General features: G+C 41.9%; 18 protein-coding genes, 1 long non-coding RNA gene and 3 other non-coding genes across 39 annotated transcripts; 11 read left to right on the forward strand and 11 right to left on the reverse strand.

Moving 5' to 3' along the window:
* Nucleotides 1–9054: 9054 nt before the first annotated feature.
* On the reverse strand, nt 9055–20747 carry LOC113145533 (protein Wnt-2b-A-like). The gene is made up of 7 exons (XM_026332369.1): nt 20704–20747; nt 17593–17678; nt 16190–16808; nt 13555–13754; nt 11137–11414; nt 10701–10965; nt 9055–9451 (listed from the first exon to the last, which is right to left on the reverse strand). Exons 3-7 carry the CDS (start codon nt 16369–16371, stop codon nt 9228–9230), a joined length of 1149 nt encoding a protein of 382 aa, XP_026188154.1. The 5' UTR covers nt 16372–16808; nt 17593–17678; nt 20704–20747; the 3' UTR covers nt 9055–9227.
* A 17522-nt stretch (nt 20748–38269) lies between these two features.
* Nucleotides 38270–41720, forward strand: fkbpl (FKBP prolyl isomerase like). The gene is made up of 4 exons (XM_026332376.2): nt 38270–38578; nt 39540–39710; nt 39828–40111; nt 40879–41720. The coding sequence occupies exons 2-4, from the start codon at nt 39542–39544 to the stop codon at nt 41548–41550; spliced, it is 1125 nt and encodes a 374-aa protein (XP_026188161.1). The 5' UTR covers nt 38270–38578; nt 39540–39541; the 3' UTR covers nt 41551–41720.
* Nucleotides 41721–42322: 602 nt separating this feature from the next.
* trnaf-gaa (transfer RNA phenylalanine (anticodon GAA)) lies at nt 42323–42395 on the reverse strand. Its single transcript has one exon. It is a non-coding gene; the product is annotated as a tRNA-Phe (tRNA).
* Nucleotides 42396–42950: 555 nt separating this feature from the next.
* On the reverse strand, nt 42951–45084 carry ebp (EBP cholestenol delta-isomerase). 2 transcript variants are annotated; one of them, XM_026332385.2, is made up of 5 exons: nt 44621–45084; nt 44113–44425; nt 43962–43998; nt 43726–43856; nt 42951–43438 (listed from the first exon to the last, which is right to left on the reverse strand). In XM_026332385.2, exons 2-5 carry the CDS (start codon nt 44420–44422, stop codon nt 43218–43220), a joined length of 699 nt encoding a protein of 232 aa, XP_026188170.1. In that variant the 5' UTR covers nt 44423–44425; nt 44621–45084; the 3' UTR covers nt 42951–43217. The 2 variants fall into 2 exon arrangements, with proteins under 2 accessions (XP_026188170.1, XP_026188172.1); XM_026332387.2 differs by having other exon boundaries at nt 44113–45084.
* vma22 (vacuolar ATPase assembly factor VMA22) lies at nt 44307–49114 on the forward strand. 2 transcript variants are annotated; one of them, XM_026332389.2, is made up of 5 exons: nt 44307–44438; nt 47358–47461; nt 47548–47654; nt 47800–47991; nt 48483–49114. In XM_026332389.2, exons 2-5 carry the CDS (start codon nt 47370–47372, stop codon nt 48620–48622), a joined length of 531 nt encoding a protein of 176 aa, XP_026188174.1. In that variant the 5' UTR covers nt 44307–44438; nt 47358–47369; the 3' UTR covers nt 48623–49114. The 2 variants fall into 2 exon arrangements, with proteins under 2 accessions (XP_026188174.1, XP_026188173.1); XM_026332388.2 differs by lacking the exon at nt 44307–44438 and adding an exon at nt 46645–46972.
* trnah-gug (transfer RNA histidin (anticodon GUG)) lies at nt 45392–45463 on the reverse strand. The gene has a single exon. It is a non-coding gene; the product is annotated as a tRNA-His (tRNA).
* Nucleotides 46282–46353, forward strand: trnae-uuc (transfer RNA glutamic acid (anticodon UUC)). The gene has a single exon. It is a non-coding gene; the product is annotated as a tRNA-Glu (tRNA).
* A 912-nt stretch (nt 49115–50026) lies between the features above and the next one.
* On the forward strand, nt 50027–54088 carry LOC113145523 (zinc finger BED domain-containing protein 4). The gene is made up of 5 exons (XM_026332350.1): nt 50027–50711; nt 50992–51243; nt 51376–51635; nt 51724–52324; nt 52589–54088. The coding sequence occupies exons 1-5, from the start codon at nt 50562–50564 to the stop codon at nt 53429–53431; spliced, it is 2106 nt and encodes a 701-aa protein (XP_026188135.1). The 5' UTR covers nt 50027–50561; the 3' UTR covers nt 53432–54088.
* Nucleotides 54089–55493: 1405 nt separating this feature from the next.
* apobec2b (apolipoprotein B mRNA editing enzyme, catalytic polypeptide-like 2b) lies at nt 55494–59755 on the forward strand. Its single transcript, XM_026332379.2, has 4 exons — nt 55494–56326; nt 57165–57345; nt 58241–58592; nt 58680–59755. The coding sequence occupies exons 1-3, from the start codon at nt 55968–55970 to the stop codon at nt 58580–58582; spliced, it is 882 nt and encodes a 293-aa protein (XP_026188164.1). The 5' UTR covers nt 55494–55967; the 3' UTR covers nt 58583–58592; nt 58680–59755.
* Nucleotides 58811–69368, reverse strand: LOC113145516 (immunoglobulin superfamily member 1). Its single transcript, XM_026332342.2, has 19 exons — nt 69228–69368; nt 69085–69120; nt 67929–67976; nt 67083–67367; nt 66709–66981; nt 66303–66590; nt 65884–66147; nt 63424–63714; nt 63015–63287; nt 62600–62869; nt 62184–62480; nt 61241–61513; nt 61038–61152; nt 60797–60954; nt 60603–60704; nt 60155–60223; nt 59885–59950; nt 59499–59564; nt 58811–59397 (listed from the first exon to the last, which is right to left on the reverse strand). Exons 1-19 carry the CDS (start codon nt 69256–69258, stop codon nt 59333–59335), a joined length of 3270 nt encoding a protein of 1089 aa, XP_026188127.1. The 5' UTR covers nt 69259–69368; the 3' UTR covers nt 58811–59332.
* A 2890-nt stretch (nt 69369–72258) lies between these two features.
* Nucleotides 72259–87239, reverse strand: mybpha (myosin binding protein Ha). 2 transcript variants are annotated; one of them, XM_026332355.1, is made up of 14 exons: nt 87014–87239; nt 85023–85076; nt 84627–84692; nt 83332–83466; nt 82776–82943; nt 79351–79439; nt 79056–79251; nt 78562–78701; nt 78109–78268; nt 77529–77665; nt 74096–74282; nt 73728–73790; nt 72561–72605; nt 72259–72457 (listed from the first exon to the last, which is right to left on the reverse strand). In XM_026332355.1, exons 1-12 carry the CDS (start codon nt 87237–87239, stop codon nt 73750–73752), a joined length of 1599 nt encoding a protein of 532 aa, XP_026188140.1. In that variant the 3' UTR covers nt 72259–72457; nt 72561–72605; nt 73728–73749. The 2 variants fall into 2 exon arrangements, with proteins under 2 accessions (XP_026188140.1, XP_026188141.1); XM_026332356.1 differs by lacking the exon at nt 85023–85076.
* Nucleotides 87240–87456: 217 nt separating this feature from the next.
* nav1a (neuron navigator 1a) lies at nt 87457–161036 on the reverse strand. Of its 8 annotated transcripts, none has more exons than XM_026332335.1 (34): nt 160912–161036; nt 158228–158405; nt 154503–155375; nt 153543–153634; nt 144412–145242; nt 143270–143392; nt 134704–134806; nt 132751–133092; nt 107930–108068; nt 105432–105732; nt 101878–102706; nt 101204–101725; nt 100590–100631; nt 99530–99678; nt 99253–99432; nt 99094–99146; nt 98401–98478; nt 96448–96531; nt 95230–95338; nt 95026–95147; nt 94856–94864; nt 93962–94146; nt 93696–93858; nt 93409–93607; nt 93217–93305; nt 93020–93118; nt 92743–92914; nt 92192–92448; nt 91936–92087; nt 91775–91846; nt 91477–91682; nt 91275–91393; nt 90972–91160; nt 87457–90072 (listed from the first exon to the last, which is right to left on the reverse strand). In XM_026332335.1, exons 3-34 carry the CDS (start codon nt 155366–155368, stop codon nt 89977–89979), a joined length of 6972 nt encoding a protein of 2323 aa, XP_026188120.1. In that variant the 5' UTR covers nt 155369–155375; nt 158228–158405; nt 160912–161036; the 3' UTR covers nt 87457–89976. The 8 variants fall into 8 exon arrangements, with proteins under 8 accessions (XP_026188120.1, XP_026188117.1, XP_026188118.1 ...); XM_026332332.1 differs by having other exon boundaries at nt 99067–99146; XM_026332333.1 differs by lacking the exon at nt 160912–161036 and adding an exon at nt 159392–159444 and having other exon boundaries at nt 99067–99146.
* Nucleotides 161037–163217: 2181 nt separating this feature from the next.
* Nucleotides 163218–169956, forward strand: LOC113145549 (cysteine and glycine-rich protein 1-like). The gene is made up of 6 exons (XM_026332396.2): nt 163218–163500; nt 166379–166493; nt 167136–167304; nt 167388–167517; nt 167597–167693; nt 169477–169956. The coding sequence occupies exons 2-6, from the start codon at nt 166385–166387 to the stop codon at nt 169551–169553; spliced, it is 582 nt and encodes a 193-aa protein (XP_026188181.1). The 5' UTR covers nt 163218–163500; nt 166379–166384; the 3' UTR covers nt 169554–169956.
* An 817-nt stretch (nt 169957–170773) lies between these two features.
* On the forward strand, nt 170774–173317 carry phlda3 (pleckstrin homology-like domain, family A, member 3). Its single transcript, XM_026332403.1, has 2 exons — nt 170774–171583; nt 172785–173317. Exon 1 carries the CDS (start codon nt 171144–171146, stop codon nt 171570–171572), a length of 429 nt encoding a protein of 142 aa, XP_026188188.1. The 5' UTR covers nt 170774–171143; the 3' UTR covers nt 171573–171583; nt 172785–173317.
* A 2625-nt stretch (nt 173318–175942) lies between these two features.
* Nucleotides 175943–180585, forward strand: tnni1a (troponin I type 1a (skeletal, slow)). The gene is made up of 8 exons (XM_026332401.2): nt 175943–176053; nt 178036–178067; nt 178201–178207; nt 178321–178362; nt 178581–178712; nt 179071–179160; nt 179328–179504; nt 180145–180585. Exons 2-8 carry the CDS (start codon nt 178054–178056, stop codon nt 180247–180249), a joined length of 567 nt encoding a protein of 188 aa, XP_026188186.1. The 5' UTR covers nt 175943–176053; nt 178036–178053; the 3' UTR covers nt 180250–180585.
* Nucleotides 180586–182968: 2383 nt separating this feature from the next.
* On the forward strand, nt 182969–190781 carry lad1 (ladinin). Of its 3 annotated transcripts, none has more exons than XM_026332360.1 (14): nt 182969–183058; nt 184030–184215; nt 184515–184821; nt 185999–186054; nt 186609–186780; nt 187069–187161; nt 187499–187542; nt 187626–187668; nt 187816–187859; nt 187954–188020; nt 188132–188266; nt 188553–188642; nt 189209–189331; nt 190471–190781. In XM_026332360.1, the coding sequence occupies exons 3-13, from the start codon at nt 184546–184548 to the stop codon at nt 189302–189304; spliced, it is 1116 nt and encodes a 371-aa protein (XP_026188145.1). In that variant the 5' UTR covers nt 182969–183058; nt 184030–184215; nt 184515–184545; the 3' UTR covers nt 189305–189331; nt 190471–190781. The 3 variants fall into 3 exon arrangements, with proteins under 3 accessions (XP_026188145.1, XP_026188146.1, XP_026188143.1); XM_026332361.1 differs by having other exon boundaries at nt 184030–184190; XM_026332358.1 differs by having other exon boundaries at nt 182985–183158.
* A 1673-nt stretch (nt 190782–192454) lies between these two features.
* On the forward strand, nt 192455–199053 carry tnnt2a (troponin T type 2a (cardiac)). Its single transcript, XM_026331505.1, has 12 exons — nt 192455–192542; nt 194276–194332; nt 195158–195187; nt 195368–195395; nt 196575–196638; nt 196844–196960; nt 197044–197121; nt 197216–197326; nt 197421–197530; nt 197683–197773; nt 197865–197905; nt 198834–199053. Exons 1-12 carry the CDS (start codon nt 192455–192457, stop codon nt 198865–198867), a joined length of 849 nt encoding a protein of 282 aa, XP_026187290.1. The 3' UTR covers nt 198868–199053.
* Nucleotides 199054–200598: 1545 nt separating this feature from the next.
* Nucleotides 200599–214585, reverse strand: pkp1a (plakophilin 1a). The gene is made up of 15 exons (XM_026332349.2): nt 214280–214585; nt 212184–212302; nt 208743–208919; nt 208482–208636; nt 208195–208336; nt 207678–207885; nt 207423–207591; nt 206845–206962; nt 205286–205453; nt 205009–205182; nt 204577–204730; nt 204310–204493; nt 203647–203731; nt 202903–203014; nt 200599–202741 (listed from the first exon to the last, which is right to left on the reverse strand). Exons 1-14 carry the CDS (start codon nt 214455–214457, stop codon nt 202940–202942), a joined length of 2106 nt encoding a protein of 701 aa, XP_026188134.1. The 5' UTR covers nt 214458–214585; the 3' UTR covers nt 200599–202741; nt 202903–202939.
* A 4299-nt stretch (nt 214586–218884) lies between these two features.
* On the reverse strand, nt 218885–233712 carry tead3a (TEA domain family member 3 a). Of its 5 annotated transcripts, XM_026332370.2 has the most exons (14): nt 233469–233712; nt 228994–229235; nt 225354–225418; nt 225142–225204; nt 224971–225033; nt 223458–223469; nt 222948–223058; nt 222773–222816; nt 222617–222678; nt 222400–222533; nt 222128–222298; nt 221463–221603; nt 221223–221375; nt 218885–220780 (listed from the first exon to the last, which is right to left on the reverse strand). In XM_026332370.2, exons 2-14 carry the CDS (start codon nt 228998–229000, stop codon nt 220667–220669), a joined length of 1140 nt encoding a protein of 379 aa, XP_026188155.1. In that variant the 5' UTR covers nt 229001–229235; nt 233469–233712; the 3' UTR covers nt 218885–220666. The 5 variants fall into 5 exon arrangements, with proteins under 5 accessions (XP_026188155.1, XP_026188157.1, XP_026188156.1 ...); XM_026332372.2 differs by lacking the exon at nt 225142–225204 and having other exon boundaries at nt 233469–233710; XM_026332371.2 differs by lacking the exon at nt 224971–225033 and having other exon boundaries at nt 233469–233708.
* A 6421-nt stretch (nt 233713–240133) lies between these two features.
* On the forward strand, nt 240134–247654 carry LOC113145557 (uncharacterized). The gene is made up of 2 exons (XR_003297255.1): nt 240134–241298; nt 247048–247654. It is a non-coding gene; the product is annotated as an uncharacterized LOC113145557 (long non-coding RNA).
* On the reverse strand, nt 247512–249446 carry LOC113145536 (adenosine receptor A3). The gene is made up of 3 exons (XM_026332377.1): nt 248979–249446; nt 248404–248867; nt 247512–248271 (listed from the first exon to the last, which is right to left on the reverse strand). Exons 1-3 carry the CDS (start codon nt 249314–249316, stop codon nt 248036–248038), a joined length of 1038 nt encoding a protein of 345 aa, XP_026188162.1. The 5' UTR covers nt 249317–249446; the 3' UTR covers nt 247512–248035.
* Nucleotides 249447–250518: 1072 nt separating this feature from the next.
* LOC113145541 (transcription factor Spi-B) lies at nt 250519–253149 on the reverse strand. Of its 2 annotated transcripts, none has more exons than XM_026332384.1 (6): nt 253039–253149; nt 252830–252864; nt 251835–252042; nt 251637–251752; nt 251314–251467; nt 250519–251140 (listed from the first exon to the last, which is right to left on the reverse strand). In XM_026332384.1, the coding sequence occupies exons 2-6, from the start codon at nt 252836–252838 to the stop codon at nt 250833–250835; spliced, it is 795 nt and encodes a 264-aa protein (XP_026188169.1). In that variant the 5' UTR covers nt 252839–252864; nt 253039–253149; the 3' UTR covers nt 250519–250832. The 2 variants fall into 2 exon arrangements, with proteins under 2 accessions (XP_026188169.1, XP_026188168.1); XM_026332383.1 differs by having other exon boundaries at nt 252830–252902; nt 253039–253132.
* Nucleotides 253150–268031: the final 14882 nt, after the last annotated feature.

The following is a 268031-nucleotide window of genomic DNA, read 5'->3' on the forward strand; positions in this document are numbered from 1 at the left end:
CTGACAAATGGCCTGCGTGGAGCAAGTATATTTATGATGGAAATGTAATCAAAGGGTATTATTTCCAAGAGAGGAGGAAACAAGGGAATGGATGGGGAGAAAGCAGAAGAGAACTAGCGTATCTTGAAAACCTGTTTGTAGAATAATGGCCTGTCACTGTTTTGGCAGCCGCACACACACTCATACTCGTATACACTCCTGAATCTCACACAGCACGGCGGAGTGTTTACATGGGCAAATCCTATAAGTCCATTTGAAAACCACAACAGTCTTCTTCTAATCTGTTTGTTTGAAATTCATGATGAATCTGCAATTTTCAGATGGGCAGGACCCAACGCCGGCCTTATCCATACCTATTTGTCCACGTTAAGGGTTGAGTTATTTCTCTGCACGATTGGTTGGAAACGAGTGTAGGAGTGTGTGTGCATGTGTGTGTCTGTTCCTCTTTATCTGCTCAGTGAGTGAGTGGCGGATGGCTTTAAGGCTATCTGTCCCTCTCAGACACCCCATCTGTCTCTGTCGCTGTATTTGCTGCGTGCACACGCACAGACACATGTACACTGATGAACTGGCCTCCTCAGTGATGTTACCTGTTAATCAAATTAAGATTTTGGATTTAAGCTTCGTTTTAATTCAAATTTTAATTCTCTGTGTCAGGGTTAGAGCTGCACATGTACCCAAGGGTCCCATTGAGTTTGCTGCAAGGGGACTTCTCCTGCCATCCCTGGATCCAGACAGGACTGAATGACACACTCATCCTGCCCTTCTCACACTACAGAGGCCTGTTTCTTCTCAGACCCCCTCAAAGGCACATCAGCCTCACAGATGAGTGTGTGCTGTATGACGCTCAAGGTAACGATCTTGTGTGTGAGGACTAATGATGATGCTCATGTCCACAGTCAGATCCTGTTTCTTTAAATTAGAGAATAAAAAAACAAAACTACAATGAGAGGCATGAATCCTGAGTGTTTGCTGCTGTAGTAACCAATCTTCACTTACGGTACAAATGTATGTTAGACAGCACAGTAGACCATCTGCATTTGTTCTAATGATTCCCAACCAGGGGTACTTGAACCAAAAACAAACAAAAAACAAATACAGTGAAAAGTATGCATTGTGATTTGGTTAAAAAAGAAATCCTAAATATATTTGTGTTTAGGAGGAATATATATGCACAATTAGGAAATTGCCTGCACAGGACATGCCTGCTCCCCACCAACCTCAGTCAGTATCTTGTGCAACACACAGAGAGACTGGTGAATCTGAATTTTCTACCATGTCACAATCAAAAATGTTCCCATTGCTGACAAGAGAAACATACCATCATATCAAACTCATTCTCCTCTGATGGATCAGATTTTCCTGAACTTTGTATCTTGCTCTTTGCCTACTCAGCTCAGATCCAAGAAAAAATGTGAATATCCACAACATCTGTTTTGAATCAGTTATCTGTGAAAGAAGTATGCATCACCTGCCTCTAGACTTGTTTAAATGTCTTATTTTGGACCCTAGTGTTGCTCTGATAATATAAGATATAGATGTTTGTTTGTCAACTTACTGCAGCACCTTTCTCATATTATTGCTTAAAATCGGGTCCAGACCTTCAGTAACTGAATAATTAAAGCCATACTAGCTAATGACTTGATTAACTGTACAAAAGTAAATATATATTTGGTAAATAAAACAAATTTACAAACACTGTAATGTTAAGAATGACTTAAACCAATGGAATATACAAAGAAGAGATCAATTTAAAGGAGTATATACTTACATTTTACATTTGGGGAAAAATAGATGTTTGGCAAATTACAAGTGTTCATTTCCACAGTGCACACATGCACTTGTACCTTGTACTATATACGCACACCAAAACCAGTACATAAGATTAAACAAATGAGATTACATAACTCATGCACATGCTATTTAATCTCTTTTGTTTAATCTGTACAAACAACACATGGGTTGTACTGGGGCCTTGTCAATACTGCGATGCTGCCAGCTGAGACTCCAGGAAGACACTGTGCTCAGCCATGAAAGACTACAACAAGTTAACTTTACATAATTAACATGCTAATTGATGAGCTTAATAATAGTCAATTTGTTACCTTTTCTACAGAGGAAGGCTAGCTGTTTTTAGTAATTAGGCTAACAGGCAGCCGGCAGTAGCTCCATTTTTATCATACGGACATAAATCCTTTCATCTAATTCTTGTCAAGAAAGTAAAGAACCATAACTCCGCAAAAAACTGAACTAGTACTTACTTAAAATATTTTATGTTTTCAGGTTTGGAGCTGGAGATTGAAGGACGGTGGAAACATGGATTCATGAAGTAAGAATTTATTTTCTGTTCTATTCTATTCTATTCTATTCTATTCTATTCATCATGTTTATTGATATGTCTGTCAGAAGAGGTATGCACAGCTTTCTTTCTCCATGTCTCTCTCCATTAGTATTTGTTTCCCCATTTTAAAATATAGGGCTAAAAAATATATTGCAGCAGGATATTTCTGTTATGGTGGCCTTACTGTCAGATCCACACAAATAGTCTCTCAGCACGTTCCTCGTGCTGCTGCTGCTGTTGTTGTTGTTGTATGAGGTCTGGGTCTCGCTTTGATAAACAGCTGTTGGTTTGCACTCTAGTGTCTGATAAACACATTAGACCGTTGTTTACACTCGCCTAAACTGTCCTGGTTCAAACACTTAATAGAGATGGAGCTCCGAGCCAATAATAAAGATTTGAACATCCTCATACTGTGACTAGTGAGAACAAACTCATGCTGCACACCCATACCAGCACACATGTACAAATTTTACAGTAAGCCTTTTACTGTTTTGACATGTATCAGTACTGAGTAGCCATGATGAAAAACATGTTCCAGGTGTCTTATATCATTTCTTCCTTCCCTCCAGTCTTCTTTACCTCTAATAACAAGGCGTCTATCATGAAGAGCCTTTAAATAGCATTTCATGAGCTAGTTTTAGTGTTTGTATATAGTATAAGTGTTTGAATATTAGAGCTGGTCAGTCATTGAGTCCATGCCAACTTTTACCTACGTGTTGTGAGACCACACAGTGATTTATACTTTTACACCATTAATGTGATCATGTGTACATGGCAGATATGGATGTTTGCATGTATATTAGTACGTGTGTGAGTGTCCTTTCATATACAGTATATTCACTTGTTGGTTAGTACAATTTATATTCTACTCGTAGTACAGTGAAGTTGGTGCTGCTGCCCCCCCGGTCTGCACGAGAGAAGCAGTTTTCCGGTCTGAGGAGAATCAAAACACTGTCAGTAGTAGGTTTTAGTTACTGCAGGAGGATGTGGACACAGTTGGGTATTGCCAAAACAAGGTATGGTGTGTCCCATCTTCCTGACTGACAGTATATATGGTTAAAATGCCACAGTTCTTTTACATTTATTATGTTTACATTTTTGCTGAGTGTCTTCTTCTTTTCCTTTCGGCGGCTCCCTTCATGCGTCGCTACAGCGAATCATATTGGAGGATATTTTCACTGTTGTGTCATCTTTTCTGTCTTCTTGGAATATCTTTGTGTGTGAACTGTTGGACTATCGTTGAAAAAGATAAGATGTGATAATAAGATTTCCCAGCAGCAAAGTCTGAATATTAACACTAGCAGTACAGCCTGTTATCTACTGATGTGGAACAGAATAAAAATTCTCAGGCTCCATGTTTCAATCCTGCAGCATTAGTATTAAAGCTGGATAAAGCCTGTGTGAAAGCTCTATTATACTCGATTGAATTATCTCCTTGCACAAAGTGGGAGGCCAAAGCATAAACAAGCCCCTGGAACTGGGAAAAGGGAGAGATGAGTTTCCTTCTGTTGTTTTTCTTACACCAGCACTTTATTGTAAAACTGAAATGATATTGTTCCCGTGGCAGCTCTGTGTAAATGTTTTGTGTGAGCGACTCCTCCATTTCATGCCGAGCGCCTGCTCTGTTTACCACTGTTTACTGAGCGACTGAGGCTACTGTACTGTGTCCTTGCTCTCGATCAGCTGTCTCTGTGTTGGTAGAGGGTGAAGCCCAGTGAGGGGAAGCCTTACTGCTGCGCCCGGTTGCAGACAGCAGCAGACTGATTGTGAAGAAGACACATACTAATTTTCTATAATTCTATTTCTAGGCCAACAAGAAAATAAATTTCAGGAAGATGAGCAGAGAAATCTGCACCTCAAAACATAAACAAAACAGTCTCCAACATTCCACATGCAAAGTGTTTGTTTGTGTGGTTTGGGATTCGTGTGAATCTTTGTGTATCTTCAACTGTTTGTGCGGTGAGGAGTCTAGGAAACTGGGAGTGGGACGTTGGCTCCAGTGATGTGGTAAACACATCTACTCTACTTGAAGCAACAATAAACACATAGTTGTGAACATGTTTGAGTACAGGTAGACACTCCAGCTGACGCCTTCACCCACTTGCTACTCGTAGATTATGGCCTTATGTTACCTTTTGCTCAGTGTTTAGACTGTTCAAAATCACAAAATTACATCACGTATACGTTAATATACATCACGTATATTTGTCCTGGTAGCAGAACTTTAAGGAACAGGAGAATCCATCCCTTTGGCACAAAGGAGCCACAGGGATGAGCTGAGGTTTGCTTTGATTGTGTGTGCTTGCTGGGATGGCCCAGTGTTATCTATCAGTGTCACTCAGGTAGCTATGGTATCGCTGTTCGTGTCAGCATCAGTGCGTGTCAGCTGGTATCACTCACTGGTATCTATGTCTGTGAGGCCTACACAATTTGACCCTGACCCGGTATCTCCCCTGTTTCCCACACCTCATCTTTGTGCGTGTCTGTGTGTATTCTCAGCCCATACCCCCAGATTCCCTGGTATGTTGGAGGAATTTTGACTATTTTTCCAGGTCACCGTTGTTTGTGCCTTGCACGATGTGTCTGTACATTCCCACACAGGGTGGGAGATAAACACACTCACACTGTCACACACATATACAAACCGTGTCGCATTGCAGCCCACAACTTGCAGAGTGGAGAATTCGGCCAATTCTGCATGTCCAACTCAGGTGCAGACCCGACACGCTTTGCCCTTTAACCCTCATGGTAGCCGAACCTGCTAGTGAAGGTTAAGGGACTGGGGGAAATGGTGATGAAGAATAGACATTTTCTTTTGCTGTAGGTTGTAGCAGACAAGTGTCAACCTTTTGTGTAATCTCCCTTTTCCCTCAGTGCAGACAATTCAAGCCAATACTTTCTCTCCCTGTCTGTCTCTACAACCTGACAGGTCATGTAAATATTAGTCTCAGCTCCCTAATAAATCTGTGCCTCCCACCCAAACCTGTTCACAACAAGATTGCACCACCCAATACCTGGGGGCTGACACCCACCCCTTCAGACAGAGAAGACCAAAAAGATGAAAGATGAATGGAAGAGTTGATGCTGTCAGCAGCGTCACCGTGGGTCAGCTTTTAATCTAGCAGAGCTCTTCTGAATAGGTAAGAACCTATTGAGAGGTTTGTCAGCAGAGAGATATAGATGACTGAAGAGTGTAACCACATGAGCCAGCTGTTGATGTTTAGAAGGTGTGAGCAGATCATTTGTGGTCAACCATAGTGCTAAAGGTTCTTTATGACCCTTGACCTTGCCAAACTCCCCTTCCAACCTCCAGGTAAAAATGACCTCGGTCCTCCTGGCCCTGAGGGCTAAACTCATGCCACCACACACATAAGCACACAGACACATGCACTCTCTGGTCACTAACAGTGACTGACAGAGTAGAAAGCCTTGCTAACATACTGAGGGTTTTACCAGACAGGTGATGGGTGAGCTCAGGCAGTACTGAGAGGGTTCTATCCTCGCCTGCAGGTATATACATGTGGATATGTGTGCAAAACAGATCGCATGGCTGACACCTGGACCACCCCAAGGTGAATGGAAACGGAGGAATCATTGGTGGGGCGTCCGGCCTGATTCCCACAGACAGAAGCCTGTGTCAGAGGCAAGGAGTGGGAGAGAGGTGGTCAGGGCACTGTGGCAGGTGGGGCAAGTAATGATGATGAATTGTGGGGAACACGGTTCTTTCTGCTCAGATTAAGATCTGCTGATAAACACGCCCGGCAGGTCTCTAAGTAACCCAATACATTTCTATCTCCCCTTCATCCATCCATTCAACTTGTTGTCTTCTCTGTCAGGCAGTTTTTTTCTCCCAGAAGCTGTATTTTAGATTTAGGTGTTCTTAGGTGGACCACGTCTTCTGTGTCGGCCTCTACATTTGTGTGTGTGTGTGTGTGTGTGTGTGTGTGTGTACTGTAACTGGAGTGAGGTTTATCCTCTATTATCAGGGCTGCTGTCATTTGGAGAGCTCAGACTGACACAGAGTACAACCTGGACATAAGGTTGATAAATCTGCATAACTGTCAATACACAGCACTCACAGGGCGTGAGGTCTAGAGGGAATATAGAGCATGTCTTTAAAAAAAACAGTGACACGGCTGAGAATAACTGTGACGATGTTGAATAGATGATTGAGAACGAGTGCTCCGTCTGTGTGGTCAATAGTCTAAAGATATTAGAGCACTATTTGTGTCAGCGTGTCAGTTTGTATGTTGGACAAAACACAATATTCAGCTGTACTACATTTTGATCTGGACTATGTGTGCCTGTGATTTGGATCTAGTCAGATTACCTGCTGGTCTTGCTGTGGAATTAAATGATATTTCTGGTTTATTACAATGATAACCATTATTTGTAATGATTCTAATAATATTTTACCTTTCAAGGTAATTTCTGAGATCTAAAAACAGGGTATGTTATGAATACAAGCAGTCAAAGGTCATTCATGTGATGGATCTTTATAAAGGTTGGCTGATCATTCTTTGCCCATTCATCTTTGTGGATACAGTTTAGTTTAAACCTCTATACTCATCTGACGATTTGGGTTTTTTGCATTGCCTGACTCCTGTTATCAATGTTACAACATTACTAGATCTTAGCTGCTAATTTGGTGATCAATCAAAACAAACAGAGCTTTTGGCTGAACATGCAAAAATAAAATCCAAGTTGTACAGAAATAACATAATTGTCCTTTAAACCTCTTGTGCTGCTGGCAGTCTTCCTTGGCCCTAGCACTGCCTGCCAGCTGTGAAGACTAATGGTTTGCTTGTGATACCCTGCAACAGGAACCCTCTCTGTCTGGCATTCAGCTCACAGATATACTCCACCACAGGATGTTGGCACTAGAATAGTCTCACTGGCTGGAATGACTTGATAATATTACCATGAGGGACTATAAAGCTTATCTTATCTGACAATATGGCCTCCTGTGGCTATTAAAAGACCACTTATAGGATGTTAAGAGCTCCTTTTGGAGCAGATGATGATGTGGACTCAAAGATGAATCACGAGTGGTCTAATACTGGTTATTTAAAAACGTTGATTATAATGCAGTACCACAAAAATGGGTCTAGTACTGATCGAGGAAACCCACAAGAGCAGTTCTGTACTTTCGCCTCAACTACTGTATCTCAGTTTGTGTCTGGCTCCTGTGTTAAAATATCTGTAAGGGAAATGTGTTGCAGTTCCTATGTCAGCCCGTCCCAAGCCTGAGCAGGGAGAGATCACTAGCAGACGTAGACCAACACAGCACAGATAGCTAGAACCTTACAGGAAACCGATAAAGGCGATGAACTAATGCTGAATAGTTCTGTCTTTGTGCGGTCGTGTTTCCACAGTACGTTTGTTTTGTGCAATGTCATTTTTGATTTCATGTTATCAGAAAGGGCTTTAATGTAACAGAGACTGAAGTCGACTCAAAGTGTAGAGCAGAGGAGGCTGAAGCAGAGAAGATTGCTGGAAAGTATTCCCTTTGATAACCCGGCCAAGAGGCCTTTGATTAACCGTGGTCCCAGCAGGAGCTCACACTGGGTCCTCTGTGGCACGACCACGTCCAATCACCAGCTATCAACAACCCTGGGTAATTACAGTCATCTTGTCATTAGCCCGGGACCCACCTGGAATTCCACATAGCGCAGGGTGGGATGAGGCCAGCAGGGGTTTGGGTTTAGGTTGGGCCTTTAATCAAACACTTCAGCCTTTGTTACTGACATATTACTGCCATCAACCGATGCTGGTGAGGGGCAGTGGGAGGGGAGTATACATGGCAGGTTGTCACACGGTTTAATCCTATCTAGTCTCTTTCTTACCTTCAGCCCCTATATTTGTCTGTCTAAACAAAAAAAAAAAAAGATTCCAGTGTCATTCTAATGCACCATATATTTCATATGAACATCTGTTTAGATAAGGAAATACATAATGTTACAAGCAAAAGCTGGAGAGAAGCGAAATCTGTCCGATGTGACTAAATAACCAGGACAATTGCTTCTTTTTCTTCTTCCCAGTGGCAGGTCTATCATCCCACCAACTGACTCTATCACAATAATGAGGTCTCCTCTCTCTGTCTCCTCTCGTCAGCCGCTGTAGTGCAGTCTCATCCGAAGATGAGAAAAAGAAACAACACTTTACAATTTAAATAAATCACTATTTAACAGTTTTCTTTCTTTTTCGTTTTTCTCTTTTTTTTTTTTCACGTCTGCGTTCAAAGTTCATCCATCCGTTTATTCGTGTATTGTCCATCTCCCTGTCCTCTGGTAGTCCTGTGCCTGGACTTGTGTTTGGCCACACAGCCAAACCTGCTTAGATGTCCACTTCCCAAAGTGCACTTGTCAAGCTACTTCTCAAAGTCCAACCAAGTATTCTTTTTGGTAAAGTGTACCCCCACCCCCCCACCCCCACAAAATAATGAAAAGTATGTGAGTAAATGATGATGTTTTAATAATACTGGATATGTTTGAAGGCTCAGTTAATGTAAGAATGTGCCTTTAAAGCATCATGAAAGCAGCAAACCATTTTAAACCCAGAATCTCTGATAAAAGCCTATTCCAACTGAAGCCTGAAGTGTTCACTGGTTTCACCGTTCATCATCGGGTCCCAGCAGTTCAGACACAGGGCTATTCACAAAACGGGAGATAATGGTTATTAATTCATATTGATGGGTAATTATTTTCTAGTGCTTTCACAGAAACAGGTAGAAAAGCCATGCAATGATGGCCCCCAGATGGGGGCAGGGGAGGGCGGAGACGCAGAGCACTTTCGGACAAACTTTCCCAGAATTCCATGTTCCACAGGATGTCCTGCAAAGGGGAAAGGGGTGGGGGTGCGTTACAGGGGCAGAGGGGGCATGTCCTCAGGTCTGATCCAGCACTTGTTTGGGTGCCTTGCATGTGTGTATATCCACGGCCTCCTCACAGTCCTTACACTCCACAGAACAGCACCATTTGAATTTGCACTCGCACTTGACGATTTGCTTGACTCTCATGGTGTCGTAGCCCCGTCCGCAGCACATGACCTCACAGCCGTCTGTACCTCGTGACGTCTTATTGCAGACCCGTCCAGCAGTACCCAGGGAACCTGTACAGAATACAAAAGAGATAGAGGTAGTGAAGGCTAAGATCTTAGGAAAAAACAGCCTTTCTTTTAAGTAGTTTAATATTTTTTTTTACTTTTATTTTGAACAGACAGAGACAAGAGACATGAGAGAGAGAGAGAGAGAGAGAAGGTTTATATCATCCAAACAGGGTCCCTCAGCCGGGGAGCCCCTTGTGGATGTTGCAGTTATGTAGTTTACACCTTGGTCATTGGAATAATTCATTGTATGATAGTTGTAGAGTGGCAGCGTGTTGAACTTTCTTCCTCCTGATCAACATTATGCTGGTTTGTAAAAGTGACTGTTTAGCGGTGTCGTGTGTAGCATTGTGTTTAGAGGTCTGGGAGTTACCTAATGCCATGTTAGATTGTCTGTCTTATGTGAATGTCATCCCCACAGAGATTAGTGCTGGTGTTTGGTGTGAGAAGATCCCTGTTTGAACTGCTACCTATCACAACAAGCTGCCCATAGAACAACAGACCCACACACACAACTATGCAGTGTTGGTAGAGTGGCCTATAGTTACACTGCCTTTCCCAAGCCACTGCTCCCTTTGAAGCCACTCTATGTGTGTGTGTGTGTGTGTGTGTGTGTGTGTGTGTTAAATGGACAGTGGACCATGACAGACAGGCTCTCACACACTGACGCCCACTCTGCCCTCCAGCTACGCTTAGTTCAGACGGACCGAGAGCGAGAGACTGTGACAGACAGAAGTGATTTTTTTTTTTTTTAAAATTAGCTGCTTGTGTCCTCAGGGTGTGGATTCCAGTGAGGAGGTGAGAAACAGGGGGAGGATGGACGAAGGGACGAAGGACGAGGCAGACAAAGGGCAAGGGGAAAAGCTGGACGGAGCTTCCGAATGACGAAACTCAAATATCCCAAAATCTTTGTGTGACGGTGTGTTTCCATCCGTCAGGCAGGAACAGTCATATCTGATTAGCTGCATGGTGTAAAGGTTGATCAGCACAGTCTCTGACTATATATTGTCTACGCGTTAACTGACATATTGACCATGTCCCCGGGGTACAAGGATATTAGCTTCCACAGACATCACACAAGGGCCCTGCTATGACTGCTGTTACACACACACACACACACAAACAGTAGTCACGCATGAGCGTACACACAACGTACACATAACACATCAGGACAATCCATCAACATGCATGAGAAACTGGCTCCCTTTGTGTCCAGTCTACCTCGTCTCTCTCTCTCTCTCTCTGCTGATCTTACCTGCTGTTTTGTCGTGCAGGCAGTAATCTGGAGAGTTCTCAAAATAGACCAGGTCATTCTTGGTGGCCTTCCTGAAGGCTTTGTTGGCGACAGCGAAGCCTGTCCCATCTTGATTCATTGTCACCTCAATGGCCCCATTGTATTTCCTCCTCAGGTAGTCACCGGTCTTTCTGAAGTCTGACATGGCGTTCCAACATGTCCGCAGAGTGCAAGAACCGCTCACGCCATGGCATTTACACTCCAGCGTCATGAAACGCTTCACTGCCTGAGTAGATAGGTAGAAGTGGGGATCCTGTTTTAGCTGTCATGTAATCAAGTTTTACATGTTTTAAAAATGCAGTTTAAGACAAATACAACATATATTTGCACAGATAGGTTATAAAATAAAATATGTCTGTTCCATGATTTTGGTGACTTGGTGTAATGAAACACTCACTGCTCTGCCACAGCGATTGTTGTGTAGGTTCATGAGTGCCCGTGCATCTCGGACAGACCTCTCTTTGGCATCTATGAAGGCTTTGGCAAACTTTATCCCGTAATTGATATTATCACTGCAGCCGCCCCAATCAAACTCTCCTCTCTCATCGCTTGACCGTCCACGTTTCTGTGGGTTGCAGTTACATGTCTTCAGCTCCCCCAGGCTGCAGGCGTGAGTAAGCGCATACACCACTCCTGCAGAGGAGATAGCATAGACAAATGCCGCTTCACGACTGCCTGAGAAAGGGGTACAGAGAAAACAGAAGAGAAGAAAGAAACAGAGGTTGAACGCAATGCAATAGATTATCCAAGATCTAAAGTCTTGCAGTTCGCACGTTAACATGCTTACACAAATACACATAATGTCATGAGCAGGCCTGGGTGTGAGCCACTGGGATGTGAAGGTGCAGCTGACGGGGGCATATCAGGCATGACGCGGAGTATAGGACAGCTCTGTTTAAATATTATCATGGAAATAATCCAAGCTGCGGGGCTCTCCTCTGCTCACATAAATTGTTTAAATACAGACACAGTGATACCCCATTAATCAGCAGCAGGGTGATGTCATGACAGCATTATCTGCCATTGCTGTGCTCATCTGTTCATTCCTGTTCCTTAGAATATGACTCATCTATCGTGTGGCTAAAGACGCACAGAAAATTCGACATAGTGTTTAGTCACAGTTGCTTTTTGCATTGTCTGTGGGAATAAATGCCCCAGAACCAACATGGCAGGAAGAGCATTAAGAACTTATGCATCTTAGGGTCACATGGTCAAACTGATGATCATGAGTGGTCGACACTGAGGGCCTCTGTAATGAAAGTCAAAAAAGTTCTCAGATCTGATTTAAAATAGAATAGAATGGAGAATGAGAACGTAGTTTCCAGTTTTTAAACTGATATCAAGCACGTAAAGATTTTCATAGGTTCTAATAATTCAGTTTACCCCCTGGCCTCGTGACTGTTCATGTAGATCCAGTGTTTTGATCCATGATATGATGGTTTGAAAACCGTAACGGAAAGTTGCTGTGGAAATTTGTGGTTCCAAGAGGATGAATTTGGAATAAATTATTAATTGCTAAGAAATGTACTATGTACATTCATGATCCCCACATGAACACTCTAACTGACCACATCAACTCTGTTGAATATCTGATTATTTAAAGTGTCTATGCTCTATTTTTAATCATATTTTTACACACATTCAATATATTACAGATTTTGAGGAAGGGGATATTTATATCATAGATTAAGGTTCACACTCACTTTTCAAATCTGTCTAAACCAGTCCACGTCCATCGTGCTTGTTTTGTATTCACTGGAATTTCCCATTTCATCAGAGGGGTGAGGGGAAGGGGGCACTGGGTGCTAAGGGGGTGTGTGTGGGGGAGGATAGATGAGGATATCATTCAAACCTGCGCTGTTTGCCTGACAGTGAGAATATCTCTCTAAATATTTATATCTACATTACTGTTTATTCCCCTATCACACAGCCTGTATCTCCATATCTACTTTTTCCTGTGCATCGCTGGTCCCTGTGTATGCTTAGGATCTTGAGTGGGACAATAACAAGCTCAGGCAAGTGATATCTTACAGTACATTTGTGGAGACAAACCTCTTGTTCTATGCAACATGGGTCCAGATATACTACAGTTAACTGCCGGGAATGAAACCCTGGTCAGTAGAGTCATGCAGAAGTAGGTTGGTGCATTCCTGCATGTATGCTCTGCATTCAAAATACTGCAGTAATGATCTACACTAGTTGCTGCAGATCATTTCAGAATAAATGCATGATGGGTAACTTATCATGTAGTGTTTCATGCAAGACTCCCACGTGGCTTCAAGGCACCAGTGCAACTTGGCTTTCGTGTGTCTGCGCTGAAGATGCTCAGTCCCTGTGTTGTTTAATAAATGTTCATGACTCAGGCGGTCTGCTGTCATAGCACCCTGCAATTGTACATGCAATGGCTGCAAAGACAGGACAGGTACAGTGTGTATGATGCATTTGCACCTGTGTGCATACACTATGTGTATATGCATGATTCTGTTGCAAAGCAGAGAGGTCTGGCAGGAGTGGAGAAACAAAATGATGACAAGCCCACGTCTTGCGCCCCATATGTTTATTGACGAGGCATAAGGTATTACAACAGTCCATTAGTGACTATAAACACGGAGCACCAGCATACGTGAGTATGAGACAGAAAGATGGGAGAAAGAACAGAGCGAGGGAAGAAGGTCAGAGAAGAGAAGGGAGAGATAAGGCAGTGAAAGTGATGGAGGAGGGTGAATATGAGGAGTCAGATTGTAGCAGGTTGGGGGTCAGTATTTAAACTCTTTGGTCAAGACAGACACACATGTGGACACACACTTGGACTTACTCCGTAGCAGGACACGGTCCGGTGTGCTGCAGTTCCAGCGATGGTGTCTGAACTGGTGCTGGCATTCTTTGATCCACTCCTTGGTGCCCTCGCTGATGGCCTGCATGATGTCTGGGTGGCGCTGGCAAAGTTGCCGGTGGTTGTTCACCGAACCTGTGATGGTTTCACAGATCACACGGGCCCCAAGCGCACCAATATACCTGGGGATGCCGAGAACACAAGAAGATTCAAGGCAGTTTAGAACTGAATCAAAAAGAAAATTCTGATTCATAAGCATCATTTTAAAATTGGACCAGAATACAGTTACCCCAGTGATTTCTGGTATATTGCAACTGATGAGCATGCATCTGGGCCTTCTTGTGGTTTAGGTGCATACACATGTGGATACGCACCCAAAGGTGTGGAGTGTCACGAAGGAGGGCTGCAGTAACAACCCTCTGTGAGTCAGAGTTCACTACACTTAACAGTTTAAGGTTTGTGAGTAGGAGGGGAGAGGAAACCATTTACTCCACTCTCCAAATAAATAAGCACTTAACCTCTCCCCACAAGACCTGTGTGTGTATGTGTGTTTAAATGTTTCCCAATGGGATAGTTAAAATCATGTCTTCACAAATCAGAGCAAGAAGTCCGGGGCCTCCAATAACCCTGTCAAACTAAGACCCCATTTACTGACTTTACTCCTCCTTTACTCTTCTGCCTGATCGCTCTCATCTTACTCAAACTTCTTCCAATTTTCCTCCCTGTCCTAATAAAACAGACTTTTATAGTATACTACCAGGACAAATACTGATATTTGGGTTGAGAATACCCCAAACTAAACTCAGTGTTTGTACGCATGAGATCTCTCACAGCTTGGTGGCTGCAGGGCTTTGGCGGGTCAGCGTCGGGAGGTCAGGGGACGGTGTAGCTGTGTGGTTGTGTTTTATGAGACTGGGTGAGAGGATTGAGACTGGCGGCTTTTTATTCCCCAGAGTGGGATTAGAGCGGAGGAGTAAGAAGTGAGTGCTCATCAAAGGAAAGAGCAATTCACACTTAATTTTCTCTCTCGCTCTTTCTCTCTGAAAGTTGGGAGGTTTTGTGGATTTTATAGGATAATAAATCATTATCCACGGGTCTAAAATAACAGGCTGTAAAACCCAAACTGTGGGTCGGAAAATGACAAGATGCAGACAAACATGGTCACCGAGTGCTTTGATTGACTTCTGATGATGTACCCATGACTCCTGCTGCCCTGTCATCTTTTCAAGCCTTAAGACCTAAAAAATGAACAGAATATGATCGTGTTCTCTAAGATTATCACTAAGAAATTGACTCATCATATAGTTTTGAGATGGATGCAGAAATTAAAGGGAATTAATAGTTAAAAAGTCAGGGTTTGCGTCCCTTGGCCAGAACAGACGTCAGCTTTATTACCTTTCAATAACTGGGTGGTCTGTAAAATTTCTGCAATATAAATAAAACATATTTGCATTGAACCATATTTGTCTTTTGCACATTTCTCAGTGGCTGAAACATCACAGTCATGTTTGCCAACACCTGCAGGGTCAAAGCCCCAGCCTGAGTCCATAACATCACCTACTGTATATATGATAAACAGCTAAATGCTCTATCTCCTACACCAAATTCCCCTCAAAGCCAATAACGCTCAGCCAAAGCCTTTACGCACACACTTCCCATAACTGCTGCTAATCTACACAAACTGTAAAGGCATTCCACCACCGCCCACACACACACAGACACTTCTCCTATAAACACACTCATGCACATTTACACGTCTCTTACTGTACAATGAGGTGTTTTTATGCTCTACATGGCTGGTTTGGGTGTGTTTTAGTGAAGTCATTTGTGTGTGTGGTACGTGGTGAATTAATGACTGTTCTGCCTTGTCTAACGTAGGCTCCAGCTGAGCTGAACACGCGCACAGCCAACAGCGCAGGCATAAATTACATTTATCGCTCTATTATTATTGCTCAGTGTGGCAGGCCAACAAACTGACACAAAGAAAATGCATTTTTAGAAGAAAGTCCTAAAAAAGACGCGAATTTAAAAACACATAATTTAGGTTAGACTCACTAGCCGGTTCCTTTTTTTTCCTTCAGGAACAAGTCAGTGAAAAATTAAATTCAAATCTGATAGAAAACACATTTAGAGTTTTTTTCTTTGGAGTCATTACCCCATAAAACTACAAGGAGGTGCACCCACTGGTGACACACCGCGGCCTGTGAAACTCTTTTTAATCACATTCCTGCGTTTAAATTGTTGGCAGCAAACATGAAATGCAGGAATAAATGAAGTTTAACATCATGTCTGATGAGACTGTCGGTTATACAGCAGGTCAGTGTGATCAATTAACTACAAAGCTTCATCTCTGATCATCGCTTGTTCAGATTTGCTGATTTGAAACAACTGGATTAAGTTTTGTTTTTGCTTTGGTAAAAGGATTAATAAACTAATCACCATAAGTTAAATTAGCTCCCAGATCTGTTTCAAAAGTTTAAGATTATTATTATCATTATTATTATTTATTTATTTATGTGTTTGTTTTTTTTTTACTCAATCGTTTGTTGCAAACTCAGCTTCTATAAATCTTGCTGACAGGCAGGTAGGCCTGTAGGTGTGATTGGTGCAGACTCACCACCACGAGTCTACTCGGGGCGTCACCAGCAGCAGCAGCAGCAACAGACACGCACAGTAAATCCTCGAACTGGCACCGGGGTTTTTGCGTAAAGAACATCGGGATGAAAGTGAGACTCCCGGCGAACCACAGCTCCGCATTCGTGCTGCCCGGAGGTTGACAATCCGGTTTAAAGCCAGCATTGCTCTGCCACCAAAAGTTCCCAAGGAAGTTCAGATTCAGATTCAGCTTCAATAGACGCGGGTTGGTGTGAAGACGTGTAGCCCAGGCACTCATTCAGTAGGTGGGTTTCATTATCTGGAGTGTGGCTCCATATTGCGCGGCTCTCAGGACTGCGCCATGTGCGAACCCGACTCTCCACTTAGGACTTCTGGCTGCCGACAGGAAGTTTACCTGTCGAGGAGAGCGACAAGTGTCGGCTGTCTCACCTCTCCTGTCAGGTCCCCAAACACTTATCCTTGGCGTTTTTCTCAGTTCAGGGACAGAAACGATCCAAATGACAGCTGAAGGCTGGAAGATGCGAGACTGGCTGTGGTTCTGTCGGCTGTGTGACTCTGTGCTGGATCGGATGCTCGCACCGGACCTCTCCTTTATCAGCGCGCGGTGGACAGAGTGGGAGCTGAGAGAGAGGGAGAGAGAGAGATTGAGGGAGGGCTCGCTGCCGATAGATCCTCTCGCCCATTGGGCAGATGTAGGGGTTACAGAGTTTGACTAGGAAGGAGAGATTAAAAAGGGATGGATGATGCTTGATAGGGGGTTATGATGCTGCTGAGTTAGGACCGGACTCATGTGAGAGGAGTCCATCTGTAGCCACAGACAGACAGTACTGTCATTAATATGGGCGCCCTTGGTTTGCGGAACACAACCCAGATAATTCAATCACAAGAAAAGTCTGATTTTTGAAGGAAAAATATTTTGCTTCATTATTTAAAAATACTGACATAAAATGAATTGCTACAGAATGCAGTCACTTTATGTGTCGAAAATGAATAATGAAGGATAAACTGCACAAATTAATGAATTAATAAAATTAATCTATAATAGAATAGATATGTTTTATATAGAATCTGCTGTTACATCCGTTATTAACCTCTTGAATTAACAGCAGAATTAAAACATAAATCAAAAGAGATTACATAATCTTAACATGAGCAAAACTGTTATTCATAAGTTACGTTATTTAACTGTTTGTTGTAGAGCATCTGCAGCCGAGCACCGCCTAAATCTTAGCAGTGAAGTGAAAGTCAGAGAAAAAAGCAGGATACTCTATGTGGGACTGGGAGACCGGCACCAAATCATCCAGTGGAACAGCACTGTGGCTTAAATATGATCCACATGTGTAAGAGAGAGAATGCTGAGACAGCACAGGAAAGCAGCACATACACTGTAGTGGCCATCCTTACCTTCTTTCTGTGTGTCTTCATGTCGTCTTCAGGCTCGGCAGTCGTCTGTCATCAAACCTCTGGTGTTTCTCTGTGGTTGATGGCTCCTGACAGATTAAAAGACACTTTTATGTATCCAGAGACCTTCCACAAACTTTAAACCCAACACTCGCTGGCTTGTTTTTTTTTTTTTATCAGTGTGGTCTTGTCCAGGGAGTTTGTGATATTGGATTGAAAGTGCCACAGTTGGTTCAGCTGACCCAGGAATACTGACTAACAAGTAAACAAATCAGGAAAATCCCTGTCGGAATTGAAACTATTAGAATAAGCTATAGCTGCTATTTCATGAAAAGCTGGAGAAAACAATTCGAGTGTTTATGCCAAAGCTGCTGTTAACACTAAGCTCCTTTTAGAGACATTTGTATTTCTGCTTAGGCCTCGGCAGGAAGGCTGCTGGTCGGGGTGAGACACACTTTTCAACGTTTCCAGAGAAAAGCACGAACACACAGAACAGAGTGGATGCAGGTTTGTGCGAGGCCGCGAGGTGAGGCAACTAAACTAAGCTCTGGTGAATATTTGTGCGCCGCTGCTCAGCTCACAATTTTCTGCTAAATCAAAAGGAATTAGGGAAGCACAAACATGGCTGAGTTATGCTCTCTCTCATGGGGCTGGAGCTGGAGCAGACTCTCTCTCTCTCTCTCTCCCAGCCTGTGAACTTGACCCCAGCTTTCTCTTCATAAACAATAACAGAGTCAAGTGCCTGCTTGCTTGTCAGTTGGAGGAAAAGTTTGTCCTGATGTACGGGGTCCAATCTGGCAACCGTCATCTCAGAGGAAAAGTACTGACGGGGGTTGCTATGTTTAAATGCTGCACACGGGGTGAAGGAGGGATAAAGGTGAGATTTACAGAGGCAGCGGTTTTGGACTAATCCAATTGATTTTAGTGCTGATACATTCTAATCACTCAGGATTATTTCTGAAAGGAAAATTGCAGTTAGAAGAATCAAATGTGTTGAATGAACTAAGGGACAAGCCAGAGGCATGTACTCTAGGTGGAAGAGTTGGACTAATGGCCCAGTAATGTATCCTTTGCTGGGATTATGTTGTGGGCTGTCACCAGTCAGGTAGTCCAGGGATGAGCTCAGTGTGTATTCCCATCCCCTGGCAGCGGGGAGCAGGGAGGACAGCCTGTCGTCAGGCCTGGCCAAGTTCCCATACTGATGGGCCACAATGGGACAACTCAACACTGGACAGGTTCATGAAGGAAAAATAATAAGGGACAGCTGGAGGGAGGGACAAAGACAAAAAATTGGTGAACTGGAGCCAATTAGGGAAAGATGTAAAGTGTTACCATATCCACTTCAATTTTTCCAACACTAAATTCAGTCCAAACAAGAAAATAACCCGTTTTCACCAAGTCAAATTCAACAACTAAATAGTTTGCTCTGGAGCAGCATCATTTAATACTTTACCCTCCAGAACTGTTAATAATTAAATCACTTCCATGAAGTTTTGGTTAGGTTTAGGAAACAATATGATTTGGGTTAAAATTATTATCACATGGTTACAGAAGTTGGTTTGGGCCAGTTGTGGAAAAAATGACATTTAACTCTTGGTTGAAATGGGGAACAAATGTTGATCTTCCATGTTTTGTTGACCCACCCATCCACCCTAACCTTCTCTTTACACAGCGTATAATAATGTTTCGCAGCTCCCCTCTTTGTTTCCATCATAATGACTATGGCCGCTGGAGCACTTTGTGATTCAGTTTAAACATATGTTGTTATGGGTCTCCTTGTTTGTTGCTGCCTTCAGTAATGCCCCATATAAGCATGAGTGTCTTCAACATAGTTTTGCAATACCTCCCAATGCATTTAGATATTTACTGGTATTTAGGTTTGGCACCTAAAACGTCTTGATGAAGGTCAGGGAAAGACCATGGTCTTACCCCTGGTGGGAGACACGGTGAGAACAGTGGTCTTGGTTTGCTCAGCCATCCACCCTGTCCTCCTCCCTGCATGTTTCTGCAGCGCTATGCTATTTCCACTGAGCTCGCATGGCCACAAGAGGTTGCATGTGAGGAAAATGTGAACACATCATTTAAGTGAATGCCTGAACAATGCTGTAGTTCTGACAGATACAGTCTGAGTTATATGAATGCTTTCATTTCTGCAGGATCGTTTCTTGAAGATGGATAAAACACTGTCACAGTCTCTGTGTCACGAGGGTTAAAGGACCTGGCCCGAGTGGCTGTTTAGATAATAATCACCTAAAAATCTAGCAGCATTATCCTAAAGCTAATGAAAGGTCAGAATACAACACAAGCTCTAAAAATACAGTGTCCCTGAGGGCCAGACAGCCCCCAGTGTGTGTGTGCAAGCCAGAGAACCAGATCTGTGATAATTTATTGTCTTGTAAATTTAGATCTGCCAACAGCAATGAGCTGCCTTGAACAAACAAAACGGCGCTTGGAACTCCAGAATCTCCTGAACCGCTTGGCTAGCTCTCAGAGAAGGTGTCGGAGTCCGTTGTCAACCACTTCGCCCTGGTGCAAACGGTGGAACAGATGTCGTGTGCATTTAGACAAAGTTTGTGGTTCCACAGTTATACAAAGAAACAAACAAAAAACTGAACACAATATGTACCATTACAGTACATTATGTGTGGCCTTCTTGATCCCTGGGATAGCCTGTCATTAATAGATTTTATAGCTCCTGCGAACACACATACAAGTGTCTTAGATGTTATGGCGATAACTCTATAATAGACTATCTACTAAGTCACAGGAGGATGCTGTCATGCTGGACAAATGCAAAACATGCACACACACACGAGCACGCACAGGCTGTCAGAGACAAACACTCAGACCAGAGCAGGTGATACAGATGACATCAAAGGGATATCCTGAGCAGCATGGCCTCTTTGACGTGTAACATATCTCAGACACGTCTTAGTGGCAGTAGACTGGGACAATGATACACAGACAAACAGTCACACAGACAGAAATACATCATCCGCATTAGATGGGATAGACTGGGATAAACATAAGCCGACTGCTTTCATTCCTATTTCCAATTAAAGCATTTCAATGTTACAGTGAGAATGTTTTAAAATAATCCAAAGTGAAATGTACCTTTATGGATGCTGGTCATTTTTACAGCACACTGTCTCCTTGCTCCCTCTGAGTGGAACTGAGTTTGTGCTGAGTAGTTTCCTGTTTTAGTAGGGAACTGTCTGTGTGACGTACAGTGCAGGTCATGGGTAGCTGGTCACATGGTGGCCAGCTGAGGTAGCATGTTGAACAGTGAAGTGGTGTACTGAACCCTAAACCTGAAGCCAAGACTGAAGCCGTAGTAGTAGAACAGCTACCCGTGTTTTATTGGTGCTGACTTGTGTTTTTCATGTACGTTGTAAAGAGCTGAGGGTATAAAAAGAAAAGTATTATTCTGCCAGGGAATAGTTCTCATATTCTTATGTATTTTCTTAACCGACACCAGAACATGGTCTCAATCCAAAACAACAGTTAATATATTAATGAGCAGACAGATCAAAGCAAATAATAGTCATTTTCTGTCTGAGTAGCTGCTCATAAAACAATACAGTGAAAAGACTGTTATATTCAGCTAGTGGGGCTAAAATAAAAAACGTGACTATTTAAAACCTTCTCTTGCCTTTTCCTAACATCAACTCATCATCACGCCCAGTTTCCCCTGTTCAATGTCGAAAGAGTCTTTTAGCGTATTTTAGCTCATTGTTTTGGTTTCATGCTTAGCAAATTCACTGCTTTGGCTTAGGCCACTAAACACTTGCCCAGCACCAACGATGCCAGTGGCATGTGGTATTTAGCAATCAGGGCGCCAGACATTTCCCTTTGGACTTCAATGAAACCGATGGACACAAACACTGGTCGAGATGAATGCTAATATTGCTCATGTTTGGTGGGTGTGTAAATAAGCAGCTGTTTGTTATAACAACTTCTTAAGCTGATAATGCATCTGTTTTGTGGTTACAGCTGATTGTTCTGCCCTCAGGAGTTTGAAACATTGACTAATTCGGGTTTAACCAAAGTTGAGAATATTATTTGTACAATACATCAGACACATGAGAGAAAATGGGTTGTGTGTGTGTGCAATAGGAAAAAACAAAGAGGTATCTTGTTGAGAGCTTATGGCAAAAAACCCAAATGCTGATATTGTTGGCTGCATGTACATGTTAGTGCTTTACTGTAAATAACACATGCAATTAGCTGTGGTTCAGATATGGTGAGAATCTGATCAGTTACATTAAATTTGTGGCAGTTGTGTGAGTCCTGTGTGACTATTGATGGAGGTGGCATAAGACCTTAGGCTGCAAGAACCCTGCTGTGCATGTTCTGAGTGCTCACTGTGTGAGTGACGTTCAGTTTTGCAGTGAAAGTTGTCTGGTCTATCTGGTGCTTTAGGTTGAATTTTTGAGCGCGGGTCATTGTGGCCCTTTGGCAAAAGGCTGTGTGGTGGAGGCTCTAAGTTGTTGGAGAGGTTCCTCCACGCCCTAAATGATGAGAGCAGGGTTTAACCGGCTGCAGGTGCTCTCGAGACAGGCGGGTAGGGCCTTTGAAGTGGAAGCCAACTGGGACCCCAGCCCATCTCTGACCAGCAGCCAGCACAGACACATTCGCTTTCAGTTAACACTCTCCCCTCTCTCTCGATCGCTGCTCTCTTCTGTTTTGCTTTCTGCTATCATTTTCATTATTCATCTCTGTATTCGCTCAGAAGAGAACCATTCAGCCCGAAAGCTTTGGGCCCGTCATTTCAGCATATTATTTGCCATCGCTATAGAATAACTATCACCACTGTATTGATGAATGCACAGAAAACTTAATGTGGTGAAATCATGTATTTCTTCACTCTCAAGCTCAGTCCTCTTAACAGGACACATCCGGCCTTTGGCGCTGCCCAAGCAGCCAGTCATCAAAAGCTCATAAGCTGTCTTTACTCCAATGAACTTACACTTACAAGAATGTACTGTATGTACGCAGTCATGCACATATCTCATTAAAGAGAGTGAAAAATAAATGGCTGTTTCAATAGTAAGTTCCCTCGAGGCAGCTACATCTGGCTCCTGTTAGCCACAAGCGTATAAAAGTCAAATGCAGTTTAGTCCCAGGCATTCTGTAGTATAAGTACACACACACACACACATACAAACTTTGACATAGGACTGGGAGCACGGTGGTCACCCCCACTAGTACCAGTCTCACCGGTACCAACCCAAGTCAATAATTCTGTGGTAGCACTGTTTTGTCTGTTTAAACAAAATAACCACAAAATTATCATTTTTATTATTATTATTTGCTTTATTTTGTTTTTAATTGTGGCCACTATAGTATGACCCTAGTAGAACTTACATTTTTTAATTCAAATGTGTACAGTAATATAGAATATTTACTTTCATTAGCACGTCCTTAACAGCAGTGCTTGGGATCTGCTGAGCCACAGTGTCTTGGCACCTCATCCAGTGCTTGTTATTGAGCCATGAGTCCGTGACACAAAATGAGATGAAGTGAAAGCATGCTGCTGTTCCACACGAAGATGCTGCGATGAGTTCATCAACAGGATGTAAGACATAGTTTATGCAACATAAACAGACACTCACAGACAAGCAAGTGACCAGACCATCGCTACATCCCAGACATCCAAACAAATCTCAGTGCACTCACATGGCCGTTCAGTGCTTCCCCAAAATCATGACTCATTCATCAAACAGTCGTCGTCATCACTGCTGGTGATAATGAAATCGTTAGCAGACACTTCGACCACGTGCCCTGGTATCTCGGTGTGTAACTAGTGTGTTTTAAGTGCAGCAGCTGACAACAACACTTTTATAAAGCAAGTAACAGGCGAGCAGGCAAAGTACACGATTAAGGCTTTCACATCTTGACCATCTTCTGCAATTTTCTGGTATTTTGGTCATGCCACTGAGGTCATTTTATTTGTACTTCCAAGCCCAGCAGGCAAGACTCTGAAGCCATGTGAGTCTGTGTCTCGCTTTTGACTTTCTGCCACGTTCAATCCTGGACAAAACTGCTATTTTGATTTCAGCTAGGGTGGGATAACTTTCATATTATTGTATTATTGCATGTAATGCAGACCAATATCACCATTTTGGTTTTAAAATTGAAGAAGATGGAGTTTGTAATCACTAAGTGTACGTGTATTTGTACGTGTTACAAGTACGTGTGCATGCTTTTGTCTTAATTACCTGAATACTGGAATTATCCACAGCCTTTGTTGTGCACTCTGTCCAGCAGAGTGACACCAGTAAACCAGCTCCATATATAAGCTACTGTGTCTGCCAGGCTGATGTCAAAAACTGCAAGAGACTGTTGGAATCAGATTGAAAACATTTTCTCGGTGAAGAACATCAGATTTCACGCCATATTTTAACAATAGCTGTGTTGTGGTCAGCTGGAGCGGTCCAGTAAAAGCTGGCATATCTTTGGCAGGTGGCTGGCACTTGTCCTGGCCTGTCAGAATGAAATGTTGCTCTTATGTCAGCTCTGGGTAAACTCTACTATCTGTGACTGTGATGGACGGGCCTTCTCATGGTCTCTTGAGATCTAACACACATAGAAATACACAGAGGCTTAGATCAGCCTCTGGACTGCTTCAAGGGCCTGGATGCATCTCCTGGCTAGTTGCTGCCAGATTTCAGCTGATGGTGAGGATCAGACAGCTTGAGGACCGACTCTTTTGCAGTACAGTACTCCGATTCTGTCCAAAAGAGAAGGTAGCCATATAACAATATAAAAATGCTTTATAACAGGTAAAACTCTTGCATTTAAAGTCCAACTTGAGTAAAAGTATATCACTAAAATCTATTTAAACTATCAAAAGCAAAAGTACAGCAGACAAATGTCACCTTTGACTGATATATTACCCTATTACACGTGACATTATTAGCATTATTAGGATTTTAGTATTGTTGCGTCAAACCTTTAGAACCATTGCACTGCATCGGACCGTAACTACTTTCTACTGGTCAGTTCAGTGGCTCCTGCAAAGGGTCACTGGATAAAATTTATGGGATGTAAAATGATTATTGGGAGAGGAAAGAAGAAAAATCTGCTCTAAACAAATTTATTTTCATCTTTGCTTCTTCTGTGAAATAAATGTTTTGTTTTGTTTGTTGTCTGTTGTTTCGAGTCAAATTTAGAGACGAAGCTCTTTAGTGGAACTACAGAACTCATAGATATGTGAAACATGGATTTTGGGCAGGGGTCGCAAGCCAAAAAGATGCAGGACCACTGGTTTAGTGTGTAACAATGCAGTCTGTTTTATCAACATATATGTTTTTGGCTTGGGGCGGCACAGCAGTGCAGTGGTCACTGTCCTGCCTCACAGCAAGAAGGTAATGGGGACTTTCTGTGTGGAGCCGCATTGTCTTCCTGTGTCTTGGTGGGTTTTTTCCAGGTACTTCATCTTCCTCCCACAGTCCACAGACGTGCAGGTTAGGGTCAGGCTAATGGGTGACCCTAACCTGCACATAGGTGTAAGTGTGAGTGTTTGTCTCTAGGTGTCAGCCCTGTGAAAGACAATTAGTCCAGGGTGTACCCCACCTCTTGCCCAGTGTCAGCTGGAATTGGCTCTGCCCCCCCCCCCCTGTGACCCTGGATGTTTTTATGCCAAATATGAATCTGAACAATATCTAGTGGATATTATACTACACTATATACTACAGTGTCAAAGAAATGTAGTACCATAGAGTAACGATATTATTCAAGTACAAGCAGCTCAAAAACAGAAGACTTGTATAAATGCACGGTCCATGTGTCCAGTGTGACTGTAGGTTCAAGGGGTGTTTCTTTTACACCTGGCTTGCGTAAATCTGAAATTAACCCTTTATGCATAATTACCCATGTTATTTCTGCTGCAGATAGCTAATCCAGCCCTCCCCTTAGAGTCTCTCAATGTCTTTCTGACTGGCCCTACTACTCTGAGCCTTACACGGAAATGTAGCCATGCGTGAATATCTCACCATGTGCTTCTAATCCAACTCCACGAACCTCTTTGGTGGTCTTGTGTCTGACCATTCTCCTACCCTGCCACCTACCCTGCCTCCTGCTAGCCTCCTAACCCCTGCTGTAGACTCAAACCTCACCCGACCAGCCAGCTCTGCCCCAACACTCCTGTTGCACCTGGTACTAATTCATCTCTTTGTCCAACAGACTTCAGTAGCATGCACCACTGCTAATGTACAGTCTTAATGTTTAAAACAAAAAAAGTAGGGATGTCCCGATCAAGGTTTTTCCTCCTGATCCCATTCCAAGTCATTTAATATTGAGTACCTGCTGATAGTTCAATACTTGTATTTCCCTGGATAGTACATTTTCACAGTGCACACTTCAAGTACATAAAATCAATCCACTGCATATGATTTAACATTTAATAGCCCTGCAATACATTAAGAATCCATCTTGAATGTTTTCATTTTCTGCAAAGTAAATAAAGAAACAAAAATATTTTTATGACTCTTGTGACAAATCTACTTAAATAAAATAAAACCAAATAACCACTGAAGCAAACGACAACATATCTTAAATAGCTCATTTTCACTAGGTGCAGTATTGTGATGTTAAACCATAACACTCAATATGAGTAGTGGAATCACAATCCCATTTCAAAATGGTGTAATAACTAACAACAACGTGTAGCAGCTTTCTAATTTATATATCATTTTTAGCCATGTTTTACCTACAAATCATATTCTCCATTTGTGACCCCATGGGGCAGCCGATGTAAAACAAAGGACTGAGTTTAGGTTGTATAAAGGAAAAGGTAAAAAATGCCTTGAGTGGCCGTGATGTGACGTGACAACCTGCTGGATGATCATTTGTTAGTTTATGGTAACTGGCAGCTTAATGTGATGTGACCTTTTCAGTTGGTAAATGAATTATACAAATTATACAAGTTGTTTTGTCAAGCTTTATTATTTAAAAAAATAAACAAAAAATGAATAACTTCAATTAAACGTGTGTGATTACTGACAGTGTTGCAGCAACAGTGACCCCCAGGTGGTTCTGCTATTGGATTATTGGCGGTTCTAGAGTTCATTTCTGATTATTTTTTCTATTAACAGATTATTTTATCAGTACAATCTGTGTAATAAAAGTTTAGCATTTATGTTGAAGAAGTAATTCAAACTTAATCATCTATCAAAACAGTTCAAGATCTTTTTTTATTAATTAGACCTGCTCTGTGCAAAACTTACAGCACTTTTATCTGTCTTCTCACATATTTAGGCCTAATCTGTGCAGCAGACTAGACCAGGAGGGACAGAACCAGTTTTTTTGCTGAGCTGTCTCTCACCTCCAGCTTAATATTAAACTGACAACTTTAAAGACAGTCTGCAACTGAGTTTACATGGCACTGCATGAGTGACAAATTAAAGGTCTTGTAAATCCTGCAGACTGTCTTATCAGCCTGCTCTCTGTGGGATTTGAAACAGACGCTCGCTTCCTCGGTCAGTGTGTGTTTGTGCCCTGTAGCGGGCTGTTAGCAGGGGAAACACATGTCCACATTAAGCAGTTTCACTGATCAAGCTGATATGACTGGAGATGAAAGAGTAGAGCAGGAACTCACCACCCCCTTCTCCCCCCACAAACACACACACAGTACCACTGGTGTGAGCTGTCAGCAGCAATACTCACCGGGTCTGCTTGTGTTTTCATTAAAACTATATGTCGGTTTAGCACCACTGCTTGCAACGTAAAATGAATTAAAATAAGTTGTTGCACAGCAATCCCAGCAAATACACAGAGAGACTGTTAAAGTAGATCTGACTGGTTTGGACCTGGGTGTTTGTGAAGCAAGTGATGTTCATTTCATCGAGTCAGAAGCACAAAGGAACTTCACCAGCTTTTGTAAATGTCTCCAGAATGAGAACACTGAACAGGAAAGAGAGGGAAGGAGGAAAGAAAGGGAGTGACTGATTACAGGGTATCGGATCAAATGGGAACCAGAGGCTGTGAGATGTCAGAACTGCTATAGATTTATACTTTACCTGCTCCCCTGAGATCTGCCACACATACACCATCCCTGAGCAGAACAAAAGAAATGGGAGAGATGTGAAAAAGTATGGGCACCAAGTTTTAGGTCAAACAGTGCAAGACGATTACTAAAAGACGCCCACAGAGACGAGTGAGAGATGGTGAACCAGAAAGTGAGAGGTCTGTGTCTGAGGAGAAAGCAGCAGCATCAGCTGGGTCTTATTTAGAGCAACCTTTTGTACTCTATACGCTTGTACATCTGCCCTCCGCATGTTGGACTGTAATGGGTGGGCTGCCCTTTTCTGCCTTTGCCCTCTCCTCAAATTGGCCTATATCTTTCTCTAGGATGCTGAACTGGCCAGACCAGTCTGTATATACACCCAAACTGAAAGGGTGCTTTGAGGTAAGAATTTCAGATTCAGTATTTAAGAATGATATATTCTAAAATGTTAGAATGAAACAGCAGCATGAGTTGTTTTGCAGCAGAACCACCTGTTTGCCCATTCAGAAGATCTGCTGCATCCTTGATACGTTTTCTTAAGCATCGGCTCCTGGAGCAGGAAGTTCTCCATGCTGGATGGCTTTGACAACACCGGTCCTGAAAACATGGAAACACAGACATCAACAAAGAAATATATTGTCATACCTGTGAAGATTCTCAGTCGGAAAGGTGAAGTTATCTAGAGGTTGAGTCTTGGCACCTGGACTTCTAGTTTATGGGTTGAAACGTTTCACTACTCATCCAAGTAGCTTCATCAGTCTATCGTCATATCAGCTGTGGCAGTAGGGCCTTTGCAAAACTGAAGAAGAGTGTGTTGAGAACAAGGATATACAAGAAGCAGACAGCTGCAGTCGATCTAGACCACCCAGAGTAGACCCATCAGAGCCCTCTATTACCACAGAGATATCCCCACAAGAAAAGAAGCACGTCAGAAGAACTGTCTATGTACAGTCTAAAGAATGAACCGTCCTACAGGAAACAGAACAACATGCAGAGGTTGCACTTTATGAAGAAGCAAAGTACAAGCAGCAATAAAGAAGGAGAAACCCGTCTCCATAATAGCCCATTAACCTCCAGCAACCACCATCACTCTGCAACATGCCCACACTGAAAGACAATTTAAGCTTATCGTATCATCACACACACACACACACACACACACACACACACACACACTCTAGTACCCACTGTGGTGGAGGGAAACTTTAGGATATTTGTATCAGGATTTGCAAAATGAATCAAATGTGCACAAAGCTCACTGCAGTTAATTGTCCAGGCTGTGCTCAATGGCTCCTTCATTAAACTGTGCTGGACAATATTTGTAGCTATAGTCCATTTTATGACAAAGGCCAGTGATGGTATAATATTTGCCTGACTCACTGACCAGTGGGGAACCATCGGGTAGAAGACAGACACTCGTTGGGTAGACTGCATGAAGTGTAACTGACAGACGCACATGACAGGCCATCATACCACAGTCCGCTAACTAACATACTAACATACCACAGAGCTGCTTACTGTTACTTTGACTGGAGGCTGGTCTGAGTTAGAGCCCCTCACCCCCTTTGTGGACCTCAGATCCTGATCTAAACCTAACTCCTGCATAAATCACAGCTAGCCAGGTGATTTCTGATCCTGCAATGTGTTTCTTCCCAATGGCCAACTTAGCTTATGTCTTGCTCTTTCTCACTAGCTCGGCCACTTCTTCTGGCTCTACCCACACAGGGTAAGTCACTTTTTAAGGAGCAGATGCAAGTGGCCGTGCCCCACCTGTGCGGAGTTAGAATAACTCTGAGCAGCTGATACTTTGCTAAGTTAAGTCTCCGGACCTCACAGACAAGGTCTCGTCTAAGCCCGGCTGTAAAATTCTTTATGGGTATGTCTATCACAATTTACATCAGGCCCGCTCGTACTGTACTGTAGGCTGCATCATCAGAGACGCGCTCTGCTTCTGCTGCTCCTGTACATATATCAGGCATGTGAAGATTTTCTTATTATTCTCTGTGAGTCCTTTGCAGAGTCATGACATGAGTGAGCTCATAAATTTATCAGCCACAGTAAATCACGAGCATGATAACATGCACCAGTTGGGACATGAGGAGCAGGCGGCAGGTGTTTGTGTGTGTGGCAGTGGTGTGGTATCAGCCCAAAAGTTTAACTGGCTCTATCTAGATGGTATTAAAAGGTCACATGAACTGTAAGTATGACTGTTTGAGGAGAAGCATATCCAGATGTGTGCTAGTATGCGTGCGTGCGGAGGCCTAATGGCTCTCAGTGACTTTCTGTGATCACACGACACACAGAACACACACACCACAGCAAAACAACACACAAAAGCTGTGTCAAAAGAAACTCCTCAGGCCCCCTCACAGGAAGACTCCATTACAGCGTGTGCTTCGATAAAAACGGTCCCCCCATCTGCCCTATGGCTTCTGATAGCCATCTCCTCCCCTCAGTGGGTTCCTACTCAGGCTGCACAAGTCTGACTGTATAACTCGCCCCCTGAGAAGCAACATAATGGACTTAAGGAGTATGTTTATGCTCCAGATAAAACAAATTTGCCCTTACTGAGTACCAGATTCCCCATATTCCTGGTGGGCACACACAAATTAGCACACTTTTAAATGTGTTGGGTAATCGCTAGAATAGCGGCGCACTCTGTGTGTGCATGTGCTTGTGTGCCTGTGGGAGGGATCAGATTTAATCATTTCCCTTGGTCACACAATAGAACAGCAGGAAAGGGAATCTGTTTTTTATTTTAGCTTTTGCTTGAAAATTAATACGTTGCCCAAATGTTGTAGTCTAATGTTGTAATGCTAATGTTTTTGTCAGTCGACTGAATCAATAGATAGACTAATAGTAACAACTCTTGTTCCTGACCTGGTCCTTCTCAGCATCCAGCAGTTGCACAGGCTGATGGCCACTGGAAGATGTTGTCACCTAAAGTGTTTTTAATGGTCAGATGTTGAAGCTGCGTCTGTCTTCAGCCAGAAAGCTATAAAGTGAGTGATGAGAGAGATATATATCCCTCTCTGTCCCAGAAAAAAGGCATAAATCCTAAGTTTTTAATGGCACTTAACATTTTAAGAAGACTGTGGCTTAAATGTGCAGCCTCTGTGCAGCCTCTCTGCCACATAAGGCTGCAATACTATGATGTCTTGTTACCCTGGGAATTGAACTGGGAGCCTGTTTTTTTCCATGCAGTTGCAGCAATCTCATCATGACATTATAATATAGATGAATGGCCTTGACCTGGCAGATCCTGCTCCCTCACTGCTAATAGAAGAGAAAAGTCATATTTCACTTCTTGTGCAACTTTGCTAGAAATCATTCTGAATTACAAGGCAGTGGTCGGTCTAAGAGTCGGACTCGTAGGCCAGTGAAAGAACCAATATGCCATATACAGTTAGCTCTCACACCTAGAGAGAACTAGTGTAGTCTAATACAACAGGAGATGTGACGACGCTCAGCTCGTGTTGAAACAGTTTTAGAGAGATGCTGATTCAATTCAAAGATCATTTTGAAGGCTGTGGTTTGTGTTGACGTTGAAATGTTGTGTCTTATACTGGCAGATGTTCGTATTATTTATATCCATTTATATCAGCGTGAGCTAGATAACAGAAACACCTCACTGGATAATGCAGCCTCCAAAAGGCCCTAAAGGCTGCATCAACCCCCCTCTAAAAGAATCACCTTTGTGAAGGTAGATTGGATTGCAAGAGTGTTACACTGCATTAGTTTTATTTTTGGTGTACCTATCAAATTTGCAACAGAGTGTCTACTTCTGTCGTGGTAGAGTGATACCTTTCGCCCTTTTTAGATCTGTCTCTATTTACTCTATCATTTCTGTAGCTCTAATCAGTCTCAGGATCAGCCTTGAGCCCCACTTGACCTAGAAACCTCACTAAATCAAATGCCTTGGCCTGGCAACACATTGGCACAGTGTGACATTTGCCCAAAAACCTCACAGTGCAACAGGAAAAGGTAGAGTAGTACAGAAATCTGTGGTTACCAGTTATTGTCAAGACCGTAGTGCTGCCATGGGAGGGTTTACTTTGAGCTTTTACAGCTCAGGTGTGATGATCTAGTTTGTCTTATCTCATGCCGTGAGTGGGAACTACTTACAATAATGCTCCTCCCTATAGACCATCTATCTATCTATCTATCTATCTATCTATCTATCTATCTATGTATCTATCTATGTATCTATGTATCTATCTATCTATCTATCTATCTATCTATCTATCTATCTATCTATCTATCTATCTATCTATCTATCTATCTATCTATCTATCTATCTATCTATCTATCTATCTATCTATCTATCTATCTATATGTCTATTGGATCATTGTCCTCTTGTAAAAGTCAGCAGGTTCTTTTCAGTTTCACTTTCTTGACTTCCTCCATGACATTGCTCTTTTTTAAATGTGTGTCTGCTTCCGGTTGGATTTACTTCTTCACTTCAAAAATCCCCAGATCTGTGAACAACTTTCCCCAGAGGGGCTGAAGCTTTTACACTGAGCTGTGCACAGGACTGGCCAGTTGATATTTGTGTGAGATAAACCAGACGACATGCAGAGTCTATAGCTGTTTTATTTCTGCATGAAAGGTTGACAAGAAAATATATGCTACAGGTGAAAACAACCTCAATGAACTTATTTGCGGTCACACTCCGGTACAGTAGGTGGCGCCAGCCCATACACACAAACGGAAGTACGAGCAGCAGCTGCAGAAAAAGAAGAAGAAGAAGCTGTAAACAAACTGCAGATTGTTTGTTCTCCGATCACTGATTTCTGATCGATCTGACGGCCGATACACAATATCATACTTGGATTTGAGGTGAGAAAATGCTCGCACTTATCTATCTATCTATCTATCTATCTATCTATCCATCCATCCATCCATCCATCATCTATCTATCCATCCATCCATCCATCCATCCATCCATCCATCCATCCATCCATCTATCTATCTATCTATCTATCTATCTATCTATCTATCTATCTATCTATCTATCTATCTATCTATCTATCTATCTATCTATCTATCTATCTATCTATCTATCTATCCATCCATCCATCCATCCATCCATCCATCCATCCATCCATCCATCCATCCATCCATCCATCATCTATCCATCCATCCATCCATCCATCCATCCATCCATCCATCCATCCATCCATCCATCCATCTATCCATCTATCTATCTATCCATCTATCTATCTATCTATCTATCTATCTATCTATCTATCTATCTATCCATCTATCCATCCATCCATCCATCCATCATCTATCTATCCATCCATCCATCCATCCATCCATCCATCCATCTATCTATCTATCTATCTATCTATCTATCTATCTATCTATCTATCTATCTATCTATCTATCTATCTATCTATCTATCTATCTATCTATCTATCTATCTATCTATCTATCTATCTATCCATCTATCCATCCATCCATCCATCCATCATCTATCTATCCATCCATCCATCCATCCATCCATCCATCCATCATCTATCCATCCATCCATCCATCCATCCATCCATCCATCCATCCATCCATCCATCCATCCATCCATCTATCTATCTATCTATCTATCTATCTATCTATCTATCTATCCATCTATCCATCCATCCATCCATCCATCATCTATCTATCCATCCATCCATCCATCCATCATCTATCTATCCATCCATCCATCCATCCATCCATCCATCTATCTATCTATCTATCTATCTATCTATCTATCTATCTATCTATCTATCTATCTATCTATCTATCTATCTATCTATCTATCTATCTATCTATCTATCTATCTATCCATCCATCCATCCATCCATCCATCCATCCATCCATCCATCCATCCATCCATCCATCCATCCTATTTGTCTGTTGATCCAGGACACACAGCTTTCTTTGTTCTGATTTTCCCTTTTATCTCAGCATCTTCTATCTGGCACATTTCTCCTTTTTGTTCACCTGTCATACTCCACCTTTTCCCAGAATGACGCATGTTGGACTCCTCAGAGAGGCTAGCAGAGGTCGTACCATACCAACCCTTCTAGAAGTGCTAAGCCCTGGCTATTGAAGTTGCAGCTGTTCTCTGGACCCAACTACTGGCAGCTTGCAACGCCCTTCTGGCGAACATCGAATGGTCCACGGGCCCTGGGATACATGCCTCTGAACTAACCCACTGGGATGTTTCACAGGAGCCCAGCTGGGAAGACAATGGGAGCCAAGAGGAAGGTGAAGGGGCTGAGGGAGAGCGTAGACAAGAGAAGCAGAAGAGAAAGAGATGATATGGGCAACACATGAAGAACAATTCAAAGTCTGAAGGTTCTGGTATGTGTGTAAAAAATAAAAAGAGATGGTGGGACAGTGTGGGTATATATGAGAGATGGGATGCATACAGGCACACCCTGCTTCCCTTTGTTCTCATACATCTATAATGGCAATCGATCATTTAAATATCATTTGTCTTAATGCACTACAGTTAAAGCATTAATTCCACGCACTGAGCAAATTTAAGAAATATGACTGTATATCTTATTTCATTTGACCAATTAAACCTGTTACCCATTAAGCAATATTACATTTATAGCAATTGTTTCCAGATTGATCATTTTATCCAGGCTACGCAGTATAAACTTAATTATTTTACTTGGAATTAACAAACAATTAGTGAATGAATTAAGAAATAATAAATAACCATTTAGCCATTTAGACATTGGTGTATTTTCCAACCAAGAAAACAAACTAAAGAAAATCAGCTGTATTAAAAAAAAACGACACACAGCAATAAAATGAACTATTTTAGTCAAATAGACGCCAAACTCATTTTAATGTTGAATTGCATTACACTGATGTGTCCGATTAATATTTTGACATCTCTTCTTCAGGTAATATTAACGAAGACTTAAACATCAGTTTAAACAAAAGTTACATTTCTCTGTGAATGGGTTTGCATTATTAGTGACCATGATTACAGTCATATTTATTGTAAGTCTGCCCCTATGATGTATCTCCAAGTTTTGAAATATGCATGAACAATCGTTAAAATGTTAAAATATCCAGTGCTCAAACATATTTGATCATCTGTGTTACCTTTACAAGTTGTGTTCCAGTGCAGCAAAGCACAGTTAAAGATCTTAATTATTCTCTCCAGATAAAACATATTTTTATTTGCTTTTTGGCCACAGTTGGGCTCTGGAGTGCATGTGCACACAGTTTCATGCAAGTATAATGTGGCGACCCCTGAAGGGAGCAGCCGAAAGGAAAAGAAGAAGAAGAAGATAATGATGTACATTCTGCAAAGTGTATGCTCATTGCCAAAATCTCATATTGCAAAATGCAAAATGAGATTGCACACTGCGCGAGCCATATGTAGTGAGGTCTGTACTGTACATGTCCCGGTCACTGCATGTCAGATTAATAGAACGACTAAATTCTCACTCATCTATGAGAGAAATTTAATAGGCTAATGTTTAAATTATGCAATTTCCCTATTGTTTCTTCAACCTATGACTTTCGTCTTCTGGAGTCAGGTTGGATTAGGTTAAAGACTCCTGCTGGCTTTCCCATGCGTGTTTGTTTTGTGAGTCCTGTTTATTTATGGAGAGCAGATCTGTGATGTTCCTATAATCTGCTTTTTCTTATTTTATCATTGTAACAGTCTCAGCCTCAATCTGTGTTTTATATTGCAAAGCAACTATAAACCCAGTGTGTTTCTTTAAGTCAAGAGCTGCTCAACATGTTCACAGACGTGGTCGAAATCCTCTGTGAGCTGAGGTGGTTTCATCCTGTGGAAAATCCTCGTCCCGCACAGCAATTTGTCTTTCTAGACGCCTCTGAAGGATGTGACATCTGAACCAAAGTCCATTTATAAACTACTTTCTTAACTTCACAAGCTGCAGACCTGATGCCTTGTAGAACCCATGATTTATTTTATTAACTGAATAATGTTTGCTAATGGAAATTAGAAAACCAACGGCTTTTTATTAATGACACGTCATTGGTTTAGGGTGAGGAGGATACAGAGGACTGGGGTGAATGGAGGCAGATGATTCGCTGTGGCGACCCCTGAAGGGAGCAGCCCAAAGGAAAAGAAGAAGAAGATTGGTTTACAACATTAATTATGTAAAAACACACAGTAATGTTACCACAATATTTAATTTCTTTATGTTTTATTAATTGTTGTAGTAATCTTAGTAATGGTTTTAAAATGATGATATGTCTTAGTAAATGCTTTAATAAGCATTAAAGGCAACAGAACGTGGGACCAAAGTTATGATTTAGTTCAAAGGTCTTGACAGTGAGTTGAGAAGGTATAATATCAGTAATTAGCTCACTGTTGAATTCTCTCTGGATTGAAACAAAAGCAAATTTACAGAATTTAGATGTAGATCAATGGACATTTAGATCTAAATCAATAAAGAAACAATAGAATTACAATAAAGCCTTGATTGTACACAAAGCTAAATAGACTGTAGTAGGAAAAAACTTAAAGAATATTAAATGAATAAAATCACAGAATAAAATAAAAATAGGAAAAGTCTAAATATATTTATAATAACAAGTAATATTGTTATACATTAGTGCATTCTATATAATATGGATAATCTAAGGAACATCCATGGTTCGGTTAGAGAAGATCTCTCTCCTCACACAGGAGAAAATCATCGTACAGGATTTCACCACAGCATACCTAAATCTAAAACATGCATGACTCTGCTTATCCAGTAGAGCAATCTCAGTAGTGTAGCAAGTTTATTACCTCGTCTCATGCTCATCAAGGGTCAAACAGGCCCCATATAAGCAGATAGATTGCATCCAAGATGACCTTCTTCCTTTCACACACACACACACACACACACACACACACACACATGTCGGATGGCCAGTGTGGTATTCCTCCGTTAGACCTAATGGCTTCTAGTGTTCAAAAGACAGAGCCCTAACTCATACTGACAGGACAGATTAACACACGGGACTTAAACGTGAGTGGTACAAGTCAAAGGTCAATACACAGATGGAGATGTAAACTGCTTGTCGGTGTGGGTGTCTATGTCTGAGAGGAGGAGCCCTGCCATGTTTTGTAAATCCTGTACTGTAACTTAACCAAATACAAACTGTAGAAATTGTATTAAACTTTACTTGATGAGGCCAAAAAAAAAAAAAAAAAGCTCAAACACCAATTAAACAATTTAAAAATATTTATTATGTTTAATTCTGTTGAGGATACAATAGCTATGTGTGAATTTGCTCAAAGAGCATTTCCATATCAGAGCAGTGACACCCAAACACACACAAAACACCTCGAATCCATACAGGATATAAAAACGACCCTTTATTGTTGTTGTTTTCTGAAGAGGAGTGCAGTTTAGACAGAATCCGTCTGTTGCACAAATCGCCTGAAAAAATAAGTGTGTGCCAAAACGACCTCACGGACAAAGGTTAAGACCAGTAACACAAGGCTGTGTCCATTTCCCTGAAGACACTTTGCCTTTGGGATGTTTTACACCACGTACTTTAGCCAATACGCTGCTTTTTCCTCTTATGCTCCTCATTTCACACTCACCTTTGTCTTTTGTCTCCACCTGCTGGATGAAGAACAAACTAAAGCTTTTTGAATTGAATTGAATTGAACTGAAGGTTATTGTCATAAGGTCATGTGTTTGGGCAACCGACTATCTATCTGTCCGTCCGTCCGTCCATCTATCTATCTATCTATCTATCTATCTATCTATCTATCTATCTATCTATCTATCTATCTATCTATCTATCTATCTATCTATCTATCTGTCTGTCTGTCTGTCTGTCTGTCTGTCTGTCTGTCTGTCTGTCTGTCTGTCTGTCTGTCTGTCTATCTGTCTGTCTATCTGTCTATCTGTCTATCTATCTATCTATCTATCTGTCTATCTATCTATCTATCTATCTATCTATCTATCTGTCTGTCTGTCTGTCTGTCTGTCTGTCTGTCTGTCTGTCTATCTGTCTGTCTGTCTATCTATCTATCTATCTATCTATCTATCTGTCTATCTGTCTATCTGTCTATCTATCTATCTATCTATCTGTCTATCTATCTGTCTGTCTGTCTGTCTGTCTGTCTGTCTGTCTGTCTGTCTGTCTATCTGTCTGTCTATCTGTCTATCTGTCTATCTATCTATCTGTCTATCTATCTATCTATCTATCTATCTATCTATCTATCTATCTATCTGTCTGTCTGTCTGTCTGTCTGTCTGTCTGTCTGTCTGTCTATCTGTCTGTCTGTCTATCTATCTATCTATCTATCTGTCTATCTGTCTATCTGTCTATCTATCTATCTATCTATCTGTCTATCTATCTGTCTGTCTGTCTGTCTGTCTGTCTGTCTGTCTGTCTGTCTGTCTGTCTGTCTATCTGTCTGTCTATCTGTCTATCTGTCTATCTGTCTATCTATCTATCTGTCTATCTATCTATCTATCTATATGTCTATTGGATCATTGTCCTCTTGTAAAAGTCAGCAGGTTCTTTTCAGTTTCACTTTCTTGACTTCCTCCATGACATTGCTCTTTTTTAAATGTGTGTCTGCTTCCGGTTGGATGTACTTCTTCACTTCAAAAATCCCCCAGATCTGTGAACAACTTTCCCCAGAGGGGCTGAAGCTTTTACACTGAGCTGTGCACAGGACTGGCCAGTTGATATTTGTGTGAGATAAACCAGACGACATGCAGAGTCTATAGCTGTTTTATTTCTGCATGAAAGGTTGACAAGAAAATATATGCTACAGGTGAAAACAACCTCAATGAACTTATTTGCGGTCACACTCCGGTACAGTAGGTGGCGCCAGCCCATACACACAAACGGAAGTACGAGCAGCAGCTGCAGAAAAAGAAGAAGAAGAAGCTGTAAACAAACTGCAGATTGTTTGTTCTCCGATCACTGATTTCTGATCGATCTGACGGCCGATACACAATATCATACTTGGATTTGAGGTGAGAAAATGCTCGCACTTAGCTCAGGTTCACATTATGTCCAGTAGTGAAATGTATTTGCTTTGGTTTGGCCCCGTATAGCGATGTTTTCTGTTTAGTCCATTCAGGTTAATAATAGTTAAATATCTATACAGTGACTTCAGAAAGAACCTTTCGCTTTGGGGTCTTTTATTTTATTTTCTAGTCATTTGTAATTGGAAATGTAAAAGTGGCATTTTCGCCCATCACGCCACACTGATGTTAAACGAAACAGGCTAGTAAAAGAAAAACTAATGCTAGTTTTAATAATAATTTATTGTTCTCTTTGGAATTTAAGAAGGTTCTATTAAAAATAACCTTTCTAAACCTATTGTTTTGTTATTGGTTGTTTATTTTACAAACAGGCGTCGAAATGTTCATTTTTAAAAAGCTGGAACCAACAATATGTATTTTTGCTTTAAAAATGATTCAAGCTTTTGGTCAGTTTTTTAAATAGTTGGGGATTTTTTTTTTTATTCAATCAACTCCTCAATTAAGTGATAACAGACTTGATAAGTTAGTATTTCTTGTGAATTTATCAATATGCTCTTACGTTTTTATAACTTTATAACTATCCACCTTTGTTTTTAGAAGTTTTAGTATTGTTGTGAAGCAGGCTTTTATTTTGTAGGCTGGATAGCTTCATGTGTGTGAGCATAGATGTTACGACAGCGCTCTATTATTAGGTACACTGAGTTAAAACTAATGCAGTCTAATCCAACAGTCCTGCAATAAATCTTCTCTTCATGAAGGTTCAGTTTTTGTTGTTTGTTGTTTTTGCTACTGTTGAACTTCACTTCTGTTATTTAACTTATCTCCACTGAAATAAATGGGGTGGACAATAAGAAAAACAAACTTCAGTATAATGCAGTTCAATTCATTCATTTTCGTTTGACTTCACAAACTCCTGACCTTTGTCTTTTTTGTTTTTTTGCATACCCAGGGATGGATCCGGGTCGACCTCTAGAAGTGCTGCATGATAGTCATGGTTGTCATGATGGTGTTGATGTCACATCCTGGGTGTCAGTGTGTCCCAGAGGTCTTTGGAAAGTCCAGCTAAAGCAAATCCACAAGGAGAGCCAACACACTGTTTATAATTCTGGAGATGTTGCATGTATGGCGCTCTTTAACATTGCTAATATAAATCCATTATCTATTTTCAGTACACATTTTTAGGACAAAAATTCTTCAGGTTTCTCCTCATCTATTTCATATAATGTCTCTGTTCTAGCACGTCCGTCTGGCTGCTGTCCAAGGATGGGTTCGCTGTGTCGAGTCCGCGTGCAGCTCAAAGCTAACACACATGAAATGGAGAATTCAGTATCTGACAAAGCAAACGAGGAGCTGTCAGTTCAGCCGGGCCAGTCAGAAGCAGTAGACACAGCCTTCCAAAGACGCCAGGACTCTGTGCTGCAGGTCCCTCTGGGTCACTGGACCACACTGAGGCTCGGGGAGGGTCAGTGTGATGTCACAGAAGCATGTTTGGAGAGTATGAGAGCCAGAGAGAAATGTGAGGTAAAAGTGACATACTGCATTATGTTTTTACAGAACTCTATCCTTTCATCATCTATATTGCTTATCCTGAATATCTTTGGACTGTGGGGAAGCAGGAGGACTTGGAGAAAACACACACAGACATAGGAAGAACATGCAAACTCCACACAGACAAAACTATTTTCTTTATTTAAAACCTCATTCGTCTTCTGATACTTTGATATTTTAGTCTTGTAGCACAGTCATAATTCATTTAGAAAATACATGCCATAACAAGATTTCTGCCTGCATGTATTTAATTTATTTCTCATATGTTTCCCTCTATGATAATCAGCCTGTGGTAATAGCAGAGTTATGTGGATGACATTGTTGGAGCACTGGTACATTAAGCTGGCGGGCTTAAAGTAGACTTTGTTATGACATGGTCCTGCCAAGTTATGCTATTATGTTCATAGCATAAACAATTGTTATTGTTTCCTGCTTTCATACACTATACACTATAAAAGCTATTTGGTCAATAAGCTATTAGGCTGTTGAACAGAAGCCTTTAGTTAGGAGAGCACTGAAATGAGCTTTGACCCTACTATTAAAAATAAGTATTTTCCAAGTCCCAGTGACAGTTTCTCTGTGCTCCCCTACAGAATGTTCAGTGGGCAAAAACAATGTCTCTTGCACACTGTACAGATAATTGAATATTTTATCATTCCTCTTGTTTTTAATGTGCAGTTGATAAAAAGATTTTTGAAAAATGTACAGAACAAGTCTAATTATTCTGTTTTGCCACTCAGATCCTGATTTCTCCATTGGATGATGGGCCAGCTGTCTGTGTTCGTAGACCTGCAGAGGAAAATCTGCCTCTATGTGCCACAGTCGAACTCCAAGCTTTTACATCAGGCAAGGAATCATGGGAGATGTCGCCTGGTGAAAAATGGGAGTGGGTGAAGTCACACAAGGAGAGAGGTGGTGTTAGATTTAGGGGTGGAGATCTGTGGGGAGCTGCAGACAGCTACAGCCGGGCCCTCAAACTCCTCATCACTCTCTATGGGCATGTTAGAGAGGTTGAGGAAAAAGGACAAGAGCAAGAAGCGAGCGAGCAGAGAGACACAAACACTGGTGATAAGACACAGCATCTTTTTTCAGCTCGTGAATTCAGAACCATCAAAGCAGAGCTCCACTCAAACCTATCCTTGTGCCAGCTCAAGCTGAATCAACCAGAGCGAGCTAAGGCCGGTGCAGCTAAAGCTACTCAGCTAGAACCTGGTGGGGCTAAAGCCTGGTACCGGCTGGGCCAGGCCTGCCAGATGGTGAATGAGCTGGAGGAGGCCAAACAGGCGTTTAGTAAACTTCTGGAACTACAGCCAGAATCACCTGCTGCTTTAAGGGCACTTAAAGACATTGCATGTAGAGAGAAGGAGTCAGATGTGCAATTGGGACTGAGGCTCAGTAAAATGTTCAGCTGAAGATTTAATATTATCAATTCTAATTAGAAAGGTATAGTTTTTAGGATTGATTGTTAACTGGAAGTGCATCTACAGCCACTGTCTCAACTCACAAGCAGATGAGTGTCTCTTCACTGCCTAATCCGTGAGTGGCCTGAATGTAACTTTAAAATAAAAACATTTCAAGACTTCCTTTGGAGTCATTCGTGTTCAGTCATGGTGAAATTCAGTGGAGAAATAAAACATTGCTTATTCTTGTACTGAAGTACGAGTTATAGGTATTAGAGTATAATCTTTTCAGGCCGTTTTAAGCTTTCACTGGACTTCTATATTGTATTTTTAAATCCACCATTTATACTAATTATTTGTTCATTCTTTTACAGATTTGTATTTTTATACAAAACCTTAGATAATGTCATTAATCAAATAATATGTATTTAGTAGTTAATATTAAACATATCTCATGCAAAGAGAAGTTAATATAATTATTTTTAATGTATAGATATATAAAAATACATACATTCTTATTTTAAACATTTTATTTAAACATGTAGTATGAAGGTGTCACTGGTTAAAAAATTTAAAAAATTGAATATTATAATACATTATGGTGTAACAGTCACAGGGGCCGTTTTTCTGCAAGACTTAAGGCACATTTTTAATATTTTAGGTGCATGTTTTTTGGCATAGTTTTGCTTGTAGTTCTTTCTGTCGACCACAAGGTGTCAGTCTGTATAAGACTTTGAATAAAGCTGGTGGTCTACCTACACGGGCACGTTACAATGAGTCAAAATGCCGAAACCCGGGATCGAACCAGGGACCTTTAGATCTTCAGTCTAACGCTCTCCCAACTGAGCTATTTCGGCGCCGTAGAAGTGTATTACGTAGATTTTTTAAAAATGTCGTCTAGGTACGTATTTGTTTTCTGTTGTGTTAATTCTATCACTTTCATTGCTACTTCTTAACAGCGTTTAAAAGGATCACATGTGCCATTGAAGTTACACTGTTCAAAGCTGATTTGAAAAGCCTGCATTGCACTCAAAGCTTAGTTTTTATGTTTACTGTGGTTGTGGTTTCTGCTCTACCATAAGAAAAACGAAAGCTAAATACATTTGAAAATGTAAAGTATTGTCATGCAGTAGTCCTTATAGTAGAGGATGGCCAGCAATAATATGAAGCACACTTTGAGGCAAATGGTGTAAAAGCACATTAACCTTTGGCCATGATTCTTTAATGCCTGATATAAATTAAAACACCCAGCTGTCTGGATTTCATGAAATCAGCTACACACTACAATTAATACTGATAGTCCATTAGTTTTTGTCATGTTCAGCCATATAATTCAATGTGGGTTTTTTTGTAAAGCCATACTAAGTACTACCTTAGGCCATTTTCAGTTTAAATAAAACAAAATCAATATGTTCCAGAGAAAACAGAATATTTGTTATGTTTTATTTTCTCCCTGAGGGTCCACCAAGCCTGAAATGAATTCAAGGAACAAGCTGCACTTTCAAATGAAATATTTAGTGCTGATAATTACTCAGATTCCAATTTCAAAGGCACAGTTTACAACAGACACAACGTGATAGATGAGACATGCACTCCAGACAATTTAAACATTTCTCTTGCCACATCTTGTTTTTCCTCAATGCAGAGGATCTTTTCTATGTCCTGTAGTCACAGTCTCCTCATTTCCTCTTGGACTTATGTGACTTTGTGTTGTCTGTGTGCGCCTGGGCGTCTGACAGCTGTCTCCATGCATCCAGGATCAGCAACAGGGGTATGACAATCCACAGCACGTTCATGAACACAAAGTAGAACCAGAAGTAGACTGGATGTCCCAACTCACTATGAGCGTAACCATCTCTGTGCTCAGTGAAAAAGTAAAGCACCGCTCCATACAGCTGACCTGAAATCAGATTATATTAAGAAATTCATTGAATTCAACAAACTTGGATGAGACAGGTCCAATTTCCCCCAAATGACTGTAGGTCTATTAAAGGTCCTATACACATTACAGGTATGCTAATGCAATACAATCACAGTTTTCCTCTAAAGTCAAGAGGTGCTAGTGAAACTGGGGCAGCTTGGACGTCAATATTCAGTGTATCTGTTAATCTAAAGATGGCCTGTAACTGTTCGTTACAGATTCAGCATCATGAAGTGACTGATTTTGTCTTGACTGCACCTTCTTACCTAATGAAATGATGAGTTGCAGAACAAATCTGTAGGGCTTGTTAGTTAAAAAAGCAAACACAGCCCAAAAGCTGAATGGCCCCCATAACCAAGCAGTCACAGTTTCCATGCAAACAGTGAAGTTATCTGCTCTACAAAAAAGAAAGAAAGAAAAAATAAAACAAATATGTGTTTTTACAGTATTGCTCCTTTTTTACTCTGAAGTTCAACATAATTCTGTGCAAATGTGAACTTACATTACATATCGACTGTCTCCTTTGGAGTATTCTTTCCCTGGTGAAGAAAAACAGAAAACATACTGTTTAGACTGAAAGCACGTGTTTAATATGCAGCAAGTTGTATGACGGTTGTGCACTTTTCTAAAACATATCTTTTCTTTCTACTTACACAGCTGTGACAGGAAGCTCTGGTCTCCTGGAATAATATCATAATACAGTGAGAACCAGCCCTCAATGACGCCATGGATGAAACCACAAACAGCAAACCAGCACACAGCCAGACGCCTCCATGTCCCCAGTCTGCCGGTGGCCCCTGTCCGGCCGGTGAGCACCCATGTCAAAAGCAGAAACACCCCAGACACAGAAAACAGAAACAGCAGGATCTCGGACATAGCTCGGTCATTGGCAATATAGTTGGGAATCAAAAGGTCCCGTGGCCAGTAGGGATGAAGAACTGCAGTTGCTGAAGGGGCCTCCATCCTCTGTTTAAAGACGGTATGGTCACAGACTGCAACAGGCTTAAACTGACTAGGTCCAACAGTGTGATATTAAATCATCTTACATGGTGATAAATATCATTTATTACAAATGTTCAGGTTAAGCAATAAAGGTTAAGAATTTATTCAGGGAGGTCAATAGTAGACCAAAGCAAAAACCCATGCTGAGTCTGTCCTTACCAGTGAAGTTACCAGAACTGTGCGTCCTCTTGCAGACTTTAACCTCTGTATTAAATAAAGAGCTCAGATTCAGGTATTATTAACAAGCTGAGAGATCGAAGATGCCACAGTTGCACATATCAGTGCACATCAGGTCAAACGCGGAACTCCTTAGAGTAGGGGGCGGTTACCTGTGATTACAAAGACCAATCAGAAGAGAGCTACCGGCGATCTGCTGGTTCGCCCATTGGCTCTTCAGCTCGGAACATCGACGTCATCCTCTATAACCACCAATGAAAATGTTTATTTATCTTTTTTAAAAACCGCCCCCGTCATGGACAAAGTCAACATTTTTATTGTGGAGGGCGAACTGTGATTGCATTTAAATATTATTCATTTATTTTAATGGATACTTTGCAGATTGTGATTATGAATGCAAAATATCCTGATGTAAGTTAGTAATTAAGGCTAAAAAAAAGAGCCCCACTTTTTCCAGCATCACCACATTAATTCATCAATAATTATGATCCGATAATATATATTACTCTATGATTGGTCATTCTGTATGAGCGCTTTGCTTTTCCTACTTTGATGGTGATTGTACTTTTAACTCCTGGGAAATCAGCTATTGCCAATATGTGGGTGTTACACGGATGAAACGTTATATATGTTTCCTTTAGCATTTCATGTTTTATACAGTCTTCACGTAAAATGTTTTGTAAAAAGAAAAATTCGCCTGCTTTTGTAAGAATAAAAAAAGAATCCCCCCATGCCGTGTCAGGGACTTATCCCTGCCGTGACCCGGATTCGAACCGGGGTTGCTGCGGCCACAACGCAGAGTACTAACCACTATACGATCACGGCGAGCTACTGGGAGTCATACCGTGAGGTAGTTCGGGATACTTTATGAAATAATCCACAGCTGAGCTGGTTCTAACATGGTTCAGTGAGCGGTAGCTACTCTACCTTCACTAATTCCCCCACAGCGACAATGGACATTTTCAACAGCAAATAGGTGAAGCATGTTCGTTACAAGCTAACATATCTGTTTTGTTGATGATTCACGACTGTTTTTAATGTGGAGAGAAACTGAGCTAAGCTAGCCTAACTGTGGTTCTCAAAACTTTAACGGTATAAAGTTAGCTAGCTTTAAACGCTAATTGTAAGTAACGTTACGTGTGCTTGTAAGCTTAAATCTTAAAATAACTTTACTTTAAATTAACCGAGCTAACGTTAACATCAAGTAGTACGGAAAGTCTGATGGACGTTAACTAACATTAGTTAATTATCCAAAGTTGCAGCTCTGTTAGTTACTCCACCGGTTAGCAGCGTAAATGGAGTTAAACTAAGCTGCACAACGTTACCTTTTACTGCCCTGAAGCCATACACGGTATATATAACGTTAAAGATGATATAAACAACTTAAATAAATGTATTTTTTAGGTTTAGTCTATGGTTAGAACAAATTCATTGTCGTTTCACCAGTTGTACGTTTATCTTTGTAATTCATTGTAATCATCTAGCTTTAAAACTCTCTTTTTTGTTGTTGTATCTAATATAAAGTTTTAAGATAAGAAAAAGAAAGAAAGGTAATTCGGGAGCTGAATCCAAACCTGAGTTTACATGAACATATGAGACCTGTGTACCCTATAAAAATACAACATTTTAAGCTTGTGTATTAGTCCCATATGGTCTAGCGGTTAGGATTCCTGGTTTTCACCCAGGCGGCCCGGGTTCGACTCCCGGTATGGGAACTAGCTTTTTCTTTCTCCCGTGATCTATTTTGATAATTTTACTGTATGGTTTTATAGCAAACATTTTATGAGCACTTTTTTATGAGCATCGTTACAAGACATCGCTCCAACAAATTACTTACAAAAATAAGCATGCACGATGAACTAAATGTTTACCACTGAGGTTATTTACTGATATTTAAGGTGGCTACTTTTATACCGGTTGCAATGACAATGATTATCTTTATTAAGTTAATTACTTTTAAAGATCTAACATCGCAGCTTCAATGTTGTATTGTTTAACCACCATTATCAACGATGTTCGTGTTTCTCTGGTCATGTGATGTAAATCATGTGACGAAATGCGTCACATGGTGTTACACGGAAGTAACAACGGTCTTGTGAGCGTTTTAATGGCTGTCTCTGGAGTTTATTCTAGCATTGAACGGTAGATTAATAGCAGAAAATACTGCAGTAAACATCATATGAGAGGATATTAAAGCTAGTACAAAGCGTCGAGATGGGTGTGTCCGAATTGGAAGAATCTTCTCTTCTATTTGATGAGAAGTTGCTCCGGTTCATGGACCAACTGGAGTTGCTGGAGGAGAAACGAGCCACTCTCAACTCTCTCATTGAGCAGGTAGCAAGGAAAAACAAGACGTTTGCTGTTTAAGATGTTTTTCTCTGTTTGTGCTATTGTGAACTTGAAATTTTTCAGCAAAACCTTTTGTCTGGCTGTATGAAAAAGTGCTGTCGGTGGTAACTGCACAAGGTTTGACCTGTCTGACAGAGAGTCCAAGTGTTTAAGCTTACTATACTTAAAAGCAAGCTTGTAAGTGTAGTAATGTTGGAATTGAGCTTAAAGTGTTAAACTCAATGTGTCTGCTCCTTCAAAAGAATAGTTCTTATGCGGCATTAAAGCAGAGTTGTTCTAATTCTGGTTTATTTTAAGTTGAAAAGCATGTATCTCTAACCTTAGCACCTTTACCTTACTAATGTAAGTTAATAGTTTATGTTCTCCACAGGGATGGTTTTCCATGTCCAAGGCACGATATTCCATGGGAAACAAACAAGTCTCTGCGCTTCAGTATGCGAGTGAGATTGAACCGATGGTATTTGTTCATGCTAGGTGAGGAATTACACGTGTTTCAGCACGGTGTGCACTGCCACTCAGTTTTGGAAAGCTTTTAAATCACTTAGAGTTGTGTGTTACAGAACACTGGACAGTGGAGAAGTGGACTTCTGCACAGAAAGAGTTCCTCCAAATAGGGAATCTGGAAAAGATGTGAGGTCCATAGAGAATATTGGACCTCAAGACGAAGGTGAGTCTACTGTGGTCCATGTGATATTAAAATGTATGCTGCTTGCATTCACGATATACACATATATATATATATATATATATATATATATATATATATATATATATATATATATATATATATATTACATTATTTGATTTCACAGGTGTAAGGAGAAGAAACAAGCCAAAAAACAATACCACAGAAAAAGAGGCTAATGTTCAAACAGGTGATGATAAAGCTCCTGAAGTATCTTCAGTAAAAAAGAGTGACACAAATTCTCAGCAAGATCCTCTGAAATGGTTTGGGATTCTGGTGCCACAATCTCTTAAACAAGCACAGTCATCATTCAAACAAGGTATGATGCTGCATTTAATATGCGTTCACTAGAAACGTCTAAGAATAGTTTTCTTTTGCAACAGTTGTGGACATTACATTGCATGTTACCTACGGCTGCAAAGAAAAAAAGTAATGGCGCAATTTTCAGTTTTCTGGTTTTCTTCATAAATTGTAGAAGAAATGTGATCTGATCTTCACCAAAGTCAGAATTATCAACAAACACAATATTTCTGAGCTGTTGAAACACACAGCCATCTGTTATTTATTCAACACGCCTCTTAAAAAGATAATGGCAATACTTGGCTTCTGTTGTTACTGTGTTTTTTCCGCTTAGAAATATTGTGTTTGATGATATTTGTGACTTTAGTGAAGATGACCAATTTCTGCACAAAAACAGGGAATTGAAACCAGTGACATTACTATAGCTTGCTGTAAAGGTATTTTTGAGACCCTGAGGACTCAGCACACTGTAAATACACAGTTCTTCTTTTCTTTGTCCTCGTTTTACAGTGATAGACCTGTCTGCTGAGATTGCAACCCTTCAGACTTCAGTTTTGAACATCAGACAGGAGCTGAAGAACAGCATGAAAGACAAACTCACTCTCCAGGAGAAAGCCTCAGGAGCAAAGCTGGACAAGGCGGCAGACTAAAATACACACAGCTGAGAACTGAATAAAGCCTATGGCCACAGTGAGTGACAGAGTCAGTAGATTACACTTCAGGGCTGAGTGAACTTAACAGTGAAGAGTGAACTCAGTGCTGCCTGAAGATTTCTCAGGGTCAGTTAAATGTGTGATATAGATTCATTCATAAACAAAACCTTTCTGAACGGCCATAGTATGAAAGTTTTCCACATAACTAGTCCCAAATGCTTTGTTTGGTACTCAGTGCATTTTCTTCAGGAAATACACAGTCTAGAAAATTTAAATAATTTTTACTTTCTTTGAATGTTATCTCCTTATGATGGTATAACTCTGGTACTAGAGAGCTACTGCACGGCCTGCTGCTGATTACCTGGCTCAGGTGTGTTCAACCAATCAGAAGCTGAAAGTTCAGGGATAGTTGGAAAACAACCCATCTGTAGAGCAGATAACTAGCCCAGGGTTGGCTGCCCCAACTATTCTTATTTTTCTTTTTTTTTTTAAATACAATCTTAAAGTGACCCAATGTGTAATTGTGGAATACTGTATATACTCATCCTTAACTATTTAAAACCCCCAACTTCCCAAGAAACAAGCTTGTGGAACCTTAGTGTTCTTAATTTTAGCAATAGTACTAATAGTGACTTAATGTATGTTCTTGGCTTGTGTTAATCAGCCAGCATAGAAATTCATCTTTGGATTAGTTAGGGTAGATGTTTGCATGAATCCAGCCAACAGCAAAAGGCTGCAGGAGAGTTTCACCACCGTGGACAGAAAAGATCTGTTCTATCATGTGTCATGAGTATCATATCGTTGATATTCTTTCTGTAAGGCCGTATGTGATTCTTTGAATTTGTGCAATAAACCCTGTGTTCTAAATCGTTCTCTCTAGGGGCTGTTTATGTTGTTTTGAGCCAGGTGTCTGCCACAACCCATAAAGTCTTAAAATCCAATCTGATACAGGCTACACTCACCTAACATACAGAACTGCTCCAACTTTGAGGTAATTCCGTTTAGGTCTGATTGGCCAACATTTCTGATTATTATATGGTCCAATCTTTAAGGCTAATCTTTAAGAACATCTCTGCAAGACATCTTTTCATCATCTCAGGAATATAGCGAGACTCCGTCTTATTTTCATTGACTTGGCAATCTAACTATTCTTATTAATGGTTTCTAACTGTTTGCAAAGCATTGAAAATGATTTATTCTTGATTTATGTTTATAAAAGAATTAATTAGAATTTTTAAACTCTTTATAAATGATTTCTTTTTCGGGAGTGGTACCTAATTGTTTTTTGTTCAGTTTTTTTTTTTAAGAAAAGGAATAATGTAATTTTGAGAACAACTATTTCGACATAATTATAATTTATTCTATTCCCAATAGCTAAATCCCCGTCTGAATCCGTCGGATCCTATTGGAAAACCACCGGGAAAGCGAATTGCGCATAATTACAAAAATTTGAAGGAGCGTCGCCACCCTCGGATCCAAGCAGCCGAACATTACCGAGAACTGTCGAAATGGGGAACGAAACTCCCGTTTATTGTGTGTACTTCCTGGTCCAATTATAATACTGTCTGCACAGCTCCATGAAACACGCTGCTGTGACTCCCCTTCACTTGGCGTCCGATCGACAGACGAGAGCGCAGAAACAACGGATGTTATATTATTGATGTTTCCAGACACCCGCAGCAGCAGCAGCAGCCTCCGTAGCCCGATTGTAGCCGGTTTCGGACGTGCGAGCGACGCAACACTGTTGCCTCAAATTGAATTTTCTTTTGTCTGCGCAGCCGAAAGCAACATTTGTTGAGGTGCGATCAGGGCTCGGGAAGTAAACACGCTGGCCTGCGCTCATGATTAGAGGCGAGCTGAGATTGATACCTCAGACTCACGTTGCCCTTGGTCGCAAGTTGATTTTATCTCCGGAGCACAGGAGCTGTTGGCTCTAATGGCGTCAGTTTCGAAGGTGTCTATTCTGGATTACTTTAACATTGTCTTTGAAGGGGAAAATGGCAAAATCGAGTCAAACTGCAAGGCTTGTGGTACCCGAATACAGGCGAAGCGGAGTGTCACGTCTAACTTCGTAACGCATCTCAAGGTAAAGAAATGTTTTGTGTCTGCTTGTTAACAGAAAGGGCGACTCGTCTGCACCTCTGTTTGATTCCAGCAGCATCACTGGACACAGGTTACTTCACTGGATGTCTTTATGTCGCCTGTGTTACTCTGTGGCAGCTCTATGAACCCAACTGGACAGGCAGTCTGTTGCTTCTCTGAGGGGGGTGGTGGGGTATTTACTTATAGCATATTATATCTGCCCCCACACACTGGAACCTTGCACCTGTCAGTCATTGCTGTGCTTTTCTGTCTCTCCCATTCAGCGGAAGCACCAGGCTATGTATGATGACTTTGTGAAAAGGAAGGATATGAAGAGAGAGGGTTACTCCTCTGGTTCCCTGCACACTTTCAATGCCAATGGAGGAAACAGTCGCTACACTCTTCCCATCAGTGCTGGAGTGGGAGGAGGAGGAGGAGGAGGAGGAGGAGTTGGAGGAATGGGAACTCTAGAAGGAAGTACGGGAGGAGGCTCCGGAGGAGGGGTGACCAAGTTTGACAGACATGATCCACGTCAGGTGTGCGGTACAGTCCATCACCCCCTGAGATGCGAATATCTGGCGTACTATTTCTAAAATTGACATTGTTTATTGAGGCAGTGCAACGGATTCATCTGCTTTCATGAGTGTCATTCTTTTTTGTCACCACAGGTTTTGATCTCTGAGGCCATAGCTAAGATGATTGTGCGTGATCTGCAGCCAGTATCCATAGTGGAAAATCAGGGCTTCAGAGAGCTGCTCCAGCTCCTGGAGCCACGTTACACTCCAGAGCCCCAGCATTACATCCAGACCCAGCTTCTCCCAGCTTATGCCTACCAGGCCCAGCTGGCTACCCGACAGGCCCTGGCCTCGGCGCACACTCTCAGTCTCAGCCTGGATCTATGGAGGGGTGTGTCTGGAACCACATCAGGGTAAGGAGATAAAATAAACCAGGCACAGCACGATTCCCACTTGGTTTGATTCCCTCTCCGATGAGCCCCCTTCTCTCTTTCTCCGCAGGTACCTCGGTGTCACCTGCCATTTTCTTACATCTGACTGGCAGATGCGCTCGGCTCTCCTGGCGTGCCTTCCCCTGACTGGTGGCAGCTCTGGGAATCGTGTGCTGTCAGATTTTGATGAAGTATGTCACTCTCACGGCGTGTCAGGGAGAGCATTTCGAGTTGTTGCGGATCCTTTCCTGGCAACAGCAGCCGGAAAGCCATGTTGTCTTCCTGGTTTCCTGGTGTCATTTCCTCTAAGCAGCATGCAAGAGGATGATGATGAAGATGAAGCGGACAATGGTAATGATGTGGACGAAGGGATCAGGAATGGCCATGGAGATGAGGGCGATGAAGGAGAATGGGAGGACTCGTGGGAACAGGGTCTGGGTGTGTGCCGGGTAGACTGTTTCTCTCGGTCGCTTGAACAGTGCGTGAGAGAGGGGTTACGCTCCTGTCCACAGCTCTCCTCCACACTGGCCAAGGCTGCCTGTTTTTACAACTATATTACCTCTGCTGTCCCACCTGAAAAGCTCAACCAGGTCTTTGATGGTCCTGCGTTAATGATGGGAGGACCAGGAAATACCCCTTTTGCAGTAAGAGACTGGGCTGCTCAGCTTAAGGTAAGTAATGTTCAAATATTTGTCTGTAAATACACTAATTAGTGTCGTGAAGTTTTAGGAGAATAGTTATGTATAACAGCAATTTCAAAACATATCACATCAGTTATATTTTTTGTTTTATTGTAGTGTCAGTCACAATTTGTAGCTGTTAAGCATGTGGAGTATAATAATTTAGTAGTTGTTATTATAATGTATGGGAGAGAGGAAAAAAATCTTCGCGGGAGTTTAAAAAAGGTTCATTGTCTTGTTTGGTTTTTAACGCAGGTGCTTCGGCGGCTGCTGGACTCAGTGGAGTTCCTGGAGGAGATGAGTGGTCCAGGGGAGCTGGCTCTGGATGGGTCAGAGAGAGCCCTGCTGAGGGAGCTCACTGACACATTAGAGCCCTTTACCGAGGCCTGGGACATGGTGAATGGGGATAGACAGAGCGACATACAGACAGACAGACATGTGTCCATCAGCTTGGCTCTGCCGTGTGTTCTGGGCATTCGTAAGCATCTCTCTGAGACATCAACCCCTCGCTGCCCCTCTCTCCAAGTGGGCCTTAACCAGGCTGTAGAGCGTCGGCTGGCCCCTATCCTGGAAGACCCCCTCTACATCACTGCCACAACCCTGGACCCTCAGTTCAAGCTCACTTGGAGCAGCAACCCTGACTGGCACAGACAAGTTCTCCTAGAGGAGTTATCCAAACATTCCACAACCTCTAACCCCTTAGACCCCAACACAGACCTGCACCCTCAATCCCAGACTCCTCCTGCTCCAGCTCCGTCACCAGTCTCCTCACTTTCTCGGCCTTGCAAGCTGTTCTCTTTCATTAAGCAGAGACCCACCACGCAGGCCAAAAGTCTAGAGCAGGAATTGGCCGTCTACTTACGAGAGGAACCCACAGATGAGGAGGCTTTGCATTACTGGCAACGTAAAGCAATTGACTTTCCTCTGCTTGCCCAAGTGGCCAAGAAGGCGTTCACCATACCTGCTTGTGGCACTGTTGTGGAAAGTATTTTCACTACTGCCAGGCGCTGCTTGCGGCCAGAGAGAAGCCGCATTTTACCAAAGAACCTGGAGACGCTCATCTACCTCAAAGCCAACTATACATTATTATGGACTTAGAGCTATGAGTCAGACATTTCTTTTAACTAAATAGCTGATGTAGGTTTTATACCTGCAGTAATCTTACTTCTTGGATACTCCCTTCTGTTCTTTTTAAGGAAAATGAGCTAGAAACTTCACACTGCACATCATTTAATACGAGTTAGATCAAATTGCCCAGAAATCCAGAGCTGAGGCTCAGTTTCCAGTCAGAAGGGTTTTTCTGACCACAGTAGGTGTGTGTTTCTGTTTGTTTACCACGTAGCCTGCAGCATCTAGAGGCTATGACACCACATGCTGTGGATCGAGGGACTAAAAGCAAGTCGATACTAAAGCGTTTACCTTGACATTATTTTTGTCTGATCAGGGTCTGCCGACAGCCACAGGACCATAAAACTCTCCCTTCTCTTCTATCTTCCAACAGTGTTGTATCACTGACTGAGCAGTGAAGTATTGCATAGTGTAGCATATGACTTATTTTCCCCGACATACCGTAGCCCCAGAGGTTCTAACTAATTCATTTAATGTTGTTTTTGAAGGAAGACATCAGCTGCTAAACAATATTTCACACACATATTCTTTTTTTTTTTCTTCTCTATATGTATTCCTCATTACTGGGACATCATAATAAATGAGCTTTGTTTCCTAACACACAGGTGTGTGCACTCATGCATGTGTACACACCATTTTTGCCAGTGTAGAATTTAGATATGCTTTTTTTTTTTTTTTTTTTTTTTTTTTTTAACCTTTAATTCATTTAAATTTCCTTCTGTCAGTCCTTTATAGCTCCCTGTGTGCTCCTGCAGAATGGAGGTCAATTCCATTTCATTTTCATTATCAGCACTTTATTTTTTTTTTTTTTCAATTTCATGTCTTCTTGAATTCCACTTCTGAATTTTGAGGAATCGAAATGGGTTTGACCCTGCCTCTGCCCCACAAGACGAGCAGAACATGAGAGCATGTGGCATAAAAAAGCCTTTTGCTTTGTCTGACCGTGTGGAAGTATTTTAAAACCACTTTGTAGGGCATCGCTTTGGAGGAGAAACTGAATGCTGCGGTGTTTTTGCTCGGTTCATCTGGGCTGCGCCGTGGGGATGCAGAGTAATTGCATGTAATTCCATTACAGTTAAATTTGAGTCAGCAGGTACGCAGCAGTCACATCCCCACAACCAACACTAAATTATGTGGCAGGTATATGTAGCTACTGGACTCTTGTTCTCTTAACGCTACTTTTGAAGGCACAAACTGTGTAAGTGCATTTAGTTTGAAGATGAGTGGCTGTAAAGGAATAGCAGAACATCTGATTGTAAGGACTGTCACCGGAAATACAACTCTCTTCCACCAACTGCATCGTAGCTCTGCTGTTTTTGTTGTTGCTGAGAACCAATTGAGAGAAGTATATTAATCTGTGTGAAATACAGTGAGATGTCCCTCATAGATCATAATTATCAGAGTGCTGTGATCTTCATGATCATCACCTCAGGATGTCTTTGTGGATTTAGATGTGTTGCTTGATATCTGTGTGGGTGTGTCAATGTGTTTATCTTTGAAAAGTGTGTTTTTGCTCATCACCATGAGTGTGTTGTTTGTGAGTTTTTGTGTAGCAGCTTAACACGTCTCCCCCATCCCCCCCTTGACTGTGACAGCTCATCCATTTGAGTTAGACAAGCAGGCTGGGCTGCAGCCCTGTTGGTAATTGCTTCTGAAATGAATTACTTGGCATAGAGTGAGACCGAGGGAGAGGAGGAAATTGTAATTGAACTGCCTCCTCCCTCCCGCCCTCTCCCTTATGCCTCAAGTTATTACATCTGCAGTGCAGAAAGCCATTTTCCATCCACACATAGACACTTATGCACACAAAAATACACACATGCTTACAAAACCAATTTTCCCCTCCCCCATGCAGTGGCCTCAGCAGAGGGCCATATTGATGCAGGATGATTTCATAGATTGATTGTTCACGGGCACATGCACGCTGGACCGCACTGCACTCCTGCACCCTTATTCATAGCACACAGGCAAATAGTGCGCTTACATATTGTGTTTGTATTTGTTTGTACTGCCTAGCTCCCAGGCTTCGCCTATTTAGGGTGCCCTTTAGCTGGCCTTGCTGTTTTGCTAAGTCCTGATGGGCTGCAGGACATTAGAGTTGGCACAAACAAAAGTGGTATTCAGTATCAGGAGAGCGTTGGTTACCCCATACACACAGGCAACACATCCAAGCATCGTTATTAATATCCTGCCTGTTGCTGGCCCGTTGACAGTTAGAGCCTCCTGGCTTAAAGAGCCACCACTCGGTGTGTTTGAAGTCGTACTTTTATACACAGAATGTGGTATTTTCCTTTCTTGACTTAGCATAAACTGTAATTGGAAGAAATGTAAGTTCATTCTTGACCCACTCTATGCAACTCACTGACACTCAGACTTGTGTTGTCCTGTGACCTTTTAATAGCGGGGCATGGAAAGCGAGTTGACTGAGTCACCAACCCCCTGCCCCAGCCACACATGCACATGTTGTGACTCCAACCGGGGCACACAATAGGATCTATTTCTGTAAATGCACTGGGGTTATCAGTCCACTTACACTAACTCTCTCTTGCTCAGCCACTTGCACAAAATCATGGCGGACAGAAACAGCCGGGTCAGTGTTAAGAGGAAAGAGAAGAAGGTGGAAAACAAAACAAATGACGAGAAGGACAAAGAAAAGGAGAAAGGGAAAGAGAAAACTGTGAAGAAGCCGGAGAAAGTTGTGAAGACCCCAGAGAAGACCCCAGAGAAGACCCCCGAGCAGCCCAAGGCGAATGAAGAGAAGAGGAATGGGGAGAGCGAAGGGGCCACAGCAGCAGAGGCAGCGAACAGTGAAGAAAATGGAGAGTTTCAGCCTATAGAGTTACCACCTTTTGAGATCGTCACAGGGTGAGTCACATTTAATACACACGCCACTAGGATTAGGGTCAGTCCTACTTAAACACCTGTTTAGCTTTTTAACACATCAGCCTCTTGGTTATTTAGGAGTTTTGCTCTGTATTCGAAGTGCATGTTTGTTTCTTTCTGTAAGCCGTATTGTTCCTAATGCATATTCTATGCTTGATTTCTGTGAGGAAGGATAATAATGACTTGCACCTGGCATCCTAGCTAACCCGGCAGTAAGAATAGGGATGAGTCACTAAGCCCACACAGATGCTGGGCCCTGCTCTATCACTCTGTCCAGCATCTGTTCCCCAGTTTCTGTCTTTTGGGTATTAGCTGTTTGATATTAAAGCTATAAGAGATCGATGTAATCTATTTGAATATTTATGTACAGTATAACAAGAGATTAAGTAAAAACGCAGGAGCAGCATGTGTTTTGCACAGTGGCTGAGTCATGAAGGGCCTGTACCAGATCTAGGGATTATAGGATGATTTGAAAGCTAAGAATATTTATAGAAACATCAGTTTACTCAGTGGTAGCCTCATTAATATTGTATTTATTGTGCTGTGAGTAGTCTATATCTGGGGCTTGCTATCATCTCCTGGAAAGGTATTTCTCATTACAGTTATAATGAAAATGGACAGATTTCTTTGGAAGCATGAATGACAGGTACATTCTGATTTTCTCACTTGTGCTAATCTAATTGTGCTAACCTTCATGCCCTCAAAAACCCAAATAATGTCAAACCAGTGTTTTGTGAAATGCTCGCTGTCACATTCAGTGAGCAGAAAACAGTCCACTTGACATTGGATTTATAGAAAGTGTCACTTCCACTCTCACCAGGGAACAGATGAGCCCGTTCTACTTCAAGTTTCAGTTCAGGAACGTGGAGTACTCGTCAGGGAGGAACAAAACCCTGCTGTGCTTCAGAGTGGATGCAGCAGGAGGCAGCACAGAGCCAATGAGAGGTTACATGGAGGATGAACATGCCACAGCTCATGCTGAAGAGGCCTTCTTTCAACAGGTAACTCTCACTGTAGTATCGCGGTACACATGTCAGCCCTATGGGAAGTCTGCTTTCTAGTTTGCAGTCTGCTCAATACCTTCATCAGGTAAGAAATCTTCAGTCTGAGATGGGAGGGAGGTAAAAATATTTATGACACATAAGTTCTGTTATTTGGATCAAGTAACTTCTGAAAAATATGTGTTAGATTATGTGAGAGCGCTTCTAGCTGTTGTATTTTTGAGAGAGAAAACTACTGAATTGGATTTGATATTCACAGATATCTAAAATCCTTGCACTTGGATTACAGACCATACCGAGGCTACTGTACATCGATATAAACTGTATTTATATTGTATAGGCTTGGACCTATAATACTTTGATTTTAAAGAAATAATCAACTCGATCTGCAGTAGCCTCTCCAGTCTGAATCCAAATGCTCACACAACACTTGCACAGTTAACACATAGAGACAGACAGACACTCTAGTTCACAACTATGGACAATGGTGACCAATGAACCTAATGACAAAGCCACAGTCCACAGAGCAAACCTACACAGCCTCTTGAGTGAGGCGACATTGCTGAACCACCGCGCTGCCATGCAATTAATATTGCAATGGGTCTGTTCAGTAGGTCACGCATTTAGAAAATGCATTTTGCAACTGAGAATTTAATGCTCAGTATAGGATATGGAAACATGGATTAACTTTCATTTAAATCTGTAATTAAAGTACCGGTAATTCAAACTAAATTGCCATTTTTGCATATTGAGTTGTTAATTAATTTTAAAATTTCATTTTACAACAAAGTAAAGAGCACAAATTTACATTTTTCATATTTCGGGTGGAACATGTTCCCCTGCTCCACCTTAGGAATTACATGTTTGACCTCCATGGATCCTCTTTCCTGTCCAGGTGCTCCCTAACCCTGCCCAGGGGTATGATGTCACATGGTATGTGTCATCCAGTCCCTGTGCAGCATGTGCAGCCAAACTGGCCAGCATCCTCCAGCAGCACAAAAAGCTTCATCTCTGTATGTTCTGCTCCCGTCTCTTTGAGTGGGAGCAGCCGGAGATAGTAGAAGGGCTGCGGGCTCTGGCGAGTGCCGGCTGCAAACTGAGAATGATGAAACCATCTGACTTCCTGCACGTCTGGGAGACGTATGTGGAGAAGGAGGACCAGACCTTTGAACCCTGGGAGGATTGTCAAGAGAACTATGACTACTATGTGGAGAAGCTGGCTGAGATCCTCAAGTAGATATGAATCAGTAAGTGTTGTGTCTGCATGTTTTTCTGTCAGTAACTTGATTTTAAAGCTTGTCTGAATGATTGTTTTCCTTCTGTTACTGTCACAGGTGCACAACATCTTCCCACGACTGATTCCATCTGCCTGAACGAGTTTCCTGCTGTCACAGCTGATGGTGCATTTCAGTATTACTTTGAATGAACACTCACTCTAACATTTTGTATTTTTATTTTGATAATGTCATAGTGATACAAAAAGATTCTTTAAATTTTACATAAATATATCATACAGTATCCAACCAGTCACTTTAGAAGAACAAACATCATTTGGTGAAATATTTACAACAGTAAACTTAAAAAACTAAGAGAACTGAAGTGCTATGTTCAGTGCGGTTGAAAGCTAACGTGTATTATTGATGCTTTTTGTTTGAAAGTATAAGTTTATCACTTCCTCTAACGTTCATTTCATTAGTACAATAATGATTAAAAAAAAAAAGACAAACAACACCAGTATGGTGCCAGTTATTCTGTGAAGAACTCCCCTGACAAGCTGCGTCTCTGATGGTCACTGTACAGAGCTTGGCCTTCCCTCTCATGCCAAACCTTTATTTATTTAGTTATTTATTTAGCCTCACTGGTGGTAAAATAATCCCACCGTGTTTCATATCTCATCATAACGACCACTAAGGACTGTTGCTATGTATGGCCATGCCTTCAGTTAATGATGATTATGTTACAGTAACATGAATACATCTTCAGTGCTTTATTGTTTGAAGGAAACCAGCCCAGCGTTGTTGGCTTCTGTTTCATCACTTGCAGTCTTCACAGCTAGAATGATAAAAGGTGCGACATGTAGAAAGATGGATCAGTTATGTCTAAATGGGAAAATGTTTCACTACAAAAATACATTCGTAACATCATTTTGTTACCTTCTTCCTCCTGCACGGTTATGGGTAGTGGTGTTGTTTCACTGCAAATTGTGCCATTCTCTTCTTCTGCAGAGAGCGTGTTGTTAAAAAAAGCAATCGGTGAATGATACACACAGAAACCTTTACGAAGCTTACACAGAGGAGAAACAAGTAAATTTATCATTTAGTTCATCAATTGAAAAATGATCTGCATCTATTATGATAATCACATACTCAATAATTTTATGTGATAATGAAATAAATAATTTTGAAAAAAATGCTCTGTTTAGTTGTTTGTCAAACAGGCTGGACTTTATAATACTTTATTTTATCAACTAAACAAATAATTGAGAAAATCAGATTTATCCTAAAGATAAGTGCTAATTGCAGCCCTAGAAGTTCTTTACCTTTAGCTTTAGGTGATGCATTTATTTCTGCATCGGTGATGTACTCAACCAGTGGGCAGGGCGCATCTGCACGGAGGAGGAAGGAAGTTTAGCACAGGAGCACCAGCAGCTAGGTCAACTAAGACCACGAATGAAACCTGATACTTTCATGGTTTAGTTTCACATACAATATGTGCAATATCTAAAAAAAAAAAAAAAAACAGCTAATAGCATGCTGTAAGAAAAAATGGTATAGAAAACCACATGCGAAGAGAAGAGGTGTCAACATACCAGAACAATTCTTTAGCTGAGCCATGGACAGAAACAGGTTGGCCTCTTCCGTCTTGTCATCATCATCAACTGTGTGATTAAAAAAAAGATAACAGGTGACCTCATTGTGGCTTTTGTTTCAAGTTGAGGTGGCGACATGTCATGAAGCGATTATTCATATAGACCCTCAGCAGCCATCAGTAACACTGACATATCATCAACATTATTCATTTGGAGCTGTTTCTGTTACCAATTCCAATATTCAGCCTCTTTTTGGTTTTGCTCTCCATCTCCTCCTGAGGACAACGTCCACAACGGTCTGGTGTTTCTTTGTTTAGCTTGTTTTTTTTAACCGACTGTGTGCTGTGGCCAAATATGGCAACTAAGAGTAGTGAGTAGTTCTCTATAGATTCATCACTTCATTGTTTTTTTCACATAATCAAATGGTTAAAAAAAAAAAAAGTGACACCTGGTTTGCGGATGAGTCTGAGGACAATGCACCCGATGAACACAGCGATAATGCCAAAGAAGATACAGCCAGAGATGGAAAGAAGCACCCTCCTCTTCAAAACTACAGATGAAAAATCAAAAAAGAATCAGCAGGAGTGAAGATATTTGAAGAACAGAACAAACACATGACTTCCATTATTCACTTATACTCACGAAGATTCTTCGTCGTCAAAGAATCACTGCTTCTTGAATAAAACGGTCTTTCATTGCGAATACCCTGGCAGGAGTACTGGCTCTGCTCTGGGTCATTCTTGGGCGTGACCACATATTTCTCAGAAGATGGAGAGTTGATACCTTGTCTCTCTTTGAACCTGAATGTTTGAATATTCACAAAGGTAAGAATCCACAGGACAGTAAAAACATCTGGAAAGCTTTTGCTGCAGTTGTGTATTACCAAGTGTAGTTCCACGTGTCCTTGTATTCCTCCACCTCACATTTGAGCACCAAGCTGTCGGTGGAGAAAACCTCCGACCAACCAGTTAACAGGACTATTTTGGCCTGTGGGCGCTCTGTGGCAAACACAGTCCAAACTGTCATGGAAATATTCAATATGTTTACAAAAAGTAAAGTGTAAAGAGGGAGTCAACTAAAACTTACCTTCAATTTGGATTTTTACAGGTTGACTCTTGCTTGATTTGAAAACTGTATTTTTTCCTCTTTTAACTGCACATGTATAGGAGCCAGTGTCTGCTGTCACAGCAGAGCTGATGATGTAATTGTTTCCTGACACGGTGAGTGGATGGTCACCTTTGTACCACAGGTATTCCCATCCAGAAGAAATATTAACGTGACAGCTGAAGGAGACTAGATCTCCAGTGTGCATCAGTTCATCCGCAGGTGTCCGCATCAGTGTGACTTTGGGTTTTGCGTCTGGGGAGAAATAAAAATGAAATGTATTTGAATGTATCACAATAAACAGTAAAGTGTGAGAAGCTCATAATGAACTAGATGCTTTACGTTGCTGTTTTGATATGAAAAAAGGGAGTGTTTCTCCCATCCATCATCTGGACCCCTGGACAGGTCCCCAGTCCATCACAGGGCCACATAGAGACCAACAACCTCACACACTCACTCCTATGGGCAATTTAGAGTCACCAATCAACCTGACATACATGTTTTTGGACTGTGGGAGGAAACCAGAGTACCTGGAGAAAACCCACACAAGCACAGGGAGAACATGCAGACTCCACACAGAAAGGCCCCTGATGGGTTTCAGACCAGGAACCTTCTTGATGTGAGGCAACAGAGCTAACCACTAACCCACCGTGGACATGCAATAAGTCACAGCCAGTTAACTTAGCATACAGACTGGAGGGAGAGGGAAACTATAGATGCACCATTAAGACTCCATATTTAACATGTTCCCCCTGCACTAAAACATTAAAACAACAATTTGTGATTTAGCTGTTTGCCACTTCCTCCAGTCTTCAGTTTTTGCTCATTATAGCTCCCACCTACGACCTCTCCCAGGGGTACAAGCAAACAGGTGATTTTTAAATAGAATCTAAAGAATTTAGTCAAATAAGAAGGTAAATCTCACCGTAAACATGGAGTTTCAGTCCAGAGCTGAAGCCACTCTTGACAGATCTGCCCTTGAATTTGAGTTTTCCTGTGCAGGTGTATTGTCCATGATGTAAAGCTGAAGCAGAACTGATGGAAAGAGTAGTATGATCTGGGTCAAAAGACACAGCAGCACCAGCCTGGATCTCCTGTCCATCTTTGTACCATGTGTACGTCCAGTCAGAACTGCCCTGCATCCCACAGTTCAGCTTCACAGCCTCAGTGGGGAACACATCCAACCACTTGGTGCTTTGCTTCAGAGATGGAAAAGGGATTTCTAAAAACAACCAAAACAGACACCTTAGCAACTTCAGGATTTCCTAGGTAATATCTTGAGATATGGTTTGACTGCAGCTGAAACAGGATTATTGCTCTAACAATGTCTCTTTGACTCACCGACTATGTTCAAGACCCGACTATCGCTGTGTGTTGTATTGTATTTGGTTTTGTCTCTTGTGGCCATGCACTTGTAGCTCCCACTTTTCATCAAATCGGCATCTTGGAGGTCTAGACGCCCGCTGTGGTGAGCCAGTGATTTTTCATCTTTGAACCAGTGATACGTCCAGCCAGATGAGATTTCAACTTTGCAATCGAAGGACACCAACTCTCCAACGTACACCGTCTTAGCGTCAGGCTGCTGAGTTATGGAGGGCTTAGGTGTCGTCTCTACACACACAAAGCAAAAGAAATGTTATCTGTGTGTATTATGGCATAGGATCTGTCCAACAACTGAGAAAACATCTGAGCCGATGTGCTGCAGAAACAGAAAATGCCATAAATAAATATTTAGAGGAAGTCAAAAGGGACTCACTTTGAACTTGAAGGTCCATAGTCCTACTAGAATCAGTCTGGAAGGCTTGACGGCTGCCTCTTTTTGCTTGGCATCTATATGTTCCACTGTGTTTTAGTTCAACGGAGCTGATTTGATAAATGTTGTCAGGTAGGTTAAGTTGATTGTTATCTTTGTACCACAGGTACTCCCATCCAGAGGAGACGTTAACGTGACATCTAAAGGTGACTGGTTCCCCCAGGAACATCATGGTGTAGTCTGGGTCTCTTGTCAGGCTGGCAGTGGGTTTCACACCTATAAGGGAAGGTAAATATGCCGTTGCCAAATGTGCTATGAAGAGAACGCCCAACCCCCCAGCTGAAAAAAAACATCCTCTGTCCCAGATTCTCTAATGTTTGTTTTGATGTAGGTATAAGAAAAGAAAACTCACCATACACTGTGAGTTTGAGTCCAGAGCTGAAGCTGCTGACGACAGACCTGTCCTGGAGGTGTCCCTTACACTTATACTGTCCTGCACGTTCAGCTGAAGCAGAGCCGATGGAAAGTGTAGCTCCATTCGAGTCAAAAGACACAGTCTCACCACTGGCGACCTTCTTGTCGTCTCTGTACCACGTATACGTCCAGCCAGAACCGCTATTCATCCCGCAGCTGAGCTTTACTCCCTCAGTTGGAAACACATCCAACCACAGGGTGATCTGCTTCAGAGATGGAACAGGGATTTCTAAAGAGACGGAGAAACACACATTAGTGACTTTACTATCACCTGTTTCTGATTAATCAGTTAAATGTTATCGTTCAGGGATCAGGTCTCTGAGGCCCCCCGCCTTCGACCACAATGCACCGGCCCCTTATGGATCCTCCTGCGGGTGGTGGGCCCACAGAAGGACAGCCCCACATCGCCGTTTCGGGCTTTGCTCAGCTGGGCCACATGGGGGGAGACCAAGCCCCCAAGCGCTCGCCTTCGACCCCCAGGCCTGGCTCCAGGGTGGGGCCCCGGCTTCGCTGTAGCGGGCGACGTTACGGTCCATGTTTTCCTCTTCTTCATAAGGAACCACTGAACCGTTCCTGGTCTGTCAAAGAGGTCTTCAACTCATACTTCCGAGAGAGCTTCAACCAGATCCCGAGGGAGGTTGGGGACATGGAGTCCGAATGGACCATGTCCTCCACCTCTGTTGTCGACTCAGCAGCTCGGAGCTGAGGTCCTAAGGTCTCTCGTGCATGTCGTTGCGGCAATCCCCGAACCCGGTGATGGACACCGGAGGTAAGGGATGCTACGGTGGCCGACAAGGGCAAAGGCGCCGCAGCGGCCAAAACACCTGCAAAAGAGAAACGCTGCCCCGAACTGAGGGATGCTATGAACAAAGTTTGGCTACGTTTTACAGAGGCGACATAGAAAAGGTAGGATTTCCATTTAAACACTTGGCCGTCATGTTTTACAGTATTATAAAATACAGTATTGTAAAAGATGATGACCAAAAAAGAAATTAATGGAAAACGGACCTTCAGATCTCCCCCTTTGCTAAGGACTATCCGGTCTCTGTGCAGCTGGAGCAGGAGTTTGGTTCGTGTTGTTGGCAGTAAGGCAGACCTGTTCCCAGTGCATGTTGGACTTTGGCAGGTCTGCCCTTTGTCACCGGTTCTCTTCACAAGTTTTATGGACAGAATTTCTAGGCACGGTCAGGGACTGGAGGGAGTCCAGTTCGGGGACTACAGGATTTCATCTCTGCTTTTTGCAGATAATGTCAGCCTGTTTGCTCCATCGAGCCAGGACCTTCAGTCTGCACTGGGGTGGTTTGCAAATGAATGTGAAGCAGCTGGGATGAGAATCAGCACCTTCAAGTCCAAGGCCATGGTGGCTTGCCATCTTCAGATCAGGGGAGAGATTCTGTCTCTGGTGGAGTATCTTGGGATCTTGTTCATGAGTGAGGGAAAAACAGATCCGAAGATTGGGTCTGGGTCATGACCGAAAGGACAAGATCTTGGATACAAGGGGCTGAAATGAATTTACTCCGCAGGGTGGCCGGGTGCTCCCTTAGAGATAGGGTGAGGAACTCGGTCACCCAGACCTCCCTGGGGAGGTGTTCTGGGCCTCTTCCAACTGGGAAGAGGCCCCGGGGAAGACCCAGGACACTCTGGAGAGTCTATGTCTCTCAGTGTCCCCCAGAAGAGCTGCAGGAAGTGTCCAGGGAAAAGAAAGTCTGGGCATCCCTGCTAGCCTACTGCCCCCACGACCCGGGCCCAGATAAGTGGAAGAAAATGAATCATCTTTAATCTTTTTGTTTCGCAGAGAAAAAGACAAACAATTAATAAATTGTTAAAAACAGATGGAGATTCAGTTTCACTCCACTAATCGATTGGTTGTTTGGTTTTTCGTCTTTCGTCATCGTGTTTACCAGACAGTGGATCCACTATGCATCAACACCAAAGCTGCAACATTCACAACAACTAAACACCATCAAGATAAAATTAGACCCAGTCAAACTTTTAAGGCTTAAAACAAACATGAAATCAGTGTCATGTGTAAACTCTTACACTGAGTGATTCTGAGCTTTTCCAAGTCTGCAGACTTTACCAGCACTTCTACCCTTCCAAAACCAAAAACACCTTGTCCTTAACCGACTTCCCGGAGCTACACACGTGTGCTGCTCAGTTGTTAGTTGCTGTATCCCTCTGTGCATTATGCCACACCACAACATCCTGTTTCAACAGAAGCAACGGAAGCAAGATGCTCTTAAAATATTATTTCACTGAACTCAAATAAACTTCGAGGGTTTTAACATGTTCATGGCAACACATTTATATAAAACAAATTCACACCTTTACAGCTGTACATTAATTTAGGTCTAATGTTTTGAATTATATATATATATATATATATATTTTTACCTACCATGAACCTCGAGTGGTATTTCCTCACTGGAGCCTGTTAAGGTTGTTGCACCTCTGGCGGCCTTGCACGAATATTTCCCTCCGTCAGACAGGCCCAGAGGAATGGTGATGTTTTTGGTTGTGTAAGAAAGCTCCTTTCCATCTTTGTACCACTGATAGGTCCAGCCCGAGGCCACGTCAACGGTACAAGTGAACCGTACCCTCTCTCCAACATACATCACGTTATAGCCATAATCCTTCTTCAGTGTCGGTTTGGGTGTGTTTCCTAAAACACAAAGGCAGTTGCCACATTATTACAGCCACAATCTGCACCAGTGCAAATGGTCATTCAGTGGGCACTTTATGTAAATCTATACTTGTGCAGCTTAATGCACAGTCATTTTTAATAAAGTTGATCTTTACAGAGGCAGAGCAGCTCACCATAAACTGAGACACTAAGTGTGTTGCTAAATTCAGAGCTGACTTTTCTGGATTTGTGGCGAGCTTTGCAAGCATAGACTCCTTGATGGCGCTGAGGGATGGCAGTGATGTTGAGAAATGATCCGTCTACATCCAGGCTCAGGTCTGGATTCTCCTGGAGTTTTGTTTGATTTTGGTACCACTCGAACATCCAGTCCTCGCTGTCAGCTTTGCAGCTAAATTGTACTGTCTCATCTTCGAACACGTCAAGCCAGGAAGAGAGCAGCTTCAGGGATGGTGTCGGTGGATCTGAGAACATGAATGATAAAAAATGACTTGCAGCAGAGAAGTCACAGGTGAGAGTATCCAAAATGCTCACAGGTTCACGTATATGAACATGAATGGTCATAATTGGTACAGTGCTCACCGGTGATCTGCAGAGATATCTTTTCACTCTCCTGTGTGGAGAATGGGACGTCACCTCTTTTGGCTTTGCAGTGGTATTGTCCACTGCTAGAATGAGATAAGGAATCTATGGTGTAAGTATTTTTAGCTGATTGTGGAATTTCCTTTCCATTGTGATACCACAGATATTCTGCTCCAGGGAAATCACTGACTGCACACGTGAAGGTGAGAGATTCTCCGGGAAACATCAAGGCAAACTTTGAATCTTTGGTCAAAGTGGGCTTGGGCGTATCTCCTAATCGGAAAGAAGAAAGAAAGTGACAGAATTTACATTATTCCCTATTATGGTTTGTCTAAATATGCTGCAAAAACATGGGCAAACACAGTGGAACTTACCATGAACTTTGAGTAGAAGTGAGTTACTAAGAGTCTTAGTGAGCTTTGTTTTGTGTTGAACTTCACAGCCATAGTTTCCAGAATCCGTTTGTGTCGCTGCAGTGATTGTGAGCACTGATTTTTCAGCAGACAAAGATAAATTCGGCTCTTTTATTGGTTGTCCATCTTTGATCCAGTTGATGTTCCAGTCAGAGCTGCGACTGACATTACAAATGAATTTCACTTTCTCAGAGGGGAACACCTCCAACCACTTTGACTGTAGCTGCAGTGATGGTACAGGAAGCGCTGGAAGATTATTTGATATATTATTGATTGCAGTCATATAATAAAAAATACAGTCTGAAACAGCTGTTCAGTATATAGAGTTAAAACAAACACAACTGATCTTTTAAAAACGAGTCATTTACTTAAAAATGCATCATATTGATAAATAAAATGAATATATAGTTAACACTCTATATTATATCAAGCTCTGGTCCGTTTTATTTTGCCCATTTTAACTAGAGTATTCTAAAAGGTAAGCTGCAGTAATCATGCTATCTAAATATAAGCCTGCACAGACCGTTAAAACTGTTTTGGCAACGCCCATGTTGATTTGATCTCTTGCATTCAACAGAGACATTATTTGCTTGTAATTACACATAGTCAAATTTTTCAGGTCTCACCCTAGTTTGAGATTTTACCATCCAAAACTGGTGCAATGCCTCGATGTACAAATGGACTTTTAGTACATTTTCTTAGGATTGGTTTAAAACATGCAGCAGCATATTTAAAGTCAATCTCTTGCATGATCATTCTTGTTTTAGATTTCTATTTATAGCACAATATCTGAGGTGGAAATCTCACCTGGCATGGGGGTGGATGTAAAAATATCATTGTACACAGCAGTAAATTCTGGAGGAGAGAAGAAGTATGGACTTTAGATCAGAAAACACATCATAGGCTTAAAAATAATCTTGTAACTATACAATTTAATCAATTATTCAATGAACAGAAGCACTATTTTGATTATCAATTGATCATTTTAGTCACTTCTCAGGCAAAAATATGTCAAATATTCAGGAGTTCCTGCTTCTTGAGTGAAAAAATGTATTTCTGGTGTTTGTTATGTGTGAGAGCAAACTGAGCTGGATGTTGGGCTGCCTGTCCAATTTTTAAAAAAGCTATTTAAATAAGTTGTCACTTTTTTTTTTACATTTCATAGGAAAACAATCAATTAAGTAAAATAAATAAATAAATAAATAACCAAACAGAATAAAAATCCTAGTTAATCAGAATCCTAAATGAACTGATGCTTCATGTATGAAACCACCTTACAGGTGGACGTTCTGTTGAATTCACACCTAATTAATGCAGCATCAAATCATTTTGACAGAGCTGAGACATGCAGGGATCAAAATGTCAACGTTAGAGGGACACGAGAGAAAACCAACAAAACTCAGCGCCGACCTGCACGACGCAATAATGAACTACTGTCTCATACACTTCCTAAAAAATGAACATTATTTAAAGGTACCACACACTGCAGGGCTATTACTTGTATTACAGTAATGTAACCAGGTGTGATATCACACACACTACACATTGATCCAGGTGCTAAAACAAGACCATAACCATGTAAAAACACCAGAGTTCTCATTACAGAATAACCAAATATGATTATTCATTAGTAGACATCAAAATGTAGGAACTTCCACATTCATGACAACAAAGTACTTCATGTTCCTCATATTAGCTTCACCCAGGTCCTACTTTCTAAACCTTTGTCCTGTCCGACACACACGGCTGCATTTAAACTATTTAAAGTTAAATGTAAAAACTAATATTTAAATATTTGATATTTGCCCTGTGTTTTGGGTTACGACAAAAATGTAACTGATGTTTTTTCATCCAGCTGCTTGTTCCTAATAATTAAAATTAAAACTACATTTAATTTCAAATCAGTGCGTTTGACAGAAAATACTTTCTTATGGCGTGTCGGTGTGTCGAGCATGTGTCTTACCGTCAGGATCCTCAGCTGCACAGACAGCAGTGAAACCTGTAACATCAAATAACGACGAATGCTCAGTGAGAATCATAATTAAAACATGAAAATATTCTTTAATGCGTAACAAAAAATAATAACATGACCGACTACAAACTTACATATAAGGCCGAAGACCTTAATCAGCCACATTTTCCGTTGAGCTGCACAAAGAGGCCGTGCTGCTGAGTTGAGTCATATATGTGCTTTGTAGTGAAGTTCAGCTGAGGAAATAAAAGGCAGACTAGATGGGCGTATATGACAAACTTACCTCAGGACTGCAGCTTTCCTGTCTGACTGACATCTTTTTTTTTTTAAACAGGAAATGTGTTGGCCAACCACACTCAGATGTTTGTGTTCGCTAAATGAATTTGAGTTGCCGATTTCTGCTGAAAAGTGAAAAGTATTTTAGGAATTGAAACAACTTGCAACAAATGTGAATATGCTGAGAAGAACTGCTACTGTTTGTTATAGCAAACAATGTTTTATTGCTTAGTGTATGAAATACATTGTATGTATGAAACAGGAGTTGGGCATTTGAAAGAGTCACTGTATAATAAACATGTCTAAAATACCTATTGTACCGTTTGGTTAAGTTTTAAGCAGATATTAATCTTTATTTGAGATTCGAGTTGACACTGATATTTCAGCAATAACAGAATTTAAAAGCAGAACTAAAATTCAGCTGTTTCTGAAAACTTTCATTTTAGACATTTTTTAAACATGAGCTACAGGTTTTTAACACCTAAACCTCAACCGTCATGACGTCCTTTTAGGCTTCAGCTGAAAACCACAACTCAGATATGCAAATGAAAGAAATTTATTCACAAGAAATGTATCCCTGAAACTCAGACACACACACATTTCAAGATTATGTAAAAAATAATGTTACACACTGTCAGAATAGTCAGTTCAGGAGTCATTAGGCTCTGATTGATCATACCTATGAGTTCTGTTTGTGAAGATTCCTGTTAATCAGCCTGTGGCTTTGTCTCGTCATGCTCTCCATGAGGTGTCAGTATTACACCGCCTCTCTGACAAAGTGCAACTGTTGGTACTGATGTTTTTGCAGATGTGACAGTCAACAAAAAGGTGACAACATTTTTCTTGCCTGAAAATGAAACAAATAATACCTGCCTACTTAGAAATACAGAAAGACGCCAGTATAATAAAACAAGTTATTATAGAGCTGCACAGAAACAAATCAGCCAAATGTCATGAAGGCTCTATTCTATTTTTTTTAACTTCAGAGAGAAATACTTTCCACAGGAGTCAAAGAGAAAACAAATCAATTGCAATTAAAACCACAATTATGGCCACTGTTTCATAATTCAGGAATTTGATTGATGACAGAGTTCCTGGTTGTGTTTCCTCACATAGTCTTCTTCAGTTTCTCAAGCACATTTACACATTTGTCTTATCCATTTAAAAACGGCAAGAGGAAATATTGTCTCACTCATTTAGACAGCGCCCCCTGCAGTCCGCTCACATTTACAAAGCACTTGGTAAAAGTAACTTACTGGTCTCTGTCAGATCGATGGCCCAACTGGGAGAAAAGTAAAAGCTGCTATTACTGGCAAAGGTGATAATTTTGCATATGTTGACATATTATTTCTTACTGTTATCTTTTGTAAAAAGAGCTGATTTTATACCTGCAGCAATCAAAGAAACGAAGTCGCTCTACGAACGCAAACAGCTGTGTTACGCCCGGCCTAGGGGATACCGGGGCATAACACGATGTGGGTTTTTCTCCAAAACTCTCCCACTCTCAAATAAATCCAGCAGCCCACTAAATGCAATCAAAGGAAACCATTTATTTTCCAAATGAAGTCAAATAGTTCTCTGTCAAACACTCCAATGCCCAAAAATAACAAACAAAAACGCTAAAGTAGCCCTACTATTTCCTAACCAAACAAAACCAACAAAAAGGTCTCCTAACATAAGCAGGAGAAAACGAAAGAAAAGTAACTGGGAAGAGTATTTAGTGCTCAATATTTACAGTGCAATTAAAGTCAAAGTTCTTTCTTACTGACAGTTTGTTCCACACAATGTTAGGCTTTTCACAAATACAGAGTTCCACAAAGACTGCTGGTTTGAGAGTGGCAGAGATGGAGAAGAGCTTCCTGGCTGCAGTCAGTGGAAGCTTCTTATAGTCTTCCCGGAAGGGCTGGACCAATCCAGGAACATCAATCCAGTTTGAATGGACCAATCTCATGGATCTACCTAGACTCCACTCCCACTCCTTCCTCTCTCTCACATACACACACACACACACACACACCAAGAACTGGGGAGGAGAGAGCTAACAACACACAAATCACAACAAAACCTCACACATAATGACCCAGGGTCATAACACCCCCCCCCCCCCCTAAAAATAAAAAGTCAAACATTTTCCCCCTAAGAAAATGTTTGATCTTTTCTTAACCTCTCGACAGAGCATCTGCCATAATGTTGTCTAAACCCTTTTTGTAACAAATTTCAATATTGTAGTCTTGAAGTAATAATGACCAGCGCATGAGACGATTGTTGCTGTTTTGCATCCGAGTCAAGAACACGAGAGGGTTGTGGTCAGAGCAAATGACTGTCGGCACAGGACTGGACCCAGTATTTACCTCAGAGTGTTGTAAGGCTAATAACAAGGCTAAGGCCTCTTTTTCAGTGGTGCTGTAATGTAGCTGGTGTTTCTTGAACTTTTTTGAGAAATAACAGATTATTGGATGGTCTATGCCAGCATCACCCTCTTGTAGGAGTACTGCACCTGCTCCGAGAGCACCAGCGTCCACCTCTAACTTAAATGGACGAGTGAAGTTTGGGGCAGCAAGTACAGGAGCACTGCAGAGAAGAGCTTTTGGTTGAGAAGTTTACTTCATTTTTTATTACACATGCAATAAATACACTTTTGCATGTGCTGTTTTTTTTTTTTTATCTGTCCTATACACCTTAAAGTTTTATCTAGCCCAACACCATGCATAGCAATTTACTGCAAGCATCACAAAGTATCATTAATTTCTTATATCATATAATAATTTATTAAACATTCACGCTGTCATTAAAATAACATGTCTACTGATTTACCTTTTTATGGCGTAGTACATATAGACTGTATAATGTAACAAACATCAGATGGACAGGCAGTAAAACATGGTAAATATAGCTGACACACATGTCACTAACTAAAATAACATACATTTGACAAAATGGGATGGGCAGGGTGGCGTGAGTGTTCCCTGCATACTGGACATACTGGAGGAAGTCAGGGGTGGGGTGGACATAGATATGAAGCTGTTGTATGTTGTTCTGTCTGTTTCTTCATGTGCACACTGATGTTCAGCTGACCTCCTCAAACACTCTGGACAAGATAAGAGTTGTATAGATAACGGAGGGTTAGCGGGATTTATTATACATGGCGCACACGCACACACACAGATACGCACACACACATACAAGCTCACCTTAAAGCTCATAAGACCTGGACTTCTGCTGGACCTGTAAAGGCACTGGTGGGAAGACAATAAAGAACAGGGTAAAATGGGGTCATGATGTGTGAATAATCACTTTGGCCAGGAATGTTGTGGTAGATATTGCGTGACTGTGTGCGTTTATGTGCACCAGGCTTTACATTGGGTTGAGGTTTTGCATGTGTGTGTGTGTAAATTTTCTAGCTCGGATTATCTGGCCTGCTTTCTGCTCTCCTAGTCCATTCTCACTTCTTTTCACAGCACTTCACTTGGCCTGTTGACTCATGGTAATGGGAAGAGTTCGGCTGTGTGTCAGATCATCTGGAGCGATTTTAGAAGCTGCTGCACTGATGTCACCCATACCCTCCCACCCAAAGGTGCTCCCTGTGCACTCCCTCAGTTTCCCCTTGAGGCGCCCACCCATGTAAGGCTGTGCATTCCCACCACTGTGTACAGACTCAAGTACGATCACATCATCTATAGGGTCCAGTTTACACTTGGCATGAAAATGCTCATGTGGTAATACGATCAGGAACGGACAGCTGAAAATACAGGTGTGAATGCATCAAGGATACATCAAGACCTGATCGCTCCAGCAAAAGTGGGTGTGGGTGGTCGGGGAGGCATGCGACTCCATTTACAGTACAGTGTAAACATACATGTCCTTGTCTGTGCTGAAGGTCAGTGTTGTAGTGTGCATGCACTGCATCCAGTTTAATGTCAAACAGCTACGCTAAGGAACAGAAGCTCTATGCTCAAGGTGAAGTACCAAAACGATGATTATGGCGGCTAATGAGTTTCTTTTTTTGACTAGTCTTTTTTTTTTTTTTACGTGACGAAATCAAATGTGAGCTGATCAGAATCAGAATTAGTCTCTCTGAGATGTGAACTATGTGTCATGATGTCCATGAGATACAGTTCACAGCAGACAGAATCTCAGTGAGCTGTGTTTACATTGAAAACTTAGTGAATCCTAATTTATGCCCAGCGAGAGGAGAGGAAAAAAGAGCATCTATGAGGAGCCTGTCATCTAAAATATATTTAGTGTGAAGGCCCTGGACTCCTCATGGAAAGTGATATAGAGGTACACTGCTTACAATCAGATAAAACCGTTATCCTACAATAGTGAATATTTCCATTTACACATTGTTTGTGCCTTACCTGTGCACGTTTACAGGTTGGTTTATTTGCCCTTAACCTTGTCAGCTTCTGCAAGAATAACCTCTGTTAGGAAAGAAGGAAATAAAATTCCATTAAAATGTATAAAATTAAAGTGATACTCTAACTCGTATATATATTCTTACAATTAAATAGAGGGTGTAGTGATGTTACTCATGTGTTTTTCTTATCGTGAGTAAATCCCATGATAATCTGTGTGTTTTTAATGCTTCAGTAAGTAAGACTAGGCAGAGGAAAGCAAAGAAACACATTTTTGGTTTTATTCTGTTCATGGGACTTGACATGACAATAATAATGAGCCTTGGTTATTAAACAGTAACTGTGTCCTTTTGTTATCTGGACATACATACGTTTGACCTCTAGCTTGCAGGAGACAGTGGCCTCCCCCTGGGTGTTCTTGGCTCTGCAGGTGTAAACGCCACCATCGAAGCTGCAGGGCTTACGGATCTCGAGGGAGCAAATTCCCTGGTTGGAGATCTGACAAAATTTGGGGTCATCACCAATGACCATCTTATTTTTCAGCCACTCGATCTTTGGCTAAGAGAAGGAATGAGACACACTTATTATACACTTTTTTATTATACACTTATCTACACCTCATTTCCACATCAGACCAAAGTTTTCATTTACCCAGTGATTATATGCTCCAGACCATAAGCGTGTGGGCAATTACATATATTTTGTTCTCCAGGCTTAAATTTAAATTAAATAATGGATACATCAAGTGCCAAGCTGCAGCTTTAATTTCAGTAGGTTTGAAACTGATATAAAACAGAAGCTAACTGTATATAGCCCTAAGAAAAGTAGAAAAGTTTAGAGGTACAAAACTAATTAGACAGATGGAATTTGTGCACTATAACTGAAACGGACTAGAGTATCTCCCACATATTGCATATTGCTTTGGATATTGATCTAAACCTCAAATTAAAGCTGAGACCTGGGAGTATCAAGTACTATCTGTATAACATCAAATGTACTGAAGTACACAGCCTGAGGTCAATAAATATGTACATAACATTTACAGTCTGGACTCATCATTTATCAGGCAGACTGCCATTACATCTAAAAGATCCTGAGTATTTCATTTAAGTACAAAGTTTTTGAATGTACACACAATGTACAGAAATGTTCACTTCTTTACCTTGTAGCTTCAGCTGTTACATTAATATTTACTATTCCTGCTGTGACTTGCAGTCTTTCCTGTATTTGCATGAGGCTTCCAAATTAGTCAGTACTTCCTGTCCAGTAAAATAGAAAATATATTTCTATTTCAGCAAACCTTCTGATCAGATCTGTTTCTTTTTTGGTCATCAGTTTCAAAACGTAGTAAACATTTAGTTTGTTGTCACTTGGGCAGTCTGCACTAAGAGTGACAGCTGGATGGAAAGGAGTAACATAATCCCTCTCGGTGACACCTTCCCTGCATGGATTTCTTCATCGTCCCACTTCAACCAAGGTGACTGTGGTTACTGAATTACACCTCAGCTGATGCAGCTCAGAAAAGTGGTTTTTAACCCGTTCTTTTGCAGTAGCAGCAGGATTTCACATCCAGGAGGACTTTACCTTAAAGTTAAACTAAAGGAAGCTCTTTTCATGCATTGAGTCCTCTCCATCTCTATCTCCATTATTCTCCCTGATGGACGATACAGACGAAGCACTGTATCAGTGGAGGAGATGCTAATGTTGCTGCTGATGATGATGCTGTTGGAAATGAAACCCTCCAACACATGATAATGTTTTGTGGTTATCTCAGCAGCCCTGCAAGTTTTAGATCAAATACATTTACATTTTATGTCAAATGATCTCACACAGTGATTGAATCAGGTTGCAAATGTATGAATATTCTAGTCAGGAAGGGGGAAATAGTTTTGTGACACTGCATGCTAGTATGTGGCTCTTTGTAGTTTTTAGTACAATGTCTATTTGGCTCAGATATTCTGGTTTTCCAAGATGACCTTTAGGGATCAATTAAGTTCTACTCCAGCACCATCAGGTCATTTTGTATTCCTTGTAACTTTAGTTTAACTGGTACAAGTTACAAGAGTTGTTTATTTGACACAGGTAACAAGCAAAGATGACAGAGAATGTAAGTCCATCCATCTCTGTCTATGTCTCCTTTATTTTATCTCCCTCTGTCTCTTTCCTGTCCCATTGTGTTTCTATGTTTGGGCATCCATGTGTATGGACGTTGCAGGGCTAGCGGGGCACATTGATAACAGACAGGTGTCAAAAACAGAACCTTCTTTGATAGTGCAACATCTCGCTTATCTAACCCTCTCTGCTTCTCTACGTGACAGCTCTTTATCAGAGACAGCCAGACAAGTTATCACACCACATGTCGTTCTGGTGGACCTCCTCAGCAGTTAATGGGCTCTTGACTCTGAGCCAGAGAAGAGAAAGCAGCTCAATAAACATGTGCTAAAGCACACTTGTAGCCCGAAGGTGTGAAATTAATTTACAGTAGTTATAATATACTATATAAAGAGGGAGAGATAAAGTTTCATTAGACTGGGGTCAAGCATGGGTTAGGGACACACTCAGGGTCTGTAGCTCTGTAGTCTGAAAAGGGTATTACAGGCCACTTTTCATGGGCTCTTGCAGATAAATAGTGGATATGTTTTCACACATCTGTTACTGCTCAGTTCCTCTGATTGTAGTACTCCACCATGAGAGGCACAACAAGATTTATTCAGACATGGTGGGTTTAGGTTCATAGAATCTAATTTCAGGCACAGGACACAAATCAGCAACTGGGTGCTCATCCTCAAAAAAAAAAAAAAAAAAAGAAAACAGCATCTACTGGTATGTCTGTGATGATCCAGGACAATAAGCCATAAATATGCTGTGTTCATAGGTGTACAGAAAAATGCTGCATTAAGGATTCACAACATAACTTCTGGACTTGCTCAGCTGTCTCTGGAAAATCTACCTGCAAGCTCATCCCAATCCATTAGCCATCATTTCCTCTTCCTCGAGCTTAAGGACACTCATGCATGGTGAATACAGTCCGAGGCTGCATAAGTTTGTTTTGACTCAGCTACTTCGGTCTGTGTAGACTGGCCAATCACTGCCGTCCTTGGAGAAAATCCAAGGACAGCTAGGACGCATAATCAACTGCACTTCCACCATGGCCTGCACCTAAGCCATCTGCGTCAGCCAGACGACTGACAAGATATGTTTAACCAGAGCGATGGCTGCCAAGAACCGTGAGAGACATAATTAAAGTTCACATAGACATACCAGTGCAAGCCCTGCCCTGGTTCTACACAGGATCTTTATAGCTTTGACATTAATACCTCATTTGAAGCAGTATGCCACACACTCAAATGATTTACGAAGGCACTCAAGGGTCTAATCAGGAAGACTGGATTTGTCTTTGTATAACATGAGAACTATCCAAAATAAAAGGACACCAGCTTCATTTTTACATGTAATCAACAGATGTTCCACTAGTCCCCCTCGCTTTAAGTTACTCCAAACAAGTGATCACAGATTAAAGTACTATCCAGTCACCAGCTGCTATTAGCTATGAGTATAGCATAACAGGAACACTACAGTAATCCTGGACAAGATACAATTATAAGACCAAGTACTGATGGGGGAAACGAGAATGGGGCTGCAGCCATTGTTGAGAAATCTCCAGATTATTTTCTTGATTGTTTGTTTGCTTTTTAAAATGTTGTGAGGACTTTTTTTGAAGAACTAATTTAATGCTTTGGAAGACTGTTTATATGTAAGCTATGCCAACATATAAAATAGGAGTATGAGTGCTGCATGTCTGACCTTGGGAGACCCACGAACAGAACACAGCAGTTTGGTCGTGTATCCAACAGTGGCGGCGCGGTCGTTCAGGGGTGTGGTGAACCTTGGTGCCTCGCTGAAATCGCGTTCCGGGTACTCGGGAGGCTTGTAGACAATACCTGTGGACACATGAAGCAAGGTAACCCCCCCTCACTGCTGACTGGATCTGAGTGCTACTGACTCAACACCTCTGAAATGCAACATAAGCACAGAGGTTTAGCCTACTGACCTATCACTGAATCGTAAGCGTCTCTATCTGAGGGAGGCAGGTTCGGTGAAATATAAATAAACAGCATTGTCTGTGCTGCCAGCTCTCTTAATGTAATGTTGTTGGAGCCTCTTACATTTTATTACAGTAATAGTTGAGCGCTGGCCAAGAGAGCTACTCTGTTGTGATTAACGTAACGTCAAGGCCATTTCCACTCCTCTAATCTTTACTTTACACACACACTCAAGACTCTTACAGACTTACTGCAGTGTATTAATATACAAGTACTCATTTGTGCTGCACCAGAAGAAGACCCCAGAGGAGTTAAAATACTATGAATATTAAGAAGGGTACCTGTCTTCTGGATCGTAGCCACCTCCTTGGTAACAGCACCTGTCTTACTGACGCCCACCTGGTTCTCTGCAAAGACCCGGAAGGAGTACGAGTTTCCCATGATGAGGTCTGAGATGGTGGCAGTTAGCCTGTGGTAGTGCTCAAACACTGTGAACCATTCCTACAGGTGGAGACACAACAGATGAGATAACCAGTGTGCCTGTGTATAAGATACTTATGTCATCTCATCCTCTGACAGGTAGAGACAACAGGAAAAGCCCCCGACTCCATCTCTTCTCACCATCCTCAACATCCCTGTGTCTACTGTGAAGACCTTCAGGGATCTGTGTGAGTAGGATGCATTTAATACAAGATCTGGCAAGGTCATTTATAAGTTTATGTAACTTCACACAGTCTGACAACCTGTTGGTTTGGTTTAATACTGTGCGTTTGTATGTGACATATTTGCCGTACTTCAGTCTTCCTGTCGGCCTTCTGGACAGTGTATCCAGTGATTTCTGTGTTGCCGTTATCCTTTGGAGGGGTCCATTCCAGAGCAGCATTGAATCCCCAGGTGTCCACCAGCTTCACACTGGCCGGAGGTCCAGGTAGCTCTGAGGGGACACACCAACATGCTGATCGAACCGTGAAAGTGTCTCCTCCCAACCACATCAAAGTGACTCGTGCATTTGTATGGGAATGCCTCTAACGTTTAACCGCACGTGTAACAGCAACAGCTGGCGGCAGGTTCAAACACTCTGAGCCATCATTGTGAAATGTGTGATGTATGGTAGCTAATATTTTGAATTTCTAATGCAGCAGGGCCCAAGACCTGACGCCTAAATGTCAACGAGTCGGCTAAACAACCGGCTCAGCAGATTCATCAGGGAGGTCTAACATAAATCAAGATTTAAACATGTCACATGTGTTGTGTCAGACTTATAGTGTGCTCGCCACTTGCTACTCACCCACAACCCGAAGGGTGAGAGTGGCTTTGTCTTCAAAGCTGTCCACTTTAACAGTTATTTCATAAACACCAGAGTCCTCAGTCTGAGCAGCGCGGATGAAAATTATGCTGTCCTTGCCACTGTTCCTGATGTTGACTCTCTTTGTGTCCAAAGGCTGACCGTCCTTAAGCCAGGACACAGCAGGTTTGGGCTTTCCCTGAGGAGAAAGGCAAGAAACAAGACACTAAATTGCAATGATTGTAAACTTTTAATGTTTTTCATTAGCTCTTGACCAGGTGTATGTGTGCTAACTTACAATAAAGGGTATCACCAGATTGATCTGCTCTCCAACCCGCTTGGTGTACTGGGATCTGAGAACGCGGGGCATGCGGATCTTAGGCCGGTCTAAAAGATTAAAAACACAGGTCAAGAATGATCATCTTCTGATTTAGCCAAAATCTGTTTTACTGTTTAATGAACTGGTCTGTTGCAGCCGATGGTAAATTCAGAATAGATGAGATCACCTGGACAACAAAATAAATCATCTTTTCGACAGCGCTGGATAGATTTACAAGCTAACAGTGTCAAACTGTATGATGTGCACTTCCCATTTGTGGCTTCAAAGTCGGGTCTAAACGACAGGTCAACAAGACCTAAATAGACCAGCCTTCTAGGCAAGGCTTCATGACGGACGGAGCTAAAATTAATCCAGCGGTTAGCTCATACAGTAAACTGCCAGAAATAGTAGATCAATCAATTTAAAATCAATTTGCTACTTTTAAAATGTGATGATTTGCTGCTTTTATATGCTTTCAATTTAGTAACTTGAATATCTTTAGGTTTTTGATCTGTGGGTTAAGTGATCATTAGTTGTAACCTTAATATGATCATACACTGACAATTTTGTTTTATTTGTCATGCTTAGACACAGAAATAAACAAAACATTATAACAGATACTTAAGCAAGAAACAAAACAAGCAATACATTTTTTCATGTGCTTAGACTATTTGCCCTTTCTGAGATAAACTGAGATGAATAAATTCATGCCAGTGTTTCCAAATATAATTCTAGGAAATAGCATTTGAAGTTCAGTCAGACAAAATGTGTGGTTGTTAAAGCCAAAATAAGTGTATGTTCCAATCTTATTGATGGTTACAATCAGTCATAAATAAAAAAAGACATAAGTGGAGAAAAGTGGAGAAACTTTCTGGGCCCATTTAATGTAAATTACAGTATCTGGGCAGAGAGAGGGGCAGGAGAGGAAAACTCAGCAGCTCCCAAAATAGCTTTTGGTGACTAGAAAGTCCTGGTTGAACTCCAACACGCGTTTCCTCACGAAGAGGCTGCAGAAACGTCATCACTTTCAGCTGATCCAACATCACATCTAGATACACTGAAGTACAATAGTCTGGAGACTGTGGCCATACAAATAAATTGTGACAAATGTTGGTGTGCTTTAGCTGTGAATAAAATCATATGCATTGCGGTTGAGGACAACATGTACTGTGCTAGTTGGTGCCGTTCAGGCGGGGCGATAAGTATCAGGAACAGCATCCCTTGCATGTTTCTGCATAACAGCAAATGTCTGAAAGGATCTCTGGGCTTACAGGATACATAAAACCAGCAAGCTGCTACCCCTCCACCGCCTCTCTCACCCTGCTGCTGCCTCTGTTTCTCCTCTTTCACTTAAAATGCCTTCTTATCTTACTGTCCATCAACCTCCTGATCATTATCTTCTCCCTAACACATCTTATTCTGTGATTCTCCATCTCACTTGGTCTCTTGCCCAGAGTGTCTCATCATCCTCATCCTATCATTTCCCACCATAACACCACTACACAGGTTGGAGCTATCACCATGAGCTCTGCCTCTAGATTTGGCTCAAACACTAATCCCTGCTAATCAGCACACTTCCCAGCAATGCCAGAAGTGCAGCTGGCCTTACAGCAGCCAGCTACTTCTCCCAGAACAATCTATAATCTGTCTTTCTTTGTGGATAAAGTGTCTTCATGGGGCTTTTCAGAATATGCAGGACAGTGTGTCTTTACTGGAAGACCCCCCCCCCCCCCCCCCCCCCCCCCCCCCCCCAGAATCCATCAATTAGGCTCATCTTTCGTTCCCCTCAGTTGACCAGCAGCTCTGGTTGCATGGCTGCCTTTCTCCACTAAAGTTCCTGTTTGTTCACCCCGGTTTGAGCCCCAACCAGGAAATACCTCAGAGACAGTAAGCTGTCCATCCAAAAGTAGATAACTGGAGCATTTACGCTCAGGTCTACACTACGTCGACTGATCACTGCGGTGGGGAAGCCAGCTTTGTTCTAGAGAAACAAAGGTGAAGTTGACAGCGCAGCGTCAGTAAATTGTCTATGTGTATTTATAAGCAAAGAAAACGAGCCAATATTTATAATCAAAATGACATTTAAATTATGGAATTTTAAAAGGTCAACGTGAACATCAGCCAATGCAAAAAAGCCCAGTTCAGAGATATTTCATCCAAACATTTCGAGGCATTAAAATGTTTAAAGGACAAAAACACTACAGCCATGCTAGCAGCACTTTGAGGCTATACTTAGCTGTGGTTTAGGTTAAATGGCAACATCAGCAGACTCACAAGAAAAGTGCTAATATCATTGTGGTATCATGCCGACATTTGCTAATAAGCACTGAGCAAATGCAAAAAAAAAATGTTATGAGCTAAAATTTAAAAGGGTCAAAGTGTAATATTTAGAGTGATCTATTAGCAGATGTGGAATATAATATTCATAAATATGTTGTCATTAGTGTGTAATCACTGGAAAAGATCATCATTGCATATACTTAGAATGGACTTTTAAATCTATATGGCAGCGGGTCTCCTTTCTCGGAGGCAGCCATATTGCACCACCATGTTTCTACAGTAAAACCAAACAAAACAAACCAAACACTGGCTCTAGAATTGAGTTTTGTTCTAAAGGTGAGAGCCACTGTACCCTCTCTCACACCTGGAAGTGTGGGTGTGGGGTATGAAGGGTGTTCAGAATTCACACCACTAAATGCAACTAGATCTCTCAGATTTGACACACTTCACCTTCAACTGCACTGCTTGATATTTATCTATTATTCATATTAGCTTTACATCTTTTATTGGAGATTAAAGCCATCTAGTAACAAAAAAAAAAAAACTCAAGTAGAAAATGTGTGTGTTTGACCTTATTTATCAGACCTGTAAGCCTACTGAAGATGTGTGTACAAGTCAAAAGCATGATTTACTGCTAATGAGAGCACTTGTCAGCAACTGAGAGATTTATGTGCATACATCTGTGCAGTCCATCTGCCCCACCTCTGCCTCAATCCTTGCAACCTGAGTATTTTAAGGATAGGTCATAAGTTACAGCTATCCCTGAGCTCCCAATGAAAAGGCTGGCAACAGACACTTGAAATGGTGTCTTTACACCAGTAAAAACCTCAAATAACTAACTATACTTTGAAGGGGGGTTTGTTTTTCACTCTAGGGAGTTCAGTAGAGGAGTCTAGATCCATTTTTGTACAGGGACACGCTCATGTACAGCTCCAAAGATCAACACCTAATCAACACTTAGCTGTATCTCCTTTGGTTGTTACTGCCATGAGAATAACAGCACAGCCACATCATAGAAGAACATGACAGATATTTATTAGCAGGTCTAGAAGTTTCTTTTAAGCTACAGTTGTGGGAAAGTGGTCCGCTGCACAGTTTGAGAAATGGGACTGGTCATTACTTACCAACAATTTCACGGATCGGCACAGGCGCAGCAAGTAAACCAGGCTCACTGCGGCCACCGGGGTTTACTGCCACCACACGCACATGTATTAGTTCACCAGCAGTCAGATCCTTGATGCAGAAGCGGTTAGATGGGGTCAGCTCCTTGTTAGCTACAACCCAGTCTGATGCTGCAGGAAAAGCAGGTTTGTGTTAGTATCTGACTTTATGTGCAATTTTCATGTCAGCTTATTCGTCATATTCTTTTCTATATATTCCTTTTTTTCCCATTTGTCAAATTGTAAAATATCACTTAATGGGACACGTTAAACGGTTTATCACCTGTCGACACAAGTTTACAAACAACCTGCCTATAAGAAGTACACTTTGGCCACCGTGGTGAAATCTCAGAAGGCATGCTGTCATCTGAGCAGACGAGCACTTCTAAAAGTGGTGTGATGAGATACAGTGACAGCCCGTTAAATGCTCTCTGCCGTATACGGACTGGACCCAGCTATGAGTCTATCTGCCCTCTACCACTGGGGACAGGTGCAGACTCACATACACACACAGACGTACTTCCATCTTTGCAGTACTCGATGGTGTATCCGTCCAGGCCGGAGTCCCCAATAGACTCTGGCGTCTGCCATTTAATGGTTAGACTGGAGTCATTCACATCATCTACAGATACATCCAGAGGAGCACTGGTGGGGACTGAATGAGGTTCAAACAGAGCAAATTAAGGAATGGTCAAAGTGGACAACAGAACGACGAACTGAAATGGCACTGAAAATACACACAGAATTGCATAATTACATACTTTTAGGTAAATTCTTTAATAGGCTCAGAGGACGACCTTCAGTTGAATATATAAGAGTTTTACTTGCAAAGGGGTAGCGGTTAGACAGCACCTTGGTAAAGCATGAAAGTCACTGGCTGGTAACAGCCAAGCACATCTTCTTAATGGTTTGATACAGAATGAGGTCATGAAACAATAAACAAGAGACACTCCCAGCTGAAAAATATTTAGACTCTAATACCATAAGGTCGTGAGAACAGAAAGAGGAGGCATTCTCCAACAGAAAAGATATATAGGGTATGACAACAAGAGTCTTTATCAGTAAGTCAAGATCAGAACAAGCTGCTTTCCATAGAAGAAAAGTTCTGTTTGGCTCTATTCAGCAGTGTTTCAACTATTAGAGTGAAGATTAAATTACTCAGATTACTTGAAAATAAAACATTTTATCTATCTACATACATCATGGCTATATGCTGGGCTGTAACAATGATCTATCCATTATTCTCTTGATTACTTAATTAATCCATTAGAAAATAATGAAAAATATGTATCACAATACCCTAACACCCAAGCTGATGGTAGCACATCTTGTTTTGGCAAAAAGCCAAGGTCCAAAACCTGTTATGGTTCAGTTCAGCATTACATGGAAAGAACTCTTGGTGGGTGGGCGCAAAATAATTAGGCATTATCCAATTATAAAATAATCTTACAGTTTAATACTCTCTTGATTGAAGTATTTCAGCTCCAATCACTTCAGCTATTTACTGCACATACATATCCATAATGATTCAGCACATCAAGCTGTGCTCAACTATACCTGAACCAAACCTTCAGTCATTTTTAAAGTAAAATGTCAAATATTTGCAACTTAGTTTTTTTAACCTGATATTTTATGTGTTAGACAAAACAAGATGTGTGACCACAGGATTTTTGACATTTTACAGACTATTAACTGAGAAAATGAACAGCTGAGTAACAAATAAAGGAAAACTATTCATAGAAAGTCCCATTATCATGTAGGAGTAGTGGTCAAAGCAGGACCGAGCTAAGAACACAGCACAAATGTTGGTGTTACCTGCAGGAGGTGGAGGTGTGGGGGCTTTTGGTGGCTCCTCAACTGTGGCAGCTTCTGCTGGAGCAGCTAACAATTAAACAACCACAAAGTTAAAGTAGCTTTGGAAACACCAGCAATGAGGACCTGACAAATAAACAAACCATCCTCTCCATATAGTGACACTTAAGCCTGTAGATTTGCAGAACCTTCCCAATTAGATTTTAAAATTGGAAATGCTACTGCACTGACAAAAACACGATGTACTTCAAGGTTTTATTTAGAATCCAATTTTCCTCACAGCTGGAGAAAGGCGTGATGGACAGCACCTGATGGATGGCATTTTAAATAAGGCAGCCATCACTGTTTGCGGCATAAAGTGAATTTTAGAGATGTAATTTTGCCTGGGTAGTGCTTTACTGTCTGCAGGAGCATCTGCAGTAGGGGCCCCGTCTTCAGCAGCAGGAGCAGCAACTAGCATTAAAATCCCTTTAGGAAAGCCAATTAGTGACTTGCATTATAACATTATTCATGCAGGGAATCAATCAGTCTCAAGCTAATTTGATCAAGATGTTCGCCACTGAAGCAGCCAGCGGGACTGAGCAGTGATTTTCAGCAACGTAGCATCTGAAGACCACACATTAAACACACACCGTCTCATTCCCACACGTTAATTATACCTTTCCATGTATCAGTATCAGGTGGCCGTGCATTAACCATCTTAGAAGAAAATCAGCTGGGTAGGGAGTGGGATGCCCTCCACTGTGTTGGCACACGGCATAAAGTAAATAAAGATGGAATCATTTCTTTAAATTTATTAACAGTGTTGTCAGATAAACATCTGACTGGTCTGTGTATCTGTTCAGTAAGAGGAGCAGGATTCATTTTTATTAGGTTTTTATGAATACCTCCTCCTGTGTTAACTTTTCATTTATATGCTTTAGCTGTTCGAGGAGCAGACACAGTCTCTATGGGGTTTTGGGGGTGAAGGCTCTAAGGAAACTGCAGAGAGGCGTCTGCGTCCTGGTCCCCACTCTGGATTGTCAGACTTTAGGTTGGATAATAAACTCGCTACCAGACCAGGTTTTCCCTAGAAAGTGGTCTATGAAGCCCACAACGTTTGCTGGACACCACCTAGACAGCCAAGCTGGTCAGACTGGGGAGGGAGGGGTCCAGAGAAAACTACAGTCCGACATTGTTTTAGCAAAGTTACACACCGACATTAATTTTATTGACCTCTTATTGATTGGTAATTTTATTGATTGGTAATCGGCGTCATTGCTGCCGACGGGAATAACAATTTTGCCATATTTATGATTAGCCTGATTAGCCAGCAGCTTCAGGTCTCTCGATGTGGCTCTGGCCTCGGGACACACTGGACTCCGGTGGCTGGAGTCTCCAGCTCTGACTATGGAGATCCCAATTACCAGAGTCCGTTTCTGAAACTCAGTCAGAAACGTGAACAGGCCGGCGATGAGCCGTGGGTTTCTGCTTAGCAGGATGTTTCCGTCGGACCGTCACGCAGGCTAGCACCTAAGCGCTAACGTGGCTAGGCTAGCTGGCTTTGAGTCGAAGGTGTGGAGCTTCCGTGTCCAGTGTTCGTGGCCTCCAAAGCTGCCAGAAGCTTCCGCTTACTGTGACTAAAGGAGGCAGAGGAAAAACTAAACATGTGGGAACGGCCATGCTAGCAGCTAGCTGAGCTAACTGGGAGACTAACGAGCCGGAAGTAACAAGTTAAGTCTGGAAATAGCAAGAAATGCTGGACAAAACACGGCACTTGACTAGTACAGGAATGTGTAACGGTTTATGAGTTGTTTTACACGGAATCTAGTTAGTTTTTAATCTAGTTAGTTAGACTGGAGCTAATCTGTGAACAACCTGTACAGAAACGCACAACACCAGAGGAAATGAGTTCGCCTACCCACCAACAAAATAAAAGCTGGGCGGTAATGTCCCTGGACGACGTTTGGCTTTGGTACTTTTCATTTATGATGCTGCAGAGTCTCCGTGATCACTGAATCTGTGACAGCTTGGACCAGTTATACTAAATTAGCTAAAAACGCACACAAATGAAAAGTCACTAATAACAGACTGGTTCTTTCTTATCCAAATAAATGGACTGACATTCATTCCAGTTTAGCGTTAGGCTTTTATGTTAAAACGTTTCCAATTCATATTCTGTCATATAGAAAAGACTAGTTATTTTTTACCTTTTGATGTTTTTGTTGAGTTTTTACAGTGGTCAGCAGCACTCCCCTAATTTCCCAGCTGCCAGAGACCAGTAAACACTGGGACTGTGAGCCTGTGGTACTTCCAACCTGCGAGGCAGCCTAATTCAGCTATGATGCATAAAACCAGCTTCGACTCCATGCTCTTTCTGAGGGGTTTTGCAGTTATTATCTCCGAGGTACCTGCAGCGCTTCCTTCAGCAGCGGGGGTGTCCTCAGCTGCGGCCGCGGGGGCTGCTTCTCCCTCGGCAGGTGGAGAAGCTTCGGTGGGGGCAGTTTCCGCAGGTGGAGCTTCCGCAGGTGTTTCGGCAGGTGGAGACTCTGTCGGAGCGGGTTCCGGCTTCGGGGCGGGCTCAGGTGCAGCCTTCTTGGCTGGAGACCTCTTGATGGGAGCAGGTTTGCCTGGCATGGCGCTTACAGACAGCTGGTCCTCTAGATGGAGGAGCCCACAGTGGCTGGGGTAATATATAGCATGAGGGTTGGTGGGCTTGTACTTCACCCAGTCCCTGATAGATGTCCCCTCCCAACAAGTCACATCCTCATCTCTGTAAGGACATATAGAGTTAGGAACCCAACCCCACCCACACTGGATAAGGTCATGAAAGCAAAATAACATAAACAGGTAGTGATGCAAAGAATGGCATGACTTTATTGTGTCAATGTTAGACAAATGTGATTTGATGTGGTTACAGAGACATGCCAGACAACCATCCTGATCCAGCCAAGTGCTCCATCCTGCTGGAAGCTATCGAATAGAGGGCCCTGCCACCTCTTAGATCTCTACACATTTTAGTGATTGTTGTCGCAGATGCACTGAATATTTACATTGTTTACAATAGTGATGTCATGTACAAAAAGGAAGGAAAACTATACAAATATTTGCATAAGAAAAAAGAAAGGTTTGCTCTTAAAAACAATGCGAAAAGGAAGATATCCAGTTATTAAAAACCCTCCTGTGATAAGGTTTAAGTGTGGTAGGTCCAGTAAAACTAAACTTTGGGAACACACCAGGGATCAACATTACATCTCCAGGCTTATATCTGATCTTCCACCTCTTAGACGTCTCAGGTAACTCCTCAAGATGTCCAGTCTTTCACATTTAAGTTTAAGATGGTGTCAAATAACACACAAGCAGCCGAGTCATTGATACACATTCTTAACTACTGCAGAGTTAACCGACACACACATCATCTTAAATATCAGCCAGAGGCCCTAACTGATAACCCACTCTCCACCCAAATCTGGGCATGGAGGTGACGTGAGGCGAGAGGAAATGATGATGTTTCCTCTAAATGGAGGCCTCCGTGTGGTAGATTCAAGCAGCTCAAAAGCAACTTTAGGCCAAACTGTGTTTCAGGCACAGATAGACGTAGGCATCATGGCTCTACTCTCCCCCAGTACCCTGTTTGGAAAGTAGAGTAACATCTGAACAGAATATGGCAGTCTGAGGTACTTCAGGGTCGAGTGGGAACAGAGCTGAGAGGTTTAAGAATATTTCTGCTATCTACTGTTTCCCCCACTTACACATCTTTTGTGTAATGTTTTGTTCCTTCGTCAAAAGAACAGTCAAGATGCGAGCAATAAATACTCTGTAATCTGGTACTCTAATATATTATGTGCAGTGATGGAAAGAAATGGGTGGGAGCCACTTTAAAAAAAGACTCAACTATTCTTACACCCAGCCCTTACATTTACTGTAAACCTTAAAACAACCTGTGAAAAGGAAACTCGTTTATAGCTTGAAAAACATTATCAAATATATGAATAGCCTATGCAAGGAGGAAGTAAAGGTTTCTTGTTATATTTTATGACAGGTTCTTTGATGGTATTCTTCACTTCCCCTTGTACGATGATAAATGATAAATTACTGAAGAAGTAATGATGGAAGTACACGCCTATGCTACCAGCTGCTATCAATAATGACGTGTGTGGTATACTTAGTACGTGACAGTTACTGCATATAGAAGATCTTTGAAGATGACTCAGTATAAAATCCTACAAAATCAAGATTTCCAAAGCTGTATCGTCTTCTATCACAAGAGAAGTTTTTAAGTTTGTGAAAACCAATATCTAAATACAGATTATATGCAAGCATAGTTAGAGACAGTTGGTTGTTTTGACAGACTAGATAAACAAGCAGTTTGTGTTTTTTGTTCCTCTCTCTGTTTACAATACAGTATGTTGAGTATACAGTCTATGTCCATTAATCAGTTATTACTGGAGTCCACTGACGACGACGTGTTCTGTACAGACCGACCCTAAAGCCAATTCATTATTCAATTCACTTTTCATCCATGCATGTTACTTGAACAGTTATGGCGTTTGATCCACATTGAATGTATCTAAATGACTCAATGACCGAACTGAAAAGAAAACGAGAACAAGGACATTTTCATAGTTGTGTTGCTGAGTGGGTGTTATTGTTCTACTGAGCACCTTTGGTAAGTCAGAAAGCTCACCACTGAGTCTGGACTCAGCAGATGCTGCCATCTAGAGGAAATACAGATGGACTGCAGGATGTGACCAAGCTGATAGTCCCCTGTTTCATACACAGTCACTAACACAGCCTCCTTAAATCCAATTGCCACAAGTAGAAAATAAAGTGCATTGTTGGCTGTTGTTGAGTGATGGTCCTACATCAGGGGAAATCAGACTCTTTTACTTCTGAGGTGAATTTCTTTTTCTCAAATGAATTATGTGCCATCCATGAAATCCACTAAGCACCAGTTATAGTAGTTGTAATGAAAGTTGAGGCTATCACACAAAAACAAAAGAAAGGGAACAACTGGGTCTTGATCAATAGGATTATAGGTAGTATTTTGCATCATTATTTTCTGGTTACCATGCACTTGCAAATTCAACAACAACTCATTGGACAAACTGAGAGCAGAGAAGAGACAAATCAATCTCTTTCCCTGAAATCAGTTTAATTGTTTTTCCAATGTTCTGATACCAGGACAGAGCAAACCCTTTGTCCATAATCACTGTCTCTGTAGATCCATTACATGTAGCTTTGTAACTGCTCACTGAGCACACAGTAAAGTATATTACCGAGTCTTTAAAGTCTCACTGGGACTGCGCGTGCTGTGTCAGCCATTTTAAATAGTCCAAAGTTTCATAGCTTGACTGAGAGTCACGTGTTATTCTCAGAGTGTAGTCTGTAAAGTGGCATCCAGGCTTCCTTCCCGCTCTGGAGACTCTATGTAGTTGGCAGACTCCTGCAGCTTCAGCAGCATGGCCATCTGGAGGAGACAGACAAGTCAAACTGCAGATTAATGGACTTGTTTTGTTTTCCAGAATTAGATTTGGCACAGTGTAGAAGAAATATTTCTTCAAATGTGTTCGCAAGGGTGCACATAAGCTTTATAGAAATTACTTGTCTTATCTGTTATCCATGTTTTTTCATTTATGAGATAACTGTTTGGTAGGCCTATTTTAAAAATGCCTATCATTGCTTTCCAAAGCCCAGTGGGATATTGTCACAGTAGTGGTGTCCCAAACAAAACAAATATAAATTTAAAAGGTTCAGTGTCTAATATTTAAAGCAATCTGGAATATAGTATTCAAAAATTTGTTGTCACTCTTGAATTTTATTAACCTTAGAATGAGCCTTTTAGATCTACATAGGGTCCAGGTCTCTTTACATGGAGGGAGTCATGTTCCACCTTCATGTTTCTACAGTTTCTACAGGGAATCATGTTTATGTTTTAAAGGTGATGGCCTGGAAACCTGGGGGTGGGGTGTAAGGGCGTTCTCAGAAGGTTGCATTCTATAATCTGACCACTAGATGCTGCTAATTCTTTATCATTTTACATATTGTACCTTTACACTGAATATAAAACAAACACAAGTCTCATGTTTGATAAACTTTTTGTCATTTTCACTTGATTAATATACTTAAATGAATCCTAATTGAATATTTACTCAGCCTGCTGCAAATTACTGTTAGCAATGCAAAAAGATTCATGGTTTTTTTTTTAGTTTGGCAGCATGTTAAGACTGCAGGTGTACAATAAATGAACCATGACTCCATGACTGAATGAGTCACACTTCATTTGGTTTGGATGAAGTACTGCTAAATACAATCGGCCACATTAATGTTTTAACATGTGTTGGGTATGTCTCTAAAGCGTTCACTCACCAGTGGGTCTGCATCCAGTGTGCTGGGTGGAGGTGTATCTTTGGGGGGCTTCTTCTCCTCACTGGGTGGACCTATACTGGGGGGAGGTAGGTGAAAAAGCTTGGACTGGTCTTGCTGTGCATTGGGCCAAGGGAGGGTGCCTCTCACCCACTCCACTGGATCTTCCCATACTGCCTTCTGCCAGTGGATCTGAGGGAACAGAGAGGAATGTATGTAAAACAACATGTGGGGAGGTAAAGCAACTGACTTCTTGTTTTTATCACTGATGTTACACCTTGAAAGGATGTCTATGTGTGTGTTTACCTTGATGCCATCTTTGGCTCCCTCCTGCAGATACGGTATGATGGAGTGGTTCCACAGGTCAATAAACCACTGCCTGAACTCTGCCACGGATACTGGGCAGGACAGGAAGAAGCAGGGACCTTGAGGAGGCAAAAAGGTGTTACTACCTGTTACAGATCCAACTATCCAGATGTTCTTGTCTTCGACTTGAGATGTGTCTCACCTATGAGGAAGTCTGAAGTGCTGTGTTTCTCCAGGAAAGTGTGGAGGTGGTACCAGAGCTGAGGAACCCAGTCGAGGACGTGAAGGAGAGCTTGGTGCTGTGTTGAATCCTGCCCCTTCTCCTGGTAGGCCTCCACAGCTTTACGGTGCAGATACCTCAGCAGGAAACCATTAGCCGGTTCCACATTGTTGGAGAACATCACCATCCTGTGACCATATGCGAGAAATGTAAAGTTTACTCTACTTGAAAGCTTCACACAAGAGGAGGCGTTGTAATCGTTTTCTGGCCTTAAGCTTACCTGAAGCTGAGGTGCAGCCCATGGTTAGATGACATCTTCACTGGCTGATTGCTTGTTCCGAGGATATAAGGACTAAAACACCACAGAGGAAACTATTGTTTAATTTTCAGGAAACAAATTATTTTAACTCTGGCTAAAATAATCTGTTTTTACTGACTCACCATTTGTGGTGCTTGCAGGTGAGTGCTCCATTAACAAGCTCAGTGACAGCTGCTGAATCACTAATGTCATCTATGATAACAACCAGTGGCACCTCTCCTCCACTCTCTCTGTCAATCTGATTTGCTAGATTGGACAGATACAACTGCAACTCCTGTCAAAGCCAAGAAAGATGAATATAAAGGTTTTTGTGTATATACAGTAAATACATAACCGTCAGAATAACCTGTGGGCCAAAAATCCCGAGTTATGTTTTACCTTCTGGGACTGACGGTGCATATTGAAGGTGACAGTAGTGCTGCGACCCAGGAGACAGGGCTCATCAGAGGAGTCCGTCCGGCTACGATGCAGCAGGTAGCGGGCCAGACGCTGAGCTAGGTAGGTCTTTCCTGTCCCACTGGGCCCAGACAGAACCAGACGTCTGTGCTTCAGCAGCAGGCTGATGTAATGCAGCATCATGGGCTTAGGAATCAGAGTCTCAAACACCAGTGAGTCAACACATTTTTCTCTAAGACCTGGAGAGAAGCAGACACGTGAGAGAAACCAGCAATGGATTTATATTGCATTTAATATAGAATATTTGTATTTACTGTACAGTCTGTGAAAAACAAGGAAATGCTGGTGTTTTTCATGTTGTAGCTCATTATTTACTCATCACATATACTTCAAATCAAAAGCATAAGAAAAAAGTTGAGTTTCACAGTGCAGGAGATTTAACTGAGATCAGATTGATCCACATGGAAATGGTTGTGAATAATACACAGTTTTAGGCAAAACTACCTGCCTGGTTTCTGAAGACACTCACTAACCTTTCAAGGTGACAGATACTTGAGCTGAACCACTGCTGAGACAACGATAAGGTGAGCCCTGAGGTTTGTCCCCTCCTAGCACCCTCTGTCCTCCCTGGCTCAGCTGGTACATGTGCAGTGAGTCACAGGACAGACCCAGGCTAGATGTTGGGTCCACTTGAGTCAAATAGTCCTGGTGAAAAAAGAAAAATTAAATCTGTAAGGACTGATCCATTAATAGTGATACAGTTGGTAAGAAGCACCACCTTACACACAGAGAGGACAAGTGTTGACTCACTTTGAAGGTTTTGGCTATAAGAGAGTCGAGACAGGCCCAGTCAGTTGTTGCGCTGACCAGAACTGAGCCCAGGTAATAGTCCTGCTGCTGTTTACTGTCCTACAGAGTCACACAAAGGGAAAAGGTTTTCAGGTTGTTCCACTTCAAGCTGTTGCCGTTATTGGATATTGTAGCTATTACAGGTGTGCTGTGTTTACCTCTGCTTGATCTCCTACGCGGACCAGTACCTGTGCACACAACTCGTCCTGCCGAGAAGACGCACTCTGCATGTTGAGTGGGGCCACGTCTGAAAGAGAAGAGCAAACCAGGCATGTAGGAAATATAGAAATCTAGATTTTTTAATTTATCTTTGGCGTACAGTGAATTGAATATTGCTGTTTGATTCTGACCTGGATCTTTACAGTCGTTTAGACTGAGACTGAAGGACTTGGTGAGGGACATGCTCATCGGCTGTCTCAGTGACGGGCCGAGGAGGGAGGCCAGGCCTGAAGGCTGGGAAGTGGAACAAGTGGGACCAAAGCCTGGGGGCTGGGGCTGACTGCCTGTTTTCAAATGGTCGTTCTCCACCTTCAGGTTCTCCACTGTTGACTAGTGCACAGGCAGGTAGCAACTTTCAGCTCAATAAGCACACAAATGCAATATCACTTATACATATGTGATTTTATTTTTTAACAACCTGCATATTGTTCATGGCTTCTCTCAGTTGTTCCAGCTGATGAGCAGAGTTTAAGGCCTCCAGTCGGATGTCTGTCAGCTCCCGCTCTTTCTCCCACAGTTCCAAACGTAGCTCTGATACTCCTGTTTCCTCACTGTCCCCCTCTTCTGCAGTCTCCATGATCCTAAAGGGGGCAGGATCCAGTCATCAGAGTATCTGCCCACTATGGCTAAACTGGTTTAGTCACCACTGAGCTAAGAGATGGAGGAACACGTTTGGCTACTTACACAGAGGACGTGGCCGACACTGAAGTTTTGAGGGATGAAGCCTGATTCTCTCCTCCTTCTCCACTCTCATGAGGCATCTTTGGGGAGTTGGGAGCTGAAGAGTCGGGGGTGGCAATTTCCTCAATGTCTGAGTAGGTTTTGGATCCTTTCTTAATGCTGAATGCCTTGTTGAAGGAGCTCCTCAGCTACATAGAAGCAGGGAGGAGCAGGGACAAGGAGAGACAGACATACTATTGAACACAATATTCAGTGGTCGATTGTGTTTAGTACTCCAAAGGTAAAAAAGAAAAGGGCATTAGGATTGTTAGTTTGACACATGCTAAACATCACAGGAACAGTTTGTCATGTTGGCAAAACGGTGACAAGCTTGTTTTACATTTTGGATTTTTGTCTGAGGTATAACATGTTTAATTAGTGAGCTTCACCTTCGGACAGAACCAGACTGACTGTGTTATCCAGGTTTCAGTCTTTACGTTAAGCTAAACTGACAAACTATTCCCTTAAACAGGTCAAAGTTTCAGTCCGTGTGTGTTTTTGCAGATTTAGTACCCAGCTGCTGGGTGAGTGAGGGTTATGCAGTAAAGCTGGACACATATTTTTACTAAAAGATAAAATCCACAGTAAAACGTGGGGTAGAGGAGAGGAAACATAACTGAAGAGAGCAGTAAATAAACCGATGATTAAGCTGAGAAAGCTTATCATGTCTGCTGATTGCCACTCTGAATTTCAGCCATCTAGTCATCACTCAAAGAACAGGCAGCCAATCAGGACTCCAGGAGGTGAATCAGCAGAGATGGGGAGACCTTGAGGATTCTGTTACAGTTTTTGATGGTCCATCATGCTGTTTGACAGAAACTTATAAAGGCTTTGTAAGGACACAACGACAGCACTCACCTCAAAGACCTAAAACAGCAAAATAACACAACAGAGGGGGGAGAGACTGGTCATACTTCATTATCCAGGCTGCTTTGTTATTATCATTAAGGAGGACAGACTGGAAATAGACAATCACTAGGCTGCGAGAGTAAAACACTGACTGACAAGCAGAGTGCATCCATTCTTACCCAGCTTTTCTTCTTCTTCTTCTTGGCGTCTTGATCCTTCAAGCTGCCAACGCTCGACATACTGGTCAGACTGTTAAGACTTGATATGCTCTCACACGAGTTCTGACGCCGAATCCGCAGGTCTGGAAAACGAGAAAACTCTACATCAAAACACAGGCAGATGCGTAGAGACGGAAGAAAACAGAAGCTGGTCAAAGTCCGAACCTTTCATGTTATCTGGATTGTTTAAGGCTCCTTGTATGACAGCCTGGGCTTCTTCGTTTCTGGTTTTTAGAGCCTCGATGGTCTCCCGTAGCTCCATCAGCTCTGAATCCTGCACAAACATTTAATTAATAAGCGTCAGATATCTCAGGGTGTGTTTCAGTGGCAGATTTTACAGTTTTTAGAGCAGATTGATTTAAAGGTTTCCTCATTAAAAAGTACTTTCCTCTGTTCAGGGCAATTTATCATTATGATGCTTTTGCAACCAAAAAATGGAGAGAAAACTTAACTCGTGTTCAAATTCAAACTTGTTTACATATATTTCTGTTTAATATTGCCAATATTTCTGCACATTTCTATTGAACGATCTCAGCCTGTAGCAGTGCAGCATTTTACTAAGCATTGTACTTATATAATGATACATGCGACATAAATAGTTTGACATCTGTCAAATTTTGGTTTCCAAACTTGCCTGTTTTTTAATATTTAAAATGAAAAACTGATAAATTCCTATACTTTTTAGAGAAGAGCAGTATTATCGAATGTTTTGGTCGAGAGCTCATACACCTGGAGGACTTGATCCCCCTGTGTTAAAGGTTCAAAAGGACAAGGAGTCCAGAACAAGAGAGCCTTTCTGTGCCGCTTATTGTTTGCTAAAATCAATCCCACTCCACTCTAAATGGAGACACCCTTCCCATCTCCTCAAGGTTAAAGAGGCTGTGCTCCAGGCTGAGCCGCACAGGTCAGTGCACTGGCACAAACAACAAAGACTTCTTCTGGAGTGGTCTAGACAGGGCTTTCAGGGAGAGCAGCAAAGCATGAAGCACTGAGAGAGACTCTACACTTTCGTACACAAACACACTCAACGCTGCCTCGGGCGCTGATCAGTTTACTCGCATCAAAACAGACAAAAAGGCCGAAGAATGCAGGAATGTGACGTTTGCTGGGAGTGCATGTGCAAGCTGGTTGCACTTTGTGTTTCTCGTTCAGTCTAAACTCAGTGTTTTATTCATTGATTATCTTTTACGGTGCAACTGCAGCCCGGGGCTCTAACCTCCATTCAGCTCATTACCGCAGGCTGCGATCAAAGTCACCTCACCCCATGTTGGCACAAACTCTGCATGCTCTGAGCTCAGTTTGTAAGGCCTGCACAATGGTGGAATGCAGATGGAATTCAGGTTTGTGTGTGTTTGAACGTGTTTATGCGATGGGTGCCGTTACCTTCTGCTCATGGCTGAATGACAGACTCTGAAGCCGAGATGTCATCAACGCCAAGCTTTGCTCGAAGGCTGCCACCAGATTTGCCTGTAAACGAAAGAAGAAAAATAACTTGAAGAGCAAAAACACAAGAAGAAATTCCATAAGATCTATCAGCTATGTAACTGTCTGGACCAAGAAACTAACAGGATCTACATTTACTGATAGTTTTCAGATTACTGATCTTAGAGAGTAACAGGAGACTAACCAGAAATTGACAACTACTCAGAAACAGGTTTTAGTTTCTTTGCCTTGTAGGCCTGAAGTGTTAAAAACTGAGTGTCACACAAAGAATGAACAGCATGTCTCCTGTGGGAAATTCACCTCCTCCCTAACATCTCACACACACACACACACACACACACACACACACTTTAACTCAGAGGCAGAAGGGGACATTTCTTTCTCCTTCAGACAACCCATTCATACAGTTTAATAACGTATAAAACCCAGTCACTGATCCAGCAAATAATATTGCTATCATCAATGTTTGGCTGGTTACTGCCCTCACATGACAAGATCAAACAGTAAAGGAACAGGAAGAAGTCCACAGACACACTGAAAGACTTGATTGATGTGTGCTGCATGAACTTATGCATCGACCTCTGCTGAATTGATGCACTTGGGCCAATGAAAACACTGACAGGGGTAATAAAAAAACAGCCTTGTAGAGTGAAGAGAAAGGGTGAGGCACCTTTGTTTGTGTTCAGGACAAAATGAGCACTATTCAGGCTGAGCACGGATAGAGAAAATGTGCTGAGACTGATACAGAAATGATCTATGACTGACATGAGGTTGTGAAGTAGGAAAAGCAAGAGGACCGGATGAATTAAACAATGAGAAGTGTGAAGGGTTAAGTTGTGACTTGCACAAAGACATGAGCATAATCACAGCAGCAGCACTAATACACTAATGTGAAAGGGGCTTAATGTGCAGGTACTAAGCAAGTCTTGTTTGTTTTTACATTAAACTGTCAGTGTGAAAAATTGCGTAAAATGACAGTAAACAGTGTTTGAGAACAGCAGCAGTAAGAAACAAAACAAGGCTACAGGGCTCAGACGCTGCTGTCAGTTGTTCCAGCCCTCTGTGTCTTTATGAGTATCAGTTACCTCGGCCTTAGGGTAGATGTCACTGAGGTGGACTGTTCATCAAGATGAGCGACAAGCAATGGGCTGTAAAATTATAGGGAGGGGCTACTACTAATTCTTCAGTTGCCCGGAGGTACAAGGTTGCTTATTGGAGTTTTATTTGATGACCAGAAAATGTCACAGATCAGTGTGTGGCTGCACAGAGCAGTGATTTTCTCATTATGATTCTTTTTTTTCTCATCTAGGCATAGATTGATTTAATTAATTGATTTTTTTAATTAAAAAAAAAAACCACAAAGCAGATATGTGTCGCAAGTGATGGCAAGTTAGGTATTTTACCTTTTTTATTGCTTTAGACATTTGGACAATAGAAAACTGACTTCAGGAATCTCTTTGAACTTTGCATTTCACTTGTGGATAATATTATATTTATTTCCAAATGTTTTATAAAGACATTTAAATGTTGTCTTTCCTGAGGAAATCCTGAGAAAAAGGAGTTTTGATGAAACGTTTTGTGAGGATGCACTTGCTTCCGTGGCTTGAATCCAGATTGAGATGGTTTGGACATGTTCAGAGGAGGGACAGTGAATACATTGGTAAAAGGATGCTGAGGTTAGAGCTGCCAGGAAGGAGGCCTAGAGGAAGACCAAAGAGGAGGTTCTTGGATGTAGTGAAGGAGGACATGAGGATAGTTGGTGTGGGTGAGGAGGATACAGAGGATAGGGTTAAATGGAGGCAGATGATTGGCTGTGGCGACCCCTGAAGGGAGCAGCCCAAAGGAGAAGAAGAAGAAGACTGTCATGTTGGTCAACAGACAAACTGCACATACATTTGCTGTTAGCTGTGTGGTCAAGTTAGACACTTTCTCCTGGGAAGATTCCAGCTCTCTCCTCAACTTGCGGATTTGCTGTGAGGAGAAAAGGAAAAGCTGCATTAGAAAATAGCCAAGGTTACTAAACTACACAAATGACTAGAATAGATGGTGCTCATGAAATCAATGACAAATTTGTTCTCACATAGACAGCAGGGATGTGAATGATGGATGAGAGGAAAGAAAATAATGGGACAGAGAAGAAGAAGAAAGACCAGGAAGGAAGACACTTACCTCTCCCTGAATCCTTTCCTCAGCCTTTGGATGCAATGGGAATAAAAGTCAAGATGTTAGATAAGGCCCAGAGAGGAGAGGAGGAGAGGAGGAGAGGAGAGGGGAGAGGGGAGGAGAGGAGGAGAGGAGAGGAGAGGAGAGGAGAGGAGAGGAGAGGAGAGGAGAGGAGAGGAGAGGAGAGGAGAGGAGAGGAGAGGAGAGGAGAGGAGAAGAGAGGAGAGGAGAGGGGAGGAGGCTAATATGGTACAGGACATACCAAGACATCAATTCTTGTCTCTAGTTTGTACTGCTCGAAGCGTGAAACGAGAGGAAACCATCACTGTACACACAGACACTCATAACACAGACGCACATAAACACACGTCACACCACGTAGTGAACTGTAGCTACCTGAGTCTGCATGCCGCCCAAACTCACCGAGGAGTAACTGGACGAGGCATTGGAAGCCAGGGACAGTACAGAACCATGAACTGAAAAAATAAACAAAACAAACCAGTAAGAAACTGATTTAAAAACAAAGATGGTATAAAATCTATAAAATATGAATAAAATATCAAAATAATTCAGTGGATTCACCTTCGTCCGGCTCCTTGTCCTTGAAGGATCCAGAGCGAACCATCCCCATGCTGCGAGGGCGTTCGGCCAGCGACAATGTGCTGCCCAGCGGAGACGCCCCGTACATGTCCATAGAGGCGTCATGTGTCGGGATGCTGTTGGATCGAGTCATCCTTGGAGGTCCGCTGACAGGACTGGGTACTAGTAAATAAAAAAAAAAGGAAAGAGTGTAGAGTTGAACAAATGTACAATGTAAAGCTCTAGTCTATTGTTTTGAGCACAAAGAGCATATACTCACCCATAGTGGGTTTCGAGGTGCGGGGCAGGGAGGTGGGTGAGGACAGTAGTGGAAGAGTGAGAGAGTCGGTCATACTGAGAAGAGAATGAGAGTGTCTCCTCTCGCCTTTCTCCTTCCCTTCATCTTCAATCTGGGAGGCACTGCTGAAACTACACAGACAGAGGACGGGCTCAGTGAGGTCAAAGGTCAAAGGTTTGTGTAGTAATGGTAAAGAACCTCAACTGAATCCAACTGAATCGAACCGTGTACATGATATTATGCATTTACAGTCACCTTCAATGTCTGTGGGCATTTGGGAATATAATGATTAAAGTTATTAGCAAGACAACAGAAAAAAAGCTAAAAGTTAAAAAAGGAAAACTTAAGTTAATTTAGAAATGGAACTATTAGTTTATTGATTGGTTATTCAATCAACAGAAAATGATCCATCCATTATCTATTGTTTATTCCTGCAATCCAGGTGTCGGAACTGATAACAGCAAAATGAATCTCTCTTGATTCAGTTCATCTGTTTTGGTTACGGGGGTCCAGCATCGCAAGTGTGAGGCTTTACTACTTTTACTAGTATTATGTCACAGTAAACTGAGTAGTTAGATATCTAAAGATGTCACCTTATACGTTTGGACATAATTTCTATTAAGTAAATAAATAAATAATTAAGAAAATACTGGCAGACTGACTGGAGTTAAACAATAATGATTTATTTATGTGTACTGCACTATGCTGTGATGTATCCTGTGATGTTTTGCATTAAGAGACACATAGCCTGGACATTTCAGTGAGTGGAAAGACACACACACACACACACACACACACAATATTTCCGTTTGGACACAGTGAGATACAGTTTTGCAGGGATTAACGCAGGGTTTTTGGAATACGAGTGACAGCAATTACGTCAATTGGCCCCGTAGGATTAACAGCATTTGTCATTCAAAGCGGATCTTAACAATAGGATCTCTGTAAGTGTGCAATTAAAGGACTATGCCGAAATTGTGCAAAGCCATTGTCGCTTATTAGTGTTTGGTAAGTGCGTAGCTGTATGTCCATGTCCACTCACCTTAAACCTTTCTTTGGCAGCGTGTTTCTGTCTCTCTGAGAACTGTGGAGATTAAACAGTGTCATTATTTAACCACTTTTGCAAGGAGTTATTAAACTCTCAAGAACACGCTGCAGGCACAAAGAACCCCAGTAGGATTTTCAGACATCTGGTGTCAGCCAGTAATTATGACTTCAGTCAGCTGGGCCAGTAAAACACTGATAATAGGCCTGTAGTAATAACAGTCTAGCAACCCCTCAGTATACGTGTCTTTCTATGGTTGTGTGAAGACGCTTTGTGCTACAGTTGTGAGGACATTTTAGCCTATAGAATTGCCTTTATTTCATAATTTCAATATGATTATGAAGAGAAAAAAGAGGAAACTGTGTGACTGCATAGAACAAAGTGAATAAGATATGAAAAGCTTCACCCTGAACATTCCTGGCTTCCACGAATGATAAATCATGATGGTGTTGTTCCTCAAATAACCAGCAGGTGGAGCTACATGATGGCAGTAATAAAACATAGAGGACTACACTATACCTCTACCTTGCATGTAGACCAGTGTGATGTGACTGGGTTTAAGTTATATATGTACACAATCGCACTTAATCGTACAGCTGAATTGAACTCACCTGTCTGTGAGCGTTAGGGAGACTTTACTTCCAGAGCTCCAGCTGCTTGGGGACCCTCTGTTTTCCTGTCGCTCTTTGTCTCGGGACTCTGTGGTGGCGTAGCCTCTCACCAAATTCTCCTTCTCCCTATGGTTTTCTTGCTTCTGGGGCTCTGGGGCCAGACTCATCTGGAGCGGCAGGGACTCCATGCTACGATGCAGCCCTGACAGACGAGGGTAGAGCAGTGGGGATGTGCTCCCACTGCGGCCTTCAACCCCAAGAGAAGAGACCTGCCTTGGCCCCAAACCTATCCCAGACATTGAGAAGCAGGCTGAAGAGTTCACATTAAGCAGAGGGGCAGGACTAGGGGTCAGGCAGGGGTTAGTGGAGCTGCCTGCTGAGCTAGCCAGATCCTGGAGCTTAGAGTAGGGAGGAATCTTTGGAGGCAGAGAGTCCTGTACCCCCACCTCCAGGCTATTGGAGTTCAGCTTGTCAAGCTGGGCCATGGATGGAGGCTTTGCCAGGCTGCGCACCCCAGATAATCTAAAGACAAAGTAAGACAATGGTAAAGCCAATGCATATTTATACTTTGTTTTATATTTGGAAATGTGCATGTGTGTGTGTGTTGGTTAAGGAATTACTGCGTTGTATTAATACATGTATGTTTTTTACATGTAGTGAATAAACCTTGGTACCTGTGTGTGTTGGGTGGGGGCAGATCCATGCCCTTGCCACTGCTGGGAGGTCTAAGCCCCTGTAGCTTCCCTCCGTTCTCAGCGGGGGTTTGAGCATGGTGGCCCTTAAAAGACCCACTGCCACACTCAGAGTCAGACACTACAGCTTTAGCTTTGGCTCTCTCTTTCTCTTTCTCTCTGTCTGTTTGATTGACAGGACTGGGACTCGGGATTCCACGACCCCCTGCCTTGGTCATCCCTGTTCCAGACCCGAGCCCTGAGGAGGGCTCTTTGAGCCTCAAGCCCTGGAGCACCGTGGCAGAGGGTTTCATCAGTCCTGAGCCTGTGTCCATGGTTGTGCTTACTGGGCGAGCTGAGCTCGGCCTCGTTAGAGTCAGGGTGCTTGTCTTAGCAGGACGAGGCAGAGAGCGGTACTGGAGAGACGTCCTGGCATTGGGAGACAGAAAACCATTCTGGTCGCTGTTCGAAACATCCAGACTCGTCTTACGTCCTCCACCACTACCAGTTCCTGGTTTGACAGGAATGCCGGATGTTTTGGGAACCTTCCCCACAGTTGCAGAGCCGCTGGGTATGGCGCTGCCACCTGTACTCATCACAGCAGTTGTACTGACGTTGTTTGTCCCATTACTAGAAGCTGTGGGGGGCTTCTTGAAGCCAAAGCTTCCACCAGTTGAGGGTCTGACCAGGCCAGACGGAGGTTTACGTTGGTCACCGCCGCTGGTTCCATTCCGATGGTCTTTACCAGCATCAGAAGAAGAGCGCTGAAGACCTGTAGTCTTCACTGCTAACCGAGATTTATCCATGGGCTTCCCATCGGACTTCACTGTACCTAGACAGCCAGAGGAGGAGGGAAGAAAAAAATCACTGAGTAGCTTGAACAGTCTCTTGTGGTGAGTGAGATTAACCACAACCTATTAGGACATGGTATCTTATCTGAACACGTACAAGGTTTGACTGCCTGTTGATAAAAACAAGTCCGCCGAGCAGACAGACAGTGAATAGTCACAGCCAGCTTCACCCTCTCACACACTGTTATCAGGCAGTTACTCCTGTTTTCCATCCTGATGAACTAAAATAGTTTTCTCTGGCTTTCCAGTAAGTCTGTGTGTCACAGCTGTGGAGTGCTGAGACTAACATGTGCAGCATGACTGTGGAAAACTGGTGTTCACGTTCATGAAGCATGTCTGTGGGCACAAAACTGCATGAAACACCCGGTGCAACTGAATTTTACCACTATTGAAGAGTTTGGGGGGAAAAGTACTGATGGTTAAGGTTCATTTCACCATTAGAAATGTAATGGGATTTGTTTGGACATTATCTTGAGAAAATCAGTCCCAAAAAAAAGAAAGTTAGATGTGACTATTAGAGAGTTTCCACACCGTCCACTCCTAATCTGTGTCTAATGGGAGTTGTTATGGGAGGTTTATATACAGGGCATTAACAGAGTCAGAGAAGTGCTGTTGAATTAGACCTACCGGTGTGCTGCCTGGGGACATCTGGAGTTACTTAAGGGTATTTTTAAACCCACAAAAGACACATACACACACATAGCGGCAGACATATACTGTATACCACACACACACTCATGGTTCGTAGTGATCAGATCTTATAGGAATGTGACACATCACACTTAAAATTTATTTTATTAATTTGAAAATTTGGTTTACGTGTCAAGTCATAAACTGTGATTGTAGTAACCTCATTGCTGTACAGTCCAAGAACATCAGGCTGCAGAAATGCAGGCTGTGCACAGTGACACACGCTGACAGAACTAAGGCATACATATTATTTTTGACATGAATTAAGTCTGATTTACTGACGCTGCCTGTGGAGACAGCGGTGCATGTGGAAAAGATCATGAATCACTACATGTCTCAGCACACGAAGCCTGAACGTCTGAGGAGATGAAGATCAACCATCAGACCATCAACATGTGTTTGTGATACAGTACCAGTGTTTGCTTGTGTGGACGCAGCTCTTACAGAAAGACAAAAACCTGCACTGCACAACTACCAAACTACATGCTAATTCTGATTGGTACAACTCCAAACTACATGCTAATTCTGATTGGTATACAGTTTGCTCATATTATACAGTACTTAATGGATACTATGGCCACATAATGAAATGTAGAAGTGAAATACGGGCAATGCTCACAGCCGAAAAAACTAACAAATACTAGTCAGTGTTTTGAAAGCTCCAACATTCACAAAAATAAAGAATCATCTGGAAAAACATCCAAATTTTCCTTTTCCTCTCCTTTACAATTTTATGACTAAAATGTGTCAAGTCATCTATCAGTGAAAAAATACCAAATATTTGTTGGTTCCTGCTTTATAACTGGAGGAGTTTCTGGTCTTTTATTATTATAAACTGGAAATGCTGCTTCTTTGAATACGTCACACTCACTATGTCTTCTACAGTCTGACATACAACACACACACACACACACACACACAAAAAACACCCTTTTCAACCTGCTGTCACTCGACTTCATCCTCTGATCAGAATCTCAGACTCTGTGGCAGATTCCTATTGTTGACATCTATAAAAATAACAGCCTGGCACACAGATCACAGGCTGATTCAACAGTTGTTTGGCATATCTGTAATTTTAACAGCTGGCAATGCAAACACGGGACGGTCCCGACAAAAAGACGACTGTTTACACAGATACGGTCTATGTAGACCGGCACACAACAGCACAACCAATATCCTGTTGTTTTGGTGGTTCTTTATGTGTGTCTGTCTGTGTGTGTGTGTGTGTCTGTGTGTGTGTCTGTGTGTGCATGCTTACGTAAACGGCACACAGATGGTGAGCTTTAAAGGCAGCTGTACAATCCCCACAATTGTGCTCCTTGTGTGTGAGTGAGTGTGAGTGAGCATGTTAAGTGTAATGGATGACACTTTTTAAGGCTGGCACAATGTCAGACACACACACACACACACACACACACACACATATACACACGTGTACACACACACACACTGCATCTGGTCCAGTTGTTTTGGGTACAAGGCTTTTATTTTAGTGCTATAAATTCTCTCTGTCCAGCACAAAAATAAAGCTTAGATAGGAAAGACTGGCCCAGTAGGAGGAAAAAGACACTGCTGGTCAGTGTGTGTGTGTGTGTGTGTGTTTGTATGTGTAAGTGGTTGGCTGGCAGGAAGGGAGTGGGCGGTGATGGGTGTTTGATACATGGCACTACTTTCCAAAGGCCCGGAGGGTGGGCTGCAGCTGTGGATTAATGTGTGGGACAAAGACAGAGTGTGTGTCCGTGGCTGTGAGTTGATGTGAGTCTGCCAAAAAGAAGGGAATTTTAAAAAGGCAAACAGAGTAATGTGTCAGTCTACTCTGGCTATGAAAACATTTCACCTGTAGCTATATATATACATACATATTTCATGTGTGCCTGTCTTTCTATGGTTGTGTGGGTAAATTTAAGTTTGAAGGCAGTGGATATTTTGGCATTATGAGGATATCTCCAAATGAACTGGAAATGAATGTCATCAAAAGACAGCTATACAAATGTGTGTGTGTGTTTCTCCACTCACCTGCCACTTTCAACCCACTCTGAGAGGTGTGTGTGATTGGAGATGTGACTCCCACAGGTGGGTTTCTTCCTTTCTTCAATGCATTTCCATGACCCAGGGTCTGAGGCTTCTTCAGTTCGCCCTTTCCTCCTTCCAGTCCATTCCCGTGTGGCCGTGCCTTTTTCCACTTATTTCCCGATTCAGACTTGAGGCTTCCTGTATCGTAGACACTGCTGCCCTGGCTCTTGAGGGTGGGTTTGGTGTCCTCATCCCAGGACAGGCCGCTCTCCACCAGAGATCTCTTCTCTGCATCTGTACGCATCTAGAGAGAGAGAGAGAGAGAGAGAGAGAGAGAGAGAGAGAGAGAGAGAGAGAGAGAGAGAGAGAGAGAGAGAGAGAGAGAGAGATCAAGTGTCAAGAAAATATGGCAACATGGCAGTGAGACAAATGAGATAGTGGAACAACTCATTGCATAATTTATGCAACAACATGGTGTATCATGGAGGACTCGGACACAACCACAACCTCGGCCTCTGCTTCATCTTGGTGCTTTCTGAGCAGAAAAAACATGCCTGACCTTGTCAAAGTAAGAAACTCACTCCCTAATCTAAATCCTAACGTGTGGTCAGATTGACCACTTCAAAAGAGAACAGGACTGACACAGCAGAAAAACAAAAATGTCCAACAAATGCACATATATGTATTTTAAACACCCCACATAAATATTAGGTCAGATGCAGTAACTCATACTGCACAGGCAAAATAGACAACACAGCCTAAACACAAATACATTAGGAAGGTGTTATATTCTAAAGTAGGAGAAATGTGAAAACTAGGTCACTATTGAGTCAAGGTCTGTGCGTCTGTGGGATGAATACAACAACGTGCAATGCCTGTGTCACGGTGTGTGAGTGTTTATAGGCGATAACAGGAGGATGGATATCACGGGCTTTCAGAGGCAGATTATTTTGCCCATTAGTGAGGACTGACAGTTACACAATGTTCAGGAGCTGCATGAATCCAGAGGATATTTCACCTAGTGGTTCTCATAAAGACTCATATGTTGAATTCCTTTTTATATTAAAATCAATACACCCCATGGGCAGGTCCACATCACATGAGGAGGAAGAATGTGAGTGTGTGTCTGTGTGTGTGTGTGGCCTGCCCTGATGGGAAAAAACAAGGTAATTTCCTCACAAACCTTCCCTTATTACTGAAACAGAGAGACGGGGAGACACCAGGACAAACATACACAAAGGTACTGGTAAAACACGGTGCAGTGACTTGGATACTTGGTCTACCTCCATGTGGAAATGAGGAAATCCACGTTTTCGTAGCGCCTACACCTCATACACCACTTTTTGGCTTTCATTCTCTCTTTCTCTCCCTTACCTTTATCACACTTTTCTCCTCCTCCCTCATATCCTTAGTGAGTATATTATACAGTATATGGGAAAGATAAGAAATAGATGTTGCCTTTAAGGAAATTAAAATCAACATGAGCAAAATTGGAAACAAGAGAGGAGGAGAAATCTCAAACAAAGAAATGACTTGAGGACACAAAGACAAAGAGAAACCGATAAAGAAAAATATCAGCTGGAAAAAGCTGGAGAGAACAGGGAGCCATGTGTAGACAATGTGGGGTGCATGATGATGTGATGGTTGGTTGCCATGGTATTGATGCCATGGGGGGGGGGGTAATGGTTGCTATGACTCCCGCAGCTAGGCGTGGAGGGAGGCGCCCCGGTTCTTCCGGCTCACTTGCCTGGATGCGGAGTGCAGATGGTCCTGTATGTGTGTGTAGATGGCCATGTTACAGACCTGTACTTCAGTATATCTGAGATGGGAGAAGACAAAGACCTGCACTCTCAGCATCCCTCCACTTCCGTTGCTATAGTTACAGAGATTTCTCCTCTCTCTCTAACATCCTTTCGGTCTCTCTCTCCCTCTAAAATCCCACCACATCAATCACATAATACACATTGAGGAGGTGTGACCTAAATCAGAAGATACACAAATACAGCTACAGGCAGAACCTCAAGCTGAGGAGTAGACCTGATTTTAGAGACACTGGCTTCATTTTCAGATTTTTCTCTCTGAAACACTGAAAATCCACAGTACAATTAAAAATTAAACTCTCACTGTAACATGGCTTTAAAACTTCCACAGAGAAAACAAATGGAGCCTTTTGGAACAATGCAGTGGTCCAGCATTACGTGTGCGGTATTGATCACTGCAGAAGTGATAAATATTTTGTGTGTCTGCGTAGAATACTTAATCAGGTCCTGATGGTCCATGGCTATATGTATGTATGTGTGTGTTTGTGTGCATGTTTCCTTGGTACAGTGACAGTGAGACAGTGTATGACACATCTTTCATCACCTCATCAATACCTCACTGGACTAAAAGCTTCCATCTGCATCAGATAGCTGTGTGTGTGTGTGTGTGTGTGTGTGTGTGTGTGTGTGTGTGTGTGTGTGTGTGTGTGTTGTGTAAAAACCTGTGTGCGCCTTACTTACCACTACGGCTGAGTTTCTGCGTGAGCCGATGGGAGTCGTTGGAAGAGAGTTGAGAGTGGGACTTGTGTTGAACTCTTCAGAGCTCATGTTGTCCGAGCCGTCACTCAGACCACTGCTGATGGAGCTGCTCTCATCCCAACTAAAAGAATAAAAAAAAAGAAGAAGCTGTGTCAGATAACATCCATCCATTCATCCAACCTTCATCTGGCACTTATTCCTGCTATCCAGAACAGGATACTGGATGGGTACACCCTGGACAGGTCACCAGTCTATCACTGGCTGACACACAGAGACAAACACATTGACAATAACAGTTTCAAACCAATTCAAATGAAACATGAAACGTAACTTCCAAGAAAAAGAAGCAAAAATATTGGCATCTGTGATAAACAGTTTAATTTTATCAGCCTATAGACAAATTATTGGTGTATTTGAGTAAGAATGAGATCAAACCAAGAAAGATAGAGGGTGTTTTAGTTCACAAATTTAGCCAGAGGCTGAGAATCTCAACCTTGATCAAGATATCAAACTGCTTCAGACAAATTCTATTGATTTGAAAGATATACAGCAACATCAGTTATCCCCTCACATCTAACAATATCTGAATAACAAAGCAATCTGTCTTCCAGTCTGTCTTTTGATTAAATATTTATAGACAGAGGCCTCAGTTTGAATGCAGCCTGCTCTATATCCTGTACCTACATTTCACTCTACAGCCACTTGGCAAACTGAGAATTGGAGCGCTCTTGACGTCATATCAAGCCCCTACACAAAAATAGCACTGATGCATGTGCCCACGAGTGAATGTGGGAAGGGACTATAAAGTGCAAAGAATATAGTCCAGTTAGCACACACGCGCGCGCACACGCGCGCACACACACACACACACACACACACACACACACACACACACACACACACACACACACACTGCTTAGCTGTTTGTGTTATCCAAACAAACAATTGTCCAGATATGTCCAGGGTCTGGCTGCTTCTACACTGACTCCCTGTGTCATCTCTATCTAATTAGACATCATACTCAAAGCAAAAATACACTCTTGGATAAGAGTCTTCAGCCACCCCAACATCTACTGTGACATCATAGACCTTTAATCTCAAGCTTGCTGATACATTTATATAAAGAGGTACATTTGTTTGCGTATAATAAATAGGTCAGTTCAGGAAATTAGAGAGTTGACTCTTGCTCTTATTAGGGTGAACGGGTTAACCTGATATCACATTATATTGTGAAGCACTTTAAGAGGTTTCCCTAATGAGGTCATGGATATTATGGTACGTGGAGGATGGAGGCTGATAAGCCGTGTGGGCTTTCCGGTTGGGTGCCTGTATGGGTCACCCTATACCCCGGGGGACATAGTGGCGGGGATCGAGGAATAGGGGCGAAGGGAAAGCCCACCCCGTCTAGCCTGTGGAGATCCTAGATACAAAAAGAGCAGACGAGATTTTACGTCTGAGTTGTCATGCTGCCTTGTCTTGTCTATGTATGAGTAAGATTATGGGTAAATGAACGATTTGGCTACACACACCCAGACACACAACCTGGACTTTACGTCTCAATGAGAAACGCTAAAATATTTCCACTTCTTGAAACAAACTTTTATTTTATACAAGATCTCTATTTACCCTCTAGTGCAAAAAATGCACAAGACTTAATAAACTTTGAACTCACATAGAGAGACATTTGTGCGCATGTGTCATTTGTTTATCATATATCTTTGCTGGGAGATAAACCTCCTCTAGGAAGACACAGCTGTGGTTCACCGTCAGCACATCTCCTCCAAAAAAAATACCTGTCTCTTCATATCCTGTCATTCAGAGCACTGGGGCTGTAGTGAATGATAATGCTCTCGCTGATGAATAATTCAAATGAGACAGGAAACAGTACATACGCAGTTTGGGTTTGGCTGTCAGGATGCGGAAATAAGAACTCACATAAAAGAGATTAAGTCAAACATCAGCCAAAATGTTAATGAAATATAAACATGTATCTGATATGGGAATATGCTGTGGTGGATATGAATCACCATTAAGAAATGTTGTTTTTGTGCTTGTAGTTGTTTCTTCCAAATGAGCTTCTTGCCAAAAAAACAAAACAAAACCCAAATCTCTCAGGCCAAGGAGAAACGTTTCATTAAACGTTGCTTGCATGAGACCAAAAGATGCGTCAGAGATTCAAAAAGTAACGTACGGAGCCAAGAGGAACATAAGGCAAGAGTCAGTGTTTCAGTTTGTCTGTGTGAAAGTGTGTGACTTTTATTCTGGGCAGTAAGTTAAACTGCCTTCAGCTTTGATCCGCTGAAATTATCTCCAGTCTGACTTTAATGATCCATGTTTCTCAGCTCTGAGTAGGAAATCTTTTCCCAAGATCCAGCAGGCCTTCGGAGATATCTGCTGAAGGTTTTAAGCTTCGTGTAAGTGAGTTTTTAATGAAGCACTGTCTCTTCAAGGCAGGCAGAAGGTATTTGGCTGAAAAAGAAATGTTCTGAGTTCCCCGCCAAAACCCGATATCCTCAATCAATGTGGGCCAGTATGCGGCTGCACTGTCATCCAGCTCTGGTTTGCTGTCTGTAGTCCTCCATCAGTTCAACCGGGTGAAATAAAGGGACGTCTGAGCTTGAAAAGGAGGCTGTGAAACATGAAGACACTCAAGAGAAGAGGGTGAAGTAGCGTGTGAGGAGAATAGAACGAACTAGCATGTGAAAGAGAGAGCTATAGTAGAAGTGCTGTTGATGACACGTGGAGCACGTCCTCAACTTCTCAGGCCATGATCCGCTCTCTCTGCAGGACTGTTTCTCCTGTCACCTTTTCCAACGGCGTGTCTCCTTTCTTTCAGTCTGCTCCTCTCTACTTCCTCCAACAGCAGCTGCTGGAATCTCCTATTTTAATCTCTCCTCACTCCACCTCATCTTCTTCATTCTTTAGCAGCAGCTGCAAAGACTGAGGGATAATATTAGAACCTAATTCATCTACATCATCCCTTTCACAAATTAGCTAGAGCGTCTCAGCAAGCATCGTTTTAGTAAAGCCACTTTCCTCTGACGTTTATATTCCTTTAGCCCGATGAACGGTATGTCTTCCCCTCAGAGGCAGTCAGGCTGAAAAACCTGAATCTCTTTCCAACAACGCACAAAAAAATAAAGTGTGAAATGAAGTGTGAACATGAACTACATCTGCTTATGTATGTTACATTTCATTGTCCTGCTGTGACTTCAGAGCTGATCTCAAGCTAACGAACACAGCTGGAGGGAAAAGATCAAGACACTGAAAAATCTGACCCCATGACTGTAATTTCATGAGCAAAATGAATATCAATGGTGATTGAATTTAGGCTGCAATAAATGTCAATTAAGCTGAGATGAGCTTGATTAAACTCATTCTTCATCTCCACCTCACAGCTTTTTTTTTTTTTAATCACACCATGTGTAAAATGCAGCATCCAGCTAAGCAGAGACTAAACCACAGCGTATATTCTGTCATCCTGAGCCAAGTGGTTTCCTGCTCTGTCTTCACCCATGAAAATATAACTGCACCTCAGGAAGAAAAGCCACAGCTGAGGCACTCCACTAGATTTCACCATGTCTCAGAAAGTAAGAATTCAAATGGTTGAAACATTCCTCTTTCATTTACCAGTTTAATAAAGGTCATGCTGGTCAGTATTAACAACATCCTCATTTAACATGAGACATGATTTCTTTGTTCCTCATTGTGCGCACACAGAACCAACACACCCGCACAAACACTGAGTCTCACAAATTATCAAAAGAATAGCTGAATAGCTGCTACTGAGCTAAATAGGCAGCTTTTATTAACAGGCTTGTGTTCCTGCACTGTTCAGACTATGGAGCTAATTGCTCTGGTGTAAATGTGAATGGGCTTTTTTTTGCGGCTCATTGTAAGAGCTCTGTCCTCCCCTCTCCTTGTTCTGACCTCTCTGGGGATGAGGGATGGGAGGAAAAAAGTGAGAGAAGTGCAATAGATCCACAAAGAGACAAAACAGCTTTGCATGAGGTCTGTGTGATCCCTGGGTGTTGGACTCCTGACAGTCGGTATTGGTTGATAAACTGTTCCATCTAAAACAAACAGGTATTAAAATGGTGTTTCTGAGGAATCTGACACTGAAGCTGAAGGAGAATCTAATCCAACAATATTCCACTGAACCATTAAGATTAAATTATTATTATTAATATTATTATTAAGGTGTAATAATGTCTCCTTAAGGTATCAATGGTGCTACAATAATCTGACAGGAGCTGATAGAAAATTACTGTTAAACCTGCTGGACCATGTTGGGGCAGATAAGATGAGAGAAAATAGAGGACAGCGTCAGGAAGGGGATGAAACAAACTGTTTTAAAAAGTAAACATTAGTCAAGTTTTTAATGCTGTAATCCAAATGACAAGCCTCAAACAAAATGATGTGAAAAACAAGATTAGAATAAGGCATTTATGTTATGTCTGTATTATATGTATTAATATAATATTACTTAAGGGGGCTAGTAATGCTCCTAGGTGTTGGGAATGATATAAATGTCTCTTGTTGCTGTTTTTTTCTCTCTGCTCTGTCCACTCACACCAACCGGTCGAGGCAGGTGGCCGCCCAAACTGAGCCTGGTTCTGTTGGAGGTTGTTTCTTCCATTAAAGGGAGTTTTTCCTCTCCACTGTCACCAGGTGCTGGTCATAAGGGATTTGTTGGGTTTTTAGTTTTAGTTTTTGTAAAGTGCCTTGAGACGATTTGTGTTGTGATTTGGCGCTATACAAATAAACTGAATTGAATTGAATAAATACAGTACAATGTGATATGAATCAAAGAGTTGATCTCTTTGTTCCCTCATGGGGTTAAACATGTTCTACCCAGTGTGACATTTGGACATTGTCTCTCTTAATTGTGTAAATGCATGGAAAGTGTTTTTGCAGTCCTACAGTGGTCAGGAACTTTCCATTCCTATTAAAATCCACAGCGTCACACAGCAGAGCCTAAAATGTCTAAATCAGATGGGCTCCTGGTTGTAGTGATGCCTTTTCAGGCAAATGGAAAGTAGGGCACTGCCAGACTGGCACTGGACAGTCGGCTCAGGAACCGGAGGGGGCACGCATGAAAGGACTGCTAAAGTCATTAGAGTCTCCAAAGACCAAATATTTGAGGCTGGTCAGCATGATGACAACTGGGAGAGATGAGTTTGTGCTTGTCTGTCTGTCTTTCTGTCTGTAGTGCATTTGTACACAGATCTCAGCTTCCTTGAAGAGCAACTAAACAGCAGGAGACTCAACCTCATTAAGCATTATGTCACCAAAATCCTGGATTCTGTCTTACAGCAGGTGTAAGGATGGTTAAATGATAATATCTGTTATGTTCATCGAGCTTGACAGACAAAAGAAATAAACTAAGAGGTGGAAGCTTAAAAGGAAAATAAGCTCTCAAGTTCAACAGCAACGTTATGACTCTCTTCAATATCCTCTACAGGTCCGGACACATAAAATAGGATGTAAACTAAACAGGGACGACTGTTTTCTCATATATAATCGACAGTGATACTGGTGTAAACACACGTCCACACACACTCACAAAGCAAAATGACTCATTTGCCGAGGAGAGCAGCATAGCCACACCCATCAGCGTCTCTTCTCTCTATGATGGCGACACTGACCATCTGGAAAATGGAGTCTATAAAATGCTGTATAATATAAAATAAAAATCCTAACTACATGTATGACCTCCTCGCGCCCCTCCCTCAGTTATATGTGGCTGGTTGTTTGCCTGATAATATCGAAAGAGAGGGTTGCACAGATGGCTAACACGACGGGTGTCTGGACCACTTCAGCGGCTTATCACCAGGAAACAATTACACATTCATACACAGATCAGTGAATTACCTCGGTGCCTTATAACCACAGCAGACCGTCCCAAAATAATCATTTTCCAATCAAATGAGAGTGGAAATCAGAAAGGATAAGATTTTATTACAATGGTATTCCTGGCTGAAGGGATATTTAAAACATACTGCAGGTAACACTGATGCAAAGAACCATATAGGGTTATATAGGATTCTCCTTTCTAGGCCAAGAACGTATTACACCTTGAAAACCTCAAACTCTGACAGATAAGGCCTGTAGACTTAACATAGAGTTAATACTGAGCCACTGCAGACTCTAGCTGTCTTGGTATCCATTACCTTTCTGCTACTGCACTTAAGATGAGGACACATTACATATAAATTTCATTCTGGCTGCCTGTTTCATAAAGTATCAACCATTTGTGCCTCCATGACATGTTTGCATCAAATGTCCTGACCTTTAGTCCCACTGATAAATTAAAGTCTGCTTTATTGTCAATTCGAGCACAAATTTCGTTACTCTCAGACCCTCGGTGCATACAGATAGACTCTAAACCTAAATAGTGCAATGTAAAAATTACAAATAAGGGCACGCAAGATAAGATTACTACCACTTTTTAATGATGGCATGGTGTTGTCTGAACGCGTGGGACACTACTTGCAAATTTGTCCTTATAAAAAGCTTTTAATTAGCTCCCACAAATACAGATTCTCTGCTGAGCTGTATTGTTAAGCACTTACAGTAAATCATTGACAAGACCCAATTAAAAACCTGATTGCACAGGCAGCCTGCCTTTTGGGTACACACTTAACAGAAAAATTAATTTCCTCTTCTGTGTTGTTTATTATTTCCTCTCCGTGCTGTTTCCAGGATGTGGAACGGAACAATGTGTGATGGCTGCTTGGACAGTCTATTGTGCACACACACACACACACGCACACACGCGCGCACACACACACACACACACACACACACACACACACACACACACACACACACACACACACACACACACACACACACACACAGCAGCAGCAGTAGTATTAGGAGATTACAGATTACAGAACAGGCTGGAGTTAATGAGCTAGTAATTTATGCTAATTCCATCTGCCACCAGATCAGAACAGGCCAGGTGCCTTAGCTGGAGATGCTATAAGTGTGAGTGCATGGAGAGAAATATAAGGTCATATCCCTGAAGGACAATTACAGAGGAGAGAAACCCTTTTGTGCCTTTGACAGTCACAACCCTGACAGCAGTGGCCTCGGGGTTTAGGGCACAAACTCACACACACACAAACATCAGACGCACTAAACTGCCCCCTCGAGCAAGACTTGAATTAGCTGTCAACAGTGTGTGATGTTAGAAGCTGGTGGAAACGATGGCTTCACTGAAGTCAGGGTTACACGAAGCCAGGCGGGCTGTGTAGTACTGGCCACAGAGTGTGCGGCTCTGTGGAGTAATACCGACGTACATCATTCTTCCTACACCAGGATGAGGATCAGGAATCCTGGTCAGCACAATGTAGAATTTAACTTTTATCTGCATGTGGTGGACAGACTGTACCGAGGAGAAAGTGTTTCAGTGAGACTCTCCTCAGACAGAACATGTATCTCTGAATCTCCTCTCTACTCCTGACCTCCCCCAAGTGCACAGATGAGGAGTTTAACGCAACGAGGTTAGATTTGGCTCTGATCTACTTCAGCCCCGTGAAAAGAAAAAAAGACAGTCGATATGGTGAACAGCTCCACACTTCATATAAGGAAATTTGAGTGGTGAAACACTTTTGGAAGCAAAAACTGTGTGACAGTTGATGAAGCTTACGCCCACTGGGTCGTCTTGATCTTCTCATACTGTAAGCCCCAAAAAGGAAAACACCAGGAGCTGGGAGACGTGTCCAGAGGGACCCTTGAGATGAACCAGACACATATTCTTCTTCTTTGTCTTCCCATTCAGGTTTAAAGGTTACTGGTCTCCAGCCTACACAAATCCTCTAGTGGTCTTTGAATGCAGTCACAATATAAACAATACCGTCTGAATCTTAAAACAAAACAAACCATTGATTGCTGAATAAATGTGATAAAACTGTTTGAGAGAGTGTTATATTCCACAGAGGTGTGTGTTAGGTGGTGGCCAGCAGAGCTCTACCAAGATCCAGTAACCTTTGACCTCTAAAGTCCCTGTTTTCTCTATGAGAGAGCAGGAAGCCGAAGAGGGACAGCACTCATGGGAGAATGTGGAATGGCCTTTAAACGATCATCATAAGTAGTTCAGTCTGGGGTGCAGTGAAGGAAGCGCTCCAACTCAGCGGCTAAGAACCGGGGAGGAGCTCACAAGGGGAACCCCGGCATGCAGAGGCCCAAGACAGGGGTTGGAACCTGGGGTAGAATTACCTCTGGCCTCCCTCCAAACGTGTCAGCTGACCTAACGGCTGTGCGGATTAACAGGATGCAGGGGATGTTTTGGTTTAAAAAAGGGGTACCAGCAAAACTAAGAAAGGAAAGGAAAAGAAGGAAGAGAAAAAGGGAGGTACCACTTTTGAATGAAGCACGCTACCTCCAGGTTGCTGTTAACATGAAACAGCTGTGCGAAGGACGGTACCACAGACACGCAGAAGAACAGACCTATACACAAACATGTCGACTGACAGCTGCCTTTTGATCAACAGAAGATCATACAGTTGAGCCTGGAGCAACACAAACCAACCAACAGACAGTTGTCTATGAGCTGGAAACAGTAATGTCCTGCTAGAGTGCACAATCACTCACACACATTAAAAAAAACGCAAAGGTGACAACAAAAGTGGTTTTGGGAAGTGAAATCACGGCTCAGACCCAGACTATTGTTAACTAAGAACCCAGCAATAATAGTTTGGTTTTAATTCACAGTACTGACACTACTGACAGTGTTTACAGGACTAACAGATGCACCAAAGAACGAATCTAACACCATCGTACACACACATCACGCACATACAGCAGTTTGTGAGCGGTAGTTCATGGGAAAAGTACTGTCAAAACACCCAGAGGACATTCTCTACACAAGCACATCACCTGTAACTTAGTAAGGGGAGACTGTTTCCACTGGTGTGTCTTCAAGTCTACAGTCACGTCTGCGTTTTCTGATGACGACAGCAAATCAACTAACTCCACCACTTGGTTATGTGCTAATCTCAGAGATTAGCACAGACAACGGCAGTCGGTTTCCATATTGGTGTGAGATGTGAAATGTGCTGACCATAGCTGATCAGTGGACCGTGGGCTGGTGGGACTTAGAAGGCGAAGCTCTGTCCCCTAAGTCGGCTTTGGGGTAAAGAAAAGAGTCGATAGGTTTAGACAGAAAGAGAAGAGAAGAGAAGAGAGACAAATATAATGAAAGCAGAAAGTGAGAATATGAATCAAATGTGATTGTGTAGCTGCTGTTTAAACCAAATGAAGCTTCACAAAGAGACTACAGACGTGAGTGGAACACGACGGAGTACCTGCTGTCCAAACACACCTGAACAGGAAGCAGTGACAGGCCCATTGACTAAAGCAGACACTCTTTCACTTCTTTGGGACTGACACAAAGCAGAACACATGCATTACTCCCATGCTGAGCAGGGTACCGTGCTTTGTGTATGCATACGTGAACATGTGGCACTGGGACTCACAGGACTTGAGACGCACCCTGCCGGAGCACGCACCCATCGGCTTATATCCCTCATAACCCGCTCACGCTGGTCGTGCCACTCACAGTCGTTACAGCGGGTTTGGGAGACACTACTCGCCCTCGGGGCTGCTCAAAACACACACTTCACATTCCAGCGAGTGTATTCTGGGGTCCCACTCCCTAATCCTCCAACATATGCAGACACCCATATGCATACCAATGTACAAGTGTACATACACAAGCTGAAATTAAATGACAGATCCAGAGTTTCCATTATTAAAACCATAATCCGCCGCCTCATGGTGACCTCTCCAACACAAACTGGAGAAATCATCTCATTTTCCATCTAATTTAGAGACAGCTCTGAAGGTTTTGGTGCAAGATAACATCTGAGCTTCACATTTATTCTATTTCCAAGCAGACTATTCCACTAACAGGTGCAAAACACATCCAGTGGTTATTATTCTCCCTGGCCCTTGAGGTTCAGATTATGGCTTTCTCTCATCCACGGCAGGCCTGTTAAGGTGCAGTGTTGTCTGGCTGTAGGTTCCTCTTTGGCTTTGATGTAACAGAGAAACTCACTAAACCACAGGAGGCACCACCTCGTGAAAATATGAGCTGTGTTTCTGAGCACAAGCTCCTGTGCGTGCAATAAAAGGGTGCATGTGTGTTACTAACACGGATTACAAGCATCTGCTATTTTACTCTCAGGTCACATAAAAGGTTGGCACACAAGGTCACTGTCACCTTTTATGCTGGTGCGAGTAAAGTGGTTCACTTAATTACAAAATATCAAGAGTCAGTGATCGCGTGAATTTATTTCAACCGTGTGTTTTTCTACATTTTTGCCTCTTATGCACACTGACCCGAGGTTTTGCCACAGAAAATAAAGCCATTTGTGAATAAATCTCAAAAACAGCATTGTCGACAGTGAAAATAAAGTTTTTTCCTGGAAATCTTAGACATATTATTTGTCATAGGGTGTGGCTGCTCAGATGCCGGACGAGGCAACGTGCACATGCTCAGCAGCAGAGATTTAGATGGTTGTCATTACTCATTTCTATACAAACAGGAATCTTTTACCAACCCAAAAAGGCGACTATGTGGAGAGGAGATCTCACTAACCAATTTGTGTTTTCAAATTTATCTGCACTTGTGTGAACATGTTAATGTGCTGAAGAGAAATAAATCTTGTTCATGCATCATGATTCATATGGGTGTGATAATATTTTCAAACAAGCCGTTGACCCTAAATTATCCAGTCAGCATACATGCCTTTCCAAAACAACTTAATCCATCTCTGAAGCCTTAACGTTCTCACAGCGTGTTCGTATGAAGAGAGAGAGAGAGCTGTTTGTAAGCAGAAATACACAATTTGTCCATCTACCAACTCACACAAAGATGACACAGCATGTCTGGAGTCTCTTTATACCTATACACTGCTCTTGGTGTGCAGTGAAAAAGTCCTTTCTTAATAGTGTCACTGCATTATATTATAGATTATATACATTATATTATAGACGACATAGAACATTACAGTGTGAAGTGTCTCTAATGAAGCACCTGTTGGAAGGGAAGTGTCAGCCACTCTGTGCTGCTGCTACACCAGTGCCCAACATTTCTCATGCACAGCTGCATGACATCAGCCTGGTAAGCATCACATGGACTGATTCTCCATTTTTATTCGATTAAAAGTAGCTTGGGATTTGAGTGTGACACACACATTAATGGGGGGGGGGGGGGGGGATCCAGATACGGGTCGGTCATGCTGAGAAGGCTATTTGTGTAGTGTTCAAATGACACACACATACACACATACACAGACACAAACAGAGATTAGGTTGATGTTGGACTGTTTTCAATATGACTAATAGAGTTGATCAAATCTTTGTGTTGGCTGGAGCAGCTTAGCTAAAGTTGCATGTTTTATGTTTGATTAAACACACAAATGCTGACACCCACACACACACTGGCCTACATGTGCAAAGACTCACCTCTGGCTTCAGTCATATAGTTTGGTGTTGCCTTAACAGTATGTGTGTGTGTGTGTGTGTGTGTGTGTGTGTGTGTGCATTTGTCAGATTCTATGTTTTGGGTCATTTATCAGTCTTTTGACAGCCATTCTGTTTAAGGACACTGGTCCAACACAAACACACAGACAAAAACACCCTAGTTGGTCCTGTGGGACATTAAACTGACAGTGGGAGTGGTACAACAAAAGTGTGTGTGGGTTGTGTGTGTGTGTGTGTGCCCTGTTATTAGGGCACTCTGCACTAATGGGTTTAGATAAAGAGTCAATAGATGCTACAGGGGTCACTAGACCAAAAAGAGCAAAACTGACCCTTTACCCCCTGGTCTCCAAATACCCAAACACACACACACACACTGAATCAATACCTGAAGATCATCTCTGTGTCTTTCCATGTTGCATGTTGGTTTGTAGAACAAACTAACTCCAGGATTATTCCAACAATGAATTCTCAACATTTGACTTGTTACTGGTGCAAGTACATATTATTTAATGCTGCTGCATTGACTCAGCCTACTCATATCAACTGACCTACATTAGCCCACACATCAAGACATACAATTAGATAATTCTCACATGGCGTGGGCATGAAGAAGATCTGGGGGAGGTTTGCTGCTTCTCACCCGGTTACACCGGCAGAAGGCATCGTTCAGGAATGTAGGTCAGCCGTTCGGGAGAATGCGGTCCGGTCCCGCAGCGGATCAATGCGAACACACCCACCCACATGCATACCTGCCTCAAACACCAGCAAACAGTTGTCATCGCGTTCAGCCTAAACAATGGACGTGGCAGCAGACTGAAACACACCATGCGCTTTAAAACATTCATTCTGCATTAACACCCACTGGGACTATTCTCATGAGATGGTTTGCAGCAATGCAGCCTCTCTCCTGTCATTTAGATTCATTTCAGGGCAGGAAAACCAACCTGCCTCCCCAGTTGCTGTCTCTAATGCGTTACATTAAGAGGCAATAAAAGACGCTGCTGATTCAACATTTGGCTTTGCGCATTGAGGTCTGTGCCTCTGTTGTAGACCGGACCACAGATGCATCTACAGGCTCACAAAAAGCCGATTCTTCACTCGGGGTCTGGTCTGAAGTATTACATCGCTATATGAGCACAGGCCAGTTGCAATAATGAAACATGTCTCCATGCAGCTGTTGGAGTTTTATCAATGAGGCATGCTGATGCTGCTTTTTACGCACTGGCTCCGCTGCGGCTTCTACAGCCCAGCTGACCACAGCCAGACACCTCCAGCCTCTATCGCTTTTACACAGTCAAAATTAACGCCAGCAGTGTTTTCAATGGGCGTCTGGCTCCAACACACGCAGGGTCTGGTCTCATCCTTTACCTTGACAGAAAGTGCATTGTCCTCCCCGCGCGCTGCGGTGCCGGGAGCTGCAGCATTTTGCCGTTCAGCACGCGCCCGCTCATTCTGAACCGACCAGCTTTCACGCCGCTTTGTTCCCGTTTCGCATATCCCGCTGCCTCGGCTCTGAAGCGAGAGAGAGAGGGAGATAATCCACGCCGGTGCCTTCCGTCGCTGATAACCGGGGAACCGCCTGTAAGAGTCAGCAGCGCAAACTGACTGACCCACTCCCGCAGTGCCTCCACTTTGACACACACACACACAGTCTCTCTCTCTCTCTCTCTCTCTCTCTCTCTCTCACACACACACACACACACACACACACACACACAGCTCGTGGCGGGAGGGAGGGATACAAAGGCAACACCCCAAATTCCTCCTCCTCCTCCGGCCCCTGTTTCGCTGATCGCGACCAGCTGTGCCTTTTCCAAAAAGCGCATCGAGGCTTTATCGCGCATTCAGCCGCAGGATAATCGCCCAGTCATCACGTTCATATCAAAGACGTTTTCACACTTTTAAATCTCTCATCAACACACAGGACACACTCCACAGACTCAACACACGTGTTACCAAGTCAGTGCTTGTGAACACTAGTAGTCATTTTAATTTTCCTCACGATATGACAGTGGTGGAAGAAGTAAACTGATCCGCTATTACAGAAATGTCCCTGTAAGCTGCTGTAAGAATCTAAATTACGTAGCATTTACTGAATTTTCCAATTTTACTGTATTTATTTCAAAATAAAAGTCTTATCATGCCTTGCACAACAGGGTTTTCCTCTTGGCACCACTTTAGTTTATAAAATGACCCTGCTTAAGGTTAATTAATCTCATCATTTAATGTTTTATAGATCAGCAAGAACAGCGTCTGGGTTGCCAGGTTGTAAAAACTTCCTTTGGTCCTTTGGCCAGGTTGTACCCTTCTTCAGCAAAACTCTGGCTTTTCTGCTCTTGAATTAATGAGAAGTCAAGTAGAATTTGCAGGTCCACAAGTTCTGGGAAAGAGCAGCAGTGTTTCTACACCAAAATCCATTCATTATAATTGCGGATATAGTGGCTTATTGTGAAATGACTGAATCTTAATAATGGGTATTCATTTCAAAAAGCTATAACCAGTGGAGGTGGATCTAATTTTAACAACTGGGTGGTTTAATCTATAACGGTGCATCATACTTTACAACCAGGTCGTAAGTTTTATATGTAAAATCTTCTACTGCAATTTAACTGATGGCGTTAGATGTAAAATAAAAGAAATGGATTAAAAAGCACAAGTGGTCCCCATGAAATGTAGACGAGACCGTGTATAAAGTGTAGTTTAATCAAGACAACTGAGTAAAATATATGGGCTTTATTATGGAGACACCACAACAACATGTCACCTGAGCCTCTAAATCTCAGGAGAAGTTCTTACACTTCCTACAGTGCGAACAAGAACTGTTGGCTGACAGTCAGACCGTCACGGGACTGATGAACCTCAGTCAGGATATAAACGAAGCAGGGAGGGTAAATGACTCTAGTGTTTCTATTGTGGCTGCATGTGTATTGGCTATTGGACACTTGCAGAGAAACAGAGTGGGTATCATGTATCTCTGCCCCCTCACAACATCCAGTGGTGTTTAAAGACTTTAAGCACTGAGTGGACCTCAGTGAATAGATCTGCCTGTCTGCTGGGGGCAATAAATGATGGGTGAGAGAGAAAGGGGGGCAGGCAGTCAGGGGAGGAGGGGGTGGAGATGATTAACACTGTCTTTTCAGCAAAGACAGGAGAAAGAAAATGGTGTAAGTGGTGGAGGAAGAACAACAAGTGATAGAAACATAAGCCACAAAGACAGAAAGGGGAGATCATTAACGCGTAGTTTTAAATGCAGAGGGAACAGAGAAAGGATTCTTCATGCTTCTGCTCACTCATACCATGAAGGGCCAGGTGGGTAGACAGTGTGTGTGTGGGTAGGGGTCTGATTTGCACACTGGCATGCTGAACTGCAGGTGTGTGGAGCTGCTGCCATCGCTGTTGCCCGGTGTTACTAATAAAGAGAAGGAAAAGCAGTTTCTATGTGCTGCACATACACACCAAGTCTCCCACACACATACTTGGAATCCTCCTTAAGTCAGTGTGAGCTTTTGCTTTTATTTATGTCAACGCTCATCCGAGTTTCTGGAAAGGGTAGCTTGGAGAGAGCTCTGGGTCTCCCTGGCCAACTTTTTACTTTGACCACTGACTCATGTCCAGACATGCCCTGTGCCTCCTGCTCCTTTTATGTGCTCCACCTCATCAAAGAGTGGCTCATTTCTCACGGCCACCCTCCACTACACCGAGTTCCTAAGGCCATAGTGCTCGATTTCAACATCCACATGTACATGTGTGAGTTGCTCCGATAGGCCCGGTATTATTGGGTGGTGATGTAATTGTTTAATGACAGTATACAGACAGGGGTCATCCACGTGACCCTGGGAACCTGTCACCCCTCCCCTGATGAAAGGGACACAAGACCTGGGAAAGCTCATCCCCCTTATCAGGCCAAGAACACACACAAAGACACACAGATGCACACACTAAACTGTACAAACAAACATAAAACACCCCCAACGTGTAGACATTTAACAGCCTGCAATACTCTTCTTCATTATCACATAAACATTTTTTTCTTTCTTCTATTTAAGCATCAGCCTGATGATCTTTTCTTCTGTCCTTTCACTCGTAAACCGACACTACACTTGCTTTTCTCACCTTCCTCTTGTCCACCAAAGCCCACACGCACACGCTGCCATTTAAAGAAGGTCTGTCAACACAGCGTGTATTTTCTCAAAGTTCACATTCAACCTTGGATCACACTACAAGATCCACAAGTCGTCCCGGAGCTTCTGATCAAATCACATAATCTTCCTTTGCAATAAAGGCACTGGATTTTAAATAAAACCTGGATTACGCAATTACAGGGTTGTTTACTTACAATAACTTACTTTATTAATTTAATTAAATCTGATCAGACCACATCAGTCTGAAGGGGCAGGTCTTAGGATAAGGTACGGCCTTTTTTTCATAGCTTTAACTATGATTACTGCACATTTAGTACTGAATGTGTCATATTATAAAGAAAACGATTTGAAACCTGCTACAAACCAGATATAGTATGTGCATATGTAAAACGAATCTGCCACTCAACACACAAACACTCACACGTACTCGCATTCTTTTGCCTGATTCCCTGCCAGACAGCTTCCTCCCATGGAGGGAGAGTCAAACCAGAGTTTGTATACCAGCCTGCATGCTCAGGCTAGTAGCTCACTGACAGCACAGCGAGGTCTAACAAACCCAAATGCCTAAAACATAACCTAACAATAACACACTTGGGTTTGAACATCAAAGTGCATGTCCCAGTGTGTAAAGGTGCTCTTGTGGTTCATTAGGGGACCCTCCAAGTCTGGACCACCAAAAACATCTAATTAGGCTCTTGCTTGGAGAGGGCGCTATTCTGGAGGTCTAGTGTGCTCAGGTGGAACTGCTTAAAAAAACCTGACCTCAAAAGATGCTTCCATCAAAGAAACAGAGGAAACAACGACAAAAAACACACCGGAGAGTGGAGTTCTACAGTAGCTCAACAGGTTTCTACAGCCAGTGTCTCCTGGGAAAATCATGATGTTATGTTCACAGTTGGGAGTATTGGTGTAGGGGGCAAAGGATGAGATTAAGAGATGGTGTAATGAGCAGAACAGGAAAGGGGGGATGATGGGCAGAGAGAAAAGTGTGTGACTAATGTCGAAACAACTCCGGAGAATAACACGGTGGGAGTCACTGAGAGGGAAGCAAGGTTTATTCTTATGCGCATAACAAACCCCCGTCACACCCCACTGTTAAAACTTCCAAGGCTCAGCTCTAGCATGCTTATTGTATGTGTGTGTGTGTGTGTGTGTGTGTGTGTGTGTGTGTGTGCTGATTGGAGGTGGCTTCCATCCAAAGCTCCTAAAAAGCTTGTCTTTAACCATGCAGTTTCATTAACCCCCTATAGAGGAACTAAGCATGTACTTTAAGGGCTGCACAGACGAAGAGGGAAGGTTTGAATGAGTGAGAGCAAGGTTAATGTGTGTGTGTGTGTGTGTGTGTGTGTGTGTTCATGGTTGATAGGCTTTTCTTTCTGTTGGAATCAACTTGATAATTTCCTCAAACTTCCATCCTAAACAGATTAAATCTGTTCATTTAACATGGTAAACAGAGAAATAAAGTGGTTCTGTGAGGTTCTACAACTTTCTAATATGCTCAGAGTGACCAGACTTAAATGTTACTAGATGTTTATCAGGTATAATGTTTAGCATGTTCTATGCTTAACACTTGCTAATTAGCACTAATCCCAAGTAAAGCTGATGCTGAGAGAAATTAGATTATCATGTACTTTGTTATAAATCAAAGTTCTGGACAAATTAAAAATATGATGGTGGCCCAAGATGAGAAAGTGCATCAACAAAGTTATTACACTTCAGAAGCGTTAATGTCTACAGTTCGATAAACGTTACAATGACATTTCACGGTTGTTAAGACATGTTACTCATTTTAAAGGAAAGGTCAAATGATCGTCAAGATCAGCAGGAACAAAAGCCTGTGAGACATTTCACCTGAATATATCTGATAATTGTGGAGGTATTTAAATACCGAATAGGTGTAGCAGTTGGCACTGCCGTCCCTGTGGCCGCATGTCTAAACATGAACTCACTTACAATAGCTCGATTATTCATGTTCTACTACGGCGTCTTTCTACTAAGATTTAAGATGGCAAAGATAAGTTACAACCAGTTTTCATTTGGGCTTTTAGAAAATAGTTCCCATGACGTTTTCTAACAGTGACAGTCAGAGAGATCGTCCCGCTGCAACAAAATTCACTTCTATCATACTGAAATCTGGACAAAAAAACATTAACTAGCTGCATGTTCTTCACACAATGAGATTTTTTTACATTTTGTGTAATATGAGGAATTTCTTCTATGTTTATCTCTGTGCTTGTTAGTTTAGCATCATGTAAACCGTCAGTTTTTGTTTTGAGGTCATTTCTGCCTTTTCATCTCTTCTGCAGGTCGATTGTGAATATGAGAAAAGAAAATAACCAGTTTAAAATATCTCCAGGAAGAGGCCTCTGTCTCTTTCCTTAAAGGAAATGGGTTAAAATTGGTCACTGGGCCTAAGTCATGACATTTTGACCTCTGTAAATTAAGCTGCACTCACAAACACACACACTCCATTTATTTCCATTGCATGCTCAAATTGTTGACATAGTAACTCATGCCTCTGAACAACGTGGGGGTCCTACACCCACACAATGGTCATTATACCTCCCTCTCCTCGCTCCCTTGTCCTTGCAGACTTCTGTCCAAAACCCTGGGTTTTTTTATTCTTTTCCAACCCTGCCATAAGAGGAACCCAGGGATTAGCAAGGATTAAACCGTAGCGTCCCATCGTGATTAACCAGGCCTCAGTATGGGGGGGGGGGGCAGCTGTAGCTCTGACAGCGATTTGGGCGTTTGGTTAGTTGTTGGGTGGGAGGAAAGTTTAATGTCACGGCCTTCAAGCAAAACAAAATATCGTCATATTGGGGGCAAGAGTCGGGTGGTGTAACAGTCCACACTAGAGACAGCACAGACACAGAGGAAAGGTTATCCTTCTTGACTTTCCCAAACTTTTCTTTCCTTCCAACTCAGAATGTGGGAAATTTTGTCAGAGGGATGTTAGCGTCGTTCCCAAGCTCTGATCCAGAACATGTGTTTGTTGCTTAACTTCAGTATGTTTCCCAATAATGAAATGGCCCGTGGTCAAACTAAACATATCCAACAGGAGCAGAAGTGAAGCGTTCCAGCAACGGTTGAGGGCAGTGGACTTGGACAGTAACACCAGCGTGTGTGTGTGTGTGTGTGTGTGTGTGTGTGTGTGTGTGTGTGATTCCACATGTATGGGTGTGAGGACAGAGAGACAGAGAAGGAAAGTGGTGAACAGTAAAGAAGACAAGCAAATATTTTCTTTAGCAACAGTGAAAGTCACCGCGGGTGAACTGCCATCTTCAAGTAAACTACACGGGTTAAAGTAGCGGATTAAGAAGGTGTAGAATTAAACCATGTGGCTCAAACAGCCTCAGAGTATAAAAAACCAAACATTATGACATTGTTCTCACTGAAACAGGAGGTGTCTGGGGCCTTCTAGGACTGCAAATCCCTCTGCAGCCCCATATGTTACTTTGCTAAATCTTTTAATGTCTTTGTGTATTTGTGTGTATGCCTCTTTATGCATATGTGTGTGTGTGTTTGTCCCACTTTAGCAGACAGATTAATGTCATTATTGTTTGTCAGCAGCATCCTGCTGTTACAGCTGGAGCTTGTTACATCATCCTAGAGAAAAATAGCCAGGCAGATAAACAATATACTTAAATACGAATTCAGCTTCTTTCTATGTGATTTAAATGTAATTATCCTATTGTGGATGTGAGTCTGTGCAGAGCACAGTACAAAATGACAGTATGACTGTACTGATATATATTCTCATGTGATCTTGGCAAATGGCTCCTATTAATTAAGAAGTGCTGAGTGTGTGTGTGTGTGTGTGTGTGTGTGTGTGTGTGTGTGTTCTACATGGGTGTTCTCTCTAGTGTTTGGCCCACAAGTGCTGGTATAAAGAAAGAGCGCACTCCTCCACTCAGTCAGGTTCTCTCCGTCGTGACAGGAAAAGTAATTGATTACACGCCGCACTGAGCAGACAGAGCCAGAGGAGCACCACACACACCAGAAAGGCCCAGAGAAGAGCAGGTAGTGGATGACATGAACAACACATGGCCCATCACCCCCATGAAGAAGCCACCTCAGTCCACCGCTCATCAAGTTTTCATGTGACTCGCACTGTCTCTGATACACAGTGTTATTCCGACAAAAGAAAGGCACGATGATTTTGGGAGAGGACTCGATGCAATTTAAATATTTGTTAAATGTACAAAATAAAAGCATTATTTTACTGAAGTTGTATAAATGTATATGTTTATTTTTCAGTCATTTGTTTCTATTCATTTCTGTATGATAAAAAAACCTGAGATGCTGCTTGAAACTTGCTCGAGTTGGGTAATGCACTAAACGAAACATCAAGTCTGCGTCACTATTGTTTTCTGAACTCGTTTATTGTTACACGTTAATGCAGTTTAAGTCCAGATTAATTCGAAAAGTCTGTTACCTCCCCACAGTTACACAACTTTGTCACAAACGAATGCAGACTTAACCTTCGCTGTGATCCAGTTACACAACTTTCAAGTATATACTAGTTTATTTTTATATGTTAAACTAGTCAGCAGGAAATGGACTAAACGTACACACAGCTTTTAATGTAATAATCCATATATTTACACAAGGGAGGAAAAGGTTTAGGAATAAATTATGGAGAATGGACTATGCAGTGTTTATTTATCAACTATGTCAGAAACTGTCCTGTTCTGAGCTGCAGAGGGACAAGGATTCATCTACAGTTTCTCAAACTGTCTATATGGTTTGGACGGAACGCAGCAAACTTACAAATGCACAGAAAACCATGTCTCTACTTTTCACCATATTTGAAAATGACTAATTTTGAGCTCAGCCCAAGTGTGTCTAGGTAATGGGCCGGAGCTGTGCTATTTCTTTGGGAGGGGGTCTGTAACTGGACCACAGTGTGAGTCATATGCTGTAAAGGTCTGGCTCTTAGAAAGAGGGAAGCCCTGGGTGTGTCCACTGAGGATCACATCAGCAGGAGGTGTGTGTGTGTGTGTGTGTGTGTGTGTGTGTGTGTGTTAGACAGAGTGAAAAGGAGAGTGAGTTAGTGAGTGTGCGGGTCCATCAACTGTAACGTAAATCAAATAATCAGATCCAGATGTGGTAAAAGGAATTCATTAATCAGATGTGTCATGCTACATTAGTTCTTTGTGTGTGTGTGTGTGTGTGTGTGTGTGTGTGTGGTTCTAGGTTTTGGCCAGTAGATGGGAGTATAGCATGAGTGAGCTTGACCTGGAGAAAAACAAACAGACCAACACATAAAAGGAGTGTGTTTATCAGTGACTCCTCTCTGAAGCCCTGTTACATGGAGATAAGGTTAATGTCAATGACAAGGTCTATTGAGTTGCACCTCATTAGAAGTGGAAACCATCAATATGGTCAGATAGGCATCAGATAAGGGCCAGATAACAACCCCCAGTGTTTGCCAACAACAATTTGACTCCTGATGAAATCAAAACTTATTCCAGACATTTTTGCTGAAAACATATTACTTCTCTATTGAAACATCCTCTTTCAGTTTCCCTGTATTGTGGTGGGTTGACACAAAGAGCACACAGCTCACTTCTGCTTTTCTAGAAAGCAGACAGCATTTCATAAAAACACTTAAACCAGCCTGAGGGAGCTTAGCGTCTGCGTGTGTTTGCCCTTTCTGCAAACGAATGTTTTCATATTTCAGGCGTTTAGTGCAGCGAACCAGCTTGTCTCACAGCGTAACCATGGAGACTGTGCATTTAGTAATGGGAGGTCACAGAGGATGAGAGCTCTCCCATCCAGAAACAAAAGCGTCTGAGCCCAGCCGGGCAGAAAACAAGCCACACGCTCACCCAATCAACAACACGTGTCTATGTGCATGTTGAGCCCATTATCACTAGTCGAACAACAACAAAAGGTAATCAATACCCACATGGGGCTCGGACTCCGGCAGTATATAGACTTTATTGTCCAGTATATATATGTCTTCCCATAAGCATTTCAAGATCCTCCCAGTTCCATAAATGTTTCTCAACTGAATAATGACGAAGCAAATGCTCTTGTGTAGTTTCAGATCTTCTTTAGACAGTGGACTGATCGCTTGTGTCTGTTAAGGAACTGTGAAATTGTTTGTGGTCATCAGACGAGCAGGACAATCACAAGAGGGACGTCTTTTCCCATGTGCTGCTAGGAGACCTTCTGTGGCAACCTCATGCTCAATAATAATAATAATAATAATGATGATGCACAAATATTGTTTATTTATGGCTTTACAAATGTAGCAGACACAAAACTACTTTATCATCTAACCCAAGTCCAATGTCTGACCCAGTATGTGAGTTTGGTCTCTAAAGAAAAACATCTGCCTATTCACTCATTACAATCAATAAAATGTAAAAAAAAAAAAAAAAAAAAAAAAAACAGTTTCTAAGGTATAAATCCATAACTGCTCTTTTCATTCACACACACTCGTCTCATGGACCCCCTTCCTGTGGTTTCGCGATGGGAATGACGTGTGTGAGTGAGACCGTGGGGGGAGTACTGGGAGGACTCTGGTTCCAGATGTAAGTGGATCTCTTTAGACAAGCAAAGACCTGGGCTCAAAGGCACAGGAAACACATATCTGACATCAGACATGTGTGTGTGTGTGTGTGTGTGTGTGCGTGTGTGTGAGTATAGGGTCTGTATGTCAGGCAGGTCCCAGTACAGTCACAGGAAACTGACCTTTGTATGTGGAAGTGATTCAGACCTACATGCAACACAATATAACTCCAGTGTGTCACAGTGGGACCCATAATGAGCGAACACTTACTCATCAATACATGTGAATGACTAAGTTTGTATTTGATTGTGTTCTGTCAGAACAGAGTAAAGAACTGAAGGTCAACCCAAACACAGAACATGTGTGTGTTTGTGACTCATAATGTATGTGGATTATACCTGTATTACATTACATATGCTGAGACGCCGTGTGGTAGTGTAGTGTGGCCTCTGTGTGGCACGGGAAGTGTCTGTATGTATAATAGATAAGGATGTCTAAAAAAAAAAAAAAAAGAAATAAAAGAGAATGATGCATCATGGGACTTTTTGAAGTTGATAGGATGGAGAGAGCAGTACGAAGATGGGAACAGCAGCAACAGTCTGCCCTCTAGTGGTAAAAGGCATAAACGTTTGAAGCTGCACAAGGCAAATTTACACTGGTGGCCTCTAGTCAAACAACAATGAAGGAAATATTAGAGACAAGTTTTACCATAATAGAATCCAGTGCCACAACCTACAGAGTCAAATGGTGATAAGTTGATTGATCAGTCGACAGAAAATAATCAAGAATAATCAATCAATAAAAATTAAAAAGCCAAATATTTGATGTTCCCAGCTTCTCAAATGTGAGCATGTGCTGCTTTTTTCTGCTTCACTGGAAACAGGTAATGTTTCAGTTCCGAGGTGCCACTTGAATAAAACCGACAAAATGTCACTTTAGTTTCTGGTTTCTGTTGTTTCTAGTTTTTCCACAGTGACAAACTTATTTTTCAAATGGAAAAAGTCCTGTCCAGTAACTTTCTTCATGGTAGTAATTAAGAAAAAAAACCTAATTTAAAACAACCTTATTAAAAACGTTTATTTCTGTAATTGGTAGCGTAAACAATATTGATATCTGCCAACATATCATTATTAGATCAATAGCTGTGCTCCTGAAGATTAGACTGCACACAATATTCCTTTCCTGCGGCTTTGAGAAGAACAAAAGTCGTGACTTTTAATAAAAACAGAAACATTTTATGTTTGTCTTTGTCTGCAACCTCGTTATTTTAAATATATGTTTTCCTGCGAGCTAATATCTCTTTTTCAATATTTTTGCTTAAGCCCACCAATAAATACTTCTTCTAGTCTTCTGCTTTGCCTCCTCACACAAAGCACAATATAAACCTGTACAACCCCTGATTTGAGGCCATGACCAGAAACACAGAACAGAAACTGTGTTGCAATTGATGTCCTGGTGACAGGGGGTGCATTTTTGTAGTTACCATGGAGCTGTCAAGCAAGAATCACAGCTTACAATGAGATAATGTGTTTTCTTTGCTGTGCTACGAGTTGATGCTGCGTGTGAACTGAGTTAAGATTGCCGTCATACCACCTTCACTGGGACAAGAGCTGCAAGTTTACCAGAACTAACCAAGAATATCCAAGAGACACAACTTAGATCGTTCTTCAATAGCTGGTTGCCATGTCTTCTATTTGCTTACTGCTGTGAAACATGGAATTTCTCTTGAGTCACAAGGAACAGCAGGAAGAGCTACCTGCATCACCTCTCTTATGGCCTGTCCCTCTCGTTTGGTTGTCAAAGACAAATATCATTATTGCCAACAACAACTCAGACACATTCCCAGTCCTGTGGTCTGGATTCTTCAACCAAAGTCCGTTCTGCATCACAAAACAAATCATGTTATCATGTATGAGCTGAACAGAAAGCGTGATTTGAGAAGATGGAAATACACACCACTGGGGTAAGAATCACTTTGCAGCAACACAGCAAACATGCTGATGAGATCAGCATCTCTGAAGCTGAAAAAACTCTGGTTTTGTTTTGTGATGTGATCTCAACATGGAGTCTTTTGATCCAGGAAGTCCATGGCTGCTTTGAAAACAGAGCTCGTTCTGACCCTGACAGCTCTGACTGATCTTACTAGGCAGAATAAGTTACCAGATTTCCAAAGACATCTGCATGCTAGCTCTGCCAGGAGGCTCTGGTGAGCCAACGCTGCAAGGGGTCCTCCACATGGAAGCACGCTGGCAAAGCTGGTGACTTTGCAGCTGAATGTGTTGGGAGGATCTCTGTGAGGGAGCTTGATGAGGGTGACATCATTGCTGGACTCTGCTAGAAGGCCGTTTTCTGACTATGGTTGAGCCAGCTACATCGGGGGGGGGTCTACAGCTGCCAGTGTCAAAGCAGATGCTATGAGGGAGACTTGTGATACATTACAGAGGGGCTGAGCAGAGCTTTGTTTTGCTGCTAGATCACTAACTGCAGGCCCGTTAAACACTGGCAGGTGGCAGATTTCACCTCACAAACAAGGTCAGTCGCTAAGACACAAGTGTCCTGATTGCTGCTGACCACAGGTCACAGACGTGCTACATGCTGCTTGGGTAAAACAGCATTTTTAAATAAAAGAAAACACCACTTACCCATTCCCCAGATCATCGATATCATCATCATCATCATCTTCTTCTTCTTCTTCATCCTCATTTGGGCTCTTCCCACCAAGGTCACTGTCGCTGAGATAATCTCCCTTAAGGAGGGACGGATCCGAGTCGTCCAAGGATTCGATGAGGTGGATGCGAGAGGTGTGGCCGATCCGGAGGGGAATGTCAGACTGGGTGCTACCTGTGGATGGAGCATCACCCGCCTGCAAACGAGGACTGGCTTGACCCTGGCGCCATGACAGTGGAGAGGAGCGATTTGACAGACTAGAAATGGAGAAAGCAGCAGCTTCGTCGCTGTCGTAGCACATGGTCCCCTCCACGCAGCTAAAAAATGAAAAATGGGACATGTTTTAGAGTTCTTAGGTGGTGAAAATAAAAAGAAATATTCACCGTGGCAATTTCTTCTAAAAAGTCAAGATGATTGGGTACAACACTAACAGACACAAAGTCAATGTCTGTCTTTAATTTCCTCTCAGCTTAGGATCTGCTTCCTTCAGCGAATCTTCTTTCTTCCTCCTGCATCCTCTTCTCTCATATGGGCCTCAATGTAAAAAAGCCTCATGCTGATTTTAAGGCTCAGGGATTAGTTGCTTTCCACGCAGAAGAGTGTCTTTGTGTATCTGCACACACTCATAGAAAATATCTGTACATGTGCGTGTGTTTTCCCTGTCGGAAGTCATTCCTTTATGCTGCTCTGTGTCAAGTGTGAAACTGCATAGCACTGTCACTTAATGCCAGTGCACATTACTGTGAACCTACAAACACCAGCATCACTAACACCACAGCCACATGCAGTCCCTCTACTAAAGCAGCACAGCACATCATTGTTTAGTGCCTGGGGTATGAATGATGAGAATAAGCATATTAAAAGTTGCTGGCTCTCAGACTGTGTGACAGTTTGCGCATTCGCCTTCTGTGTTAACATTAATCTTGTCTTCAGGATACAGAATCATGTTCCCAAAAACTGGGAAGAGAAAGAAATTAAATGCGTAACCACTTACATTAAACAGGCAGGAAGGAACTGGTGTGAGGATAAGAGAGATGATGCTACCTGTCTTGTTGGAATGGATTTTTACAGGCTTTCTGCTTGTTATCCATTAAAGTATATTAGGGAAAATATGTGTAAACAAAACAATTTGTTTGCTTGCCAGTCCATTTGTTTAATTCATGCAGATCTCCCCCTTCTGAACACTCATTTCTCACTGGAAATACGACATGTTGTTTGCACAGGAAACCTCTGCAGACAGGCTGCAGGCCCCAGAGCAGAATATGTCTTCAGGGACAGTGCAGAGTGATTCAAGGTTGTTACAGTACGACAAAAGTATGAATGGCAAAGGAAATGTATTCCAGCAGGGAACCATCTGCTAATTTGCTTGTCATGTAGGGAAGCTCCCACTGAGGGACACAGAGAGGATACATGGCAGGAGACCCATGGACAAGCAGACGGAGGGGAAGCTGTCAAGGACAAAACCTAAAGATGTGCTTAACACAACCAAAATCAGTCAATGAAAGACAGGAAGCAGAGGATGGGAGGGGACACACACACACACACACGCACACAAACAAATACAATCAATCAGAGCTTTATTGCATGTCGTGTTGTGTGCACGAATGTCAGTGGGAGTGTGCACTGGCAGGTTTGGCTTTGAAGTCAGCTTTTAGCTAATCCTGCTTCAGTTCGGATTCAACCAATGCAGAGGGAGAGCTACTGGTTTATCAGGAATACAGATATTGATCAGAGAGCGCACTGGCAGTTAACCACCGCACCCAAACATACTGTTAGCAATGTCAATAATAATCGGCCCTTCTCAACCACAAGTCTTTGTTATAATAACTATTCCTGGCTGTTTCTGTTTGCACTCTGTTTTCTTCACGTTTCTGTTGATGCAGTCCTACTTGGACATGTGCACGTGTGTTTGTGCACGTGTGGCTGACCTGTGGCTGAGCTGCACCCCTCTCAGGCTGGTCATGGTTTCCTCCAGGTTCTGTCGAAGATCCAGAACATTTTGCACAGTTCTCTTTCTTTGGGACTCCGGGTCTGCAGAGGTGCACACAAACAAAACAGCATATTTCAGGATAATGTTCAGTCACATGGGACAGCAAACACTGACTACCTGTTCAAATGTATATGAAGATTGAGTTCAAAACAAAATATGAGAAAATATAAATTAAATATAAATAAATAAATGGCGATCAGTGATGCTATTATGTTGTTATGCTCAAAGTCTTCGTGCAGACTAATAACGCAGTGATCTGGCCTTCTGGCCAAAAACTGAAATTAACAGGGAAACAAAATGATTAAACCTTGAGAAACGCATCAGTAGCAAAGGTGGTCGTGTATCCACAGCTGAGTTTTCCAGGTGACAGTGATGCAAAATAAACTAAATCTGATGGCAAAGACCTTTTCACCTCAGTGAAACCACGATGACCGCTGATTGCACTGTGCCCCTTCGCCCCTCTGCTGCTCCACTGCAGAATGAACCCAAAGCCTTTGTCACTTAGACCCACCAGGGGACACATTGGCATTTGTCTCACCCCTTTCTAATATGCTGTAATCTGCTCAGATTGGGCTACACAGACTCATGCTGGGCCATCCAGTCAAACTGCTGTTTCAAATGTGTGTGTGTGTGTGTGTGTGTGTGTCTGCGTTGCTCCCTCAGGGCTTTGGAAGATTGGATGCAATCAAAGACAATAAGATTTTCTAAATTGTCTCGAAACACTCTGCAACACCAAAATGGCTGAACCACTTACTGACACAGACAACCTCAGTATTCCAGCTCAATCATGTCGTAATATTAAACTGGGTTTCAATTTGCAGTTTCATTTTGAAAATATACTGCTTCCCATTTTGTTGGTACGATGACTGAATTCTCTAGGCTGTCGATTCATAACCGGTCAGCAGTTATGACTTTGAGAAGCCAGAAAAATCTACACACACACACGAGTAAACTATTACAATAAAACAGTAACAGCTAATCAGGACACTTTAGCTGAATTACACAACCTTGACCCAGGCTCTCTGTCCCACATGTCTTTTTGTCTGTATTTATTTGTGAGGGGGGGAACGGTGATAAAAGAGTTATGGTAACAGTCTGTTCACCCCTGAGGTTCAGTTCAATGGACAATTAGAACTGACCAGCTGACTCCCACATGAGCACAGCGAGGGATTTGCTTTGACTCGGGGAGGAGTTAAGATGAAAACAGGATATTTTGCATACTTTAAAGGAACGGACTCATTTTAACATTTGGTCTAGACTTTCAGGCTGACCTCAGGGTGACATGTAATCGTATTGTAATGCAGTAACTTTTGCTTTTCTGCTATCATCAAAGCTGCCGCTGTGGTTTACGACTAAATACCTAAAAACAAATATAACCAGTCAGTGTTATTGTGAGCACATTGGCATGCTGGCATTGTGCAAATGGAACAACTAGCATGGCTGTAAACTCTTTGAGAGTCCTCTGAAAACCTAAATACAGAAACATACTGAGCCTTCAGAACAATGGCTTATATAAACTACAACCACCTTTGTCCCTGAAAACACACCCCACGTCCCCCAACATCTCACTGACAACCACCCCTCCCATGAATCAGTCCAGCTGGCCAGTGAGGAGACGAAGGGGGAGAGGCCAATTTAATGAGGGAAGAGTCGCCATGAGCCGCCAGAGGTGTCAATCGTAACAACAGCTGCGGACTAAGCACTACTTTTACAAACACAGATATAATGCATATGTATGGTAGGTCTACTCACATTAACACACACACACACACACACACAGATTGATTTCTCCTGAAGAGAATGACAATATAGGCAATTGATCAGGAAGCTCTGAGGAGAAATGATGAAGTCATTGTGATTCAACCTTCTGTCACTTAAATTCACATCCATAGACACATTCAGACATTGCTAATGTCTCATAACAAAAACAAATATACCCACACACACACACACAAATAAAACTTCCATTCTCCGTTGGAAGTGCAGCTCTGCGATGTGGAAATTCAAACTGTAAAGAGATGCTGTCAGCTTTAAAATGTGAAATGTTGTGTTTTCATACAAAGGAAAGAGGAACAGGAGAAGGAACAAAGAACCCCAAACACATGCAAATAGTCTGACACACACTCAGGTGCACGCACACACATGCAGCCTTTAATTGAGCGTTTTTAATTACCCTAAACGGGAACTTTGTTTAACATTGGCGTCAAATTGATTAGATACGGTCTGCATGATTGTGCATGTGTCTGTGTGTATATGTGCATGTGTGTGTGAGTGTGAGTGCATGTCTCTAAAAGACTTCCTGTCCCCCCTCTGCTCTAGCCCCGGTGGTCCCAGCTGGCACAGGGGAGGGGGTGTTGTGGCGGCGGTGGTGAGGGAATTAGTGATGCAAATATCCCTGTCATCTCCTCCCCAGGGGTGCAGATGAATTACACTGCTGGCTTGGTGTGCGCGTGTGTGTATGTGTATGTGTGCACGTGTGTAGAAGTGCTTGTGTGCGTGCACGTACTTAGTCAGAAGCTCCACCTGCCTCTTTTTGATACACTCTTGAAGACACACTCCAGCTTTGGAGAGGCTGTGGCTGCTGCTGAGGAACCTTTCATAATGGCCCACTCAGGCTCTTGAAATGAGAGTCAGCAAGTCAGAGTCGGGGTGTTATTGTAAATGCATGAATGTGGTGCATGTGCAGGACAACCTCTGCATTTTGATGCCAGTCTGCTCCCAGACAAAACAGTAAAAACAAACTGTCCGATTTCAAAGAGGCCAAAGAAATGGAAATTTGGTGTAAAGGAGGAAAGTACGAGGACATTTAATTTTGCCATATTCTGCCAACCACACCACAAGATTACAGATGGCAAGACAACATAAAAGGGTGAGCTCTGTCTTTTTCTGTCTTGTGTGTGTGTGCCATTAAACAGAAATACTGGCCTTTGATTTAGCAGCAGAGACTAGGCAGATGTTCGAACAGTCGGGTAAATCCAGGACACATGTAAATCTAGTAAAGCTAATAATCAGAATTGTCTCGTGAAAATTATGGCAATTTCAAAGGGTAAGTCAACTACCTAACACTGCAGGCAGAAGTAAATCGGTTCATCTGGGACTATTTTCAGAAGCAGTTTAAAACGAATCTGTGTGCAACAGTCAGTGTGAGGTTTTTTTTTTGGTTTGTAATCAATTTAAGCAGAATGGGTTATATATCATTGCATGGTCTTTTATTAACCAAAATATATTGCCATCCTTATCCCTAAATGAAGATGAAGCAATAGCAGACAGAGTGAGCAAAAAAGTCATGATAGAGAGAAAGTGCTGTCCACTCGTTTTCCTCTCCTTGGGCACTTGACGCTCATTTCTAATAAAAAAAAAAACAGGTTCTCCAGAGATACACTAATGGCTGTGTCCTGCTCTTGTGTGTGGGGATAACATCCTTCTTTGACAGCAGCGTAGTCATTGTAAATGTGCCTTTACCAGCAAAGCTTCTTTTTTGCAGAATATGAATGAAGGTTTGAGTAATGACCTGATCTGATCTGACCTTACTTCCCTCTGGAGTTCATCTGTCCCTGTCCAGTGCACGTGCGCGCCCATTTGTTAGTGTCACTGTAACCCTCTTCCGACTACAGCACCCTGATCGCATGATAAATGGGTGTGGGTGAGCATCGCTGCTACTGCACTGTAAAACGTCTGTGCCTCCAGCAACGTGTTAAAGGTTTTTAAAAATAGTCTCATGCTTTCTGCTGCAAATAAAATCATCTCATCAGTAATCACACAAGAATCACACAGGAGGCTGGTAAAACCTTTGAGTTTTTCCATCATCCTCTCTGAGAATATTTCTGCAGCACATGGTGACAAAACAAAGGTGAGACAAAGGTAGAGCATGTGATACACACCGGTCACAATGTGTGACAGTTATGTTACCTATATTTCTTATGTGGTTTAACATGACTCTCATTTCTTGTCTTGTCTCTTTTGATTTTTGTGCACTCTATCCCCACACGGCATTACAGCCCTCTGCTGACCTCAGACAGTTTGCAAAACAGGAAGCATTACAACATACAGCCATTCCTGCACATCTGGACAGAGCGGACAAACACACGCTAATGCACCCAAATGTGCATCCACACACAAACACAGATGCACTAAAGCTCATTCATTTCACCGGGATGTTGCAACAGGATATTAGAGTCCTTGAAGATCCTCTGACATTTGACATGAACGGCCAATGAGCATGTCAGAGCAAAATGCTGCATCTGTATACACCAACTACAAAAAGCTATTGGTTGAAATCCCTCAAATGATGCAGCACGTTTCCCATGACAGACGTACTGAGAGATAGTCAGTGGTGGCTTTGGAGCAACTGGATGTTTTAAAAACCTTTAGTGCATAAGACTAGATTCCATAGCAGAGAGAAACACACATACTGACTCAGAAACACAGCTGCAGATATGTGAAATATTAAAAATAGACCCAGGATTGTCTGAACAGAGTTAAAACCTTCAAACTTCACTCTATTATCCTCTCAACATGGATCTACTTCCCTCCCAAAAAACTACTTTCTGAACATTGGTCCACACACAAAGATACACACAAAAACACACTCACCATATCTCCTTAACCACAATCCTATCTGCTTAGAAGTCTAAATGCTATCCTCTTAAAGGGGAAGACGAGGAAGCTTTAAGTGACTTGAGAGAAGTTTACTTTCCCAGAAAAAATGCCGAGAAGTATAGCATGTCTTTCTGTGTAGCATCACAAAGTGTCAGATATTTCAGCTGTAGCTCTTCCTGTGTACACATGAAACCACAGCTCGAATCTAAATCAGAACTAATGCGAGCACACAGCCAAACACTTGCACACATACTAAATAAACCCAGTAATGAGTCAGGGCAGACCATAATGTGTGGCAATGTTTGGGTGTATTTTTTGTTCAGGAGAGCTGCTTCCTGTGGAACCGTATTTTACGACGTGCTTAAACCCAGCTGCAGCTCCGCTCTCACATGTCAGACAGACAGCATGCCCTCTGCGTGTAGCGCCTGCACTGTTAATAGGGTGACGTGAGAGACGCTAGAACATGACAGTCAATTTGTGGGTAAGAATCTTCACTGAAGTTTTACTAAATGCAGCACAGTGAAACACGTGGACAGAATTGCATAGTTGGATTGGGCTGGAAGAGAAGATTTTTGGCTCTGACTGTAAAAGCACTTTATATAGGAGGCACAAAGAAGGTGCACTAACAATTATTGTTATTATAAAAAAAACAATTGTCAGAAAATTGCTCCTATTACAGAATCCTAAAGCCCAAGGTAACAATAAAGTACACTAGCATATTTTTTAATGATGAGCAGCATGTATGCATGTGTGTGTGTGTGTGTGTGTGTGTGTGTGTGTGTGTGTGTGTGTGTGTGTGTGTGTGTGTGTGTGTGTGTGTGTGTGTGTGTGTGTGTGTGTGTGTGTGTGAGTGTGTGTGTGTGCTGTGTAAGAGCTGATGAGACAAAAACACACAGAGTACTAATATGATTTGGGAGCAGGATGGCAGGAAGCAGACTGCACTAATGCAATGGCTCCTGCATTAAGTCCTCAGAGACTAACCACAAAGCACCGTGAAGTCACTTCACATAACAATGGAGAAAAATGCATAATCACATATGCACCCATATGTACAAACACTTCTCCTATCTGTGCATGCTCCTGGTGACAAAATCCCTGCCACACTAAAAACATGTCCTCTGTCCTACTGCTGAAACACTTGTACCAGAAATATCCTCTCCGCTGTCTGACTGGTGACAGAACACTGCTACCCGTCAACTCACATCAGAGTTGAAAGAGAGAGGAGAGATAAAGAGGACTGGAGAGATGCTTTATTCCTCGCTTTCCCTGGGCGTTTGTGTTTATTTGGCTTGTCACCACCTCCTCCACGGGAGGACGACTGCCCCGAATCCTTCAGTCAGCAAAGCCCGGGATAGGACCGGCCGCACTGCCTGTACCCGCATCACAGCAGAGACTCAGCACTGCGATCACAATGGAGGGATGAAATTTGAAAATTACCCTGTCACGGCCCAAAGGAGGAATACTAGACAGGAGAGGATATCAGTGACAGAACGTGGCACAAACTGAATGTGTGTGTGTGTGTGTGTGTGTGTGTTGTTATTTCCTGCAGTGCTGTTAAGTTCTCCTGAACAAGCTCGTGTGTGCCTCTGTGTTTGTATCTTCTTTTTTAGCCTTTTGTCAATTCCTCTGCACGGTTTATTGTTCCACAGACAGCTGACGAGGATGTAAGAGCAACCATCAACCACACAAACATCCCCGCACACACAATAGAACGTCCCAGTAAAATAACAAACACGCTGACAGTCAAGGCTGCCTTTTTATGAGCATTCATGTGTCACTGAGCTGCATTTGGTTCTCTTCATCATCACTGTCCAAGTGACACAGTCCCCCAGTTTCTACGATCCGCTCACCCAGCACCAAAACGTACGTGATCCCCAACCTTCTAATTCTGTACTTTCCATCTGATCCTCTGTGAAGTAAAATAAAATAAAATCCCCCAAATACTGAAATCTCTATCCAAACAGATGTCCTTGCGGCTTTAATCTCTAATTCACTTTAGTCTTGATGGCTGCCTTTTCCAGGGTGATAGATCTGTGATTAGTGGAATGAAGGCTGAATCTTCTCATTATCTTTATGCAAGACCTAATCTGGATGCTTGTTGGTGTGTTTAGACTGGATCCTCTCTAAACCTGGCCTGCCCCATGCTGGGGAAAGGCCACTGCTTTAGGGAGCTTACCCTCTAACCACACACCTCATTAGGGCTGCTGGACGGGGCCGGGAGGTGTTATTAGTCACAGACATCTGAGGGTCAGTGATTTAGATTACTCTGGCAGCTATTCAGTATGTACTGCACAAAGTACCACTCAGGTCGACTGATCTTTTACGAAGACAGTTTGTCATTCTCTCCTTCTAGGGTACTGATACTGTCAACAAGATATTTTTAATACATGTTGCATTTAGGGGAACACAGCAGTCAAGTAATTCTCTAAATCCAGTGAATAAAGAGCTTTTCATCAGCGGTTAAACATGTATGTCCGATTATCACACAAAAGGTCAAACATACAGGCCTTAACCTGAAAATATCCTGGATCGTTTTTTATCTTTTTCTTTTCATGTGTGTGTGTGTGGGAGGGGCGGTGATCCCTTTTAAGTGCATATCTGATGCCCTTGGGTTATACAGTACATCCTGGTTAGACCCTCTTAGCATTGTCAGTTATCTGCTGCTACTGCAGGCTGATCTCCAGAGGACAATGCCACAGTGCCTGCTGCTAGCTGTCATGCAATATAACATGTCCAAGACACAGGCACAGAGCTAATCTAACATGTAGCTGGTTCAGGTTTGGTTCCTCATGGCAGTGTGTGTAAGAATTAGACGAGGACAAGGTGGAACCATGTCGGGAGTGGATCACTGGGAATGATCTATTGAATCCATGATCTGACTTCCTATGACAGAACACACAAGCAGAAACCAATTAACTGTGTGTCGGAAATGGAGACGCAGATATGATAAAAAATGAGCCCACAGCTGCAGGCTACAGGGCAAGTTACAATTAACCTCTCCGTAACACACACACACTCACTCACATGAGCGTACTCCCACAGCTCTCCTACATACCTGCTGTGGTTTCTGTGTAAAAACCTCTGGCAGTTTGTGGTAGACTGCAATCACCCAAAGTACATTTGGTCACTAGAGACGCCATGGAAATGTAGGTCATTGGCTATTGCTGCTCCTTTACTGTGCTTGTCTTTCTCTTTGTCTGTCTCTTTAATCTCCCTGTGTAAAAGTTCTCAGTTTTTTAAATCTGTTTCTTTGTCTATGTTCCTTCTGTTTATTTTCCCATCTACCTACCTGGATACCCGATGTTGGTGTGACTGGCAACGGCAACAAGGACCGGAACAAGGTCATACAAAGAAACACACACACACACACTGTGTACAGTAGATACACACACACACGGCTGCAGGGTCAAGGTCTCCCAAGCTGTGATGCAGGAGAAAAAGCTGGTGAGAAGAGAAAAGAGGAAATGAGGAGAGGGGACGAAGACAAAGTGAGGGCTAATGTTGAACAGAAAAAATGATTTCCTCATATTAAGCCCAATTTAATGACCTGCTACATTACTCTCTCCCCATATCCCTTATTCTCTGATGCTATCTGTTTTTGCCGAGAGGGAGGAATACAAAGAGAACGAGCAATAGATAAATAGAAGAACACAGAAGCACAGAGAACGTGTGAGTGAGTGTATGAATGAATAATGGATGATAGATGCAGATTCAGACCCTGGTTTGACCTGTTAGTCACAAACTCACAATACACCCCCAGTTGCTAAAATGTTGTGTGTATGGTGTGTCCTGGTGCATTCGTCCTCCATGTGTGGAGGCAAGTGTGTGTGTGCGTGTGTGTGTGTGTGTGTGTGTGTGTGTGTGTGTGTGTGTGTATGATACGTGTATTAGGGTGCGCTAACTACCTGCCCATGCCACCACCCCCTTTAGATTCCCCTCTCTCCTCCCACACGTTGCCCCCGGTAACAGGGGGAGGGTGTGGGGGGTAGGACAGTGACCATCTGTCAGTGGCCCGGAGATCAATGAAGCTAAAGGAGAGGAGGGATAGAAGGGGTGAGGAGGGTGAGGGAGTGTTGTGAGGCTAAATATGTAGCACACTGTGACCGAAGCTTGGCTCAATATGCAGCCGTTTTATTTACCGAATGAAAACACACACACACACACGCGCGCACACACACACCCCACCAGTCCCACTCACATGACCTTTATTAACAAATGGCTGATTTTGGTATGAGCCAGGAGATGCTGAGACTGCGGTATTGATGTGAGATATGCAGTTCAGACTCTTAGCTACTGCACTCATTGATGCATGCATGTGTGCACTGCTTTTAATTATAAAATACGCTCTCATGCAAAACATAATTGTTGAGCTAGAGACAGACAAACAAAGATATAATGCGAGAGGAAAGAGAGGTGGAGGGAGGCTTTCCATAGCTTAATATAGATCTAGCTCACTGTGGCACTGGGTCAGATGAGACTAGGACAACACTCCTGTTCAAGCTAATGAATCAACTCCAAAACAATGTCAGCCCTCAGGAAGTGCTTATTTCAGCTGCTTGATGGAAGTGCACGCACGCACGCGCGCGCACGCACGTGCACGCACGCACGCACGCACACACACACACACACACACACACACACACACACACACACACACACACACACACACCAATAAGCCAATATATATATTATACATAATAATTAAACACATTTGCCTGCTACATTGATGTAAGCTGGAGGGCTCTCACTAGAGTATAGTGAAAAACACTGTTTAAAACCACAGATATGATGCTGGTCTGCAATATAGACTGAACTCATCTAAAATTCACTGTTGATGATGGAGCTAGGGCCAGAGCTGGAGGGAATGTTCTGGGTGTGGAGAGGCAAGGACAGCAGAAGAATGAATAGAAGAGGAGAGGGGAGGATGTTTATGCTATTCAATGTCCACTGAACCAGTAAGTAAGCAAACTTGGCAACATAACTGCAGTGTTGTGTGAATGAAGCTGTATTTCTTCATGCAAAATGGAGATAGAAATAACAGACTTACCAAGCATTTGACTGAAGAGCAACTGCTCCAGGTCTCCTAGAACCGTCACCACTAACTCTGGGTCCACCTTGAGAAAGCCCTTATCATCGTCTCCCTCTGTGCCCTTCCTCTCTTTCTTCTCCTCTGTTGACACACTAGCAGATCTCCCCCTCTCTGATGGTTTCTTCCCATTAGTCCCAATATTCCCAGCTCCACTGGAATTAGTTTTAGTTGGGTTGTCAGCAGTGTCAGTGTCTGCACTCTGCCGTGCCTCAGAGCCCTTGCTGATAGGCTTGACCTCAGCATAAGGTCCCCGTGGTTTACCAGGGGCAGGGATTCGACTAGGCTTGGCCACATTAGAAGTCACAGCCGTGGAGCTGAGAGGTTTGGGCTTCCCCTGAAACAGAGACTGTTCTGACTTTGAAAGCGTCCGGGAGAGCGGCGTTCTGCCACCACCACCCTGACCTGTCTTGGTCTGGCCTGCTTTGCCTGTGCCAGTGCCAGTGCCAGGCCGACTTGTGTCATCATTCCACCGGGGAGACTGGTACAGGTGCAGCTTCTTCTCAGCATCAGTCAGCACAGACAAGTTGCTAAGTGACTGCTGCTTGCGGAGCCTGGATGGATTGGGGATTGGGATGGGGATAGATCCAGCGGTGGGCCGGTAGACTTTGAGCTCTGACCCGGAGGAACGCGAAGGTCCCTGGGGTAGAGCAGAGGACTTGGCCGGGGACTTCCTAGTGGCCATGGCCTGAGCTGAAGTATCCTGGCAGGAGACAGCAGCAGACCTGACGTCCAGCTCTTTGGGCTTAGCCGTCATGCTAATGTTAGCCACATTAGCCTCCAGCATCCTTTCTGCAGACAGCCAAGCAACAGCATCCGTGACACACACTGAAATACACACAAGCAGACTGCATAAAAATGAAGGGGCATAAAGAGACAGGTATAAAAACACCTAGAGTGTTTGATTTGCTCTCCCTCTTCGTCTCTGTGTCCTTACTGGGAGCGGATCGAGACAGACTCCCCACAGTGTGAGACTGTGGGTTCACCCCTCTGGAGAAAATGACTGGGTTAGTAGTGTGGCAGCACCAGTTACCTTTACTCAATATTGGTAATCCTTAGATCTGCAGATCTGTGTCCAGTGCCTAAATCCATTCCCTTACAGTGTGTCTGCAGCTGCATGTGCCACACAGATGACAATAGCGCTGCTAGAAAAAATACAGCACTGACCAGCCTCTTCCTCTGTCTCCCCCTCTGCTTCGTTCTTGCTCTGTATTCCCTCCTGCTTACAAGGCGAGCAGCAGCCGACTGACAGGAGAAACAGTCACAGCAGCAGCAGCAGCAGCAGCAGCAGCAGCAGCAACATCTCCCCCACCTCCTCTCTCTCTCCTCCCTCTACCTCTCGCTCACTTGCTGGTTTGCTCACTCTACCCCCGCTGCTGCCTCATTCACCCTCCCTCTCCTTTTTCCTTCCCTCCTTCTTTCCTGTTGTCTCCCTCTCTCTCTCTCCTCCCACTGGCTGATTCACCCGCCGTTTCGCTCTCTCACCAGTGGGTGCAAACATAAGGGCTTGGCGATAAATTATCGGCGTCTTGTATAAACTAAGCTCTCCCCTGTTGCTGTGTTGCAGCAGCAGATCTCTTCCATTTTACTCTCCCCTTTGTTCTTATTTATTTTCTTACTACTTGAAATGAAAGAACGAGCAAAAGACGAGAAAGAAAAAAAAAAAATATATACGATATTTATGTTGAGCTCAGCTGCGTGTAAATCTAATTATTTTGAATGTGGCCAGGATAAAGACCCCCTGCACACACACACACACGAACATCCAATCTTTCATAATCACATTAGCTGCTCTATTCATCCATTCACATTCAGATTTTCTTAATGTGTCCTCATTACTAGAGGCCCACCCATGATTAAGCTGATTCTGAAAAACAGCCATGACTGCAGCATCAGCTTAGGAGAGGAGACCAGGATACACATTTACCACTCGCTAATATACAACATGATGGGTCAGTTACTAATTATATGTCAATTAGTAGCCAACAGACCTCAAATGACCATCACATTACCCTAATCTGCCTCACATCTCTATTGCTCTTTTCTCATTTCCTCTCTTCCTTCCCTTCCTACCTACAGACCCACATTATTATCATTACCACAGACCCCCCCCCCTCCAGTTGATATAGATGCACAGGCCATTAAATTTGCAGTGTATAGATTCATCACAATCTTGTCCCTTCATCTCATCTCATCCATCCCTCAGCACAGCCATTACGATACTTTAGTGGTTTAAAACAATCGCACATGTGCATGTGTGTGTGAATGAGTATTGGTGTCTGTATTTTTGGCTGTCCCCTCGTGTGTGTATGAGCGTGTGTGTCTGTGTGTCTCCACGAGCGTGTCACATCGATGAGACAAGCCCAGAGAAGCCAAAGCTCCCATCCAGCAGCCGAAGTTGTTCAGCCACATCTCTTCATTGCCCTGGACGTCCCATCTCAATCAACACAGGTCACAGGAGCAGCTCAGAGTCCTGTCCATCCTCTTCACCCTCATCCACTTTATTATTTCCTTGCTCCACTTTCTTCACCATCCCTGACTGACCCAGCTTCAAGTACTTACAAAATCTTATTCCTATAATCCCCCCAAACACACAGGGCTAGGTGGAGATCCAGTAAGAGAGAGACATAAACAACAGCGTGATATCATCATTTCTTATCTCTCTTCATTTTCCATTAGTGATAATCATGACAGAGCATAAAACGAACTTCAGGTACACCATTAACAATCAATAAAACTGTTTTTGGAGTGCAACTTGTTTTTGTATCTTAATGCATCCTGTCTGCATAAAGGTCTTGTCACTTAACTGGTGTAGTGTTTATGCTCTGGGTGCATTACAAGTAGTGCCCTTCATTTTCTCTTGTATGCAAGCAGCAATGCCCGCAGCTATGATGTTATCAGGTCTCAAACTGTTAGGAACAGTACACAAAGAAGCAGGCTGTTTGGCTTTACTCCCGTTTTCTGTTACATTTGCATAAATCGGTTGAAACTAAACCAGTGTGAAAACACACAGGGTCCTGTTTGCTCACACTGGGCTATGTATTACAGGGGTGCTTTAAAAAATGGCTCATTTGTCAATAGTAACCAGGCTGATGGCATTGGAAATAAAAAATGACAACACATATCAGGGTAAGCACAACATGCTTTCCCCCAACCTAACATTCACGTAGCTTGAAATGAGCGAGTGTAATACGGGAGCTGTGTCGCAGGCAAAAGCACAGACATTCATTGGCTGTTTTATTGTGTAAAGGTCAAAACCATTAATTAGAAGCAGCAGCTAGTTCTAATAAAGGGCCAATGTTGAGGCGGTTCTGCCACTCCGAGGCCAGGGCTGTGTGATGACAGTTATGGGGGATTTGGGGGCTGGGTGCAGGCCAGTTTGAGAGTAAGGGATGTAATTCAAGGCTAATAGGTGCTGTACGTCAGCTCTTATACCTCCCTGATGAGGAATTAAGGTTAGTCAAACAGGAGAGACCATGGACAAGGCAAGTCTGTATGGTGCACAAATGCATGAGGGGCATAGACACGCGTCAGTGCTCTTGAAAGCAGGTATACACACAGGTAAAATGTGTGTTGGCAACACACAGTTACTTGTTTGTTCCAGTATTGGTCTCTCTGGCTCCACAGTCTAATCATTTTAATATATGGCTGATGTAAACATATATTCTCTTACTCTCCTTCTCCCTGGGCTTTCTCTCTCTCTCTCGCTCTCTAAACTTATGCGTACAGCATGGTGTCTGTGCTGGGTGTCTGCCTGACCTGAGCAATCTGGCCTCACATTAGAGAAGCTGGTGTAATGAGCGGCTGTGCTCGGTATTAACTTACACATTCAGCACAAAGCACCTTCAGCTCGGTAAGTTTCAGGAGTGTGTCTGTGTATGGGTGTGTGTATGTGTGTGTGTGTGTGTGTGTGTGTGTGTGTGTGTGTGTGTGTGTGTGTGTGTGTGTGTGCAAACACGTAGGAAATACTGATATGATGATGCATGAAGACAGTTTTAAGCAAAACGAAGTCAAAGTCAGAGACAGCTAGACAGAGATACAGTGATGAATGGTCAGATTGAAAACAGAATTGGAGCATGAGACAGACAGAAAGGGGCAGAGTGTCTTGCTACTTTGCATGAGTATATTTGCCTTCGCGTCTGTAAACAGCTTGAAACAGCTTCTCCACTATGCTTCCACAGATCAGTCCTGTGAAGTAGCCAGTGGGACACAGATGCAGACATAGTTTGCGGCACATTATATGCAGGTTCACAGGGTTATGCAAGGTCTCCAGCTTTGAAAGGAAAAGTACTGCAACCAATTGCATCAGCATCTTAAACTTTAAGAGGAGCAGCTCCCATTCGACTGAGCAGATGGCAGGCGTTCTCACTGTCACCCACTCCCTGTTGTCACTCATTCCCTCTTTGCTTCCTCTTGTTTTGTCTTTTTGTGTGGAAGTAAAACAAAAAAGCTGCTCTAAAGATGAGACAAGCGTGAAAGGGGTGAGAAGTGATGAAGAAAATGATGAGAGTTGGTGTGACTGATGAAGACAAAGAGGGCGAGTCAGAGCTGGATAGAGAAGACAGCATGAAAGAAACCGATTAGATGCCACTGGCAAAAAAATAAATCTAAAAATGTGAAATTAATAAAAGAAAAGCAGGACTATGAAGGAACGAGGAGGAGGAGGAAGAAGAGGAGAGCATGAGGAAGGATCTCTGTATGTGTGCCAGAGCAGCAGAGGAAGCTTGTAAGACAGAGAGGGGATATCCTGCCTGACCGCCTCACCATTTCTGCTATGCCTGCTTACGTCCGCCAAGGCGCTAATGCGTGGGGTCCACAGGACACAGGGAAGAATAACAGACCATGACACACACTCACACAAGGGAACGCTCACAATCACACAATGACAAGGCTATTACTGTCCTGTTTACACACAAAATACTGAGATAGGGCAACCTGATACATTGAGTAGTGTGAGTCAAAAATGTATGCATGAATGAGAGAGGGAGTTCTTCCACAGTGACACCTCTTTAGGTGGCCTCACTCAGTGCTGATGATGCACAGCATGAGTCACCAGCTTAAGCATTGGGGCGATTTAGCCACTTAAATGCTATCCATGACAACACAGTGAGTGTATCAGTAATTCTAACTGCTGATTCCAGACGCACAAATGTTAATCCAACAGCAGCACCATTGTCTGCTCTAGGGCAAATGTCACACACTCATCATGAATCACACAGATCTAAGAGCTAAAACACCAAAACTTCCATCTAGAATTTCCCAATATGCAAAAAAAAACAAAAAACCAAACAAACAATTTTTATTTGTGTGTTTTAAAAGGCACTGCTCTTTACAGATGCTCCCTCACAGATTCCTGTGTTGACATTCTCAACACATTTCCCAGGGGTATCCCATAATGCCGTGCTGCAGAGGCTGGTTGCCTGGTTACAGCGTGGCGCTCATACAGCAGCGATGAATATCATCAGCGTGCGAGTGTGTTCCCTTGTGTAATTGTGCATCTACTGCTAGAAAAAGATGTCTGCTTGCTAAAGTTATATAAACAACGGCATGTGAATAAAAACTCAAATAATGAAAATATAATAATGAAAATGAATAATGAAAATTTTAAACACACACACACACATGCATATATATTATAATTTATATAAAATAATTTTCCTATAATTTCCTGTAATTTTCCTATACATACTATATATATATATATATATTTATACACATACTGTATATATGTATAGGAAAATTGCACTATACTGCATGTGCTCGTGTTCTGGCATGTGAATCTGTGCTTGATTTTCCATGGGTTATTAAATTGACAGATAGATGTCTCTGTGTGTTGTGTAGGTGTGTGTGGTCCCACAGAGACACAGAGAGGTTATCCACATGACTGACTCCATAACTTGACTCCCTAGATTGGGAGTCACCACAGAGGTCAGAAAGGATCCTGAGTGTGCACTCATTCACCCATTCCTCAGTGCACACTTTTCCCTCTTTTCCCTCCTTCTTCATCTCCTCATTCTGTCTTTGCCAGCCAGGTGGAAACTCTGGTTTAGGGTGTGAGATGAAAAAATAATAAATACATAAAATAAGGGGCTTCTGGGTTATGTGCATTCATATGTACATATAACACAACCACTTTCTAAGACTCACGCGATGTCGTCCCTAACTCATCTCTTGACTAAGTAAAGACATGACATTAAACCCTAAATAATGATTCCTGCCTCACTCTTGGTGGTGAGTGAGGACATAATCTAGTCATCTGTTCATCTTCCTAATGCTACCAAAACCATTCATCACTGTCCAACGCCAAATCGGCATAAGTCTCTGATTAGATTGGCCAAAGAGGATTATACAGTCTAAGAGTAGAGGCAGCATTGGATTAACAAAATGCTATTCACTACACTGTGAAAGAGCATTAAAAGGATGACAGATTTATAAACTTCAAGCTAATTATCAAGAATCTACTAGTGTAAAAGCATTATCAATTAGCAATTTCCTCTCTTTAATTCTGCAAAACGAGAAGAATGCGATGTCTTAAAAAAATCAAATAATAAATTCATATTATACAATTTAGTGTAATGGTGCAAGATTCAACTGGCCTTGGGGAAATATCACGAAATCTCTGCTCCAGATTGTGTTACCAAGTCAAAAAAAAACATACGTCAATTTATTTCAAAATAAAGTGAAAACTCACACCTGGAAACTTTTCTATCTGTAAATTTCTAATGATGTCACTGAATTTCTGAGGGTGTGTGCAGTTCTCAGACCAGATGTACATACAGACATTTGTAGGTGTCCGTACAGTGTGTGTGTACAGTGTGTGTGTGTGTGTGTGTGTGTGCGTGTGTGAGAGAGAGAGAGAGAGAGAGAGAGCGAGAGAGAGAGAGAGAGCGAGAGAGACAGCGTCCATAGGGAATATCAGGCAATACCCTCGCTGGGAGATGAAAAATGATACACAGACCACATCACATTTATCTTTTAAATGCCATCTGTGTACTGCCACACATGGATACATTAACGCACATACACACTCGAATACATTTCTCCAGAGAGCGACAAGGTCAGGAGGTCTGAGGTCTAATTGAAAGACCACATGGTTCTGCAGTTACTTTAAATGTTCAGGTCTTCACTGGGGTCTTGGATAGAGTATGTAAGAGCTGATTATGTTACCTCTGATTCAATTTCTGTGAATGTAAGCATTTGGAAAACATTCAATTTGAGGAAAACTACTCTTTTACCATGGTCACTAAGCACAACCGTAATCAAATCCCTTCACTTGGCCTTCAAAACATTTGACCAGCATTTAATCTGGTCGCACACATTTGCCATTTGCTCACATTTGCTTTTTCCTCCTTACACAAAACAAAAGTCAATCAACCTGCTGACCTCACGTTGCCTCCTCGTCACCTCTCACCCCTCTCACTCTTTCTCTCCTTCTCCCAAACCTTGCCTTCCTTCCTGTTTCCATTTCTTCCTCCCCTCCCTGAATTACAGTTATTACAGTGTCAACCCACCCTCCAAGTAAATGCAGCTTTAGAGGAGTCTAAGATATTTCAGTTCTGTTTTAATGCCTCCTAAGGACCAATTACAAGGTCGCAGTCAGAGTCCTTAGATAGCCAGAGCCTTTATAGAACAGGGCTGGTCCAGTTCCCATCCTAAGGCAAAGTTTCTTATATGATATTCAAAAAACAGCAACTTTATTATAAACATATAGAAACATTATGAACACTAATGGAGTTATATTTGCTTGTTAATGTTTTGATCCTATCTGCATTTTGTTCTTGTCCTGTTGAATTGTCCTTAAAATTAGGGACCGTGTGTTCAGTCTATATGGATGGGAACATGTTGTCAGTTTCATTGCAGAGCCAATGTACATAATTACACTGAGAAACTGTCCCAGTATTTTGTAAGTGCACCATATATTCTGTCCCATGTATGCAGTATTACAGGTTCATATATGTTCAGTATTAAAGCTTCATATATAGTAACTCTGGCCCTGTGATGGACTGGGGACCTGTCCAGGGTGGACCCCTGCATTTCACCCAAAGAGAGCTGGGATAGGCTCCAGCAGATCCCTGGGACCCTTAGTCCTAACCAGGGTCCCAGGGGGCTAAGGGGGTACAGATGATGGCTGGATGGATGGATGGATGGATGGATGGATGGATGGATGGATGGATGGATGGATGGATGGATGGATGGATGGATGGATGGATAGATATTGTGACTCTGGTCAGCACATTTCAAAGTAGGGAGGTGATCCACTCCTATCCCACTGACACTCCATCAAAAAGAATGATTCACTAAGCCACTGTTAAAGTCATATCTCTGAAAGCGTGTCCACATCTCTAGACCCAGACTGACCACAGAGATACATGACCATGGGGACTGAGCAAGCCATTACTCAAAAAGGAGAGAGTCACGTTGGGACTGTGGCTTTTTAGGTCAATAAAGCTGGAGAGGAAGAACTACAAGGGATAGTGAAGGCAGTAAAGCGTGAGGGGAGGATAGTTGTAAACTCCTCGGATGAAGCTAAGATCTATGTGCGAATGATATTTCCTGGCACAGTGTTGAGAAGAGCCCCATCTCATCCCATTACTGACCCACACTACCTGTCACCTTCCTTCATCTTAACACCCTGGGCCCATCCATCTTTTCCATCTGTTCACTGAGCCCCAGGCAGCTGCACAGACACACACACACTTTACACACACACACACAAACACAACTAAGCAACCTGACCTCAGACTTGGCTGCTGAGCCCTGATAAGTAGCCATGTGACAGACATAATGTTTGGATGCAGAATGGCTGGTTGTCCCTGAAACTTCACTGAGTCTATTCAGGTTCCACAATGAGACCCAAAGGGCGGCTGCTGGACTGACCTGTCTGACGCCATTTCTGACTGTGGCACAGGAAAATGCATCTGGTGGACAAAAAGCAGGCATCCATACCTGCCAAGGGGGCTCTTGGTTTCTTAGCACCCTGATGCAGGGCAGACAGAACCAGACTACAAGATGTGTTCACCAAAGGAGACAGAGAGAAAAGAAAAGGGATTTGTGTAACTCTGTGGCACCGTGATGGTGTGGGTTCATCTAACCTGGAGTTAGGTCATCGCAGCAGACTTCTATGGATCCTGAGGAGCAGTCGCTCAGTTCGTCCACTGAAAAATCCCCCTCCTGCACCTGCAGCCTGTCAACGCATCATGAAAAGGGGCATCGCACAATTATTACTGTACGTGCAACTCACTTCAGTAGCACTGATTACAACACAGTCATATTTATTTTCTTGAAAGAAAACCATACAAATAAAATTAATCACTGATGCACAAATAAGCACAATAATAATCATTATGGCAGAAATACAGGCTTATGACAAAATGTAAGTTTTTGTCTGGGTTTTTTCTCATTCTTTATCTTTAAAGGATAGATCTCCATGCACTCATTCAAAATAACTTTCCGTTTTGACTCAATATTCGTGGATTGATTCATTTTTAGTAAAACCCACACACCACTCAACAGCATCAATATCAGACATAGTAGCACTGCAAATTTTTACTCTCAAATTTAGATTCTGTCTTTTCTTGTTTCTATCCCACACCGTGAGAGGAGATATGTGTGTGTGTGTGAGAGAGAACAACAGTCTACTGAGTCAGCCCAGAGGCTGTTTGAGAGGACACGTAAACAATCAGCTCTGCTCCAGAAAATACCAAGGGTGTGCACGCATGCACACAAATGTATTACTCGAAGAGATATGAAGGAACGAGACTGTAATGGTTCAACAGGCCTCTGGGGCTGGTCTTAAATAGGAGTCAAAAGTGTGTGTGTGTGTGTGTGTGTGTGTGTGTGTGTGTGTGTGCGTGTGCGTGTGTGTGTATGTGTGTGTGTATGTGTGTGTGTGTGAGAGAGAGAGAGTAGTCATATGATAATGACAGGAAACTGAATCAAGCCTCCAGATGGGAAGTGTGGTTGTGTGTGTGTGTGTGTGTGTGTGTGTGTGTGTGTGTGTACTTGCATGGCTATGCATTGTGAAAACAAAGACAGGGGAGCAGGCCACTCACCTGTAACTGAAGGGAGCCACAGTAGCCATGTTGGCTCTGGGCGTGTGTGTCTCTGCGGATGGAGCCTCCTTGTCTAGGCCTCGATCCTGGATCTTGGATGTATCTGGCAAGGTAAATGAAATGGGCGGCATGGGCAGCGGACCCGGTGTGGAAGCTGGGCTGCTGTCCTCAGGAGTATCCATCTCCTCATCTGACTGGCTGGTGGAGTCACTGTGACCTCTGATGATGTCTTTGCAGCTCGTTTGAGCAAGAGAGGAACTGAGGTTACTATTGATCAACATGGTACACCGGGCTGGGTGGTTTTCTGGAGGTTCTTCTTCTCTTCCTGGTGTGGGTGCATTTGCGGCCGGGGATAAAGTATTGGAATTGTTGCCTGTCCTGAACTGAAGTGTTGGGCGTAGGTTGCTGGCTCCCCATGTTTGGTTATTATTAGCGAAGGCATTTCTGTTGCGATTGCCATCATGTGGAAATTGTGTTGGGGTGTGAGCCAGGGCAGGTTTTATCAGCTCCATTGTGTCTTTGGAGTGTGGTGGTGGTGGTACCCGGCGCTGGGTCAGCGGACTGTTGCAGGCAGAGCGAGACACCTGGGGGGCAGGCAGGGCTCCTATCCTCTGGAAGAACTGAGTTTTCAGACAAGCATCTCTCAGTAGGTCCTTGGAGGAAAGCCCCGGGATGCTGGAGCTCCGTGGGCAGAGGGAAGGAGAGTGTGTGGGGGTGTGTTTAGGAGGAGTTGAGACCCTGGGCAGGTCGCTAGCTCGACAGCGAGGATCTGCTTTGGGGGAGGAGGGCAGGAGGCTACGTGGAAGGGGGATACCTGATGAAGGAGGCCCCCGAGGGGCTGACTTCACATTGACTCCTCCGCTCATAACTGACCTAAATGGAGAAATGGAGGAAGAGAGCCATGAATAATGAGTCAAAGAGGTGGGTAACCCACTTTCAAGGCAAATCCACTGCAAAAATATGAACCTATAAAAGTTTGGTTATCCATTTAGAGGTTATTCTCACTGAATTAAAGTTCCATCAGACACCAATTCAATCAGGTAAAGTAGAATTTGTTGTTCTTAACACAGAAGTAAACATCGATGGTATCTGAACATCTGAATCAAGCACATATGACAAACTGAGTCATGGTAAACCACGAGTTGAGTTTATTTTCTGCGAGGCCTGGAGCGTCTCAATCAAATTTGCCAGCTGGGAGTACAAAACACAAAAACAACTTTTCACAAACATCTACAGCACACACTGGCCTTACACCGTTATATTTTCAAATAACGATATTCTGCATCTAATAAATCCAAGCACACTACCACGGACACACACACACACACACACACACACACACACTACTATACTACTACTATGATTATTATTTATCCTTAACTAAATCTCCTGTGCAGTTTTTATTAATCTAATTTATTCATCTGAAAATACAAACTCCATCTACACACAGGTTTACAATTATGCTGAACAATATTGTGGATGTTAAATTAATGATACTATCCAGCCTGAGAAAATGAATCTCATCATCTTGTGAAGAATTTAATTGAAGATTTTAATCACTGTGTCCTTTAACACATTGAACAAATGCAGCAGCAGCAGCAGCTCTGCTCTCACTTTAAACTCTCAGATAAACATGTATGTCCAGTATATACACATGTAAATGAGGTGATTTTGTTGTTCTTTCCTAGTTTCTTTACAGGACCTTGGCTTTGGATCAGCGCCATACAAATAGCTCCTATTATTATAATTATATGCACAGACTTAATGCCTAATCCCACTTGCCCTTTCTTAAGCAGCAGAGCATTTGCTGCCAGAACTCTTCTTGGGAAGCTGTCTTTACTAAAGCACAGCTATATCAAATTAAGCCTTCAAAATCACAAGGATAAAATCTCAGATTACTTGACAGTGCATCTAATGACAGGATTGTACACAGTGTAATGCAGTCCGCACGTTTATATAAATACACACACACACACACACGTACACATAATCATGTTTTTCAGAGTCACTGCAGTAAAAACAGCTCGACAGCTTAAATTTCAAAACATTTTCAAACATAACCTTTTTATTTTCTTATAAAGAAAAAGACAGAGTGTTGTGACATTTTCCCTTCACGTCCTTATAGTCGCATATTGAAAACGAAAAAATTGAGATTTTGGTATTTTTCCAAACACAGGTGCTCTCTCACAGTTTCCTGATGAAGACCTGAGCAGCGGCATATAGCAGCTGTGATGCAGAGGAAAGTAAACAGAGACAGACGTGATCATCCATCTTCCTTCACCCTCATTTCTCTCCCTAAATTCCTCCTCCTCAGTCCCATTACCCCATTTTCTGTTTCTCACTTTTTCTGTCACGCTTTCCCTCGGCAGGCCGAGTCACTAATGACCATTAGAATTTCTGTCTGTCTGATAAAATCCCTGCTTGGATTTTCAAGAGCACAGGCATTGTGTCTATCTGTGAGGATACTGGCTATTCTCTGGGGACATACAGGGGTCATACCAGAACCACTGCACCCCCCCATAAAGACATGCAGAGGCTCAGCTGCTGGTGGGGATGTCTATGTGTTTGTATTTGCAGAGAAAGAAATAAGAGCAAAAGAAGAAACACAGACATATTTCTAATGGCTAAAACCTGAAACTGTAACTGGATTAAAAATGGTCAAATCAGGTACATCTGATTCCCCCACAAATCAGAGATTTTTTTTTATAGCACAAGCTTGTTACATGTAAGGACATTTTATTTGGGTCATTCATGCAGGTTTTAAAAAAAATTATAATTCTGTATCTGTAAGTGTTTTGACATTAGACCAATGTGTTTTGGACACATTCACTGTGATATTTGTTGAATATATACAGAGTGTAGTCATTGATTTTATTACCTGATTAATCAGATGTTTGTAAAATATCATAAAATAGTGAAAAAGCCATTTGCCTTTAACTGCTATTTCTTTACACGACTGGTTTACAGATTTAAAACCACATATTTCCAATTCAGTGATAATACACTGAATAAAATGAACAATAACAGACAATTCATTTATAATTCATAACGTTACTCATGAAGTACTTGTGTTTTTATCATAAATGAATGAAACTACTGCTTAGGGAAATATGTGAGCACATGATAATATAGTGTCCAGTCCTTGTGTAATTCTGCAAGGCTGGTACTGGCCTCTGCTGGACACTGTGTGCAACTACACATGTAAGGACCTGGAGTCCCTTCATTCTGTTAATTATCTCTCCATATAACCAGAAGCAGCACTGCATGGACTGATTAAAACACCTTTAACCTCAGTCATCAAGGAGTATTAGGTGTATACTTTTTGGAAAAAGAGAAAAAGAAGGATAGCATGAGAGCTGGCAGCAGCTTTTATCTTCAGAAACATTTACACAATTTTAGCTGTTCTGTCCCATGACCCACTAAGACTGAACTGAGTTTCATTTTATTAAAAAAAACAAACAAACAAAAACACCACACACACCCTCACCCTTGTGATGAACACCATCTGACTCATCACAAAATCAGTAAAAGAGGTTCTAACACAGGCCTCTCTGTTTGTGAACTGAAGGACATTTAGTAGGAGCCTGTGCAAAAGGGCTGTCACACAAGGGTAGTGCAAAAATACTAAAATGTGCCATTAGATTTCTTTTTTTTTTTTTTTAGGTGAAAGTCACAGCAGAATAAAAAATAACCTCTGAAGCTGAGATCCCATATGAGTATCTTACCTTCCTCTACGCCTCCTTCAGTGTGCTGTTAGAACGATCAGGCAGAGCCGGCAGGAGGGAGGTCACACTTCTCCAACGTCTCAGGAACAATGGGCTGTTTTTTCCTGGATCACTGTTGCATCCACATTGCTAGCTTGCCATTGGTTCGCACCGCCTCACCATTCACCAAGACAGGAAGCTGGGACAAGCAAGAATGAAATTTTCAGCCAATCAGGGGGCCCCGTCCTGAGGTGACTCATTTTCAAAGTCACTTTCTTTGCTGAAATCAGACTTGTCATGTTTTGTCATTTCTCAAACACACACGTACGGATCCTGTTTCAACAATGACCTGAAGACTGTCTATGTTATCATGAGTCAGTAACACAGATGGAAACTTACTTGGAATACAGTGACCCACAATGACACACGTTCTGTCATCCTGACAAATGCCACAATCATAGAAAACCCCCACACCATATACTAACACATCACTGTGTTTTCCATGTGATGCGTCTCATTAACGGTTTCATTAACTGAGGACATCCACAGACAAAAGAAGACAAAAAACTAAGTGTTGGCATGAAGGTGTCAGGACTCTCAAGATTTCTAAAGAGGCAGTGTGAATCACTCACAAACTAGGAAAAACACACACACACATCCACTCCAGATATTCTCAGAGCAGATGCTAGTACAATAGTACAAACACAAGTATCCACACAACCTGAACAGGACAGAGTATACTCAGACTACCAACAGGATAAATATCACTTTGTGTGCAGAATTACGTTCTGTTCTGGTTCAACCTACGGGTCCTCACCACATTCTCATATATTCACACATTACAGTGTGTATACTATATGCATGCTGCACTGAGTCATAGAGCCCCTCTAATGCTGACTCAGGCCGATCACATCATTTCACCCCTGATCATAGGATACCTCACCTCTCCAATTCCCTCGTTCCCTATTGTCATCACACTTAGGCTCCAGCTTTCTTTCTGTTTGTGATATCAGGGCGAACATGCTCAGATCAAATTGGGAGCTATTTTATCTGTTCACAGAATCAGGAAGGAACATCAGGCTATTGTTGTTGGATTTGGACAAACAGCAAAACAAACAAGAAGCTACACATCAATAAACAGATGAAAGACTAACTGATGTGCAATAAATACAAGGACACACTCACCCTCTGCAAGCATCAGGATACAAAGCTTCAAGTGAGTTGGTCTCCAATCTGTATTCTGCTGACTGTGTCCCTGCCTTGGCTTCTGTCTACTTTTGCCAAGCAAGCCTCTGAGCTCTGAGCAATGTGTGTTTGTGTGTGTGTGTGTGTATGTCTTTCTGCCTGTCATACCATTTCTCTATCACGTCATGCCGCTCGGCTGCTGCCGCAGTACGCCTGCAGCCTGTCCCCGCCTCCCATGCCCCCCATATCTCCCTCTCTCTCCCTCTCTCTCCCTCTCTGTCTCTCTCACACACACAATAATGGACCTGTTGGCTGGGCTCCCTCCCTCTCCGAGGTGAAATACAAGCCCAGCTGAGGCAGAGACAGCCTGGTCCATTAACTGGATGAGTGTGTGTGTGTGTGTGTGTGTGTGTGTGTGTGTGTGTGTGTGTGTGTACTTGCACAAGGCTGCCTGTAGCCTATAGTGTGAGTAACACATGATAATTAAGCAGATGTATCCACAAATGTGAAAAGCCCAAACCCATCATCCAGCTTTCAAGATCTAATTGGTGGTCAGGAAAAGGAGGATGAAAAAAGACACACACTATGTTAATGATAGAGCTTCTGACGACAAATGAAAATGTGCATAAACACACACAATTACACCCAGGCATCTAATGTCTGTATCTCAGAGCACACGCCTGCAGGAACACTACACCCATCACTCGTCTAATTTATCTCACCCCTCTAAGAGAAAAAGATGAGAATAAGCCAGAAAGAAAAATAAGGGAAATACAAACGTGGAGAGAGGCTGGAGCATGTGCAGAATAAACCCCTCTACTGACAGTTTATTCAGAGATTAGTAATATACAGCCCACTGAACTCAACTTCCCCAGACTTCCCCATTAGCCCATCTCTATAAATGAAAGAATCTGGTCATTTTCTATATTGTGTTAGGGATTTATTCACAGGTTGTTGGCTGACAAAGAATATAGCAGAAAGAAACCTGGTTACTCTGTGATTTTGTGCCTCTCATCTCATATTTCTGCTGTGCTGGCTTACAGTTTGACACACAGACATAAGGGACAGCGGTGAATATTTAATGACGAATCACGAGGAATAAGATCAGACCCATAAAACATGCCCTCTAAGTGTACGTTCAGCAGCTTCAGGTTATTTTTCAGATGATTTCTACTGTGTGAATTCAATTAATCAATAGACTTAACTCTCTGTAAGTATCTCCACAGTCCTGAGCTTGCAGTAAAGTATAAAGCGCTCTCTGCATGATCACATATTGATCAGGTATTGACTGGCCATGCTAACACTTGACATTGTCTGCAGGTCTCAGCTGAGCAGATACATAAATAATAAAGCTGTGCCCAGTTGAACTGCAGCTGAACCGACCATGAAGAACTGATAACTGCGATTAGACCACATACATGTTCTTCCTCTTTTCTTATACTGTACACATGAACATGCAGTAACTAAGTATTTCATGCTGCAAATCACAATGACTTAACATTTCACCTCCGATTACTCACATTAATTCCAAGGCCTCTATTCTGTGTGTCCTGATCCCAGGAGTCAGTTGAAACATGTGAAACTCTGCACAGCAAACTCTCCAAAGCTCAACATTCACTCACATGATCTGCTGCTTTGTGTCAGTGGCTCATGAAATGGGAAGTAACTACTAACAAGGGATTATGGGTAGGACTGTGCAGTGTGTGTGTGTGTGTGTGTTTGAAGGGGTGGGGTGAGGGGGGCTAATGTCATAGATAATCTTCTGATGTCCCCCAAGGCATGTCCTGGCAGACGCTGTTGTGACAATAGGACACTTGTGTCGCTGCCACCCCAAGCGGCATCTGGACGGATCAGGGGGGTGGGGAGGTTAGGGTGCTGATATGTTGACTAGAACATGGGGCCTCAGATGAGTAGCTTCACTGAGATGAATAAAAAAAATACACTGATTGAGAACAACCATTAAAACACAGCAGGTTAATTCAGCTTAAAGGAGGTCACAACCACCACAGTGACGTGTTTAGTTAACAGTGTCTCTCTCTACAGGACGTTATACCCCATCATACACAAGGTACCAGTTTGGGATCCTACTCCCTAATGTCTACGGTCTACTAACAATATATCCTATCCAAATTAAATCCCAAAACTCTGGGGTCTGACATGAAAATGATTTATTGGTACAAGCACACTGAGAGTCACTGTACCTGAGTCAAATTCATATTTAGCAATAAATCTGATTCTGACTCTGATTCTTTATTATTTCTAATATTTATCTTCTGAGCTCCCAGTAAACTGCAGATGGTTCTGTAATGAAAGCAATCGTTATTTCCAGACTGTAATAAAATGTTTGGAATTCTTAATGCAGGTATAGTACAGAAAAGAGCCACTACTTAAAAATACAGTAGGATTCTTGTACTTGTGTTCAGTATCCACAGTGACCACACGATGGTAGCAGAGGTCAATCACTGTCCAATCTGCTTTCTTAGTCTCTATTATCAAGCCGCTCCACAGTCCATTTATATGAATGCCTTCTCATTCATAAAGCACATGTGAGTGACCTTTAACGGCTAATCCCTAAAGGTCATTTAAGGTTGTGGCAATAAAGTACAAGGCTGGAATTAGCATGAGATTCTTACCCACTGAACGTGCAAGAAGGAATGCATCTGATTTACCACTTGACTCTAAAATTGATTACCTGTTAAAGGTTAACATCGAGACAAAGGAAGAGTTAAAAATTGACTTGCTCATAATGCAGACTAGATCTGAACACATTAAAAATTAGAAAATAATTTGGATGCATTTAAATGTAATAATAATCATAATATGTGCTCTCATAATGGTAATAATGGAAGAAAATCAATGTCAAAAATCAATAATTCTAATGTCAGATTTGGATAAAACAGAGTGCAGGTCTGTTCATCTGCGTCAGGCAGGCAAAGTAACGAGGCTGCTCAATAAAGGGCTGGGGGCTTGAATTAAAAATAGGAAATTGCTTCCACAATGTGGAGTTTACCAAGTTAAGCAGGGCTGACTGCTTGTTGATTGGCCCGTAAACATCCGTTAAATGTCTCTTGCAGACTGAAGGTCAGGCTTCATGCATCGTTTCATGTGAAGTGCAGCCTGCAACCAAAGAGGGTTCCAACATAAGGCAGAGAAAATCTATAAAACACCAAACTTATTCCTACAGTACCATCCATCCATCATCCAGACCCCCTTAGTCCTAACCAGGGTCCCGGGGACCGGCTGGAGCCTATCCCAGCTCTATTTGGGTGAAAGGCAGGGGTCCACCCTGGACAGGTCCCCAGTCCATCACAGGGCCACACAGAGACAAACAACCTCACACACTCACACTCACTCCTATGGGCAATTTAGAGTCACCAATCAACCTGACATACATGTTTTTGGACTGTGGGAGGAAACCAGAGTACCTGGAGAAAACCCACACAAGCACAGGGAGAACATGCAGACTCCACACAGAAAGGCCCCTGATGGGTTTCAAACCAGGAACCTTCTTGCTGTGAGGCAACAGGGCTAACCACTAAAACACCGTGCCACCCCCCTACAGTACCATTTAATACAAAAGTTGGCACTAAGGTCTGAAACAAGAAGGAAGGGGAAGAAAAAAAACTCATGACACTACTTTTATTTTTGCTTTTCTGTGCTCATGAACTGGTTTGTCCTTGTTTTCAGTGTTTCCAGCCCTTATTTATCAGAGATATAACACAGCTTTGTGACCTAAGTTCCTCCTTCCTGATAACTAACCCCCCATTCTCTCTCTCTCTCTCTCTCTCTCTCTCTCTCTCTTTCTCTCTCTCTCAACCAGTCAGTCAGAAACTCCCCAGTTCCTCAACACAATAAGTTTGCAGGAGCAGCAACAACAGAAGCTCCTCCCTTTCATTACATCTGGAACAGCAGAACAGCTCGACACGTTCTAGCAGTTTATCAGACACTTTTTGCACCACTGGACTAACAGGATAAACCCATACCGTTGTGTTGGTGAAAGAAAGCACAACTCTTTCACCTAACTTTGCTCTGCTGTTTTCCTGAACACACCCCTGCTGCATTAACACTACTCCGATCTCCAGACTGCCCATCAGCACAACCAACTGCAGGTAAGTCCTGTTCATATATGACAGGCTGCTTAAGCTTCCAGTGTGCTGTTTGCATGACTTCCTACTCTTTCTGCCCATGTATGATGGAAATTTACCTTTGTTTAAGCTATGAAGCAGGTCAGGCCAGAGGAGGCGTGTTTTTGAACAGCTATCATGCACTAGGTGTCACATGCTAGTTTGAAGTGAGCAGTTAAACAATACAGCAACCTGCAAAACACCTTCCTGCTCTCTGCTTTAGAGAAGAAAGCGTAGAAATTGAAATAAATGAATCTTTGCCTAAATCACACAGATATCACACGTATTTCACGAATGGACTTCCTGATTAGAGCTAAGTTCACACTCCTCAGACTTCGTTTAAGGATTCCTGTACAGCTGTGTGTGTCCCCACATGTCTAAACCTGCAGAGCCACCATTAGCAGCATGTACCAGAGTTCATCTTCAAAATGGTGAAAATAATTGAACATATGTTCATATTATTCCTAGAGTGATAAAAGTTAAGTTGCTGGTCAGAGAAACACATGGATGTTTAACTGTAACACTGAGAGAGGACGTATTTAAAGACAAGTGAGTATAAACCTTGTTTTTGTCTCACTTCTCACAGCATTTCCCTCTGTGGTCAGACTGACACCTCTCAGTCCTGAACATCGTGTCCTAATGATCAGAACTAATCGGAGCAGCACATTTAAATACCCAACCTGCCTCCTCTCTTTGCTCAGACAAAATGTTTCATCATATTATTTCATCATATGATCTGCCTGATAGACGGCTCATGTTCAGGCTTTTACTTCTGCTCTTCATTGATTGTCTGCCATCCAAATCTGCCATACTCTGACATGAGCCCTGTGACTTAACACTTCATATTTTCATAGCAGGGCTGCACAAAATGATATTTTTCCATCCGATACAAAAACATTCTGGACATTTCTGCTTTTACTGGCACTCAGTCTTGTTTCCAGGACTATACAAGACACAGACTGCGAGACTGTTCAGTGGTGCCTGTGGGGCTGATTACTTGATATCCTAGCTACTTGCTTCATTGCTGTTTCCCCAAACTTGACTCAATTCTGTGGCTACGCTAATTGCTGGTTGATGAGGTGTGTCGTTTTGCTAAATGTCAGTAGAAACAACAAAGACAGACAGTGAGTGATTAAGTAAATACAACAAACTAAAGTTGCCTCTGCAGCAGAGCCTTTGTAGGGCATATGGGACTAACAATATTAAAAAATATACACAGACTGCACAATGCACCAATACTGGTTTCAGTGCGAGTCTGATATCTTCCCCTGGTGCTGTATATCCAATAGAGTGCACCAATTCAACTTAATGGTAACGTTATATTAACCACATGCTGGATGAGCAGGTGGTTAGTAAGAGGAGACATTAGTTTGGAGCTATTTTAAGATGAGTGACACAAACAGAAATAAATAAGAGATATTGGTATTTTTGTCCAGACAACAATGCTCAAAACATGCAAGAAAATCTACCAGTCAAGAGTTTAAGAGCAATTCATCAAGCACCTGTTGAACAAGCAGAACACAAACCTAAAGAAATGCTACGTCGTCTGCAGCCAACTCACCTGGTCCCCTGTTCAGTCATTACGGTAACAGTAGAAAACTGTTCTGAGCATAGAGAAAACAAACTTTAATTTTATGTAGGTAGTTGATGTCTGAATATGAATAAAATGAGCTAAATTCTTGTGGACTTGGAGACTGAGCAGCTCCTCAGCAGCAGCATCTGTGCAGCAGAGCAGAGAATGATGCTACAGAGTTTAACATTATGCACTCCTACATTTATCAGAATTCAGTTTTTGTTTATTTTGGAAATGAGCAACAATATCCTCTCAATTCATCACAGTACCAGTATTTGACGACAGAAAGGCACAGCACCCTACAGGAGCAGCCGGACACAGACCGCTCCACCCATTTTATTCAGTCTGACTCATGATTTAATGTCCCACAATGAGCTCATATTCATATTAGTACTATTCTGCTGTCAGTAGTAGAGAAGCTGTGTTTAATTTTGGGGTGTTGCATTTGTGGTAAAGAAAGAGGGGAATATAAAACCACACCTCATATACTATAATCTATATTCTGACTTTCCATATAAAGCAGGAAGTGTGTCCGGGGTAATAAGTTGTGGTCTAAGGTCCAGACTCCGACCACAAGAAAAAAGGAGCTAGGTAGAGTTGCAGCTTCCTCCTAAGTATATTTCTTTCCGTTTAAAATAAAGATAAAAGTCAAATCAAGAGTTCTGCAGAACTGAAGCAGAATGAGACAGACAGGGTGGTGTGAGTCTGGGGCAGAGAGGTGGGAGGGTTTACACAATCAGGAATGTGGGTGTGGATACATGAGAATGGACTGGGAGGGTCGTGCTGGGAAACACATTGGATAGAAACAGGAAAAATGCCAGAGTCTCTACGTCAAGCCAACTTTAAAACTCCCAGAAAGGATCCAGTTTTCAGCAGAGAGCAACTTTAATCTCCTGCTCTTTCACCAAGAAAAGAAATTCTTCAAGTTTTTTCCAATTTCTGACTTGCTGGTCTTATACTGAAACCACAGAGAACTGGCAGGAGTGAAATTACAGGATCTGAGCCTGGCTTTACGAAACCAAAATTACAAACAACCGAATATCAGGCCCTAAATGGGTCAGTTACCACACAGACTCTTGCTGATGTGTCATGGTCATGGAAAGGCTTAATTAATCATTTAATTAACTGCATGCCCTGGACAGGATATATATATATATATATATATATATATATATATGAAACATAATTCTCCATTAATGTTCTTATCATTATAGACAATGTCTAGAAAGAACAGAAAGTTGAAAAGCCATACATGTCAGGCTAATAACAGCATGTTTTCTTCTACATTAGCGAAGGATGCCACTTGGTGGAGGAAACAAATGTGGCCGCTGTCAGAAGACAGTTTACTTTGCAGAGGAGGTGCTATGTGATGGGCGGAGCTTCCACAAGTCCTGCTTCCTGTGCAGTGAGTAAAGTCTCTGATACTTCCTGCGATTGTCGGCGGTGCGGAAACTGTTGAATTTGTTGCCGGTCATTACAGCCGCAGATAATATTTATCCTAACAGACTTTTTAAATAAAACTTTATAGGTATAGATGGCAGGAGCAACAGCACAACAAGAGATAATATTAGGTGGAACCGTGCATGGCGGCTCTCATGATGATGCTTTTGCAATTCATGTGTTTTAATTTTGTTGTATTTCTACTCAAAATTTAAATATTCTCCTGGAGTCAATCTAAAATACTGATACATACCCCACAAAAACATCAGAGCCACTATAGTTAAACTGTTATTCAAACAAGAAAACTCCTAAGTAACCACATAAACAGAGGGAATTAGGGCAATTTTAAAACGAGACAGAAACTAATTTTGCCCTTATGAAGTAGGTTCATTGAGTTTTGAGTTATTTGTGTTCCTGTGTTGTAACTGAACATTCCTCTGATGGAATTTGGATGAAGACATGCAACTTCACTGAACAGATCCATAAAAGGAAACCATTAGAAGCTTATCTAACCATGCAACAGTGAGTGCTCAAAATCATGCGCAAAACAAACATATATGTGTGTGTCTCTGTGTGTGTGTGCATGTGAATGTGTCTGTTTGTGCAGTGGTTTGTGGTAAGAACTTGGACAGCACAACTGTTGCTGCTCATATGGATGAAATCTACTGCAAGGCATGCTATGGCAAGAAGTACGGGCCCAAAGGCTATGGTTATGGCCAAGGAGCAGGGACCCTCAGCATGGACAAGGGAGAGGCCCTGGGCATTACACATGAAGAGTGAGTAACACACCGAGACACACGCCTGCTTATATCCTTCTTTATCCCTTTATCCATGTTTTCGCTCTCTCTCTGTCCATCAGACCTGCTCCTCATCGTCCTACCAACAACCCAAACGCATCCAAGCTGGCTCAGAGGTTTGGAGGGTCAGACAAGTGCCCTCGCTGTGGCAAGGCAGTCTACGCTGCCGAGAAAGTGATTGGAGCTGGGAGTGTAAGGAAAAACACACACATGCACACTTGCATGCAAAAACAGACCCTTATTTTGAAATGGACTTCCTATCTATATACAGGCTTGGCATAAGATTGGATGTTTCACCTGTGCCACATGTGGGAAGAGCCTCGAGTCAACCACACTAGCTGACAAGGATGGAGAAATCTACTGCAAAGGTAAAACTGTTTCCACTCTCCCAAACAAGAACGAGTACATTCAACACAGATTTGACCTGTTCCTGTCACATACACTAGACCTGCTATAAAATAACAAATTGTTGGCTTTCAGCTAAACGGTTGTGCAAGTTAGGATTTATTTTCTAAATATGGTCTTGTACATTTATATAATTAGTGATGTATCATGAAATGACATAACATCCCAGTGTGACCTGCACATCCTAAACTGGGAAATGTTGGATGTAAAACAAATTTAAAGCCTTAAGCAGAATTAATTTTGTTAATAAAAACTTTGAGTATTTGTTGTTAAAACACCTGTAACCATGGAGACTAGACACAACAAATATGACAACAGACCTCAAAAGTCTTATTATAATAAAAATGTATAAAAACAGACTAAATTGAAATTTCAGCTAAAATATCTTTAAATAAATTAGTCTAAAACTAATAAAAATGAGCTTTGATTTATAATTTTTATTAAAATACTAAAATTTAAATGAAAGCAGGGGCCAAAATCAAGACCATCCATCCATCATCTATACCCACTTATTCCTAAATAGGGTCCCGGGGATCTGCCGGAGACCATCCCAGCTCTCTTTGGGTTAAAGGCCAAACTTCAGACCATGGCAAGAAAATGAAGTTTGTTTTGTTTGTGGTCTGTGAGTTGTAATAAACAAGATGCAGCAGAGGGCCCACTAACAGAAAAATACCAAGTACACAACAATAAAAGAGTCAGGAAATAAAAAATATGGATCTCAGAGACAACACAGATTAGTCACAGCAGGAAAGGTGGAGTTAATAATATAAAAGATGAATAAATTACATTTAGAAGACTATGGTTGCTCTGATATTATGACATAAATTAGATTAATGGTGAAATTATTTACATTTGGCTCTCCAGCTTTAACTAAATGTTGTATCACCTTGTCCAGGTCACTGAGGCTCTTACCCTCATTCTGACTGTGACCACACACCTGGGCAACAAAACAAAATATCACCTTTTTCACCCGTTGTGGTGACTTTCTTCAAATGTCTTCATGTTCCCACATACATGCTACTGTGACAAGCTCTCTCTCAAACGCAAACCCACCTTTAAATCCAGTATTTCCGCAGGCTGCTCCTCTGGTGGACAGTCTAAGCATCTTCACAAAAGCGACTCTGCGCTGCACATTAACGGTGTTAGGACCATGAACCATATGTGCTTTGTAAAAACAACCAGTTTGTCTTCATTGTTTAACACTTTTATGTTGTAAAGCCGAAAAGTTTCGTTTGAAAACCCTTAAGAGAAACTAGACCTTTGGCTTTCCTGTGGGACTTGCGGGGCTCCGGCCACAGGGGGCACTGGTGAGCCGAGTAGGGTGCGTGGTGGACTAGGTCTACATGAGGCGAGGAAAACCCACCTGGACAAAGTTCGGTTTTCTGCTTCGGTTTTTGCAAGAGGACACATTTTGACGCTAGTGTCGCAGATTAACTGATGAAGGTTTTGCAAACGCAGCACATGTCACCATGAAGCGCAACCGCTTCACGGCGCTTTCCCACCGGCCATTGCGGTACTCTTTTATAAACACGCCCTCAACAGAAATCAGTAGGTGATTGGCCGCTTCAGATGACGTAGCAGGTGACATATAAATGACGTAGTGAAGGTAAAACGAGAGAAATGTGGATGTGACTAAGGTGTTGGAGATGTAGGTAATCACTGTAATGAATGATATTGTGAGGGCCCATCTGAGATGATGATGATGATGATATTTATTTATTACAATGCTTTTCTTTTTTCCTCCAGCGTGTTATGGCAAAAACTTTGGTCCCAAGGGATTTGGGTACGGCCTGGGCGCTGGGGCGCTGGCGCACACCCAGTAGAGCCAACTGGGATTTTCCGTTTCCAGAATACTGCACTACTGCCTTCCTCCTGCAGAGGGCAGACTGCTGCCAGTAAACATGCATCTGACCGTCGCTTGCTTGACAAACAGCTGCAATAGAAACCACAGAGTTAAAAAATAAGGATAAAAGCACTTTGGTCTGGTCTAGGCCAGTGGTGTTTACCCCACACTTACCTAATGTCAAACTGCATTTGTGACTTGCACTAGACCCATATCTGCTCTAACAGTTTATTTCAAGTCATTGTCTTAGTGTAAGGCTGTTTTTCTGTCCGCAAGTGAAATCTCAGTATCAGAAAACACCAGTCCATGTAACATGGTAAATGATGCCTGTTTGTATGTTATGCTTTCCAAACAGCACGATAATAAACACGTTGGAAACATGACGACGGCCAGTTGTTTCCTAATTGGTGCAAAAAGGAACATGAGCTGGGCGTAAATGGTGTTTATCCTCCTCTGTCTGTCCCTGTGTCTGTCTGTCTGTCTTGAGGGAAGTTAAATATGTTCTGTGTTTCAAGAAATGACACATGCTCATTTCATCCATTCCTCTCATAGCACTGCAGTGACACATCACACTACTGGAACTACATTAGGTAAGACCAGTGTAAAAAATAGGGGAATTGCAGCTGCACTCCACCCACAACGTTCATGTGTCACATAGAAACCAAGTGTTATCATCAAAGATGAAGAATGACAAATAAAACTGAAAGTATAACAGGAATCAGAAGGGCTTCATTTTCCTTCAGTCATAACATCCAGCTGCTTCTCAGTAGAAGAAGAGATGTTCCCACCAGTTTGAGGATGTGTAAATGGTGTTTATATGTAATATATACAAAACATGAGATAACTTTCATTCACATCCTGGCAAATACACTAAACTAAAACTAAGTGGTGTTTCTTCTCAACAAAAACATTCCTCCTTAATCGCTGTTTCTCTCTCTGACACTCACACGTTTAAATATTTGACTTCTTTATCCACACATAGCCTCCCACTCACTTTCCAGCTCTCAGACCAGCTAAAGCAGCTCGTCAGAAACACTAGATGTGGTTTCGCTCACTTCACTATGAGTCAGATACACACCTGACACACCTGCTGTGATACAGTCTATAAGTAAGAGGAAGGTTGGTGGCTAAACCCACCTACCTGCACACAAACACAAACACCACGCATGCTGTAGTGCTGTAAAATCCAACACACACGCTCACACACACACACACACACGCACACGCACACGCACACCCAGGATCTCTTGCGGGCGTCACCGGGAGGAGGCGGGGTGCTGCTGAGCGGGGAGAAGGTCCACAGAGCCGGGCATGTTCCAACATATCCAGGCAGACCAGCCTACCAACATCCACGGCGCGCTGTCATTACGGATGACTTGGACTTACTCACAGGCTGTGTGAGAGTTTTGGGTTGTTGTTCCTAATGTCACAGCTCAAATCGACATGTTTACCTGAGAGAGTCTGAGCGCGCTGGTCATACATGATACGTTTATTTATTAATGGGTTCATCTTGAGACGCACCCCAGCGCAAGACTTTCTAAGTTCTGGCTCTGTCTGAAGACTTTTGGCCATGTCTCTCCCGGCCAAAGTGATGAGAGACGGGTTGTTGGAGAAGCGCAGCAGCGGGCTCCTCCAGCTGTGGAAGAAGAAGCGCTGCCTGCTCACCGAGGACGGGCTGCGCCTGCACAACTGCAAAGGCGGCGGCGGCGGTGGGGATGCTCCGGGCTCCGCGTGGAGCTCCAAAGCCAAGGAGCTGCGCTTTGAGCGCATGGCCACCGTGGACTGTGTGGAGTACAAGCGAGGGCTGGTGTACTTCACCGTGGTCATGGCCACGGGGAAGGAAATTGACTTTCGGTGTCCGCAGGAAGGGACGGCGTGGAACGCGGAGATTGCTCTGGCACTGGTGCGCTACAAAAACCTGCAGGCCGTTCAGACCGGGAGGAACCGACACCTCCCCTCGGCACACCTGGGTAGCACCGGGGAGGATGAGGAGCTCTGACTCGAAGGAAGGTGAAACTTATCGTTCAGTCAAAGCTTTTTGTAAAGCACCTTTATGCGATAAAGTAAGACAGAGAAAAAAGAGATGCAAGATTAACAACAGTACAATTTAAATATAAGCCAAGATAATATTAAAGATAATAAAGGTTAAGGAGGTGAGACAATTAATAGTTAAATATAAATATACTAAGACAAATGAATAAAATAATGACAGTGAAATACTTGAATCCAAAGCCAGAGAAATGGGGCTGTCATCAAAATGTAGAAAGAGACGAGTCCTATATTTAAAATGACATTAATTTTAGCTTATTCTTATTATTTTGGCATATAATGTGGCATCACGTCCTTAAAGCTGGTTTATCTTGGAGTTTCTTCCACTGACACTGACAAACCCAAGACTGAACCCCAAGACAACACATCAGCTCAAACCTTCACGGTGTAAATCTCATAAATTCACTATTTACCGTCAGCGACACAAAGGTCTCTTGCTTCAATGCTGTGATTAGCTGAAACAAGCTGGTGCAGCGACTTGTGATGCAGTGGACATTCAGTCTATTAGCGACGAGGTGCCACATGGCTGAAAGGCCTCACGGGAAGTTCATGCAGAGGTTATTTACAAGCACCACTTCAGTGTTTAGGTGTTCCAGTGTGGACTCAAGAGCCGGGTCAGTGTTTTCTGCCTCTACTGCACCACAGTCCTCTTAGGACACAAACCCACTCTCACTTGAGGACATAATTATGTTGCAATGTGAGCCTCCAAAATAACATCTGCCTGCCTCTCCCTCACTGGGCAGCCGAGTATTTTTAAACACACACACACTAACACACACATACAAACAGCTTTCTCTTGCTGTGTGTATTTAACAAAGTGAAGACAACTGAATATTAGGGGTAATTGAAGTGTCCCACGTGTCCGTCCAGCTTTTTAAGACTTAGGACACTATTAATGCCGTCATATGGCAGCAGTTCTGTTTCCTGAATCTGATCACTGAAATCTGAAATGTTCATGAACTGAGTCTGTGAGTCTGAACTATGAGCTCACAGTTCAGGAATCCACAGTGATGCTTCCTTAAGGGAGCTGCAGGAGCTAAGTGCCCAAATTAACTTAGTATCTGTGGTAACAGAGTAACATAATTCACACCGTTATCTGCGTCAGCATCCAGTCCATCGAGGAACAAATCAATACTAAAAATTCTGCCTTTCTTTCCTCCAGCCTTGAGCGAACAAATCAAGAGTGGAGCTGGGGAGACGACGCCAAATCCATCGGCTTGAATCTGTGGTGCAAAGCATGATGGGATGTACACAACAGCCATCACTGAATCTGGACTCGAGGACTGAAAACAAGTATTTCAGACACTCCTCTTGTCTTCCTGTATATGAGCTTATCCAAGCACGTGGATCTGATATACTGTAAAGCTGGATTATATATGTTTTCTTTTCTTTTTGAGAAGATCTCGTTGCATGAGGTCGATGTGCAAATGGCCACATAAGGAAAATATGGCATTATCTGGACAGAAACTACAGAGCTGGCACGCTGTTAACCCGCTGTGCCTTGATGTTTCGAAAATGTCTCCTATTTACTGATGACCTCTGCTTGTTGTTTCCAAAACTGAACATGAAGAATAATTTGCTCCTATTCGTTGCACATTGTACACGACATATATTCTATATTTGCTGAAGCTTTGTACAGTATTACACTCTTAAATAGATAAAATACATTTTTACAATAAACTTTAAATGCTGGCATATGTCACTTGAGTTTCTGTTTTTAAACAATGCCTCACTTTTCCACACTGGAACACGTAACGTCTCTCAGAGCTAAACAGTCAGCTACAATTCATTTTAGGTTGAGAACATTAATTGCTAAGCTCATCTGTTTTTGTTTGCGGTGTAACCTTGCTGTTATACCCTCTGGAAAATAAGAGTCTGGTTTGCTCATGTGTGTTTGCGTGTGTTCAGAAGTCAGGACACCTTTTGTTCTGAGCGGTGCCGTGGACTAATGAGAAACAGAGTGAGCCTGAGGCATGTGCACACAAACATCCACCCACACATGCTCACGTACAGGAGCTTGCATGTACGCCCAGCAGAAAATTCAGCAAGGTCTCAGCATCAGCAGACTTTTATTAGCGAGGCCTACCATGTATTGTTCATTCAAGCCTGTGCTGTGTTGTGCTGTTTGTTTGGAGAATATAGCAGCCTGTGTGTGTGTGTGTGTGGGGAGCTCAGTGCAGGTCATGGATAAAGAGTTGATTGTCTAGTGACTTCTCTCCTTACTGTGGAAAACCCCAAAGCTAGCCACACCGCATGAGTCAGCAGGGACACAGTGGCAAAACAAAGAGTGGAGACACCTAGTGATGGATTTTTGTACTAAACAGAACACTACATGTGGAGGAGATCCAGCAGTGGTTATGTGCCATACATCCTTAAAATCCAGTCCCTCAGAGTGTCTGTGCTGACACTGGACTGTGGAATGCCTTGTCTAAACATCATAACCTCTGTCCAGGAATCTGTCAATAGTTCACCTGCAATTTTATAAAACAAATCTCGGAACATGGGTCAAAATGGTTTTATTTGGCTTTAATGTTATAGCAGTGTTTGCCAGTGTTAATAGAAAGAGAAAGCACGTGGGTGCATATATACTTTGTGCTCTCTCCCTCCCTCTCTCTCTCTCTCTCTCTGTACCTTCTGCAGGTGTCCCTGGTCCTGGAGCTGTATATCGCTGATGTGCAGTTACTGGTCCCACCAACCTGCAGTGTCTATTTGTTGTTTATTGTTGCTGTTCTTTTCTCTCTGCTCTATCCACTCACCCCAACCGGTCGAGGCAGATGGCCGCCCAGACTGAGCCCGGTTCTGCTGGAGGTTGTTTCTTCCATTAAAGGGAGTTTTTCCTCTCCACTGTCGCCAAGTGCTGCTCATAAGGGAATTGTTGGGTTTTTAGTTTTTGTAAAGTGCCTTGAGATGACTGAGTTGTGATTTGGCGCTATACAAATAAAACTGAAATGAAGTGAATGGAATTAAATATATGTTTGACCAGGTATCAATATTCCCCTTCAGAAAGTTTTACAAGTGACATTTTTCTTCTCAGGCTTCAGCAAATAGAGTCGCTGCCTGCAGTGTGAGTGTTCACCACTAGAGGTCTGTCTCACTCCTCATAAGGGGAGAGAACTTCTTTGTACACTTGATTTTGTTGCTGATCATGAAAACATAAAACTGGACGTGAAGCAGAATAAAACAAAATATTCCCTTAGTGAAAATCATGACTGTAAACGACTGCAAACCCATAGTTAAAGGTGTAATCATAACATAAAGTGCTTGTATCCAGCGTCTCAGTATTATGGTCCAGTACAATTTAGGTCACTTAAGCCTTCCAGGTAGAAACTCTCCCAGGGTACAAAGAGCCCCCACAGGCTTCATCACTACAGCTTTATTTATTGGCAGATGTTAGTCAAAGCTGCTTTTATTTTACAGGTTAATTCAAATCTTTGCTTCTCAAATTAGTTTTTTTGTTTGTTAAACATGAGAATTTGGTATGTTTCTCAAATCATTACAGTTTTATAGGTGTTTTCTGTCTATCAGAAAACACTTTACACACACACTATAAGAAAGCATTAATAACCTTAATGTAGTATTTCTTATCTGTCAGTCAATGTGGGAGTAAAAGTAGGTGTCAGTCCTGTGTTTTGCATGTTGATGTTTGGACCATCTGTTTTCTTTCATTTGGGTTAAGTCCTGAGTTTTCATGTTTTTTGTCAAGAGGGTTTATCTGATACTATAAGGGGAAAAGTCCCAAGGGAGGCCCCTGCAGGTCTGTGCAGCAGCCTGATCTGCCCTTTGGGGTCTGGGTGTGGTAAACAACAATCAGAGTCTATAGAAATTTAAGCAGCCCTATGAGGCTGCACTTAGGCACAGCAATGCTTTGAAATAAATGCTAATGTGAGAATGCTAACATGCTCATAAGATAACCCACACATACAGGTTTATTATGTTAACCGTTTAACATGTTAGCATGCTAATATTTGCAAATTAGCAGTTAGCACAAAGCATGGGAACATCATTAATTTACAGATATCTGATTATGAAGACACTTTCCCCCCAGCACTTCTAACTTTAACATTCTTCTCTCATTTTAATTTAGTTTCCTTCACTCACCGGCTTCTGAGCACCATACGTAAAAACACCTGCCTGTAATTCATCATCTGAGTTTCCTTCATCCTCCTGTGTCATGCAAGGCCAAAACTCCAGACTCTAACTGCAGAACTCTGATTTATATTGATTCTGCAAGAGACAGATGGACAGGGCAAGATTAGGCCGTAAGAGAGAAGGGGAAGACTAATAATAGCCTCCACTAACGAATCAGAAAGAGAGAGTGAGACAATGGGGGGTGCAGTTAAATAGAGGGATACCAAATCACTGGCCTCATCTTGGATTTGGTCATTCAGCCTCTGCTCTTGTGGATTTTTCTCTCTCCTGCTTCTGACACTGGTAAGGTCCCATCAAAAAATGGTGTGATGTTCTTGATTCTGTGGGTTCACACTTACACAAAATCCATGGCTAACAAGTTGAACATATAAATGAAATATGTTCAACTTTTGATTTATTGTAAATTTGTAATTGTAGACTTAAAGGAAGTTTTTAAGCTATTCTGGATGTAAGGGTCAACATGGATAAACAGATAATGCATTAGTGCTGATTCTAAGTCTTTGAGGTAGATCAGGGTTTATTATATAATGTCAATGCAGTAAACAGGGACATTAATAGAGAGGTAACGAGTCTATAAAGTGTTTTCATGTATTTTGTTAGTAGCCTGGTTTCATCCTTGTGCCTGTATCTTCATCTAAATGATTTAACTGCTTTATCCTGAACACTCTGCAGGATGATCAACTCTAGTAACACAGTCAGCTGAAATTTGTAGCCAAAGCAGCTCTCAAATGGCTGACGTAAACTTTCCAAAGCACAGTGGGCTGATTTCTGCATTGCCAAGTTGGCTGCACCACAGAGGCGCATAAGCATCCATGAGCTGCTGGCGGTAAATCCCTGATCCAGGCTGGGCACCCCAGTCCACAAACCCCCTCCACAGTTGTCTCTGGTCTATTTGGGGAGACAGACCACTCTGAATTCCTTTCCCTGAGATAATCCTGAGTAGAAAGATGAGGATGAGAGACTGGAGAGATGGATGAGGGATGGCTATCAGTCAGGAATTTTCCTAATCCGCTGGAGCAGCTTGTAACACTGACACGATGTGTCATTCTCAACTCAAACCAACTAGTAAAAAGGGCGAGCAGGGTTGAGATAAGGTGAGACAGAGAAGGAATGAGGGCTGTAAATCACTTGCTTATTTAAGGGCAGAAGGGCCTGAGACTGGGGGGGCAAGATAAGGTGAACACAAAGTGTAAACAAAGCTGCAGGGAAGAGATGCCAAGAGAATGACTGTCATCTCATTACACGTTTCATGATATTCTGTAGAACTTTACCAAACTAAGTGATGTCTGAGGATCGCTTTGAAAAACAGGCACATAGATTTCTAAAAAGACATGCTGCTGTTTTTCTAAAGTCAAATTTGGATTCATTGAGACTGCGTTCCCTGTTATGGATACAAGCTGCAGAATTTTCAAAACCTCAATAATCTTAATGCCAAACACAAAGATTGATTTAAGGTTTGCACATCCCTGGAAGATGAACTCTGGTACCGGTTCATAATTATATTTAGTTCAACCATTTACCATTACTTTAGATGTTACCTAGGTTGAGTATTTCAGCCACTAATTTAATTGCAGGAATCCAATTCAACCATTTGTCCTTTGCATTTTATTCCAATAGGTTATTCATTGCTTTTAGCTACTTGGGCCTGTTGTAGCCATTGATCCTGTTTAGTTAACAACTTAACTAAATTATTTGAGGGGTTTGTTTCTTTCTTTTTTTTAAAACAAGAAATATTTCTGTTTTAAATGTTTAAACTGTGTATCCATAGTTTGAGTTAACTGGTCCAGATTTTCTGTGGTTTTACACACTTGCCAGTGCAGAAATGGGTATTGAGGTTTTGCAGATGACTCAGTATGTGGAAACATTTATTTTAATTAAATTCAAATAGCTATTTTTCCTACATGCTTATAGATGAAACATGCTTGTAAACCAGTCTCCAAGGATGGTTTCTGGAAAATCCTGCACTGATAATGCAAAAAAGATTTGTTTCAGAAAGTAGGACACAGACTTCTAAACTACAACAAACAAATGTCAGGACTTTCCTCCAGCAGGAGGGTAAAGGTCAGTGTGTAGAGATTTGTATGATAGGCCTGCGAACATCTTACATACATTCAAATGGACTCCACATTCTGGAGAAGCGTGGAAAGATGATCTGCCCCACCAAAAGCTGAGGAGCAAACCTTGACAACTGTTCAGTGTGTGTGTGTGTGTGTGTGTGTGTGTGTGTGTGTATTTGCTTCTAATCTCTTCTGTCTCTCCTCCAGTGAAATCTCATCAGCAGGATGCCTGAGCATGGGTGAGTGATTAGGTCTTGTATTCTTAATATAGACTATTTACTCATTCACACACAGACACACAAACACAAAAACAAATATTTCTGAGCTTTGTGGACACTTCTTCTCAAAGTCCTATCCATCTTTCTTTCACAGGCAAGAGGTAAGACCAGCTGACCATGTTTGTTATCAAAAATATTACACAGAAAAGTTTCAGATGATATTTTTTCAGATGGAATAATTTTGGTGATTGCCTGATTTATGTTCTCCATCTAGAGAAAACCAAAGATCTCAGCTTCAAGGAAGCTGATGCTCAAGGTAAAAGAGATTAGCAGCCTAATGATTCTGCCAAACGTGTAATGTAATGCATGTAGTTAACCAAAAGAGAGCAGTAGACAAATAACAACCAATTAAGGTCCAACATCTGTGCTGCAGTAATGTTTAACTTTGCATATAAAAACTGTAAACCTTATGTGCGTTGCTAAGAACATCCTGTACTACAGGATCAAATGATATGTCACTTCATATTTGTGCAGAGTCTGATGGTGGCAAAAGCCAAGGAGGAACTGGACCAGGAGGTTCTGGTTAAAGAGAAGGAGAAACAGAAATATCTGGCAGAGAAAGCTCCTGCTCTAAACATCAGCGGCCTGAGCCTCGCACAGTTAAAGGTAACTCAAATTTCCCATGTTCTTCACTGCACTCCCCAGAAAACTGTTAAAGAAGTTTCATTTAGCATACACTGTCTATAGGTCAACCCTGGTCCTCAAAAGCTGGTGGTTGGCTGAAGCAGCTAACCAGCAGTGGGTAGGACAGGAGGGTATATGATATAATGGGATATGAAACCACAGTTTTTTTTCATTAAAAACCCAATAAACCTTTATCATAGCTCATTCGTAGAAAAAGCTTCTAAGGATGATGTTCTACAGACAGAAACTTAAAGTTACTCTAGAAAACTGCTAACTCTGTGCTTCCAAAATCCTAATCTACATGCAGTATGTTCAAATTAGCATGTTTGTTTATGTTCAGGACCTCTGCACGGAGCTCCATGCCAAGATAGATGTGGCTGATGAAGAGCGCTATGACATTGAAGCCAAAGTCATGCTCAGCACACGTGAGGTATGTATAGTGAGTAAGGAGCCCACTGCCCTGTGCTCCTGTGCTGCAGACAGATCTGATAACGTGAATTAAAGCGACACCATCTAAGTCTTACTTTTAGGGCGTAGCAGAAATGTTACCTTGAGAAAATCCTGCAGCACCTTCAGTAAATGTCTCTTACGGCTCAGATTCAAGACCTGAACATTAAGGTGTTGGACCTCAGGGGGAAATTCAAGAGGCCTAATCTACGACGTGTCCGTGTGTCTGCTGACGCCATCCTCCGCTCGCTGCTGGGCTCCAAGCACAAAGTCTCCATGGACCTTCGAGCAAACCTCAAGTCTGTCAAGAAAGAGGACACTGAGAAGGTCTGTGCCGTAGGAGCAAAGCACACAGAGCAAACACACACATGCAACACATGTGCATATAGCACACAATCAACACAGGCGCCTTCCTCAGGCCAAGTGTGCACAGTAGGTTCTGTGAGGTTTCAGGTAAAGGCATGACATCAACGCTTAACGTGCAATGGAACACCTGAAGAGTGTGTTTATGTGTGTGGGAAAGGTTTGTTGGAGACACTGAGCAATAGGTCAATGCAGGGTGGCGACCATGGGTGTGTGGGAGGAGGCACAGTACACGAGACAATGATACCATTGTACACAGAAGAGTAGCTTTTGTGACTGGTTCCGCTCGCTGGTCAGTGTGTGTGTGTGTGTGTGTGTGTGTGTGTGTGTGTGTGTGTGTGTGCGTGTACACATTAGCTGGCCTTGGTGTGTCTGAGTGCATTACATGCTGTAAACCAGTTATACTAGTATGATTATGCAGTATTGTTGGAGGGGATTCCCGGGTGACGACGTTGGTCTCAAAGGCTTAGACACAACAGTAACGATAATAAGAACTTCCGAACCTGCTTTATTTTAAAGTCTCCTTAAAAAGATTTGTCAAAGTGTTACGTATAGTCTTTTAAACCATCTTTTTCTTCTCTCTGTCCATTTACTGTATCTGCAGAAGAGACCAGCAGAAGACAGTGACTGGAGGAAGAACGTGGAGGCCATGTCAGGGATGGAGGGAAGGAAGAAGATGTTCGATGCCGCCAAGGGCCCTGCCCAGTGAACACAGCTGGGGGGCCCCAGTGTCACGGGAGTTTTGTTTTGTAACTTCTCTATTTCCGTGTCACGCTGGCATCCTTGGGTATGCTCCTGTCATGGAGGTGAGAAGATGTCCAAAGACTCGTGAAAGGCTTTTCTCTTTTTTGCTTATCATTGATAAGGTGTTAACACAGTGACTATATTTATGCAGTGATTTCTGTATTTCTATTATAACTGATATTGCAGCTAAACCCCAGAAAAAGCTTATATTTGTACAGAGATGTCAAGAGCACAGCTTGTATCAGTGTGCCTAAGGATATTATTGTAACATGATGTGTGCCAAAATAAACTGAATCTTTGAGATTCTTAGTTGGGGTAAACTATAAACGTGGCCTGATTGTGAACGTAATAAAATTATATAAACTTCTGGATCACAGTCCTTTGTAATCCTGGTTATTTTTAAAGATCTTTCCATGTTTGTAAGGTATAAAAATAATTTACTAAAATTAATATACAACTATTCCCATCAGCCACAGATGTTCTTTTTTAGTGATAATCAGTAAATATTAGTATGTTAAGTTGCTAAATTAAGATGAACACATTTAACTTGTAATCTGATCTTTATCTCAGTAACGAGTATTGACAAAAGCAGTGGACTTAAACTACTAACAGATACTATTCTAATGTTTTGTGTCTTCATTTAACACACCCATTAAACAGCCATAGTCCTGGTGGAAACATTAAGTCAACCCTCAGATTTAAAAACTGGTCGGACGTCCTTTGGCAGCATAACCTCAGACAAGCACTTCTAGTTGCTGTGGATAAGATACTGAGGAGGATTTTTGGCCCAGTCTGCTTCAGAACTGCTTCAGCTCAGCCATATTTTTAGGATGTCTGTTATAAACAGCTCTCTTGAGGTCACTGCACAGCATCTCAATGAGCTTACAGCCTGGGTTCTGCCTGGCCCACTCCAGAAGCTGGATTTTCTTTGTAGGAAATTCTGCAGTAGATTTTCTTCTACGTTTTGCGTCATCGTCTTGCTGCCACTGCTTCTAAAAGCCACGCAGACATTTTCCTGTAGGAAACTGTGATAAACTCAGTTCATTTTCCTATCAGTGATGGCAAACTGTCCATGCAGCAAAGCAGCTCAGATTATGATCCTTCCACCATCAAACTTCAGTGTTAGGGTGGTGTTCTCACGTTGGGATGCAGTGCTATTTTTACACCAACATATTACTCTGCATGTTCTTCCCATACAATTCAACCATAGATCCATCAGTCCACAAAATATTTTCCCTGAAGTGTGACATGTTCAGCATTTGACACGGTGCCTTTGGAGTCATCTTGTTTCAATTACAGGACTCCATGTTTGACCCCAACTGCCTTTTGTTTATATTAGTCCAGGGGTTCACATACTTTTTCCCAACTACACTCTGAATATTCGGATGATGAATTTAATCTGGTAAAAAAAAAACAACAACAATAAAACCACAATGATGTGTGTTATTATTTAAAATGACACACGAGCAGATGATGCCAAAGAGATCACTCTCATTATATTACCACTGTACCTCTGCCAGCTGTTTAGCCACTGTCTGTTTTGCATGCTCATAAAGCACAGCCTTAAAAGTGCTTCCATAATAGCACTTGAATCCTTATCACCTTATCCAGGTGGATGCAAAGAGCCTGAACAGCCATTTTACCTCTCGGGCAGTGGGAATGTCTTTCACTTCCATTTACATGGTCAAGGCTTCTCTGAAATGCGAGGCTAATTTTAGGTTTTTGGCACAGTGATACATTTAACAAGGGTGCACACTCACATAAACACACACACACACACACACAAAGCTCAGTTTTCAGTGCTTCTAAAGAAACTGCACTGATGCATGCACTGCTTCCTTGGCCAGGGAGTGATGTGCAAACTTGCTCAGTGAGATAGCATCTTAATGGCTCATGCTATAAGTTCAGCTTGTCCACATATAAGTGAAGCAGGCTCATGTCTGTACATGGACTCACACAAAAGAAGGACGAATTTGAAAAGATTCAATTAGCAGCCTTTCATGATAGTGGCTCACACTGTGTATTGCGACCTCATGATCTGCACGGAATAGAAAAGGTACAGGTGCGGTATAAAGCCAGGTATGGTGGAGGGTGTGTGTGTGTATGTGTGTGTGTGTGTGTGCTGGACTGAGCCTGAGTCTGGGTCAGAGTCCAACACACTCTGCTCCAGGGAAAAGGTGTAGTCTCACCCACAAAGCAAACAGTCACTTGGAAAAAGACTCTGAATGCAGCAAACCATAGAAATTCAGATGGACATGCATAAAAACTTTCAGACATATTTTCCACTTCATATGCATCAATGTACAATTATTCTTGTACCTGTCACCATCTTAGCTGTTTGATATTTCGTGACCATTTACAGTAATAAAACTTTAGTTAGTATTAATAATTAATTTTTCTGTACTCTCTGAGCAACTGCTGAATATTTGTATAATATTCTAAGATAATTTCATACTGTAGCGGTTTGCTTTGTTTGTATTTATCATTATTAATAACTACAATAATAATGATGATACTACTAATAATAAAAACGGTAATAATAATAATGTATATTGTGCTAAGTTTTAAAACGATTAGATTAATCGTTACATTTCCATCCATACAAGGAGAAAAGCTCTCTCTCCCTCCCTCTCTCTCAGGTGGGCAGCCTACCTTTGCGGTCACGTGACGCCTCTGTGAACAGCATCGGGGTAAAGGTGGACTGCTTAGTGCCGCACTAACTCTAATTTGACTGCCGCCCTCATCGTGCCAGTCACTCGACTTTTTTCTTACCAGTAAGCGAAGTGCACCTGGAAACTTATTATTATTATTGTTATTGGTATTTCTTGCGTTCAATATGTCCATCAGTCGAAAAAACTGGTCTGCTCTGTCCAGGTAAGACAATTAAGGCATTTAGCTTTCGACAGAGATATGTGGTTCAGAGCACCACCTGCAGCTTCTGCTTTTTCACACTGGCTGTTATTTAGTTTAACTTTATTTAGGCGACTAGAGAAAAAAATACTAATACGAATACTAATCCCTATACTGTACTTAATATTTACTTAGTACTTAGCCCAGTGAGCCTACAATAACCCTTTGAAATAGAAATGAAATGAAATAGAGTGCTATTTTCTGTCTCCTTTGGTATTATTATTTTTAATATGATTATTATTATTATGGTGTTATGTTTGTTATTATTATGGTGCTATGTTTGTTATTATTATGGTGCTATGTTTGTTATTATTATGGTGCTATGTTTGTTATTATTATGGTGCTATGTTTGTTATTATTATGGTGTTATATTTACTTGTTCTGCTTCTTTTTGGGTAAAAGTTCAGAGCTGGATTCTCTTTAGCCCTGATTAAAAAGGTTTTTCCAAGGGGAACATCAGTCCTTTAATTGTCTGCACCAGCAGACTAAGATGTAACATTAAGCTGTGTTTTCCACATAATTTGACTACATAGGACTAAACCGAACGACTGATTTAAAGTAGCTGAGACAAGGAACCAACTGACTTCACTCAACAGCTGATGAACAAGTAAAGCAGGTTTTGTAACGGTTATTAAAACCATAAGCTCCAGCAATCAAAACAAGCAGTTCATTGGATTTGGATTTGTAGTTTCATAAAAGAACATTTCTTGGTTAGACACAGTGTTTTATATAAATTCTCCATCGGCCTCATGTCATTTGTTATTTCAGATCTCGTCTCTGCCTTCGTTTCATTTTCTGTTTTACGCTGATTGGCATGTGTCGCCTCTCCCCTCAGCCTGGCGCGTCAGTGGACGAGGGAGGACGAGGAGGAGGTTGAGCGGGAGAAGAGGAGGAAGGTGAAGAGCTCAGGCAGCGTCACTGACCCCGACGATGACTTCAGCCCGTCACCCAGAAACACGCCCACCAGCGGCAGCACCTTTGGGCCCGACGCCACAAGTGAGACGTCCCAGGGTCTCAGCAGGTTATTCTCACAATTAAGTAAAACAGAATTTATTGATTTGCACTTGCCAGAGCTTGACATGACTGTGTGGGAGTGTGTCGCCTGCATAGTCAACTTTCATACCCTGCATGGGAAATATGAAAAGGCGTGAAAAACGCCACCGGCTGAGTTCCTGGAGCAGAAGCAGCCCTTAAAGGGGAGAGGAACTGTAGAGCCTTTCATTAACGAAACCTGATCAGACACAGGATTTTCAGGTTATTTCATGTCTCTGTAGAGTCTGTACGTATATATCGGTCATTCATATGTGTATTTATTTGCAGTGTGGAGCAGATTCAGTTCGACTTTGTGGAGATGCTACGTGTCCGTGATGAAAAGCGGAGGATGAGGCACGTGGAGACCCTGAGGCGACAGAAGGAGGAAGAGGAGAATGAAGAGGAAGATAGCAAAAAAGGAGGAGGAAGAACCAGAGTGGAGCTTCTGGGGGACATGGATGAGGAGCAAGGCAGCATGTCACCCTCTATGAAAGCCACATCCGAACCACAACCGCCTGTAAAAATTGCCTCGTACAGTCACAGCAGCAGCAGCAGCAGCAGCAGTAATACCAGCACAAACAATACAGTCAGAGAGGTAAGGCTAGAGTCATTTGTTATGTTTTAGCTAAGGGAAAGGAATACTGCAAGAAGCTTGTATTCCTATAAAACACCTGCAACATCAGCGGAGCATTGAACACAATGAGATAGAGTATAGCACAATGTATAATGAAAGTGGATATTGCACCTAATATTTGACATGAATTTAATACGTAATAATAAGCTGTAATTTCTAAGTTCACAACCTTCCTCTGGAGAGTTTTATTCATTAGACATTATTGGAAACCACTTTCTGTGGATGCTGCTTGTTGGTGAAGTTGAGGGACATGAACTCAGTCTGAGTTTCCCAGTCCAAGTGCCAAATCTGAGGGTTGTTCTATGATGTTTTCAAGGAGAAGGTTAAAAATATCCAACCGCTGATGTGCATTGACTGCAGCATATGGCAAAGGCTGCGTTGAATTAACGAGGAATATAACTGGTTTCAAACGGCTGAGAACCATGAATGTCAGCACCAATTTTTTTTTGCCAATCTATGTAACGGATGTTGAGACAATTCATGGAAACATTTGAGGTTCACAATGATTCATCCTCTGGGCACCATGAATATCAGCATCCATCAGACTGACGTTACCGTCTGTACAGCCACGAAGGCATAGCTGAAACAGCCAAAGCACAAACTCATATCTAAGCCATTAATACTTCACCGAGTTATGACACAGCGGTACCTATATTGCCACCCTGCAGTGTGGTTAATCACAGTTAACTGTTACCCCACGCAGAGGCAGAGTCGTGTTAATCATTTTCTATATTCTACAACAACAACTCACAGCAACTGTTTCCCATCAGGGACAGATGATGTGTTAGATTTTTTTACCCACAAACAACATCTATGCAAAAACTACTTTGGTACAAAATACAACCATTAGAATGCATGTATGTAAAAAACTGTTTGTATATTTATCTCATTTCTTTTATGACTGCACCTGCATTTTTCCAGTGAACCATCTAACCATTCAAATCATCTATAAAACTTAGATAAGGTTTGCTTGAGGCCATAATTTGAACTGTGTCTTTTATTACACTCATGAGTAGCTCTAATTCAGCGCATCTGCAAATAGGTACAGTGTTATGTAATGTGAGGTGTGTCTCTGTACAAAACTTTTATGCTTTGTGCTTATGGTGATTGTCTCTACTGTTTGTTTCTTTGTTAACAGGAAAACAGAGACCCTGATCCCAGGCCACTGTCCAACCCGGCTCGCAAGTTTGTCAGGTTATCAAGCACAATGTTTGTCTGTTGTTCTTTTTGTAAGTTAGTCACTGGGCAGGATCAAATACAGTTCAAATATTTTAAGATAAAGGTTATTGATTCCACAGCAGGAAATTAAAGTGCAGCAGCAGCAAAGTGCAGAGTCATAGGAAACAAAGGCAACATATTTTATTATCTAAAATATATGTAACTTATTATACTGCACTGCTTTATCCTTTAAATAAATGAGCACATGAAGACAATCAAATATGCTTATAAGCCAGGCTTCAAGAGGCACATAGAGGAAAATAGGGCATTTTGAACCTGAACATATGTCTGAATATTTACGCAGTGTAGTGCAGGCTCACACAGGACAACCTCAGTCTAAGATAATTCAGCTAGTAAGATGGGAAAAGCTAGTTTAAAACACTTTCAGTCTAATCTTTGGAGGGGTATATAGGGGTGAATAGGGTGCAGTAAAGACTTTAATACTCTGCAGCTTTACTGAGAGCTGGTCCTGGATCTCTGGTTGCCGTCTCATGCACATCTACAACTGACCTTTCAATTTACTGTTGCAGTTCTGTCTCCATCTCACTGGACAAGAGTCCCTCTGTCAGCGGGCACACAACTCCCATGAGCCCTTGCTCTCCAACAACCCCCATGTCACCTCGAGAACACTGGCCCTCACCCTGCCAAAGTCCCTCACCTAGGGGAGCTCAGAGCCCCGTTCAGAACGGACACGCACAGAGGGTATGTTAACACACACACAGTTTACAACTTAACTGTCTCTGCTTCATGTTTTGCTTGTCAAATGGCTGCAAAGTGCTGATGCCACTGCTCAGTAACTTCATAAAGCAACAGCATCATCTAGTGTTGTAAGAGTGAAAGTCACATTCTTCATGCAAACACATGATGTAGGCCTCGACTCCATGACTGTACCTGCTGCTGGCACAAACAGACTCAAAAGGATTTATGAGGTGATGACTGGAGTTCCTCTTCACATGACTAGAAACTCTAAGTTATTTTTCTTTGCCTCAGACCAGTGACAAAGGCTCGTTCTCCAATGGGAACTTTGAACAGACGACCAAACCCGCCTTTGTTAGACAGAGCTCCAGGACTGTATCTTTCAGGGTAAACACCAACTCAACCCACACACACACACACAGACACACACACACAGACATGCATGCACATGCCCTCTCAAACAAATGCCAAAGTTAATCTTTGCTTATCTGACTGTTAAAACATAATTTAATCTTGCACCACCTGTCCAGGATAATTTGCGTGCGCCATTGAAGCTTTGGGACTATGCTAATATGGGAGGAAATATGTACCAGCTTTGACAGCTGAGTGGCTGCTTTGTTAACACCCTAACACATTATATGAGCATGTTTGTCCTGCCGCTGACATTTGGACGACTGTCAGGTCTACTGACACACACACTTGTCTGGCTATTTGCCTTACACAGATGATGAGGAAGAAAGAAGAGGAGAATATGCCGCTGCAGAGGAGGTAAGGAAATATGAATGGTTTTATTTTGAATTGCTTTGTGTCTGTAGCTTAATGTAAATACAAACAGTTTCATTCTGTTTTAGTGCAAGTGTGAGAATGACCACCAAGAAGTTTGAATGCAACAAAGTAAGAGAACAATTTATTTATTATTTAAATAAAGATTATTTAAATCTTCTTTCTGTATCGGCTGAGTAGACGTATCACAGATGCTAACTCAGATTGTGGATCCTCATCAAAGTGTTCTTGAAACTAAAATGCAAGTTGTTTCACCAGGACCAAAATGAAGACGAAGACAATATATCTTCTTTCCTGAGAAAGTGAGTTGATGTCTTTTATCGCTTCTGAATGTTTCGATTATTGTAATTTAAGTCAAATGAAGTAAATACAGCAAGTGCATTCTGTTTGGTCCAGCTCTAAAATGAGGATTTCATCCAAGTCCATCCAAGAGAAGATGGAGAGACTGGCTCAGGCTGCACAGGTCAGACCTTCAGCCCACAAAACATAACTCAGCCATAAAGACTAACGCAGCAAAAACAAGAATCATATTCTTACCCAGTATTACTGATGCTCTTCTTCTGTATGTGCGCAGAAGTCGGAAATAACTCGATCTCCAGATGTTACCCAAAGGACCCTGTTCCTTATGGATGAGGTGTCCAGGAAGCGAGGCCTCTTTGAGAAGGAGCAGCAGGAAGCAACCCCCACCAGCCCTGGAGTTTCCAGACAGGTAAACTCATCACTCACTCTCCACTTTTTGTTCTGTATTAGATGCACGTGTGTAATCTGTGGATGCAGAAATAAAAATAATGTATATTACACAAATAATAAAATATGATAATAAAAGCGGATTCTCAGGAATTAAAGAAGACTACTGATGAAAGTCTCTACACAGCTGGTGTAGACGCTTAAAGAAATACAGACCAGCTTAAGATTTACCTACAACAATGTGTAATATTACAGCTACGTATTTATATCATTGTGTTGTAATTATATCACATCTCTGGTGCTATCAGGAATTTCGGAGCTTCACATCTGGAATGTCGGACCGGATCAACCGCTGGCTCAACAAGACAAACCAAACTGGTTCTTGTCAGAGTCCTACTGTAAGGGCATTCACTAATCAGACTATTTGCAATGTTACATGTCTGGTAAAACTGGCACATGTTAAGAAAATTAAGCCTCTAACAGCTAGAGGGCAATAGTACTCTTTCACTGTATTTATCCCCGTGTCCTAAGCAGAATGTACATGTTTGTTCCTGCTGCTTGTTGAACTGTGCATATGGTGCATGATGGAACATTATTATTTGTGTTCTCACAGTAACTTTTTGTTTATTCTGTTCTGTAATGGTGGGGTTTGATGTTCGACCTGTGGGGGCAGAGGTTTAATCAGAGTTTAACTGGATATCTGGTTGAATTAACTTCAGAGGTTTAGTTCTAACATTAATTCATATGTTCCTTAAAGTTTGTGTAACATAAGCAGGTTACCGTTAGTTTATCAGCAGCTACAGTCACACAGTCAATAGAATTGTTTTGTTATTTGGTCTTATAAATAGATTTCACAGAGAACTGAATGTGATAAACATCAGACCATATGTTTTCTCTTTGTTCTGCTTTCCTGCTGTGGTGAGAGGTAAATAAGTGTGATCAGCTTTCTATTTCCTGTTTACAGGACCTCAGACATGTGCACATCACCAGTAAAAAAAGCCTGTTTGAGAAGAGAGGGGAGGACGACGAATCAAAAGCGAATCCTGGAAAAGTAAAGTAAAGGATGCACATATCTGACGTCGAGCAGGTTAGATCACTGCGCATTAGGTCTGCGGCTTGTTGCCTGCTATGGACAGTCAATTTGACGAGCAAATAGCGTAGCAGCAATATAAGCTGACAGACCTCTGAGAATATTAGTATCAAGTGCGACTTCAGTCTCGCTGTAGTGCCAGAAAAGACCCCGTTGGGTCTGTCTTTGAGACACAGAGCAACCACAGGGCAAGGCAGACGTCCACCTGCTTCTCGCTCTGAATACGTCAACAGGTGTTCTGTCGATTTGTGCTACCTGTCGAGATCTGCTGCTCAAAAGTTCTGCACATGACCAGACCCACAAGTTTGGGCTGTTTCCACTGCCATAAATCTGTGCAATCTTTCTGTGGAGCAGTGTGAGTTTTGCACTCACGGTTTCAATAAGTCTTTATTTTAATATCCCATTAAAATCAATATGCTCTGGTGCTGTTGGTTATCAGTTATCTGCACGTGGAGTGAACCCCTGTTTGTAATGAAAGAAGAACTGCTCCTTTATGGGAAATCCACAGCTGAAAAGAGTAATCCCTAAGGCAGCACAAATCCACAGACCAGATCAGAAACCGTCAAATACACTGAAACACAACATACCCAGCATGGCTAGCTAAATGGATAATAACAGTGTGAAACGATAGCCGGCAGGCTACAAGGTTTGCAAAGCACAGTTTATGACTATGTGGAGGAATTATATCATAGCCATGACACTAAGGGAAAGTTATATTTCAACTAGTATAAAAGAGTAAACCTGGACTATGGACTTGTCAGCACTGGGTTATGTCACAGCCTATGTGGGAAGTGGACACAGTGTATATAAACTGAAAACCTAGTATTTAAATGGAATCCTTAATGGTCAGTGCCAAATGCTTTTCTAACCTAAATAACTTTCCTCCACAGATGAACATCGTGGCCAAATCTACAACTAGTCTGTCATATCAGCAAACAGCCTTAACCTACAGTGTTCACAGAGTGGGGTTAGATTAGGGTCAAATTCCCAGCTTCAGTAATTGTTTCAGTCTGCTCCTGGTCATTATTGTGGAAACAGACAAGAGCTTTGACAAACCCTTATCTGTAAATATGAAGTAAAGCTGCATTGCTTCAGTAGTAATTTCCTGCTTTTCTGTGCCTTTTTTTTTTTTGTAGGATTAAGAAGACAGCAATAATACATGAAGAGAACTGGAAGATTAATGGAGCTGACTGATTGTTTCTTTAAGCTTTTTATGTTTTTTTTTCTTCAATGCCAAAACACACACGAGGAAAAGGTGGGAGAAACCGAGAAAAAAAGCAAGTTGAGCTGTAGCTTTAGACGACTGAAAATGAGGATTATGCTTTTAAAGTAAGGAGACTTCTATCAAACACTTTGCTTTTCCAAGTACTGAATATTTTTTAAATATTACAATGTGAGAGGAAGATGTTTCTATGCTGAGTGAGGAAAAGCGTTAAAAGCAATGAAAGTTATGCAAAGCGATGCTATATTTGTCTGTTTCAGCTGTTTGACTTAACTCTGTAATTTTTCAAGCACTTTAAACAGGTGATGGTCTTAAGCCTAATGACATGTCTGATGAATTACAGTACTGGGAATTCTGGAGTTGTAATTGTATATTTTGTCTTATCTACCAGAAACAATGTTTATTCTGTGAGTCTTTGTGGGCAAGATGCTGCCTGCCTGAGCAATAAAATGTTTTCCTACATATGTCAGTCATAAATCTATTGTCCCTGCTCACCCACATAACACGGAAACAGCGTCTAGTCTTAAATGCTAACATACAGCACTTATTTCAAAGGAGGGAGAGTGGAGATAAGAGTTGAACAGTATGTCTGTGTTTCGTCAGTGGCAGGATGCCATACAAGGGTGAGGGAATGTGTGTGTGTGTGTGCGTGTGCGTGTGTGTGTGTGTGTGTGTGAGTCATCTTCTGTGAGCAACTGTGGCTTTATCTGGATCTTTGCAACCTGCAGTCATGCACACAGTGGCCTTTTTTGGGAATGGTGATAATGGAGAGTACATGCTATCTGAAAAGTTATTAATAACACAACAAGTGGGTCCTAAAGCCTCTTCCCCGCTATGCAGTCCATCCCTTTGCCCTCTGAGACTCACCTCACGTTCCTGAAACTGAGCACCTCTATGCAGCACATTTAGACTCTTCAGTCTCTCCTTCACTCCAACGGATCCTTGGGTAAGTCTCACTAATCATGTGTCCAGGAATCTAGAATTAGAGCAGATTATGTCAAATTTACATTATTATTATTATTATTATTATTATTATTAATAATAATGTGAAAACGTTTAATGTTCAGATTCCCTTCTCTACACCTGAACGCTCACTGCCATGTCGGACATCGAGGAAGTGGTGGAGGAGTATGAGGAGTAGGTTCAAGCTAGTTTTCATTTTCATGTATCATAGAAAAGGTTCTGATGTTTTTTTTGCTTAAAAGGATATTGATCTGAGCACGAGCCCTGTGTACATGTAAAAATACAGCCTGGTGTATAACACACACCGTTTCTTTACACTTACTGTCATGTGATGACGGATTGTTGGGTTTTGGATGAAAATGATAATCTATGTGTGTTTGAATTTCACAGGGAGGTGGAAGGTAAGAACTGTCATCATGACTCACACTAAGCAGCACAATTACAGCACTGACAGTCATGACCTGCTGCTAAAACTAAGGTCATGTTGGTAAGAGATATGTGTTCTCGAAGTTTCTAGAGATCTTAATGAGGTAATATAATTATACAGTATGTACAGTGTTAACTGGCTTTATGATTATGGTTTGTTAGCTGTGTTTGCTGGTTTTACAGCAGATGTGTGTGTAAAACATGCTGCACTGCAGATTTCATCTTACGTAATTTAATGTATTTGTAATTTCCTTCTCTGTGCGTTTTTCCTGGTGATTCTGAAGAGGAGGCTGCTGAAGGTATGAGACTTGTGAAATTACACTGTTCCAGGCATTTACTAATGAAACCGTGTGTCATCAGCGAATGTCTCTTTGTTCATGGTTCAGCCACATTTACCACAGCAACAGGTGGAGCGAGGGTGTTGGTGGTTAAAATAAGATAACTGTGACTGACATCAGTGAGTTATTATTTGAATTAGTCATGGCTGATCTCACCAGGGTTTGAAAGAAATGTTTTTATTTTCACTGACCAGCTCTGTGCTTTGGTCATTAGGGGAGCAGGAGGTAGAGGAGGAGGAGGAGGAGGAGGCAGAGGAAGGTACATACACACACACACACACACACACACACACACACACATACATATATATGTATGTATTAAATAAAACATTCTAGCAGACTATGCAGATTATAATATTTCACTATTTTTGAATATTAATGACAAAAAATACTTGATAATAATTAAAATTGTCACAGCAGTATATGTATGGGTGAGGAAAAACAGACTTACTGACCAATGAAATAGAAATAAATAAGAATATAAATACACATCGAAATACTTACATGTAACTAAATAATGAATTAATAAATACAGAGGTGATATCTATGACTATTTTTGTATTTATGAATTCATAGTTCTCTTAGTGTGTTTTTGCCTTCGTCAGGTTTTTTTTATTCATCAATGTATTTCTCTGTCTGATGAGATAGGTGGCACAAACTACTCACTCTAACGCGGGATTAGTGATCTGGGCAAAGCAGGCTGAATTATCTGTGACTAATTCTGCTTTAGAGCGAGGTTAGTAAGTGATTAACTGACTAACACACTGCACAGACTGAACTACAGCCTTAAAAAATAAACACGTAGAATAAGAGATGACAGAAAGTTTTAGCTGCCACATTTCTATAATTTCATTCAAACATTTTCTGGGTCAGTATGTTGAAAACACGCTCATCTTGTGTGTTGGTTATTGTTCGGCACTATACAAAAGAACAGATGATCAAAGCTATGAATGGAGCATAGTTCGTCTAAAGCAGATACATCCTGTGCAGCAAATCTCCACATCGATCACATCAACAGCTGCTGTAACTGAACTCTGGGCTGCACAAGGGGAACGTAAGATACAAAGGAGAAGAATGGCACTTATCCTAAATCCCAACAGCTCTAAAGTTACTGCAATTACATTTAAACTTAACCTCTTCACTTTAGTTTTGCACATTCGTACGAAACAGCAACAAACATCTACTTTTTCTTCAGATGTTCTATCCATATTAGTAGATTATCATATTACATTAGCATGTCATCTTCTTTTTTTGTATTTCAGTATTTATTTGCGTATTCATTCTTTTTTTTCATTCACCGCACATTAGTGTATTCATTTCAGCATTTATACTTTTGTTTGTCCGGGACTTGACCATCCCTGATCTGAGTTTCCTGGATTAGTATTGTAACCTCTCAAATATCCCTCCAGTTGTTGTCAGTAATGATGATACTTCAGGAAGTATCAGCTGATGAAATTATATCCTTAGGACTTAGCTCTCTCTCTCTCAGTTACTCTAATATTGCTCAATAGTGTTGATGAATTTGGGCTGAAAAAGTTTAGTGTCATCACATCTATCTGATCCCAACACTAATGCAAAACCACTTGACCAGCTCTTGAGTGCCGTCTGCTTGAAATACCAGAGGTGGGTAGCTCATTCTGAACTGATCGCTCACTATCTCTGTCCAAGGCTTTCCCTGGTGTTTGAACAAACGCTTATCTACCCTCCTCTGGAGCGCGGAGTCCATTTGTTAATCCAGCTAACATACTGAGGGTACAGATTCAAAAACAACAAGCTTATGCTGTCACACTAATGAAGAGGAAAAAGAGGGACGGGGGCATTTAATTATGTTCAGCAGCTGTTGTTGCATCTCATTACTTTTACCATGAACTTACGATAAATGGCAAGTCAGTGACAAGGGAGAGTGATCGTTCTGTAAAGTAATGAATCACTTTCACACCCTGCATGACTCTCACTGATATGTCATTGTTCTCTCACTTCTTCCTCTGCCAGAGCCTGAGCGGAAAGTGGACAAACCTGCTACGGAGGAGGAGGCCAGTGGAGAACAAGGTCAAGGGGGTTAACATGTAAATCAGTGTTTGGGTCTTGTGAGTGCAGACATGCAGAGTTATTATCCAATCAGTGCTCGGTAAGACATCATTCAAGTGTAGAGATGACAACAAACTGATGCAATGATTATTATGATTATCCACAGTCTCAGTCACACTACGTGACAGGCAGCAGTTACCTGCAAAGTTCAAGCGTTTTCTTCACCTCTCGGATTTTCTCATAGTCACACAAGACACAACAGCTTAGTCAGAGTTATCCTCCCTGGCTCCCAGTCTCGCAGCCGTAGGGCTGGGAGGCCTCCTGCTCATTAGGCAGAATTTGGTAATTCCTGTTGTTTTCTCTCTTGCTGCTAATCATATGAAACTGGAGGATTGTTAGAGTCAGTGTGGTTCATGCATATAAATCAGCAAACTCCCTCTGAGGCTCGTATGTGCGACACATAATGGGCAGGAAAAGGTGACTCTGATTTGCTAAAATGTCTCATGCCAGTTTACCATCAGAGTGGGTTTAAACTAGCATATCTTTAAGGACTGCAACCTTTTTCTGTTGGTCGGTCAACCGGTTTGTCCACCACCAATGGGTGAAAACAAGCTGTACATCTTTTCCCACCTCACCAAAGTGCTATTTTGAAAAATGACTTCTGCAAAACTTCACGTTTAATACGCCCAGCAGAGACAAGGAAACAACACTAGATTTGCTGGGTGCTCAGGCTTTATGTACTTGATTATCTGATCTGAACACAACAATTTACTGTCCCATTATGCACATAATGCACATCTGACTCTCACAAACACACATTAAGCTCTCATTTTGTTTTAATTTTAGATGGAGAAGAGGATGAAGAAGAGGGAGAAGGTAACGCTGTTGTTCTAAATTGCCTGAGAATAACCCTCAATTAAGCGCCGATGAACGTTTTACTAAATTACACTAAAGGCATTGTCAAAACCTGCCAAAGATCATTGTGGAATGGTTTCGGTGTGTATGTGTGTGGTCTGGACTAGTTTATCTCTGTCTACTCTTTCATATCTTTCTCAGGAGAAGAGGAAGCCAAACCCAAATTCAAGTGAGTAACACACTGATGTGGATGCAACATGTTTATTCTTCTACAGTATTCTTTTTGTGGAAACTAAAAATTTGTAGTAAAGCAAATTCTATCTCATGTATGTAACTCTCTGAAATTAACAAGTTCATGGTTTTAGGGAACCTTTATTCCAGAGAAGTAAGTGCTAAGATGAATATCTTTCCTAGGACTGTAAAGCAGCTGCTTGGCTTATCACAAAGACTACAAAGCTCACCGCCCAGTCATAAATTAGTCTGGCACATAACATATTTACACTAACTTTTATGACAGTGGATATGTTAATCAGCGAATAAAAAAACACAAGATACAATAACATGTAACTGCTCTAAAACTGGGATGTTAGTTGCAGTTTGGCTTGAGGCAGTGGCTGTGACACACAGCTCATTAAGGCTAATAAGTTATTAGAGCCATAATGTGCTGTCATACCCATTTTAAGACATAACTCCACCAATACTAAGCTCAGAAACATCGTACACAGAGAATTTTAGTTTTAGTGTGACTTACTCTTCCTGAGGGCTCCAATGTGTCCGGAATAATGTCCATGATACTCCTTATAGCTCCAGATCACTCCTGACAAGTATCACTCAGTATTAAAGTACTTCAATCACTTTGTTCTACCTGTACCTGTACAGTGCAATGAGGAACTACGAAGAGCTAAGTCAGTTTACGTTTAAAGGCACCAGTTTGGCAAATATTAAACAATTAGTGCCTAGAACTACTAGGCCCAAGCTGTAGCCTACAGCATAACACACTGCAAACACCTGCAAATCAAAGCAACAACATACACTTCCTTTTTACATCCCTCAAAGCATTATGGGAGCTGTAGTTGTAAAACCTACAGCAGATGCGGTAATGAACAGGTAATGTCACCCATGTGCTAAATCCTTATTGCTAAATCCTAAATCCATATAATTATAGTTTTAAACTCAACCAAACAAAATAAACTGTACTGCAGATCCTTCTGAGAATTCACAACATGCACAGGCAAACACATCTAATGAAGGGACATTGGATTATTTGTGGATTATTTTATGTATTCTCATTTGACATCCACAGTGACAGCAACCAGTGATTTGTTTCCCCAAATTATTACTCTCTGACTTTATCCTCTGTTATTCACTCGCCGCCCAGGTTGTCTTACTTTCTTGTTTTAATCTCTAGGCCGTTCCTCATGCCAAACCTCATCCCTCCTAAAATCCCAGATGGAGAGAAGGTGGATTTTGATGTGAGTGACAGACTGAGAATCAGAACAGAGAGCAGCTGTTTACCTACAGTAACATACTGTGCATGTCATTTATACCCTAAACAAATGTAGGTTTGGCTTACATGTCAGTGTTAATGTTAGACTTGTCCTGGACCTGTCCAGTTTAACATAAAAACCTGAAATATGTGTTCAGTAAAAACATAGACCTAAATCCCTGTTTCTGAAGGATATCCATAGAAAAAGGATGGAGAAGGACCTAATGGAGCTTCAGACTTTGATTGAGGTTCACTTTGAGAGCAGAAAGAAGGAAGAAGAGGAGCTCATTCAGCTCATGGACAGGATTGTGAGTGCAATATTATGTAAACCTGTTCTCAAGGTCATAGCTCCTTGTCAAGATCTGTTAAGGTGCAATGAACTGTGGTGCAGGAGAAACGCCGTTCTGAGAGAGCGGAGCAGCACAGGATCCGCAGCGAGCGAGAGAAAGAGCGACAAAAACGACTTGAGGTACAGTCACCTCTTCAGCCGCTGTAATGTAATCTGTACAGCTGCCGAGATCTCACCCCTGCTCTCCTTCCTGTCTGGATACATGGTCCTCTAGGAGGAGAGAGCGCGTAAAGAGGAGGAGGAGGCCAAGAAAAGAGCAGAAGATGACGCCAAGAAGAAGAAAACCCTCACCAGCCTGCATTTTGGAGGCTACATGCAGAAGCTGGTGAGGAGGTGGAAGGTTTATCTTGGGGGTTTTCAAAGAGTTAAAGTGGTAAAATACGAAGGACGTACATTGGAGCTATGAATTTTTTCCACAGACGGAGAAACGCAGTGGTAAGAGGCAGACTGAGAGAGAGAAGAAAAAGAAGATCCTGAGCGAAAGACGCAAATCTCTGGATATTGACAACTTAAGTCAGGAAAAGCTCAAGTAGGTGAAGAAATGTGTGACTGTGCTACACCAAAGATTAAATATTGTTGTTGGGAACATTCTTTGTCATACACATGAGGTAATTAAAATAATCCCTCTGCATAACAAACATGACAGCAGCAATTATACAGTAATTTTTCTTTATGTCCCAGGGAGAAAGCTAAAGAGCTGTGGGAGTGGATCTATGAGCTGGAGGCAGAGAAGTTTGACCTGCAGTATCAGTTCACCAGACAAAAATATGAGGTGTGTGTGCTGTGGTAGCCAACACACATCGTTAAAGAGAGTAGCACAGGGGATAACAAACCTCACCCGGGGATGTTTTTCTTTGTTCCAGATCAATGTGCTGAGGAACCGTGTCAGCGACCATCAGAAAACGTGAGAATCTCATTTTTTCTTTCTGATGCCACATATTTCTTTTCACACAGGTGGACCACCCTCCTGAACACCTGCTCACAGAATAAGCACCAAGTCTAACAAAGTGGCTGAATTATATACTCAAGTAGCAGCACAGTGTGCAATATCGTGCCCCTTTAAGATTCGGCTGCAGACACAAACTTGGTTAACGCTTTGTGGAGTTTGTTCTTTGACCCCAGCTGAGGCTGCCAGAATTTCGCACAAATGCCTCTCACTGTATTCATCAACAGGCCTGTTATTCAGAGAACTTGCATACTGAGAAACTGTGTCCTGCAGTTCAGGTTGCAACAATACAGATAGAACGACTGATGTTCTGTTGCCGTATGAAAGTAAAACACTGTAAATACTAGAGACATAAACAGTTACAGAGATGAACGAGCATCACAGTCGTGACTTGTCCAAACCTAAGCTCTAACTGGACCCACTGATTACAACATGCAACACTGTGCATCCATCTTCATATAAATATTAGTGTTAAGAGAATCTTGTTGTCATAGTGGGCATGTGGTGGCCCTCATGTCCTCGTCACTCTTCAGACCAGAAAAGCACCGCACCCACTTCTAGTCCCTGCCACAATCCAATTCTCTCTTTGCTCGATTTCACAAGCTCACAAGTCCCCTGAGGCTCAAGACTCACTCTTAGGTGAGTATGCTGGCTGAGCGTCTGGGTGGGGCAGGCAGGTCACCTATCACACCCGTCACAGACATGCTGACAGTGAAAGTTTGAATGTGTGTCACACCATGTGCCTTACCCTTTTGCTTTTCAAACGAACAGAAGAGGACTTCAAAACCTCAAAGTGTCAGCTAAATGTGGATTTTTATGTTTGTTGTAGACGAACAAGTTGTGCCAGAGTCTTTGGTTTCATGTGACACTTGCTTGTTTTCAACAGATCCAAGAGGACCAAGAGAGGCCTGAGAAAATAGGCACATCAGTGCTGAGTCCTGTCAAATCCCTGCCACACCTTAGTCCTAACTGTTTCCCCTAATTCCACTACCTACAGAACCAATTATCACCAGTTTCATCTCACTTTATTGTTTCCCTCTTATTCCCATGGTTTGAATTAGATGTTCTGTGTTTAAGGGTGTAAATAAAACCATCTCTGTTCAGTTCCTGGCTTCTTGATCTTTGAGACTGGGTACATGTGTTTGTTCACTGGCACTCAAAGCTCCACACACAGGAAAATCCCTCTGCAGTGAATACAAGACATGAATGCAGAAAGCTAAGACAGGAAGATAGTTCCCTCTCAGAGACAGGCTCAGACACGACCGATGATGCTTCTCAGGCTGACACCCAGACCTCCACCCATTACACACACACACACACAGACACACACACACACAATCACAGTCACATGGAACTCGAAGAGAATGAATCATTTACATTCTTATATATATGAATATAAATGTGGGAGAATCATTTTTATGAAAAAAGACGTTTCTCTTCCAAATTCCAATAAGTACGTTACCAAAAAGTTTATCAAAAGCTCCTCTCGAAGTGAATTTACCTGACAACATTGTTGGTTGTGATCAGACATGTAGATGCAAAATTAAATACCAGTTTAGTCTCCGGTGTTGATCCGATGTGGCACCAAATGTCCTGGAAAGTTTACAACTTGTAACTGAAGAAGCGTTCATGGTAAGATTTTTTCAGTTGTGGGCAGATTTCACTAAATATATCTCGATTAATTAAAAGCACATACACAAAAAGGCGCCTGGTGTGGAAGAGCTGTGTCTGTATGAAGGAGTTTTGTTGCCAAGTCCTTTGTTGGGTATTTATGTAAAGTGCCTGGAGATGATTTTATTAATATTAAGAATATTTTGTGCCTGTAGAGGTTTTGTGTCCGTGTCGTTTGGTGTCTCCGTGATCAATTTACATCTTCGTAATCATCCTTTTCATCAGTTTGTGTGTCTCAGTGTCGACCTGCAGTTACTTCGTACAGAGATCCAGGGGCCCCATGACCTCTTGGGTTCTTGGGCTTGTGCCCAACAGGTCATCTGTTCATGTTCACCACTCAGGCAGATAACAAAAAAATGACTCTATTAGATCCTAAAATAATCTAAATTCAAGGCACTTGTGCAGTTTATAATTCCACAGACCAAGGAGATGTTTTTCCTTTTACTCATCATCTGTCAACACAGCTCTAGTTGACACGGATTTGTAGGAGTTGTGTTAAAGGTCAGCAGACAGGAAAGACAGAAAGATAAGACTGTCAAGAGTTTTTCATCTGACTCATGAAGAAAGAAGGAAAAATGTGAACTATTCTGTCAGTGAAGAACAACTCTAAAGGTAAACGGGTGCAGGGAAAAGCACATGCAAATCACAGAAACATTAAAATCCTTTTCAGGACATAGGGAAATGAATCAATGTGCAAAAACATTAACAATCTGCTTCAGTCACACCCTCCCCCGATTTGGAAAACGGAGCTGAAAAGATCCTGATTTTGTTTTCATAACAGTTCTCTTAGTCAGAGAATGGCATGCACACACAAATACCACAAAAACCCTTCTGGAGTAAAACTCTGAGTTTAATTAGTTCAAGATGCCTACAGTAAATGGTGAATCCAGGATCTTCTATTATGGCACATAATACAGACTTTTGTTAGCACAGTGACTTGTTTTCAAGCTGGGTGATGAAGAAAAGACCACCAGTTGTAGTGTTGTCTGCAAGTGTCTTATTTATTCTATGAACTGTGGAGGCTGAATGAGCACACACTCCTAATTACATGTCGCACACACATTTGTCCAAAAATACATTCCAGGCAATACTGACATCAATCTTCCCTGAGGCAAATGAACCTCAGCACGACTACATGTCTCCAGCATAAAAGGTCTGGTCCTCACTGCTCGGTGAGACCATGGGACGTCCCCACAGCCGCCTGCCATCCGATTGAAATATTTTTAATGGTGTTAAAATCTAAAATCTATGTTCAGTGATTTAAATAAGTCACCTTTTAAACATTAAAATATAGATTTCTATGTATGAGGAGGTGCACACAGTTTATTATAATGTTCAAAGACACAGCCCCTTTAACACATGCTCGGTGTCGTGTTAGATAACACTCAGCAGCCAACACTGTAATATGCCTCATTAGACAGTGACGATGTATAATTGTGTATATTTCTACACATGATCAATCAAAGTGACTGGGCATCAGCTGTGGGCAGATGTTTCATATCATAAACTATACTCCAGTCCTTCTCTGTAGCCACTTCTTCAGTTTATATAAGAAAAAAAACAACAGTGGTGGAAAAAAAAAAAAAAAAACATTTCAAAAGGTAAATTATTGACAAAGCAAAATAACACAACACAGTTTAGCCCTTTAAAAACCCTTTAAAAGACACCGTCCCACCCATGAGACGTTTTAGCCTTAGTGGAGCCACTTTTACATGCCTTTTTTTTCCTCTTTTAATTCTATATATATATAAAAAAACAACAACAATAGGTGAGACAAAACAAAACTTACATTTGCACCACGCTTGTGCTACAGTGACCTAAATTCACCTACGCTCATTTAGGCTTGAAGAGCACTAACATTTTCCATTCTGGTTACACTGATTTTGCACTTGTGCACAAAAATGGTGAGTGTCTTTTAAATAGTTTGACATGCTGGACGTCATGTTTACTTCCTGACCTGAAAATTGATACCAAACGTGAAGCTGCTACAAGTAAGAGACTGAAAACTGAAGCGAACAGCTAATCAAAATAATTTCTATGAATTCTAACAATATATTCAGTTTGACCAAAATAACTAAAGAAAATCGGCGTAAAAACATGAGTTCAAGTGACGTTCTTGTCCTGATTAAATGAACAACACATTTGTAAGATTGTGTTAGTTTTGGACAGAGCCCTGTTTCAGTCTTTGTGACAAGTCAAAGCAGCTTCTAACTGAGAGAGGTATCAATCTTCTTCCTGGCAATAAGCTTGGTGCCCAAAATGTCAAACTATTTAGTGACTCTTCTACTCAAAGCAGTTTCTGCTCATTTACATAAAACACAACTTTAAATGACAGAATAAAACAAATAACTGAACAAAGCAGGAAACATGTTGCATTAAACATCAGAAAAGAAGCACGAATGTGTTGTTTTTCATACTTGAACTAAGCGTTTGCTTAATATTTTATATACTGTAGGTATATTTAGACTATAGGCCTATTAGCTTTGACACAGCATATGAGAAAAAAGGCTGTTATTTTACTTTAGAACCAGAGAGCACGCTCTTTGGATGCACAAGGTTTAATATCATAGCAAACACTACACAAATATACTCTCTCTTTTTTTCTTTTTGCCTCTTCATACATGTTCGTTGTTAGTTTCGTATGTAGCTCGGTTCCCAAGGCCACAACAGACATTTTATCTTGAAGCTCCTTTCCACAGACACATTCTACAGTGATGCCATCCATGACATAGAACAATTATGGTCTGCCTTGAGTAATGTTTTCATTGCAGATAACACTGTCTTTCCACACATTGTCTGGTGCACTGTGTCTCACAGGCCTTAAGAACTAGGTTACAGCACGTGCACACACACGCAAACACGCGCACACACGCGCACACACACTCTTAACCTACCAAAAGTGCAGTCACCTGTTTATATACATGCACAGAAACATAAGCAAATTAAATACATACAACAGTGCAGGATTATTGGTATGATTAGAAGCTCTTCTCTCTATAGTATGTACAACATATGATTGACTCATAATTGAAAGGCCCTTTCAACAAGATTATGTGTAGAAAGAACTTTACTCTCCTCGTAGCAAGGGTGTGGCCACAGCAGTCTAAACATGCTAGTTTCCATCTGCAAGTACACACACGACCACACGCAGGAAGAGAGAGAGAGAAAAAGGCACAGAGAAAAAAGGTTTTAATCCTTCCTGACACACAATTGATGCATTTCAGCCCCACTGAGCCTTAAAATCCAAATACACGCAGCACCGAGCACGCAGACTCTAATCATACCTCTCAAGCTGTGTGGTGCCGATCTGGTCCGTGGCACTCACTCAATAATTTGAGACGACCTGTGCAGGGACATGGTGTGGTCATTGACAAAAGATGATTTGGGCAATCCAATCTGTGAACCAGAGAGTTAGGAAATCAGTTAAGGATGTCATCCAGATGCAAACACACACACACACATAAAACACACACACAAAACACACTTGCAGTAATCGTTAGCGGAAATATACTGTGTCAGCAACTTAGAGGAGCCAGAGTATGTCCGTGTGGTGTTTTCTGTCACATGTTCACTCTAGTGACATTTATAAGCTTTACTACTTTTAATAAGACAAATATAATGACAAACTAGTTCATTTATACATATATGTTAATCAGATGTTTCACATATTTTGTCTGCCCTAACCCTAAACTCTCACAGCCTCGATGTCTGCTTCATTTCTCTTCCCAGTTTTCATGTGTTACTCCTTCCATAATAGACAGTGAATGCTCAAAACGGGTCTGCCAGGATTCCAGTGTAACTGTTTCACTCAACTCTTGGGTGTGGCAGAAGGGAAGGGAAAGTGACTGTGCGCACAAGGAGTAATAACAAACACCCACCCACTTCTGCTGAGCCCTCCTGCTGCTTTTGTGCAAGGCAGCGAGAGCATGTGCTAATCTGTAGCCCGACACATACAATATGTTTGTTCTGTCCTAGCGGATTAAATTCAGTCTGCCACAGTTTTTGCATGTCAGTTGTGTCTAATTTACCTTTTTCAGGAAACCTTGCAAAGACTTATTGTTCCACATGCTGTAAAGCAGCAGTGAGGCTGCTTTGCTTCCTTTGGGGCAGGACCTGGGACAGAAGGGCAGAGGTCATTAAGAAAGAGCAGCTAGACAAACGGAAAACGTGAGGAGAAAAACAACACTTAAAGCAAATCATGCAAAACATGAGTGTGAGTGTGAGAAAGAGAAATATTTTGATTGCAGACAAACGTTAATCAAGGGATTGTGTTTGTGCTCAAATCAACCCTTTGACATTAAGCTTCAGTAGTGACGGTAGATTAAAGGGTAAGTGTATAATTTTCTGTTTACACTGCCTCATAGGGATGGTTAACCTAAATGAATGAATAACAACCATCCATCACTCCTCTCAGTCATATCCTGCCATGAAAATAGTTTAGAGATAACAGCTGACAATAGCTTGAATGACTAACAAGAGGAGAAATGACAATTCATTCATTATCGCTGTGTGTTATGGTGGATAACAAGATATCAGAGAGACCGCGAAACACAGACATGGGTAAATACCACAAAGGGAAGATTTCTTTGTATACTGCCTTTAAAAACACAGACGCATTTCAAAACGCTTTATGTGAGTCATTAAAATCCATTTAAGTTCGTCACAGCTATGAACGCTAAGCAAGATCTCACCCGTTCTCACTAAGGTCAAGCAGTGAAGTCACCAGTTCCTTAGTAATGACGCTCTTGCCGGCCTCAGCGTCCGCCAACATCAGACTCCGCATTGTGTTGCAGGCTGATGCTATACTTTCGTCAGAGTTTATTTCCCGTGGGCCAGAGGTCAGCACTTTGGTCAGGTGAGGGAGAATCTGCTTTGCTACACAGATACACAGGAAATAGTTCATCAGTCTTATGTGCATTTGAGTAACTGCAATAAAACCGACTGGCATTATCATTTACCCATGGCAGGCGACAAAGTGCTGGTCCGAGACATGTTACCCAGCAGGGCTACGGCAGACATCTGCAGGCTCTTGTTAGGTGACTGTAACAGATGGGACATGTGAGGCAGAGCCCCCAATTTCTGGACCATAATCTTGCTCATGGCAGTGGAGCCCTGGATGAAAACACCACAACATAGGAAGAGGAAAACAAATCAGTTGTTGCATTGCAGATTTATTATTAAATAGCTGTGTGCCTCTAACCTTTCTTTATTTCTTAGACTTCCTTCTTTCTCTAATTATAGCTGAACAACCTTCCTCCCAAAACCAGCAACTTCCCCTTGTGAATTTTGCTGTTGTGTCATTAACTCACCACCTCTTTGTATCTGTCTTCCCAATTAAATAAATCACATACGCAGTGTGCTATCCCATCGATTTACTCCAGTGTACTCACCGGCTCCTGGCTGGCAGTGAGATTCTGCAGGGCACCACAGCAGGCCTCCAGGGTGGCGTCGTTCCGGGACGAGCCCAGCAGAGACAAGTAGGTCTGCATAGCTTTAGGATGGCATAACCACTTCACACCTGCTGGGGTGCTCTCCGCTGGCATTTGAACTGCATCAAATCGAAACTAAGAAACAAGGAGGGCAGGAGAATGGAAACAGGGCTTAGATTAAAGGTCTATCCTGAGCTAGTCAGCAAACATGAATGCAAGTGCAGTGATTGATGCCCACCTCCTTTTGAGTCTTGCTGCTCTTGGGGCTAAAACATCCAATCGTGGGGCTTTTCTTATTCTCTACTTCATTTTTTGACTGAGTACGAAAATTTTCGAAGCAGTCAGGGTTCTCTTTTTCCAGTTTGTAGGTCAGGTTATGGAGGATGCACACACAGTTCTCCACAGACTAGGAGAGAGGAGAAGACATGTTACTCAATCTTTTCATTGCCATTTTCTCAAAAAGCACTTCCTATTGTCACCTTTGGCTATTGGTCATACCTCAATCTAGAGTTCATGGGAATTACAGATAAAAATATACAAACATGGCATTTTCCAAATGTCTACAATGACTAAAATGTTATTATGACCAATGAACTAAAATATAAGAGCAACACTCAGGTTGAAACAAACGATGCAATTTCCCTTTTAGTCCATTTGTCGAGCTCATTGTGGTAAATGTTTGTTTTTTGGGTTTCTTTTTCTATTTTTAATTTGTGCTTTAGTTCACATTAAGCAAACATCCGTTAACGTCTTAAGCATCTGTCAGCAAGTGGGTTCATTTGATAAGAAACAAGCAGATTTTTACCATCACAATTTGCTTTAATTATCCCTGAGATGTGTCTAGAACTTGACTGGAGTCCACTTGTGGCAAATTGAATTTAATGGACATAATTGAGAAAGACACATGACACATGACGTGACATAGATAGTCTCTGGAGCTCACTGCAATAACAATGAGGTGAAGCATAGGACAAAGGAATACAATCACTTCTAAAGCTTAAATGTTCTTAAGAGAATAGAAGAAGTTTGGAACCAGGACTTTTTCCCACCAAATAGAGTAACTGAGCAAGAAAGGCGTTAATCAGACAGGATGATAGATCAGAGAGGCTGTGAGAATGGTATAAAAATGCAAAGTGTAAAAAGGAAGGGGTCTGAAATACTTTGACACCGCTATATTATTTTCTTTCTGTCTCTAAGACAACAGATAAATACGACAGCGACACCAGTCACACTGTGGTACATCATTAAAAGCAGCTTGTGTAAACAGATTCAGCCCAGACGTGCAATTAAGCACACATCCACACCCAAAACCTCCACATATGAGCAGATACACATGCAGCCATCTATTAAATATGACTCCACCTGCACTGTGTTTATGGATGTGTGTGAGAGCATGCCACTGTGTTATACATCCAGGTACATGTGCTTATATTTCGTATCTGGACTAAACTCAGACTGTGAGATAAGAAGTGGCGTCTGGTGCTAGAAAAACACAGGTATCAAGTTTCAGAAATCAATACTGCAATTAATGTCAATTCTTTGCTAAAGTTCTTATTTAAGAATTTATTACCGATTTTTTGCTGCTCACCACAATTAGCTTTAGCCAAAATACAAACATCACGGTGAAAGAGAACACAGGATGTTCTCTGCAGTGGCCTATTAAGGAAAACAAAAAAATGAGCAAAGGCGCCAGGATAATAATCAGCCCACAGGTCTCTGTTTACAGATCCAACTGGTTAGTGTGGAAAGGCTCTGTTAGTGGAGACGAGAGCAGGACCTGTGTGTTCAGAGGTTTACCTTGTCATCGGGGGTTTCCTCTGCCACACAGGACTGGACGTAACTCACGAGGGAGTCGATGAGGCCGTTACAGCTTCTCATCGCCTTCCTCTCCTTCTCCTTGGCACAGCTCAGGTTCCTGCGCACATCATTCAGTCATTCATTTAAAACCGCATGGAAATAACAGCATGTCTAGAAAACAAGAGCAGTGCCTCAACATGTGCTGTCACGCCCTCTTAGCAAACTTATTTGTGGTGATTCGGGACGTGGTGCAAAGATGTTTCCAAAATACTGTCAGGTAGCTGCGTCTGCAGCTACGCTCTAACGCACAATATTATATTTGTGCATATCTCATAAAAGACGTGAATAGGGGTTGGATCAAAAGGCAATGGTTGCAACTAAAGATTATTTTCTGTATCATTCGACCATTTGTTGCTTTGATTAATTGATTGTTCCATCAATGAGATGACATTTGACTTTAAATCCACACACGCACCAGAGAAGCCTGAACCTAAGAACGGTTGGCGGTTTGATCTGTAGCTACAAAACAGACAACACAAGCTTATTTAAAGGTGCCGACTGGAGCTAACTGTTCTCACCGCAGGCACCCTGTGGCGTTGAAGAAGACGTCAGGGTGTATGTTGTTGTTAGTGATGTTGTCTGACCAGCAGGTGAATGGCACCACCACATGCTCAGTCAGAGCAGGCAGTGCTGTTGTTGTAAGTTCTCCCTTCAGTTCATCGGCAGACGACAAGTTCCACAGCAGGCCTACATATGAGGTTACAAAGCATTTTAAATTTTTTCAGGCCTTAAACCCAATATTTTCAGGACCTCTATCGAGAAAAATATCCCACCTGTGATTTGTTTCTGAGTCTCAGTAGAATCGGTCTCCTTTAGTAGCTGCAGGGCCTTAGCTATACCTTCACATTGCTGAACCTCCAGCTTGTTGTTCTGGTGTCTATACACCAGGTTCCTCAGGGCCCCCGCAGCAGTCTGGCTCACCTCAGGATTAGTGCTCCGCATCAGGGCCACCAGAGGGGGGATGCCCCTTCGTTCAAAAACCTGAGACACAGAAATGTGGAAGGAAGGTATAAATAAATTGTGCGGCACAAATGAGTATCGAACAGTAACAACAACGTGAGATACAAACAGAAATAAAAGCCAAGCGTGATGATACAGGAAATTCCTTCTCCTCCCTTTCCCTCAAGGCAGGTTCCACACAGGTTTTTACACAATGCTCCTCTCTTTGCACTACAACAATACAAGACACTCTTCACACTAATGTGATAGATAAAATGGGAAAATAACACTGCAGTGCATACGTGCATGTTTGAAGGGTGTGTCAGTGTATCTGTGTGTGAGCGCTCTGACCTCCTGTTTGGCAGAGTCCTCTTTGAAGGTGGTTTGTTGGATGTAGGAAGCTCCATATAGCTGAAAATCCTCTTCAGGGTGAGACAAGAACTCGACAGCATCCTTCAGGGTCATGTCTGGCATCTTCATTGAACTGTTTACTCTGCACAAACAGAAAAATGACACTTTATCGATTTGAGACCACTGGTTTGGTAAACAAGCTGCATTAAATTTATAGTAGGAAACAGTTTGGATGCATTTAAAAGATACTGAGGACATTTAAACTCTAAGGAGCTTAGTGGACTCACGCTGATGTTTTCATTGTGCCCATCTTGCCATCGGTTTGGGAATGAAGAGAGGACGGCCGGGCGGTGCGTGTCTGGCTGTTGGTCATCATGCCATTGGTCATGGAATAGGTGCTGTGTCTGCTTCCTCGAGTCTGCAAGGCATGACCTTTGTTCCTCTGAAATAAGAACAGTCCACAGTGCTAGTTTTGGTACTGTTCAGTACTACATATTGCATAAAACATTTAGGTACTTAAGTAATTCACCATTAAATAAGATGATTACCATGAGAGTTGCAGGCAGAGGAGCAGGTGAAAATGGGGGAGCCAAGGCAGGGTCACTGCGACTGGGTTTCAGCCTGTTGGGCCAGGTGGAAGTTGCGATTTGCTGTATGCCTGAGGTGCTCAGATTTCTTCCTCCCATTGCTTTAGCAGACAGAGTCTGACTTCTTTGAGCATTTACCTGAAAAGAAACAACAAAATACAGTAAATCAATGCTCTTCTTAAGAGTGCACTTTGGATCAGACTGAAGGTACACGACTTAGGTAGCACAGGTGACAGTGACGAAATGAAAAGACCTTTCCCTGCTAAAACAATGTGTAACCTTAAGGCTTCTCTGCTGCGACAACCCAAACCACAGAAAAAGAATAACCTGACCCAATGCCTGCAAATCTCTTTTTTCCTCTTTTTCTCAGTTTATGCTGAGGTGCATTGAACAAGGTAACATAACACCTGAAGACTGACTAAAGCTGTCTGCTAATTTAGAAGACTGATGGTCTGACAAACCTGTCTTCACCTCAGAAAAACAAAAGAAAAGAGAGAAATGCAGCAGAGACGGAGCAAAAAGAACGAAAATGGTTTTCTAATGCTTTAACGTTCAGCCATTCTCAAAATAAAATCTTGACTTCTGCTCTGGGATCCACTGAAAACTCAACTTTGGTAGGAAAAAAACGTTCACATTCAACACAATGAACGTTATTTAAGTGTGTACCAGACAGATAATGACAAATCTGCCCCTTAACTGTTGCATGAAACACACAAACATTACCGCTTAAGAACTCACTTTCTCACAGTTAATCACTACACCTGACGCTGACAATTTGATTGATGGAATTTGTCAGGACGACTATTGGCTAATAAGGAGGCAATAGTAACACACACACCCACACACACACACACACACACACCCACACACACACACACACAGGTTTTTTGTTTTTTTTCCATACTGTGCCGGCCTATGTTGGCGCACCGACTCTCTTCCTGTTGCAAACAGGACTGGTTGCTCAGTTACCTGGTGTACACAAGCCGTGCTACTTAGAAACAGAAGCCTGACGAAGGTGAAATCTGTCAACACGTTTGATAAGAACTGACAGCACGTCCTGCATGCTCCCTTCCTTTTGGATGCAGCCTGACTGAGACGCAGGGGCCTTCCCCACGTCAGACATCAAGCAGGATGCTTCTGTGTCTTACAGATAATAACATATGACCTTACCTGTTGTTAATATTGGGATTTAGATATGAAACATAACGAGAGCTGGATATGGCTGCAAAAAACTACACTACCATCAATAAAGTGCAATAGGAATAACAATTGAAAGCATGAAGATTGATTAATTAAATTACAATAAAAATACATATTCAAAGCATCTGAATTTGTTTTTTGTTCTGCATAAAGAAAAGCAAAGTAACAACACAAGGCACCAACCCAAAACACCAACACTACAAAATGTGACTGTTATTTGGTTTATGTTTCTCACATTTGGTTTGTATTTTGATGGAACTGTGGTTCTGCTGTTCTGTTGGTCAGATAAACTGTCAGTCTCATTCAGCCTGGAAAACTAGACACAGACATAAAATCCACAGCCCATAAATAAAAGCTGGTGTGGCTTCTGGCAGGTTAAACAGTATGACAATATACAAAGACATGACACAAATGTTTTCTGCATCATTCATACACAGATATTACTTTGATATCCCCAGTTGACTGCAGGCAATGTTGCTGCTTCGTGTTAAACCTGTACTGCTGAATTAATTTGATGAAGTACAAGCATTTTTCAAGTATTAAAATAAACATATAAGGAGAATAAAATTCTAATACATGTTTCTTACTTAAGTTAATAGGAGTATCTCATAAAATGGGCACGACATATTAATATTTAAATAAAGAGTAGGGAGAACTGCTAGAGTCTATGGTTATTAGCTCTGCAGTGCATCGGTTCATTAGTTTTGCCTGTGGAATTTAGATAAAGTGACAAAATCAACACACACATTATAAAAAGGGAGGTGACAGAGTGTAAAGGGTGAAGTGATGGTGTTTATCAACAAGACCACATCATCACAGTCTCTAGACATGTCTCAGCTCAGTGTCAGTAGGTCAAGTCAACCCAGAGCAAAAAAAAAAAAAAAAATGTACACACACACACACACACACACACACACGCACACGCACGCACACGCACACGCACACACACATACACACGCAAATATATGCACACAAAAACTACACTAATGGATCCAACAGCACTCCTGTGTGGAATTTGGATTAGTCCAGTATTGCAAAAGAGATTAACTGACTCTGACTCAAAATTGAGAAAGATGCTCACAATCTTACATTAACACAGGAGCTGTGCTGCTATAGTGCAGCAATATGAAGAAATACTCGAGTGCATACATGCACCTACACAAAACCCTCTCATTAATGTAATTAAATCAAACAGACTTTGGAAAAATAACTGGTTAATTGGTTTAGGGTTTGTGCACTGGCACGACACCAGATTAATCAATCTGGCCTCACACGTTAAAGGCTGATTCCCAAGCAGCAAAGCCACGTGACAACGCCATGAATTCAACCAGCATCATTATGACACAATATTCCACTAAACAATGTCATAAATCAGTCATGAATAAACAGGCCCTCCCATTTGGTTTGAACAGATTCACCCACTATTGAGACACCCACTGATTCTTTCCCTGTGCCCAATTGCACCATGAACACCAAATTTCTCACAGATGAGTTTCAAAGCATTGACAGTCAGCTTGAAGGGATTCTGGCATGTGTGTGAATTATTACGCATCTTAATAATCGGGGAGTGTATCTTTACAAGGCTGCAGCAGCAGCAGTTTTGCAAGTTTAGTCAATTAAAAAAAAAACAAAAAAACAAACAACGTTCACATTCTTCACCACATTTTCAAACCACGCGCTCGTTTTTTGTTTTCCTTGAAAAAAAAAAAACAAAAGAAGTTGGCTTATTTCAGCCTAACATGATGTACGCTGCTTATAAAAATCACAAGTTTACATTTCTACACTTGGGTCTTGTGTGGATTAAACAAACAAGATAAAACATGAGCTTTAGAGGTTTGTTACTTTTAGACAGATTTGCTGTTTCCCCATTTCCATCCTTTACGGTAAGATGACAACTACTACAAATTATTCCTTTAAACTTCAGCGTAGTTCACATTTCTAATATTTTACCACTGATAGTTTCCTTTTAAAAGCCAAATCATCCTAGAATTACTGTATAACAGCAACTTTCTATGTACAGTGACTAATATGGGAATAGCATATCTCTGAACTCACTGTAATGACAAGCATGTTTTATTTAATGCAAATGACTAAATGATAATAGAAAACCTAAAACAGTAAAAGTGACGAACAGTGAAATATCTGTGCTGCGTTTATCTGCACAACAACATATGAGGCTTTTGCACGAGGGAAACATTTTACCATTTTGTAGCCTGTCGACATGGTGGAGTTGTTGCGGCTGAAGGTGCCATTTGCTTTGGATGGTGAAAACTTGAATGTTCCAAACTCGCCGCTTGTTGTCAAAGGCTGCGGACTGAAGCCTGATAGAAGAGGAGAGACATGCACTATGAGAACTGAGAACAGCCAGAGATGAAGATGCAACAGGAATAAATACTGAGACTGAGCTTTGTTTTTTTTTTTACCCTGAGCATGTTCCTAAGAGCAGTGAGACAAATAACAACAAACAACCTGAATCACACTAATAGCCAGGCTAATAGTCAAGGTTTTATGTGCTGTTAGTTTCATTATTAGTTATTTTAACAGGTGCTTTTCCAAAGGCTTTAAAAACTGCGGAATGAACCTTTAAGTTTGGGGAAGCCGTTTTATCCGATACAGAAAAATTGCTTTGTGACGGACAAAGACGCCCAAATAATCTGTTATAAGAGGGAGTCTTTATCAGTTGAACTGTATTACAGTTAGAAATGAGTCTTTGTTTAGCAGACCTTGAAGCTTTTACTACAGGTCTTAAACTCAAATGTCTCCCAGTCCTTTTATCAAACAGGGAGACAGACATGACATCATTTCTGTTACCAGTTACCAGTTTGTCTCTAAGCTTCACACACAGCCTGCATGTTTTAACACCTTTGGGTGATTCATAGAACATGATGCTCATCACCATATTGTGACACATGTAGCAGGGTTTCATCAATAAAGAGTAAGAATATGAAACATAACTTTTAAAAGAAAACAGCAGCGTCTCCCATAGTGACTGAAGGACCAATGGCCTTAACACAGGTTCTCTAATGTAAACATAAACATAAATAATAAAAAAAAGCTGAGCAGATTAGTTACATTTCATGCACTGAGATTTCTGAGATCTTCCTCTGAACGTTCTGCTGCCACTTGAGATTAAAACAGCAACATCTTTGCTGAAACAATGAAACACCACAGTTCCACACGCCACATGGTGAACGGCGTCTTTATGGAAGTTATTTTGCGTTAATCATTTATACATTTCATTCTTAAACCAAAAGACTAAACATTGAAGATCATCTCGATTTGGATGAGAAACGGCCGATTGTGACTTTCGACAAGTTACACTTCTCATGTAGTTTTTGGTTGAGTACAGTGAAACCTCAGCCAATGAACCAAAGCTCTCTGCGTCAGGGTAAGTGAGAAAACATGGCTTGTTGTAATTTGCTTGACTTGCCCCTTCAACATGCCTGTGTAGGTTATCACTCTGTGTTTCTTTACTTTCATGTGTTTGAGAAATATTCTCCAGCCAGATGTTCGACGTACTTCTTCTTTTCTCTTAACTGATGATTAAACAGCAAAGGTCCAGGGACAAATGAGGCCTTTAGAGGACACATCAATTTAAAATGTAACTGAGGATAGTCCATTTTTGAAGCTCTGTGTTTTGTGGATTTATTTTTCAGATGCAGCCTTTAAGGTTTTTATTCTCAGGAGTCAGTGTTTCCTGCTTTGGCTGCACGTCTCTCATATGGGTCATAAATGATACCTGATTCGTTTCACACAGGTCAGGAGGTCATCAGTATACGCCAGTAAAACAGTCAAAATGACAGGCAGATAGTGTAAACTAGATACTCCCCTGCTGCCATGGAACACCCATGCATCTTAAAACACGTTTCTCAGTTTTGGTGGATCTGTATAAAGCCTCTTGCAGTAATGCCATGTCTTGAAAGAGGTTTGCAGGGTTGCATTCCTAACCCCGAGTGAAAAACCGACGCTGACTGCGTCTCAGATCTCACACTAAACAAAAACCCACTGTTGTTCAACTGCAGCCAGAGTCGCATTTCACGGCCTACCCTGCTCTACAACACATCTCAGACATCTGCTGACTGCAAAGCTTCTCAGCTGAAAACTCAGACTGAGGCTGAAAACTGCTGCTCTTAGGGTTTTTAGGTTTTTGGTTGGATTAAAAGGCAACTTTTGGTGAAGTTGCGATTCACATGGTTCTTAGTGGTAAGACCAGTCTAATCGTGCTGAACAACATGACCATGCCACAGGTAAACACCCAGCCCATAATATAAGATGCTTAAGTCGTGTAAAGGTTTTACCTGTGGGGGACAGCGAGCCGGTCTTCCCTTGTTTGGACTTGCTCCTCTTGATGGTGTACACTTGATCCAGCACGCGCTGCTGTCCCGAGCGCAGTTTATCGTCGGACGGTAGCGCGAGCGACGTGTCCTCCGCGCGCCCGATGGTCATCGCTGATCGCAGCGGCTCCGGAGCCATCATCTTCCCGGATCGGTGCCCTTCCCGTGAACGGATGGTTTAAATCAAGTTCCCAAAACGACGACAAGCGCGACTCGACTGGTGCCACGAACGCAGCGGACGGACCGTGTGCGTAATGAGGGTAAATGTTCCCAGAGCAGCCGCGGCGTTAAACTCCACCCTCGGGACCGCGCCCGGTAGAGGTGGAACCAGAAGAGAGGTCACATGCAGGTGTTGAGTGAAGGGAAGGGCCGAGGCCGAAGTGGGGCTGGATTAGAAAATATGCACTAAAAGTATTAAACGTAGTTAACGGAGAAAAATGAGTGTTTTAGATTTGGCGCAGTGAATATGATCAACATGTCTCATGTGCTTTTCCTCTATAAACGATTCATTTGACTAATTAACTGACTGCTTTGTAGAAATGAATGAATTCAGCGGCCTGAGTTATGTTGTTTGTGATTTGTGACACTGGGTTATATATAAAAAAGGTTTAACTTGAGTCCAAAGTGACTAATCAATGGTCTAAACCTGGAAATGATAAAACTTGGAACTATAAGACCTGATCACTGCAGATGTGCAGCTGATGCTCAATGAGTTTAATTCTAAGTGTAAAACCAGTTTAATGAAGCTGAAAGACAGGAGGAATTTATCTGGTCTAACTTAACCAACGACGATATTAAAGATTACTTTTTCAGTCTAATACTTTCTGGGAAGTGTCAAAAGAATTGCAGTCTTTCTGTATCTGCAGCACAGAGCCTTGTTTGAATGATAACGTGAAAGAGCCACATGCTAGATGGACTTTTAATGTGTGAGCTGAGCCTGGTAGAGACAAACATGGACCTTAAGTTTTAATTATGTCCTTTGATATTCATCAGCAGTCAAAGGTTTGGACACACTTTCCCATTAAATTGGCTGGAGAAGGTCCAGAGGTGGCACAGGGTGTTTTGGCTGGTAGCTCTAATGGGAAACGATGCTAATAATAATATTATGAGTGTTAGAAGGAAGGAAGTATTGGCTGATTTCTTCCTGTCTGGTGTCGCCTTTAAGGGGTGTAAAGAGATTAAATATTTATGCCATTACATAACAAACGATGTCTCAGGTGGCAGCACATTTACTGAAAGTGATAGGCACAGGCCGACATGTCGGCTCACAACGTGACGGCACGCTCATTGACTCTGAAGGCTTCTCTCTCTGAAGGTTTAGTCAGCCCACCTGTGGCTCTGCTACTGAAAAGTATAGACTCACTGTGGCCTATGACAGTATGACTCTGCTGCTTAAAGCTCCAGGAAGCTGCAGCTTATACCAAATGTTTGTAAATGGAATAATCTGTAGATGGAAAATAAGGAACGTGATGTATAGATTCCCGAGTAAGTAAGTTGATATTGCAAACAGTTTCTTGTTTTATGGACTCTCTGGGGATCCATATGTTTGATTGCTGCAAATGACTGTGTGTGTGCATTTAACTATTTGTCCTATTTATTGTATTTGACTCTTCTATGGACCTGTCCATTCCCTCTAAAATAATTAAATGCAATAATCTACATTATGCGGCTCCTCAGGTGTTTAATTTCATCACATTGTTATGAAGCTTTTTCATGACCTACATACGTTGTAAATTCTTAACATCGCGGGCAACTTTCACCGCCTGGTTTGAAAAAGATAAATTGTCAAAGGCAGAAGTGAGGCAGGTCAGGACAAGAGCAAGCGTACACTTACTATGTCAACTAGAGAAGAGAGCAAAGAAAGAACAAAGAGTCAGAAAGAGAAGGAAATAGATGAAGGAGATACAACGTGAACAGGGCAGGAATAAAAAGAGATAATAGAGCACATGATCACTGCACAACTGGATTGGATAAGTTTCCAAAGGTGACATTTTCCCACCACACCCTTCTCCTCACTGCTGCTAAAGAAATAAATTGCCAAATGCCATGCGGGCGATGTGCCTGTGATATGTGTGTGTATCTTTGAAAGTGTATAGTCAAAGTGAGTGCTGATAAACTCAGCCCCTGTTTTTTTTTATCACACATTTCATCTACTGATGCAGATCCAGCCAACCAGCCAAGCGTGTGAGATTATACGTGCTGAGAATGACAGCGGTGCTTGATAAGATTCGAAAGATGAAGACCAGAACAAAACAAAACAAATCTCATGTAGTTTGTAGATTTATCTGTTTTGAAAGTGACGAAACCAGATGAAACCAAACCTGAGTCAGTGCCCGTCCATGACTCAGACTTTTTACCGATTTAAGGTGAGATCCACTCATGAGCAACCTGTTAACTATGTTAACTACATATATTCTTGTGTCTGCGATGTTCAAGCACCACGCCCTGCCTGAGGGCTCAGCGTGCGTGTCATTGTTCACCACTTGCAGTTTTGGCAACACGATGTGGTGAAGTGGAGCCTTCACAGACTGGTGACGCTCTGACTAACGTCTGTTACCAGGAGCCAGAACGAGCGTGTGTGGAGTACTGGAACTGCAGAGCTGCTCATAACCACGACCAGGTCACGACAAGAAGAACACCAGTGAAAACCCAGAGGTAAAGTGGTTATTTGTAGACTGTCAAGACTGAGGTTTGACTTTGCTGCATCTTGGAAGGTTTTCAAATGCACAACAGAATATATTCCATGAAAAAGGTTTGAGCTTTAGGTTGACATACAGGTGTGCACACCCACACTGTATAGTCTTCTATAGGGATTTCTGGAGGCGTCAAATGGAGGAGTGACAGGCTTTTAAATAGATGTCAGAGATCAGACAGATTAATTATTTATATTCATTTTAAAGGGGTAAAAATAAACCACAATGAAAAGATGAAAACATCCTTTAGACATTTTTATGGCACAGACACATAAACATCTCATTTGGAGCAATACTGAGACCCTTTGCAGGAGCATCTAAATTATGTCCAGGTGTATTGTGTTTGCCTTGAAGTTCCTTGATGATAGTTCAGAAAGGCTCAGTGTGTGTATGTGGTCCAGAAATTCCCACTGCATGTCAGGTCAAATCTAAGGAACTCTCTGTGATAAACTTGTGGTTAATTATCGATCAGGGCAAAGGCATATAACCATTTCTAACGCGCCGATTATCACCAGAATCACAGTGGCCTCAACTATTGTGAAACAGAAGAAGTTTGAAACCACCATGACTGTTCTTTTAGAGTCGGCAATGAAATGAACTGAGTACCCTGAGATGAAGGGCCTCGATCTGGGAACATTGAAAACGTGACCATCTCTTTTGTAGACAGAGAGAAGCCACTTTGAATAAGAGGCAAATGAATGCCCACATGGAGTTTGTCCAACAGCAATTAAAAGACTCAGCATATGACCCTTTGGGGAGGCACACTGTGCACCGGGCTTTGGTTAACCCCTGACTGAATACTATTCCTATAGTGAAGCATGGTGATGGGAGTATCATGCCATGTTAGTGCTGCTCAGCAGAAAGGACAGGGACACTGGCCAGAATTGAAACTGGCTCCAGCAAAACCATGACCCAAAGAATACAGACAAGTTTCTGGCTGTCCTTGAGGGGCCCAGACTAAGCCCAGAGTTAAAATCCAAGCTGTGGAGAGCTTAAGAGGATGTGCCAGGAATAATGGAATAAACTGCCCAAACACAGGTATGAGAGATTTCACTATTTGATTTATAATTAATATAAAATAACATGCTTTAATTTGATCATTATCGATTATTGAGTGGGCAAAATGGGCATTTATGGGCAGAATGGAAATTGTATGCACTTGAAATAAATTCAATGTATGCAAAAAGTGAAGGAGCACCTTCTGTACCTTCCACATAAAGGACACCTGCACAAGCTTTCTTGAAATGTCAGACTTTGCCCTTAAAAAGTCGCAGTCTTGCACTAAGTATAAAGCTTTTACATGGCAGCGCTTTAGATACATCACAATAAACTGTAAACTGATTCCTTCACTGTCACAAGACTGTAGCAGTCAGTAAACTTTAGGCAACAGCGCCATCTGGCAGGCCAAACAGGAAGTGCAATCTATCTGGCTTCAAAGTTGTTTGAAGTGTGTAAACAGTTATGACAAAGTGAGGGCAATTAAATTGAGCTTAGACAAGTGGAATCCATTTCATTAGGATGGATTGTTTTTCTGACACTGGAGGACATAAGCTTATCAGAACCTTATTCACATTATTTGAACCTTTTCTAATTTAACAAAATATGACAAAGCTTTTTATGCATGTGCACGATACGCAGTATCAAAAGTCCACACTCAAGTTATGACCTGACAAGAAAACGACTGAATAGCCAGTTTATGTGGTTAAGGATTAAGGCCAACTTCTGACAGGTGCTGGCTGGTACTCAAACAGTAACTGGAGACGATACGGGAATTTACTATTCCACGATTTAAACAGTTAAATTACAGATATTTTAAGGACTATTTCTTGTCTCAAGCAGCTGACTGCATGTCACTATCAACACTCTGAAGGCCATGTGATTCTGCAAACACCATGTGATTTTATTGGAACAGCATAAAGGCACAGATTTATTTCACTGAGCAGCCCTGACCAAAAGGACCGAGGAGGCACAGCCAGCCAGAGTACAGACAGTACAGAATGAATTAAAACACTTGGCCGACCAACACAGTGAATATTAAACAAAGTTTATATTTAAAACAGAACCAGATGGCTCTTATTTTTACGACTACAAAGTCAAAAGACAAATCATCGTCTCCTTCCACATAGTTAAAGATAATCCTGCCAGAAAAGGTGTACAAAAAAAAAAAAAAAAAAAAGAGTCAAATAAAATTTGCAATAAAAATGCTGGTAGCCATGTGTACCAGAAATCCAAAACATTAAATATGTCAGTTGGACAGTTTTAGTGTTACCAGGCAAAAATCTACTCCTGCACTCTACGGGTGACATTAGTGTGGTCTGTACCATTCATTATTTTGTATATGTTAGGAAAAATAAAATAAAATTACAACACCCCTCATTTATATTTAGTGTAACACTTTCCGCTGTGCTGGTAAAATACAAAAAGGTCAGTTCATGTTTACAAAATCAAGTCCGTTTACCTTGTTTTGGCTTACAAACAGTACCATTACAAGTGTAGTGTACACTTCCTATACATCAGTGCTCCTCAGGTTAAGGCTTTATGAACCAAAGCACATTCTTATCCCAACTCACGTGGAGGTAGAAATACTGCAGCAAGTCCACAGTCAGAGTAAAAAACAAAACAAAAAACAGTATCATGTCTCTGAACAGTAAATGTAATTCTTTTCATTCAAATGCTGCTGACGCCCAAGTGTATTTTGTTGTTTCCAAAGTCAAGGCAAACATCGAACACCTCCTCGAGATTTGATCAAAATCATTCCCTCCACATAATTTACCACCAGAAACCTTTGAAACAAACAGACAGAGATATTCGCTCTTTACATTCTGCTTCAAATATACATCTTTGCATGTAGTTCATTACATTCTGGGGAAAGGGGAAGACACATATTCATGCTCTGCCGAGTGGTGAGAGAGTTCTGACCGAACTAAATGAAAATAAGGTTTCCACTTTAAGCGGTGATAGAAAATTCACCATCACCGTCTCACTCGACCCCTATGTTACAGAGATAATACAAACTGTAGAAGAGAATTGTGGCAGACTTACATTAACACTGATTAAATGAGTTGTTTGCCAACCTATATTCAAACTCGTCCCACATCAGTCACACCTATGACATCAATGTATATGCTTGGCAGTTCTGTGGAAATGCTAATTTGGGGCATCACAGCTACAGTCCAATTGCAATTGATGAATGAATAGAAATTATTAAACTAGATTTAGTTTGGCCATTCAGCTGTTTTATTTTTATTTTTGTTGACGTTTTAATATGCTAATATTAATATTCAAATAAAAAGCCTAATATCTTTTTGAGCTGGACATTGATGTGCACAAGGCATTTCTGTGACAGCATAATTACACTGGATAAAAAATCACGACACTTAACGATAATGACAAGAATAAAATTTAAAAAAAAAAGAAATTTCACTTTAGTGTTTGCATCATGGGAGTCTTCTATAAAAAGATGTGTGCATTGTTTGCAGCAAAAGAGACGCATATACATTAAACAACAGATGTGACTACAGTGCGACTGTTGGTCTGTTAGAAGAAAAGTGTGTTCAGAGTAGAAGAGTGGGGATCCTATGTGTTGGAGTGGGAAATAGTGTTCATGCTCCACGTATCAAAAATCTAGAGAGTCTCTGTGTGAGCGCGGATCTCGCCGCTAGTCGTTAACTAGTCGATAAACATGGTACTGGGCTCCATGTTCACTAGTGGACACTTCAAACACGAAGGCGATGCACAGCAGAGTCTCCTGAGTTTCTCTGTTGGACACCACCTGGCAAGAGACAGGATCAGAACATTCAGGATTTAATAATAAATCATATGTACAGAGATAGAGGCAAAAGAAAAGTAGAGGTAACAGGTATTTTATTTTGGTGGTACAGCAACAATAACTTTTAGTTAAACGCTGGAAAACCTAACGACATGATCACAGACTTCAGGAGACAGGAAGGTGACAAATTATGTCCAATAAAGGGTCAGGAAACAACTTGATGTTTATAAAACCTTATTTGGTCACCAGAGAATAAAAAAAAGTTCTCAGCTATGGCCCAGTTTTACACAGTATTTGTAGAAACCGCAGTTTTTGGGTTGGCAGCCTGGCTGCTGCTGAAATGAGTCACGTAGTTAAGACTGCTGCTGAACATCCTGGTCATCTTTATTGTCATGGTAATAAGTTTAACTCAGTTCAATACACACACACACACACACACACACACCTGTAGAATGGTGAAGTTCTCCAATACACTGTTCATCATGTATTTCTCTGGCAGGTGTTTGAGTTTGTGGATGAAGTTGATCATATATTCACACATGGGCGAGCGATGGATGTGGAACATGTACTTCCCTCCCTCCATACGTGCATATTCTGTCTGCATGGGGGGGAATTCACACACACGCTTAACAATTAAAACATAAAATGCTTTATGTGTGTCAAAATACTGTGTTCGTTGTCTCACCTCAACCTTCTCCACCACCTGTTTACCAAATGAGCAGACCTTTGTAGAGACACTAATAGTGATGTTTTCTGTTCCGCTGTACTGGCTGCTCACGCCGTAGAACACACCAGATCCCTCTTCAATGTCACTGCTCAGGTCCGCCTGGAACAGGCGGAGAAAAGAAGGGGGTTGTGAGAAAACAGAAAAGGTAGAGAACCAGAAGCTACTGTTAATTACTAATACTATTTTTACAAAACACTAATCTCTGAAGTGTACGGCTTGTTGACTAATGTTATTGTCATTTTACATGTGTTAAGTCCCATTTTCTACAAAAAATGAAGAGATTAACATGCAATTTCTTGCATTTCTCTCAAAATATGCATAGAGGTTAATAAAACACTGCTTAACAAATAACAGTCTTAACTTTCCTGCTGAATCCTCTGCTTTAGCATCACAAGTGGTTTTGCTTGCCAATAGTGGTGCAGCAGGTTATAACCTCAAACTGTAAACAGAACTGTGTGATGTATAACACTTAAACCAAACTTAAACCAAACAGCTCATGCAAAAAACAGGCATGTTAGTGTAAAAGTTGTACTGCTGCTCAATAATCTCCTGCCTTCCTACCAAAATCTCATGTTATTAAAGAAACTGTTATCACAATGTGAACCCTTGTTTTGTGTACAGACCCAGAATTTGACAAGAAAGAAAGCATTGGGTGGCCCCTTTTCAAACAGCTCCTTCAGGCCTCCCTTCTTCTCAGAGAACTTGTCATAAATCTGCCTCACATCAATGGGCTCCAGTACAGGGTCATTGTAGCCTGGGTTGGACTGGCCAATGTGTACAAAAAGGTGTTTGTACTGTTGGAAAACAGGAAAATGGTGAGGGGAAGAAAATGGAGGAAAAGAGGCAAATTTTTAACATTGCTGACTGTTCATTAAAAATGTCTAGACGTCTATACCGTCTCTCTGTCTCTCTGGGTCTCCATAAAAGCAGAGAACTCCAGTAACCGTAGTTTTGCTGAGGCAATGGTTCGGTCCTGCCATACAGGGGCTGCTATCGCTGCAGGTCGAGGGGGAGGTAGGGGCTCGTAGCCTATCACAAATTTAAAACAGGAAAACACCATTAAAACTGCAATAACTAGTCAGTTAAATCAGCGGGTTTGTGTCGACACTTACTGATAGGTGCAGGGACAGGCGCTGGTAGTGTAGTGTATGGTGGCTGTGCAAAGGGCTTGATGCTGTAAATGACAAAAAGCAGCAACCATAAAATTCACAACTACACGACACTAAAGTTTTAGCAAGTAAACCAAATAGTTTGCCAGTGATGCTCACTCCTGAGAATGTCCAGGCTGTCCTGGTATGGTGGACGGCCAAAACTAAACAAAGAAATGAAAGCAAACAGGGCACAAAGTATTATTGAAACATTCACCAATAAGGTAGAAAAGAACAGGTGTGTGTGTGTGTGTGTGTGTGTGTGTGTGTGTGAGTGTGTGTGTTGGGGTCTTACTCTGACTGGTGGGGGAAAGGGAGTCTGGGGTTTCATTACACTGGCAGACACAATCTGAGCTGATGAGAGGTTGGCTACTGTCTGCAGTGCCTTATCTTTGGATACCTGGTCCTGAAGAGGAAAGACAAAGTAATATACAATGGTAATTGTTTGTCTGAAAAACCTAGTAAAAAGTAAGTCATTACAACATCACTAAGACTCCAGGCGCAGTTTGGACAGCAAGCCAGCCAACTTCCTTCAACATGATGCAGTAACTATCAGGGTAGACAGGGCAGAGTGCAAAGCAGAAACAAGTAGATGTCAATGCAGAGAGTGAATCAAGCTAGCAGCCTATGAGAGATAACTGGAGCCATCACCAGTATTTGACTAGAGGCACTAAAACAAAAAGAGTAACAAGCAGGATTTTTCAGTCTGGCAGTAAAATGGCACTGTGGACCAGCAGTAATGTGATGCCAACCACAAAGCACAAAGCCTGAAGCAGAAAACTGTAGTTATACAACCAAAACTTACCAAGTTCATGGCCTATGGCAAAAAAGACACGTTATTAATTACCTTTGGTACATAAAAATAAAGCAGGTTATACAATCACCGTTCGTTAAAGTGACTACATCTGTTTGACAAGGAAGCTTAGCTCGTCAAACACACTCTTGCTAAACTCAAAAACAATCTTATATTGACAAGACAAGCTACTTAATCTTCGCATGTTAAATCCAACTTTATAATATAATGACCTGGAAATCTGAACAAGTTACCCTTTTCACATGGATATTAAAGAGCAGCAAGCCTTTTTCACAGGGCACGGTAAAACCACAAGAACAGTGTATTCACAGAAAAGACAAAGTGAGAGAAATGGGGGAACGTGTAGATCAGAAATATATCAAAGGAGAAAACTGAAAATATTCACATGGATGAGGGGAACATTAAAAACTCTGTATATGCAGACCCTCAAATGTGTTACTGTGGCCATGCACTTGCTAATGTCACCAAAATATCTACTGAACCTCATGCAATTATCTGTCCACACCTCTTAAACTTTGTATATAAGTCAACATTACAACCATGCATAATAACAAAAAACCCTTTTCCCACACACCAATATAACATCAAGGTATACATTCGGCTAATACACAAACACGCTCAAACAGAAAGTCTTTACACTGAGCAACACCAGTTTTGCAAAGCATCAGCCTGCCACTTCTCATTCCTGCAACCATTAAAAAAAATACTATCCCAGTACCCTAACAATGGTATTACAATTATGTACCTAACTTCTGTTAGCTGAATTTATACCTCTCCATCAAGGAGTGCTGGAGGACCTGCCTTAGATGCAGAAGAAGACAGGAATCATTACTTCACTTCAATGCTAAATCAATGTCACATACATTTAAGGTTCTCCAACAATAGAGATTCTGTTATGAAATTGCTGCATCACTTTTCACACAGCAAAGAATAAATGGAAAACATACAACATACAACTAAGGAGGAGGCCTCTAATCTGTAGCCACTATTTAAAATGACAGGCATCAACCTGTGGCATATTTGTTCAGCTATAACTTATTAGTGTTAAATCCTTAAGGTTTGGCTGTAACTAGTGTGTGTATTCAGCCACAGACTGATTGTGAAAACTGATGTAGATAGATGAAACCGCTGTACAACTGCAAGGGAAGTGAAGCGATTAAAAACCTCATTCTGAATCACACACTTTCTGAAGGTTGAATATGTCAAGTCAGTCACGTTTTTGTTCAAAATGTTTCAGAGGCATCGATTTAATTGCACGGGCATTTATAGGACGGAGAGGTGCTTCTGTTATTTATAAATATAAACAGGGTGAACGTAACAGAAGTATTAGATGACATTAGTTTTAGCCAGGTGTGTCTAATAACCTGCTAACGGCTAACTAACTAAGTGTTAATCCGCCATAAGCTCTGACAAAGACGTCTATGTTGGTTCACTGGGTTACGGTGGATATGGGCCACATGCAGAGTGAAGCAGCTAGCGCGGCAAAAGCTGCAAGTGTGTGTACCTTGAGCTTAGACTGAATCTCACGAGACTTTCTCTTGGCCAAGACTTGCAGGTGGCTAGAGACCTGAAGAAAGACAGGATGAAGGAAAGGAGGATGGAAGGAAAGAGGAAAGGAAAAGAAAAGGGGATGTGACTACAGAGGGAAGGGACAGTAGATTCAGCAAGCACCCACCTTGATGCTCGCCTGATATTCTCGTACCCTCTTACGTGCCAGGACTTGAATGTGACTAGACACCTATGGGGCAAGGGTTAACCCCATGAAAACACATATTCAATTGTTGGCAGTTTTAAATAGCCTCAGCACATTATTAAACATGTTAACAACACTAAAAACAGAGGAAAGGAGTCAATCCTTTCATTTGTAAATACTGTAATCATTCATACCTGTTTGCGTGTGCGTGTCTTCCCCGTTCGTAGTTTGATATAGCGAGCTATCAGCTCGTTTCGACCTACAGTGGAGAAATAAGATTGAAAATAATAAAAGAGAGATAAAATCACTGCACTTAAACACACACATTTTTTTGCCACTTTAGTTACAGACAATACTACAGAATGGGTTGCTGTTATGGTTTATTACTTAAGTGTCAAAAGTCTGTGCAGGCCTGTAATTTTTTTTATGATCTATTTTGGCTTGTAGCCTTTAAAAACAACCATGTTGTTCAGCCTAGAGGTCACAGTGACATTAAGGATTTAAACTGGTCAACTGTATCTTAGGTTGTATTGGATTCACAGATAAAGCCTAGGTATCTTAGCTAAAGATGACAAGATAGAGGTGAGTGCCTCTTAAAATGAACCCGCAGTAATATCATGTGACTACATTTTTAGAATGAGACGCCTCCAAGATGTTGAGACTCTTGTATTCCCTTACACACACACACACACACAAACACGCACACACACGCACACACACGCACACGTCTTACCACAGTTGGACACTCAGACATAATACATTCCCTAGACCCTTACCCTAATGTTAAATATCACAACTAGATGCCCAACCTCAAACTTTACTCAAACCTGAACCTGATTCTAACTTTAACCATAAAACCAAGTCTTCTCAAAAAACTTCTGAAGTTGTGAGGAATGGGCAGAATGTCCTCATTACTCCAAAATGTCCACACAAGAATGGTCTCAAGAGTAAAACGTGTCCACAGAACAACAGAAAGATGTGTGTACACACACACACACTCTTCTATCTTTCTGAGGACACTCATTGACATATTGCATTCTCTAGCACCTTAAAGTAAGCTTAACCATTGCAGCCAAATACCCAACCTAAACCTAATTTTATCACTGTCCCTAAAAGCAAGTCAGGATTCTGAAGAGGTGAGACGCAGTCAAAACGTCCTCACTTTTCAATAATGTCTTCACTCCAATAGAATTATGCTACAAATAGTCCTCACAAAGATAGAAGTACAAGTACACACTCAAGAGTACTCAGGTTTTCATTTTCGATATGACATTTACATTGTGGATCATTTAGTCAGCTTTGGCCTTGCTTGCTGGCAGAGCTTCTAGGCAGATGGACAAGTAATGTGAATGGAGGAAAAAAAAAAAAAAAAAAAAAAAGACAAGAGGTCACCATATAGTTAACAATTTGCCTGGTCAGCTCTTTCTGCCTCCCCCAGCTCCAACCCACACCTGATGATCAACTCATCTTTAATCATAACTGGTGAGCAACTCACTATTCACTCTGCTGCAGATGTTAGAGAGCATTAAGATCAAGCTTTGCAAACTAATTCCATTGTGGTAATCATTTATAGGAGCATATACACATTCACTAACATCACCATGCTTCTTTCTGGGAAGTAGTGTGATTCTCTATGGACTTAGGTCACATCAGGCTGAGTCACATTAGCTTCACGAAGTTACCAAAACATAAAATTTCCCAAAAATCAACAAAAAGGGCTGACTCAGACTCAGCAATCTGCTCCAATTCCCAAAACAGGACACATGCGCTTTCCTGCATCCTACCACTTCTGCATATAAGGTCGAGCACTTTTTCCATCAGAACTCAACACGTGCACTACTTGCTGTAAAACATTATCATATATCTTAACAGAAAAAAAAAAAAATTAGAGGTAATCATAAAAACAAAGACAATGCAGAAAACAGGACGACAGACAAGACGGCAATAGAGAGAGGCCAAAGATAAAACATAACTGAAGAAAAATCAAGATTAACTATATTTGCTCATTATTTCATTGGTGTTACAACAAACATAACAGACATTACCAAAATTTGATTAGCAAGACTGCAAATAATGGCAAAGTCTGTGGTGACTACAACGATCTATGCTGCTTATGGTTGAAGGTATTTTGAGCATTTTATTGTGTTGCTCATCTCTCGTCATGTGCACATGAGCCAAATCAAAGACAAGTGTTTAACTCTCTGACATAGCCTCAACAAACTAGTACCTTTTACCAACATAACACTAAATTATCATAATTTTAAAAAAGCAGTAACTTTTTTTTTTCTGTGTCACCCTGTCAGTGGAAGAACTGGTGATCCGTCTGATGATTACCTTGGTTTGGGAATACATACTGGACACCAGAACCCAGGGTGACATCATGGTATTTAACATAAGACTGGAGATCAATAATGAATGGACTAGATAAGCAGGAGGTGCATTAAATCTGATATTCTGACATACAGGCTACTCAAAAGTTCTCAAAGGCATATTACATTGAAAATGAGAGACCAGTGGGTTAATATGAGTGTAGGTAATGAGTGCCAGTGTAGCTTTTCAGTGTGTGAATGTGTGTACCAGTAGGACTACTCTTGTTTACTGAGAAGGAAGTGAGGGTGGTCGACACAGTGAGCCCACAGTGCTACAAAAGGAGAAAACGCCACAATGCTGAAACAAACTTTCCCTTTCTGTTACATGGGATCACATATCCTGGTTCCCTCACAACAGACGCTCACAAAAACACAAATGTGTGAGTCAGGCTGCTGCAGGTGGAAATGCTGACCCTCAGCCAAAAAAGGAAAGAAAGAAAAAAATAATAATACTGGGAATACTGGGTGTTAGCCTTAAATAAGGTTGGAAAAAAATGGTCAAAATACTAAGCTCTACTTGGAAGCAGCATTCTGAAGACACCCATTTCAAAAACCACAACAACAACAACAACAACAAAGTCACATTGCATGTGTGCAACGCGGGTTCAGCAGTCCCACAGACCAATGTGACCTCATCTCTGAACAACTGGTAGCTCATTAAAATGAGAAATCAAGCAACTTCCTCGTACATTAACTCTGATCTGACCTAAGACGTCAACCCTCTCGATAACTGCACCTGCTCGCTGCTGCCAAACCCTTGATCTAAAAAGACACAGCCCTCCCCCAAAATACTTGCAAGCAGATCAGCTAGAAATGAATCACAACAAGGATCAATAACCCACCGCTGCCAAAGCTCAAGCAGTGGATTCTTAATGAAAGACCATATCAAGAACAAAGTTTCAGCTTCATATCATTCAGGAATATTTAAACTCATTGTGTACAAATAGAATATGGGACTTATTCCGTTTGATCCTTATAAGTATAGGATATGTTCTTACTACAAAGCTCCACTAAACAGACGAGCCTCATACAGTTTGAAATGAGCACAATTTAAACCAAATATTTACTGTGTTTTATTGACATTGGTTTTACATACTGTGAATTGCCATGTAAATCTAAACCCCCTAATGAGAACGCTGAAATTGATTAACAAATACTGCAATTATAAAGTGAGTGTCACTATAAACTCAACTGCATGCAGTACAGTAGATCATTATTGCAAACTTCATTTTGGACATGCTTACTTCAGTGTTACAATCAGTACTGATGCTTCAATGTTCCTATCTACATGCAGTTACCTGTCAGTTACCTGTACAAAGAACACAGACTAATTTTATCAATTTACATTCTATTTTATGTGAAGAATCGCTTGCACACACATCTAGACTTCAAGTTTGGTCTTGGCCTGGATGCGGAGGATAACTAGATGACAGCCAAGGCATTAGGACAGAAACATGTTCCTCACCATACATCTTCCCCTCATCTGAAAGTATGATCTTCCTCCTGCCACAGGGAGGGTAGATAGCCAGAGCTTCCTGAAAGCTCTGCTCAATGTCTGGACTCCACACTCCCTCAGGGTCACCGTCCAATCCACGGTCCGCCCCGTCCCCGAGTCCCTCTCCATTGCCACCCTCCTCCTGAGCCCCGTCAGGGCTGCCACGGCAACTCCACTCCGACGCAATGGTGACGGCTCCAGCCACAACAGACCTTGAACACACAGGACAAGACATTTAAAATTATTTCATTTTGTGGAGCTGTAGAACGTTTCAAAGCACATTGAGAAAGAAAGCAAAAGCAGCCAAGAAATATTTATTTCTTTAAATTTGTCTTGAAAAAAATATGAAAACCCCCTTTTTACTATACTTTGTTACACCTTGTTATCCACGAGAAAATTCGATCTAAAATCTTCATAGGCATTTAAGCAGAATACATACAAATCTAGTCTGTTCTCAAACTTAAACTCTTTGGAGGGTGGACTTTTTTTCTTTTTTAAATATATTATTTAGAAGCGTGACCAGTGGAGACATGGGCTGACTAGCACAGAGCACTGGAAGATGCCAAAAAAAGAGCTGAAAGATGCATGAGCACTGAATCACACATGGGTTAAATTATGAAAAGTGGTTTGGTTTATAACCACAACCAAAAGATCAAGTATAAGAGCCTGGAAAGGGGGACAAGGGGTTTTTCCAAACAAGTAAAATGGGAGAACTGGCTTTGCCATTAGCATTCAGTCACATGTTACTGTGTTAAGTTTGCCAATGACAAATTATTAAGCAAACATTACACTTTGATTATGGTGATCACAGCTTCTCAACAGAAAGGTCCTTACTTCTGTCATTATTAGAGGTGATGACCAGTAGGTAAAACAAGAATATTATTGAATCCGATAAGGTGTTTATATCTACATGCTTAGAAAACACAATCTGTGTTCTATGAGTACAGCAAGGAACCTCAAGAGTGGTCCTGTATTTTGTTTTACTCAGCCACATCGCACAGACTGTGATGAACAGACAGGACCAAGATTAATTTTATGGCTGCAAATAATGGTGACGGATTTCGTGGACTCCAAATGTCTCCACACTTCACCATGCGTGAGATCAGAGCCATCTGAAGTTGTCTGCAGCTACCATGGGTACAGGGGTATATTAATAGCAGTGGCATCCAGGAGTGAAGACCTGACAAGCAAAATGGCAAGACATTAATATATTTATAAACAAACAGGCCAAGGTCAGTGACAACACTGTCAGTTGGTATAGCTTTTAAGTGTTAAACACTAGTAAACAGAAGATGATAATGACAAACTGATTACTGTTAGTAATGGTGCAATTTATTAGCCACTTTCCTTAGCTAATAACCCTACAGAAACTAGCTCAAAAGGCAGATAAACTTCCCAGAGGCCGGTAACCTTGTCTTAGTAAACCACATGAGGAAATTACAGATTCTTTTGTTATTGTTGAGGATGCTCCAAGTCTCCTCAAACACAGGCATAGATATGTAACATGAGTGCCGTCTGGTGTGTAATGTTTTCCAGAGTGTGGCTAACATGGCCTCTGCCACAGAAGAACCAGAGGATCGTGTGGTTGCTGAGCTTCCCCTGCTGTGGTGGGCTTATTGGACACACACTGCACAGAGCCTTCCCAGTTTCAATCACTGCCGACGGGACTGTGCTGTTGCCATAGAGATCAGACAGGCCCTGGTGAGATGGTTAGGAACGAGGAAAGCCTAAAAGAACGTTTTGATATTCAAGAGGAGGAGATGTGATGGTCTTTAAAGTTTTACTGTGTAAGAAGATGCCAATTTATAAGACACAGTCTGCTTGTCCTGACTGGATGTGATTAACCATTATGTTGTGTTTGTGCAGCTAGAGATCTTAGGCTGCTTTTAACAGCTTAAAAACATAAAATCACCAACACGTGACTGTTCCCAATTTTATAAACATTGCTTGTAAGACAGCTGAGAGTAGTCTGCATTTTTAGGGAGGGACAAACTAAATATCTACTGAAAATACTACACTTTGAGTGAACAACTTGACGATCATGTGTACACTAGAGCTGTAACAATTAGCTGATAAATTGATTATTCAACTGTCAGCTATTTAAAAATTAAAAATGATTTTTGTAAGTTTCAAGCAAAAATGTAAAACATTTTCTATTTATAGTTTTGCAAAAGAAAGGATGATAATTTGTGATAATGGATTATATTACTATAAATGGCTTCATTTTAAGTCAGCAATGTTTGCTGTATAGAATATCATACTGTCCACAGTCTACAGACAAAAAATGGAAACTTGCTTATGCAACATCAAATATGTACTTGTTGATGCAATAACAATGCTGCATCCTAATACAATGCACAAGCTCAGTTTGGAAAAAGAGACGGGCTGCCCATTCAATGGTACATACATATGGTTTTAATAAGGTCATAAGAAAAAGTATTTTAAGGAAAAAGAGTTTTGCAATTTTTATTTCACACAAACTGCAGCAAGGATTGTGTGACCCCAGACATTAAGGAAGTAAAGCCAATGTCAACAAAACATAGCCTTAGGGTTTACTCTGATTAAATCCCTTCACACAAATGATGCAACTTACTGTATATACTGCACTTTGCAGAGGTTTTAGGCATGTTTTAGATTCTTATCACACAACACCATCAACTGTTGGATTGATCCCAGGTTCATTGTGCAGTGTGCAGGACAACAAGCCCATAAAGAATCCACTAGAGTTCATGAAGAACTATTTTCAGAGGCAGGAAGAACCAGGAGTCCTGCAGCAGATGGTCTGACCCCCACAGAGCCGTGACCTCGGCAGTGTGGAGTCAGACTGGGATCACATGAAGGGAAAGAAGGCACTGGGACAGCCTGAATCTACAAAAAAAACTGCAGCAGCTTCTCCAGGGTGCTGCAAAGTACCAGGAGAACCTGTGTGCATGTCAAACCAAAGAGAACTGCTGCTGGTTTAAGGGCAAAGGGGAGAGCGGCAACTACTGATTAGAGTTAGGTTTGGTTCCCTTTACTGCACTTTGGATGAAGTTAATTGATAAATAAAAAAAACTAATTGTTATTTATATTAAAAGTACTGCACATCAACTGCAAATGTTTATTATTTACCTTGTAGACTGTAATGGACCCAACATATAAATGATACCATTACAGACACTGAAGATACTTTTTTTAGCTAACCCTGAGGAAGCAATTTGTAATTGTATTATTTATTATCTTTATTACTGAGATCTGTAGTCTGCAGTACTGTGGACTACATTATATGGAGAACAATAATACTGATTAATACTGCAATCCATTACATCATCACATAAATGAGAACTACTGGCAGATGTACTGTATCAGATTTTATTCCACTGTGCGTGTATAACCAAGGCTGGGTGTGACACTACTGTTGAGCAATTTGGTCATGATTTGGGAAATCATGCAACAAATGTTAAGCGAGACACCGCAACCACATCGTGTCATTTACCAGAGTAGTGCTGAAGCAAAATTAGTACATAATTCACTGAGGTCACATGCAGCTCTGCCATTTTCAATATAGCTCCCAGCGGCCAAGGGGTCAGGTGTTCAGTGCAGCCGGCAGCCAGCAGAGCATCGGGCTAAATAAAGCTATGATCTCAGTAAACACTGACAAGACACATACACAGTATGGGCTGCCTTCTGCTCCAGTGGGAACAGCAGTGACATTATGATTAATAAAACCCCCATGTCATCACGGATTTCACTCTTCAGCTAAGTGCTGCTACAAAAAACTGTGACAGAGATTTCAGGCAGCAAACTTCAAGCGCTTGTGTTAACTCAAACCAGTTTGGTACACCATCTGGGGACATGTGTTTTCTGTTGAACCCGTAGGACCAGTCCCACATGTCGGGGGAAACTTTCACAATAAAAGACTCCTGTCTGCTAACTTAACTAACAGTTAGCATGTACAGTGAAGGAAAAAAAAAAAAAAAAAAAGGCTGGGAGCCTTTTAGCCAACTGTGAGTTGGCAAAATCTGCCTCTGGTCGCAAGAAGAAAAATTTTCCATCCAGCCGAGACTAATGGTTGTTAAAGCGCCGCAAAAAGACTCTACAATGTGACGATATGAGTTATTTTCTGTCTTTTGGCGGCTGTACCATTAAAGTACAGGCAACCCCAGTGCTAATACACTCGAGCTGGCATGCTAGCAGGTTAGCTTGCGGGCTAAAAATACCTCACTAAAGTCGCAAGTAAGTACGAGAGACGCGTAAAAAGTCGCTGGAATTACGGGAAGTGAGGCCGCGTAAATAAACGAGGAACTCCCGGACAAACACACGAAGCTGTGAATCAGCAAAGGGGCAGCGGGAAAATGCGGAATATGTGAAATATCCCAAAAACTTCAAGCGCACACGAAGCGAGGCAGCTGCTGCAGCGTGAAAGTTGGTGCACACAACAAAGAAGTACCAGGGAGCGCACTCACCTCACAATGGCTGTCCCGGCTGTGGCACAGGCACTGGATCCTGTCCTGGTTACCGCTCCCACGGCAGGTTTCCCTGCTCAATCGCGAGGGTTTCTTCGGCAAAAATAACCCTGTTTGACAGAAAAAGGCGGAATGCCAAGTATGAAATCAACGCACGGAGGAAAACGCACAGAGGCGTGGCGTCGAAACACGCACACACGCAAAAGTTTTGTGGGTCCCAGAGCAAACTCCTCCCATGACATCAGACTCCTGCTGGGAGAGGAAAGGGACAAGAGGAAAAGCCCCACTGCTTATTATTCCCTTAGAAACGAAAGACTACATACTGGGTCTTTAGAGTTTACTATTATTCCTGCTACTGTAAAGTGCGATCTTAAGGTTTGGACACTGAAAGAGGATTTGCTTGCTGGGATGTCCCCCTTTCCACACTGACCATTAAGAGATCCCTCCTCAATGCACTTTCATAATAAAAGATGGTGCCTTTGTTCTGTGTAAAAATATTCCCCCCATCTCAGTTAATATCAGGTTACAGCCTTTTTAGGACTAATTTCTAATTTCTCCAGGATGCCTCTCCCTGCTGAGCCGCTGTGGAGGAGTGGAAACAGGAGTTTCAGTAACAAGGCAGAGACTCTGAAACATAGTCTCATGATTTGTCTGACACACAATGCTGAAGCCTTGTATTAGCTTGGACGCTTTCAGAATCTGAACCACAAAAGTGCCATGTCAGCTAAGATGGACCCTTCATTATCAAAGGGGTGGCAGTTTTTATTTTTAAAGGTACAGTATATAATGTTTCCATCACCAGAACTTGAATATAGTATTCATAAATATGTTGTCATTTGTGTGTAATCAGTGGAAAATACCAACCTGTTGCTTTTTTTATTTTTTAAATCTTATAATAAGCCTTTTAAATCTACATAGGGAGCAGGTCCCCTTTCACAGAGGCAGCCATGTTGCACAGCCATGTTTTTACAGATACCCAGAATGGACAAACCAAATACTGGCTGACAAAGAGGGAATCGTAACCGCACCCTCCCTTGGAGCTGGAAATGGGTTGGGGTCAGAGGGGTGCTCAGAAGCTTGCATTCTGTAATCTCACCACTAGATGCCTCTAAGTCTTCCACATTTTCACATTGCACCTTTATTTTACTTTATACTTTGCTCATACTTTATATAGATCTTCTTTATTACAGTGTTTTATTAAAGGGAGTCAAATTTACACACAGAAAATATAGAAAAAAAAATATTTTTTACTTCTTTTTTCCAAATTTGCATCGTAGTTCCTCAAAGGCAATGTGACTTTTTCTGTTCAAAATACTGAATTTACTGTCATAGATATAGGAAAATAAGCAAATATTCACATTTGAACAACTGGAACTTAAGGTTTTTGCAAATTCACTTGGCCCCACAACTCCAGGGCCCTCAGAAGGTTCATTGTTACCGAAAATATTTTTGGAAATGTTCACCGCTCAAGCAGAATGTCAACTGAAATAATGAAGTCTTTAAAATAGGTCTTGGTTATACCCATCTTGAAGAATTTCCAAACTCATTATTTCAATTAGACACTCAGATGCTATCCTATATCCGCCACTTTATTATTGTTTAAATAGTATTTTATTTAATATACCAACAAAATATACACTGAATGTATATGTGTAATGTGTATTGTTTGTTGCTGCTTACAAATAGTTACACACCACTGTATGAGGCACTTACGGGGTTCAAGTAATTGTTCTCATAAATCTGGTTAATGCCCTGTACTGACAAAGTGAGAGTAATTAGAAGAAAAGGCCTTTTTTTATGCAGCCGACACATTACAGTGATTCCATTGTGAACGGTTATGTAGGCCTAACAGCCTCTTGACAAAATGTCACAAGACTGACAAATCAATGCCCTTATTCTCAATGTGCGCCCACAACTGCTGATAAGAAGCACCAGTTTAAACCAGGATCCTGCTCGACTCCCAGTATCTGCTTATTTTCAGCAGGTGCAGTCAGCTCAGCACTGATCTCTCAACATTATCACTCCAATATTTGACCTGTGGAATGTGCCATTCTGCATAATAAGTGCTATTATATTTTGTTGCTTAAACTTAGGTAAATTTGCTTAAAAGCTCTGGGACATTTTCCTTCGTTATATAAAAACAATGTATGATCAAAGAACAGGTAAGACAAAATTTGTAATCATCGCTTCAAATGTGACATTTATTTCTGTAATTCTTTGGCTGGTCTTTCAGTGAGTTTTAGTGGTAGAAAAATATTGTACTGCTGCAATCTGATTAGTGTTAGCTTTCAAATGCAGGTGCATAGCATGAATTGTGTTGAGTTTTCCAAAAATTGGTTTTGTTTTATTGAGCTTTTAGCTGACTTTCTTCTGGTTATTTGGATGTATAGCATGTGTATATTGCTACAAACGTCTTGTGTCTAGTGTCGTAAAAACAAAATCAATTGGTTATTGGACTGTGATTGGAGTGAAATGCAGAGACTTGTTTGACTGGGAAAATAGCCACAGGGCCGGTTGGGAATGAGTACAAGACTAGGCCAGATGACAAAAAACAAACAAACAAAAGAAGTCTTTCCCTTTACACCCCATGGGGCTGAAGTTATCTTTGCATACCACCACTGGAGGGCAGTATTACCTTGGCCATTGATCATTTCAGAGGACTAGTACTCCATAGATCACATGGCATTGATGGAAAAAGTGGTTTTACCAGGCCTATGAGGTTATGACAGCTGCTCAGATATTAAAAGGTGGTTTTATCTTTTAATTGGATTAAGGTAAATGACCAAACCATAATTGTAACAGATTCTGTATATTTGAACAAATAAGACTGAAGAAGATGATTTTGGTAATAATATTGACTTGAGAGCGCATGAGAGTGAAATATAAAGTTGATACGAGATTGCCTAACATCATTTGGATTTCCCTGGCTTCTTTCTGACACGTACAAACATGTCTGCATGTCAACCTGTCTATACAAAGGTCTTTTTCTTCCTCAGTGAGGTCTGCGGCAGCAGTGGAGATCAGGTAGCTAAGGGTAGTATTTATTTTTTCAACTTTCAGGAAAATTGGATTTTTATATTCAAAACAAAAACAGAAGAAATCAGAAATAACAGCTACAATGCATTTAACCATGGCCATGAATTTAGAAGCAGTCCGAGTGAGACATTTCTGCATAGTTAATACATATAGTTTGCTAATACAAGAGTATTTCACACTCTACAGACAAAGCTGGGGGAATACAATAACAGTATGTGCAAAAAAAATGTCACGTTTCTTGTGATGTCCCACTTTCATCCCAAAAACTGCATTTACACAAGTTCCTCACTAGGTGGGGTATCTCATCTTTCTACAGTAAAAACTGAAGAAAAGGATAATTTAATGATAATGATCAATCATCATGATTGGTGTGTGAGCATTTAGTCTTTTACATTGTTAAACTATGTGTTTTCAAGTCTTCAGTCTGACTGACCACGACACTGTTGGTGAATAAAGATTTATGGGACCACTTTCTAACAAGGCACAATTTCTAATAGCTTTATACATTGTAATGTAATGATTTGTGAGTATATAGTTTACTGATGCTTTATACATCTGTTATTTACTGGTGGCTATCTATAATAGTGGCTCAGAGTGAGGAAAATCCTCCTCCAGAAAAACACCTGGGTTGTCTTTTTATTGAGCTTTTTAATTAATTACAGAGAGCTTCTCAATGGACAGTTTAATGACTTATCTTATGGAAAAGGGCTGCAGGACATACACACCAAAATCCAACCATAAACTGCATATTAACATTTAGAACAGCAGATTTAATGGACTGTAGGCCCCATGATTTATTAGATTTATTAACGTGTATAACAGAAGGTGTTTGACCTTGAGGGTGTACTAATATTTTTACTACACTAATATTAATAACTGCATACCTGATAAATTATTTGAAAGTGTAAAGTCATGCAGCTATTCTTGTCGCTTATGGAAGCTGGCTGTTTTACACCTATCACGCTAGATTAATTTTTTGGTGTCAGACAGAATACCCATCAAGCTTTAAACACAGTACTTAATTAGTTTTCAGGTGGGCCCAGCCCACATGTGATTTGAAACTTTACTACATGCTGTTTTCAGTCTGTGACGCAATGGAAGCAAACACTGTAGGCTATTACTGTGGACCTGAAGGAGCTATGGGTCTGCATTCATATAGATTTCACTTGCCTGATATGTCCACACTGAAGTAGGCAAATAGCGTATGTAAGCAAAGCACCTCGGCCATGTGAGCTCTAACGAAGGATGAGGTAAAATGTATTTGACTTGGTTTGGGTTAATTTTACAGCATTTGCATTTTCAAACGTTCAAACCTTTATTCCAAGTTGGTACACATTTGGTGAAGTTAGTTGCAGTAGATTTTATTGTAGCTAGCAAAGTTAGCTACTGGTTCCCTCATCACATTGAGAAGATTTTCTGTCAGATTTAGATTATTCTACATTTAACAGGTCATACCATTATAATGAAATCACATCTATTTGCTGTAATTATCAGTAGACATTTATTTTTCTGAGACACAGTAAAAAACAACTAATAACGTTATCAGGTTTCTGATGTCGCTCGATCTGTTATAATTTAATCATCATTTCAGACAAGTCAGCAGAAATTAATTGAATATTCCCTGGTAATACTTAACTACAGGACGATTCGCTAGTTTTGTTAGAAGTTAGTGAATAACTTTATATTGCAGTTCTATCATTGATGGACTTCAGATTTTGGTAGTGATAGAACCACTAAAATGCATTACATATCATTTAAACACAACATTTCAGCTCAGGAATGCCTTGATAGCATTTAAGAATATTGGAATGAGAAAATATTAAAGATCTATTTTAAGATTAGCTTCATGGACAAGTAAGAAATAACCATGAGATAAAGCCTCATTAATCATTTATTCACTTAAAGGCAATTGCAGTAATTAGACTTGTGATTAGGCTAATTAACTGAGCATAAATGGCATTATTAAATGATTGCCATTCTTTGTCAGTAACCACATTGCAGCATTGAAACCGTGTGCACCCAGGTAATGCGAGTACGTCAGTAACACTGTGCTCAGTGTGTGCACTTGTACCTACTGTATGAGGAAACAGGAGGCCCACTTAGCTTTATGTTTTAAAGAGTGATAAATATTTGGAGTTTTAAATGTGATTGTGCCTGTGTATACAAGTAACTGAGCCACTCATGGAATAACAAAGGGAGTGTGTCCCTGTGTGAACTGGGTGTGAGCACCAAAACACACTGTTATCAGATACAGCTGTCATGCTCAGTTAAAGGCAGACTGACATCACACACTGTGGCGCAGCCTTTTGAAACGCAGCATGAAGTCTGATTGAATAATTAGCTTGCATGCTATGTGTTATCCACTGCATGGTGCTTAATTGAAACTCATTATAAATTCTGTAGCAAAGTCAGGGGCTGCTCTCTTCCTGGGTGGTGTAGTATGAAATTAAAATGGTCGCTGTGCATTCAGAGTACATCTGCCTCTATAACTGTACAGCACAATCTAGCTGTGACTATATTTGTCCTCCCCTCCTTCTCTCTTTTGCAAGGGGACAGGAGAGTCGAGAGCTGGACAGCTGCCAAAAGAGGCCGGGCCGCCGTGCAGCTGAAACTTTTACAAGCCAAGCAGGAAGAGACACAGGGCGCGATCGAAGAAGAAAAGGAGGAAAAGAAAAAGTGAGAGAAACATCTGAGCTCCTTTCTCTCTCTCTCTCTCTCTCTCTCTCTCTCTCTCTCTCTCTCCCCTCTCTCTCCCTGTTTCTCTCCCCTCTGTGTCTGTTTGTCTTCCATTCTTTTCTTATTGCTTGTTAAAGCCATACTGTATTTGTTCGCCTTCGCTGGCAGGGGGTAGGGGAAAAGTGTAGGGTTGGAGGACAGCACAGGAGAAGAGGGGAGGAGAGAGGGGGGATTTTTGGGTTCAGAGAGTTCAGCTGAGGAGAGAAATAAATTCATAAACAACAAAGGAGACGTGACGTCAAGTTGAGGGGCCGTCCAACCTGCTAGCTGAGTCTGAGCCTCCATGGAAGAACCGGATTGTTCACACTGCACATGTGTCTCTGTGTGCCTACAGTATAAATGTGTGTGTGTGTGTGTGTGTGTGTGTGTGTGTGTGTGTCCATTGTCCTATCTTTGAGAATAGACTCATGGCCTTTGAGCAGAGAAGCTGGACTACTGTGGTCTGTTTTGTCTCTGTTGTGAGTGTTTGCAGGACTGAGAGAACTCATCAAAACTGAGTATGTGTGTGTGTGTGTGTGTGTGTGAGAGTGTGTGTCAGTTTGAGAACTCAGGTATCACAGCAGATGCAATGAGGCTTTAGGTGTTTCATTTTCCAAATACCGAACAGACTTTGTTTTTGGTTTCAAACAAAAAAAAAAAAAAATGCAATTTATTAATTCAAAATGTTCCTGTTTTTTAGAGTGACATTTTCAAAACGACGTCGACGCAGAAGTGAGCTCTGATTGGCTGGCTCGGCTTGGGATACCCGCTCAAATGACAGCGATTGGTCCGCAAGCAGTCAACAGAGACGGTCGGCCATTTATGAACAGATGGATTCGTGTTTTTCTCTTCTAATATTTAAGGTAATTTAGAGGCGACAGCTCACACTCTCTTACTGATGTGAGAAAGCAAAGGGAGACCTGGGAAAGATGCCAGCTGAAAAAAAAACAAGTGACATTCTCTGAAATATCCACCCTGCTCGCTCATTGATTCATTTAGCTGAACTCCCTCAAACCACTCCCATTCAGGGGGGCTGATATTATCCCCGATGGAGAGGACGAACTGAGGGTAGGATGGAGGGAGACGCCGAGAAAAGCAGGCAGAATAAAGATGTCGAAAAAGACAGTAAGTCCCCTGAGACTCCATTGTGGAGACGAGAGAACTTGACAACAAACGTCCAACAGTTTCGAGTTTGTGTCTCACGTCAGTAAAGCCTTTCTTGATCTATTGACTGTAAAAACATGACATAGAACAATATGTCAGAAGACTGGGATCTGCTTGTCTCTCTCGCCATCTGTCTGTTGCTGCAGGATAGTATAAATACTGTAGAAGGTGAGAGGTGTGTTTTGGATGTTAGATGATTAACACAAATTCTCCGAGCAGCCCCAGCTGCTGTCACACTGTTTTGTGTCACCATCTCTGCTCCTGACAGTTCACGCTTCCACTCTTTCTTTTTTCTTGTCTTTCTGGGACTCACTCACTTAACTCTTTCTCTCTGACTCCTCCTCTGTCTGTTCGCCCTCTCTTGCTACAGCATGTCCCTCCCTTCCGCTTTCTGTGTCTCTACACCTCCCTCCTCCCCTCCTTTTTCTCTCCTTTCCTCTTGGCAGCAGTGCCAAAGTGGGCAGGCGGACCGAGGCAAACACAGCACAGGGCAAGACCACAGGGCGATCCAGAGGCTGGCGAATTGATTATCTGTATGTTTGTGTTTTGAACTGTCCTGTGTCTCTATGTTCGCGTATTTGCCTCCATTTTTGTCATACGCAACTGCTAGTAATGTAAATCCTCCTTTTTCGTGGGTCTGTTTTGGGGCTTTTCTCTTTTTGTTGTGCACACTGTTTTTGATACTGTGGCTTGTGTGTGTTTTGTGTGAGTGTTATAGAGCTGTGTGTGAGCAGACGTCCCTCTGTCACCCTGTGTATGGACAGACGCATTCACGCCAGTAGGAGGGGATTGTGGGAAGGGGGTGTAGCTCCCAGAGGGTGTGCTCTACTCCTCTCTTTTCCCTTCTTCCCGCCATCACGGCCCTCTTCTCCTCCAGTCCTTCGGCCCAGCCCGCCGCTCATATACAAGCTCCAGGTATTTTTCTTTTTTATCCTGCGACACCTCTGTCCTCTTTTTTCACTGTAATCTTTCTCCTTCAGTACCTCTTGCTCTCTTCGCTGTCCTTCATCGTGGTCTTCCTCCTTTAAACGTGACTATCGTCAATGGTTGCCACGCCGCACTCCATTTGCCGCCATTTTGGCTCGATGGACATAACAGGAGAAACTTTTCTCGAGCTCACAGTCACCCCTTGACTCCCTGCTGACCATCTTCTTTCTCCTGCTTCCTTCACCTCTTTCTGTCCTTCCCTGTCCCCCTCTTCCTCTGCCCTCTCTGCTCTAGGACATCAGGCTCTGACAGGGTGGTAAACAGTCTTTCTGTGGCTTTCTATACTGAACAGGTGTCTCTTTGTAGACTGGTAGGAGAAAGGCCAGGCCTTCTTGGTTACTTTCTGATCTCAGTCGGTCAGCTGAGCCTGAGAGCTGCTGTTGTGTTCAGTTCAGTGTAAGTGTCACAGCAGACAAACGCTGGAAAGCTGCACCCTCAGGACAAGTGAAATGCTTGGCAGGACTGTTATCATCCAGATCCGCAATGATAGGTAATATGATGGTGATATTTACTTTGCTTCTCATTTCCTTCACATACTGTTTGCACTTCCTACCACTATGAGACTCAGATATGTGGCAGTTGCTTTACAGCAATATGTCTGTTTGCGCACGGGTTTTATCTTTCGGCGATCTAGAGGTGTGACTGCTTGTTAAAAGGAGACAACTCTAATGTTTGTCCTGACACACACTGCGCCACACAGCTACTGTTTATGAGGGGGAAACTGAAAAATGGAATGCAACCGAGTCAGGTGAAACAAAGAGACAATGCTGTAATGAAAGATTGTCAAGCAAAGATCACAGTTGACTGTTGATCTTAAGTTCTGTAAACGCAAACTACCAGTTATCTGATTGATATGTGCTTTAGTCAGCCACACGAAGCAAATCATCTGTATCACACTGTACTTTTTATTACATATTCATTTTAAAGGGCAGTTTTATTACTGACTGAATTATTTGAAATGTCTGATGTACTATCAGGAACCTAACTGGACTGATTATTGTCAGTGCTGTATCTTGTTCCAAATAGAGTTTAGTGTTAAGATGGCGCCTTTGTGCCACGTGTTTAAGAAACAGTGAATATGGGCAGACCCTTTCAACATACCCCTCACAATTCGTGGTCAAACTAATCCCAGTTCATTTGATTCTGCCTGTGTCATTTCAAATCACTCAGCTTTGGCATAAAAGGGCAAATTGATTTTATACAAATAGACCAAAAAGAACCTTTTTCGTGGAAATTGATGTGACAGTGATGGGAGGATTATTTTGAGAAAGAAGAAGCAGTAGAAAAATAGAGAGAACAAGGGTTACAGAGACAGGAGGAGAGGCAGGAGTGGGAGAGCTCTTTCCCCGCCCCTCTCTTATCCTCAGATGAACTTATCGTGTTGCCTCATAATGTTTCTGAGTTTTTCTCCTAGAGGCAGTCAGGCTAACTTCCTGCATTCAGCTTCAGCATAGCTGATTGGCTGATATCTTGGCTGACCGGCCGCGGTTTGCAGCAAGGCAACAGGAAGTTTCTCGTCTCATGCAGGAAGCTGCAGCTGTTTCGCCCTGACATACACCTCTTTGCACGTATTCTCTTTGTACACATGCAGAAAAATATGCACGCATGCATGCTCTCTTTAAAAAGGCGTACCTTTCTCAGCGCTGGTTCTAAATGCTGTATGTTTGAATGTGGATGTGCATATGTGTGTGTGTATGGCCTGCTCTGCGTGGCGTCAGTGAATGCTATAACATGTGGGCGTGTAGCAACATGCCATGCCAGGCATTTCAGCTATCAGAAACATTTGAAACCATGGTAACCAAACATCTCATCAGCATATTAGCATAACCATAGACTCGTGCAGAAGAGGAGATGGGACAAAGAGAGTAGATGAAGAAGAGACGTGTACGTATAAATCGAAAAACTGGAGATTCATAACCAGCATGTGCTCTGTCATCTCTGCTAATACAGATTCTTCACCCTACCTCCACTTATGTGTGTGTATTTAGGGTTGAAATGATTGCTATACAGAGTGATAGTAAACACAATGGCTCCCTTATACTCCTGCCTTATCTCAGTCGTACTATCTTTTCCTCAAACATGTTGCTCAGCGTGTTTACTGAGCTCTTATGCGTGTGAGTCCAGCATTTGTGTGTTTGCAGCCCACTGTCTCACAAAACAGAGAAGTTGAGGGCAAATGGCTGGAAGTAGTTTCATTTAATTACAATTTAGTAAATCAAGATCAGACAGGCTGGGCTGCTTTCTTGTACACAGTTCAAGTACTGTGTTCAGTAAGCACACGCACATGGAAGCAGATTTCTGTGCAGTGTAAATATATATATATATATATATATATATATATATGTATAAGCATGAGACCTGTTAGTTTGTGTCTGATGAATTAGGATATGCTGAACATCGGAGTTGGGGCTATGACGGACGGGGCTGCAAGAAGCTCATTGCTCCTGTCTTTCATCATTTAATGTAAGAATCGGGCATTGGAGAAATAAAATAGCCTTTAGGATCAACACTCTGCCTCGACACAGTTTCTCTCTGCAGTGGGACTGGACACACGTAAGACAGGACATTTGTTTTCATTTTTTAAACTGGGAATTCTTCATCCTGCCATTATTGTGTGGCATACTTCCTGTGCCAACACCAGCTCCCCACTGCTCCTCCTCTTTATCCACCATCACCACCTCCTTCTTTCTTCATTGAAATTCTGCCTGGCACACAGACACTGCCCATTCTTGGCACAAGGCTCAGAGAGAGAGAGAGAGAGAGAGAGAGAGAGAGAGAGAGAGAGAGAGAGAGAGAGAGAGAGAGAGAGATAGAGAAACACATAGGAACCTGTACTAATCGTCTGGTTCCCCCTCCGTTGTGTCTGTGCCAAGCATTCATCCTGTCTCACAGACCAAGGGACCAGGAAATCCAATAGGTATTTCCCTGCCTCTGCTTCCTGTGCAAATCTGCTCCAGTTCTGAGGAGTTTTGTTGGCATCTGAGTGTGCTGTGTGTGTTTGGGGATTTGCTAATTAACTTGTGTGTTTACGTCGGTTAAATCGTGAGGAATAAATCCGATCGGTCCTGTATCCGTTGACAGAGGAGGAGAGGAAGCTAAGGCCTATTGTTTCTACAATATTTTCAAAATTATTAATTTTTGCATGGGTCTTTATTTGCTAAAAATGTTGCAGTGTGACCAGTTTTTTCATTTTTTTAACAGTACAGAAGATGTACGTTGATGTTGGATGTTTGTGAAACCTTTATAATAAATGCTGGTAATTCAGTTTTAATTTTAATCTTTCAACATAATCCATAAAAGTGAGGAATAAGTAGTTTGAACATTTTCTCTTTATTCTGTTATATGTTTTTCCTTTTTAATTTCCTTGAAAGGCCTTCATTTTTATAGTTGTGGTTGTATTAGAGCTAAGGATTTATTAAAAACAAATATTGGACGTTGCATGTTTGAAACAGAATTATAAATTTAGTTTTATAGGCTCAGTAAGTTAAGTGTAAAATGTCTGTTCGAAACGTAACAAAAAACATACAATTCTTCTTGCTGTAATTGACAAGAGGCTTTAAAAACTCCAAATAAACACATGTAGCTGTCATCCCAAAGATTAACATACTAGAGCAGGAAATTGTCTCCAGAAAAACATACCCTGGCTGGTCACAGCACAGCAGCATTATCAGAGAGCAAGAGAGGACAAGGTCCATGTTTCTTGGTTTACACAGACTATTGCTAATGTGAATTTATTACAATTTAGCCATAATTCTGCTGTGACAGATGCACAGACAGACTGTCTGAAAACTAGATGAGATTAACTCTGGAGGCCACTTTAATACCTTTTCCTCATCGTTTCTTCCTCTGAGCTAGAAAATACCCCAGACGAATCGTGCGTGCCCCCTTTATGTGGCATAGACAAAGTCCACGGTCACAGACAACAGCACCCAACAGAGCTCACATGACTGCCCGAGTCTGGTCCATTTGTGCAGGAAATCAGATGCCAATTTTTGGCAATTAACCTAAAAGCCCAAATCTCCCCAAATGCATTTAATGTTTAATGTTTTTTGTTCGGGTCCACGCTAAGATGTCCTGTTAAATCATCATCAATTTCCCCCATTTCCCCCAGTACCCTGTGTCATATCACTATTAGTGTGTTCCCCTCGTCCTCTAAATACAGCTCCAGTCAGGGGACTTTTCTTGGCAACCAAACAGAGCATAGATCTGTCACTGGCATGGTGGCAGAGTTGGGCATCACGCCAACACACTCCCACCCCCTTCTGTCTGTCTGGTCTTCTGCAATCAGACTAGCAGAGTCTGCTGCATGCTAACTACGGACTAGTCTGGACCAAGTCTCAGGGGTCGTGGCTGTATGCTAATTTATGCAAGCAGTCTACCTCCTAACCCCGTCTCTGTCTATCTAAGGCCCAGGTCTGGCATTAAGTCTGGCGCTCATTAACCCTTCACTTCCTGCCACGTTAACCAGCGGGCTCGTCCCAAACTTTTACCCCATAAGAGCTTTGCTGTGATCAGCTTCAGGAAAAGCAAGAAGTTCACGAAGAAATGAACAGGTTGAGAGTAAAAACCTGCCCGTTCAGGAGAGTGAGCCAAAGCTGAACTGTTCATAGCAGAAGTAAAATCAAAGGGACGTAGACGTTGTGATGTAATGATGCCTTTTCCCTGTGAACTTTGCAGCTTGTCTGATAAGAAACGTTAGTCTCTCACTCAGGAGCTACAACAGAGTGTGTCATCTGGCTCTGTTGGCTTCATGTCAATGCTTGGCACAAAACTGGGTCTCCAGCACTCTCCATAGAACAGCAGTTCTTTCTTCATCACGAGACAGGAGGCTGGGGTAAAAAAATAAAATAAAAACCTGAAAGGTAAACCTTATAGTTTTCTTGTGCGACCTAAAATGGCCGATGTACGAGACGCCATTTTGTGTTTCCTTGTTGTGTTTTGGGGGGCAGAATCCCAGCCTTGTATTCAATCAGAGGCAGCTGGTGGAAGCCATATTTGCAGGCATCTGTGTGTGTACCTCCGTCTGAGAAGCAGCAGCCAGCCTGCACAGGGATAGCTCACTGGATTGAGCTCAGTTTTTGGCAAAAACGGAAACGAATTCCTGGCACAGAGTCGAGCAGCTCTTTTTTTTTTCTCTCTCTTTCGATCACATGCCAGAGTCTCAGGAAGCCAGTGAGTTGTTTGTTGGGGTTTCACACATTAGTGCTCTCACTTTCGATGTCTGCTTACCGTTAAATTATTTGTCTCTGATTTACTTTATGGTTCAGTTTCTTAAAGACATTCAACTCCGCAACAAATAAAAGCGTAGGTTGATCAGCGACGACGTGCCAATATGCAAAATCTCTTCTTTTGTTGAGAAGTGATAACGTTTCTCCAAATCTTGGCAGAGGAACAGTTGTCATGAAGCTGATATCTGTCATGTTTTTAAACCATAAGTCATGTTTTTGAACCATTTCAAGGAAGCAAATGAACGAAAAACAAAGAATCAGACACAGGGATACAACCGAGAATATAATCCTTTCAGCGGGGACTGAATTTGAACACTTCAGCTAAAAATGTTACATGACTATATGCTGAAAGTGGAGGTGCAGGTCATTTGTATCCTGAATGTGTTTTACTTAAAGCAATAGTTAAGTGAGATAACCTTGGCTGTGTCTTTTTCTCTGTGCCATTGCAGGAGTTTTACCTTTGAGGATCTTTGATGCCGAAGCAACGTGGATGCTGTCCTTGGGGCTGAGGTAGTAGATTGAATAGTTGTGGGGTTGTGAAACCTCTTTGAGATAACTATACAATCTACTGTCTTTCCCAAGGAGACAGCTGAGTCAGCCACTCACCCACTGTCACCTCCAGAGGGGAATCATGCTTTCCCGTCAAAGCTTTCAGGAACTGAGCATGATTTATTATGACAAGCGTTTTTTGTTTTTTTTTGTTTTTTTAAACCAGGCAAAAGCAAGTAAATGAGGTGCCATGTTCCCTAACAGGTGAGCGAGGGGTGTGTTTGATTCGGGCTCTGTCAGGGTGAGGTAGTAGGTTGTATAGTTTGGTGGGTGGGATTGCACCCTGCTCAGGTGATAACTATACAGTCTATTGCCTTCCCTGAGGAGCTCACTGAACACGCACGAACACTCAACACTCAACAACGCGAAGTGTCACATTTATTCTCGTCGTCATTTTTATCAGTTATTATAAAAAGCTGTAGGTAAATGCTGCAAAGTTAGTTAAACATGTCACATGACTTGTCACATGATATATGTACATCTCAATAAAGTTATATTTGACTCACATCAGGTGTCTGAAAATCAGTAAACGAGGTTCTGAAACTGTCACCCACTGTGTTCTGCTGGTTTCAGGGTTTGTGTACAACAGCAGCTGTTAAGTTTGTTAGTGGAGATTACCCTCTAGTGGAGACACAGGAGATCGCTATAACGAGAATTAAAGTTTGTTGAAGAAAAAGAGAAAGTCAACTGGTTTCATTCAAACAGAACACTACATTCACACTGCAACACACACACACACACACACACACACACACACAAAAGCTCTCACTGCCTGCATTTCATCGGCCTACATGATTGTCTGTAATAAAGCCTTAGAAGGTTGTTGGAGACACAGTCAGAATTTCTTTTGTGAGCGTGTGAAAAACCTTTTGGCAAAGTCCCATGAACTCAAACCTCGAACATACGGTGCTCTGTGGGTGTGTCTTGGCTTGCGTGATCCATATGTCTCTGTGTGACTGGCATAGCTGCCTTGATTGATTGCTGGACTTGCTTGTCCCTGTGGCAACAGTTCAGCTTCATGGTACAATGCCTCCATATCTGACTGTAGGCCAGCTGGATCTTTGGGATGCGGTAAGCATAGATGACAGGGTTGACGGCAGAGTTGGCGTGAGACAGAAGAATACCTGGAAAAACAGGGGTCTGGTAAGTGTTGTGATCTTTCATTCAAAAACATTCAGGACAACACAGAAACTGTGCAAACAAATCTCTGACTACGTAAACAAACAGTGAGGACTACACAAGCTGCTGTCACTTGCCTGCATATAGCGTCCCCCGTGTGACGGCATGAGGACCATGAAACAGCAGCAGACAGTTCATCAGGTGCAGTGGAATCCAGCAGCCTGCAAACAAAATGAGAACCAGAGCGAGGGAACAGGCCAGACGCCTCTCCCTGAGCAGAGACGCCTGGGCCTGAGGACCGCTCTCTTTTAGACGACCCTGCAGGCTCCAGAAGATTCGAGCGTAGAGGAGCGTCATGACCACCAGAGGTGCCATGACACATCCCAGGAAGTTGAAGTAGACCATGAAGGGCAGTGAGATGACAGAGAGGAAGGTGCATGGTGGAGAAGTGATGAGAGAAGAAGATGCATTGGTGGAATCAGATGCTAAAGAGGAGTGGTTGTTCCAGCCAAACAGAGGAGTCAGCCCCAGTAGACAGGAAAGTATCCAGCACACAGACACAGCTAACCATGTGCGTGTCTGTGAGGCCAGGGCTTTATATCTGAGAACAGGAGGGAACATGGGAACAAAACGATGGAAGGATTATATCTGGAAACCAGAAAGTCAGCATCTTATCCATGTGGGGTTTCTACAAGTAAACGCTAACGCATACCTGAGTGGCGTGTGTAACCGCAGGTATCGGTCCACGGCAATAGCAAGCAGCGACAGCACAGAGGCCTGCGTCAGCACGAGCACAACACAGCTGAGAAGCAGGCACAGGTCAGGGGTCAGGTTCACCCAGCCATCCACTAAGACCGCCAGAGGCACGGCAGCCACACCTACCAGGAGGTCGGCCACCGCCAAGGAAACCAGGAAGCAGAAGGTTGGCTCCCGAAGGGAATCCCGAATACCAACACACACCGCACACACCACCAACACATTACCAAGGCAACAGGCCACAGCAATCAGCACTTCTAGTACCGTGTAGGCTATCCAGCTCCATTCAGCCATCACTGAAGCTGGAGAGACGGTAAGACGAAGAAGTTGTGAATTCTGATCGAGCAGGTTTCCTTGAAGGATGTGAAGAGGTGAAACGAATCCCACAGCAAAGCAGAATCCAACATAATCGTTAGCTTGTTGCTAAAACTATTGCTGCTTTTGGCTCCTGGCTTTGAATGACCAAAACAAGCATTGAGCAAATGGTTTTTATATGCAAACATGCATGCGCTTCTGTGCACAACAGGCGTGCACTCCATAGAGACACCATCTGCATTTCATCAGAGCGAAAATCCTTTTCTTGCTGATAGTTTTGCTTCACAGGAGAGCGAGTTTAAATAAGATGACACATTTTGGTGAAGGATTGACTAAGACATTGTCTAAAAAGTAGAAACACACACACACACACATTGTAAAACATTGTACATCTAAGTGCAAAATATACTGTAACATACGAAGTGCTAATGATGCAAAAGCCAATTCAAACTGTTACATATGCAAAGGGGTGAATATATTATATAACAAACTATTATAGCTACATTAATGTATAAGAAACATTTTCATGTCATGACTGTTGGAAATGAAGGTTCTGTAATGTAGGAAAACACACGTTGAAGGCAAAGTAAAATATAAAGAGTCAAGTAAAGTACAAGAACCTGGTCACAGAACAAACACGTGGAAATGACCTGATTAACTCTTGTCCTTGCATGTTTGCTTATAATACATGTGCATCCACACACACGATTTTATGTTGTTGTACTGCTACTTTCTTTTTAGATAATATCTCAGTAGGTCTTTCACCAAAATAGGACATGCCTGAAGTGAATACATGTCCAGTGTGTGTGTGTGTGTGTGTGTGTGTGTATGTGTGTTTTGTTGCTCTGTGTGTGAGGAGACTTAGATGTTAATGAGTAACAGGTCTGTTTTTACTGGCGGTTTTCCAGTGTATGCTTACTTTGCATACAATTTTGGCTCTGTGTGTGTGTGTGTGTGTTTGTGAACACATTAGTACAACTGTGTTTGCTTTGCTGATATGCTGCACACAGTATATACCTTTGTTCAGATAGTGACAGACAAAAAATATCAATACTGAAAATATTTTCAGATTTATTTAATCTCAAAAAAGATATTTAAATACAAACAGATCATGTTAACACAACCTACTTTTGTCAGGATGATTTTATATCTGCTGAATATCTGCAATACAGAATCCCCCCCCCAAAAAAACAAAACAAAACAAAACAAAACACAACTTTGAGATGTTCTACTTATAAAGTAGAGATTATTTGACAACCTTTGAGATTTACATACATTTTAATGCCAGATGACTTTTCACAGATCAGTTATCCAGTGGATTTGCATCCCGTCTGGTTAACCCCTCACAGGTTCCAGCCCCAACATGATCCTGTATCTACAGAAAACTCTGACCTACAGAGTTTCATCTGGCTTTTAAAATACTCAGTATTCATTTGTTTACACATAGAAATAGAACCAGCAGAAAGGATACCAACGGAACATCCACTCACGCTTTCTACACTATATTACAGTCTCTCTGTAGGCCTCTCAGTGTCTTCTCATCAAACCTATATGTGAGCTTCCTCTTCACTTTCTGAATCTCACCAGTGCGAGAGTAGTTCCTCAGCGCCCGAGCCATCTTCTGATAGGTCATGGTTTTGCGATTTCCCTTTCGTTGGCCCCACAACTGCGCCAGGCGCTCCTTGTTTTGGGAGGAGAACTGAAAAGTGCCAGCGGAGGACTGGACCCACCAGATGCAGTTCCGCATTGATGGTGTCTGGAGCATCTCAAACAGGAACTGGAACAACCGCTCCTTCCTCTTCCCTGACAAGGAGGAAGGAATGTCAATACAATTATGAGATTGCTATTTATTCATACATACACGTGCATGAGTGTGTGAACATGCATGAGTCTTTACACTAAATACAGAAAGTCGTTTGTTGATATGATGACGTTAAGGTTTGTTTAGACATATTAAGGTGTGTGTGTGTTCATACCTGACAGTGGGATGAGAGGCAGGGAGTCTCTGTCCTCTCTGCTTCCCCTATCAGATGATGGTGATGGTGGATCTTGATATTCCTGGTACTGGGAGCAACTGGACTGGGAGTCTGAGTCAGTGCATGTGGGAGCCTCGTAGGAATAAGCAATATCCTGAGCCAAATGCATATGAAACATATTAATAATTTACATGTAATTGTGTAACCATGCTCATAAATCATGCATAAAGCCAGTCAAATGTTAGTCCAAATCCACGCATACACACAGTGATGTGTTTTAGAAACAGTAATTAAACCTTAATTTACGAGGAGACTCAACTCACCCACTGGTCATGGGGACTAGCCCAGGCTGGAGGCAGGGGTTGTGGTTCATATTCCTCATTTGGTGTGTGAGCACCACAGTGCCATTCATATGCATGCTGACCTGACCAGCTGTTCTCTGTGAAGCAAACAGATAAAGTCAGATAGAAGCACCTACATCCCCATGTTTTTAATTATCATCACTGACGTTATCCACTAACCGATGATCTTGGAGCCCTGATGGGAATGTGTGTGAGTTTGTTGGTTGCCCACTGTGGTTGAAGACGTGTGTGCCGGCTGGACCTCCAGCGAGTGCTCCTGCAGGTACTCCTCAATAACCTCCAGATCCACCTCTGGACAAGAGGAGGGGCCCACTGTGCTCCAGGCCCCCCGCCCTCCACTCAGTCTGATCTCAGTCACATAAGCCATCTGACGGACAGAGCAGGGCAGCAGCTTTCAGAAATCATACACACTCCGGTTTTGACCTTGGTGTGTTTACCGTGTGACATAGGCAGCGAACAACATTTTGCATAATGGGGCATGTCAGTCATAGCCTGAGGTGTTGTTATTATTGGACCACGCACCTGCTGGTTTTTTTCATGGCACCTTGTTTTGCTCTGCTGCACTACTGGTGCTGTGCTTCATTGTACAGTGAATAATTTTGCTCACAGATGTGAGAAGCAGGGATGCACTCTCATCAATTTTAAATGAACTTGTCTATGAATTATCCATAATCTACATGAGCAGACATCTTTCTTGCAGTATGTTTTTTTCCCCCATAGGCCGAAGTACAATTTTGTTCAAAGACAACATGAGATTTACATGCAGCAGTGAACTGAATGAAATTTAATCTGGTCTTTGCCAGCTGTGTATTGTAGAGTCTGGAAAGGAGCCAGGTAACAACACTGTGACCATGTGTGTATTTCAATTTGACTGGCAAATTTATGGTTTGTGCTTTCACTCGCAAAGGTAACATTCAGGTAACAGCTTTGTTTGGTTTAGGTGCTGTTCTTTCAAATATAACCAATATAATCTACACACAACTTAAGTGACTTATAAACATCTATTACAAAAAAAGAATCCAAAGCACACTATAACTGGACCAACCTGTTTCATAGATTGAAACACTTCTCTTTGTTAGATTGGAAACAAACACTAAACTATTTTAGACTAAAGAAAATAATAGTTAAAATTAATAAAATAACATAAAACTCACCGTCTCCATTTCTGTCGGCCTAATTTAAGGAGTCCCTGGAAAGAGAAACCCTCATGAAACGCCAGAATCAAAGCTGAAAATTGACAACATGAATAGAGAAGTGAGAGTAGTTGTCACACATACTTCTCTACGTTATCAGTCATGGACAGTCATACGACACGAAACACAACAAATAAAGTCAGAGCCTGGGTGAATGTGCACATGGGTACCTGTGCTTTGTTAAGGCAGTGGTGTACTCCTGGTTCTGGTATAGTGAAGTAGTATCCACTGGCAGTTGAGGGTGGAGACATGAGAATGAGAAGGCTCACCTATGTTATGCTCTACCTGAATGCCTCTCTTATGTAGTCGTTGCTGACTCTTGGCCAGCCCTTTTGCTTGTTTAGAGTGGGAGGAGCTTACAAATACAATTTAGCTGTTGTTTTGTAAATAAAAAATAAGCTATTTGTATTAATTTTTCAAAAATCTGGTTTCCATCTCTCTTATTACGACATACGCAGGTTCAAAAAAGTTTAAAGCAACAAGTGAGTGATTTGTTTGTCTTGCAATGGTTTTTTTATGTGTTGTTTTACTTCATGGTGTCAGGACGTCTGGTGCGTCTGTGATTTCTTATCCTTTATATTTTGGATTTACACTGCCGATAATATCAAACAGGACACATGCACTGATGAAGTCTAAGTAGTGTGGACGATGGGACAAAGAGGGACGACACTGAAATATATTTCTGTCTGTACATCTGGAAGAAGAAGGATGTAAGATGTGCAAATGTGTATTGTATTGTCTGAAAAACAACTACATATGTTTCTATGCACACATACTCATGTCCATAAATTTCCCATGAGTGGGGAAATGTCTGTGGTTGAATCCAGCTGACACTACGTTCTTACATTTTACAGTGATATAAAAAGTTGGTATAGTAAGAAACGTTTATATTTATTGTTATATTTATTGTTATATCTATTTAGTGAATAAAAATCTATTGTGACTGTTTCCCTGCACCTCCAAACATTCCCAGGCTCAATTCTGTGAACTATTACAAGTCCAACACACAGTATGTTTTTATAAGCTCTTCAGTTAAACCCAGTGCTGCTATATAAAAATGACACTGGTCTTCATAAATCATTGTGGTGAAGCAAACCATAGGAGTTGCATCACACCCGATGTTCGGAATGCCACGTCATTCATAGTTCACTTTTGACATATAATGCAATGTGTTTTGCAAGTTCCTTTTTGTTGATGTTACGTATGCTATTATTATTTTTTTTACACGTAGATTCCAGGACGATGCTGACAACACAGTGTGTCTCTTTTGCCAGGTGTGTGGAGCTGAGGGATTTCCCCAAACTATTCCAGGTCTAGATCACACTCTAATAATGAGCTAGCAGAGATTTGTAGTGTAATATTACAGATGTAGTTACCATAACAAGAGCATTTATATACTGTATGTGGTCAAGGGTCTCAGGACAGAGGGTGTTGTTCAAAGCAAACTGAGGCAGGTTTGTGGTATTGGGCCATAAAGATAAAAACCCTGGTGATGAAGTGACTGAATTTACCTTCTATTCCAACAGGAATGAGTGCAAATTATTGCCAGTGAAATTGTAAAAGCTGGTTAGTTTCTTGTACACTGGTACCTCTCTGTGTGGGATTACTCTGTGAGTAACGGACCAAAGACATGTAACTCAGTTCAAGTGTAATCTCTAACTGTTCAGAAATGTGAATGAGGATGAATGGGGATGTCTGAGGCTTTTGTTAACCCTGTCATGAACTTGTGACCTGCGTGTTTGGAGTGTGTCTCTGCAGACCATGCTGGCATGACGCATGGATGTGTTGATTAATATACACGAAGCAGTGATGTTCATAAGAGATGCAGGTGGTAGAGGTATCTATGGCTTGATAATAAATCCAAATGTAAGCCCTATACTGGGTTTTATTTCTGAGCTATCATCTCAAACGCTGCTTACATCACTGGTATTAGTAACTTTACAGCCTGTCAGAGTTTAGTGCAGAAATTCATCACACTGAAATATTACTACACTACACATGTCCTACACTGGTAGCCTATCACAGAGTACACAAAGAAATAATGGAGGGTCATGGAAGGACAATTTGTCAAGTGTATCATCAAGAATTTTTTAAAAACTTTATATAATGTTAGTACCACTTAAGTATTGTACTGATAAAACTGATTATAATAGCAGGCTAGAACCAACATATGATTTTTAATGACGTTACAGGCTGAACATCTGGAATATTATTGCCTTTATGAACCTCTGCTTCTCTTTCTAGAACTAATAAAAACTAAGTTGTTGATTCTGGTTCGATTGATAAACCTGCTGTCTGGGTTCTGGTTTTTAAAGTGAAATTATTAGCACCCAGGAAAACCTGTTCAGCAGGCTGCAGAAATAGCTTCCTTGAAACATCAGCAGAGTTCCCGTACTTGACGCGCATGATGTCATACACTCTCTTTAACCCCCAGGATGCTAACTGTAAGCAAATCCATATAAAAACAAATGAAACTGTAGAGTAGGCCATTATCTTTATGATGTGGTAAGACATCAGTTTGTGTACCTAATATTTGCGTACACTGTGAAAAAAATAATAATTCCTAGTAGAGGAGATGTTATCATCCTCCACCCACTCCGACAATATATATAATAATTCTCTTTTATTAGCCCCGGCTGGCAGGACTCTGATGCAAACACCACTGGCACTACAGTTTTGTTATTTAACATCACGCCCAATAAAGTGTAGTTTAAAGTGTAGTTTCATTGACACAAGCATGCACACACATTTTTAGCATCTAAAGATCTGTCAAAACATCTTTTATTTTGAAAGTTTTATGTCTTCACCTCAAACATATTACACCAGTAATGCAACTGAATTTCAATACCCATATCCATCCCCATAGTAGAAATGCAAATGGAGTAACATGCCAATGCCAATTACAAAAGCAGTGGACAAAGCAGGCGTAATCAGAATTGTGGATCCTATAAGGTCTGTAAGGATGTAGGCCCTGAATGGTCCAGGAGAAGTGACATGAACTGTTTCTAATATTTCTGTATACGTCATATCCTTTTATGTAGTTATATTTAGTTGATATAGTTTGTATTTAGTTTATATTTATTGTAAGGTGGTTAAGTGTTGGACTATTTCCTGGTTAGGAGGCTAAATTCTACTGCTAACCTGTTTTTGTGCTAGGCTAAGCTAACCGGTCACTCGGGGTGGCTTTACCTTTACCGTACACATATGATCTCATGGATCCCTGTGCAAAAAAAGTGAGTGAGCACATTTCCCAGTGTATTAAAACTCTATTATATGAACTATATATCAATATCAATGCATGGGCTAGAAGGAATCAAAACAGTGGCAGCAATTTTTGCAAAAGAGGCCAGAGGCAGACTTTACTAGGACGCAGAAACAGCTGGCTGAGTCTACAGCAGTACTAGTGATAGTGATAGTACACTAGTATTATTTTTAGGAGTAGTTCTGCTAGTATTTAAAGTAGTTGTTGCAATAGTAACAGTAATGGTTGAAGGAATAGACGTGAGATAAACGTGTTCGGAAACCCCCTCAGTGAAGTAGTTGACGGTTGGGATTCCAATAATTCAGCGTGCACCTGGAGGCCTCAGACGTGGTGATAAGGCCAGAAAACAGAGTGAGGCAGGTGAAATTTCACTTTTATGAAGACATGAAAGTATTACACGACATCTGATCTGTGCTTTTGGGATGGCCCTAAAAATGTTGTCAGTCCGCTTTGTCAAGAATGAGTGGGAAAGTCTGAGCTAAAAATAAGAATTAGCTAAAAATAAGCACAACGTAATGACAGGATTCACAGTGGGGAGGGTGAAGTTTTGAATGTGAGGCTGATATCTGGAAACACAACTGTGTCTAAACAGATCATTCTCTTTCTTTAACACACGAAGGACAACTGTGACTATATATTACATTATTTCCCAATGTTAATCACTTCACACAAATCAGTGTATAATGTTTCTCTCTATAGGCCATAAAGAAAAGCACGCTAATTTAGTGTGCCGCTGAGCATAACGCTCTGTGTGTGTCGGGGATTTGATCAGCTGTCCACCTGCACTGTGTCTGAGTCACTTGTGACACTTAACGGTCACAGAGTGGCAGGTGAATTGAAAAACTGACTCCACATGTACACGTACAAATGCTGCTGACCATTAGTCTCTGAAGTTCTTTGAAAAAAGTTTTTGATGGGCTTATCAACACACTCATCAGTTGCTAATGAGTGAGGTGTTATGTGTATGTTTGTGTATGCGTCCAGGTGTAGTGGGTTTACAGTTATAGTCAAACCCCCTGGATTACTGAATATACGCAAATCACCTGTACACATGCAGGTTGCTGGGAATTCCCCCAACGCCCAGACAAAAAGGTGTGTGTGTGTGTGTGTATGGGGGGCGTGTGTGTATGTTTGTGTGTCAGGTGATAATCACCCCATGTACAACACGCACAGTAAAGTAAACTGCACGTATTTGATTGAATCATGTTAAATTTTAGCTTTGGTAAAGGGGTAAACGTCATAATCGGTTTATGGCGTGTCAGCGAGTCAACTCAGTGTGTTTGTTTGTTGGGGAATGGTAGGTAGTCCTGTGGATGACTTCGATTTGTGAGGATCAACAGTTTAAAAAACGTATGTTTGATGGTCACACCCAAGGCCCCGATGAATTAGGTGAACAGGTGAACAGGTGAGGAGGCAGTTGGACATGTCATGGTGTTGGCATATGCACTGTGTAATAGAGACACTTGGCAAGTATGCAAAACCTGAGGTTGACCCCACCACCTCTCTATCGCTCACACACATTTATGTGTCTCTTTCACTTTTCTCTATTTTCACTGTATTTTCAAACACACAACTTATTTATTTATTTTATATTTTTGATTCCAAGTTGTAATCGTCACATTTTTTGTAAAAGCAATTTAGTTTTAAATTAGTTTTGCTTTCACAAGTTGCAGTGTGTTATTGTTATTAAAGTGCACTACACCTTTTCTTCTTTTTCAAGGTTTGCATCTTAATTTAATTAAATCTTAACCTGCACCGACTGTGACCATTTTGCGATCAAGATGTCCTGGTTCAGGAGGAGAACATACATCATTCATATGGGAATGCTGGAGATAAGGAATGGGATTGGGAACTGGTGGGACTTTGCATTCCCACGGAAGATTGTTTGTGTCCTCCAGGCAGTCCGACAATCTGCGGTCTCAATAAACACTCATAAAACCACACAGACATAGACACACACACAAACACAAACCTACCAGCCTTATCAGAACCACATATAAACTTGAGTGTGAAGACTGTACATAAATCATCTGTTTTCACAGGAAGATAAGCGCAGACAAAGAGAGGCAGAGTGAGCGAGTGAAATTTAATCTGAGCTCCAAGGATAAAATAAAGCTTCTCCATAAGATTTTCCATTTCTCTTCCAAAGAACACAATAAAGGGCCTGAGGGTCTTTAATGAGCTACTTTCAAACCAGTCCCTGTTGCACAGAGGAAAGCCCACACAATCAGTGAAGCCATGCAAGCAAAAGTTGGCCATATCAGAGTGTATCCTCCTGCTGGAGGCCCACACCTCCACTCCACAGCTGTTGTCATGAAGGGAGGGTAGATAATAACAATAGCATTTTTTCCATCAGTCTCCCACATCTGAACTCATCGCCTCATTAGCAGCAAAGTCACACGTAACATCTGTCTGTTTTCCTGCTTTAAATACTTGGTATACGAACCTTTCAGGAGATGATAGTGCTGCAGCTTTTAACGCTTTTAATTCTAAGAAATATTTAGCTGGCCTTTCCCCTTCTTATTTATAGTGTATCATGAGAAATATAACATGGGTGACTATTGTAATAGACTTGTAGGTTTTTTTTTATAGAGAAACTGGTATAAACTAAAAACCAAAGCTGTTGCACATTTCCTGTACATGTGACATTAATTTGATCTAATACTGAACAACAAACCAAACTCAGTCTCCTACAGCCAGCAGCATGCTAAGGTTGTTGTTAGACAGAGCCAGGCTTGAGCTAATTTTAATATAAAACGCTAATATGGTCACAGAGACAATTGTAACACGCAGATGTGTGTTGGGTATAATGTTTGCCTCGGTACCGTAACAGCTTAGCTCGTTAGCATGCTAACATTTTGTGTAAGATGTCGTGTCAAATCGCCCAAAATATTTTACCCTGAACCGAAACCAGAATAACAAGGGATGAGCAATATCAGCAGGCTTCATCCTTAGAAACACATAGTAGAGTGGAGGCTAATGGGAATGTCAGGACTTTTGTCACTTGATCATAAAGTGAAGAACTGGACTAATTAAAACTTTGACCTGATGATGGCGCTTCATGAAAAGTCAGTCATGTTTTTTTGTGCGAAATGGCAGGACAATGCATCCGGTTTAATTGGCCTCAGCGCCCTCTGCTAGACTGAGGGATAGGAGGGAGATAATAAATGTATGAATGGATGGATGAAAGTCTAACTGTCCTCAAACCTACAGCTTAAATTGTAGTTTACATCTGTGGTCTACAAAGTCTCAATAGAAGAAAACACAAAAGACAAATTATATCATCTAAAACAAGTAGAAATAATCAGAAATAAATGGAAAATTTCCAAAATGGACATATCAAAACAATGTGCTCAACTGTATATGTGGGAATGGAAACTACATCCAGCTGGGTTTTTTCATGCTGTGATTTCTGCACCTTCAGGAGTGTCCAGCACAGCAAGGATAACGGTGTCAGCATGCATGCCCTGCACTTTATGGTTAGCCTCTATAGAGCTTGTGACATTATGGCAGGGGAAAGGCTTCCTCTTTCCATAGAAGATTATCATTGTCTGAGTGACTATTGGATATTTACCACTTCTCCTTTGCTGAAATCTTCAAAGATCAGAGTGTTGTCAGCAGAATGAATGACAGGGCAGTTTGTGTTCATGGGATGTTCCTGTGGTTTGAGCCTGTGCTGAAACTGCAGCACCAGAATGATTAGGTCAAGGCTAAGAGTAACTACAGTGATTAAACATTAAACTCTGGACATTTTCAGAATTTATTGTTTTACAACTCTGCGACACTTTGATTGAGAATAATATGATTTAGGTTAATTGAATTTTTATTAATTGAATAAAAATTAGCTCAAGTCTCTGGATGTCTCTGTCATGGTTGACACGCCTGTGCAACATCACGTGGCAATCGGGGACAGTACCCCTGGATTGGCAGACTGGGGTGGTGGTCCCTCTTTTTAAGAAGGGGGACCGGAGGGTATGTTCCAACTATAGAGGGAACACACTCCTCAGTTTCCCTGGGAAACTGAGGAGTGTGCCAGGGAGCTGGAGAGGAGGATCTGGCCGATGGTCGAACCTCAGATCCAGGAGGAACAATGTGGTTTTCGTCCTGGTCGTGAGACACTGGACCAGCTCTATACCCTCTCAAGGGTGCTCAAGGTTTCATGGGAGTTTGCCCAACCAGTTCACATGTGCTTTGTGGAGAAGGCATTCAACCATGTCCCTCACGGTTTGCAACCGAGTGTGAAGTGGCTGGGACGAGAATCAGCACCTTCAAGTCCAAGGCCATGGTTCTCAACCGGAAAAAGGTGGCTTGCCATCTACAGGCCAGGGAAGAGATCCTGCCTCAGGTGTAGGAGTTTAAGTATCTCGTGGTGTTGTTCACGAGTGAGGGAAGAACGGAACGTGAGATTGACAGACGGATCAGTGCATCAGCAGCATCAATGCGGTCGGCGTACCGGTCCATGAAGAAGGAGCTGAGCTGAAAGGTGAAGCTCTCGATTTACCAATTTTCCTACTCTCACCTATGGTCAGGAGCTTTGGGTCATGACCGAAAGGACACGATCTCGGATACAAGTGGCTGAAATGAGCTTCCTCGGCAGGGTGGCCAGGCGCTCCCTTAGAGATAGGGTGAGGAGCTCGGTCACCCGGGAGGAGCTTGGAGTAGAGCCGCTGCTCCTCCACATCGAGAGGAGTCAGTTGAGGTGGCTTAGGCATCTGTTCCGGATGCCTCCTGGGGGCCTCCCTGGGGAGGTATTTTGGGCACGTCCCACCGGGAGGAAGCCCCGGGTAAGACCCAGGACACGCTGGAGGGACTATGTCTCTCGGCTGGCCTGGGAACGCCTCGGTGTCCCTCCGGAAGAGCTGGAGGAAGTGTCCAGGGAGAAGGAAGTCTGGGTATCCCTGATTAGGTTACGGCCCCTGCGACCCGGCCCCGGATAAGCAGAATAAGATGGATGGATGGATAAAAATTCCTTAATGCTATAACGCAAGTTTTTATGAAAGGACACTTTAACTTGATTTTTGTCAAAACGTGCTGCAGTCTGGACTACCTGACTGAACAATAGAATTCACTGAGTGTATGATACATTATTCAATATTATTATTTTATTATTATTATTCAATAATATTATTCTAAAATCATGTGTAATAATTCACTATAAAATGGGTCCACAAACTAACAGTCACGTGTACTTAACATTAGACTTTGTATATTTGAGAAGAAGGAAGCTACCTGTAGTTTACAGTTTACTATTAATAGTCCACTTCCATAAATGTTTTCACTTGTCATTGTAAGAAAAGCACAGGTATAACCAATATGTCATCACAACATGCACATACCAGAACTTCAAAACTCAAAACTCCAAGTCTTTGTTTTTCCTACTGTGACACGTCAGTTTGCCTTCAATGAAAATGCCAACCCAAACAAGATTTATAATTATATAGAGTTTAATGACGTCACCCAATTCCCAGTACAGCTCCACCTACTGTACCTTCAACAGCACCTGGGTGGATGTGCAGAGACTTCAATAATTCTACCAGTCTATTAAAATGTAAATGTATGTGAATGTAATTTAACTTTTTATACAGACTTTTTTTAATTTAATTTTATTTTAAAATTTTTAATGCTGCTGTCTTGGCCAGGACGCTCTTGCAAAAGAGATTTTTAATCTCAATGAGTTATTTCCTGGTTAAATAAAAAAATTTAAAAAAAATAAACTACAGTGTGCTTTAATTGTTGTCTAAAAAAATGCTTAAAAAATGAGAGAATAATGCTTTTGAACTCAACATAGACTCTCAACAAATTGATGAAATCCAGCAACTAAGCTGATACAGCACATCTGAGGTGGTTGATGCTTTAGGTTTGTCTGAGCTTTCAGCTTTTGCCAAAATAAAAACTCAGTGAGAGCTTCAGAACATTAAGGCTATTGCAGTGAGAGGAGCAGGCTGTTGCCATCAGCTGGTTGTTTCATTCCTGACATGCTGCAGTGATGCTGTTCTGTCTTTGGGCTGAAGATGGCACCACTTCATCACCTATTTCAAAATTCAACTCTGGATCTCACAAGCAGTATCTCACACAAGGTAATGGTATGATTTAATACAATTACCATAATCACGGCTTCAGTGATGATAAGTTTCATACCTCCCATGTGCCTAACTTTTCAGATGATGGGTGTGAAACCTGCAATAGTGAGGCCCCATTCTTCATTTCTCACTATGCTATGTTGAGTTTCCTGCCAGACCGATCTAAGTTCTGCATGAATGAGACACACGTTCTATACTTTTAGTCACTGTAAACATCACACACTAGTTCTCCTCAACAATTCACAACAAAATAAATGGTAGAAGCATCTATGACCCATGCACATGCATGCAGACGTGCACAGACACACAGTTACCAGAATGTATTGCTGCACGTGAACTTCCATTCAAATACAAAGGCATGATTAGGCAGTCCTCGCCATACTGATCACAGCCGTATTTCTAGATCGATCAGCTTTTTATAGTATGCACTGTATTGTGCAGGTGTCAGAGTCACACAGACAAACACACACACACACACATACACACACACACAAACACACTCCAAAAGCAGCTAATTGCAGGGCCAGTGGCGTCGCTCAGAATAGCATCAAACAGAGTGGAGCGTCTCTCTTTGGCAGCGTACAGGTGTAGACCTGTCTGCTGTAGTCAGCCTGTTGCACCACATAACCCTCGTATATCACACTGTCACTGCAGTGAAAACAGGCAGAGCGGAGATCAAAACACAAGAAAGCTTAGTCTTGGTATGGCAGAAAGAGCTTCATCAGAGATGTCCTGATAACAGAAAGGCTGAAGCCTATTTAAGTTTCTACCCGACTATTTTTAAATATTCTATGTAGCCAACAAGAGCAGGCTTGATATAAATAATCACTTAGCCCGATAGTACGATAATCTTAGCTGATACTTCAAACATTTAGAAATCTTAACTGTGGTCATATATGTGTGTGCTGCCCTGTTTTAAATCTGTTCAACTAGATTCTCATCAGCAGCTTTTACTTCATATTATTTAAATCCTTACTGATAGAAGAATTAAGCTCTGTTGTTTGATGTCATTTTTTTATATTACTCCTGATAACACTGTTAAGTGCTATAATACACACCAATATCATGTCCTGTTATGTCAATATATATTCATTGCACTCTACTGAAATACGCAACTATCCTAATAAACAAAATATAAACTCTTTGAGAATTACAGGTCATAACCATATGAGCTGTCAAATGGCTCAGCCCTTCTTCAGTTACCTGACTCTTTAATTTTTCACTGTTAAAGAATGGATTTCATGATTGCTCTGTATTTTTCTGTTACACTGGAATTGGACAGTCGGCCTTCTCTGTGAAAACCACACATCAGGGGCAACGTCCAACCACATGATATAAACTCCACTCAAAACCATGAGGTTCGAATTCATGGGTTTGAGTGAAACGGGATGAAAAGGACCAACTGTATTAATTTTAATGAGCCCTTGACTTTTCTTCAAACTCCACCATCAAGTAAACATTTCATTTCCTAAGTAGTTAGAATACTAACACTTTAATTTAAAACGAAGCGAACGTAGTAGAAATTATTCCATTGTCATGTAATACAAACACCAACAACAAAACGTTGTGTATTAGCTCTTGTTGTGTTTTTGTGTAATAGTCACAGTCACACACTCTGTTTAGCAGATTTTATTTACTCTGCTACTAAAATGAAAATAAATGACTCCCTCTGCTTTAATAAAATCTGACACCACGGTTATTGTGAGTTATCATTTTGAAGTTTCTGTGAACTGAATTATTATAATGGACACATGCGTTAACTAACCATATAACTACATTGCTGAATGTTTACCACTGATACTTTAGAACTACCCACTTCTTGCCCCCCATGCCTCACCCTTGCATCCTCATCACCTTACCTCATCCCCCTTCCTCTGCCTTTCTTTCATTCATTCCTTTGTACTTTGAGATGCAGAGAGGAAGAGAAGGACGGGAGGAGGGATGGGGGGGAAGGAGTGGGACCTTTTGTTGGCTTTCAGGTGGTTTCACATGAAAAGCCAGAGTACACACCTAGGTTGCCGCCACTGCCGACCCACGGCGTCTCACTTGCTTCCGTTGAGTCTACCTGAGTTAGCCTTCAATCACCTCTCTATGGCCCAGGCTTGCACAAATACACAGGCCCAAGCACATGCATCAACAGACATATGCATACAGATGTGCACAAATGCACACACACTTTTGGTATGAAGCTTGGGTTGGAGAGTTAGAAGTAGCTGTCGGATGTGCAGGGGCAGGGCAGAGAAGAGGCTTTGTGAGGAGGGAGGGTATGGGTGGGGCAGGGGACGTGGGTGAGGTGGGATGAAGTGGGATGAAGTGTGTGTGTTGGGTAGGGGTTGATTGCACGGCTATTTCTCTGTTCTCTCCCTGAATGGAGTCTTCTTCCTGCAAGGAACTCAGGTTGCATTGTGTGTGTGTGTGTGTGGGTGTGTGTGTTTTCTTCCCAGGTAGACCATGGTGAGTGCTCTCAAGTTAGTGTCAGGTGTCAGGTAGCTACTTGTCTTTGTGTCTTCAAGGCTGCCGTTGCTTGGATAGTGTTTACAGCCCAGAGAGCAGAGCCGAGAGGGGGAGGCTGGGGGAGGAGAGGAATGGGGGGCGGGCAGCACTGGCTTTGATCTGATGCAGACTGTTTGATAGCGTGTCTATGGGTGGGAGAGTGAGTGTGAGAAAGACAAGTGAGGGACAGAGAGTAAGAGTACATGCTTGTGGTATGTACAAATGTCTGCACACATGCTGTTGCTGTGCGTTTGAGCCGCTCATCCAGTGCAGAACTGGACCGGGACTTTGATTTGAACCACTATCTGTGCGTTACCGACACCCAGAGCTCATTAATCACTGAAGTGGAACCTACGCTGGCCCCCCGACTGGAGGCTCGCATCATTCGATGCATGCCAGCTGACAGATTTATCACACATACAGACAGAAGCAGTAGCAACGTCCTGTTGCTTGGATTCGCTAAGTGAAGAATGATGGCGATAAAACTGCTGCTTCTCCGACGAGCTGATGTGCATCTTTGCTGGGAAATGGGACGGCGAAGTTTTGTGACGTTGTCAAGTTGCTGCCAGTCTGTTGCCTTTAACTGGATAAAGCAATTGAGTTTACTGAAAAGCAAAGATACCAGCCCATGTTGACAACAAACTCATGACTCATGACACCGCACATGATCTGAGTCAGATACAGGGATATGTTACTAGGACACATGATATAAGTGAGCGTCACCGGACGAAACCTGAACATTAGCACAGCATATCACCATAGTGTCAGGATGTATCATATAATTTCAGCTGACAGGATGATACATTGCATCAAAACTGGCAAAATCAGCAACTAACACCCTGAAAGTTTGGACTATACGTGCCGGCTGTGCTTCACGAAGTCTGTTTTCTGGAGCTTCAAACTATTCCAAAGTGCACACTCCATCCATCAGTCCATCATCTATAAGTTGATCTTATCAAGGGTTGTGGAGAGGTAGGGTTAATCCCAGCCAATGTGTGTATGACGGGGTACACCCTGGACAGATTGCCAGGACTGTCAGAGGAAGCCAGAGTACCCCAACACGGGGAGAACAGACCCACACAGAAAAACCTCTTGTTAAATGGGGGCCTTTTGAACCTTGAACCCCTGCCTCACCAGGCACCATGAACTATAACAAAGAGAGAATGTATTAGTCCTGTGCCTTTGAATATACATATCTGTATTGTGTCCAACTGCTATATCAACTCATTTTATAAAGATACTTCTCCCTTCTCTGTGAGGGACTGCTGACCTGAGAGCTGGGATAGGCTCCAGCAGATCTCCAGCAAGGAGATATTTGTTAAAGCAAAGTCTGTCAACAAATTCAAAGAAAGGACAGAGTCAGAGAGGAGGAGACAGAGGCCGACGGGAGATCAGACATGCATGATTTTACAACATGTGTGTTTTAGGGTTCCCCTGGAGCCAGACAATTATTGTGCATTTAAAAAGATGACAGAGCTCCATGAATAAGAAGGGGAGAGGTGGAGTCCCCAGGGTGTGGATGAGTTTGCAGGTGTATGGAAAACACAGGCACGTTTTTGCATAAGTGTTGTGTGTCCTGTACGTGGGTGTACTGTTAGATCACGCAAGGTTCCTGCTCATCGTGAACACTCTCCATGATCTTCCCATGCATGTGTCAGGTACATGGAAACAATTCACATAACATTTTTAAACCATCAGTGGACAGAGGGAGAAACTACAGACATTCCTACAAAGAGGAAGAAAAGTGAGAGAGCATGAGAGAGAGAGGTAGAGTGAGAGAGAGAGAGAGAGAGAGAGAGACTATGTGAAGAACGGCTCTGAAAGAGTTTTTGTGGGGCCATAACAAAGGCCCCTCAGAAAACACAGTGGCATAGGAATGTTAATTAATTAATGAGAAACTATTCAGCCTACAGAGAATGGTGGAGAAAGAAAGACATAGAAGGAGAGATAAAAAGACAGACAGACTGGCCAGACAAAGTCAAACTGGGTGCAAAGACATTTATCTTTGTAGCTTTATATATCAAATAGCAGGCTGTGCAATGTTTTTAGGTCTAGTTACAGCGCAGTAATGCATTTCTCAATTTCTGTTAAGGGAATTTATGCTACGTAAATTTATGTTGCATCTTTGTTCTTGGCTCTGCTTATGTGCATTTGCATGTGTATAACAAACTGCCACTGACAAATTAAATCCTCAGTTCGTCAAGACTTAGCTTTCCAGGAACCAAGTAAACAGACTAGTTTTCCATATTGACTACCACATGTTTTTTAGTTAATCCAGAGGCCTTTGAGAATATTTTATGAGCCCAAGCAGCTATCAAATGTTATCAAGTCATGGAAAACCACATAGTCCCTAGAGTAAAACATGAAAATCACCACAAGTGGAATTATGAGACGATGATGAGGTGACGTAAGTCTAGGATTTCTGAAATGTATCGTGATCATCAACTGCTACAGTTATTAATTATATTTTCTTTTCTAGGAAAAATGTATTTTCTCTCCTCCCTCCTGAAGCTTTTTACCGGTTTGTACTTGCTGCTGAGAGAAACACCTGAAACTTAACAAAAGGCCAGAATAACATCGGTGCTGCTTTGAATGACAAGCCAGTTTGACTTTTCTTTGATTTGTTATAATTACAGAATGTATCATTAAGCTGTTACACAACACCTTGTACTCACAGGTGCACCGCATGTAAAGTTTAGTTGTGTAACATTTGAAGAAGTAGGCATCCTGTTGGAGTTGAATTTTTACAGCATATTGAATCATAAAAACACAACTTTATAATTTTTAAGTGAGATTTCAATTCTGCAACAAGAGAAAGGCGAGTCGGATGAGATTATTTTTAAGATTCTGTGGAAAAAGGAGCAAACACGCTGTGAAATACAGATGGGCTTTAGCCCGAGGCAGCTGACATTTCTTCACAAATCCACACTCTGCTCTCTACAGACTGGAGTGTGTGTGTGTGAAATGGATATGCAAACTCTTTTGCTCTGGTCACTCATGATCTGTTATTTACTATGGGTGCCCATGTGCCTGTGGGCATGCATGCATGTGTGTTTTGTGCGTGTGTTTTGTGTGTGTGTGTGTGTGTGTGTGTGTGTGTGTGGACATTCCAACAGCAGAAACCTGAGAAGGTGTGACTTATGAGACACTGGATTGTGCTCTTTTTGGGGACTGAGAGGTGCTGAAGTGTCAGAATTTCAATTTTCTCCAAACAGTCCCTCCCAGTCGCACAGTCTGACCCTCTGCATCCCTCTCACACAACCAAACACATTCTGCTGCCTACAGTCTTACCCTCCACAGCATGCCTTTTTCCTCACACTCTCTCTCT

The sequence above is a fragment of the Mastacembelus armatus genome, chromosome 7, assembly GCF_900324485.2.
Source record: "Mastacembelus armatus chromosome 7, fMasArm1.2, whole genome shotgun sequence".
In the NCBI taxonomy this organism is placed as follows: Eukaryota; Metazoa; Chordata; class Actinopteri; order Synbranchiformes; family Mastacembelidae; genus Mastacembelus; species Mastacembelus armatus.

What these genes read in the sequence shown, in the direction of transcription:
- nav1a (XM_026332332.1), bottom strand. Translation starts at nt 155,368, where the DNA reads ATGAGCGGAGGAGTCAATGTGAAGTCAGCCCCTCGGGGGCCTCCTTCA. An exon ending in GTGTCGGCCACGTCCTCTGT is followed by an intron (nt 93,859 to 93,961) that starts GTAAGTAGCCAA and finishes TGCCCCCTTTAG; the next exon opens with GATCATGGAGACTGCAGAAG. An exon ending in CACTTCAGACTTCCTCATAG is followed by an intron (nt 91,394 to 91,476) that starts GTGAGACACATC and finishes TGCCTCCTCAAG; the next exon opens with GTCCCTGCTTCTTCCTGTCC.
- vma22 (XM_026332388.2), top strand. Translation starts at nt 46,853, where the DNA reads ATGGGTGTGTCCGAATTGGAAGAATCTTCTCTTCTATTTGATGAGAAG. An exon ending in TCAACTCTCTCATTGAGCAG is followed by an intron (nt 46,973 to 47,357) that starts GTAGCAAGGAAA and finishes TGTTCTCCACAG; the next exon opens with GGATGGTTTTCCATGTCCAA. An exon ending in TATTGGACCTCAAGACGAAG is followed by an intron (nt 47,655 to 47,799) that starts GTGAGTCTACTG and finishes TTGATTTCACAG; the next exon opens with GTGTAAGGAGAAGAAACAAG.
- mybpha (XM_026332355.1), bottom strand. Translation starts at nt 87,239, where the DNA reads ATGCCAGGCAAACCTGCTCCCATCAAGAGGTCTCCAGCCAAGAAGGCT. An exon ending in CGAGTACTGCAAAGATGGAA is followed by an intron (nt 82,944 to 83,331) that starts GTACGTCTGTGT and finishes CTTTTCCTGCAG; the next exon opens with CATCAGACTGGGTTGTAGCT. An exon ending in ATCTGGTGATACCCTTTATT is followed by an intron (nt 79,252 to 79,350) that starts GTAAGTTAGCAC and finishes CTTTCTCCTCAG; the next exon opens with GGAAAGCCCAAACCTGCTGT.
- lad1 (XM_026332358.1), top strand. Translation starts at nt 183,121, where the DNA reads ATGTCCATCAGTCGAAAAAACTGGTCTGCTCTGTCCAG. An exon ending in AGAAGTTTGAATGCAACAAA is followed by an intron (nt 187,669 to 187,815) that starts GTAAGAGAACAA and finishes TTGTTTCACCAG; the next exon opens with GACCAAAATGAAGACGAAGA. An exon ending in GTTCTTGTCAGAGTCCTACT is followed by an intron (nt 188,643 to 189,208) that starts GTAAGGGCATTC and finishes TCCTGTTTACAG; the next exon opens with GACCTCAGACATGTGCACAT.
- pkp1a (XM_026332349.2), bottom strand. Translation starts at nt 214,457, where the DNA reads ATGATGGCTCCGGAGCCGCTGCGATCAGCGATGACCATCGGGCGCGCG. An exon ending in GGCACAATGAAAACATCAGC is followed by an intron (nt 208,337 to 208,481) that starts GTGAGTCCACTA and finishes CTGTTTGTGCAG; the next exon opens with AGTAAACAGTTCAATGAAGA. An exon ending in GACTCAGAAACAAATCACAG is followed by an intron (nt 207,592 to 207,677) that starts GTGGGATATTTT and finishes CCTCATATGTAG; the next exon opens with GCCTGCTGTGGAACTTGTCG.
- phlda3 (XM_026332403.1), top strand. Translation starts at nt 171,144, where the DNA reads ATGTCTCTCCCGGCCAAAGTGATGAGAGACGGGTTGTTGGAGAAGCGC.
- tnni1a (XM_026332401.2), top strand. An exon ending in CAAGGAAGCTGATGCTCAAG is followed by an intron (nt 178,363 to 178,580) that starts GTAAAAGAGATT and finishes ATATTTGTGCAG; the next exon opens with AGTCTGATGGTGGCAAAAGC. An exon ending in TGAGCCTCGCACAGTTAAAG is followed by an intron (nt 178,713 to 179,070) that starts GTAACTCAAATT and finishes GTTTATGTTCAG; the next exon opens with GACCTCTGCACGGAGCTCCA.
- LOC113145533 (XM_026332369.1), bottom strand. Translation starts at nt 16,371, where the DNA reads ATGCTGGCTTTAAACCGGATTGTCAACCTCCGGGCAGCACGAATGCGG. An exon ending in CCCCGAGTAGACTCGTGGTG is followed by an intron (nt 13,755 to 16,189) that starts GTGAGTCTGCAC and finishes CGGCATCCCCAG; the next exon opens with GTATATTGGTGCGCTTGGGG. An exon ending in ACAATCGCTGTGGCAGAGCA is followed by an intron (nt 10,966 to 11,136) that starts GTGAGTGTTTCA and finishes CTATCTACTCAG; the next exon opens with GCAGTGAAGCGTTTCATGAC.
- fkbpl (XM_026332376.2), top strand. Translation starts at nt 39,542, where the DNA reads ATGGATCCGGGTCGACCTCTAGAAGTGCTGCATGATAGTCATGGTTGT. An exon ending in TAATTCTGGAGATGTTGCAT is followed by an intron (nt 39,711 to 39,827) that starts GTATGGCGCTCT and finishes TCTCTGTTCTAG; the next exon opens with CACGTCCGTCTGGCTGCTGT. An exon ending in GAGCCAGAGAGAAATGTGAG is followed by an intron (nt 40,112 to 40,878) that starts GTAAAAGTGACA and finishes TTTGCCACTCAG; the next exon opens with ATCCTGATTTCTCCATTGGA.
- tnnt2a (XM_026331505.1), top strand. Translation starts at nt 192,455, where the DNA reads ATGTTTTTATTTTCACTGACCAGCTCTGTGCTTTGGTCATTAGGGGAG. An exon ending in GGAGGCCAGTGGAGAACAAG is followed by an intron (nt 194,333 to 195,157) that starts GTCAAGGGGGTT and finishes TTTTAATTTTAG; the next exon opens with ATGGAGAAGAGGATGAAGAA. An exon ending in GGATGAAGAAGAGGGAGAAG is followed by an intron (nt 195,188 to 195,367) that starts GTAACGCTGTTG and finishes TATCTTTCTCAG; the next exon opens with GAGAAGAGGAAGCCAAACCC.
- LOC113145516 (XM_026332342.2), bottom strand. Translation starts at nt 69,258, where the DNA reads ATGTGGCTGATTAAGGTCTTCGGCCTTATAT. An exon ending in ACTCAAACTCACAGTGTATG is followed by an intron (nt 63,288 to 63,423) that starts GTGAGTTTTCTT and finishes CTTCCCTTATAG; the next exon opens with GTGTGAAACCCACTGCCAGC. An exon ending in GACACGTGGAACTACACTTG is followed by an intron (nt 60,955 to 61,037) that starts GTAATACACAAC and finishes TCAAACATTCAG; the next exon opens with GTTCAAAGAGAGACAAGGTA.
- LOC113145536 (XM_026332377.1), bottom strand. Translation starts at nt 249,316, where the DNA reads ATGGCTGAATGGAGCTGGATAGCCTACACGGTACTAGAAGTGCTGATT. An exon ending in CGGTTACACACGCCACTCAG is followed by an intron (nt 248,868 to 248,978) that starts GTATGCGTTAGC and finishes TCCTGTTCTCAG; the next exon opens with ATATAAAGCCCTGGCCTCAC. An exon ending in ACGGGGGACGCTATATGCAG is followed by an intron (nt 248,272 to 248,403) that starts GCAAGTGACAGC and finishes CTGTTTTTCCAG; the next exon opens with GTATTCTTCTGTCTCACGCC.
- LOC113145549 (XM_026332396.2), top strand. Translation starts at nt 166,385, where the DNA reads ATGCCACTTGGTGGAGGAAACAAATGTGGCCGCTGTCAGAAGACAGTT. An exon ending in CTGGGCATTACACATGAAGA is followed by an intron (nt 167,305 to 167,387) that starts GTGAGTAACACA and finishes TCTGTCCATCAG; the next exon opens with ACCTGCTCCTCATCGTCCTA. An exon ending in AAGTGATTGGAGCTGGGAGT is followed by an intron (nt 167,518 to 167,596) that starts GTAAGGAAAAAC and finishes ATCTATATACAG; the next exon opens with GCTTGGCATAAGATTGGATG.
- tead3a (XM_026332370.2), bottom strand. An exon ending in CAGCCTGGACATTCTCAGGA is followed by an intron (nt 222,679 to 222,772) that starts GTGAGCATCACT and finishes TGTCATTTACAG; the next exon opens with CATCAAGCCCTTTGCACAGC. An exon ending in TCTTTCTTGTCAAATTCTGG is followed by an intron (nt 221,604 to 222,127) that starts GTCTGTACACAA and finishes CGCCTGTTCCAG; the next exon opens with GCGGACCTGAGCAGTGACAT.
- ebp (XM_026332385.2), bottom strand. Translation starts at nt 44,422, where the DNA reads ATGGAGGCCCCTTCAGCAACTGCAGTTCTTCATCCCTACTGGCCACGG. An exon ending in GAGCTTCCTGTCACAGCTGT is followed by an intron (nt 43,999 to 44,112) that starts GTAAGTAGAAAG and finishes TTTCTTCACCAG; the next exon opens with GGAAAGAATACTCCAAAGGA. An exon ending in GGAGACAGTCGATATGTAAT is followed by an intron (nt 43,857 to 43,961) that starts GTAAGTTCACAT and finishes TCTTTTTTGTAG; the next exon opens with AGCAGATAACTTCACTGTTT.
- LOC113145541 (XM_026332384.1), bottom strand. An exon ending in TCAGGGCTCCAAGATCATCG is followed by an intron (nt 251,753 to 251,834) that starts GTTAGTGGATAA and finishes TTTGCTTCACAG; the next exon opens with AGAACAGCTGGTCAGGTCAG. An exon ending in GCCTCTCATCCCACTGTCAG is followed by an intron (nt 251,141 to 251,313) that starts GTATGAACACAC and finishes CCTCCTTGTCAG; the next exon opens with GGAAGAGGAAGGAGCGGTTG.
- apobec2b (XM_026332379.2), top strand. Translation starts at nt 55,968, where the DNA reads ATGCACTGGGGTTATCAGTCCACTTACACTAACTCTCTCTTGCTCAGC. An exon ending in CCTTTTGAGATCGTCACAGG is followed by an intron (nt 56,327 to 57,164) that starts GTGAGTCACATT and finishes CACTCTCACCAG; the next exon opens with GGAACAGATGAGCCCGTTCT. An exon ending in AAGAGGCCTTCTTTCAACAG is followed by an intron (nt 57,346 to 58,240) that starts GTAACTCTCACT and finishes TTTCCTGTCCAG; the next exon opens with GTGCTCCCTAACCCTGCCCA.
- LOC113145523 (XM_026332350.1), top strand. Translation starts at nt 50,562, where the DNA reads ATGGCGTCAGTTTCGAAGGTGTCTATTCTGGATTACTTTAACATTGTC. An exon ending in ACTTCGTAACGCATCTCAAG is followed by an intron (nt 50,712 to 50,991) that starts GTAAAGAAATGT and finishes TCTCCCATTCAG; the next exon opens with CGGAAGCACCAGGCTATGTA. An exon ending in ACAGACATGATCCACGTCAG is followed by an intron (nt 51,244 to 51,375) that starts GTGTGCGGTACA and finishes TTGTCACCACAG; the next exon opens with GTTTTGATCTCTGAGGCCAT.